Raw genomic sequence first — 271,761 nt, forward strand, 5'->3', positions numbered from 1 at the left:
TTCACGTTCAACTTTGGCATTGGTGGCACAGGGACTGCTCCAGGTATTGTGATCCCGCCATGGGTCAATGATGTCTCAGACAAAGACATGTCCTCAAACTTCATCACGGTTCCCATCTGTGCAGCCGCCAAATGAGCATAACAAACAGGTGCAACTGCGAGAAACAAAACGGTATTTGAGATAATGCAACCACCATGCATTGAGATTATTGCACATAGTGAAAAGCAGCAAACTCAGTAGTAGTCAAACATATTTTCAGAAAAAAAAAAAATAATGATAGTCGCAACAAACAAGTATAGCGATGCATCTGAACTAACACCAGTAGCTATGTTGAAAAGTTATGAGAATTTTACCGACTGAGATGGCAGTGGTGCTCCTCTGGTAGCTACAGTTATCAAATCAGACAAGTTTAGTAGACATTACTAGCACCATAAACAGATGAAGAGCTAAAAGGTGATGTAATGCTTACACATAGGATAGAGAATGAACAAGTTCTTGGAGGTCATCTGTCGAAAATCCAATCTCATCATAGAGCACATGGTAATGTGTTGGCCTTGTAGTTCCCTAAAACATCAACATCAATAAATAAAATTTTCATTCCATACATAAACAAGATTCATAATGGATTCCAGCAGAAGATTTTTAACAGAAATGAGGCATGTGGTTGTCTCATATAAGCAGCGGTTTTGAAGGAGGCTATTTACTTACAATCATTCCATTATGGGCACAGAGATAGAAGTCATTGTTGCGTGGGTGACAAATCTTGCTATCAATTATCGTTCCTGCAAGTCAAATGGTAAACATTTTTCAAGTCATTATAACTACAATGACCAAAAGAAAATCATTTCTCAGGTCAAATAAGATTTTTACCTGGAGGAACATTGCCAGGGCCTTCAGCCTGGAAGAACTTGGTGTGGTGGTTCTTTTGGGCAATGATCACTGTGAACTTGGGTTCCCAATTTTCTTCAACAAACTTGCATGCCTAACCCAAGAAAATAACCAAGTTCATAAATGTCCAACAACATACACTTAATAAATTTTATCCTAAGAATCCATACCTGCATCATCTGATCCAATTCAATGTTAAGAACTTGATTGAACTGAGACTCACTCACACCATCCCTACATGTAAACATTAATAAACCAAGAGTTAACAAAAATTCATTATACTACTTTCACATGATAACTTAATAAATGTAAATATACCTGAAAATGATAATGTGCTCAGGTTTTCTCTTCTTCGAGCTTAAGTAAAAGTCCCACAAGAGCTCACTGAAAAGGGCATAAAGTTACATGAAAATGACAAAGCTCTGCCACTGCGAATGCAACTTTAAAGTCGAGGAAGTTAACCTGAAAATTCCATCATCAACGGGTTCTCCCTTTTCGTTAGTGGCGGGTTTGAAGAGATTATCAATCATTTCCACTTTCCGAGATTGTGTGCGCACACACGCCCTATATTTTGAGATAAGTGGCCATTCTATGGATCCCACAACCTATGGTTTCAAAACAAAAACATCAAGTTACCAGAAATAGATAAGAGTTAGACTTAAACTCTCTATATATGGATGACATCATAAGAAAAGATAATCAATATTACAGCAGCAAATGATGGTATGTCAGACTGTCCAGGGGAACCATGGGATACATCCATGCCAACAATGAAGGTAGGAACTTGCGTTACTAAAGGCATCATTGCTCGTGAGCGCTCCATAGCTAACAGGGAGTTCAGTCCACCAAGCTGCGTATAAGACATAAAGAAATCAGTTCTTGTAATGTCTTTGTAATCAATCTTGAAATTCTAAGTGATTGAAATTTAAGTGATCACCTTGGCATTTATCTTGAGGAGAACATTGGTGAGATACTGATCATTTATTTTGGGGGTAGGAGCAATACACTGAGTCACAATTCCTTCTTCAACAAGATTTCTCCTCTTCCAAGGCCCTGGAAAATTCCGAGAAAAAAATTTCACATTTACATTCATTAGTTTATTAAAAAAAAGAAGAGAGAGACCATATTCAAGAATAGTAGAATACAGTTATACCATAAACAAGAGAGTTTTTCTTTTCGGCAAGAATGCAAAGAATGAATTTTGGCCTTCCTTCTTTTCCTTTTCTGAGTTCAGATTGCATCTGCTCGAACATCTTTTCTACTCTGATGTTGGCTGGTGCACCCCTATAATTAGGATCTTCTTGAAATACGACTTTGTATGGAGCTTCTACGTTCTGAAAGAAAAACAAAAAAACAAGGGTATAATTAATTAAAAAGAGTGATGCATATATGATTAAGTTTACATAGGCAAGTAATGATCCATAAGAGCGCTTACGATTCCTTTCATCCTTCCACATCTAATCAAGTCAGAAATAAGCCTATTTGTATCACACCGAGCAGAGAAGTTCACAACAGCCCATTTAGTAACGGTGACTGGCTCAACAAGTTTCTGCAAAAAGAAAGATTCAACTAGTATCAAAGGTTTAAATATTCATCAACTGAGGAAAAGATAAACAACCTATGTACCTTATAATTGAAGTTCCAACGCCCATCGCGAGGTTGAAACTCCTCTCCATTGCCTACTTTCAGCTGTTTAGAGACAAGGACAGATAACTAACGTTTAACCTTCAAGATTCAAAAGGAGTTACTTGATCAATGTTTACTTGCAAGAGAAGCAAGGTAAGCCATACCCTTGGTGCTGGTAAAACACGTCCCTCCACTTGAGTGAAGCTAGAGCCAATGCTGACACCACTTTCTTGCAACACCAGGTCAGCATTATAGTTGCTCTTCTTCAGACCCTTCAAGATGAATAACATAAAACCAAAATTAAACAGAAAATATTCAGTCTCAAGGATAATAGAAAGAAGACCTACATTGGTTAGTGAAGCCATCCTTTCAGGTGGCCTCTGCCTAGACTTTTCTACCAGTGAAGCCCTCTGAAGACTATTAAGCGATTTTGTGTAACGCTGTAGACTCACAAGTTCACAGTGCTGAAAATATAAAAAAAAAAACAACTAGTATTAGCATAACCTGTGCATAAATATTTCAAGAATACAAAAGAAGATAACAATAATGCACTAAAATTTACCTCAATAGGAATGAATGTTGGGCGTTTTGGCTTACCAACATTGATGCAAGGAAAGTCACCTGAATATCGCAGTGGAATACCGCGAAACTCGGTGAAGTACTTGTATACTGTAGTCTGAACTTCCTCAACTTCCCCCTTCTCGTTTTTAGAATTCCGAGTAAACCTATGTCATCAAAGAAATATATGTTAGAAAAAAAAACTCAAAGAGATGTAAACATATAATTAAAAAATAAACATCAAATCATTACATACATTTGATCTTGGCAGCGCTCTTCACTTAGTCCAGTTATCTTGTATTCTCTATTTGAGGGGGCAACCTGTACTCTAAGATTCTTGAGAGCACGTCTAGCCTGATGTGAGAAAAAAATCAGATTAGTACTACTCAAATATCAGTACAAAATAAGAAGATCATGATGTACCTTATTCCAGTCAAGATACTTTGGGTCTTTCACATTCTGATTTACAAGAAGGAAATCAACGACATGGCCTGGTTGTACTACCATCGTAGTTGAAGTGTCTAAAAGAAAAATCGAATCCGAATAAAAAATCAAGTGTTAACAGCCAAAATGTTACAAAGAAGAGTCTAATAATACACATTAAATTTTCAGAAAACGAGAATTTACCGATATTCAAGGACAAGCCTCCCTGAGTAGTTCTGAAACTTGAGTGGAAGCCTCTGACACCAGTGACACCTCCACCGATGTGTACAAAGTTCTGGACGTCATTGTGAAAAAATGACTGGCGAACAAGTAGGCATCCCTGCCTAGCTGCACTCTGGCGCAGAATAACATCGAGCACTCTTATAGCATCTTGAAGATAATCTGTTTCCTTTCCTTGAAGAGCGCTTGCAATAGCTTGCATGGGGATCCTTGCAGCATAGCTTATCTCAACCATGAACTTCTTGGATCGATTTGGTCGCCTCGATCTTTTCCTGTCTGCGTCATTTGATTCATTCGGGCTAGCATTTCCAGTGTTATTCCTGTAAATAAAGAGTATCAATTTCATCATAAATTTTTGAACAAATAGGGTAAAAGATAATTTAAAAAACAAGTCGAAAGAAACTGAAAAATGTGGCACCTACCTACTAGAAGATGTGTCTTCAAGAACGACAGAGAAATCCAGTTTGTTGCTGGGAAGAGCACCAACGGTGAACAAAGTCTTCTCGCCATCATAGGCAAAGTATTTGGATCCTAGATCAGTTCGATACGTCTCCTGAACCTTTTCAAGAATCTTCCTGCCAATTCCTTTGGCCTCCACTGGACGACCATCTTCATATGTAATCGCAACCTGCATCCAATAATCAGAGAGACAAAAAAAAAACATTCACACCAAACAAGTATTTAAAAATTATATAATAAAGGAAACGCAGGATACAAATAGGACACAAGATGAGGAAGCAAGTACATACACTGTAATGAAAAAAATGGCCGTTTGAGTTGTTGAAATTGACTCTGAAGTGATTGGTAAGAAGATGTGTCTTCACTCCTTTGGTCCCGCTGCCTCTCCGGGCCATTGGAAGAAGAGTGTTCTTTTTTATAGGCTCCAGTTCAGGTACAAGGTTGGATGGAACGACAGGTGGGGGAGGTGGTAGTCCTTTTCCTTTATCACAACCCATATCTGCAGGGAAACAGAAGATCAGAAAAAAACAGCACGCAATGTACAATTGTTTATGGCAATGATATTAGAATGAACGCAAGAATGCTCAAGCAAAAACATTTTGTTCAGATTAGTTCATTAGAAAGTAAAACCCATTAGCGTTAAAAGATTGGAGAATAATGATATAAACCATCAGAGTGTATCAAAACACCTCATACAGGCAGAATCAAGACATTAAACATTAAAAGATGGAGAATAATGAAGAGATCTACGTGCACATGAAGATTTATGACATAAGAAAGGCCACTAGTAAAAAGCGAGTGTGCGTGAAGCGAAAGAGAGAGACCTCTTGAAACCAAAAAGACAAAAATCACAGAGCAGCCAAGGAACAAAAAAAAAAAACAGAAAGTCTTTCTCGGAAAATACAAATCAAAATTTTCATAGAACAAGAACACACGACAACGTTTACTTTTTTTTTTTAATTTAACAGATAAATCAAATAGTGGTAGAAACAAACCAGAGCTGCTCCGAGAAAGACGATGATGGAATCTGCTAAAAACGTTGAGATATAATAGAAAATCACTAGCTCCCAGCGATAAACGGAGAGCAAAGACGATAGACAAAACAATATAGTTGCAAGCAAATAAATCGAAGGATTCAACAGTTAATATGCATGGCAGAAAGATAATACGATCATACATTGAGCGATTTTGAGGAAGAACCTGCTTCTTCACAGAGATGGAAAGAGTAAATCGAGAGCACGACGAAGCCGTAGAGCAACGCAGAGAGAGCTAGAGAGGAGAGGTGTTTAAGGAAGAGGAGAAGGGTTGTTCACTAAAACCTTGCGCTTCCAGCTTCCTACTCTAAATAGTAAGCCCTCCCTTTTTTTGTATTTCCTTTTTTTCTTTGTTAAAGGGTAATATTTTCTTTTTTTATCGCTCCTATATATTATGATCGTTCTTTTCGTTTCAGTGTCCTATCATTATTCGTTACATACTTTAGGCCTATATTTAATTATATTGTTAAAGGACAGCTCGATTAATGTAATAGATGTATTAATGTATATAATATCTATACTATTATTTTCAAAGTGAATTTTTGCAACGGAGCGCTCACGTTAAAAGTTAGAGTGTTTAATATCAATTATACCTTTAATAAATTAAATATATAAATTAATAAAAAATAAAAACGAATTTAATTTTTTTAATAATATAAGTGATTAAAGCTAAGAATTATCCAAAATTTAAAAATATAATTAAAAATAAAAAGATAATTTCTGTATATATTATAATAAGATAATTCTTATTATATTGTGTTGTGTTGTTATCTTATATATTGTATTGTTATCTTGAAATAATATTTTTCTATCATAAAAATTGAAAATTAAGATATGAAATTATTTACAATTAAATATTAATAAAAAAAATTGTATAAATAAAAATATTTGTCATATATAAATAATTTGATGTTTTATTTAATTTTTAAAAAAATGTAAATAAGAAATTATCATATAAAAAGATAATTTCTGTATATATTATAATAAGATAATTCTTATTATATTGTGTTGTTATCTTATATACTCCCTCCGTTTTTTTAATATAAGTCGTTTTAAAGCTATGCACATAGATTAAGAAAATCATTAATTTCTTATATTTTTGAAACAAAAACATCATTAATTATTTACCTAACCACAATTCAACCAATAGAAAAATAGAAGATATATTATCATTGGTCAGACAACATTAATTATTAATAAATGTTACATAGAAAATCAAAAGCGACATATAATTTGGAACAAAACAATTTCTCTATAACGACTTATATTAAAAAACGGAGGGAGTATTGTATTGTTATCTTGAAATAATATTTTTCTATTATAAAAATTGAAAATTAAGATATGAAATTATTTATAATTAAAAATTAATAAAAAAGCATTTTTATAAATAAAAATATTTGTCATATATAAATAATTTAATTTTTTATTTAATTTTTTAAAAAATATAAATAAAAGGTTATCATATAAAAAGTAATTTTTTGCAACGGAGCTCTCACATTAAAAGTTAGAGCGGTTAATATCAATTATACCCTTAATAAATTAAATATATAAATTAATAAAAAATAAAAACGAATTTGATTTTTTAATAATATAAGTGACTAAAACTAAGAATTATCCAAAATCTAAAAATATATTTAAAAAAAGAAAGATAATTAATGTATATATTATAATAAGATAATTCTTATTATATTGTGTTGTTATCTTATATATTGTATTGTTATATTGAAATAATATTTTTCTATTATAAAAATTGAAAATTAAGATATGAAATTATTTATAATTAAATATTAATAAAAAGCATTTGTATAAATAAAAATATTTTTCATATATAAATAATTTGATGTTTTATTTAACTTTTTAAAAAATATAAATAAGAAATTATCATATAAAAAGATAATTTCTGTATATATTATAATAAGATAATTCTTATTATATTGTGTTGTTATCTTATATATTGTATTGTTATCTTGAAATAATATTTTTCTATTAGAAAAATTGAAAATTAAGATATGAAATTATTTATAACTAAATATTAATAAAAAGCATTTGTATAAATAAAAATATTTGTCATATATAAATAATTTGATTTTTTATTTAATTTTAAAAAAATATAAATAAAAATTATCATATAAAAAGATAATTTCTGTATATATTATAATAAGATAATTCTTATTATATTGTGTTGTTATCTTATATATTGTATTGTTATCTTTAAATAATATTTTTCTATTATAAATAAAAATATTTTTCATATATAAATAATTTGATGTTTTATTTAATATATGATTCAAATATATGCACATTTGCAACGTTACACATACCACCCTTATGTAGTTATTTTCTCTCCGTGTGACGAATTGGTTTAGCTCCGGTTATTGGATATGAATGGTTCAATTGCAAAGCATGCATATGGTATTAAATGACCGGTATTTAGTGACAGTATGAATATTCTTTTTGGAAGCGGTGGTATGAATATTCTTCTCATCTTCCACAGTGCATCTGTTGAGAGTCTTCAATGCTCTCATTTATGAAACTACAATTTAAGCCATGATGCACTTTTAGCTAAATTGATCAACAAAAAAAAGTTGAGAGTCTTCAATGCATCTGTTGAGAGTCTTCATTGCTCTCGTTGATCAAAAAAAAAAAATTGATCAAAAAAAAAGCCATGATGCATTAGTAATGACAAAGTCTATAAGAGTACTTCTAAACGGAGATTTTAAGCTAAATTTCTCTGACACAAAAAATAAAAAAATTAAGAAAAATAGGAAAGAGAAATTGAAAAAATTCCAAAACGCACATCTGCAAGGACCGAATGAGAAGAAGTACACTCCACCTGTCTATAAGTTATTGGTCAATTGTTCTTTTTTTTGAAATTTTAAATACATAACGAATTTAAATTAAAAATATTTATACTTTATTAATAAAAACCTTTCATTAGTAACGTCACCGTTAGAAAAGACATTCTATAACTTCAAATATGAAGTTTTTTGTTTTCTAAAAAAAAATTCAAAATTTCAAATTTGAAGTTTTGAGTAGTGAAACTTCAAATATAGAGTTTCACTCCTCAAAACTTCAAATTTGAAAAAAACTTCAAATTTAAAGTTTCATATTTTTATTTGCATTTTGGTCTCTACAATCAAACATCACTTTTATGATTCATAAATATTTACTCGTTTATTATTTTAATCCTTAAAAAAATTATATCTTATAAATATTTTAAATTTTGTTTACAGATTTTAAATTTTACACATAAAATTAAATAAAACTTTAAAATAAGATTTAAAATATTTTAAACTAGATTTAGACAACAATAATATACAATAGAAATTCAACAAAAAGATTTTAAAAAATTACATGAAGACATAACTATTACACAAATTTAAATATTACAACAACACTAATAATCATGTAAGTTTGATCCGGAACCTTCAAAATTTTCAAATATTGTCCAATTTTTTGTGTGTAACTGAAGATGGTTGTTGTTGTTGTTTTTGATGTCTTTTTCTTACAATTCTTTCTTGTTCATATCGAATATATTCACGAGTGTTAATATCATCGAAAAGAAATTAGTCTTTTAGCAATATTTTATGTTTCTCTTTTACTTTCTTGTTTCGATTTAATGTATTTACAAGTATCTATATCATCTGATTTCAACAAATTTTAGCTCGTAATTTACAAAGTAAAAATGAGGAGAGACATTTTTACTTTGAAAAGCACTAATAGATCATATATGCATTACGAAAATCATTTTATGGAATAATATGGTAGTTTTGTTTGATGTTTAATATTAATTAATTTATTTTTTATTTAATTTTTTATATTTTAATAGAATATTTATTAATTAATATTGTTGTAATATGTTTATATATGTGCTAGTTATTTATAAAACAATTATGAATTCAGATTAGTTATGACAAATATAAAGACCGTATTATAAATATAAATATTTTTGAAGTTGAGTTTCAAGTTTTACTTTTGGAGAATAATACTTTTAAACTTTAAATATAGAGTTTTAGAAACTTCAAAATAGAGTTCCTTTTTGGAGATGCTCTAAGTAGATAATATGGGGTAATCTTGGTTGGGGTGTAGCTTTAAATTTTTAATGTAGAATTTTGTTTGAATATTTCTTTTATGTAGCATAGATAATATAGCTGTGAGAATTAAATGAGAAAAATTTATAAAATTGAAAAATATTCCTAGATCAATATTTTTTCTCTACAGCTTACAAATTAAATCTTTGAAGGTTCGAATGTGACTGTAAAAATTTAATTGTCGGTAAGTTGGTTGTAGATGTAAAGTTGCTACTATAAATTTTTTTGCATAGACTTTTGTTGTAACTAGAGATTTTTTCCGCGCTTCGCGCGGATTATGTCTTATAAATTTATTTTATTTATAATATTATTTGTTAATTTTTTTCTTTTATATTAACTTCTTGTTTTTCCAATGTTAGTTTTTCTTAATTTAAATTTATATGTTAATAATTTTTCATTTTTTTTGTTGTAGATGGAGAATTATATTTTTTATTGATGGTTTTTTGTATGTGATAGTGACATAAACTTTTTGAAATTTTAAAATAATATTATATATAGTACGATTAACACATTAAAGAAGAGAAACATATTCAGACACATTTTACACAGGTTTTATATGCATAATTTTAAACATTATATATGTATATATTATAAGTTTGAAACATGTAAATGCTTTCTAAAGCTAAATACTTGTTCTGAGTTTACATAACTTATCGAAAGTTTTATCTCTTTTTAAATTCAAATCACAGAAAAAATATAAAAAAAGTCAGTATAGATAGGTTTTTTGGGCTTTTAAATCAACACTGAAAAATTACATGAATCAGATAACAACAGTTTTGTAAACAACTGGATAAAATTTGACCGAGCCAAAGATTTTCACACAATATGTTCTTTCTTCTTCAAATTGCGAAGAGCCTATAGGCACAAGAAAAAAATCATAAATTTTGTTTTCACTTATATAACATTTTTTCTCCTTTACACACGGAGTTTATTACACTGCTATAAGCAATGTAGAACTCTATTCATATAAGATTCACATCTATGCATTTTGACAAAGAAGAATTTCAGCCATCTTTAGTTTCGGAATGTACCAACTTCAGTCATATACACTATATTTTCTCTATGATTCAAAACTTATAATTTTAATATATGTGCAGATTTCCATGTGAAAAGGCACGCACGCCATCTATCATTCAACCTATTACTTTTTCCAAAGTAAACACTATAATCCTCGTTTGGTTAGCTCCACAAACTAATCTCTTTGGATCAGTTTATCAAAAAATATGGATACTAATGTCAGAAAAAAATATAAACACTATCAACAATACATATTGGCACAAGAATATTTGGTTCAAGGAACATATTCCACGTAATGCGTTTATATCATGGCTGGCTTTGCGGAGAAGACTGCCAATCAAGGATCGCTTGAGGCGTTGGGGATTAAATGTCTCAGGAACGTGCGCCCTTTGTAATCTGGAAATAGAGACTCACCATCATCTCTTCTTTGAGTGCTCTTTCTCTCGCTTGATATGGGAGCCTTTTGCTGCTGAAGTTTGGATTTCTCCTCCGGCTGATCTACACTCTGTTGCAGCCTAGATCAATCAACCTCGCGTCAACGTAGATGCACATGCTACTCCAGTCATCAAGCTCTACTTTCAGTCATGTCTCCTCACCTTCATCAGTCATCCTTGCCTCTTTCGACCGTATGATGCGTGACCGTCTCCTCTCTTACCCGGTAAGTTCTTCTTTCTCATCTTCTCTACTTCTTTTTATATTTCTTGTATAAGACTTCCTTAAGGCTTTTTTTACCTTGAGTTGTTGTTGGTTGTTTTTGTTTCCTTGCTGTAATAAGTTGTTTAAAAACAACAGTGTAACCTTTTAGAAAATAATAATCTTAACATCTTACCAAAAAAAAACAACAAATATTGACTTATTTATGTGAATATATATTTTATTTTAAATCATTATAGTGGACGAATAAAACACCATAATTTGTACAACAAATTTTCTTAGATTCACCTCATCATACTCACCATTTTACCATTTTAATTACATAATTTTACATGAGCTTCTTCATCCTTCCCGGTTATTTTCTCTTTATTTATAACTACAATATAATGTTATAAATTATATATATTATAAATTAATAATTTATTTACCCTTAAAGTCTAACTATTAAAATATAACATAATTCAATATAGATATATGATTCTATTAATAAATTAGCAGTTACAAATTTGAAATTTCTAGAAATATCAAAAGTTGTATGTTAGTTAATTATTTTCTAAATGATATTTATTTTTAATTCTTTTTAGATGAGAATATTTTGGCTGAGGTGGATAGTCTCAAAAGCCTTGAATTTAGTCCCTTTTATATAGTAGGATTAAATTTGTTATAAATGTAAGTTATAAGCGATAGATATTTTAAAATAAAATATGTGACATATATATATATATAATAATTATTTTAGATGAACTAAAATAATTTATATTAATATTTTTTATAAATTATCAAAGTTTATTATTATTTTAAATGTGATATGTAAATAATATTTATGTTATTTAATATATTTCAATATTTATGTTATTTAATATATTTCAATAATTTAAAACACCCAAAACTAATTAAAATATTTATAGATGTTCTTATTATGATTATCTAATTTATTTGATATTATAGATAGTATTTTTATTTTACAGATTCTACATCCTATAAAAAGATGTAGGTTTTTTTGCCTAAGATCTATAAGAAAAAAGTTTGCTTTATTTTCAATGTTGTAGATTTAAAGATGAAGTTAAAGCATGATTGATAAAAATTAATAAAAATTTGATGTAGAATTTAACTTTTAAAATATAGCTACATCATGATTGGTGAAGTTTGATGATTTAAAACTAAAAATGGAGATAAAATTCAACTAATCATCCGAAAAATTGTTACAGTCATATTTTTTCTGACTTTAGCTTTTAAAACTAGATAAAACATGTTTGGTATTTTTTATGGTTGTAAATAGAAATTAAAGTTAAACTCACTTTCTAGAATAAAACCAATCACCCATAATCTATACTATTATTTGCGAAGTAAAATTTTGGAATCGAGCTCTCACGTTAAAAGTTAGAGCGGTTAATATCTATAATACCCTTAATGAATTTTCTAAATAATTAATTATATAATCAAAAAAGAATTTTAATTAATAATATTAACTTTTTGGAAATAAGATAATTCTTATATATTGTGTTGTTATCTTAAAACATATTTTTCAATTATAAAATTTAAAAATAAACTATAAAAAATTATAATAAATTCAGTGGTTAAAGTCAATGTTATCTTTAATAAATTTTAATTAATTATTATTATTTGCGAAGTAAATTTTTGGAATCGAGCTCTCACGTTAAAAGTTAGAGCGGTTAATATCTATAATACCCTTAATGAATTTTATATATAATTAATTATATAACCAAAAACAAATTTTTATTAATAATATTAACTTTTTTAAAAATAAGATAAGTCTTATATATTGTGTTGTTATCTTAAAACATATTTTTCAATTATAAAATTTAAAAAGAAACTATAAAACAATTATAATAAATTCAGTAGTGGTTAAAGTCAATGTTATCTTTAATAAATTTTAATTAAACATATATATTTAATTAGATTTGTCATATATATATATATGTTTGATTTAATTTTTTTGAAAACATAAATAATAAGTTATTATGATGGTTTTTGAATTAATAAAAAATAAACTAATAAATATTTTTTAAACGATTAAGCCCGCATATGCGGGCAAGACACCTAGTGTTAAGTTACAAGAAAACGAATGGCACTATATCATCATATTGGGTATTGATTAATTACATAGATTATATTATTATTTTATTTTAAAATTTGAAATTAGTCAAATCAAACACCGAACAAAATAACTAATCCAACTACAAATGTGATTGGTAAGCAGTAGAGTAATTTAGAGCAAATAAAATAAAATAAATGAGAGAGAATATGATAGACTCGTGAACGTGAAGCGGTTATTAACTTGAATACAAATGAGTTTTCTGCATTAATGGTGTCCGTTCGACGTAATCATATAATCTATATTGTTCTTAGCTTATGTTCCCTAAGTTTAATTAACTTTTGAGAAGATTATGGATATTTTCAAATTTGATTAATAATTTTCAAATTATGAATTTAATTAACTTTTGGGAAGATCATAGGTATTTAATTAACTGATAAATGTTTTGGTAAATAGTTTGTTGACTTATACATTGTTTTAAACATGGTTTGTTACTTAATAAATTGGTAGATATATATGGTCTGCGAGTTGATACATTTTTTGATAAATTGGTTGTTATCTGATAAATTAGTTTGTTACATGGTACATGTTATTTTAACTAATACATAGTTTGATATCAAATTATTAATTTTGGTATGCTACATAGACTTGTTATATGTTACATGGTACATGTTCTGTTACCAGATATATAATTTGATTAAAAAAATAGATGATTTTGTTACCTAATACCTGTTATGTTAGCTAATATAAAATTTATTATCTGATACATGTTATGTTAGATCATATATAAAACTATGTCTTAGTGGTTACAAATTACATTAGCTGAAACTTTTACGTGTTGTCATTGTTGTTAAACGGATTGGAAGATCCCCAAATATATTCCTTTTCATATTTTCGTAGTTTCTCTAAATTAAGACTAACTAGATTCTGACCCGTGCTCCCGCACGGGTGTTTGTTTTCAATAATTATATAAATATTTCAAAACACAACTATTTGAAGGTTGCAGAAGATTGAGTTTTTGTGTGAATACATTATACATGTATTTGGATTTATGATTTAGCTTCAAAAGATTTGACCTTTTTAAGTTAAAATGACTATAATATATAGTTTTTATTTAATCTAATTAAATATACTATCGCAGCTAATCTGTCAATTCACAGCAAAAATTAGAGTTCGACCCACATATTTGTGCAAGTGTTTTTTTTTTAATTTATATACATTATTCTATGTAATCGGTCGTGTATATAATTTAAAATTTAATTATTTGAAATGAACATCTCCAAACTCATAGTTTTAAAGCTTGCATGTAAAAATTTAATTTATTCCTTTGAAGCACATATTACATTATGTAGTTCCTATTATATATTTATATTGTTAAAAATACATAGGATTAGTTAGTTTAAAAAGATACTCATAATATAACATTTTTAAAGATTATTGAAGATTTAATTTATATATCATATACAAATTGAATATTTACTTATAATTTTTATATTGTTAGTTATTATCAAACTATTATTTATTATTTCTACAAGTTTTAATTAGCTTTTAAAATTTTTGATCAAATACTCTTGTACACAGATTTATTTTCAAAATTTGATATTAGCTTCTTTATATATCATCAAAATGTTAATCAATTATGTAGTGATCTATATATTAATTAATATGCAAGATTTAAATTTAGATTATTAAAACATAAATTTAAAGATCATTTAATTAAATTATATATAGTTTTATATCTTTCTTTATATATGTCAACAAAAGTTACAAAAGTTATAATATGTATTAAAAAAACAGGCTAACAAAACGTAATAACTCGAATGGACTTTAGAATTTAGAATAGAACTGGACCACACCCACCACTAACCAACAAACAGATTAATAATAAGGGAAAATAAAAAAACTTATGTAAAAGAACTTTTTTTTGAACAAAATAAGTTGACTAATTTTTGGTTTTTGAGTTTATTTCTCTGTCAGAATGAAAAACTTTGATTCAATTGGCACATAACTTCCTCACCACTCTGAACTTCCAAGAAATGGAAGCGTATGAATGAAACCAGTTGAAGTAATCTCGAAGCAGTGTTAGTTAAGTATGTTCCAAACTGGATGACGACATAATGAAAGTAAGCATCAGTAAATCAGTCGTCCTCTATTCGCAGTCTCCTGCAACAAATATCATAACTAAACCATTTTATTTAGACCATAACTCGTTCAGATCCGTATGCATGTATGGATAATAAAAATCCTTACCTTCTCGCTTAAACCCAGGGCTCCAATTATAATCATTGTTTCCTCGTGTGCCAGTTCACCTACCTTACCAGCCTATGTTGGACAGAAACACCATCTCAGTGGAAGATAGAAAGAATAATACTTTCCATAGTCAAGTAACTTACTAAATTACTTTTTTTTTTTTTTTTGGTGTAAAACTTACTAAATTACTTAACAAATAAGACAGGGGTTGCACCATCATATGTGTTTTTTTTCCTATCCTAGATTTGTCTAGGTTGATCATAAAAGAGAAACCACCTCATGGATGTGAATTGAGACAGAGCTTTCAACTGAGCTTGCCTAAACAGCTAGTCATTATGCCTATAATAGCATCTGAATCTGAGGCATATAAAAAGCATTGATAAAAGTAAACACTCACATTTATATATGCATCCACCGATGCGCTTCTTTCTTCCTCTAATTCTTTATATAAACCAGTCAGCAATTTCCTGTCATGATGAACATGTATTTTCAAACGATTATTATCACTTCGTCCTTCGATTTCACTCATAGAATCTACTTCCAATGATAAGTTGCATGTTTCCATAAGAAAATAGAGAATGTTCTTGTTACTTGAATCAAGAAATTAAAAAACGTATCACCACTTAAAACAAAAAGATGAAACTAAGAGAGAGAACCAAGAAAAGAGACAAAACCTGTATTGAAACAAAGAGATGAAACTGACCATATCCCAACGTCGATGGGGAATTGAACATTTTTACATGGCAAATCAAACCAACAAAAGCAACCATCCTATAATCATAACTTTTAAAATGTTACAATTTTTTTTGTAAATAAATCGATGTTATACATAAAACCTCGATTCAATTATAGGTTTCTGAGACCTCGTCAGAAGTGGTAAAAGAAGGCGGCTTAGAACTGGGTAATTATCGGATGGAGGTACCCAGAATCTGAAAGTTTTCAAGAAAACGACTGTGTTTTGGATTCAGTGGTAGAGGATCGTAAATATTTAGGAAAAGTAATTATTGTGATAGCAAAAATGTAAAATCTTTGTGTTTTGATGAGTGGCATAGATTGGTAATTATTGTGAAAAAATCAGGGTTAAGTATAAATTGTACTTCTCTTTTAATAGATAAGATGAAGAGCAATTTGCTTGACATATATCTTTTTAACGAAACTATAAATATCATATAAAAATGAGTTAGCCATATTTTTGTATCGTGATAGAGAGATAGTTTGTTTGGTTGTTGTGTAGAGATAGTTTGTCTTACTTATCTTTTTTATATTGTTATAACCATATTGTTAATTAGTTTCCTCCATTAGTTTTTTTCCATAAATTACATTTATCTAAATAATATACTTGTAAATATGGATAGAAATCATGTGGTTAGAAATGTTCCAGTTGTAAATTTATGGCTTCAAACACCATACTATTCAGCTGACATATTTTTGCTTTCTGCAGAGTCAAAATTAGTAACCAAAGCTTTCATCATTACAGAAGGACAAAATCGTCTACTCATGACTTAAATGTTATATACCATATCATTAACATCAATCAGTGTGTAATTAGAAAATATAGGCTCATGTTAGATATATCTATACTATACTAAAAGGAGGATGGTGTCCACATAGGATAGAAAAATCAACCAATCAGAGAATCCAAAATTGCCATGTCATCTCATTTATTTTTCGTAAAAAATAAAAAAACAATGCAAAGGTGAGAATCGAACCCAGGTTAGTATGATATATATATAGGACATTTACCACTAAGCCATTGAAACTTTCTTGGACACATATACAAGAACCACTAAGTATATAATCACAAACTCTTATGTACATTTACAATAATATGAATTCAACTTTCAAAACTCCGATACTTTGTTTTGTAAAAAAAAATAAGTAAGTGACTAAGCTAATATATTCTTAGAAAGTGTGAGAACGTTGACAAATATGAAAAAACATAGATTTTTGTTTTCGTGACAAAGTTAAGAATTTTGTAAAAGTAAGTTTAACATATAAATTTTCGTGACAAATATGAAAAAGCATAGATTTTTGTAAAATTTTGACAAAACAACTCATAACATACTTCTTTAATGTCTTAATAAAATATTATTTAAGGGTGCAATAATTAAATATATTAATTCAATAAATTTTGTAATTTATAGACAAAACAATAACACAACAAATTTTGAAACATTTGTTTAACCTATCGATTTTTTTTCATGAGAATCCAACTAAACAAGATAAAAAAATAATTAGATTTACAAATATTTAATTACCATTTTATTCAATTTTGATTAATTTCAAATTGTCATAATGTATATTTTTGAAGTTACAAATATGAAAAAGCATAGATTTTTGTACAATTTGACAAAACAACTCAAAACATATTTTTCTAATGTCTTAATAAAATATTATTTAAGGATGCAATAATTAAATATATTAATTCAATAAATTTTATAATTTATAGACAAAACATTACCACAACAAATTTTCAAACATTTGTTTAACCAATCGATTTTTTTTTCATGAGAATCCAACTAAACAATTAGATTTACAAATATTTAATTACCACTTTATTCAATTTTGATTCATTTTAAATTGTAATAATGTATCTTTTTGAAGTTACAAAAAAATAATGTTCTTTCTTTATTACACTAGCATTATATATAGATTCTATATACACAAAATAAATATAATATAACAACATAAGCTTGCTTTCCCCGATTCATATGAAAACTTTTTAAGTTATCCACCAAAGCAAATTAATTAAATCAATGAAATTGTTAAAATACATCAAATTAATATATAATTTTATTTTAAATTAAATTATTTAAAAAATGTATTTTCGTTAAAACAAAATAATAAATAAGTAAAACTGATTTGATGGTAATTTTTATATATATATATATATATATATATATCAATTCTGTGAAAGAAATAGAAGCTTAATATGAAAAAAAATCTTAAATACAAAAACCTCTAAAAATTAACAAAAAAACTAATAAATTAAACTATGATATCACTTAAAAGCTTATTAGACCATATTAATAAAATATTTAAGCGATAATTAGACAAATTTGATTTTTTTTCCAGCAAAAAGTTTATTATTAATTAGCATCAGTTATTTCAAGATGTTTAAGAAATGGTGGACAAAAAAAATAGGATAGACATTAATGATAACTATGAATAGTACTTTGTGATGCAGACTTAGATAACATATCTGCACATTCATTTTCAGTCATTTTTGATGCCTAAATTCAATTTCTTCAGAGTAGTTATTCCACAAGTAGATCGTATGAGATATTGTTTTGATATGTAGATTTGTTTTTTCAATGTTAAGAAGATTGATAACTGTAAAAATGTCTCCTTCGTTTATGATATGTCTATAACCGAGTCTCCAATATGAGACAAGTTTGTTTAAAAAGTAAATAATTTTATTTTTCTTATATTATATAATCAATATATATTATTTACTGATAATAAAAATATAGTTATTCATCTATCACAAATATCTATGCAAATATGTGAACCAAGTACAACAATCAAACAACATAATGATTTTCACAAAGAAAATTTAAAAAATATATTTATGTTATGTAGTCATATTTTATATTTTTTAAATAATGTAATACAATATTATACATTATTTTTTTAGAATTGAGAAATATATATATCAGTTAGACAAATTAAGCGATAATTAGACAAATTTGATTTTTATTTTGTGAGCAAAAAGTTTATTATTAATTAGCATTACTTATTTCAAGATGTTTAAGAAATGATGGACAAAAAAATAGGATGGACATAAATGATATATGAACTATAAATAGTTTTTTGTAAAGCTGACTTAGATAACACATATGCACATCCATTTCCAGTCCTTTTTGATACATAAATTCAATTTCTTCAGAGCAGTTATTCCACAAAGAGATCGTATGAATTTTGATATTCAGATTTGTTTCTTGATTGTTAAGAAGATTGATAAGTGTAAAAATGTTTCATTCGAATATGATATGTCTATAACCGAGTCCCCAACATGAGACAAGTTTGTTAAAAAGTAAATAATTCTATTTTTCTTATATTATATAATAAATATATATTATTTACTGATAATAAAAATATAGTTATTCATCTATCATAAATATCTATGCAAATATGTGAATTAAGTACAACAATCAAACAACATAATAATTTCCACAAAGAAAATATAAAAAATATATTTATGTTATGTAGTCTTATTTTTTATTCTTTAAATAATACAATACAATATTATACATTATTTTTTAGAATTAAGAAATACATATAATATCTTATCCACGCGTAGCGCGGTTAAAAAATCTAGTTTAGCTAATTGTCTCTAAGTTTATAGCCGTAGACAGAAAATAATTTTAAGACATTTCGTACATCCGAATCAATCACTATCATTATCTCTGATTTTTTGATGAAAAGTGAAGCCATCATTTTCATGCATAACGTCTTCTGCTCTAAATGTTCGTTTTCAATTTAAAATTTACACTGGCCTTATTATTCAAAACCCCACCATACCAAAACTGATTTTACGTTTGTAATTTGACTAGATTGGTATGGTAGAAATTCTTTTTTTTTTTTTTTTTTTTTTGAAACATGGTAGAAATTCTTTTATCGACGAAAACAAATATTGAAAGTAGTGAAATTTTGATGACAACTCATATTTTGTTTGTGAGTAAAATATTTTAAGCTCTGCACAAAAACAGTAAAGCATTTTTTATTGATTTACTGGGTCACAACGGATCAGCCCAGTTGGCCCACTAGCCTCATTGAAGGAGGAGGTGGGGATCGAACCCCATATGCCAGGAGGAGTGGTATGTAGGGAACTGCACTACAAGGTTCTCGGAAACCTGAGTATACTAGCATACGTAAAAGGAAATAAAAAAAGATAATCCTAAAAGTTATTTAATTTATTTTTTAATGTGAAAATGCTCTAGCACTGCTTTCTAAGAGTAGGGTCTCTACCAATTTCACCATAGCAACTTGAGACCATCTCCAATGATAGAGTCCTCTATTTTAGAGTTACTCTATTTTAGTGTAAATTATAGAGGAAAAAATAGAGTGCTCTTGGAGATGGTCTGAGAAGAGTACCAAAAACAAAGTTAAACAGTAGAATAGATGAAACGACACTAATAATGTCTCAAAATACCGCTTTGATCAAAGCATTCACTCCAACAAAGCCCAGCAAAACTCTCAAAGAAGCGTCAAGAGTATCATCATATAATAAAAGAAGAGTCTAAGGGGAATTTAAAGTTTTGTTGTTCATAAGCAAAGAAAATTTAAAAGCGGCGGGCTGCATGTTTCCTTTAGCAGAAGAACATGGAGCTTGCAACATCCGAGTTCAACATTGGCATGGGTGGCACAGGTGGTTCTCCAGATCTCGTGATCCCATCATGGATTGATGATCTCTCAGACAGAGACATATCCTCAAATTTCATCACAGTTCCCATCTGTGCAGCCGCCAAATGAGCATAACAAATAGGTGCAACTGCAACAACAATAAAAAAAACAATAACGAAACTTGAGATATTTGCACATATTGCAACTATCATGCATTAAGATTATTGCACATAGTGAAAGCAGCGAAGTCACTAGTAATCCACCATATGTTAAGAAGAAAACGATATTAGTCAAAACAACAAGTAACGTTAAAAAGATATGAGAATTTACCGACAGAGATGGCAGTGGTGCTCCTCTGGTAGCTACAATTACCAAAGCAGACAAGTTTAGTAGACATTACATAAACAAATGTTTCACATAAAGAACACAAAAAGTGATGTAATTCTTACACATATGATAGAGAATGCACAAGTTCTTGCAGGTCATCTGTCGAAAATCTAATCTCATCATAAAGCACATGGTAATGCGTTGGCCTTGTAGTTCCCTAAAACATCAAAATCAATAGAATTTTTTCCATTCCATTCATAATGGATTTGAGCAGAAGACTTCCACTACAAGGAACTATTTACTTACAATCAATCCAGCATGGGCACAGAGATAGAAGTCATTGTTGTGTGGGTGACAGATCCTGCTGTCAACTATTGTTCCTGCAACATGTTTCAACTCATTTTAAACCACAATGGCCAAAAGAAAATCATGCTCAGGTCAAATGTATTCTTACCTGGAAGAACATTTTCAGTGCCTCTATCCTGGAAGAACTTGGTGTGATGGTTCTTCTGGGCAATGATCACCGTGAACTTGGGTTCCCAATTTTCTTCAACAAACTTGCATGCCTAATAATGTAACCCCAAGAAAATAAATCAAGTCCATAAAATGTCGACCATACACTAAATAAACAAACCATAATCCATACCTGCATAATCTGATCCAATTCAATGTTGAGAACTTGATTGAACTGTGAATCACTCACACCATCCCTACATATAACATTAATAACCAAAAGTTAACAAAAATGTATTATACTACTTTCACATGATACCTTAATAAATGTCACTATACCTGAAAATGATAATGTGTTCAGGTCTCCTCTTCCCCGAGCTTGTGTAAAAGTCGAACAAGAGCTCCCTGAAAAGCGCATAAAGTTTCTCATTAATATGACAAAAGCCACTGCCACAAGCTATGAACACAACACGAGAGTAGTCAAACCAGAAAATTCCTTCATCTACTAGTTTTCCCTTTTCGTTGGGGACAAGTTTGAAGAGATTATCAATCATTTCCATTTTCCGAGACTGTGTGCGCACACAAGCCCTATATTTTGAGATGAGAGGCCATTCTCTGGAGCCCACAACCTATGGTTTCAAAACACACAAACATATACAAGACTTTAGACTTAAACTCTCCATATATGGATGACATCACAAGAAACGAGAAACAATGTTACCGCAGCAATTGATGGTATGTCAGCCTGGTTAGGGGAACCATGGGATACATCCATCCCAACAATGAAGGTAGGAACTTGCGTTACTAAAGGCATCATTGCTCGTGAGCGTTCCATAGCTAACAGGGAGTTCAGTCCACCAAGCTGCGCATATACGAAATAGAGTTTGTAAAGTCTTTATAATCAATCTTGAAATTTTAAATGACTGAAAGTTCAATGTTCAGTAACCACCTTGGCATTTATCTTGAGAAGAACATTGGTGATATATTGATCTTTTACGTTTTTTGGAGGAGCAATACACTGAGTAACAATTCCATGTTCAATAAGATTCTTCTTCTTCCAAGGCCCTGGAACATTGAGAGACAAGTTTCACATTTACATTCATTAGTTCATCAAAAGAAAAAAAAGAGAGACCATATTCAAGAATAGTAGAATACAGTTATACCATAAACAAGAGAGTTTTTCTTTTCGGCAAGAATGCAAAGAATGAATTTTGGCTTTCCTTCTTTTCTGAGTTCAGATTGGATCTGCTCAAACATCTTTTCTACTCTGATATTGGCTGGTGCACCCCTATAATTAGGATCTTCTTGAAATACGACTTTGTATGGAGGTTCTACGTTCTGAAAGAAAAAAAACAAATAATAAGGGAAGGATGATAAAGAGTAGTAGTGCATATGATTGAGTTTCTGAATAGTCAAGTAATGATTCAAAAGAAAGCCTACCATTCCTTTCATCTGTCCACATCTAATCAAGTCAGAAATTATCCTATCTGTATCACATTCAGCAGAGAAGTTCACAACAACCCATCTAGTAACCGTGACTGGCTCAACAAGTTTCTGAAAAAAAGAAATACAATTAGTATCATAGCTTGAAATAGTAATCAGAAAAGATGAATTATCTATGCACCTTTTTATTGAAGTTCCAACGCCCATTGCGAGGTTGAAACTCCTCTCCATTGCCTATTCTCAGCTGTTTGAAAACAAGAACTAATAATTAACATTTAACCTTCAAGACTCAAAAAGGAAATGATACTTGCAAGAGAAGCAAGGTAAGCCATACCCTTGGCGCTGGTAAAACGCGACCCTCCACTTGGATGAAGCTAGAGCCAATGCTGACACCACTTTCTTGCAACACAAGGTCAGCGTTATAGTTGCTCTTCTTCATACTCTTCAAGATGAATAACATAAACCAAATTAAACTAGACAGAAAAATTCGAAGTCTCATGGATAATGGAAAAAAAGAAGACCTACATTGGTTAGTGAAGCCATTCTTTCAGGTGGACTCTGCCTAGAATTTTCTACCAGAGAAGCCTTCTGAAAACTACTAAGCGATTTTGTGTAACGCTGTAGACTCACAAGTTCACAGTGCTAAAAATATATATTTTTTAAACAAAAAGCATAAGAGTGTGCATGAAAATTTCATGAGTACAAAAAGAAGAAAACAACAATGTAGTAAAGTTACCTCAATGGGGATGTAATTTGGGCGATTTGCCTTACCAACATTGATGCAAGGAAAGTCACCTGAATATCGCAGTTTGAGACCGCGAATCTCGGTGAAGTAATTGTACACCGTAATCTGAACATCCCCCTTCTCGTTTTTAGAATTCATAGTAAACCTATATCAATTAAAGAAAGATATGTTGGAAAGAACTCAAAGAGATGTAAACATGTAATAAAAAAAAACATCAAATCACTACATACATTTGATATTTGCAGCGCTCTTCACTTAGTCCAGTTATCTTGCACTCTCTATTTGAGGGGACAACCTTAACTCTCAGATTCTTAAGAGCACGCCTAGCCTGATGAGGGAAAAATCAGATAATTCCACTTCCCAAAGATAGTAAAACATCGGTTAAATGTTACAGCAATAAGATGGTGTACATTATTCCAGTCGAGATACTTTGGGTCATTCACATTCTGATTTGCAAGAAGAAAATCAATAACAGGGCCTGGTTGTACTACCATTGTAGTTGAAGTGTCTAAAGAAAAGAAAAATCTAAAAAAACAAGTGTTAATAGCCAAAAATGTTACAAAGAAGAGTCTAATTACACATTAAGTTTAAAAACGAATTACCGATGTTCAAGGATAAGCCTCTTTGAGTAGTTCTGAAGCTTGTGTGGAACCCTCTAGCACCAAATACACCTCCACCAATGTTTATATAGTTCCGAGCATCGTTATGAAAAAATGATTGGCGAACAAGTAGGCAACCTCTGCAGAGAGAAGTTAGAACATGTATAAAAGACCAGGCAGAGAATGAATGTTTCTGAAAGACATTCCACAAATCAACTTACTGCCTAGCTGCATTCTGATGCAAAATGACATCCAACACTCTTGTAGCATCTTGAATATTATCTGTTTCCTTTCCTCGAATAGCGCTTGCAATAGCTTGCATGGGGATCCTTGCAGCATAGCTTATCTCAACCATGAACTTCTTGGATCGGTGTGGCAGCCTTGATCTTTTCCTGTCCGCGTCATTTGGGCTAGCATTTCCAGTGTTGTTTCTGTAGATAAAGAGAATATTATCAACTCATCTTAAACTTGATAACAACATGGTAAATATGTTTTAAAACCAAACTGGACCTGCTAGAAGGTGTGTTTTCTAGAACGACTAAGAAATCCATTTTGTTGCTAGGAAGAGCACCAATGGTGAACAGATTCTTATGGCCATCATAAGCAAAGTATTTAGATCCTAAATCTGTTCGATACGTTTCCTGGACCTTTTCAAGAATCTTCCTAAAAACACCTATAGCCTCCATTGGACTCCCATCTTCATATGTAATAGTAACCTGTATCCAAGGATCATACCAAGCAAGTACTTTAAAGCAATGAACATTTATAAGCAGAAAGAAAACAGTGATACAAATAGAATACTAGAGGAAAACGTGCACATACACTGTAATGATAGAAGTGGCCATTTGCGTTGTTGAAGTTGACTCTGAAGTGATTGGTAAGAAGAGGTGTCCTCACTCCTTCGGACCCGATGCCACGCCGAGCCATTGGAAGAAGGGTGGTCTTTTTGATAGGCTCTCGTTCAGGCACAAGGTTTGGTGGAACTACCGGTGGGGGAGGTGGTAGCCGTTTTGCTTCATGAGAATCCATATCTGCATGAAAATAATCAGAAGGTCAGAAGAAATGACGACAGAATCAACGTACATTTTTTATGGTAATGGTAAAAGCATGAACACAACATGTACTTTTAGGAGTTCGGTATCAGTTCAGCTGTTCAGGTTCGGTTCAGATTTATATTCATGTTTTAGATTTTCAATGATTATAAATTTAAGCCTTTTTGGGTATCTACATACGTTGATTCGGGTTCGGTTTGTATTCGTTCTAACTTTTGCGTGTTTTGTTCAGGTTAAGGTATCCATTAAAATTATGTAACAAAAAACAAATCAAATGTACTTCGAATCTTTAAAATCCAAAATTAAAGTAATATGCAACAAGTAAGTTTGAATATGTATTACTAAATACCTCAATTGACATGAAAATTGGTTTGATTTGGATATTTTACCGGAGAGCTCTCCGGTATGTATTTCGAGTGTTTTAAGTATTTTTTGATTATTTTCGAATATTTATTTTTGGCTATTTTGAATAATTTTGGATATTTTTCAGATTTTTTGGATAACTCCAATTATTTTAGATATTTTGAATATTTATGCATATTAGATTTAAATAATTAATATATTTAAGCATGTATATTTTTGGATGTCAAATATTTTGGTTCGGATCGGATTTTATTATGTTTCTTTAGATATTAAAATTTTGAATTCATTCTGAACATTATACCATTTTGGTTTGGTATAACTTTTTTAGATTGAATTCCGTTAAATTCTTCGGATATAGATATTTTACCACTCTAATAACATACTCTTTCCGTTTCACAAAGACAAATGTTTTAGTGATTTCACACCTATTAAAAAATACATTAAATCACTATAATAAATATATTGTTTTCTGTTATTTTTAATTTTTAATAATTTTTAACTAATAATAATTTAATTAATACAATTATTTTTTTGAAGATCACAATTTTTTTCATAGAAAATACAAAAAAATTATCCTTGTGAAACAATTTTTTTTTTTAAAAACCTCTAACTTAATAAAACAGAGGGAGTATATCATTCCCAGAAGCCAGACAATTTGTTCAGACAAATTTTACTTTCCTAGAACTAAACCCTTTTTTCTTGGAAAATTTAAATACCTTTTGTCATCATTTAAATTTTTTTTTTATAACTGAAAAAAAAATACGCCAACATTAATTTATTTATGCATGGAATCATACTAAATAGTTAGCATGCATTGAACGATTTAAAGGGAGAAAAGTATACCTGCTTCACTGAGATTAAGAGAGGAAATGACGACGAAGAAGCCCCTAGAGCAACGGATAAAGAGAAGGGTGTTTGGAAACGAAAGGTTTATGGGCGGTGCAGTCTCACGCTTCCTACGGTCCTACCCTATATATACGCAGACTCAAATAGAAGAAAATCATGTGTTCTTAATCAAAAAATAAAAGAAAAAATAAAAATTAGGTGTTTCCTCCTTTGGATTTCCTTTTTTATCTTTGCCACATATATTACTATTACTTTACTTTGAAAATGGTCAAATCAAAACGTTGAAAAAAGTTCACAAATCCGCAATTTCTATATTCTGCTGCAAATGACATATCTGTATATAAAGAAAACAAAATAATGATTGTGATTGGATAACAACTTTAGAGTTTAGAGTAAATTTTTTATAAGCCATCATTTTATCGTTTGCCTTTCCTACGATCTTCTCTATATGAACAGCAATCCATCATTTTCATGTATAATTTCTGCTCTTAAGGTTTGTTTTTACATATAAAACTGACAATCACTATTATTATTCAAACCCACTATACCCAAGCAGTTTGTAAATGCAAAAAAAAAAAGAAATCCATAAATATTTAAATTATTATAAATATGCAATTTCTATTTATTTATTTTTATGATATTTCTGCAAAGTCACGTTCCAAAAATGCATAATGCTATTTTTCCAATGTAAATCTAGCAAGTTATTTTAAAACTTGTAGTTTGCATTTAGTTTCAATTTATGGTGTTTGTACACACTCTTTTATTAGAAAAATTCACCCCAAAAATTCATAAATTTTAACTATTATTAAATTTATAACTTGTATTTAGTTTTTTTTTTTAATAATGTTTGTGAAAAATCGCTTTCCAAAAATGTATAATGAAACTTTCCATGTAAATCTTAAAAGACCAGGTAAGTAAGTTATTTTCGAATTTGTCGTTTATATTTAATTTCTATCTTTAGCGTTTATGCGGACGCTTTTTCAGAAATATGCAACATTTTTTCCCCATAAATTTGAAAGCTACTAGAAAATTCATAAATTGTATTTATTTTTGTTATATAATATTTTTCCTAAGTCACTTTCCAAAAATGTAAAACAAAATTAAGCCATGTAAATCTTAAAAGCTCAGGTAAGTAAGTCATTTGCATTTAGTTTTTATCTTCAATGTACGGACTCTATTATTATAGATATGCAACACAAAATCGTCCATCAATTTTAAAACTATTATAAAATACTAGGTCCTTGTCCGCGCTACGCGCGGATAGTATTTTAATTTTTTTTTTTTATATTTTTATACTATTATGTCAATTGTTTAGTTTTATAAAATGTTATGTTTTTACTGTAAATTTGGAATTAAAAATCTAATTTTTCCTTACTGTAAAGTAAGTTAATTTTTTTGAATCTTACCACAACACATTATACATGAAGAGAATATAGTTGGTCTTTATATTCTTATTTGCTGTAATATTGAAAATTTTGATGATTTGTTTAAATGGTTTTTTTTAATTATATATTTTAAGATTGATTTTTCGTGACTACATTCTATAATTGTCTAAAAAAAATTGTTTGTCCCATATAGACATCCACATAAATATGAATTTCTTATAAATTTGTTCATTGGAATATTTAGTTTCACTTTCAACTTTATTCTCTTTTTTGGCACCCTCATGCTAACTTGTGGGGCTAGCCAACTTGGTGCAAAAGGGTTTACAAAAGCTGATCGAGATGCGCGTGATCGGACACCTTTTGCTAGGCTATTCGTACAGAATTTTAAAGATCTAAGAATATAAGCAATAGAAAGTTCAGAAAATTATTTAGATACAGCATGTATTTCGTCTAGCTCCGAGTCCAAAGCAGGCTAGTCTTCCTCCTTTTGAATGAGTATAACCAGTTGTTCACAGTTGATTGAAAGACCATCTCTTTGTGTCCAAACTTCAGTATCACTTGCATTGCCCATAGCAAACCTTCAGCTTCCGCTTGCAGTGGTGATTTGGTGCGTGTATATTGGCCCTTGCTCCAAACAGCATTGGAAAGTCACCATCCATTAACACAAAGCCAAGTTCATATATATCTCTTTCATTTTATCCAGGATGTCTAGCAAGAGCGTTTCTTTGCGGAGGAACAGTTGTGTCCGTTACTTCAACTCCCATATCAATCTCCATAATCTCGTCTATACGTTGAGATATCCTCCAACAATCTGCTTCAATTTTATTCGCTAATGGAAAATACATAATTCCTACGACACTATTAATTATTGTTTTTTTTTTGTAACACCGATACGACAAACTTATGTTTGATTTAACAAAACTCTTATTTTAATTTTGTATTAAAGAATCAATCATATTTCATATTATCCATAATTTTAGTAAATTTGCTTATTTGTCATGTTTTTATTAGGTTTTAGCTAAGTCATTGATTTATTATTTATTTTTAGCTAAGTCACTAATTTATTAATTAAAAAAATACCCTTAATTAATATTATATATATATTAAAAAATAAATTTTATTTTAGTAATATTAAATTTCTATTTTATATTAAAATTTAGTTAGTTTTTCTTATTTTTCATATTTTATTAGGTTTTAGACTTTTAGATAGGTTATTGATTTATTATTAATTTCTAAGTGATTCGCTAATGTGTTAATTAAAACAATACCCTTAATGAATTTTATATATAATTAAAAAAGAATTTTATTTTAATCATATAAAATTTATATGTTATATTAATATTAAATAATTGATTCTAAAATAATATAATAAAATTATCAAAAATTGAAAAATAAGATAATTTTTATATATATTTTGTTGCTATCTGAAAACAATATTTTTATTATAAAAGTTAAGAAGATACAAAAAATTATAGTTAAATATTATTCAAGAAAAAAACATTTATATAAAGATATTTTCTAAACTATTTCTAAGATATGAGTGTTTTAAAAAATTTAACACAGGATGTTTAGAACACGGGATTATGCTTATGAGAGAGTGGCTTGGGAATAGGCTTCGAAATGGGTCGAATGGGCTCCGAAAATAGCTTATTTTTTTTAACTCAAACTCAAGTCCGGATGACATGGCATCTTGATTGGTTCACAATATTTTGCCCATGTGGCAAGGCTTAGAAAATAGGGATTTAGTCCCTTTTATATAGTAGGATGTAACATGTATTTATTTTTGTTTGATAAAATTTTGCAAAATTGCATTCCAAAATGCAATAATGGTTTTTTCATGTAAATCTTAAAGACCCGTATAATTAAGTTATTTAAAACATGTCGTTGGCATTTAATTTCTATCTTTGGTGTTTATACAGACTTTTTAAAATAGACACAAGAAATAATATTTTCCATAAATTTCAAACTATTAAAAATGTCTAACTTGTGATTTAATTATTTTTTGTTTTATAATAGTCATGTAAATTCATTTTTCAAAAAAATCGTAGTGAAATATTTTTCTTGTAAATCTTAGAAGCTCAGTAAATAAATCGCTTGAATTTACTTTCTATCTTGAATGTTTGTACGGATAATTTTATTTTATTTTTTTTTTTGGTCTAAAAAAAGGTGTTTTCACCTCTTTGCCGGGAACCCAAGCAATGTAAATAGTCCCTCCCAGCGCGAATCAAACCCGGGTGGCGGAAGTTACAGCCGCAACCCCTTTACCACCAGAGCTGACTCGTTCTGGTTTTTTTAAAAATAAAACGGATAATTTTATTAGAAACATGAAACAACGATTTTTTTCATAAATTTTAAAACTATTAGAAAATTTCTAACTTGTATTTATATTTTGTTTTATAATATTTGTGTGATATTACATTCCAAAAATGTATAATGGGAATTTTTCTATGCAGGTCTTAAAAGATTAGGTAAGTAAGTAATCTTAGAACATGTAGGTGCATTTAATTTCTAACTTTAGTGTTTGTGCGTACTCTTTTATTAGAAACATGCAACAATTTTTTCATAAATTTAAAACTAATACGAAGTTTGTAATTTGTATTATATTTTTGTTTGTAATATTCACGTGAAGTTGATTTCCATAAAAATGCATAAATGATTTTTTCCCAGTCGAGTTTAAAAGCTCATGTAAGTAAATCGTTTTCATTCAATTCAACTTGTATGTTTTTGTTTGTACTGACTCTTCTATTAGAAACATGCAGTGATAATTTTTCCAAAAAAACTATTATAAAATTTTAATATGTATTTGTTTTTGTTTTAAATATTCGTACGAAACCTCTTTCCAAAATTGTATAATCCAAACTTTTCCAATAAATCTTAAAATCTCATGTAAGTATATATGTTGTTTACATTTAATTTCCATCTTTAATGTTTGTACAGACTCTTTTATTAAAAGCATGCGACGATAATTTTTTCATAAATTTTTTTAATTAGTCTAAATCTATAGCTTCTATTTTTTTTAATAATATTCATGTGAAATCACTTTCTAAAAATGCACAATTAAAAATTTTCAACGTAATGTTAAATGCTCAGATAAGTAAGTTATTTTAAAACTTATTGCTTGCATTAAATTGTATTTTTAGTATATTAAAATTACTATAAATATGAAAATTTTATAAATTTAAAACTTTTTGCAGTAAATCTGGCTTTATCAATAAGATGAAAAAGGATACATCATGAGATATTTAACTGATGAACAGTATACTATTTCCGGTAAACTAAAACGAGAAATTATTGGAAACTAAATCTATATAAGGGACACAGACATAAACAAAACATTAACAAATATAAAACAGACTGAATTAGAACACCAGGAAAAATCCAAGGATAATGTTGTTTTTTCATGTTTTAAAATGTATAAGCAAACTTCCTTTTTCATATAAACCATACCAAATCAATAAAAGTTATTTATCTGAATAATTTTTTTATTCGATTAAAATATAAAATCTTGAATCTTAAGCAATTTCTTTTTACTCTTTTGTTCTCATTCTCGGGCAACCGTGCCATGAAGTTATATATTTATGTAATTTTAATAGTATGTTTGTTTATGTGTGTGCTTCCCTTAAACAGTGACCGAAAACTACCGGTAGTTCTGACCTAGGTTGCATGGAAATTTAATTCAATTTCCGTTTCTTGTTTTGGAAACGTTTCAGAATAGAAATCTTTTGGAAATTTATGGGAATGTATTGGGAATGCTATTTTTGATATTTTCATTTTAAAAACATAATAAAAACTCGCGATTCCATTTTAGAACTGTCGATCTTGGTTTAGAAACACAAAAAAAAAAGACTATTTGTCATGTGATGTTCATGATTTCTTGTTTAGTTTCATTTGTGTATATTATCTTTCGATATTTGTTGTCATTTTATATAATGATTTGATCCAAAATGAGATTACATCAACAAACGAGTGTAAATATTTTTGGAACAAATTAATAAAAAAGAAAAAGAAAAAGAGCTGTCTAATTACGTCATCGAGTCGAATCCCACTTCCCGCCATCTCTCCCCCACCCGCCGTCGTCTATTTTCCCCCAAATAAGAACCCTAGCTCTCGAAAACCCCAGAAACTTTATGCAAAGGTGAAATTGAGGATGGTATCGCTAAGCTGGAAGCACCACACGCTAATTCAAGCTCTGATTTCGCGAGGCCCTCTCAAGGAGAAAGAGTTTCAATCCATCTTCACCGCCGTCACCGGCAGAAACCCTGGTCCGCTCTCTCCGCCTATGACTTTTGTTGGGTTTTTCTCCGCGGATGTATATTCATCCAATCAAAATCTCTACTTTACGGCAATGTTTAAATGTTAAAGAACTGTTTTTTTTTTCTGAATTGAACATTATAGTGATGACAAAGTTTCTTCCTTTTGTTGTGTTGTTGTTGTTGCAGGAGCTGCTAAGAAGATATTTGATAAGTACCTTCTTGAGATCAACAAAGAGCTCTCGTATGTTCACTTTGAGCTGAGGGCTTGTAGAGATCAGTATGATGGTCAAGTTTGTTACGGAGTTGTTAACACTGTCTCTGATGATCAATCCAAACTCGGGACTAAGTATTCTGTTCCGCAGATTGCCTTCTTTAAAGGCATTGTAAGTTTCACTTGGACATTTTCTTGTCTGTCTTGTCTTTTGTTCCTAGTTCAACAAGTTTCCTTGTCTTCTGTATAATGAATGTAGCCCTCAACTCATTACAAAGATTGGAGTCTCCTATTTCATTCTCTTTTCTTACTAAATTTGCAGTGAGGTGATTATGTGTTGTGTGTAGAGTGAATAGTTGTGCTACTATGAAACTGATGACTTTTTTTAACTTTGTGGCAGATAGAAGCAATTGCACAGGATGAAGCTGCTCAAGGTTGCATATCTGGCTTTGATGCCCTCAATATCCGATTGGAGAATCAGGTTAATCCATCATAGTCCCTGACTTCTGTATCCCTTCATCTAGTGACAAAATGAACCACTCAATCAAATTTCTATCACTGCTGTTCGTATGGCTTTGCTATATAGTTTTAGTCTATTAGTTACGGTTGACAGATCTTGTGTTGATATCTCAGTTACCAAGTGAAGCCAGCAGCAGTCAACAGCAGCAAGCCCCAGCTGCATTCAAGAACTTCTCAATGTCGCAGAAGGACAAAACTCTCGATGAGCTTGTAAGGGACAAATGGCTGTGCCGCACAAGTGAGGGTAACATCGGACTTGGTATACGATCTCTTCTTGACCTGCGCAGTTGGTTCAGGAACAATGATGTTCCCTCCTGCGAGGTTTGCAATGAAGCTGGTGTTAAGGTCTGCCTTCTGAAGAAAATTTATAGAATTCACATTGTGATATGACATTTTTGCTGCTGATCTCATGATTCTTTGTTTTCAGGCGGATTTGTGTCCAAATGAAGGTTGTACAGTCCGGATACACAAGTACTGCCTCAAAAACTTGTTATCTCAAAGGGTACACACACACAGCTTCTTTACATTTTCACACGCCTTTGAGTTTGACATCATTAGTATTTAACTTTCTGATCACATAAAATTTGCAGGATGATAAAGTTTGCTCAGGCTGCGGGAAGCCATGGCCTTTGGGTAAAGTTACAAAAGAAGAAGCTGTTGAAGCAGCAGTGGATGATGAGGAGGAAAACGAGACTCAAGCCACAACAGCTTTAAGGTCCAAGAAAAGAAAAGGAAGGAGCCAAAGAGACTCAGCTGAAAACTTTTCTTCCCAGGCTTCTTTAGCCTCTAGTAGTGGTGCCACTAGGAGAAGAGTAACTCGTAGCGCTGCACACTTAAATTAGAAAAGAAAATGTATACTTTGATGCATGTTTCTGTGTCCAAACATCACTTGAGAGATGAAAACTCTTGTTTTAATATGGTTAGTTTTATATATTTATGGTTCAATGGAGAGAGATCAAAAATGAGGTTCAATGACAAAAAAAAAAAAAAAAAAGAAGCAAGAAACAAAGCTACAAAGGAAAGCAAGATAAACTAATGAAGCTTTATCTTCACTGAATCCAAGGCATGGACAAGTCTTGATCTTGATTCTGATGATAGTTCTCCATCCCTACTGTTTGCGCATAGCCATTGTTGGTATTATGATTCATCACCGAAGTATTACCTCCTCTTTCTGCTGCTTTTGGTCTGTAGAGATTGTTGGATTGAGTAAAATAGTCTGGAATGCTCTGAACTTGCTGCTGCTGCTGCTGCATTCCCACTTGGCTCTCCGGTCTGTTTCCATAAAAACTCCGGTTATAATCCGGATAAGGCATACCAAAAGGTTCAGCGGGTTGGTAAAAGGGTGTGGGTTGTTTATAAGGACAAGTCATTTGGTGATTCTCTCTTAAGACCCTGTCATTGAATCCCATCTCTGGTCTGCTATAAGGACAGGGACTGTTCTCACAAGTTAGGTTCGTTCCTGGATGAAGTGACTCTCCTTCAAACCTCCTCTTGTTGTTATAACCACTATTGAAATTGTTGTTGTCAAATCCATGAAACTGCTGGTTGAGACGATGACGAGGCCCAACACTTCCTTCAACCTCATAATCTGCAGGTTCAGGGAATAGAGCATCCATCTCCCCACCAGTTCCATCCTCTTCCGAGAAGGTTAAAGGCTGCTTCTGACTCTGAGCAGCAATGGCCTTCTCTCTGTTCAAAGCAGCTAGCCATAAAGAGCCTTCTCTTGAAGTCATCTTCTCCTGCAGAGTCCTAGACCGTCCCACCAGCTTCACTATGTCGGTAATGTCTGAAGCCATCATATGTCTGATCACACCAATCAAAATACCAACCTTCCACATCTTCTTGAGGCCATGAGGCTTCCTGTAAGCAGGAGGATGTCCTCTACAACCATCGGGTAAAGGCAGATCACCCCACCAGTCTTCTTTCCCCGTCGGCCACCAAGGCGGCGGCACGCCTTTCTCCAAAGGGTATCGCCTCTGAGGAGGCTTGCAGTTAGGCATCAGAGCAGATAAAAGAGCTCCTAGAGTTGTATCTTGCAGCTCAAGCAACTTATGCGCAGTACAATCTCCTCCATCCTCAGAGGATCCTAACTCATTTCCATCAGTGGAGGAGAGATTGATCTCTCTCTGGTGCTTCAGTATAGCAGCTGGTCCGTTCCTATCAAACCTCACTTGGTCTCTCCACCATCCACGGAGATTGTCAGAAGACCCCGTTACGGTTCTCCCGTTCTCGAAAACGACGCCGTACACGAAGCCTTTAGCTTTGCAACGCTCCATTGTCTTGGACATGTACTTTAAGATCCCGTCCTGTGCCTGGTACATCATTCTCTTTCTCGAATGTTCATCGTCAGGAGGCTGCTTCAACGATGCTCTACCTAACCCGTTCTTGGACATCTCCTTGAGTTTCTTTAAACGCTGCTTGTCTTTCCAGATCTTCTTCTCAAGCTCCTCTATCTCCATTTCTTCTTCAGTAGGGTCGTTGCACGTAGCGTTAGGTGATGCGAAACACGTCTCTCCTTCGGGGAAACGAGGCACTGGGCTTGTTACTAAAGTGGGGAACATCCCTATATTGGTGTTATACATTTTTCAGAGGAGAGAAGATGATCTCACCCTACAAAACGAAATGACGTCAGCATTGTTTCATTTCAAGAATAAAAATTACATAATCCATCAAATAAAGCCATACAAAAACTCATTGAAATATGAAGATATCGATCATGTGAAATAAGATTTATATGAATTCAAAGGTCAAAGGATCAGTTTCAATTAGTTATTAGGATTTATGAAGCAATATAAAACCTTTTTTGGATAGATTTTTAAAGTGAGTAACGCAAGCTAGAACAAAAGAGGCAGACACACTTTTTTTGTTTTGATAAAAAGCAGACAAACTATACGTAAAGGCATCAAGGAAAATTAAAAATGAAAAAACAGAATCGAATGGAAGAACATGAGTTACCTAGAAATCTCTTGAGACCTTTTGGTTGTTGTTGTTGCTTCAGCCTCTTAATTCAAAACAAAGAAGCCACTTGACCCCGGAGACAGAGAGAGAGAGAGAGAGAGAGAGAGAGAAACAGACGAGAGATATATATAAAGATGTGTATCTCTATAAATAATGAGCATTAATTTAGACTATGAATGGGTACTAATAGAACCTTAAGAGTCATGATAAGAGTTTAAGAGGCACAAACCTTGTGTGAAGGATATTTATAAAGTTTTCAATATCTTCTTTGAGTTTCATTCCATTTATAATTTAGATTTTGTTTTTAACTAAAATTAATTTTGTTTTTAATTAAAAAAACACAAGTCCATAAAATGATAATTTCACCAGAACTTATTGTCCTAAAATTTAGATAATTTTATGTCAGGCTATAAGAAAATCATTTAGCTAATCAAAGATATATATCATTTTCAAAGCGAAAATAACTGACAGTTTTTCATAATTAATCTATCTATGTTTAACGAACACTTTATGAAAATAAATATACCAGTGTTTTGAAAATAGAATTGCAACAATTTTACGCGGGAAAAGATTTTAAACGGTATTCTTATAAATATGCACATGTATTTTAGAATTTTTGTGTTAAATGTTGACATTGTCTTAAAACTGCAAAAACTAAAAACAATCATCACTGTAAAATTGTAGTGTCTTCAATATGTTTTTAGAATATAAGTTATATATAATATGTAAAAATAATTTTGGACTAAATAAATATAGCAGCTAACACAATTATTTAATATATTGTTATGTCCAAAAGTTTGTTTATGAGGCTTTTCTCTTTCAGATTAACATTTCTTAAGCAATAACGAATATGGAATATTATTGTATAATTCATAATATTACATATTCGTTTGCATGTCGCCGCGGGTTACGATCAGTCATTATTATACACTCATTTTTCATGGTTTGTAAATAATAACTAAAAAGTCACTAATATATACTATAAGATTTATTTATTTTTTTAAAAAATGATTGCAATGTTGTCTTTAATCTCTGGTAAATTGGTATGCTTAACCAAATACATAATTATGTCCAGCATAAAATTTTGATAATAATAATGATATGTTTTTTTTGTAAAATGCCGCTATTCATTTGCATGTTTCTGCGAATTTGTATGTTTATGCGGCTTGCGATCAGTTGCTAATATTTACTCATTTCTCATGGGTTGCAAATAATAACTAACAAATTTCTTATGTACAGTATAAAATTTCGATAATAAGACTGATATTTTTTTAGTACATTTTTATACATTTTCTTGGTAGATTAAAAACCAGAAAAGGCTGGCAGAGTAAAAGGGAAAATAAAATTTGGCAGCATTGACTAAATTTATATACTCATTATTAATATTTGAGAATTCCTTAAAAGAACCCAAGTTTATGGTCAGATTTCAGTTCTATTACAAAATCTAAATTGACAACCTGATTCCTTTCTAAACATGTAAAAGCATATAATCTAAAAAGGGTAAAAGATTAACTATTAGATTTATATACTTTTACTAGATTCTGACTCAACATTTTCCAAAAAAGGTGGGTATATTTTTTGTTTTACATTTTTTTAGATATTTAGTTTTTATATTTATAATTTTTAGTTATATTTGTGTTTTTCTTTGTATATTATTTTTCTTAAATGATTAATAAGAGATTTTAATAATTGTGTTAAATAGTTGGACCACACTTATATCAATAGGTCACGTTACTGTTTTAATAGAATAGATTTTATGTTTAATTTTTTGAAAAAAGTAATTGTCTATTTTTGAAAAATTGATGACAAGTGATGATGATATCTATAAAGTGTCGGTTTCTCATTGCAAAATACAATTTCTGTATAAAGTAGTTAATAAATTATGAAAGGTTGACCACCCTCAGTAATTGATGATATATGATATACATATCACATACTATTGTTTGTATAACGGTCAAAGTGCTAGATTAGAGAGAGTCGGTAATGAAACAGGAAATAATTTCATTTATTTTATGGTTATCCATTCGAGAGGTCAACTAAATATCGTAATATCATTTTTTTTTTAAGTTCAAAGGAAATACTGTATATGGTACAATAATAAACTATAAGGTATGACCTTATTTCCAAATCAAAGAAAACAATACCAGCATGATGTTATTAATTTATTTTATTTGTAACATAAATAGAATAATGTTTGATTGAAGAAAAGGTGAGAGGTGCAATGTATAGAACCAGTAGGCAAGTACACCAGTGCCACGGAAGCACGTTTAATCGCCAGCGGTGATTCTATAAACTGTCTGAAACGTGTTTCCCGGGATTTTCCTGTCGGCTACTCTCACAACTATTGGAACCCTCGTCGTCGTTTTCTTCTTCTGATATGTACATTAACTAAGCAGAGTTTATTATAGAGTAATGTGCCTTTTGCAACTATCTGTCGTACAACTTAACCAACTAACGACCACTCGAAAATTGTTTTTTAACCTACTTGCTTTGGCCTTACATGCCTTGACGCAAAATGTTTCAAACGGTCACCAAAATTATCCAAATGATATAAAGGTTTTCTTACTGTCTCTTTTTACTGTCCACTCAACACTTTCACCTTTATAAAAGTACATGTTTGTTGTGTCCTTGTATCGGAAACAATAAAAACTCTAAAAGGACTCAGCCGATGGTTGTCAATGTATAGAAACTAGAAGCAAGTCAGTGAACTGTACGCCACCATAGCCTCAAGAACCGAATCAGACCGAGTAATTGGATCATTGAAAGGTCGAACTACGTATCCAACCGAATCAACAAAAAAACTAACCCGAACAGAAGTGAACAATCATTTACGTATATGGATGTTAATGTAAAAAAACGGCTGACACCGATGGGCCAAGCCGAGTAGTGTTTCCTTACTTAGGCCCAGTATACTTCAAAAGTTCCAAAATTTGTGAAGTTCAATAATGAAACAAATTACATCTTACTCACTGAAAGTTTCAGAATGATAATGACAATCAATAACTCTTTTTTTTTTTGTGACAGCTGACAATCAATAACATTCCCCATAACAAACTAGCCAACTAATACCAATAGCATCAACCAATCTTCGGTTTACAACACAGTACACACAAGCAAAACCAAAGCAGCTCAAAGGCCACCACAATACATTGATTACAACCTATAGAAGACTGTTCCGGTTTATAAAAAATTGTTTGGTTCAACCGCCTCATCGATCCGGTTAGTCTCAACAACAACTATACCAATAACAAGAACCAATAGCAGGTTTACACCACGGTACACAAAGCAAAACAAAAAGCAGACTCAAATGCCGCCACAATACAAATTACTGATTGCAATGTACTAAGGGTTATTCCGGTTCATCAGAAATTGCTTGGTTAAACCGCAACCTAACGCCTCATCAGGTACCTTACCAATCCGGTTTAATCCCTCAGCGAAAACCACACCCATACCCATATGCAAATGCGGCTCAATGTGACAATGAAAAAACCAAACCCCAGGATTGTCCGTTACAAATCTTAACGCCGTCCATCCATACGGATACAACGCCACCGTATTCCGTAACGGCGGATTCTTCAGATTATACGTCTTCTCATCAATCCCTGGACGGAACTTCCCTTCGCCGTAACCCAAAACCCAAAAATCATGACCGTGGAGATGCCACGGATGGATCTCGCTAGCGTTTGCGTCTAAGCCGTTAGCGTTTTGGAGAATCACGTCGACGGTTACGTTAAACGGAAAAACGTAGATCCCGTTTCCTTTCGTTGTGTTACGGTTTCGCGGCGGATTCATGATATCGTAATCCATCGGGAAAGTCGTCGGCGGCGACTTACGATCGAATCCGCGTCTCAGTTTGTACTTGACGGATCCGAGATACGGCGTCGCCGGAACCACGAGGGAGACGTTGTTGAGAGCCCATTTTGTTGCACCGTCGATCATGTTCTGAGTGTTGAGGAGGATCAGCCGTTTTTTGAATTTCCTCGGCGGGGGTGGCGATCCCATCGCGGAGAAGATCCTCTTTGAGAAGTTCCTGCTCCGATCGAAATCGTTCCATCGCGGAGTCTCCGGCGGCGGAGAAGATGGGGGTTGAGAAGAAGGGGCGGTTACGTAGTGTAAGACAGTGAGTGCTGGAGGTGTCTTTGGTTTCCGGCCGCGAACGCCGACGGAGATCCAGTAGTTTTGGGAAGGGTCTTGATCGGTGGTGAGAAGGACGGAGTAGCTCTCGCCGGAATATATATCGACATCGCTGGTGGCGAACGGTGTGATGTAGTTGCCGTCAGCCTCCACCACCACTAGCTTGTGTCCCTGCACGTGTGAAAAATCAACACTCGTGTGATCGGAAACGCATTCATCTAAATTAAAAGAATACAGTAAACTCTTGAAGCGATACTTAGGCCAATTCCGTAAAAATACTTGTAATTAGGCTCATTGTTTAAAATTATTTAATTTTAAAAGTCCAAAGGAACGTAAGACACTTACGATTAATTATAATTAGATTCATTCTGACCCGCCATTAAATAAAAAAAAGAGAATATGTTTTTTGTTTTACATTTTTTTTAGAAATTTAATTTTTATATTTGTATTTTTAGTTATATTTTTGTTTTTTTTATAATGTTTTCTTAAATGATTAATAAAAAGTTTTAATAATTATATTAAAATAACTACACATATATGGTCCTATTTTAATATAATAGATTTAAAAATAACTTTGAAAAAAGAATAAAATATCTATATACGGAAAAGGCAGAATGACAGCTTTTGTCAGTTTAGCAAAAGCTGAATGGAACACGAGTCGGGTCTGAATCTAAAAGTCAATCAATCTACCTACTCATTGATTGAGACCACTCTTACCAAGAATCTCTAGCTCTACGGAACTATCAACACGGGCACAACTAAATATAATTGTAAATTATGTTATACTATATTAATATTATACTTGTGGTCTAAAATGTTACACCATACAGGCATGCACCACCGTGGGCTCAGGAAACCAAAAAATGAATTTAAAAAATATCACTTTTTTTTTTTGGTACGAATGTTAAAAGTAGTCAGATACTTCATAAGAATTTAAAGATGTTCTACCATTCACTTTAATATTACGTCAAATATTTAGAAAAAAATATGTAGTATGTTTGGTTGTTTTTAAAAGAACTTTTCAATGTAAAACAGAAAAAAATAATCAAAACCTGAACAGCAAAGTTGAGGGAGGCAAGACCGGTGGTGCTGGCGAGTCTGATTCGGTAAGTCTTGTTAGGCTCCACGTGTAGTCTCTGTGGTGCGCATTGATCTCCTTTTTTAAACTTGCACATAGGTAGCGACGTATTGCTGAACTGTGCCGTCGCGTTGCTGAATTGCGCCGCCAATGAACATTTAAATTGTCCTCTCCCATTGATCAATATGCTCTTCAATTTTCCCAAAAAATAAGAAAACAAAAATTATTCTATTAAGAAAAAGAACCGATAAAAAGTATACTTTCACTTTTGACTACGAAACATATAATTCCTTCTCTCTTTTTTTTTAGTGGCCACATTCAATATACGTAAAATGATTGTGATATTATAAAAGTAGCTAAAATTCGCTTTAGAAAAAATGAAATCAAGAAAAGCAATTATTATTGCTCGTCCCCTATTGGTTTAATAAGTCTGAATCAAATCTCCACTACTAAAAAGAAACAGTTAAAAAAAGAATATGGACCTCTCTTTTTTCTTTTAGTTCAGAAAATTAAATTAAAAGTTAAAAACGTTTTTAGTCAATGAAAAACAAGACTAGTAGTAGTGAAGAAATAAAGTAACCTGAGCTTCACCGATCCAGCGCATAGGTTTGGCAGAAAGACCGAGTTCCTGGGAGAGAACACTCTCATGCCACCAATCGCTTAGCAAGAGATTAAACTCTCCGTCATATCTCAGTGGCTCTATCTTCCCTTTCGCTGCGTCTATAATCAATGATCCGTATAGCCCAGCTGATCTCTGCATGCCGTAGTGCCCATGGTAGAAATGTGTTCCCGGCTGCAGCATGCCATTTTACCCAAAATAAAACTACATTCTTTATTCTTATTTATATTTTATTGAAATTAAAAAAGTTACCTTATCAACAGTGAATTTGTAGGTGAAAGTCTCGCCAGGGGTAATGGCACACTGAGTAACTCCAGCTGCTCCATCTGCCCATGGACTTCCCAACTGTTTACAAAAAAAAATGTTATTCAACTTTTTAGCATATACTGTGTTATCTTAGTCTAGTTCAAGTCTTTTTAATATTATGAATTTAAGATTTTGCATGGAAAAAATCACAAGAAATTGACTAGTGTCATAAAAGCCAGAATAAAAATAATTTTAAACCGAATCTCTTAGGAAAATGTACAAAACTTAATTAGTAACTGCTGTGATAATTTTAAGGCAATAAATAGAGTCCAAAGAAGAAACCAACATCCGAAGGAAGAGTCGGAAAAGTAGTGATACTATAAAGAAGAGACGGAGTCATGCATGGCATGTGCTTCTTAACAATTATTTCGGCAACTTTACCTATTCATTTGTTCTTTACTCATCTAACGAGAAACCAATGGAAACAATTATTTGATGCTTAGAGTATGAAAAAAACAGAAGGAATTTAAGATTAGAACTAGTTTAAATGGTGACTGATGGTCACTCAGTGCCATCTCCATTCATATACTGTTTAATATCCGTTTCTTTCAGAATTTCGAAAATGAAATATAGAAAACAAACCCTTCAACAAAAAAAAAAAGAAATATAGAAAACCATTCGGGACGCTTCTTTTTTCAACTAAAATTATATTTGTTAATAACGTTTAAACCTCAAAGTTCAATATGGTTTCGGATCTCCTAGTTATTATTTTAAAAAATAAAGTAGAGAACCTGACGAATTCCATGCCAATGAATGACAAGGCCTTCGGTGGCGAGTTTGTTGGTGAGATGGACGACGATGGTGTCTCCAGCGAGGGCGTGTATGGTGGGACCGGGAAACTGGCCGTTGACGGCCATAACCATACCTTCTTTGCAGTCGGGAAATCCGAACTTGTACTCAACCTCCCAATGATACTCTCTCACGGCGGCAGACGCCGTGTGAGCCAAGAGAGCCACCACCACTATCCACCACACACCCATTAATGGCTTATGTATGTGAATTAGGATGTATGCTGATCATAGATGTATATATAGTGGGAAATGAGTATGAAAGAGGGGAGAGATAGTGGGTAGCAAAACCATTGATTAATTTGGGTTTTTTGTCAAAAAAGTATATTAAAATTTTCTTTACTTTTGGGTATTTTAGTTTGGGCACAAGATTTATGGATGTAATTATGATCGTGTAAACAATCAAAATATCTCAAGAAGATTCGGAATGGTAGGTGATCTCATGATACATGTTTTTAGGGGTGACCGGTTGAATTTGTCTTTGAAGATTAGATCATGTTCACAATCTTTATAACGCAACTTTACCTAGCAGTCTCACCGTTTGGTAGGTTTTGACATGTAATGCAAAGCAAAGTTAATCCAAACCACAAAAAAACAAAAGGAGTTAACTATCATAAAAGCTTTTTAATTTAGGTAAACGTCAAAATTAATTCTCCGTCTGTCTTGTGTACAATGCCAATTAAAACTTTTAGATTTTGTACAGTACTTTACATCCACGCATCGTGTGTATAACTTGTTCTACAATGCCAATTGTCTTTCCCATTTCCCCAATCTCAGCCCGTTGAAAATGCCGGCATAAAAGTATATTTTCTGAAAAGATTTATACGTTTGAATAAAAGTCTGCAAAACATTAACCACAAAATGTTGTAGTAATGGTTTATATTAATATCATTATCATGTCTAGATTGAAACTCGATCCTTATAAGTGTATATGAAAGGATGATAACCAAAAAGGATAGGTGAAAAACTTATGAAACCTACTAACAAATAAAATAAAACTATAATACATTTTCCCTTTGGAGTAGCTTTTTCTTTGGTGACTAGGAAGTAATGGTTACCACTACGAATATGGAATTTGGATGCTCCATTGCACATTGGGACACCACAACGATTAATACTAAACACTTAAGACCATCTTTAAGACACTGTATTATTGTATCTATATAATAATGTTCATTTATTTCGTGTATTAGTGCACTTTTGGCGACCTACAATAATCTTAATTGGCTGGAAAGTTTGCATGCGCATAAAGAGCTAGTAATAGTATTCGTGAAGAAATAATTTCGGATGAATAACGTTTGATTTTTGTTTCTCTCCAATGCTGATTATATTAAGCAGAGAAAGAACCCCATCAAGAACACAAACATCTCATTTAAACGCATATTTCAATTTACAAACCCTGAAAACTTGTGTGTTTAAGAGCTATTCAAGTGGTCTTTGGTCGATGATAAGTATATACCACCGACAAGAGATAAAGAGAACAACATATTTTGTTTGATCCTATCAGTTGGTCTCTTTACGTCTGGTTTCTTCTTTAAATACATTCCATCGTTTAACTCGAAAGAAAAATAATATTACTAATAAGTAACTAATTCCTTTTGAGTTGACAAAAAAAAGTAACTAATTCCTTTTGAGTTGATAAATCATGAATCAAAACATTTGTAGTTTTGTCTCCAAATAATTTAACAACAATACAAAGGTAAAACACACACTCACACAACACATAAAAGCATACTACTAGTACGAGTATTAGAAAAACACCGTTATAGCTCCTGTTTTTAATGGCGTCCCTGGTTCATAAACATTTCTCTGGTTGACCCACAACCTAACGCCTCGCGCGGTATATTCATCTTAGCGATCTGGTCTACTCCCTCGGCGAAAACCACACCCATGCCCATATGCAAATGCGGTTCAATGTGACAATGAAAAAACCAAACCCCAGGATTGTCCGTTACAAATCTCAACGCTGTCCATCCGTACGGATACAACGCCACCGTATTCCGTAACGGCGCGTTCGTCAGATTATACCTCTTGTCGTCGACTCCTGGCTGAAACTTCCCTTCACCGTAACCCAAAACCCAAAAGTCGTGGCCGTGGAGATGCCACGGATGAACCTCGCTGATTTCACCCTTTAAAACGTTCGAGTTCTGGAGGATCACGTCCACGACCATCCCCATCGTGAGATTGTAGATACCGCTACTCACGGTTGTGTTGGGATTCACCGGAGGATGATTGATATCGTAGTTCTCTATGATCTCTGGGCCCGGAAATTTTAAATACTCCAACGGTAGCCCGTATCTGATGGATCCGATGTACGGCGTCGCCGGGACGGATAAGGAAAGGTTGTTGATAGCCCACTTTGTGTAGCCTTCCATGAGATTCTGAGTGTTGAGGAGGAAGAGCTGCGCGTTTGATTTCTCTGGTGGCGGTGGATATCCTTTCGCGGCGAAGATTTTCTTGGAGAAGTTTTTGCTCCGGTTGAAGTCGTCCCACCTGGGAGTCTCCCGCGGTGGAAAAGGTAAGCGTTCGGATTCGGAAGCACCGGCGTAGTGCAACATGGTGAGTGCTTGAGGAGTGTTGGGTTTCCGGCCACGAACGCCGACTGAGATCCAGTACTTTCTTGGAGGAGATGGATTATGTGTTCGGAGAAGAACGGAATAGGTTTCGCCGGAATAGATATCAATGTCGTCGACGGTGAACGGAGCGACGTAGTTGCCGTCGGCTTCGACGACCTCTAGTTGGTGTCCCTGCATGGGAACATTTGATGTCACACGTGTGATCTCTAATACATGTATAAATCGATAAATATTGCACACAAATTTAAATAACTATTCAACTACAAAAGGCAAATCTTCATACTAAATGATACAAATGTCATGAAAAATAGTTTATAAAAGTGAAATGCTTTATTCTACATAATTTTATATCATTGATAGAAACTCTTACTTAGTTTTAACATGTATTTTAATATTTAAAATGATTTGCGAGTAAAAATACTAGGGCTTGTCATTTGGAGAACAAATCATGTTTCGGTTCGGGTACAATCAGGTTTACGAGTTTATGAATTTAATCAAAATTCGGATATTATAAAAGTTTGGTTCAGGTTTGACAACATTTCTAAAAACCAGTTGAACCCAATATAATTTTGGGTTTCAGATCTTAATCGAGTTTTTGGTTCCAAAATATTGTTCTATACTTAATTAAACTCGAAAACCAAACAAGGATCATGAGAAACAAAGACCCGAAATCAAAAATTTGTAATGAAAAATGCTCTTGTCACGATTATTTTTGGTTCTAATGTAATTTTCGACAAGTAAAATTAGAGATAAAAGACAATGAAATTAGACAAAACTTTAAAACTATGCGCAAACACATCATATCCAATAAACCGAAGTGAAAAATACATCGAACCTGATAAACTCGACTTTATAGAAGAAGGAAAATCATCAAATACCAAAATATATTAAACTAAGTTTTTGAATTAATTATTCATGTAATAAATACTTCTTTTAGGTACTCAATGAAATCTTGGAATATTTGGGATACTTATTTGGAATTGAGTTCAGATTTAGTATAAATATTTTTTGGAACTTTGAATTTTTCTTATTCGGATATCCATTCAGGATCGAGTTCAGTTCGTATAAAAATTTGAAATATCACAAAACAAGTTCTATTTAGTATTTTGGTCGGATTCGGTTCGATTCAGACTCTTTATTATCGGGCCAAGTTCAATTCGAGTTTCCAAATTCAGTTTATTTGTCCACTCCTAAAAAGTACTTAAAATCATTTTTGTTTAGCGTTTCTCAAAAAAATAGCTAATCAGTATAAACAAAAATATTTAAACTACTGCAAAGACTATACATATCTCATTTTAAAAATTAAAAATATAACCAGTTTTTAATTTATTTAACTTTTTATTGATAAAAAATAACATTATATTTGTTTGGATATTCGAACTGCCTTTAATCCAAATGAAAAAAAAACATGTTAATTAGTTCCTTTTATAAACATGTATGCTACAAAATTTGTTAGAAGTATTTATATTTTAAAAATGTCTAAATTTATATTAGTTAGAAAATAACTTACTTCAACGGCTAAGTTGAGGGAAGCAAGAGAAGTGGTGCTAGCGATCCGAAGGCGATATACTTTGTTTGGCTCGACCCTTAGAGTTGTAGGTGCGCAAGGATCATCTTTTGTAAAGTTACACTCTTTCAAGCCTCCCTCGTTAAAATACCCCGCTTGTGAGCAATCGAACTGTCCTCTTCCGTTGATCAACAGACTCTGAGGCTCCCCAATCCAACGCATAGGCTTCGAAGAAAGAGAGAGTTCTTGCAAGGTACTACTTAGATGCCACCAATCACTGAGCAGCAGATTAAACTCTCCATCGTACTGTAGTGTCTCTTTGGGCGATCTCACTACCATCATCCCGTACAGTCCAGCCGATCTCTGCATCCCATAGTGTCCGTGGTAGAAATGTGTTCCTGCCTGCACCATTACAAAACGTTATCGATATCTCTTTTTGTAAAAGTTATTTAAGAGAAATAAATGTCTTTTGTTTACCTTATCAACTGTGAATTTATAAGTGAAAGTCTCTCCAGGATTAATGGGACATTGCGTCACACCCGCTGCTCCATCTGACCATGGAGTGCCATTCTATTCCATAATCATAATTCATTGTTGTTATGTCCCTTTTTTGACAATTTGATTATACTAAAATTTATGTATATAATATAACTAATCTCCATTCTAGTATAACTTTTTATAAAAATATATTCTCTCCCTTCCGTAATAATATATAACTAGATTTTCACCCGCACAACCGTGCGGGTATATATTTTCACATTAATATATATATAGATATTTGTTTTACATAATTATTATATATTTTTAATGTTACTCACATATTTAAATGCTTGTATAATTATGCCAAATATAATAATTTTATAGTTTTCATGGTGTAAATTAAAATCATCACATATATATGTTGCTCATTATATATTTGTCCTATTGAATTTGCATTTGAATACTAAACTAAATTTTTTAATGCATGAAACAACATATATGAAAACAATTTTGTATTTAATTTATTATAATGCATGATCCGTAATTCAAATCGCTAGATTTTTTTAGTAATTTTTTAATGTTTATTAATTCTATATAATAAATTACTGTATATTAAAAAGTTTAAGATAAGTTAAAATTTTATACATGTATTATATATTTTACTAATATTAACCCGTTCTACCAACATATTATATTTTTAGCATAAATATTTTATATTTATGAAAATAAAATATGTTAACTTATCAATTTAAAATAATTTTATCATATTTTGTTTAATATAACATTTTTATTTTAAAATGATAGATATTATTATAAAATTGATAAAATAGGATATAATTTTATTCTTTTAGTAACATTTCATTACTAATTACAAAATTAGTTGAAAATATTTATATTCAATTTATTAAAATTAAGATCTTATTATAATTTATTTTAAGAGATTTGTTAGCATTTTAAATTTTTTTAAAGAAAATTAAAAGATATAAAAGATATTATGATTAAAGTAGTTAAAAATATTATATATATTAGCATTAGTGATATACATTTAATATAAAATTTAAATGACGGTCCAAATAAAAATATCAGTCATCAAAAAATCATGATTTTTATTTTATTAGAAAACAAATTTGAAAAAATTAAAATATAAATAAATATTTATTTCTAACAAAATCTTTAAAAATTATTCGTAAATGTATTTTTGAAATTAATTAATTTCATTTTATTTAAATTTTCGTTTATAAACCAAAACTATATTTAATTTTAATTTCTAATTATACTTTATGATAATTTAAATTAAAACTAACTAATTTTTGAAAGTAAATTTAAAAAGATTCTAAGAAGATTTTAAAAAGATTTTGTTAGAACATTTTAAATATATTCATTTGTATTTCAAATAAAAAGATAAGATATTAAAAGATATAATAATGAACTTATGTAAAATATGATATTTTCTAGGAATGATCCAAACTAAAAAAATCACACATGAAAAGAAGTCATGACTTCTGTTTTAATATATTAGATATATTAATGTATAATAACATTAATTTTATTACTAATTACAAAATTAGAGAAAATATTTATATACAATTTTTGATAATTAAGATATTGTTATAACGTTTTTCAACACATTTGTTAAGAAAATTAAATATTTATATTTATATTTTAAATTAAAAGATATCAAATTATATTATGATTTCAGTAGTTAAAAGATTATATATTAGCATTAAGGAAATACATTTACTACAAATTTTAAATGATGATTCAAATAAAAATATCACATGAATCAAGGTGAGTTTGTTAACCAATCCGGGTTTTTAGGAGTCGATGTTATATTAGGAATGATATTATTAATCCATATTATTAGTAATAAATGAATGATAACTGATTTTTAGGGAGGGTCAATTTTTTTAAAAATCATACATGAATCAAAGTTGTGACTTATGTTTTAATATATAAGATTAGTATATATTATAATATATATGTGTTTATCAATTTTTAAAACATAATAAGCTTACTGTATATTTTTTTTCATTGAATAGATTGTTTCATACTTTCACATGTATTTGTATCTTCTTCTATATATATATATTTTCGGATTATTATTTCATTATTAAAATCATAACTATATATATAAAGATTAGTAAAATATTGTTTTATTGTTATATTCAAAGATATTGTAATATTTCACAAATTTAGAAAGTTTTTAAGAAATTAAAATTTTCGTTTCAAAGATTTATATTATCGAGTAAATAATTAAACATTTATTTTTTTGTTTAGTTTTTAAAATAAACTATATAGTTTAAAATTTGTTTTTATTGGTTTAATATATTAAAGATTAATCATTGTTAGATAATATGATTTTTGTTATTTAACAAAAAAATCTTTATAATTTTAAAAGTTAACTTCAAAAAATATTTAAATATTCAGCATATAGAGGTATATATTACAACATTAAATTATATTTATTTTATTTATACTATATATAAATCCAATGGATCATCTATTGTTTAAATTTAATTATTGATAGCCCAATAAAAATTTCTTGTAGACCCAAAATTTAAATGATAGAATTAGATATTAAATGTAACATAACTTTCTAGGAATAGGTCCATTAAGTCCATTTTTTTAAAAATCACACATGAATCAAGGTTGTGACTTCTCTTTTAATATATAAGATGTTTTAGAAAAATATTGGTGTTTCAAAAGTACACATATGTTTTGACATTTATATATTAACTTTAGATTTATTGAGTTTTTTAACCAAATATATTTGTATCGTTATTTAATACGAATAGTTCAATAATTTTTAATTTATATTATATCTATATTTTTTTTAAATTATTACTTTTTGTGATTTTAGACAACATATCTTATATTATATGACACATGGAATATTAATTATATAGGCAACCTGACGTATGCCGTGCCAATGGATGACAACATTTTCGGTGGAGAGTTTATTTTTGACGTGAATGATGACTGTGTCTCCGGCGTTAGCATAAATCGTTGGCCCTGGAAACGCACCGTTGATGGCAATAACGACGCCTTCTGTACAATCCGGAGACCGGAATTGATTCTCGACCTCCCAGTACGATTCTACAACTCCGGCGGATCCGGCAGAGGCCGAGTGAGCCGCCACCATAACCGCCGTTACTAGCCACCACACAATTACCGACATTGAAATTAGAAACAATTACACTCAAAGACAGTTTTAAGTTTTTTATCACACTATTAGACAGTTCTTACTACTAGAGCAGTTTTTTCTAACCAAACCTAATTTATATCTATACACTAACTAAAAGTCCTAACTAAATATTATTATTTTATTTTATTAGCCAAAAGAAAACTATTAGGAAACTATGGTCACAATCACTTTTTTATCTCTCTCTCTCTCTCATAGTTTTATTCTTGTTTTCTTTTGTCGTGAACCATTTGGTTTTAATTTCCACTAAAGAAATGCAAAGTGCTATTTCAAAGATAGATCTGGAGATTTTCACTCACTTTTAGTTTCTGGTGCTAACCGTTCTGAATCTACCGTCGAAGCTCTGTCGCCATCTTCTTCATCATCTTCACCTCTGCATCTCTTCCGCTTCAATCAAGCTCTTCTATAAATATCAGCCATCGTCTAAACTATCATAGGAGAGAGAAAGCTTAAGCAACAATGGTAAATCCCTTAAAAAAACAATGGTAAATCTCTCTGGCGTGAAGTGATTGTGTCACGATCTCGAACGCGAGTAACCTTAAGCACAGTAGCTTCTTTGCCTGAGCCGCTACACTCGTCTGTCGAGCTCCAATCACAGAGAGAAAGCTCAAGCAACAATGGTCAAATCTCACATATTTGCACATTTAGTCCTTGGGTATTTAGGTTTAATTTGATTTTGTCCCAAACTCTTTGATTTCAAATATATCCTATCTAATTGACCCCTATACTTCAAAATATGCATTCTAGCCCCTATTTTGATGGAGAACTTTGGGTTTTTCATTTCTAGTCCCTCATATTTTGCATCCTTTCATTTTTGACCCCAAAATTTCCAAATTTACATTTTTAATCCTCTAATGAACAAACAAATGATATATACACACCTATATTAAACCTAAAATTATCTAAATAGACTCCAAAAATATACTCACTAAAATCATCAGGTATCATAACTTGTGAAATGTATAAATGAGTTTGTGTACTTGTGTTTTTTTTTGTGATACATATGTACACGTGCACAATATAATATATGTGTACACATGAACTTCCAAATTTTAATTTTCATGTGATATGCATACTGAACATACAAATTCAACAGATGCATCCAATAATGAACTAAAACAAATTACTCAAATAATTTTTCTAGCAACTATACTAAAAAATATTTGAATTACCAAATATCATAAATTGAGCAATGTACAAAATGTACCAGTGTACATGTGATTTTTCATAAAACTTTGTACATGGGGACAGTGAAATATATGTGTACACGTGACAATATTTGACTTGGCTTATACTCTATATATTCTTTAACCAAAACCTAGAAAGAGAAAAAAATTCTATAAGTCAAAGAATAGAAACACAATCTTTGATGGAAAAATTACTTTTTAAAAAGAAAATATAATTTTTAGATTTTTCTTGTTCTATAAAGATAAAATTTCTAAATATTCATGGAATTCTTAATATGGATGAATATTCTAGAAAATTCTTCGTTCAGGAACAAATATAGCATTTTTTAGTTTTGCTTAAGATAATTTTTTTTACACACAAATTTTGATTTTAATGGTTAAGATGCAAAATTAGATTTATGGTTTTGGCCAAAAATACAATATATGGTTTTACAAGTTTATTTTTACAGTGTGTACATGTGAATTATTGCACAAGTTGAATTGTGTACATATGAATTGAAGTACACGTGGATAGTAAATTTGGTGTACATATCTATATACAAACACCATTACAATAATGTACACAAAAATAATTCATACTTCAATAATGTACATATGAATTGAAGTAACGTGGATAGTAAATTTTGTGTACAAAGTGTTGTGTACATATATCTACATACAAACATCATTACAATAATGTACACAAAAATGATTCATACTTCAATAATGTACATTTGAATTGAAGTACACGTAGATAGCAAATTTTGTGTACATAGTATTGTATACATATATCTACATACAAACATCATTACAATAATGTACGCAAAAATAATTCATACTTCAATAATGTACATATGAATTGAAGTACACGTGATAGTAAATTTTGTGTACATAGTGTCGTGTACATATGTCTACATACTTTAAGGGCGAAACGAGTAAAAAACAAAAACTTAACAATTGTTGCTCTCTAGTTTTCACTCTGCTACGAGATAAAAATGAACACTAGAAATTTGGAAATAAAATTAAAAGTCGTTTGGCAACTTCGAAAGTCTAAAAAATAAAGATTAAAACACGAAGGACCAAACATGAAAATATCAGAATCTTGGCCATTGTTGCTCTCGAGCTCAAACTCTACGACGGAGAGGATGAGCCACAAGGACTCCAGACGGAAATTAAGGTGGATCTAGGGGCTGTAGCGTTTTGCGGTGATTCTTCGACGATGAATGAGGCAAGAGTGATGCGTAAGTGATTTGCCGTTACGGTAGGAGCTAGCCGTTAAGGTAGAGCTGAGCATGGTGGAGTGATGCGGAGGCGATGCTTCAACGACGAGTCGGCGGTGAGCAGCAAGTTACATACCAAACAACACGTTGAGGGGTTAGAATTCACAATTTAAAAGTCTGGATCGCAACTAGAATTATGTGGCCACAAAAAAAAAGTAAGGACTTGAAAATACCAAAGAAAAAGAAATTATGAGGCACGTGGTCTTTTGCTCAGATAATTATCTAATTCAATTTACTTTCTGCCTCGGGTCCACCACACAATCCTTTTAAAACAAAATTCAAAATCCAACCACACATAAATATCTGTAACCGAAAAAGAAGCGCTTAGTTAAGTTTTTTAAGGGCAAGTTAAGTCTTTTACACCAAAAACTACCTCAGTATAACAAAGTGACTTATCTTGTAATAAAAAGACAGAAACTGCCTCTGGATGTAAATCACTCTTGAAATTATTATTATTTGGTTATGTAAGCTGGATATATTGTGTGGGTTATATTAAATAGACTGTCTTGCTTTTTATGACATCTTTCGTAGTTGTAGTATATATAGAAAGGGAATGGCTGCTTTTAATTTCTTGTTTTTAAAAAAAAGTTAACCGAAAAATCCAAATAATTTTCTATATTTATTTTGTCTTTTTCCTTTGTGTTTTAAAGGGCAATCTTTTTCTTGTGTGGCTGTTTCTGACTGAGTTTGAAAATTTTGACATATTAACAAATGAAAAAGAAAGACGACAAGATCAATGTGACCATATTAGTAATTTTAGCAGTTTGGTATTGGAAGACTATGCAATTGGTTACAACTTATATCATTTTGACATTGTTTCCTTGGAAGAAACGTGTAGTCAAACAATCAAGGTCTAAAGGATTTATAACTATTCAGAAAAATAATTATTCACGTATAAATACTGGCACACATTTATGCAACTAAAGATTTTCAGCATGAAGTAATGAATACCGCCATCAATGAATTTCATAGAGCAGTTTAAGATGATGCAGTTAGACGTAAATCATCATAAAGTAGATATAATTATTAGTTATAATATCGTTTATGTAATGTTTTTTATGATTTTTAATAACATACGTACACATGTACATTAGATATGTAAAATATATTAATAAATATAATAAATCATATGATGAAGAGAGAAAGAAAGAGATTTTTTATACTTTCAAGTTGATGGCCAGAGGCTGGTATAGCTCTTGTTTGATTCGTTTTGTTTTGTTTTTTTCTTTGATTTGCTTTACTTCCCGTCACTTGGTTTGTTTGATTGCCAATTTATTTTAAATATTGCAAAGTTATTTATTGTTGTTTTATATGTTTCTTCTAATGGATTTGGTAAGAAAAAAAAATATTCGGTTCAATTGAACCGTTTAGAAAAGGTAATTGACAAATCTACTCTAATGGTGGTGACAGGTCTTACCAGCTTCAATCGTTGATGGTTCTTTATTTGATGGTGATGGAGTTCTTGCTACAAACTATGGTTATTTCGAAAAGACATTAACATGAAATTTTATGGAACAGTAATCTCTTTAACTTTGTTATTATCACGGACGAACACACATACGGAGAGGGTGTGGCACGTGCCACATATTGATATAAAACCAGTAAGCTAATGCTTACTGAGATGAAGTTGTTTAGCTCATTCGGCTAAAACGTGCCCTTGTGCTCCACCCTAATCACGTTCGAGCCCACTATAATTTTTTTTTGATGAAATGTGAAATCTATTAATCATCACTAAAAAAATAGGCATTTACATAAAGAATAGAGAAACTAATCTGTGCATGAACCGAGTGTGGAAATAAAAAACATCATGTTGAAACCTCAAACCATCTTTGCATTAGTCATGCAAACTTATGATCGGCCTTGTAATGGAGAGATGTAGTACACAATTGTTTTTTTGTTTTCTTTTGTCTACTATCATTTTCTTCCAAAATATATAATTTATTTTGTTCAAACATAAATATATAATAAACAAAATTACATGAATTTTTCTCTAACAATTAGTTTCATTAAGTTTTTTTTTTAAATTTACGAAGATATCATTTAGGAAGAATAAAGTGTGATTCTGATTGTATTTAGCAGATAAACAACCTCATCAAGAAACACAAACATCTCATTCAAATCAAACACATATTACAAAGATTTTTTTTCAATCTTATGAATCGGTCTCTTCCCGACTGATTTCTTTGTTAAATAAATTCCATCGATTAACACGAAACCAGTGCCGGCACAGGGAAGAAGCGAATGAAGCATGTGCTCCGGCCATTAAAAGTTTATAGATGATTTCGGCCAATTTTTGTAACGCAAGTTGCACTTAGTCCAACGGTAATGAGCAAACTTTCTTATCATAAGAGGTCATGAGTCGATGTCCATGTTGGACATTTTCTATTTTCATATATAGTGGCCCAAAAATTTTTTTGTGCAACCGGCACAACAAAACTCTGGACCGCTACTGCTCGAAACAAAAATAATAATAAGTTTTATCATGAAAAAAAATATTTTTAATTTCTTTTTGTCATCAAAAAAAAATATTAACACATGTGAAATGCATTCATACATCCATAAGCCGACAAGAAACACATTCTTTCCAGAGCAAGAAGCCGGCAAAGATCAAAATCATTCCAGAGCCATGATATATAACTAAACTAAAGTTAAGACAGAAGGATGAAAAGGAATGCTAAAACATAAGCTCACAGCCGAGACATAAGATATAAAGTGGCCCTATGATTGCATCGAGAGAATAGAGCACTCCGATCTCTAAAACAAGGATAGAATCATGACGAAGAGCCTTCAAAGAACATTGTAGAGGTCCTGAAAGAGACTTCTATCCAAAGAGCCAAAACACAAAGGTGTCGGATTCTCAAAGTTCATGCAGCTAAAAGCTGGTACACTTACATCAGTCCAACCATATCATAGCACAAGAAAGCTCAAATAGATCTTCAACAGAGACTGGATGAAAACCTGATAACACCAATACATCAACCACTCCACGGAACCTTAAACCCAAGAAAAGCCTACGATATTCCTAAAAATCATCCAGATACCGAAGATAATGGAGTGTGACTAGAGGGTAGAGCCATAAGACCTCTGACACCACACTTGAAAGGCTGTCTGGCCAAACCCGAATAAATAAAGACCCCACATCTGAACCGGCTAAGTACTTCTACCGCAAACCAGAAACCAGATAAGATCTGACACCAGCAGCCACCAAAGCATATGATCCACATAAGTACCAAAGCTAGCACACTGAAGCAACTCAATAGAGCATTAAACCGTATAGAGACCCATCAATCAAACACGTCAAACACAGTTTGCAGTTACTAGCAATACCAACACAAAGCACCACCATCTTGACTAACACATACCAAAGCAAGGGAAGGCTTTAACACAAACCTAGCTGAAACGAAAGCCTGAAGCTGAAGAGCATAGTAGACACAAACAATTTGCAACCGTAGAGCTTCTCCACCACCAGAACTTCAACTAGCCGTCACCTCAAAACCCAAAACTAGGACCGGTCATACGAGCTATTGAACCACCAAAACTAGAATTGGATCCACTTCTGAGCATCCATCGTTGTACACTGCCACAACCGAGTAACAATCTAATAGACGCGAGCGGCTTCAGAATACTCAGGAAACAAACCAGTCGAGATATGGCTAAAACCTAACACACTCTCATGAACCAGCTAGAGTGTAAAAGCCCCTCATCCCATGGAAACTTAAAAAAAAAATCACACAGCACAAGCTACAGAGAATCAAAAAGAGAAAGGCCGGGGTGGCACTTACAGAGGCGCCACTCTAAAAGGCGATGAAGAAGGCGAGGGAAAAATTGGTGTTTGTTGTTTAACATTTTTAGTTTTGAGCTAACAAATAACAACAAAGCAAGGTAAAAAAACTAAAAGCACAAACAAATAATAACCACTAATACTAGTAAGTACAGTAATAGGAAAACACCGGTTGTTGTTCAAAAAAAAAAAAGAAAAAAAAAAGGAAAACACGGGTTATAGCTCCGGTTCTCAATGGCGTCCCCGGTTCATGAGAAATTCTCTGGTTAAACCACAACCGAGCACCTCATTCGGTATATTCATCTTAGCGATCTGGTCTACTCCCTCGGCAAAAACCACACCCATGCCCATATGCAAATGCGGTTCAATGTGACAATGAAAAAACCAAACCCCAGGATTGTCCGTTACAAATCTCAACGCCGTCCATCCGTACGGATACAACGCCACCGTATTCCTTAACGGCGCGTTGGTCAGATTATACCTCTTGTCGTCGACTCCTGGCTGAAACTTCCCTTCGCCGTACCCCAAAACCCAAAAATCATGACCGTGGAGATGCCACGGATGTATCTCGCTGCCTCTACCGTTCAAAACGTTCGAGTTCTGGAGAATCACGTCGACGACGCGGCCGAGCTGGAAGTTATAGATTCCGCTACCTTTCGTCGTGTTTGGATTCACCGGAGGTTTGGTTATGTCGTAGTCCTCCACGATCTTCTTCCCCGGAGGTTTTTGGTAGTTCAAAGTCTTGAGCCCGTATCTGATCGTTCCGATGTACGGCGTCGCCGGAACTGATAACGAGACGTTGTTGATCGCCCATTTTGTGTACTTATCCATGAGGTTCTGTGTGTTGAGGAGGAAGAGCTGTTCGTCTGACTTCTCCGGCGGCGGCGGGTATCCTTTCGCGGCGAAGATTTTCTTCGAGAAGGTTTTGCTCCGGTCGTAGTCGTCCCACCTGGGAGTCACCGGGGGAGGATAAGGTAGGTGTTCGTATTCGGGAGCGTCGGCGTAGTGTAGCAGGGTGAGGGCTTGTGTAGTGTTGGGTTTACGGCCACGAACGCCGACGGAGATCCAGTATTTTCTGGAAGGGGTTGGATTGTGGGTTCGGAGGAGAACGGAATAGGTCTCGCCGGAGTAGATGTCAATGTCGTTGACGGTGAACGGAGCGATGTAGTTGCCGTCGGCTTCAACGACTTCTAGGTTGTGTCCCTGCACATGTGCACAATCAGCCTCACAACTATGAATAAATAACGTATTCAAGTACAAAAGTAAATTTTGCAAAAATATATTGAACTTAAACTTCTCAACATATATCAAAAATAATGATAACATTCATATGGTTTATGAAAGTTAAATTCAAACCAAAATTAAGTTTATGATTTAATATTTCAGTTTGGTTATTATACTTCTTGATACAAACATGAATACATCTACAAAAAAATTTGGTGACTAGCCCACCAGAACCGGTCCAAAGAAAATATTGAACTGAATCCAAAATTTTGAGTTAATACGATGAGTAGACTATATGATTTTAGTTTTATTAAAAATTATTAATTATTTTAATAAATTGTTTATTTCATAGAAGTCCCTGAATGGTTCCAGTTTATAAAGAAATTATGTTACAAAGTTCTACGTATTTCTAATTTAAAAAGGTTTAGTCAGAGTGTAACTTACTTCAACGGCTAAGTTGAGGGAAGCAAGAGCGGTGGTGCTAGCGATCCGAAGACGATAAACTTTCAAAGGCTCGACCCTCAGAATTGTAGGTGCACAGTCATCATTATCTTTAAACTTACACTCTTTCAATCCTCCCTCGTTAAAATACGCAGCTAGTGAACAATTGAACTGTCCTCTCCCGTTGATCAACAGACTCTGAGGCTCCCCAATCCAACGCATAGGCCTTGATGAAAGATAGAGTTCTTGCGCGTGACTACCTTGGTGCCACCAATCACTGAGCAACAGGTTAAACTCTCCATCGTACTGTAGTGTCTCTTTGGGCGATCTCACTATCATCATCCCGTACAGTCCCGCCGATCTCTGCATCCCGTAGTGCCCGTGGTAGAAATGTGTTCCCGCCTGTACCATATCAAAAACGTTATCGATATCTCTTCTTGTAAAAGTTATCAAAAAGAAGAAAAAAGTATTTTATTTTACCTTATCAACAATGAAATTGTAAGTGAAAGTCTCGCCAGGATTAATGGGACATTGAGTTACCCCCGCTGCTCCATCTGCCCATGGAGTCCCATTCTATTCCAGAATCACATTTCATTAGTCCCGTTCTAGTTATTTTTATTATACTAACTTTATATATAAACTTTTGATAAATTATAGAAACTAAGCAACCTGACGTATGCCGTGCCAATGGATGACAACACCTTCCGTAGAGAGTTTGTTGGTAACGTGGATGATGAATGTGTCTCCGGCGGTAGCATCAATCGTTGGCCCCGGGAACTCGCCGTTGATGGCAATAACGATGCCTTCTTTACAGTCCGGCCACCGGAGCTTATACTCAACCTCCCAGTTTAATTCTACAACTCCGGCGGAGGCCGAGTGAACCGCCACCATAACCACCGTTACTAGCCACCACACAACTACCGACATTGAATTGGTGGTGTGGCTGGATATAATTATATAAAATATATTGTGTTGCTTTGTTATGAAAGAGGGTTCCTGGTTGTATATATAGAAAGGGAATGGTTGTTTTCATTTAAATTTCAATAATCAAACGAAAAAAATCCAAATAATTATATATTCATTATTTTTTGTGTGGATGTTACTGATTGAATTTGAAAATTTGATATAATTACAAACGAAAAAAGAAAGACGACAAGATCAATGGACCATTAGCATCTTGGCAGTTTGGCAATGGAAGACACTGGAGTTATACAATTAGTTTCGGCATGTTCACATTGTTTACTTGGAAGAAACGTGTAGTCTCCAACAATGAAGATCTAAAGGTTGGAATTATTTCGAAATATAGAACTAAGAATTATTCACGTTGAATTATGAGAGCACGTAAATTAGCTATGTGGCCTTCTGTCATGCACAAAAGAATGTATATTCTGTAATTATGTAGTCTATTATGTGATTTTTTTTTGAGAAAAATTATGTGATTATTTGTTTAGTTCAGTTTAGCTATTATTGGATATGAAGTTCTAAATATATACTGACAACAAAGTTTTTGTTTATTTACAAATACTATCTTTCAACAAATAATCACATAATTTGCTTAGTCACAGAGATAAGCTGCTGCAGTCGAGGTCAGTAAAAGGCAACGGCATAATGGAGTTACATGCCCTCATCTAACAAGGCAACAATGTGTAATTCACATCATTATTTGATATAAGCTATTTTCCCTCCCTATATAACATTTATTCAATTTTGTTCGTCGGTTTGCTTCCAAAACAAAATATAACAATTGATCATGTAATGTGATTTCGTTTCCAATTACACAACATTTTAAACATGCTTATAGGAAATCATTGGCCACCAAAAGGTTGAACATGACCCGTGAGTAACCAAATTATTGAAGATATGGAGCACGTATTTCTTTATAGAAGCCAAGACTCTTCAAGTTTTCGATAGAATAGATTGTCTTTAACCACATATGAAATGTGTTTTAAGCTTAGTAAATATCGCAAGTTGAAGAATGATGAGAAGACGTATACAGTAGTTTATAATAAGTCGCCAAAAATAATACTAGTAGTAGTTTAATAATGCAAGTCACTAATAAACCTTACAATTACCTCAAGAAAACACGCTCAATCAAGACGTGAATGTAGTGTGGTGCAAAATGTTGTTTACAATGTATACATCTGAATTTGTTTCTAACAACAATCCTAGTTCAATTCATTTTTCAAATGACAAAAGTTTTACATTCTATGTTTTCTCACTCGTAGATTGTAATAATTCATAGATAAATAATGTGCATCAATTGCCTACTTTGAGATACGAAAATGCAGCCTAATTACGTATCAGTACGCAACAAACTAGACTCTTAGAGCATGATTATCCCTAGAAACCCATTAAGTTTCTTAATGACTATTTAAATATTAAATTTTAGTTAAGGAATTTAGCTAAGAGTCACCTAATTTTCTTGCTCCAATGGGAGTTTCTTAATAAAGGGTTTCTTAAAAAAATTAAAAATAGAATTAGAGAAAGAAAAACACATTAAAGGGGAATGATTCAAGAATGAAGAGAAGTGTTTTGGTCAACTGATTATACTATTTGATTATATCGATCTATTTGTGATTAACTTCACCTTGCTACAATACAATAAACATCAATAACCCGAAGAAAGTTGATATCTCAACAAAAAAGCTTTTACCAAAACTATTAAGACTGACTAATCAGCTGTTTCCAACAAGGTTAAGTGGTGATCAGAAGGAGCAACTTACAAGCAAGTCAACGCAGATGGTAGATGGAAAGATGGACAACTCACAGCTAGTGAAGTGTTTATTTGCTCAACAAGCCAGTTGAAGAGGCTAGCATAGATGATTTTGCTAGGGAATCCCTCATATCAGTCGCCTGTGGCAGTGTCAGTCTTTTAACAATGCAATCTCTACCAGCTTGGAGCTTGCATGTAGACAAAACCACCATAAGCTCTTTTCAGTCGCATCCCATTAACATAGCTACGTTAGTGACAGCTGCAATAAGCAAGAGGAAAATAATAAGCATCATTAGTCCAGTAATTCAAAATGATAGAGGACAAGACAATGTATTCTACCTTCATCTGCTACCACGTCCACATGGTTTTCATTGTCAATGACTTCAAAAGATACATTCCCTACCATAATACAGCTGCAAGCAGTGCTAATGCACGTTCTTGATATTCTTGAGGAATCTGAACAGTGTTGAAAGCTTCCTACAATAACAAAGCCATCTCTACCATCAATTTGTGAAATTTCTGAGAATCATCAATGCGATCAATTGTTAAGCAGTTGCTCTGGTTCAAATAATTGTATTCACTTGCTGCTTTAAGCTTCAATTTCTCTGCATATAAAATCATATACGGAATGTTCTAGCAACTTCAAGGTTCTCAGCCATGAGTACGTAAAGTTATATATATATATATATATATATATATATATATGTCTACATTTTACTTTAACAGGGACACTTCCAAACATATCATATGCACCTAAACCAATCAAATACCTGAATCAGTTCTTAGATATTTCGGTTTAAAATGTTACCTTTAAGAATTGGTGAAGCCGACGACGCGTTTTTTCATCTGCTCCATCGCAAGCGCCAAAAGCCGATCGGTGGCCGCAGCGGCTGATTACTCAGCGACACCGATCCAGCTCCAAGCCATCGTCCACTACGCGACCTTCACCATAACCCCACAACAAAACATCCACGAGATCTCGATCTCCTTCAACGTCTTGAAAGAGCTAGCTCCAGCCAACTTCCTCGTCTTCTGTATGGGAAGAGTTGAGAAGTTTCGACGGAGAAGACGAGGAAACAAAAGAGAAAAGAAAAGAAAAAAGAAAAAAAAGTCTTGTGTCTTTTTTTGCTGACACGTGGTGGAAAAACCCACTTCAAAACCGGTTCCAGAAAACCTTAGTTAAGGATCGGTAAGCCCATTTTTATCTTGTTTTGATTTAAATAAATAGACTATTTTGTTTAAAAACTCACTTAGGACCTAGCGATAAAGATGGTCTTAGCCGGTACACTTCACTACCCTACAAAAAAATATGCTTACAAGTCACTGGCCTCTAAAACTAAGCATGGCTGGTGAGTAAACCCAATTATTGGAGATATTGGGCACGTGCTTCTTTATATAAGCCACATGACTCATCGAGTGGTGTAAACAGAATCCCCAAATATAGGTTGTATTTACTATTAATGCAATTTGGTTAGGCTCAGTCAACATCGCAACTTTAAGTATGATGTATACAATTATAATGGTTTAATAAGTCGATAAAATTTATACTTCAATAAATGCAAATCAATAATCGATCTTCAGGATCACCTCAAGAGACTCGGCCAATTCCTGAATGCAGTGTGGTTCCAAGTGTTTGTTTCCAAGTTAAATTTAAATTTGTTTTATCATAGTTCAATTCATTTTTCTGATAACAAAACTTTTACTTCCTTGTCTTTTTGTTACTTATAGATTTTATAATAATCCATTGATAATTAGTAAGCATCAAGAGCCTACATTGACGTACGAAAATGCAGCCACGAAGATTAACCAGTATGCAATACGGATCAAATAATAATCATCTCAACTTACTACAGTTACAAATAATAATTTTGAATATGAACACAAAACCAAGCATAGTAGTCTAGTGGCATGGGAGCTTTGGGTTGTTAACTAACCTAGGTTCAAAGACATTCCACTATACTCCATTGTGTGGCTACATAGATATAACCAAAGGACTACAACCCATTTGAATATTCAGGGAGAGGGTCAATCCGTAAGTTACATTTTAGATTAGTTTGTATCAATTCATGGTCTTTGGAATACCCCAAATTATTATTTTTTAAACATGAACACAACCCTACTTGCGAAAAGTAATGACACAATAAAGTATACAACGCACATTTTCCATTCTGTTACTTCTTATTTTTGAAATTGTGTCCACCTCCACGTGACTAATAAAGGACTCTGTATTTTTGCAATTTATATGATTTGTCCGCAAACTAGCATGGGCCTAGATGACGAATCGCGTAGTCGACTGGACATGAGTGGTTACAAACCAAACATCAATTGTGGTGGAATCGAACTGAATGTATAATGCTAAATAAAATAAAACACCCAAACCCATAGTTTTTGTTTTAACACGACAGATCCATACAAGCAAGTGTTAATGCAGACAAGATAAAGAACTTGCTACCAATACAAATGTTACATCTCAGTGTCGCACAACGAACATTACACTACGCCAAAGGCGCATGTATATAGATTTTACAATACACACAGACAGACCTCAGTCTCAATTGAGACAGATGATTACTGATTCCAACTCTTTTTTTTTTTTCTCAACTAGGACATATATATACTTATTACATAATAGAAGTGATATTTGATAAAGTGGTGAAGTGTTCTTCCAAGGTCACCCCCTCATTTCTTGTTTTTCAGGTGTTGCCAGTTGGTTCAGTTGCAGTTGGTGTCGTAGCTTGCAAGACCGATTAGTTCCGGTCCCTCCAACCTCGAGTTGTTCTCAAAGCTGCAACAATTGTTTTTGAGTTATTAGGATCAAAATGCTCATATGCAACTTTTATCAGTTTATATAGAATATCAAAGAAGCTTTGTAATATGGGTGAGAAGATGGAAAATGGAAGAGGAAACAGTATCAAGAAACTTCTTGGGCAAGTGCAAGACAAAAGTAACTTACTTCTGCAAAGGAATGTGTGCAAAGGGTCCTTCCGTTGGGATAGTTCCACACAAATCATTGTTTGATACATCACTGATGAAATGATGACAAATCAAGAGGAATGAGTCAGTAGGTTGGAGAGACAGCAGCAGAGAGTTTAGCAAAACAAGCACAAAATGAGAAAGCTGAACTTACACAACTTTAAGGCTTGCGATTTTGGTGAGCTCTTTAGGGATTGGACCAGTCAATTTGTTGTCGTTGAGCCGTCTGCAACATTAAACAGTTCCTTAAGAGAGGCGAGGTAAGAAGAGAAAGCGTAAGAAGAGAATCAAGTAGTTTTGTGAATTATAGAGTGTAAAACAAGTTACTTTAATCAGCCCTATAATTTGCAATTTCCAAAGTGTATCTGTTTCAGGATCTTAGAACAACTTACAAAAAGACCAGAGACTTCAATTTTCCCAAAGAAGAAGGGATTTTTCCAGTAAGATTGTTGTTGTAGAGATCCAAGCTGATGAGGTTCTTCAGATTGTCAAGTTCAGAAGGTATAGTCCCTTCGATGTTGTTTTTGTACAGCTCCCTGAGTCGATCAATTATAACACAAGTAATAAAGTTAGTTTACATTGTTACAAAATCAATCTCACAGTTTCAAAAAAAAAAAAAATCAATCTCATAGTGGGTGCTTTAGCTTGCGCTTTATGGTACGTAACTTTATTTTCACTATCTAATTTTATCCTAGCTGGTAGTGGAAAAAAAAGTTAAATTTTTTATGGAAAAGTGCAAAGCCAAAAGAGTGATGACATACAAATACTGTAAATGTTCGAGCTTCCCAAGCTCAGGTGCAAGATGTCCTGAAAGGTTTGAATTGCCTAAATCCCTGCCAAAAATTAAAAAAAAAACGTTGAATCAGAGATACACTTTTAAGAGCTAAGAGATAAGGAGATGTAATCAGTTACAACGAATCCAAGATTATTCTAAAAGCGTAAGAAACTCACAGAGTAGGTACTAAAGAGTAATATAAATAAGTAACAAAGCACAGAAAAAAATCATGAAGTACAAGCAAAATTAATAGATGGAACAACTATTGGGGATTCTTTCGAGCCTTTTAAGGAATCCAATGACTAGAGAGAGAGATATACACTGTGCAGAACCTGAGAGAGCTTTAGATTTCCCCCTTTTCATAATGGAATACTGAGCTAGAAAAATTTCCTTTTTTCTTTAAAAAAAAATCGTACTCTCTGCATATGAAGCTTCGGAAAGGACAAAATCATGAACCTTAAAGTCACCCCATTTTGAAGAAGAAGTGTTTCCAAAGACAAAAGGAAGGCTGAATCATCATCAAATCAACTAAATCCACAATTCCCCACCCCCCCATTTGATTTGACAATAGTTAAAAAGAGAAAACAAACAAAAAGCCAAGCCTGGTGAACTAATCAAACCCAACTTTCTATCATACATGTTCATGAAATCTTCTTATTAGTTTTACAGAATTGCCCATAAGAAATATTGTTTGCTCTTTCTCAATTTAACAATCTCTAACAAAGTAACAACAAATCAATTATGGTCAAGCTTTATCTTTACATCTTCCCCAGTGACAAAATACAACAAAACATAACAGATTCGACTAAAGGAAAGCTTTATAGAAGCAATCCAAAATTAGAAACTAAAACCTAAAAATAGAGACTTTGTATCAACAGGAATCTACCATAGATTCTCAGACGAATCAACTTCTCAGAACAGGAACTAAAGAGAGAGAGAGAGAGAGGAGAGAGAGGATCTTACACACGAGTGACGCGGTTGTCTTGGTTACAGGTGACATGGAACCAGGTACAAGGGTTAACAAGAGTCGGATCCCAGCTCTGTAGCACATGGTCTGGATCCGATAAGCTCCGGCGAAGCGCGTAAAGAGCATCTCCTTCCGAGTTCGCCTCCACCAGGTGAATCAGAGCTAAGGTTAGGGTTAGAGAAGCCGCGAGGAGCTCCCACCGACAGTTTCGGAACGCCATGTGAGCTTATCGGAAAGGGGAATTGAGTAAAGCTAGTTTCTTTTTTATGATCGGAGAAATTAGGGTTTCGTCGCACCTCTCCCTTTTGCTCTCTCTCTCTATTTGTTGAAGTTGAAGAAAATTGATTGATTATGCGATTTGGTGTTGGGAACGACGGAGAGAAGAAAGACTTCTCTACTTCCTGTCTTTTTTGTTTCCTTTACTTTTAATATTCTTGTCTTTCTTTATTTTCTTTAATCTTTTTTTTTTATTAATCAAGCTGTTTATTTGAACACTGTCTTGTAGTGATTTGTGATAATAACACAATGCTGTCTTACCATCGATATTTAAATCTATATTTTAATGAATACTGTTGGAAAAATAATAATCAAATAAACGCACTGAAACAATTCTTCATTTGAAAAAATGTGAAACAAATAAAGAAGAGTATATTTAAATACAATTGTACTTTAAGTGGAGCTGTATTCTCCACGATATATGAGAATATGTCGAGAATATGAATTACTTTGGCTTGAACTTTAATCCATTTTTAATATTATACAATTTTTAGATAATAAACTCAGTCAATTGTATATAATAAACTTAGTTACAATTTTTAAAAAGTGATTTTTTTTTCTTCGGATTTATTTGAGTTTTAACAGTTGAGCGTTAATTTTAAGAAGAAGAAGAAAAAGGAAAAGTCTTGTGACTTTATTTTTGGGTTTAAAAGTCTTCTAGTAAATTCGTTGAGTAAAGCAGTAAAAGAGGTGTTGACAAAAAAAAAAAAAAAAAAAAAGCAGTAAAAGAGGTGTTGCGTTGGTCAAAATTGGAAACTAGAGTTCACACGGAAACAAACAGTGCTTCTCCTTTGTGCACACACACTATTCTTTGTGTATGATATTCGCTTTTTGCGTATAGTTTGGTACAAACGCTCTATCATTCATTCGATGGAATGTGAGTTCTGTGCACTAACGAACAAAAAGAGAGGAACTGAGTGCAAACTTAAGAATTAGGATTTAATCAAAGTCAATGGTATTCGATTCTTAATATGGAATCTGATCCGACCAACACATACTTAACACTTAAATGTCGGAATAATCACCAACTCCACTTCTTCCTACACTATTAAATAAAGAAAAGGAGGCTAGATGACTAAATAAATGGTAGAAATTGTCAATTCACAGAGTATCAAAACCTTCCTCCTTTTCTTCAATCGTATTTGTAGACAAAGCCGACCACTACAAGATTTTCAGAATGCAATATATTCTTAGTCTGCAACTTCGATTGGTCACACACCACTAGCATTATTATTATAGTGTAGCATACATATGGATTTGATATACTGCTTACGAAAATCACATTCACAACTAATGTTATTATGTTATAGGAATTCAACACTGGCATAAGAATTCTTCACGTGCAACAGAGTGCGTTACAACTAGTTATAGACATACAAGGTGAGAAAACATTAAGCCGCTCTACAACAAACAGACGAAACAGGAAAAACAGAAGTGGTCTCTAGAGAGTAATGATTTTCCTGTGGAGTTGATGTGCTTCATGACCATGGTGGTGGTCATGATCATGGAAGAGAAGGGTTAAAACACCTACCAGACACAGGACCGAACCAACCAGTAGTTTGTCGTATCGCTCCACCCAGTGAAACTTCAGCTGGCTTGCACCATAGAACGATAGAGCTACCAGCGATGTCATCACCAAAATGGTGCTGCCCAAAGAAAATATCAAATCATTTCAGACATACTATGTTCTTTCCCTTGTAAAACCATTTTAGAACATTGTGTTTTACTGAAGCACAAAACATGTGACAGAGCAGTAGTTTTAGTCTCACCTGATGAGCAGAACTATGATGGCGAGAATCATCATGGGCTTTGAGTTTCCAACAGCGAGGAAAACAGGGAGAGTGGTTGCACAAGGAGATAACGCGGGAACAAGGACAAGGCCAGCAACAGCCATCTTCTCCATGGGCTGGTTATGAGAATGATTGTGACCTCCTTTACCAGCCAAAAAGAGCAAGATGTAGCTTCCACCGAGAAACACAAGCAAAAGGGAAGCCAGCTTGTGAACAGTCTCTTCACCGGCAATGGTGTCAGCCATTGTGATGGCTGTAATACCAAGAAGGGCAGTGGATATGACATGCAAGACTGCTCCAAATGCAGCTGACAAAAATCAGAAAACAAAACGTATGGGTGAACATACACAGCAAAACAGAAAGCTAACGGAGTTGAACCATGCATGCCCTGTATCCCTAACGATCTCTATATCTAACTCAAATCAAACAATGCCTTAGGATTAGATATGACTCATCAAAATGCAGAAAGGGAAACGTACTGACGAAGAGGGTTCTGGAAAGCGTCCATTTCTGAGCGCGTCCGACGATGGAGAAAGGTAACCAATGCGTCGGAATGAACGAATGAAGGAGCGACACTGTCGCGATTCCGCCGATCGTCGACAGATCCTCCGCGCTGAACGTATCCATTCTGAGTCTTCTTCTTCTTCCGTCAAATTGAGGAACAGCAGCAAGATCTGACTGAGGAAGACGAAGCTCAGATAACCGTAATAACCGAAGCAGTCCGGGTAATCGGATCATTGAGGATTCGAATTATGTATCCAATCGAACCAACAGAAAAGAAAAACTCAACCGAACCGAAGTGAACCATTTCTTATGTAAAAGGCTACGCTAAGGGCCCAATACAATTATTTTTGTTTTCAGCTTATCGAGCCCAATTATAAATATCTGGCCACGTGTAAGACCACTCGCAATATTCGCCACCGTCTTCTGAAACACTGCAACAATAAATTAGTGTTCTCTGGGAAAAAAAAAAAAAAAAACAGAATCAAACCAAATTGATCTAGCCGAATTAAAACCAACCCAAACCAAACTAAAATACATGCCTAAATCATTTTATCAAAAAATTTATCAATCCAAACGGTTCAGTTTGAATCAGTTTTAAATTAAACTGAACTGAAAAATCCAAAGTGTTTTAATTATATTTACCAAATATATTAATTAAGATTTAAGATATTTACCAAATAACTATAAAAATAACTAAATGTATTTTTATACATTTTAGTTCTAAATTAATAGAAAAAAACACAACTAAAATTAAAATAAAGGAATATGAATCTCTTGTTTCTCTCGATTTTGAATGAATCCAAAGCTGATTTTCATATTAATCCTATGGTTTATGAATCTTGGCTTTTAGATCGTCTTCTCACTTCAATTTCCTTGTTTGTTTTGTACATGGACAAATACTGAAGTAATGTTGTAATAACTTCCTCTTTTATTTTGTTTTCATTATGATTATGGACTGTACTGCACAAAGAGTAATAGATTATTGTTATTGTTAAGACAAAAAAAGCTAGTTAACATAGAACAAAGAACATCTTACTTCCTTAACTCAGATTCATATAGTAGTTATATCATCGATTGTTTTACAATGAAAATCGTGTCATTCTAGTGACGGAACTAAAAAAAGAGTTCACTAGGGTCAAAAATTTATATATATATAAAATTGCCTACTTATTAGAAGGGTCAAAAATGATCGTTGTCCCGCGCAAATGTCTTTATTCGCATTTCTTTAATTAAAAACAAATGAAAAAAACAAATATTCAATCGAACCAACAAATAACTCACTCATCCGAACCGGAATAAACCACATTTAACGCTAGATTGGTGTAAGAAGCAGACGCTAAGGGCCCAATCTGATTATTAATGTTTTCGGCTTTCCAAGCCCATTATAAATATTTAACCACTTGTACACCTCTAACCTTACTCGCAATCACCATTCACCACCGTCCGTCCATATAAGCAAGAGACATAAAACGCGCGTTTCCGAAACGCTGCGACATACAATTAGCGTTCTTAGTCAGTCAAAGCGGAGGCAAAACTGTTACAGAAGACGGGAGGGAGGATGAAGAAGATCTCGGTGATTCTCATGGGATGTGGAGGCGTTGGCCGACAACTTCTTCAACACATTGTCTCTTTCCGATCGCTTCACGCCAAAATGGTATTTCTCTCTATTTCGAATGAATCCGAAGCTGACTGATGTCAATGTATGGACAAATACTGTAAGTAGTTCTGTAGTAAAAATCCCCCTTTTGTTTTGTTTTTTTTCATTTTGGACAGGGAGTTCATTTACGGGTGGTTGGAGTCAGTGACAGTAAATCCTTAGTTGTTCCAGTGGATGTGCTCAAAGAGGAGCTTGATGATGAACTCTTGTCAGTAGTTTGCCGTATCAAATCTGCTGGTTCTCCGTTAACGACGCTTGATGCTTTAGGTGAGAGTGACTCTTTCACCAATAATGGTCGGAGTGATATAATAAAAATATGTTTTCAATCACAGGAAAAGGTGAATATCGTGTGTTCAATGGTTCTGAGTCAAGAAGAGAAACGGAAGAAATTGCACAACTTCTGGGTAAATCTACAGGTCAGCGTTAGTGTTAGGCCTTTTAATATAATGCATGTAGGTTCAATACATTATTTTCGGAGTTCTTTTAAGATTAAAGTCTTTTTTTTGTTTGTTATAGGCTTAGTTGTTGTGGATTGCTCAGCGAGCAGTGAAACGGTTGAAATATTGACAAAGGCAGTTGACTTGGGTTGCTGTGCTGTCCTAGCAAATAAGAAGCCTCTTACTTCAACACTGGTAGCTTCTTTATTACTAATTTACTAGTTACCATTTCTGCATTGTTATGAATGTGGAGGCATGTGCATCAACATGTTCACCTGAGTTGTTTCTCTCCCTTTTGGTTTTGCTGTGGTGACGAATAAGTTCATCTGGAGACAGCATAGAGTCTTGAACATTTGTTGGTTGCTTCAAGCAGAAAATGATGCTTTGTTCAATCGAATTCTCCTAACTTTACAACCTAATAGTCACGTGTTACATATTTTTCTCATCTTGTCTTCTCCGTAGGAACATTATGACAAGTTGGTTTTGGATCCTCGACGTATCCGCCATGAATCCACTGTAGGTGAAACACGGCCTTTATATAGAGTTGACACTTAAAATTCATATTTTGCAGTCTTTAATAATGAAACTAGCTGTGGAAATGTACTCTTTTGTCGAATATCCAGTTTACGTCTCCACCTTATCATATGGTTGGCTGTGTAGTGTAAACCATAAAGTTCTTGCTCTCTGTTTTTAATACAGGTTGGTGCTGGGCTTCCTGTCATTGCATCCATGAACCGGATAATTTCATCAGGAGATCCTGTTCATAGTATTGTCGGTAGTTTGAGCGGTAATCACACTTCCAGATGCAATTCATTTTACTGTGATTGTGTTTTATATGTTTGTCATTGTTCTTATTCGAATTTTTTAATGAATATTTGTATCCTGCCTCATTTGTAATAGGTACCTTGGGATATGTAATGAGTGAGCTTGAAGATGGAAGGCCTCTAAGCCAAGTTGTTCGAGCTGCTAAAACGCTGGGCTACACTGAGCCAGGTTTGTTCCAGTTTCATTTAGTCATCATGGCACATACAGTATCTTGTTTTCTCTGATTGATAGTTAATGGCATTCTTTTAGCAGCACTATATTTATTAAGTAGACATCGATTTTTTTTTGCCTTTCTTTTGTGCTCCATAATCTGTTCTGTAGATTGACAATATGCTCAAACTTGCTTTGTTCTTATAATTGATTTGGTCTTGGGAGAACCTACTCCTAATAGATGAAAAGAAAAGTCACGGTTGAATACTCTAAATATGATGTTTGATTGACATGTTCTATCTATTGTTTTCTTCTTCACAGATCCACGTGACGACCTCAGTGGCATGGATGTTGCTAGAAAGGTGCGGACATATAGATATTGTGTCTCTTGTGCATTTCTACCCTTCATTGGACGAGATTGTTTTTTTCAACTAATTTTCTTGTATAGAAAAAGGCAGCCATGATTTGTGTATTGTGGTCACTAACTCACTGTGATTAAAGATACTATACAGTATACACTGTATTCACCCCCATACTTTTAATTTCCAAGCAAACTTCTTTTGTTGACGAAAGTTTTTTTAATACGAACTTATATTCATCTCAACTTATAGGCTTTGATTCTTGCTCGACTTCTTGGGAAGAGAATAATTATGGATAGCATAAAGGTAATGAACCATATTCAAATCTTTTCATTGTCAATCTTTTGAATTCCATGCTGTAATTTATGTTTGGTGAACCAACTCTTTTCAAGGCAAATTTCAGTTGAAATTGTGGCTGGAGTATTCTTCTTGTTCTCTTTTGTCTTTAACAGTGAAGTTTGAATGGAGCTTTAGAGATGCTGGTTTCAGCATTCTCCAAACATTGGTTGCGCTTTCTTGATTCCGATGGCTCCTAACAAGATTTCTTTGATCCTTTCTCTCCTGTAGATAGAGAGCTTGTACCCTGAAGAGATGGGACCTGGAGTCATGACTGTGGATGATTTCCTCCAAAATGGAATAGCAAAACTTGATCAGAACATTGAGGAGAGAGTTCAAAGAGCTTCATCAAACGGATGTGTGCTTCGTTATGTCTGTATGATTGAGGGCTCAAGGTAAATAACTTAGTAGTATCTTCCTAATTATATTGGTAAACACATGCAACTGAACTGAAGTCACCCATAGAATGCTAGCGTACAATGTCACAATCTGTCTGACTTTGAATTTCACGGTCTCGCTACAGCGTTCAAGTTGGCATTCGAGAAGTTCCAAAAGATTCACCACTGGGACGACTAAGAGGCAGTGACAATATAGTAAGTCTTTTATTAAATCTTTTCTGAAACTGCCTCACATATACACTTAGGTTTAAACGGCTTATCAGTGCCCTTCCTTGCAAATAATGACACCTCTTAAGCTCACATTATTACAATACTTCCTTCTGTCTATTGTCTCGTGATTGAATTGTTGGAAAACCTGCAGGTGGAGATACGTAGCCGTTGCTACAAGGAGCAGCCTTTGGTGATTCAAGGAGCCGGAGCCGGGAACGACACGACTGCAGCCGGTGTTCTTGCAGACATCATCGACATGCAGGATCTTTTCCCTTGAGAGAGCATGTGGTTTGGTCTTATCACAGTAATAATAAACCTTAATTTTCAAGGATTGTTTTTATTCATCATTAAAGACCATGGCCGCTCCTTACATTGCAATAAAAAGCTTCTCTTTTGTGAGTGTTTACGTTGACAAATCGAAGATGGTTTTATCTTAACATAAAAAGCTTTGACTGAAAAACAGAACAGCATTACTGAAGTGCTCAGACGGACAAAACGTTGTCGCTCGATATCTCAGTGTGATCAACCTGGTTCTTGGGATCAAGAGCCATCTCCCTAAGACGGAGAAGACTCCCAGTAGCCAAGATCGCCTTAGGGTTAATATCATGCAGTGACCTAAGATACAAACTCTGACAAGCCTTACTCGCCGCCTCGCACACTTCCCTATCTTCCCCTTTCATCCCCATCAAGCAGTGCCCCAAGATCCTCAGTATCGGCTGCACAAGCTCCCACGGCAGAGGAATCCGCCCGCTGTCTTTCTCAGACCTTCCTCCCACGGCAACACTCTCTTCCTCAGGGATCAAACCTCGTGGCTGCTCCTCCTCCTCTCTCTCTCCGTTCTGCCCCGCCCATTTCTCGCACGACTCGCAGAAGTTAAGCTTGGACTCACGCGGCATCATCGAGATCTTACCATAGTAAAGCTCCAACGCCACGCCAACGATCCGCGCGCGTCGCGTGGATCTCACGGTACCGTGCGGATCAAGCGTCGAGGAGATAACGGCTATATTAAGACACGTGGAGTTATTCTTCGCTGGACCTTTCGACTCGTGGTAAATACTAGCGTGCGAGAGATCGGGGATGTTGACGGTTACGGCCTGGCCCGCGCGCGAGGTGGTCTCGTGCGCGTAGAGAGCGAGCAGCACGGCTTCGAATCCGGCCTGAGGCTGCCGGAGAGGGACGCGGGAGAGGTAGAGTCCAGCGATCAGAGGGACAAAGCGGAGGACGAGGAGCTGGAGGGGAGGCTCCGAGGATTGGAACGTGTCGTAAAGCCAGCGGCAGAGGTTGTTGTCCCCCGCGCCTGAGTCCGGGAGCTGGAGGAGAGAGGAGATCGCGGCGGAGACGGCGTTGTCTTCGAGGAGGAGAGAGATGGTTGGAGGGATGGTGGCGGTTGTTACGATTGAGGATAAGGACTGTAACGCTGTTTGACATTTCGCATTGGTGTCTGAGTCGTTTGCCACGGGGGGTTCTGAGACGCCGGTGATCGCCGGAGGAGGTGGAGAGTCGTGGGTTGGGGATGAATCAGACATTTTTTGAGCTTTGAGGTTGAGCGAGAGGACGAGGTCGTAATATGAAAAGTTTGAAAAAATAAACGCAGCGAAAATAGGATGAGATCTTGACCGTTGAATATTTTTTTAATCCGACGGTTATAATACCACCGTCCTGAGACCATTAAACATTTTGAAAAAAAAAAGCAATATTTTCTGAGTCTTTTGCTTAGCGGTTGGTTCTCCTTCTCCAATCTTCATCTCATCAAATTCGATCTGAGAAATTAGGGCGACGTTGATTTGGGCGAAAAATCTCTTCTCTGTTACGACTATTTGAGGTGCGTAGATTATGGCTTTCTCATTGTTCGTTGCTATAAGATTTTACAAATCTCTTTCTAGGGTTTGATTGTTAATCGAATTAGGGATATTCATTTGACGTGAAATTGAGTTTCGTTTCGTTATGAATCTGTTGAATTGAATCGTTTTCTCGTTTTTTTCTCGTTAAGCTTAGCTGGATTCGTCTCTGGAGCTGTAGATTTTCAGATCCGGTTTGGGTCGTTTCTGAGACGCTGGGTTGGATTTTTCATGGAATTAGAGTGCCAAGAGAGAGCTGAAGTTGCGATTGTTGGCGAAGGTTTATCCAATCAAGGAGCTGAGTTGAGAATTGGAGATGGGTCTGTCGAGGTTCCATGTGTGAAGCTTTGTTATCAGCAAAAGAAGTCAACTTTGGTGGTGCCCAGGGACAAGGATTTGTCTACAAATACTCATCGATACACCATTATCGATTTGCCTCAGGCTTTGATATCCGAGATTCTTAACTGCCTTGACCCAAAAGAGTTGGGCCTTGTGTCCTGTGTTTCGACTTGTCTGCATAGGTTAGCTTCGGAGCATCACGCGTGGAAAGGCTTCTACTGCGAGAGATGGGGGCTCCCCGTCGTCTTAGGGGGTAAAACTTCTGAAGAGAGGTCATGGAAAGAGCTGTTTATTGAGAGGGAGTTTAGGAGCAAGACTTTTTTAGGACGTCATAGTATTGATACCCTTTATGGTCACACTGAAGCAGTTCGCACTGTGTTTCTTTTAGCTTCTGCTAAGCTCATTTTCACTTCTGGATATGACTGCGTTGTTCGGATGTGGGGAATGGAAGAAGGCTTGTCTATTGCAGCGTCTAAACCGCTTGGTTGTACTATTAGAGCAGTTGCGGCTGATACGAAGCTCTTGGTAGCTGGCGGTACTGATGGTTTTATACATTGCTGGAAAGCAGTGGATGGTCTGAGAGACTTGTTTGACCTCACGGGTTTTCAGAAAGAGAAGACGGAGTTTCGCCTTTGGGAGCATGAGGGTCCTATTACATCTCTTGCCCTGGATATGACGAGTATCTTTAGCGGTTCGTGGGACATGTCTGTTCGTATATGGGATAGATCTTCATTCAAGTGTATCAAAACGTTGAGGCATAGCGATTGGGTTTGGGGACTAGCGCCTCATGAGACAAGCATCGCGTGTGCTGCTGGTTCGGATGTGTACATTTGGGACATTAGCAGTGAGACTCCAGAGGCGATTATCCATGATGCTCATGAGGGTAACACTTACTCTCTTGCAAGAAGCCACAGTGGGGATTTCTTGTTTACTGGTGGGGAAGATGGAGGGATCAAAATGTTTGAGATCAGAAAACACGGTAATGAAACAAGCGTCCTGCTCATATCTCAATGGATGCCTCACACTGGTCCCGTCTACTCTCTTTCTTTCGAGTTCCCCTGGCTTGTATCAGCATCTGGTGACGGTAAACTCGCTCTTATCGACGTTAGGAAGTTGTTGAAGACTAACCGTCGTGGCTTACCCAAGAGGGTTTCTTCGAGAATTGTGGAACCCCCACAGAGAATGCTGCACGGGTTCGGTTCAAACCTGTTCTCTGTGGACGTGGGCTGTGACCGTATAGTTTGTGGAGGTGAAGAAGGCGTAGTTCGGATATGGAACTTCACACAAGCGTTGGAGATTGAGAGGAGAGCTCGAGCTCTGAAAGGAATGAGGCTTGAGAACAGGATGAGGCGAAGGAGGATGCAGATGGAGATGAATGCGAAGAGTGGAAGGCCTGACCAATGCTCGATTGCTGCTCATAAGAACCCTGTTAATGGAGATAGGAATCGAGCGTGGCATACAAAACGAAGAGCAAGTGGCAAGGCGAAGGCCTAAGCATATGTGATTCGTTTTCCTTCCAACACCACTCGGTGAAGCAAGTTTAAAAAAGTTGGCACATTTAGGCTTTTGAGCTAAGCAGACTTGTGTCTTATGATTGAATGCAAACTGAAAATATGCGGTTTTAGCTCTTTTTTTTTCTCAATTCCTATGTTTCGGAGAACGTTAATTTAAGAAGTTTGTTCAGGAAAATATTTTAAAAAATAAAGTTGCAAGTAAAATATCACCAAAATTCACTGATTTTCCTAATCTTAAACAAACAAGTTAATTTATACAAAAATTGATCTCAGATTTATTTTTTCTAGTAAATGGTTGTTGAAAAACGAGGAATCCATGAGTTAATTTATACAAATTCTTGTTCTCAGAATTTTGTTTTGTAGTTGGAAATTTGCCTCTGTTTACTACATATTTTTTCGCAGAATAATATAGCCTTTATTTACACTCTTAAGTCTTAAAGCATAAGAAACAGCCACACTCTTACATAAATTCATGTGTGTGGTGAAATTTGACGTTTAGGTTGGGATTAACTTTTCTTCTGCGAACAATTAATTGTTAGCACATGCGTCTATTTTCTATTTGGTGTGTTTCTTTAAAACTTGAACGCGTGGTGAAGTTTGATGTTTAGGTTGGAATTTACTTAATACTCCTGTTTACACGGTGTAGCTGACGATGAATTCATTGTTTTTCTTTTCATAATGCTTTTTCTTTTAGTTGGTCCACTATACAAAACTATCCTCGTCGTTAATGATCAAATTCACTTAAAGTTAATCGTCATTTAGTAACAAATTACTAGAAACTGAAGGAGAGTGAGGGAGAGACGGATGTACCAAAAAAGAAAGAAAATACAGGAAGGGAAATTCTCAAAAAATAAAGAAAAAGAAAGAAGAGAGGTTGTTTTTATCATTTCCTATGAATGTTTACTCTCTTTTTTTTTTAAAGGTATAGAATGGTTTACAGAATAATGAACAAATTTACCTAAAAACATTCTTTAATGTTTAATGTAAATAGTTCAGTCATTCAGAAAATAGGCTTGTATAATACCAGTAATTAGGAAAACATCAAATACGCTAAAACTTGCATTTAAAGATTAAAATATCTTATAACATAAAAGCAAAATGAAATCTCTAATATTTATTCAGTTTTACTCTCGTTTAGTATTTTATTTTAACAAAATATGCTTTTAATACTAGCGGAGCACATATGCCATCTCTCAAGGTAAAATTTCTGAGATGGAAAACTTGTTTGCTGTGAGAATTATAGTTTTTTTTAGTATTGAGTAATGCATAATAATAACACATCTCAAATTCCTTTCTTTTTTTGCAGTTGCGCCTGTAATGTATGCTCATTTGGCAGCTGCACAGATGTGCGGTGAAGTTTGAGGACAGCTCCGAGACTTCATCGAGCCATGGTGGGATCACAACATCTGAAGCAGTACCTGTCTATCCCATGCCAAAGCTGAATGTGGATGTTGCCACGTCAATGTTCTTCTGTTGAAGCATATAACTATTGACTCTAGATCCTAAGCAACAGAATAAAAATCGGTGTTATGATTTTCGTTTTATTAACATATTTAGCATCTTGACTCTGCCTTTGCTAGCGCTGGTTAATCTATGTTTCAATAAGTTTGATTTTTAAAACTTGAGTTTGCATTTTATCCTAGGAAAATAATTATTCTACTGTCCTTTCTTGAACGACTTTACAAAAATGACATAAGAACTGATTAATGAAACCTAAAAAAGTTGTTTATGAAAGGTCATTTCATAGTAAAACAACGAAATACTTTGATATAATTTTCCAAAATTTAAGTATTTTGAAAACAAATCTTACTTTTAAGAGTTTGTAAACTAACTTTTTATGATCCAAAATCATCAAAATACCTTGAATAAATCAAACAAAATAAGCTGCGCCGATATACTACAATCTTTGGCATGATGAGAACTGCAATGAAGTTTCAGGACATGTCCGAGACTTCAACGAGCCATGGCTAGAGGTAGCATAACATCTGGAGCAGTTCACATGCCTCCCATGCTGAAGCTGTACAAGAAAGTTACTATTTCCATGTTTTTATGCTGTACGAACGAAATTTGACACTAATTTGACTCTGATAAACATTGTTCTCCCTGTTTTAATAAGATAAATGTTTTAGAATTCTCACAGATGTTAAGAAAATATTTGAAATTTAAATTATAAATGCTTTACTTTATGTTTAACTATTTCCTATAATGTAGTCAATCAAAATACAGTTTAAAAAAAATTACTATGTATACAGCATTGGAAATATAAAAATATTGATTTTTAACAAATTTTTTTGAATATAGATCATTTTGAAATGTTGACAAAAAAGATCATTTTGAAATAAAGGGAGAATTATTTATCCAAATATTAATTTTGGTTAATTCAAAAGTAATATCGAGTAGTAACACGTTTCCTCAGGCAGAGTCTATAAAAAGAGGAAAATGAAGAGGTTTGTCCAACACGTTTCCTCCAGAAAAAAAAAAAGAAGAAGTTACAAATCTCTGTCTTGTTCACTAAAAATAAGCATAGGTAGCGCAACGACTAGTTTGGCTTCGTCATCGCACTCTTCGTCTCCTCTTACATACTCCGTATCTTTTTTTCCTCAGGCAAGATTTTCTCTTCATCTTTGACTATTGTTTTATTATGTAATAAATCTTCATGTTTAACTCCACTTCTTGCTTGTTCTATTTCATTTTTTCATGTTTAGATTATATCAGAATACGTTTGATTTATTAAAATACTATTAAAAAAGTTTGCATCCACTTACATAACTCTTTTCTTTTTCTCTGGCAAGTTTTTTCTCTTCATCTTGACAATTCTTTTTCTGTCATATATCTTCAAGTTTATCTCCATTTTCTTGCTTTATTCTTGATTAGGTTTCATAAAAATGTGTTTTAAACTTTTAAGTTAATGAAATATGATTAAAATGTGACCATGTGGGTTTAACGACTCCAGAAATGGATCCGAACAAGAGTACTCATCTTCAAATGGCTCGGAGTGGTAACGGTTCTAGAGGACAGAAGATCGATCTGCTTACTAACCACTTTGGAGTCAACTTCACCACATCAAAAAGTCAACATTTCTTCCAATACAGTGTAAGCTTATTAATGTCTTTACTTTCATCTCTCTCTTTTTTTGAAAGTACTTATTACAGTGGGATGTGTTGGATACAGGTCGCTATCACATATGAAGATGGGAATCCAGTTGAAGCCAAGGGTATTGGCAGAAAGATTCTTGCAAAAGTTCAAGAAACTTATCAAACTGATTTGGGTTCCAAACACTTTGCTTATGATGGCGACAAGATTCTTTTCACTGTTGGTCCTCTTCCCAACAACAAACTAGACTTCTCTGTCGTTCTTGAAGACATGTCTTGTACCAGAAGCAACACCAGTACCAGTGACGCCAACACGAAAAGATTAAGGCCTCATAATCAATCCAAAAGATTCAATGTTGCAATCAGCTTTGCTGCAAAAATCTCAATGCAAGCTATTCAAGGTGCTCTTCAAGGAAAGGAAACAAATGATCTTCAAGATGCTGTAAGAGTGTTGGATGTTATCCTGCGCCAGAATGCAGCTACCAAGTTAGTATACATTTTCTTGATTTTTTTCTTTCTTTACATCTTAATGTTTTTTTATGGTAAAATTTATATTTTCATGTTGTTACTTACATAACTGTTTTTTTTTTTTTTTTGCAGAGGTTGTCTTCTTGTCCGTCAATCTTTCTTCCACAATGACGCAAAATACTTTTCAAACAACCATGGAGGTTTTCATCTATGCAGAGGATTCCATTCAAGCTTCAGAGCTACTCAGGGAGGCTTATCCCTCAACATTGGTAACTCTTTTTTTCATTGTACAGTTTCTAACGTCGAATCCAAACTCATCTTTCTAACATTTTGTTATTTTTCATCAGATGTTTCTTCTACATTGATAGTATCACCTGGTCCTGTTATTGATTTCCTTGTTTTAAATCAAGAAGTGAGAGATCCATCCTCTATCGACTGGAAAAAGGTACTTACAAGAACTTCAGTGGTATGTTTAAGGTTAAGTACTTATTTGATTATGTTCTCTTGTTAAGGCTGAACGTACTCTCAAGAATCTTAGAGTTAAAGTCGACCCCTCGAATCGAGAATACAAGATAACCGGACTAACTAGACTTCCTTGCAGAGACCAAACGTATGTTCTGAACTAATATCTTTGGATCATATGCTTTAAACTGCTTTGATTTGGTTATAAGTTACCTTTTTTTTATTTTGCTTAAGGTTTCTTTGGAAGAAAAAGCAAGGAAACGGGGAAACTAAGGAGGTTGAGGTTACAGTGTATGATTACTTCACTAAACATCTTGAAATTGAACTGCGTCATTCAGGTGGCTTACCTTGCATCAGTGTTGGTAAGCCAAAACGTCCTACTTACTTTCCCATTGAGGTAATATTCTGCTTTCTTTCTTTTTTTTTGTTCTCATCACATTTTCATTCTTTGGTGATAAAACTTGTGTGTTGTTTTTAAAACATTTTCAGCAATGTCATCTTGTTTCTCTTCAACGCTATACGAAAGCTCCTACAATTTTTCAGAGGAGTAAACTTGTCAAAGAATCAGTACAGAAACCACAAGAAAAGATGAATGTGTTAAACAACGTAAGGGTCTTTAAAAATTTCATTCTTCCTCTTTTTTTTTTCCGTTCTTATTCTAATATTCAAGTTTCATTGGCAGGCTATTAAGGACAGTGGTTATAATAATGACCCTATGTTACAAGACTGTGGTGTCAGAATTGACTCTGACTTCACTCAAGTGGAAGGCCGCGTCTTACCAACACCAAGGGTATGGCTTACCTTGCTTCTCTTGCAAGTAAACATTGATCAAGTAACTCCTTTTAAATCCTGATGAATAACGTTAATTATCTGTCCTTGTTTCCAAACAGCTGAAAGTAGGCAATGGAGAGGAGTTTCAACCTCGCGATGGGCGTTGGAACTTCAATAATAAGGTACATAGGTTGATTATCTTTTCCTCAGTTGATGAATATGGTAACCTTTGATACTAGTTGAATCTTTCTTTTTGCAGAAACTTGTTGAGCCAGCTACTGTTACTAGATGGGCTGTTGTGAACTTCTCTGCACGGTGTGATACAAAAAGGCTTATTTCTGACTTGATTAGATGTGGAAGGATGAAAGGAATCGTAAGCTCTCTTATATGTGGATCATTGCTTGCCTATATAAACTTAAATCATATATGCAATGCAGCATTCTTTTTAATTAATTCTTCCCTTATTATTTGTTTTTTTTTTCTTTCAGAACGTAGATCCTCCATACAAAGTCGTATTTCAAGAAGATCCTTATTATAGGGGTGCACCAGCCAACATCAGAGTAGAAAAGATGTTCGAGCAGATGCAATCTGAACTCAGAAAAGAAGGAATAGAAGGAAAGCCAAAATTCATTCTTTGCATTCTTGCCGAAAAGAAAAACTCTCTTGTTTATGGTATAACTGTATTCTACTATTCTTGAATATGGTCTCTCTTTTTTTTTTTATAAACTAATGAATGTAAATGTAAAAAAAAATTCTTGGAATTTTCCAGGGCCTTGGAAGAGGAGAAATCTTGTTGAAGAAGGAATTGTGACGCAGTGTATTGCTCCTACCCCCAAAATAAATGATCAGTATCTCACAAATGTTCTCCTCAAGATAAATGCCAAGGTGATCACTGAAATTTCAATCACTTAGAATTTCAAGATTGATTATAAAGACATTACAAGAACTGATTTCTTTATGTTTGTATGCGCAGCTTGGTGGACTGAACTCCCTGTTAGCTATGGAGCGCTCACCACGAGCAATGATGCCTTTAGTAACGCAAGTTCCTACCTTCATTGTTGGCATGGATGTATCTCATGGTTCCCCTGGCCAGTCTGACATACCATCAATTGCTGCGGTAACATTGTTCCTCGTTTCGTATGATGTCATCCATATATATAGAGAGTTTAAGTCTAAAGTCTTGTCTATGCTTGTGTGTTTTGAAACCATAGGTTGTGGGATCCAGAGAATGGCCACTCATCTCAAAATATAGGGCATGTGTGCGCACACAATCTCGGAAAGTGGAAATGATTGATAATCTCTTCAAACCTGTCACCAACGAAAAGGGAAAACAAGTAGATGAAGGAATTTTCTGGTTTGACTTCTTGGACTACTCTTGTGTTGTGTTCATAACTTGTGGCAGAAGCTTTGTCATATTAATGAGAGACTTTATGCGCTTTTCAGGGAGCTCTTGTTCGACTTCTACATAAGCTCGGGGAAGAAGAGACCTGAACACATTATCATTTTCAGGTATAGTGACATTTATTAAGGTATCATGTGAAAGTATTATGATACATTTTGGTTAACTCTTGATTATTAATGTTTACATGTAGGGATGGTGTGAGTGAGTCTCAGTTCAATCAAGTTCTCAGCATTGAATTGGATCAGATGATGCAGGTATGGATTATGGTTTGTTTATTTATTTAGTGTATGTTGTTGGACATTTATGGACTTGGTTTATTTTCTTGGGTTAGGCATGCAAGTTTGTTGAAGAAAATTGGGAACCCAAGTTCACAGTGATCATTGCCCAGAAGAACCATCACACCAAGTTCTTCCAGGCTGAAGGCCCTGGCAATGTTCCTCCAGGAACAATAATTGACAGCAGGATCTGTCACCCACGCAACAATGACTTCTATCTTTGTGCTCATGCTGGATTGATTGTAAGTAAATAGCCTCCTTGTGTTAAAAATCTTCTGCTGGAATCCATTATGAATCTTGTTTATTGATGTTGATGTTGTAGGGAACTACAAGGCCAACACATTACCATGTGCTCTATGATGAGATTGGATTTTCGACAGATGACCTCCAAGAACTTGTTCATTCTCTATCCTATGTGTAAGCATCACAATCTTTGTCTATTTACATTTCTATGTACTGAATTAGTCAAACTAATTCTATAAAATGTTTGGTTGTGTAGCTACCAGCGGAGCACAACCGCCATCTCTGTAGGTAAATTTTCTGGTCAATATCAGTAGACTTTAGATGATATGGACAATAAACTTGTTTGATGTGAGATTAGAGTTTGCTTTTTAGTATTGAGTGTTATGAGTAATATAACACATCTCAAATTCCTTTCTTTTTTTGCAGTTGCGCCTGTAATGTATGCTCATTTGGCAGCTGCACAGATGTCAACTGCGGTGAAGTTTGAGGACAGCTCCGAGACTTCATCGAGACATGGTGGGATCACAACATCTGAAGCAGAACTTGTCCCTCCCATGCCAAAGCTGAACGCGAATGTTGCAAGCTCTATGTTCTTCTGTTGAAGCATATGACTATTTGACTCTAGATCCCTTTCTGCCTAAGCAACAGAATAATAATCGGTGTTGTGATTTTCGTTTTAAAAAATATTTAGCATCTTCACTCTGCCTTTGTTGGCGTTGGTTATCATATTATTCTACCAAAATTTAAAGTATGTCCTTTCTTAATGAAACCTACAAAAGTTGTTTATGAAAATTTATAGTAAAATAACGAAATATTTTGATATTTTGATTTAATATTCCAAAATTCTAAGTATTCTGAATACAAATTTTACTTTTAAGAATTTGTAATATTTCATTTCACTGTAGAATAAGATTGTATGAGTTGCTACATGAACCTGAGAGATGTTATAACTCACGTCCCACGACACAAAATAACTCTGATAAACATTACTTTCTAATTTCTAGTAACAAATTTATAAAAAGAGATCTCTTATAAAAATTACTGTAAACTCAAAGCTTAGTGGTTAAATACTTATCTTTTACATAAAAAACGCTCTGGAATTTATGGATTTGAAACAATTATAGCATGTTACACTCTGAGATAAAGCAATACAAGGACACATATGAAACTATTACTGAAGTGAAATGTTACAAAGATTTTTTCCTACATACTATATTAAAGAGTTAGGATTCATATTCAACGTAGCCTTTACTTGTCCGCAGCTGCTAAAAGCTTTACAATCAACGTCTCGTATATATCAGGAAGCTTTAAGAGGTCAAATGTATGAGATGTAACAGGCTCTACTTCTTCCGGAAGAGAATCTTTGTACATGAATGGTAGAAAAGCCTGAAAGGAAGAGAGCATAAATACAGACATGATCTGAACAAACAAACAAAAACAAGTAAATCATGTACCTTATAAAACCTTAGGTTCCAGATCGTTGATCGTGACCTCTGTGCTGTTTGCTTCAAGCTCATTGAAAAATTTAGACTTGAAAAATGGAGGCAGAACTAATTTATGAGTCTTGAAACTTGTCGCCAGCAATGTTAAAAGTGACATCTTTCTTTTCTTCGTTATTCAATCTCACAAACAGTCAATAATAAGCTAAACTCTAGATTCAATCACAAGGGTGCAGCAGCTAGATGAGCTAATCAAGCTAAAGTAGAAAACTTAAACCAATCCCATCGACTGTAATCAAAGAACTGCGAGCAGTGAGTGATAATCATTACTAGCTATGTGCTTCCCCAACGTCTCCTTTCCTTACTAATTTTACCAGCAAGAACTAACTATCCGGTTTATCTTATTTTTTCCCGGTTTATCTTATTTGCTTTGGTTTATAGCTATTTTGAGGTACGGTTCAAATTGATTTACATAAAGAAAGGTTTCACAAATGAGAAATCAAGTGAACCGTACCTCAAAAATAGCTAAACCAAAGCAAATAAGATAAACCGGATTGTATTTTCTGTTACAAGCGTTTGGTTGTTGGTTTAAATCTAATCTGTCATTGGTTTAATATCTTAATGAAATGACCTGTCGTCTCTCTCTTTCAAACAGCGAAGGTTGTTGTGGCGGCGGCGACGGAAAGACAGAGATGATACTTACGGAGGAAGCTCTGAGAAAAGTACTCGGCATCTCCAAAGCGGCTTCCTCCGGTACTCGTATCGCTGCAGGAAGCGCTTGGGAGGATATTCGTGGTCCTGATCCTCTACCACTATTCTTTCGTGACGTCATTGAAAGCTGGCGACTTTGGGTATTAATTGTTTGGTTGTCTCTATGATCTAAAATATTCTCTTAGTACCTGGGGCCTGAGTATAAAGTGGCTATTCTTACTGTCAGTGATACTGTCTCAGCTGGGGGCTGGACCTGATCGAAGGTATGCTTAATGTTTTATACTTTCTTGATTGTTCTGTTTACATGTTGGAAGATATAGTTTTTTTTTATTATATATATGCGCCTCTAAATAAAAGAAAGTGCATCTAGATACATCTCTCCAGTTCGTTATTCTGGTGAGGTCACTTATTCGATGCCATAGTAACAACGCAACGTAAAATATTGCTCCTTGTCATAGTCAGACAAGGAAGCACCACAGTTCTTTGCTACATCTTATAGCTTAAATCTTATCATGATGCTACTTCTCATTAAATACTCGAACCCTTTCCTGATAGTTTTTTTTTTTTTTCTCTCCCTGGTTCCTCTACTTCAGAGGACAGGGAAGCAATATTTATACATTTGTTGAATGACCCTTTCTGCTTTTTTTTTCTCGTGCTAGTGCAGTGGGCCCAGGGCTGTATCAGTGATTGATTCCTCGTCAGAAAAACTGGGAGGAGTGAAGGTAGTTACAACAGATGTAGTCCCTTGATGAAGCTGAAAGAATCAATGATATTCTTCAGAAGTGGAGCGATATTGACGAAATAGACCTCATTCTTACACTTGGTATGTTAACAACATCTAGTTACGTATCAGATTTAGTGTAGTGTTTGGGATCATATTGTGATACAATTACTTCTTGCAACTAGGTGGTACTGGCTTCACTCCAAGAGATGTAACACACACCTGAAGCAAAAAAAAAAGTGATTGAGAGAGAAACACCCGGTCTTCTCTTTGTTATGATGCAACCGAGCTTTAAGGTAAAAGGCTTTTTCTTGTCATGTATTGCAACTTGGTTTTGGTTACTATTTCTTTCCAAACCGAAGCAGTTGCCCTTCTCCACTCCTGGAAAAGAATGGCGGTGGGTAGTTATCTGATCCCGTTTTCCTTTTTTCTCTGTGAGCAGATCACGCCATTTGCGATGCTCTCAACCTCTGCAGTAGGAATTAGAGAGGCTCAACATTGGTACAAATCTCCAAAATTCACACTGCTCTTATCATCTCTAAGTAATCATCATCACTCACGTTTCCAGGTCTTTTTTACTTTTTTCAGATAATCAACATACCTGGGAACCCAAACGTAGTAGCCAAATGTATGAAGGCGCTGTTACCAGCTTTGAAGCACGCTCTGAAGCAGATCAAAGGAGACAAGAGAGAGAGAGAGAGAAACATCCAAAGCATTTGGAAGAAGCCATTGCACCACCGGCTGACACATGGGAGAAGACGAGACAAAGGATAGTGGCTGTTCTTATACACACTGAAACTTCTCAGCTTCTCTGGTCAATGAATCAGTCCCCAAGTGAGTGTAAAAACTTTTCAGAATGTTAAAGAGTTACATGAGACTTAACTACATATGGTGCAAAAGGCATTGTTATAACTTTTGTATTGTAAAAATATTTGTCCCCTAATGAGAAAAATAAAATTATGTTGGTATTTTTGTTTTATGTCCAGTTTAATTATCTTTTGGTTATAACAATAAATGAATTAAAAATAGGTAAAACCTGGGAAAATAAATTAAATTAAATTAAATAGTTGTGTTTGTGTATGAGTCTCCTCCTTCCCCGGCGGAGACTGAACAGAAATAATAGGAGCAGTTTGAAGAAAGGGAAGACTATAAGAATGGGTCAGCGCGCTCTTCAGAGAGTCCCGCCGTCGCTTCCAAGCCGCACTCCTTCTCTTCCACCACCGTCTTCCTCTTCCCCCTCCCTCCGTTGCGCACCCTCCTCTCGCCGCCCCCTCCGTCCCAGGTTTTCCTCTCTTGATATCTCCTTGTATTATTTATTACAATCATGACCCCCTGATCATGTTGCTTGTGAGGAAACAGACCAATGTCGTCCCACATTGTCGGTTATCCCCGCATCGGTCCCAAGAGAGAGCTTAAGTTTGCATTGGAGTCCTTCTGGGATGGGAAAACCGGCGCTGAGGATCTGCAAAACGTTGCTGCTGACTTGAGACGCTCCATATGGAAACATATGGCTGGTGTAGGGATCAAGTACATTCCCAGCAACACTTTTTCTTACTATGATCAGATGTTGGATACCACAGCGATGCTTGGAGCTGTTCCCTCTAGGTACGGTTGGGAAAGTGGTGAGGTCGGGTTCGATGTTTACTTCTCCATGGCTAGGGGTAATGATTCTGTTCCTGCTATGGAAATGACCAAGTGGTTTGATACAAACTAGTAAGTGATCGAATCCTCCTTTTTTAATGTTTGTAAAGAAAGATTCTAATGCTAATTAAATGCCTTAACAGCCATTACATTGTTCCTGAGTTGGGTCCTCATGTTAAATTCTCATATGCATCTCACAAGGCTGTGGAGGAGTTTAAGGAAGCCAAAGCGGTAAGTTGACTGCAACCTTTCTTAGTTAAAAGCTTGTAGTTGACCTGTTAAAAGGTTCTTATTCAAAATTGTGCTTTTTGGCTGCTCATGGCACAGCTTGGCATAGACACAGTTCCTGTGCTCATTGGTCCCATGACCTACTTGCTCCTCTCAAAACCAGCAAAGGATGTCGATAAATCTTTCTGCCTTCTCTCTCTGATTGACAAGATTCTTCCCGTCTACAAGTAAGAACTGTTATTAAGGTTTTCTAGAAATTACCTAGAAGAAAACAAATACAAACTTACACTTTCATTTGGATAGTACTAGAGAGAGAGGTTAAATGGTTCCTGTGGCATTTGTTTTGTCAGAGAAGTTTTGACTGATCTAAAGTCTGCTGGTGCACGTTGGATTCAGTTCGACGAGCCTATACTTGTGATGGATCTTGATACCAACCAATTGCAGGCGTTTTCGGATGCCTACTCTCACATGGAGTCATCTTTGGCGGGGTTGAATGTTCTTATAGCCACATACTTCGCAGATGTTCCTGCTGAAGCGTACAAGGCATTAACGTCCTTAAAGTGTGTAACTGGGTTTGGATTTGACCTCGTTCGTGGATTAGAGACTCTTGATTTGATCAAAGTGGATTTTCCTCGTGGGAAGCTGCTATTCGCTGGAGTTGTTGATGGAAGGAACATTTGGGCCAATGATCTTTCTGCTTCACTCAAGACACTACAGACTCTTGAAGACATTGTTGGAAAAGGTAATCAGTAAACAACCTTTTATTCGATCGTTAGCCTCAGAATGATGTAAATCTTTGTCTTCTCTTTTGCAGAAAAAGTCGTTGTCTCTACTTCTTGTTCTCTACTCCATACGGCTGTAGACTTGGTGAATGAAATTAAACTTGATAAAGAACTAAAATCATGGCTTGCATTTGCTGCACAAAAGGTTGTTGAAGTTAATGCACTTGCCAGATCATTCTCTGGTGTTAAGGATGAGGTAAGGTACATATTTGCTTATTACATTACGCACATCGTTTGAGGACTAGGACTATTATCTCTTTGTAGGCACTGTTTGCTTCTAATTCCATGAGACAAGCTTCTAGAAGATCATCTCCAAGGGTGACAAATGCCACTATACAACATAATGTAAGGGGTTTTCTTACAAATACATTTTGTACCCTGGACTTGGATCTTTAATTACTTTCTTACTCAGGTTGCTGCAGTAATTAAATCTGATCACCGGCGTTCTACAAAAGTAAGTGCTAGGCTACAAGCCCAGCAGAAGAAGCTAAACCTTCCTCCTCTTCCAACAACTACAATTGGATCTTTTCCTCAAACCCCAGATCTCAGACGGATACGCAAGGAATTCAAGGCCAGAAAGTAGGCGTATCTAATCCGATGATGTATCTAAAAACTGTAACATGACATTCTTCTATTACTCATTCACTCACTGCATTTTGTAGGATATCAGAAATTGACTATGTCCAAGCTATCAAAGTCGAATTTGAAAAGGTTGTTAAGCTTCAGGAAGAGCTTGGCATTGATGTATTGGTGCATGGGGAGGCAGAGGTGAAAACATACTAAAACACTAAGCTTATTATTCGAACTATTGCATTGTTTATTCCCCTGATATGCCGTAGTCCTGCAGAGAAACGATATGGTGGAGTTTTTTGGCGAGCAGCTGTCTGGCTTTGCATTCACATCGAATGGGTGGGTCCAGTCATATGGATCACGTTGTGTCAAGCCACCTATCATCTACGGTGATGTCAGCCGACCAAAGGCAATGACTGTCTTCTGGTCTTCTATGGCACAGAAGATGACCAAACGTCCTATGAAAGGGATGCTCACTGGTCCTGTTACAATTCTCAATTGGTCCTTTGTTAGAAATGACCAGCCCAGGTGTGTGACAACCCAAGCCTATCAAATTCTCTTTTCACTCTATATGGTGGTCCATCTCACGGTTGCTGTTGTTTATAGGTATGAGACGTGTTTCCAAATTGCACTTGCCATTAAAGATGAGGTTAAGGACCTTGAGAAGGCTGGTATCACTGTTATCCAGATTGATGAAGCTGCATTAAGAGAGGGACTGCCTCTCAGGAGATCCGAGCAAGAACTTTACCTTGACTGGGCCGTCCACGCATTCAGAATCACAAACTGTGATGTGCGAGACACTACTCAGGTCGATCATCTTTATCTCACTTTATTGCTCCATTATGAAACATATGTAATTTATTCATGCTCTCCTTGTACTTTCATGCAGATTCACACCCACATGTGCTACTCAAATTTCAACGACATTATAAACTCAATTATAAACATGGATGCTGATGTGATCACTATTGAAAACTCACGGTCAGATGAGAAGCTCTTATCAGTGTTCCATGAAGGAGTGAAATACGGTGCTGGAATCGGTCCGGGGGTTTATGACATTCACTCTCCTCGTATCCCATCCGCTGAAGAAATAGCTGAGCGTATCAACAAGATGCTTGCAGTTCTGGATAGTAAAGTCCTTTGGGTGAACCCTGACTGTGGCCTAAAGACGCGGAAGTACTCTGAAGTTAAGTCTGCACTTAGCAACATGGTTGCTGCTGCCAAGCTAATCCGCTCTCAGCTAAATAAGTCATAAAGCCTTTCTCATCAAGTAAGTTTGTTCATACATAACCACTTTCCTCTCTCTATAAATCCCTTATTTATTATCAATGAACCTGTAATGATTGTTCTGGCACTGGAATTATGCTAAAACTGATTTGAAATCTATAAAATGGAGTTTTTTTTTCTCATTTTCTAGTTACACATTTGTAAACAGACATGTAGAGGGGAATTATCAAATATTATTTATTTTCTGCATGAGCAAACATATACATTGTGTGAAGGGTCACTCATTCCTCTGAGTTCCACACAAGGGATGAACGTACTGCATTTCTAGCATAGAGTAAGATTAGCAGAACCAATGTAATCGAAGCAGCCATATTGCAGAGTAGCTGCCTTTGGCTTTTAGCTTTCTGTACCACATTTCCAGTTGCCTCTTTGTACTTCTCGAACAACTTCGCTCCAACTTTGTCCTTCTCTTCATCTTTGGAACTCAAAGGTCCTTTTGGCTCACCAATTAGTTCCTTGTTGTCATTCTGTACTTCCCCTGCTTTTTTATGTGCATCATGCTTCAGCTCTTCGGGTTTAAATCCCAGGCCTTGTTTGGCCTCATGTTGATCACGTGGTTGCGTCATCACCGGTGGTTTGACAGGTGATTGAGGGATTCCTGTCTTGGCACCATCCGGCTTCTCGACCGTTGCTGCTTTAGCACCCTGTTCTTGTTTTGTCTCATGTTGATCATGTGGTTTCTTGACCACCTGTGATGCTGGCTTAGTATGAGGGCTCTCTGTCTTGACTTTGGAATGTCGGATGTAGAGTTTGTTATCCTTGAACATAGCTGAAACCGAGTCAATATCAACGGTCATGGGAATGTTAATTTCGTGGCGGAAACGAATCCATTTGTTTCCACCAGTTGGACGTTCTCCTGTTAGTCTTAGCTTCCTTGTTGTGGTTACCGCCACCTTAACTTGTTCTTTCTTGAAACCTAATCACACAAGACAATGCATTATGAGCTTTGCTTGGTTCTTACCAAACTACTTATCTCTCTTCTTTCTGGTCAATGTAGAGAAATGAAACATGAATAAACAAGATTGAGAAGAAGAAGAAGAAGACAAAGAACCTGGAAGATCAACGACAAGGATCTCAGCGTCTGGTTCAAAGGTCCATCTAGTTGCAGGCTCAAATTCTTGGTAGATTCTAGTTGCAGCCATTCTCTCTCTCACTCTCTTTTATAATCTTTGGTTTAAATAGAAGTTAATGTTTATGTGATGTGAGAAAGCAGAGAAACATCAAATGAATTTATAGGCAAAGAAGATTATTAGACAGCAAAGAGTTTTGTTTGATTTGGTTTTAGTTTGAAGAAACGAAGGCTTAGTTCTTTTGGTTTTCTTTGTCTTGAAGCTTTTAATGATTCTTTGGATTGAGTTCAATATTAAGTATACCTTTATTATTTGTTATATTCATATTTTTTTTATTTTCATGTACGTATGAGAATAATATTTTCTTATACACATGCAACGTTGCATGAAGATGAATCCAAACACCCCCATTGTCATGCTCACCATCCTTGCATTATACACTTGATTTAAATATCTTTTAACTGATAATATTTTCTTATATAACATAGATATGCCTAAAACAAAAGTGGAATAGATTTTCTAAGTTGCAGCTTATTACAAAAACTGGTTTATCACATAATCTTAAACATTATTATGCAAACATAGCAATGTTGCAAGCACTTAAAATAAACAGATCAATTACATTCACAACACAAACACAAGCTATCAAATGTTCTTCCTCTGCTTGATTTTCCAGTCCAAGTATTTCTCAACAACATTGAGTCCACAAAGCTCCTTCACAACAGGCATTGTTGCTGGAACAGGCAAATCAAAGCTCAGATCAACCCCTTGTTGGTTATTACTCCATGTATGAACCTGTTTATTTGCTTCTTTAACAGCTGCTCGGACCGCACAGTGAACAGAAGCCGCTAAAAGCAATGGTGGTTCACCAGAAGCTGTATCAAACCCCAAAACAAAAGTTTTTAACACAAAGACTCTCAACCAATAAGGTATAAATGGATATAAAATAAGTTAAGTCACCTTTGGATGAAAGAACACGGTTCTTGTGGTGTCCAGTGTTGAGAATCTCCACATTAAACTGTCTTGGAATTGTATCGACCGTTGGGATCTTGTAAGTCCATGTGCTGTCTGTTACTATGAGACCGTCTGAGTTCATTAGGTACTCTTCAAGCATGAAGAACCCAAGTCCTTGAACAAACGCTCCTTCAATCTGCAAAATTTACAATGAAACATTACAAATCCACACCAAGAGAACCATAGCAGAAACATACAACACATAGAGTCTGTTTAAACCTGTCCTAAATCCACAGCGGGGTTGAGACTTTTCCCACAATCATAGATGATATCAGTGCGCAGAACCGTTGTTTCACCAGTCAAAATGTTTACTTCAACCTGTTTGATTACAGCCAAACAAATCTAAACATTGTTTCACAAACTGTTAAGTAAGCTAAGAGGAGCTATACCTCGCTCGCTGCAACTCCATAGTTAAGGTACTGCTTATTGTAGAAGTCCGGCGAGTAAGTGTTACTAACAGACATGTTCACCGATTGCATATAAGCCTACACCAGACCATCCAAGAAAAAAGAATGTTTCATAAGTCCACTCATAATAATAACCAGAGAACACCAAAAGTTACAATGAGTAAACCTGACTGATGAGGCTATCCCAAGTCACAGGTCCTCCTGTTTTCTCCTCCAAAGCAGTCTTGACAGGTAACAGCCTTTCAACTAAGCCATCACAACAAATCCTAACGGCTTCACTACTAGCCTCAGAGGTTGTGCTACCACCAGTTACTGAGCCTTGCACCATACTCAAAGTATCGGTCTGGATGACACGGATCTTCTGGAGAAGCTCATCGCTCGTAGTACTGCACTGAATCAGCCCAAGTGAGAATGCAGCCATCTGTTTCACCTTCGTCCACAGCCCTTGTCCTATCTCAATCCCTGGAACCTCAACCACTATAGACCCATCGCTCAACACGCTTACTCTTCCCGGTGTCAACCGCATAGACACTCCATAAACCGCAGGCACACGAGAGATCCCTCTCTTTCTCCACTTGCTTGAGGCATTAAACTCATCAACCACCTTCCTCCTCTGGCTAAACCCTGAGAACTCCTCTAGCTTCTCCCAAAGCTGTGGTAACGTGTACTCAGTGGCCTCACCAGCTTTCTTATTGTAAAACAACTTCAAGCTCTCATATGCATGGAGATTAACCTTCCTGATCTCATCCACATCAATAGAAAGATACGAAGCTACTTTCTCAATGATGGCTTCAGCTATATAAGATCCTTGTACATCACCAGGAGCTCTAACAGCAGTTCTGCTCACAGTGTTTGTTTTGCATACTTTAACATCTAAAGAGAGAGCACCCCAGTCATACTTCATCAATGCTCCTTGGATCCCTGACGGCATAAGGGGGCTTATGTCTTCGCTTAGCCCTGCATCAAGTAGCAGCTCTAAGTCTAGAGCAGTGACCTTCCCATTGGATTTGAATCCAACGCTATATGTGATTTTCATAGGATGTCTTCCTCCGGTTGTTATCATATCTGTTTTCCGGTTCACATATGTCCTCACTGGACGCTGCATTTTGGTTGCTGCAAGTGCACACGCTGCAGCAACCTAATAGCAAAAAACTTGTTCAAATCGGGTTTGTAATCGGTTCCGAATTCCCGTTTAAACAGGGTTATTTTAATATAATTTTAATTAAAACAAACATGATATACTCAAAGTACACCTGAGAGAGTATGAACTTACAGGCATTGATTTCATGACTTTGCCACCGAACCCGCCACCAACTCGTCTAGTAATGACACGGACATTATGCTCAGGAACACCAAGACATCCAGCGATGGTCCGGTGTACATACTCAGGGGCTTGAGCTGAGCTATAAACCAACATACAGTTGTCTTCATCAGGCACTGCAAGAGCTGTTTGTGTCTCCATATAGAAGAAGTACTGTGACCCCAGACTTATCTATATATCAACAGCAATCACAAAGATTAAGACAAGAGTAGGGCTTGAGAGAGAGAGAGAGAGAGAGAGAGAGAGAGAGAGAAAAAAAAAGGAACCAGAACCAACCTTTGATCCAAGAATCTTATGTTCAGCTTCAGCCATTCCCTTGGTGATATCACCGACCGGTTTACTCTTCAGAAATGGAGGGATCTCGAAAAGACTAGACTTCTCAACAGCTTCTTCTACGGACAGTATGGGCGGTTCTAAACCCTCAGTGTCATAATCAATCACAACAAGGTTGACTGCAATATCTGCAAGCTTTTGACTATCAGCAACCTGCACATAACACAAGTTGAATATAATCTAAGTAGTTTCTTCTTCATAAATGCATTCTTCAGAGGCACAATGTATTCCTTCACCAGACTTACCAAGAAGGCGATGATCTCACCAGCACCATGGGTGATCTCTTCTGCAAACAAAAGATCTGACGCAAAGAAACCTTTGTTACCAACATTTTGTCCACCTTTTGGAATATCTTTGTACGTTACTATGCCAAGAACTCCCTCTGGAACTTTGTTCTCCTTGAACCTTATACTCTTGATCCTTGCCAACGGCATTGTACTGTAGATAAATGCACCGTATAGACAGTTCTCCGGTGAAGGAATGTCGTCTACATACACAGCCTCGCCTGTAGAATCATTTAAACAGTAACATAGAATCAACGTTAGCCATTTTCATCTAGAAAATCATTAAAAAGTATCAGGGTCGGTCCTGAGCATAGGCATGTGAAGCATTGGCTTATGTCTCCCAAAGTTTATAAAAGATGTTATTAAATCGCCTATAGCCCCCAAAATCTTAGGAACGGTCCTGAAGAGTATTATATAGAACTCACCAGATGCTTGAAGCTTAGCTCCAGACTTTACAATGCCTTTACCGACCGGACTATGTTCTTGAGTTTCAACTATCTGTTGTGCAGATGACAACAAAGCTTCACGTTTCAAAGATTCAAAACCGTTCTCTTTACTACATCCGTTGAGCAAAGCGTTTGTAGCTAAAGATCCAAAGAACTCAAAGAGGAAAGTAACAGCCAAGCTTGATCTATAACCAGGATTCAAAGTACCCTTATCAGGCACTATCTCATCTTTAAGCAAGCCAATAGCTTCCATCAAAACCTCATCAGAGATAACTTTCCCCACAAGGAAGTCTTCAACCTTCCTCGCCCTGTGCGCATGTTTTGTCCCATAAGCACCAAAAGCTAACAAGCAATCATTTACAACAACACCATCATGTGTTGCATTCAAAGAAACTTCAGATGAGAAAGCTGCGTTGAGAAACGCCAATGCGTTTCCTAGAGGACGTGGAGCTGCTCTGTAAGTTTCAAAGAGGAGATGAGTATCTGAAGAAGAGGAACCGTTCTTTAATGGCCTCCAAGATGGAATCATCAGGCTGACAAGAAGAGACTTGGCTTCAAGAGGAGGCTGTTGTAGAAACTCTTCTAAAGTGAATTGTTCTTGAACATTGGAGCCTATACTCATGATCTTCACAGTAGCTCTAGCAGCGACAAGTATGGTAGTGAGATCTGAAGGAAACTGTTTCCTCTGCGCCATCATGATGTTTCCACCTAACGTTCCAGTGTTTCTAACGAATCTGCTCGCTATCTTCTCCATGTGATTAGCGAGTTTCGCCAACATAGAGACATTTTCTTTCTCTCTTAGAACCTCAATAGCTTTTGATATGGTAACAGCAGCTCCTAGCTCAACTCCTTTCTCATCTCTTCTTACCACAGTGAGCTCAGGAAGCCGCCGAATATCGATAAATCTCTCATACTTCCTCTCCTTCTCTTCTTTGTAGTAACCAGTGCTTGTGTTACCAGCTACTAACTTAACAGACATACTGTTATCAAGCTGTAATAAACCTTGAAGCTCAGAGATACTTCCAGGGCTTGACCATCTGTACTTTCTTGGATCAGATTCAAGACTTACACCCATCTTGAGTTCCTTTTTCAAGAACTCTGGAAACGTAGACAACAATGCATGGTCATAACAAGGCAGCTTCTTCAAAGCATCATCTCTGTCCCCTCCCTTCTTGCAAAAGGAGTTGAACCCAAGATCTTCTATATCCACATCCTTTGCAAAGCTCTTGCAAGCGTCCACGAGCGGTCTGTATCCAGTACACCTGCATAGGTTACCCGACACAGCCTTCTCTGCTTCAGCGGCAGTGAGGTTTGAGGAACCGTTTCTAGGAAGGTCATGAGAAGAAGACTTGTCGGCGTCCAAGAGAGCGGAGTACATGGAAACGCTCATGCCGGGTGTGCAGAAACCGCATTGTGTAGCGTGGAAACCGGCGATACGCTCGTGAACCGCGTGGAACCCGGTTCTGCTGTTGCCTAGGCCTTCTGAGGTGGTTATGGAGCAGCCGTCGATGCTGCAGAGGAGTGTGAGACACGAGCTGACTGTGTAGTCATCGACTTTGTCGAGGAGGGGATCGTACTTTGAGAGAAGAACAACACAAGCGCCACAACCCCCTGTGTCCAGAGAAGATACGTTAAGTTAAGAACACATAAGCCAAACGGAAAGAGACATGAACAGATTATACTTCTCAGATGGATTGCTTGCGTTACAAACTATTAAGTATGTATAGAGTCTCTTTGCCAAATATAGATACAACATTTTAAGGTTAACTTCAATTTTTCAGTTATATTAAATTTGTTGTGGGATTTAATATATGTAAATCATGGCCATGAAAATTTAATTTTTGATGTTTATTCAATTAAAAGATTAATAATTCATTATATTATGTGTTGTTTGAGATTAAAAAGGGATAGTGTTTTTTTAACGAAAAAGAATAGTCGATTCAAATGATTTTTATCCACACATAAATTCACACGACCTTATTCGATCAGGGTAATTAAATCCAATATGCAAATCAAAATTTCCTTGTTAATTGAAAAAGCAACGCTAAATCAAGTAGATAATTTGGCATTGCAGTTTACATTTGCATAATTACTTTTACGAGCAAAACTTTTAAAGGAAATTATCTAAAAATATTTATTATTTGTGGACTTGCAACAGCCTGTATTCGTTTGAAATCGGGTTGAACTTTTTATGTATAAGACTATGATTTTTCAAAAAAAAAAGAATAGTATATTCAAAAGATTTTTATCCACACATATAAATTCACACGACCTTAGTTGAAAACGGATTATTAAATCCTAAATGTTCAAACCTCCTTGTCGATTAAGGGTCTGACTAGTTCAAAGGCAACGGTTGTGGTTGCGAAAGTTTGTAGATGCGGGCGGTTGCGATTTCTAACGGTTTTAAGAGATTTGTACGACTGATACTGCGGTTAAAAATTGGTGTGTTTGCGGATGACTTATCAGTGATTAACTACCAAATGCAGTAACAGTCAAATAATAAATTAACAATATTTACATTTAATATAATTATAAAAATATCAAAAATCATAAAATTATAATAAATATAAAATTTATCTTTAGAAAGTTATAATTTTAATTTCTGAAAATTTATTGAAATTGTTTTTATTATAAAATTTTATAATATTAATTAAAATATAATATATATATTTTAATATTTTCATAATTTCAATTTTAAATTTTTTATTAAATATTTTTATTTTTGTATATATATTGTTTTTAAAAAAGAAAAAATTTATCCTTCCGCAACTGTCCGCAACCGCAAACGCTAGCTGGAGTCAGCTTTTGAATTTATGAGATTCAGAACAGTTTGAAACGATTTAGAGCGATTTGAGTGATTGTTGCAAACCACTGACAATCGCTACCAACCGCAAAAGCTGCGTTTACGGGTGGTAACGGGAAAACCAGTCGCTCCTAAGTGACGCCAAAATAAAACTGTACACTTTGCATAAATACTTTTACGAGCAATTTAAAAAAAAAAAATTCTAAAAATGTCTATTATTTGTGGACTTGGAATAGCCGTTTATCTGCTTTGATTTTGTCGTTTCTTAAATCAAAGTCCTAATCAGGGTCCTTATATAAGAGTCCTCTAGAATCTGAATAGCTTTTTAAGACAAAGAAAAAACAAAACAGATTAGAGTCCGAATCGGACTCGAACATCTCCAATTTAACTTCTATCTTTTTTTTTTCTAAAATAAAATGTAAAATAAAAATATTTTAATTGTATGAAAAATTGCATTCAATAGCTAAAAAAAAATAAAAATTCAATACATAACTAAAATTCCACTTTCTCTCCTCTTTTCTCTTCCTATCTCTCTCTTCTCTCTCTCTAAAAATCTAATTTTTCTTTTTTTTTTTCTGGTTATTCCCTAAATAAGCCCTAATTGTATTCTATTTTCACTCTAAAAAAATAGTTTGATTTTATAAATAGAATAATTCATTTGTTTTTTTAAAAATAAATTATCATTAGAATATAATTTAACTTTATTATAAAATTATTCTCTTTTAGAGCAAAAAAATAAAATAAACCATTAGAAATTGTTTTAGAGAAATCATCAGTCAAAATCTCACGGTTTCCACTATTTAGTTTCATCTCTTAAGCAATCAGACGTAAGAACACAAAAACATCCATAAAGACTAAAGCTGTTAGCTGTCCTACATAGACTGTAGAACTAATAATAGTCTTCTTCTTCTTTTAATAATAGTCTTTTTATAGTTATTGAATCTAAAAACTCTTGTTAACTCATCCTGAACAAGAAGATATACAGTTAACTCATGAACTGTATCATCGTACCCAGAGGCGGACCTACTCAAACCAATAGTGTGTCACATGACACACCTTAAATATGATAAATATTAAATTGTAGGTAGAAACATTGAAATTTCTCTAGCATTTTTGGTTTAAATTGCACTTTGACACCCCTAAAACTTGGGTTCAACCCCTCTGACACCAAACATTTTTCATAATTTTTTTTTGGTTACATGTTTGACCCAGGTTAAAGTGAATCCTGGGTCCGCCACTGATCGTACCTTCACCACAACCGAGCTTGACGCTCTTGAAAAGTGTCTTGTTACGCAAGAAATCGATGAGTGTGGTTGAAGGATCAACAGAAGTGAGATCGAGCTCAAATCTTTCTCCATTAACAGCGAAAACAAGAGAGGTCTTCTTGATCTTCATCGCTTCTTCTTTCTCTTCAATCACTTTCTTCTCACCCATTGTTTCTTTTTTCTCTGTGTAGCCAAGATTTAGTTCCACAACATATATTCTCGTAATCTTGACTTTATTTCCTGCAATGAGTAAGTGACAGAGAGTTTTTTTAGTATTTTTCTGCAGCCTATCTGCAAGAATAATACACGATAAGATTCTCTCCAGCAATATATATATTTATATAATTAACTTATTTGACAAAGAAAAAAATATTTTTTATTTTTATATATATTTATGTCTCTTTATGTTTTGATAGAAAAATATTTTTTACGGTTGGCGTATTGCTATATTGCGATTAGGTAGGTTAATGAAAGATAATGCTAACCACTACATTAAATTATATGGAAAATAGTTCACCATCATTTGTGGAGTGATTTTGATTTAAGAACCTTTAGACTAACCAAACTTTTTTTTTTTTGATAGAAATAGACTAACCAAACTTTACTTGTGTTTTCTTATCGTTTATTTTACATGATTTGAATCTGAATGATACATAGAGTAAGTTAGTAACAAATTAACGTGAGTGGTAAACTGTTTAAATGTCTAGTTTGAAATTGAACTTTGAACCCATAAATAACAAAAGAATGACTGACTTGTGTTTCCATAAACTTGAATATAAGTTTTTTTCTGGACCAAAATTTTTCATTAATAAAAAGAGAAAGGATTATAGCATAGTGAAGTAAGGAAAAACATAAAACAACTCTTAAACATGAAGCGAACAAACCATACATCTAAGAAAAATGAAAGAATACATAAGATATGGATATCAAGACCAGATTGACAGTACAATAAAGTATTTAAACCATCTTCGATAGTACACAATAATATTCTATATATTTTATTCTAAAATAAAATAATTCTATTATAGAATTAGATTTGTTCAAATAGTTCTCTTTATAATAGAATTACTCTATAATATAGTAAAATATAAAATAATGTTTTTAACTTTATATTTGGAGTAGAAAAAACAATATTACTCTATATTGAAGCAAATTTAATTCTATAATAAAATTATTCTATTTTAAAATGAAATATAGAGAATATTATTGTATACTGCTGAAGATGCCTTTAGGTATAAAAGAATTTGCCATAACCAGCAGGCAGCAGAATAAGGTTCTTGGTATAAACTACAAAAGAGACGTGTGAATAACTTTAAGGGCATCTCTAACTCAACTCCATATTTTACTCCAAAATTGAGAAAATGAAGTGGAAAATGGAGTAATGAACAAAAAATAAAAGGATTACTCCATTTATAGAGTAATGCTTTTATTTTTTGTTCATCACTCCATTTCCCACTCCATTTTTTCCATTTTGGAGTAAAATATGGAGTGGGGTTGGAGATGCTCTAAGAACCTTGAACGACGTCATCTGAGATACTCTATAGGACAGACACACACAATCATTTTGAATACTCCAATTTTCAACTTCACCGGAAAATGTATAGTGCAGTTTAATATGTGGAAAAGATCAAGCGCACGATTCTTGATTCACGATAAATCATGTCTGGTTTTTTTACTTTTACTTTTGTTTTTTTCTTTTTAAAATAAAATTATGTCGTATATATGAACGTTCGTCATTAAATAATAAAATTTTCAGCTTTATTGAAAATGTATGGTGTATTTAATATTACCAGTGGACCGCTATTTTTTTTGATAAGGATGTGAATTTCATTTATCAAAATGAGAGTGCTTGTACTTGTACAAAAACTGAAGCGGGAAGCAAACCTAAGCCAAAAAAAATAAAAACAGAGGAGAGCTTAATTTTTACTACAACTGAAGTTGAGATAATTCTTTATTCATGGGTTAGCCAGATACTCGTCAGGGTGTTGAAATTACGCCGGTTCTTCTTAGCCAAGATGGCGTTTCTGATCTGTCTATCTATCAATCTCTTTGAAGCTTACAGTGGACGGCTATTGATTTGCGAATATCTTGTATTTTTCCAAAAGGTCAATTACCTTACAAGATAATAAAATACTCGTGTTTATATGTGAGTTAACTATCTAATAAGATTACTATCCTGAAAATAATCATTGGTCGTTTACTTAAGTTATTTCTTTGAATTTTTTCAGATTCATTAAGATATATAGAAATATGATATATTTGATTAAACTTTACAATGTACATGTGTTATCACTGGTATTGGAAACAAAGTAACTTCCACTATTTATTTGAACAAATGGTTAAAATTAATGATATCTTATGCAAACTATAAGGATGTGATGAGTATACATTAGCGTAACTGACCGTAATCTAAAAAAAGAAACTGAGAGAAAAAGAAAACAAATGATTAGAGTAAATAATACTCCTTCAATTTTAAATTAAATGATGTTTTGGAAAGTTTTTAATGTTTCAAAATACATAATGTTTTGATATTTTATATTAATTTTAATTTTACTGAAAACTGTGTCACCAATAATGTTTTATAATTTTTGTAATAATTGGTTGAATTAATTTTATTTTATATTTTTAATGCTACTTTGTAGATAAAATGAATGTCTTAGTTATTGTGTATTTAACTAAAACATCAACTATTTTAAAACAAAGAGAGTAAAATTTAAATAAAAGAAAGAGAAAATGAACAGGCAAAAAGATAAAGAAAGAGAACTTGAACTTTTACTTTCATTTTGTCAAGTGGAAAATTTTCTGTCATTTTTAACTGTATTCAGCCAAAAATAGCTTTAAAATATTTCAGTTGTGCTCAACTTGATTGGTAAAAATTGAGCGTAAGATAATGATATACTATTAATTATAATAGCTTCTTACGAATAGTCATACAAGTATATATTGTGGTTGAAAACGGAGTTTTTGACCCAAAAAACGGAGTTATAACTGTTATACGTCAATTACTTTGACAAATCGACAAATTAATCCGAACTGTGATAAAATACACATCACAAAAGAGATATGACATATGACCTTGTCTGTTTGATTTCGTATTATTAGAGCTGGGTTGCGGGTCAAACCCGCCCCGCTGACCCGCCAACCCGCGGGTAAACTGATTTTTTTTATTTAAAAAATTTGACCCGTTTGACCCGCAAGAAAAAAATATGAAATCCGCACCCGCCCCGCTAAAACCCGCGGGTGATCCGCTAGACCCGCGGATAATATTAATAATATTAAAAATTATTAATTTAAATATTTTTTATTAAAATAACAATAAAATTTAATATTTTAAATATTTTTTATTAAAAATAACAATAAAATTTAATATTTTAAATATTTTTTATTAAAAATAACAATAAAATTTAATATTTTAAATATTTTTTATTAAAAATAATAAATATTAATCTATTTATAATTAAAATTAAATTATTTTTTAAAAAATTTCTATTTAAAAATAATATTTTCAAAAAAAATCTGTTTTTTTAGTTTTTGCGGGTTGGCGGGTACCCGCACTGAATTTTGGCTGATCTGCACCCGTCTCGCATAAAAATCACTCAACCCGCACCCGCACCCGCGAACCAAATTTTTCAAATTACTCTATCCGCATCCGCCCTGCAGTGGGTCAAATAGGACGGGGTCCGCGGATAATGATTCATATTCCCAGCACTACGTATTATGATGTGGCCCTTGAAGAAATAGTCAGGAGCAGCCAAAATAGAATTTATGGTTAGCACTTGACACTATCGGGGCAAGTGTGGTCCAGAAGGGATTGATATTATACTCTTGATATTATACACAATTTATTTATTTGGGCTTTCAAAGAAGAGAATTTAGGAGCCATATACACGCTTTTGATGATAATTAGAGATCTACCCGTGGCACTATACACTTTTTCAAAATTCCACTAATATCCCTATACTTCTAATCTTCTAGGCTCTCTCCAAATATTCTCCTGAGATATGATGTCAGAAAATTCAGACGGTGGGACCACTTGTTTAATCTATTAACTTAGTCAATTATCTTATTTCACATTATAGGTGAAACAAAAATATCTCTGTCAAAGGAGAGCTCTCTCTCTCTTATCTCTTTAAAATCTTTAGAGAGAGAGAGGCGATCCGTTTATCGCCGGCTCCGTCCGGCTGTTTATCTCCGGTTTCGGTGTTCTCCGACCGGATCTGACTCTGGCGACGCTTGTTTCCTTTTGAGGTCGTCCGACTTTTATCTTCGGTGTCCTCGCTTGATCTCTCGGTGTTGGACATCCGACTTTTGTCTCCGCATCGCGATCTTCTCGATTGGTGATGGCGGCTCCTCACCGGGATTATCCCGGTTCGTTGATTTACGCTTCCTGTCTCTTCACCGCTCAATCATCTCTCTTCTCTCTGCTTCGATTTCTTCTCTCTCCTTTTGGTTAAGGTCGTTTCATCTTCAGGCTTATTCTCATCTTTAAAGATGACCGATGTTCATGCTGGATGAGCGAAGTTGTTGAGTTGATTGTAGATGATTGTTTTTTGAAGCGTCAATCCGGTGTGCGGCTTGGATCTTGAGAAGATCGCTCCGTCTGAGCTTTCTTCACTAATCTGTCTCCGCCGACGGTGGAGATCCGTCGTAGCTCCTCTCTGCCTCCGGGAGAAGCAAGCTGGCTTTTGGTCTGACGCGTGTTCACTGAGCGCAGGGCGTTCGAACACGTGGTACTGCTTGTCGGGTTTCTTCTTCGACGGTTTTCTTTTTGGGCTGACGGCCCAAGAAGTTTGATGTATAGTTGGCCGTTGTTTAGGCCTTTCGTTTCTTTTGTTGTTGGGCTTTGGTTCGATTTGGGCTTTAGTCCTTTAATAAAATTCCCAGTTGACAAAAAAAAAAAGAATATCTCTGTCAATTGTGACGACGATTGCATACATGGAGATCAACGTTCATCAACGTCTCCGACACCATCTTTCCACCGCCAATCTGAGAGTTTTTACACTGCAAAGCCACCGTAATTTTTGACGAATCCACCGCATCTGCTTTGGATAAACTCTTATTCAAAGGTCAACTCTTCCCTCTCTATCTCTTTTGAGTGACTAGTTGCCTTATTACACGAGTTGGTCAAACATAACTCAGATATATCTACCTCATTGACATTTTGTAGTGGTTATTGTCGCATATCATTGTTTGAAATTTATGAAGGATATCATATGAGTTAACCCTTTCAGACATATTTACTCCTCATATTTTATTTTTTCTGAGTAGAAGCTACTCCGATGTTAACTGATACATATTTTTTTAGCTTCTACCAAATAAATTACACCAAAAAAATAGATTACTGTTAACCGATAAATGTTTGATTCGAATCTACAAATAGGTACCATTTGCTGATACATGTTTGGTTAGTTTCTACGAAATAAACTTGTGGTTAATCGATAAAATGGCTAGAAAGGTGTTACATGATAGCTATTATTAGTTGTCACATGGTGTGCTAGCTGTTACAAAATATATTGCCATTAGCTGGTACATGTTAGATTAGATGTTACAAAACATGTTGCCGCTGATGGTTAGTGGTTGTAAAATATCGTAAATAATTGTTGTAAATGATACAAAAGTTGTTAACAACTACAAAATAGGTTAGCGACAATGATGAATGTTTTGTTAGAATGCACGTATAAAGAACAGTAACCTACGCTTGTCCTTGGAGAGATCAAACCAAATCCAACAATAGTCCTCTTTATGTCTTACGTGTGTTTCCTCTAGGGGTAAAATAGTCAAGTGGTACACAATTGTCTACAGTAAAAGAGAGTTTTTTTTATGGATTTGGGTAGTTTTCAAATTTCTGCTCCAATATGGTATATTTTGCCAATAATCTCTTCAAAGAAAGCGATATGGTTTTTTTTTTTTTTTTTGGTGGTGGATATGGTTTTAATCTCTTCTGGTGTGGTGGTGGTATTTGTGTATTTCTGTGATAATTTGAACGGGGAAGAATAAAAATATGATAATTTTAACTAATCATATTTTGATCTCCTCGAACGAATCACATTTACATGTGCAGTTGAGGTGTTCAAATGCTACAAGTCTACAACCCTATTGACATTTTCAACAGTTGTCTGAGATGGTCTGACTGATTATCTTTTTAGAACCGTGAGATGGCACACATGTCTTCACTCAAAATTGTAAAAAAATGTTTATTAAAAGTTGTAGAATTTGGTAATGGTAACTCACTCGGTGTACTGCTTAGACTTCTAAAGAGGACCATGTTTAAAGCTACGAGCTGGATCATCGATGACCGGACGAGAATTAGTTTGACGTGCTCTATCTATTCTTCGGTCCAATGAGATGGATCTATATCCGATGTTTTTTGGTTAAAAAAAACATTGTAGACATTGTCATAAGTACATACTATGCCTTTTCTTAAAAGAAAATCATCAGTGATATTTTAAGTTTTATGACAAACGACTTGTAATGTCTTGTATAGGTTAAGGTTTCGTAAAATAAAACAAAGATTAAGGTAAGGGTTAATGTTTGTCTATGTATTATGATAGCTTGCATATATCGTAATGTCAGTAACTTGGTCTACGATTGATGATATCTTCTTTCAATCAATCTGTTTAGTTTAAGGATATCACATCTTAGTTTATTGGACTCTTTTTGGTCATCTTTATTATTCCTTTTTTTTTTAATAGCGACCGTTTCTAAAAGCAAAAGAAACATAACCAAATATTTTTTTAAAGAAAATTATATATCAAAAAACAGAGTGACAGTGAGGCTCTACACTATGAAAGAAGCTTTTTAGACTTTGTCATACCCAAAGGCCAACTCTGTCCAAAAAAAAGAACAACATTGCTTTTGAAAGTGAAAGATGATCCATAGTTTCATACACAAATTAAGATCCCAAGTAGTTGTTAGTCAAATCAGGTACAACATAAACCATATCAGCCCACTAAAGAATGTGTGTACAGATTAGGCCCATCAGGAGTTGTTATTATGTCCTCTGAAGGATCCATGTAACAGTGTCAGTAGTAGAAGACACCTCCCTTTTAAAGACCTTGTATATACTTCTGCAGTTTCTGCCGAACCGAGTGTACCGAACTGAGCCAAACCAAGATTTTTGGTTTGGACACTGAAAGCATCTTCACACGTGTCGGTGTTGCCATATGTTTTGTGCTATTAGTCGTTAGTGAGTAGCAATTTCCCTTTTGTTTTCTTCCAAGTCAACCTTACTATTAGTCGTTAGTGGGTAGCATATTCTCTCGTCTTATCCATTTAGCAATAACCAAATACTACTAGTTTTGTTTCTTCCAAATAATATACAAATTCGTTTACCACCCAAGTCCAATACCACTGGCTTTGCAATAATAGACTACGCTCTTTGTTCATAACATGAGTTATAACTTATAAGCTGAAAAAATAGAGCGAAGTAACGGTTTTCTCCTAGTCAAAACACGACAAACCAATATTTTTCGAATTAAACAAGAGAATAAACAGATAACTATAGTTTTACTTCAGTCAAAAAAAACTTATAGTTTTACGCAATCGTTAAATAAATAATGCTGTTTATGTAATATTTAGTTTAAGCTATAGTTCAAATACTACATATTAAGTCATTGGCGCATATTTGGGCATTATAGCAAAGTTGTCAAAAACGAAAATGATGATATTTAAGTAAATTTCATATGTGGCCATTAGATTGATTGTCAAATACGAATTCATGATGTGTACTTTTCACTTGAGTTTCCCCACTATTTGTGCCGAACTTTGAGACTCACGAGAGTGGATAATTATTATTATCTCTAAATACTTCATGTTTTCTTCTCTTATTTAAATAAACATCCTAATAATCTGCATAATGCTGATTTTCATGTGTGATTTTACTCTAAATTTAGAATTTTAATATGTGGAATGTCACAGATAAGTTTATCCACCATTAACATAATGTTATAGTGGCAAATAATAACAATGACTGGTTTTCATTTTGGTAGAGCCAGACAGTAATAGTAAGCAACTAACAATGTAATCTTCATATTATCTTGCCCTTGTAATTGGTTCAGCAATTCGTTTTGCATGTGAAAGCCACATTTGATAACTAATAAAACTTGTTTAAAAACTTGTTTAAAAACTTAGTTAAAATGACAAACCACAAAGATAATTAAATGAGTCTTCTTCTGAGTATTAAACTATTAATGTACGATTTTTTTTGTGGGTAAAATGTTTGAAAAAGTGTGAAGGGACGTGGAGAAAAAGGAGAACAAACTTTCGAGTGCTTTATAAAAAAAAAACAAGAGAGTAAGCAGCACACTTTCCAAGATCTCACTCTCTCTCTCTCACTCCACTGTTTCGCAGAGAAGAGAGATTACTATACAGTCGCCAGCCAAGAAGATTCTCTCCCTAAACCTCATTTCCAAGACTGTAAGTTTCTTTGTTTCCTCTTCCTCCAATCGTTAAGTTTGTTCCTTTCTTCCTTCTGTATTGATTTCAAATACCTTAGTCTGTTTTTATATCAACACCATTAAAGATTCCTGACTGAGTTTCTCATCTGGGTTTTGTTCTTATTTTAAGTTTTTTTTTTGTTTGATAGACAATGGAACAGTTCCTCTGACTAATAGCTTAGATCTCATTATGTGCACTTGTGTTAGTTGTAGAAAAAATGGAGACTTTGAGTAAGGCTTTATGTCTTCTCCTGCTGTTCTGTACCCTGGCCGCTGCTGATACTGGGGGTGCTCCAAAGTACAAAGACCCAAAGCAGCCTTTGGGTGCAAGAATCAGGGACCTGATGAACCGTATGACTCTCCAAGAGAAGATTGGTCAGATGGTTCAGATCGAACGCACCGTCGCCACTCCTGATGTCATGAAGAACTACTTCATTGGTATGTATAAATCTTAGGAACTGTCTCTGTTTAAGTCTAAGTTAGTTGACATTGTGGGGGTTTATCTTTGATGTATGTGTAGGGAGTGTGTTGAGCGGTGGAGGAAGTGTGCCTGCACCAAAGGCCACACCTGAAGCTTGGGTGAACATGGTCAATGAGATTCAAAAGGCTGCTCTTTCCACCCGCCTTGGGATCCCCATGATCTATGGGATTGATGCTGTCCACGGTCACAACAACGTGTACGGCGCCACCATTTTCCCTCACAATGTAGGCCTTGGAGTCACCAGGCAAGTTGTTCCCATCAAGGCCTTTAACTCTTTATAACTAAACTTTTGTAAGGCAGTGAAGCAGAGAACAACTTTGCTTATCTTATAGGGATCCTATGCTTCTTAAGAGGATTGGGGAAGCAACAGCACTTGAAGTTAGAGCGACTGGAATCCCATATGCCTTTGCTCCCTGCATTGCAGTAAGTATATACTAGTTTGAAGTAGTCTGATCAAGAAACCTGTGTGATTAATAGTGTTATACTTTGACAGGTTTGTAGGGATCCGAGATGGGGAAGATGCTACGAGAGCTATAGTGAGGATTATAGAATAGTCCAGGAGATGACTGAGATTATAACCGGTTTGCAAGGTGACCTCCCTACCGAGCGAAGAGGTGTTCCCTTTGTCGGTGGAAAGTAAGTATCTTTATGTTTGAGTCTTGATGATCAAAGTGGGGGACAAGCCTCGGGTCATCATGATCACGGGGGCTTTTATTTTGAACTTATTGGTCCTTGAGTGTTAATAGATTCTGGATAAGAGATGAATCAATGTAGTGATTGTCAATTTCACACGTGACATGTTTCAACTCTATCTATAGTAGTAGGTTCAGACAAGTTCTTAAAGAGTCTTTGCCTCTGTAGGACCAGTCTGAAGCATCTAAACAGTCCCTGTCCCACTCATTTAGAGGAGATAGTATAAGTTTGGTTAGATTCGTTTCAGTCTTTTATCTTGAGTTTATCTAAATGAGTTTGTGACGGTTACAGATCAAAAGTTGCGGCTTGTGCTAAGCATTTTGTGGGAGATGGAGGTACAGTGAGAGGGATAGATGAGAACAACACTGTGATTGACTCAAATGGCCTATACGGAATTCACATGCCTGGTTATTACAAGGCTATAAACAAGGGTGTTGCAACGGTTATGGTGTCATACTCTGCCTTGAACGATTTGAGAATGCATGCTAACAAGGAACTCGTCACTGGTTTCCTCAAGGACAAGTTGAAGTTCAGAGTAAGAAATTGATACATGTGGATGCACTTGGCTGTTCTTTGGTCCTAAAAGCTCTTCTTTCTGTGTCCTTGCAGGGTTTTGTTATTTCGGATTGGCAGGGGATTGATAGGATCACGAATCCTCCTCATCTTAACTATTCATACTCCGTTTACGCTGGAATCAGCGCTGGAATCGACATGGTTAGTCTAAGAAGTGATTCTGCCTCACATTTATTTGTTATACACTCCATTTGGTTACTTGATTGTTGTGTGTGTCTCTCTGTGATGCAGATCATGGTGCCATACAACTACACAGAGTTTATAGATGAAATCAACAGCCAGATAAAGAGTAATCTGATCCCTATGAGCAGGATTGATGACGCTGTGAAGAGAATCTTAAGGGTCAAATTCACAATGGGACTCTTTGAGGAGCCACTTGCTGATCTCACCTTTGCCAACCAACTTGGTAGCAAGGTCCGTAGTTTGTTTTATCCTCCTCTTTTACTCATCATCAGTTATGGAACTGAACAAAAGCACTTTTGAAATTTTGTACAGGAACACAGGGAGCTAGCTCGTGAAGCCGTGAGGAAATCTCTAGTGCTGCTCAAGAATGGTAAGAAAGGAGATAAACCGTTGCTTCCTCTCCCTAAGAAGACGGGAAAGATCCTTGTGGCGGGAACACACGCTGATAACTTGGGGTATCAATGTGGTGGCTGGACCATCACTTGGCAAGGCCTTGACGGCAACGACCTCACCATTGGTATGTTTACTAATACAGAACTTAATGTTACATATGTTAGTTATCCTGAGTTTGGTTTTGATGATTCACAGGTACAACGATCCTTGCGGCTGTGAAGAATACAGTGGCTCCAACCACACAAGTCGTCTACAACCAAAACCCCGATGCAAACTTCGTCAAGTCTGGTGAATTTGACTACGCCGTTGTGGTCGTGGGTGAGCCGCCTTATGCTGAGATGTATGGGGACAGCACAAACCTGACCATAAGTGAACCTGGTCCGAGCACGATAGGGAACGTGTGCGGAGGAGTGAAGTGTGTGGTGGTTGTTGTCTCTGGGCGTCCCGTGGTGATGGAGCCTTATGTCTCGACCATTGATGCCCTTGTGGCAGCTTGGCTTCCGGGGACGGAAGGTCAAGGGGTTGCTGATGCTCTGTTTGGTGATTATGGGTTCACTGGAAAGTTGGCTCGGACATGGTTTAAGTCGGTGGAGCAGTTGCCGATGAATGTTGGCGACCAGCACTACGACCCGTTGTACCCGTTCGGTTTTGGGTTGACCACACAACCATCCAAGTTGTAGGCTTGTCTTGTTCCGAAGCAATAAGTTTAGTTATTCAACTGATCACATTTGAGTTTGTATAACTTGAGAAGCAGACCACGGCAGAAAGATTTGGAGCCTGTCTCAACTTTTGAGTTTATATTCTATTCAAAGCTTTAAGAATATAGTACATGTTACGTAATTATAGTAAAACAGCCTAACTAAATTCACCAGAAGTTAATATGGTTTGAAGGGACCGGGAGATAAAAAGATTTAAATAAACAAACAAAAACTTTTACTATCTATACAAAAAGAAAACAATCTAGGTAGGACCTGGTCCTTAAATATCTCTGGTTTGTCATTACTTAGGGTAGGAAAGATACGGATCCTATTAGAACTTCTGAGAATAGGAGGAATTCCGAGAAAGTGTCAATGTAGAGAAACAAGATAATTAGAACTTCATACACAAAATAAAAACCGGGTAGATTGTTCTATTGTTGTCCTTATGAATCAAAAGAGTTTAGTTGTTTCTTAAGACCTTTTCTTTGTTAATTGATATTGAAAAACAAAGTGATTTGAGAAATTGGTGTTGTAGAATAAGTATCATTTGTTCGAATGGATCGACATTGTTGTGGTTTAGTATATGAATGACGTTGAAACAAATGTTGAAAAGGTTTAAGTGGATGATGGAGCAGTGAAAGCAATGGTCGAAAGATGTGAGAGGATGTAAATGAGCTCAGATAAGTGGTGTACTCGAGATTTCTTTGTCGAAGATGAGGAGAGTCAATATTCCTTTTCTTTGGTTCGTTCGGATTCTCTCTAAATTTGTTTGATCGAAGGAATCGGGTCACCAAACATCACAAATGTTATGTAACTTGTGAATTCTTTTTTTTTTCCTATCAATGTCGGTTCATGTACTGTTAGGATTTGTTTGCATTCATGGTCTTGTTTTTGAATTCTTGAGAAATGTAATGGTTGTATAGATTTCGCATCATGTCATGGTTTGTTGTGATTTTCTGCTGTTTAATGGCTCTATTTGTTTATTTTCTGGTATTTGTGATTCTAGATTATCAATTATAGAGAAGAAGCATGAGGTTATCTAGACTGTTTCGAAAAAAAAAACATTGATTTGGTAAGACATTCTTATTTTCCTTTGAATATCTATGAGAAAATGGTTTGGTATTGTGTTATTTCAGCGGTTTTGAAGTCAAAGAGCTTCATTTTGCTTGTTTAAGTTTGTTTTTTTTATAGACAGTTGATGAATTTGACATTGTGGACATTTTCCGTAAGCTTGATATGGTTCCAGAAATCATTGCAAGCAAGTTTAGAGATATGATTCATTGCTTTCTACAATCTGGAAAGAAGTCTCTTAAACCAGAAAGAGATTTGAGCGTCAAAAGTTTTTGATGACAAGGCAAAATTGTTATTTCAAGAATCGCTAAGAATATACAAGAACAAATTATCTATACTATTAATACATAAGTTATAAGTTATTTCATGTGTGTTTTCTTCATTTGGACCATTCTTTAGAAAGTTTATCAAATTTTACATGATTTAATTATAATATCTTCTAATATTTCATCTTTTTATTTGAAATGAAAATGAAGATTTTGTAAAAGAAAATTTAACAAAATCTTTGTGGCATCCTTTAAAATTTTATTTCTGAAAATTAATTATCATAAAATATCATTAGAAATTAAAGTTAGTTTATTTTTAATTTATAAAGAAATCTAAAAATTCTAGAACTTTTAAATTATATTTTAACGATAATATCAATTTACTTTTTCAAATATTTTAAATAGATTTTGTTAGAAACAAATATTCATTTCTATTTCAGATATAAAATAAAATACTTTACTCTATTAATTTAGAGTCATGTTTTTTATCTACTGCTAAAAAGTTGTTAGACCAATTCATTAAAATCTTAACATGTATTATTTTTACATTGATAAATTAAATTATAATTTGTAAAGTAAATCAACAAATCTTTAAATGATATCACATTATTTTTTCATGTATGATAATTAGGTTAAAACATCTCTTACACTTTTAAAAAGTGTACTAAATCTATTTTTATATTTATCATCCCAATAATAAATTTTGACCAATCTTAACAATAAATGTTGAAACATCATTATACAGATTAATATTATTAAGAATATATAAAATACACAGATCTTTTTACACATGTGATTGTTGATGAATATATTTGTTGATTTACTTTGTTTTAGTTTTAATTTCTGTATTCGTGCACATACCATTAAACTTGCGAGTTAAACCACAACAAAAATTTGTTTTCTCATCTCACGCATATGTAATGATGATAAAAAAAAAATCTTCCAGTTCATAATGATAATAATTATGCAAACAATCCGATTTGTATATTTAATTTCAAAAGCTCATCCTTTCAGTTCTGCATGTATGTGTTAATGGTTCGTAAATTTTAATGGTGATAAAGAGTCTTGCAATTCAAGCAGCGAATCGATCCCATTTTTACTGTCAAATTACCATTTGTAATCGTAGAAACTTAAAAAATATATGAAATAAAATTGTATATTTGAAAATTTCATTTTAAGTATAATAACTACAAATCATTAATTTAATATTCTGAAAAATACTCAACAAACATTTGAGAAGATTTGCCAAGGCAAATAAGTGAATCTGTGAATTTTGAACTATTTTAGATATTCAACAATAATTTTTCACAACTAACTTACAGAATATCTTACTCCAAAAGAAACTGAAAATATTCTATATGAAGATATTCACTTTATTGTATATTTTTTTAATTCAAAATTTAGTTGAATATATCTTCATATACAACTATTCTTATCGTAATGAACTTAATTGTTTCCCACAAAAAATTTAGAAATCGCAAAAGGATATTTTTCATTTACATAAATTATAAGATTTTTTAAATTAATAACTAATTAGTACTATTATGTATTTTTAAATTTTAATATTTTGGATTGACAACTAATAACAAAGTGAATAATGTATAAAATCATAAGCAATTTATATTAATAACTTTGAAGAATAATAATGTTGTAGAAAATATGTTATAAGATCAAAGTTTAAAAAATATACTATAAATAACTTATACATTTTAAAAATTAGATAGTTATAAATCTAGTTATCTATTATAATAGAAGTCATGATTTATCTCATGTGTTTTTTATTTAGGGAATCATCTTAAAGAAAATCCTAAAAGAAAATTTAATAAAGGGCAATTGTCAATAATAGCACCTTTTGAAGTTTATGTCTCAAAAATAGCACTAGAAGGAGAAAGTCACAAAAATGACATTCATTAAAGGGTAAAATATCCCTAATACCCTTGGTTTAAAATTAAATAAACAAACAAAAATAAATAAAAATTAAAAAAATGAAAAAAAGAGTTTTTTTTTATAGTTTCAGATTATATGTTTTCAGATTCGAAATTTTTATAATTTTTTTTTTCGAAATTTTTTTTTTTTTTCAAATTTTCTTTTTATAATTTAAAAATACTTTTTAAAACTGTTTTTAAAATTTTTATTTTTTATTTTAATATTTTTTTTTATAAAATTTTAAACCCTAATTCCAAAACCCCACCCTTTAACTCTAAACCCTAAGGTTTGGATTAATTAACCCAAGCGGTATAAATGTATATTTACCTCTTTAATGAAACCTATTTTTGTGACTTTGAACCTTGAGTGCTACTTTGGGAACATAAACTTGGTTTGGTGCTATCCTAGTCTTTTTCTCTTTAATAAATTATACTTTATTTGGATAGCACCATATATTATTAAAACCTAAAATGAAACTATATATATGCCTTCAACTAAAACTACATAATATTATATTATATCACACATGCACCTCCCAGTACAGTTATCTTAATATTTTGATTTTAAAAAAAATTGTCAAATGATGTGTAGTAACATCTATTATAGAATTAGAGAATAATACCAAAACATTTACAGCTTAATCATAAATTTTTATATAACCATCAATATTTTTTTCTATATGAAAAATAACTCATTCTGATGTACGGAGCATAGGAAAACAGCCTAATCAAATTTACCGGAAATTAATATGCAAGGTACCTGGGAGATAAAAAGATTTAAATAAACAAACAAAAACTTTATTAAAAAAAAACACAAAATCTTTATAATCTATACAAAAAGAAAACAATCTAGGACATGGAGTATCTCCGGTTTGTTTGTGACGACTACACATTCTCATTTCTTAGTGTAGGAAAGATACGGATCCTGTGCCAGTGTTAGAACATCGGGCCTATCTGCTTGGTTATATGTTAGACATCGTCGAATCAAATCCTGCAGAAAATGCAACAGTGAGTGACCATGGAGAAATATTATGACCATTTGGTTGTTCTACGGCACAGCTTAACTACCTTTGCTTCATTTGAGATGGCAGGTTTTGCTGGGAACTCAACTTTTTTGGCTTTAATGATTGTGTCTTCTCGTAGTATCCGTTCTTGGCTTTGGTCATGTCCAAAGGGTCGTTTTTTAAATAGCATTTGGTAAAACAGAACACCAACCGACCATACATCAACCTGAACATAGAGCATAATTTAGGACCACAATACTCCTAACACGTTCTGATAAAGATACCATTGAACCATTCGCTAACCTTTGATGAGATCATAGGAGTTTTGCTAAGCTCAAAACATTCTGGGGGCAAGTACCTGAAATTCATGATTTTTCAACCTCGTTAGCTATATATGGCGTCAGGAAGTAGAAGAGAGTAAGAAAAATCATATCGAGAATATACTAAAACTAGATTGCTAACCAGTAGGTTCCAGCTCCCTGTGATGTAAGCTCCATTCCTTGGGAACCAGCATCGTCTTCCACAATCTTGCTAAGACCAAAATCAGTCACTTTTGCGACTCCAAACTCATCAAATAGAACATTCCCTGGCTTCAAATCATAGTGAATTATCTTCTGTGATCTTTTGTTCAGATACACAAGGCCTCGAACTATTTGTACAATGACAATCTTTGCTTCTTTCTCAGGAAGATTAGGTGTTGCCTTCAAAACCGCATCAAGGTCTTTTCCTGCATTAAAAATTGAAAACAGACCAATGAGAACTGAAGCCACACACCAATCTTTCATTAATCTACCAAGAGAGAATGTTTGGTTTACCACTACAATATTCCAGAACAGTGCAGAATGTATCCAGGTCAATTCTAAATATATCCCAAAGCCGGACAATGTGGTGATGCACAAGATCTTTATGGATATCATATTCTCTCATGGCATGTCGGATGTAACTTTGCTTTTTTTCTTCACTCCACTGAGCGTTTAAACCATGAAGCTTGCACGCAACATATCTATGATTCACCAAATCATATGCCTGCTCAAAATCCCTAATATCATCAAACTACTGCAAATATCTCTCACACGTAAAAACAATGGTGTCAATCAATGTTCTGACCTTATAGACTTCACTAAATCCTCCTTTACCAAGAAGATTTAGAAGCGCATATCGGCAATTCAAAACTGGGAAATGGTTGAACCGAGAACCATCTTCATCTCGTATGCGCTTCATCTCCTTTATAAGCTGACCCTTCTCCAGTTCATACCTCTCTCTCTCACGCAAAACCACTTCCTCCTCCTGAACGGTTGAATCAATAGATGTATCATAAGAAACAAGAAAATAATCAACATAGAAAAAGTAAGAAATTGAGATGATGCATAAGGAGGGGCATACCCGCTTGATACTAGCAAGGCGAGACTTGTAAATCTCATCGGGGATGATATCTTCCTCTTGTGCTCCTGATTCTGAATCAGTCCCGTCACTCTTATCTACAGCCAAATGGAAAAGCCAAGGGTGCTTAACATAATTACAATTTGCACTAGGAAAAGAAAAGACAACATACATTACATGAGATCACAGATCGACTGAAAAAGTGAGAAGGATAGGGAGACAAACATACCACCATTCTGTCGTTTCTTTAGGAGTTTTCTTTGTCTCTCAATAACCTCCTTGGTTTCCAGCAATTGTTTCTGCTCGTAGCAAATTTATATAGAAAAAAAAAAAAAAAAAACACTGCAGGATTACTTATATTGTTTGATAAATTTGTCTCTCTAGTCTCTACACAGCTTAACTTACAAGTTGAGCATTCAGATCTTTCAACATTTGTCCGTCCTCCCATGTCTCAGCTATGATGGTTCCCGTCCTGAAATGACCAAAGCAGTCACAGCTGAAAGATTGAACTTTAAATCACAAATACAAGATAATAATCTCGCAACCTAGCAAAAAAAACTTGAAGCTACAGGTTATGGAGAAACGTGAGACTAACTCACTCCATTCGAAATGTATAAATGATTCTCATACTGATGTAAAGATCACAAATTTGAAGAAATATATACTAAGACCAAATATGAAATACATTATGCAGACCTGAGTACACCAACGCTGCCTAATCGCAAAGAATCATGTTTGACTTTTGTCCTTGCTTCTTGTCTCTCACTTTTGGAAACAGATATTAGAAGGTCAGATATTACTTTAGTTGTCTGCATCAAGAAAAAGAAAGGTTGTCCGCATGTTTTGATTTAGAATGTACAAGCTAATATGAAAATTACGGAGAAATTGACAGTTTCTTCACCAAGAATATTCCTAGAGGATGTGCAAAATTTCTACCAGTTTAGACACCAAGCTGACATGACTCTATACCCAATTGGTTTTAAAAACCACCAACTATGAGTCACTAGAAGGCCAAAATGTTAGCCACTACACATCGGTTCCGCAATAGATTTTCTCTTAAATTACTTAGAGAAATACTAATACATGCTCTATGAAAAGAGCCCTGCACATGGAGTACAGATGTGACATATACAATGGCAAGATCCAACCATTCATAGATATTTCAATTCTCTAGCAGAAATAAATTTAGCGAGTATTCTAAGCAAATCAGGAGACTATCATTGTTTTTCCTTTTCTCAGGATAGAACTGCCATACTTCTTACGGATAATAATATTTATTTAATCTAAGATTCTCCCAGAATCCTTGACAACACTAAGGAACTATGCCATACTAGGTAGGACATTTAAAAAAAAAAAAGATAATAGGACCTCTTATAACCTATTTGGTCACGGAAACAGAAAAGTTTGCCCACCTTTTGCTTCACTTGTTGTTCCTGATCTTTTAGATCTTTTAACTCCTGCATATATCATGATTAAGATTAACAGGGACTATAGGCAAAAATGGTAACAGCATAACCAGAATCAGCTAAATCTAAAAGGCGTTCGCACAATACATTCTCAAGCTTCCGTATAAGATTCTGGTGCTCAGAAGAATCTTGTCGAGATTCAGATAATTCCTCCTCCAGCACAGTGATTTTTGCACGTAAAGATGACACATCGTCCTGATTTATAAACAAGGAAAAGAACTCAGTAAAGAAAGATATAATGTTATGTTTACATTGTTGAGGATAATCATATATAACAATCATGTTCAATTATACTAACAAACATATAAGATGCAGATAAGTCGTAGATATAACATATTCTCTTAGGCAAAAGATACTAGAGAGTAAAGGAAACAATAGGAGAAAGTTACATCATGGCGAGAGCCTTCACCATTCCTGAGCTGTCCATCAGGCCCCAAATCCTGAAGAATAAAAATGCAGAATTATATCAATAGACTGTCTCTGGTTGACAAGATCATCGCAAATCAAGATAAAGATTCTCTTCGACAAAGTGAGAAATTATCTTAATTTTTTCTTGCCCTGCTTGATATTTTCCTTTATAGGCCACAGAAGGTTATACTTCAGATTAGAACACAAAACCCATGACTCATATAAAAATCCTCGATGATAAGAAGAAGTGTTGCATGTAAGATCATAACATTAACCTTGTGATCAGAGACATTAAGTTGAGCTGATACCAAAGACTGAGATTTGGTGACATCGTTATTAGCTTTAGAACCACGCCCTCTGCCTGTTGACGAAGCCCGAGCTCGACCTTGTTTCTTCTTACTTACAGTTACATCAAGGCCAGTCTTGGTCTCAGCCTCGTTTTTCCTTCCATCGGATGCCGCCTCTTGGGGCTTCAGTTCAACAGAATCCTTCATTAGAAGCAAACACACACACCACAAAAATCTACTAACCGATCATCAATAGTACCTCAGCAAGTTCAACAACAGTGGAGGTGGTGGTGGTGTTGTTAAAGTGTTGAACTTTGTGGCGCTTTTTGGTATTGGCTCGGATGAGGAAGTCTCCTGTATTCTGAATCACTGAATCTGAATTATTATTATTATTATTATTATTAATATTGACAAAGAAAAACATTGAAAGCAACCTCGTCGTCGGAATCACTGATAGAGGCCTCCGACGATCCCGCCGCGGCGGTGGAAGGAGATGACCAGACGGAGAGCTGCAGTGGCTTGGCGGAGGAGGCGGTTTTGCCGGTCAAGCGGGCCTCGAGCTTAGCGAGTTTGTCGGGGAGAGAGTGATCGGACTGATTGGAAGAATTGGAGGAGAATTGGATCACCATCTCATCCGACATTGCCAACGCTTGAGCAGGCTTCTCAAACATAGAGAGGAGCGAAGAAGGAAGTAAGGAGATTTGAGGAACCCTAAAGGAATTAGGAGGGAAAGAGAGCACAGGCCATCACCATAGATCACAACAACACTATAAGATGGATCCGGTTTTTTCTTTGGGTCAATGGATCGGGTAATTAATTAATTTGAAATCAAAAAATTAACTCTGAATAATAATTATGTTATTACTAATTATGAGAGCACTAATAGAGTTTTAATCAAAGTCAAACCACTGGACTCATGAAGCTTCTTCGCTAATTTGAAAAATCTATAACTAAGTTAAAATATCTAAACAATAGTATGTATTACCACACTTTGTAATAATGTCAAAATATTTATTATGATTTAATTATTTTAAAACTTTATTTATGTAATTTGCTCAAAACCAACTTAATGAGTTGACAAAAAAAAAAACAATTTACAACAGAGTTTTCTTAACCTAAAATTTATTCAAATTAGATCTTTGAATAAAATTGTTTTTAAAATTAACATATTTTATTATGAAGTAACAAAATCTATACTTTTATTTTTAAAATGTTCTTCATTAAAAAGTTTATTTAAATTAACTCTTATCGACAAAATTGTATCTTTAAATTTATATATATATATTTAAATCACATTATATAAACGTATATGTATGTAGTCTAAGTCCATCTATATTTTTCAGAAAAAGACAAAAAGTCTGACTGGTGACCATTCGGGAAACACGAGGAACAAATTAAAAAGGAATGTTCAAGAATAAAATAGCAGGAATGAAAAGGAATGGTCGTTCTTTATCACTTTTAACAACATTCGGGAAACACGAGGAACAAATTAAAAAGGAATGTTCAAGAATAAAATAGCAGGAATGAAAAGGAATGGTCGTTCTTTATCACTTTTAACAAGGAATACTTTTGTTCTTTAATTCTCTGCAAAAAAAAAATAAAATAAAAGAGAATGAGAGAGAATTATTATTCCTTATGAATGGTGATTTTTTTCACGAACGTTAGGGAATGCATTATTCCTCGCCGTTCTCTGGTCACCATTCATACCCAAAATATTGAACTGTATATACAAATTTGCTGCTTAATTCTATTTTAAAAATAAAAAGAAATCAATAGTAATTTTAGTACGGGAAGAACAAACGCCCTTCTCCGGCTACACCATTTGATGCTTAAGGGGGACAACGTCCATAAAAGAATTCACAGTTGCTTTGATTCAAGCGCAAAGCAAAACTAGTCATTCTCTTTGAATAAATGGTGTGTTTCTCTGAAATTGACGTAAAATGAGTTTTGAAGCTTGGTATTAAAAGAAACAAAAGTGAAAATAAATAACATCAGAGCTCTCCACCACTCACTACGTTTTAATGTAAACAAAATGTTAATACTTTTAATAGAAGAAATTTAAAATGTCCAGTAAGATATGTGTTGATGATTCAACAGAGGGAAGGTAGGTTGAATTGAAATATGAAAAATGCTCTGTGCTCTAAAACTTACTTGGTTATGCTGCTATGGTTTTATATGGATTGCTTGAACAAGTAGAGAAAAACCATCCAAAAACCTTATCATAAACTAATTTCTCTGCATCCAAAATCATAAATGGTTTTAAAGGCCCCGCTAATCCAAAGTGTGCATGGTTGTTTCCTCTTTCAAACCAAGATATTTAGAGCCTCTCTTGATCATTAATATGCTCATCGCTTTTCATTTCTATGGAACTCAATAATCACCAACCATTTGTTTGATCCCAAAGATGGAACCATCCCATCAAACTCCATAACTTTTAACACTTGTATCTCCCTTACCTTCATAACCTATGCAACTTTTGCCATCATCCTCGACAAAACAAAACCAATGGCTCGCTCATAGGGAACTCATTAACTTAATCGAGAGTCTTGCCTTCACGCAACAACTCTTTCTCTTCCATTTTCACTCGTCCCACCAAAGGGGCGTTGAGGGCCACTACCTTGTTGCTGATACAACTTGCGGTTTTTGTGTCTTTGGTCACAACACTCTTGGGGATCCGCCTTACCAAGTAGCTTCTTGGTGAGCTTCCGGTCACTCGATATTTTTTTTCCAATGAATATGACTTATGTTAATGGATTGCATGCTTTGGACGCCAAGTTTGGTTCCTAAGAATTGTTTCTTCTTATTGAAGAGGGTAAACATACGATTAGATGCTCAGGCGTCAAAGCATTTCATAGAGCAATGTCATTGGTTAAAATCCAATTCAGCTGTTTCTGGTGGGTGTAACATATTTTTGTTTTTATTTTAACACTGGTATTACTTTATTACCGAAACCAGAGACCGCTCTGAAAACAAAGCATAGTTCGAAACATTATAAAACAGTAACAAAAGACAACAAATAAAACCATACTGATAGCTCCAAAAATTTCAGATCCGGCCATCCTCGACCTCATTCCAAAAGTACTCCGCTTCTTCAATATCCTTCATCATTCTCCCATGTGTTGCTGCAGCGTAAGAAAGTAGTGAAGTCGTATCAATCATCTCAGCTTGGGGAGGACGAGGCACTGATTCCACCCACCGTGGGATCACGAACTGGAACAACCAGATACAAACTTGAAAGTTCAAGCCTTCGTCTAAATATGATGATGATCGCCATAACTCATCCACACTCAGCTTACAAACAGACTTGTCAATAAAACAATCTTGATGACCGTCATTAGATGCATCCCCCAGGACTGTGTAGTCTCGTTTCAGCAAGTTACATGATACCAAATGATGATCATGTCGACTCCATAGATAAACAGCAGCGACATCAAATGGATGCATTGCCACTGGTGCATAGTTACCGGTAATCGGGAAGCCTACTTCCCACAAAAGTTGCCAAGAGTCGTCATCGTTGCTCAGCCTCCAAATCTTCAAAACAGTTTCTTCTTTTTTTGCTAACGTTCTGACATACATGACAAAGCCTCCTGATGTAGTCAAGGTTCGTTTGTAGTCCTTGTTGTAATCCGGATAGTCCGGTAACTGAACGACCCGGAATTGATCGGATTCAGAATAGAAATCATGAGCTAAGAGTATTCCAAGCACGCCGAGACAACCAAAGTAGAGTCTACCGTTGAGGTTGATATTAGACATGTTGCCGATTTGATGAGGAATGTGAATTACTTTGGAAGTCCAGATCCCTGTCTCGGAGGAATACAGTAACACACTCAAGTCACTTGAGAGATAATCATTCGTTGCATGGTAAGAAGCTATCCTAATCACTTTAAAGCTCAAACACACGAGAATCACCTGTCGGATCAGAAGGAGGTGGAGGGATTTTAACCCACTGCTGTGTAACTGGACTCCCCACGTAGCAGGAAGCTTTATCAGATACGTCTGTGATCAAAACCAATCCACCGGAAGAATCCCTATACTCGCAGTCGCCGATATAACAGCTTCTGAAAGAGTGTGGGATGAGTGAAACCGGAGATTTTGGAAGATCCCATGTTTTGTGACCATGGAAAACTACGAGTTCGTCTCGTGCGTACATGAGCGACCATGATGAAGAGGAGGAGTTTCGGTTCAGAGATAAAAAGAGACGGCGGAAATACGCAGACTCGATTGTCGATTTCCATGTCTTGCAGACTGATTTGAATCTGGAGATGGTTTTCAGTGGTAATCTCGCTAGAATCTCTGTTTGCAACACCTCCAAGAGATGTGTTTTTGTTTCCATCGCCATTGGAGATGGACTCTAGCGAAAGTGACGATTAAGGTCTCTAGGTTTTTTACTTACTGAGGTGTTACGCTAACTTTTTGCGTTAAACTAAAAGGAGGTGATATACAGATCCACATACGCACAATAAACCCAAGTAAAAGGAACCAAAATTGTAAATATTATATTTACGTTACTGAATATAAAAGGGTTTTGGTTTATAGTATAAAGTATAGCCGTAGGATCTGCCATATAGTCCATTTATTTTTTCAAAAAATAGAATATTAAACTGTATACTGATTTTCTGCTAAAATATAGTATTTTAAAAACAGAAAAGATTAATGATGAATTTAACGAGCGCATTGGACTTTGTGAGACTTTGATTCAAGCGCAAAGCAAACTAGTTATCTACTCATTCTCTTTGAATAAACGTTGTGTTTCTCTGAAACTGAAGTAAAATGACTTTCGAAGCTTGGTACTAAAAGAAACAAAAGTGAAAATAAATAACATCAGAGCTCTCCACCACTCACTACGTTTCAATGTTAATACTTCTAATAGAAGAAATTTTAAATGTCCAGTAAGATATACGTTGATGATTCAACAGAGGGAAGCCAGTCAACATCATATTTTTTTTTGTTCAGAAGCATAAATAAAAGGAAAATAAGACAAAGAAGACCAAAAAAAAAGCAAGAGTTAATCTTCAGAGAGAAACCATCGAGCATCCATGAGATTCATGACATCAAGATCAGAAAAGCGTTTGAAGGATTTGGTGGCAAGATTGTACACACAGATGTCAAGGTCACGGCCTTTCCATTGGCTGGGACGGTAGTGGCGGGTGAAATAGATGGAGTCTGGTTCGATGCCAAGGGCATCGTCAGCAGGCACGGTGAAACCCAAGTCAAGAAGCAGGGCCTCACCACCAAGAGAATCCACCTCAAGAACCGTGTGGCAGGAGGAATCCGGGTCTTCTATATCAGGATCCTTCTTGTAGACGCGGAACCAGGTCCTATTCCATGGATCACTCTCAACCAACAAAACTTCTCCTGATGTTGTAACCGCAATGCTAGAATCGCATGATTCATAACAAGAAAGCATTGGGAATGGCCTGGTAGTCTCCTTGAAGGAGGAGTAACCTTGCTCATGTCCTCCAGACAGATCTAGGACTCGAACAAAACGACGACTTGTTGTGATGTAAAGAGTGTAACCCCGTAGCACCATCTCGGATAAACCCCTATACCAGTGAGCGTCTCGGTCAAACAGAGGGATGTCGGTGTAGTGAGTATCCCCTTTCTTGCAAAAGCTTAGGCAATCGTGGTTATATTCGCGGTCGAAGAACCACACCACAACGTAATCTTTTCCCCCTTTGTCTACCCACAAAAGGCCCCTCACAACATCACCCACGCGCTTGATAGGACAAGTAGTTGACCTAATCGACTCTAGAGACGGGAGATGGATCGTTTCCTTGCTAAACACGTCTACGATAAATAAATTGGATCCAGAATCTAACACCAAGCACCAGTTACCCGAGTTTGCCAGGACTCGACACCCTGGAAAGTCTTCCAGCAGGTCCCTTTCGATATTGCCTTCTTTTGGATTGTACAGCATACAACCACCTTCTTCGGGAGAAAGCATCAGCCATGGAGATCCGCTTAACGCCGACGAGAGGGAAGAAGATAACTTCATTATCAAGAGGCTGTTTTGTGTGTAAAAATAACTTCCCATAATAATTTGGTGTGTATAAGAGCATCTCCAATGTATATCTCTATATTTTTCTCTAAAATAGAAATCTCTATTATAGAAATAGATTTACTCCAATATATGTCTCTAGAGTTCTTCTATTTTAGAGAAAAATATAGAAGAATCCTACTTTTTACCTCTATATTTAGAGATAAAAATAGCAAATTTCTATATTTTCCCTTATAAATAGAAGAATTCTATTATAGAGGTATACATTGGAGCAAATCCACCTCTATAATAGAGTTTCTCTATTTTAGAAAAAAATATAGAGATAAAAATAGAGGTGGATTGGAGATGGTCTACGAAAGTACTTTTATTATAGGGTTTTTTTTTCTTGGGCTAAATCATAAAACAAACAAACAAAAAAGGACAATTTTGGTTTTATAAAGTGCATTCATTACCTTTTTTTTTTGTCATAAAGTACTTTCATTATCAACAGGTTCTCGGGTAGTTAATTGATTTGAGAAATCTTTAATTTGGTTAAAATATGTTAAAATATCTAAACAAATGTATTACCCGACTTTGTAATAATATGTCAAAAAAAATTGTTGCTATAATTATTTCTAAACTTACTATATTTTATAAAAAAAATAATAATCATAACCAAATTACTACGTTGACAAAAATAAACAACTTACTACAGAGTTTTCTTAACCTAAAATTTATTCAAATTATATCTTTGAATTTTTTTTAATAAATTAATGTATTTATTATGAAACTAAAAAAACACTTGTACTTTTGAAAAGTTCTTCATTTTAAATTTTATCAACAAATTTTATCAACAAATTTTATCTTTAAATTAATTGTTTTTATATAACATTATATACGTTATATTTATTTGATGAAAATCCCACTATATAATAGGGACTAAATTTAGAGCTTATTAGGGGTGCCACCTAGGCAAAATATTCCAGACCAATCGTTTTGCCACGTCACACAGGCAACCCAGTTCAATAAATCGAAAATTCATCCCCCGTCGGTTTACCGGTTTCGTTCGCGCGCCTTATGTCTACGGTTGGATTGCAATTGGGCCAGTTTTTAAAAAAAATTCCCAGCCCATCCCATAACCCGTTCGCGCCGTGTGATTAATTCGACGGCTTAACGTTAGCGCAGCCCAGCCCGTTAACGGTTTAATTTACGCAACTGATGTATCCGTCCCTTTGCAGTTGGGCCAGAGTTATTTTAAAATATGCCAGCCCATCCCATAACCCGTTCTCTCTGTTTGATTAAAACGACGGCTTAAGCTTTGTGATACTCAGTAACCCTAAACGCTGTCTCTCCCATTTCTCTTTCACGCATGGCGATTCTCTTCCTCTCCCACTAATCTCCCCGCAAAACGCCTCCGATGAAAGGGGTTGAACTTCAATGCTTTCCCTTAAAGCCTCCATTCAAGATCCCCACAGACCTTCTACATCCCCCCTCCGTCTTATATCTACCTTCCTATTTATACTCTTATCTCTCTTACCTCAGCTCATCCTTTACAATCTCCTACCTCAGATCGAAAGCTGTATACCGTAATCATGTCGAAAGAGATCGCAATCCGCACCGGCGAATCTTCCCCTCCTCTCCTCTTCCGCCAAGTTTCTCCCGGACCCAGCGATTCCACCCTGCAGTTCCGGCTTCTCCATTTCTGGAATGCTCGGAAGAACGTCAAAGGAGGACCAGAGATCCTTCTTGGGGTCGAGATGCTGATGATCGATGCGGAGGTAAAATTTTTTTTTTTTAATTAGATCCGCGTCAAATAGTTTGAGATGTCACCGTATGTTCCCAGAAATTATATAAACTTAATAGAACTTTGATTGATTTTTTAAATTAAAAACTTGATTGATTCGTTTAACACATGCTTGGTAAAAATAAAAAACTTGATCTTTTTTCTGGGAATTTTTTTATTGATTCTTTTGATGTTAAAATTTTTTTTTTTAATTAGATCCGCGTCAAATAGTTTGAGATGTTACCGTAGATGTTACCGTATGTTCCCAGAAATTATATAAACTTAATAGAACTTTGATTGATTTTTTAAATTAAAAACTTGATTGATTCGTTTAACACATGCTTGGTAAAAATTAAAAACTTGATCTTTTTTCTGGGAATTTTTTTATTGATTCGTTTGATGTTACCGTATGTGGGAAAACAAAAACTTGGTTGTTAAAATAAAAAAGTGGATTGATTCAGAAGAAAGTTGATTGACTAAAATTTAAAACTTGATCTCTTTTCGGGAAAACCTTGATTGGTTCGTTTTATGTTTGCGTATGTTTGTAAATAAAAAGTAGAATGATTAAAATAACAACTTGATTGCAAAGTAAAAATCTTTATTGCACAAATAAAATCTTGATCTTTTTTTTTCCGGAAAAATGTTTGATTCGTTTGAATTTTATTACCGTATCAAGTTTATTAGTGGGATTTAATACTGTTGCTATATCACTCTGAAAAACACTTGATTTAGCTTATCTTTGATTGCCTTTCCTCTTTCATTATTCACTTGAGATCTGTTTATAGAAAACTTGATTGGTTGGTGCTGGTGTTTAGCGTTTAAAAAAAAAAAAGATCAGTGGTGTTGGGATGAAATGATATAGGCGTATTCTACTGTATAAAGACTTAATAGATTGGTTTGATGTTAAATTATATAAATGATCAGTGGCTGACACGATATTGTATCTCTGTCTGTAGGGAACTTTAGCTCAGGGGTTCATCGGTCAGAACCGTCGGAGCCAGTATGAGAAAGAGCTTGAGCGTGGGAGGGTCTACACATTGACAACCTTCTATGCATCAAACAGCAAGGTGATGTACCATGTTGCTGATCAGAGGCTGGTAATCTGCATCTCACACGACTCTGCCCTGTCAAAAGATGAAGAAGACGTTGAAAGCATTTTGACAGAGCGCTTCAGAGTCCATTCCTTTTCAGACTTTGAAGCAAACTGCGATCTCAGAGGGGATCTTCACGGTAAGTTTTAGAATTTTTCTTAGCATATATTTCTTCAGGTTTAGAATTTTTCTTAGCATATATTTTCTTCACCGTATGTGTTATTAAACCCATATATGCGTTTGACTGTTTGTTTTAGATGTTGTTGGCCACCTTAAGCTGGTTGATGGCCAGGCTCTCCATCAGCGTCCGGTTTTGTGCACCAAGGATGGCTCAGTTTCTCGGAAAGTGACGGTCCATTTGCAGCTTAAAGAGTAAGCTGTTGTTGTTCGACCAATTCATATATATTATTTTCTAATTTATGAGTCTTAGTTAAATTAAACATCTACACTTTATTAACTGCAGTGGTCCAGTGGTGAACGTGTATTTATGGGACGAGGCCGCAGAAAGTTTCCGCTTGAAGTTTGACGCAAGTGCAACCACTCCAACGGTTCTTCTGGTCACAACTGTCAATCCGAAAAGGCTCGGGGGTAATCTCTTACACTTAGTATAAGAACTCCTGATCACTCACACTCACTTACATAAACCTACCACTAACTGCTTTGTATTGACAGGGAAGTTGTGCCTAAGTTCCATGTCCTCTTCAAGGGTGTTTTTGGACGAAGATGTTGACCCCACCAGTGAATACTTGACCTGGTTAGTATTAGCTAATGTCCTCTTCAATCTATATATTAGTCTATTATGTGTTTAACTTTGATAATCGCCTGATTTAAAATTCTTACCAAGGTTGAGTGCGAACCCTTCTGCCACTTCTTTGGTCAACCCAGTTGAGGTTGTCAAAGCTGAGACTCTCACAATAAGTGAGATTGCTGCGTTCCTCAAACGTGAGCCTGCTAAGGTAAATCCCATTTCGTTATTAGAATCAAGCACTTTTCTCAATTTAGTTGCTCACAACTTTTGTGATGTTATTTTAGGTTGCCTACTTTGACTGCATTGCAACAATTGATGATGTCAAGCTTGGGGCTGAGTGGTATTACATTGCTTGCAAAGATTGCCAGACCAAGCTAAACCGTGGTCCGACAACCTTGCTTTGTCCAAAATGCCGCAATGAAGATGCTACTGCATTAGCCAAGTAAGATTGTCCTGTCACATATGTTTCCATCCGACAATGTATATATACTAATCACTTGCTATTTGAACTAGCTATCGGGTGGAGCTTTCTGTTTATGATAATGAGGCGCAGTGCACGTTCATCATCCTCGGCGATGCTGGAAAAGAGCTCACTGGCAGAAAAGCATCAGAGTTGATTGACGCCTATGTTCAGGTAATTGTTGTTCTGTTGATAGATGAGCCGATTTTCATAATCTTGACACATATTATAATCATAAAGTCTACCAAGTTGATTAATAAATTTTATTACATTAGGAAAATGGTGGAGATGAGGCTGAGCTTGAAGTTCCACTGCCACAGTGTTTTATTGACACAATTGGCCAGACAAAGAAATTCAGGATCAAGGTCTCCCCCTACAATTTCACTTCAACCCGAATTTCCTTGACCGCTACCAAGATAATCTCACCAGCAGTTTTACCACCAAAAAATACGCCACTCAGCACGCCACTTTCTCTTCTTGGCGCACAAAACCGTCGTCCAGGAGCTGAAGTGGGAATCTTAGAGGTAGCTGAGAGCAGCGGTAGTGGTACTTCCGCCACTGACGACCAGAAGGGAGCTAAGCGTATCAAGCGTAGTGGCTAGATCTCATGCACCAAACTCACTCCACCATGGCTGGTACAGACTGCCCAGTCAGCTGCTTCCCTAATAACAGTCTTCTTATTTCTCTTCAGTCATTTTGTTTTCCATTTTGCTAAGACAATTTCATTTTGCTAAAACGTTATGGATTTCTTATCTTATTAAGTTGTTTGGTTTTCATTCCTACCTTGGTTATGCAGTCTTATAAATTTTATGTATTCGTATTCATTATCGTATTATGAAGAGGTCAACATAATACAATGCATGAATCGAATAAGGAAACGTACGATCCATGCATTGATACGTTTACGTCCAGCTGTTAATTATTACAGTTCGATCTACTACAAATAGAATATTAATTTGTTCAACCATAGCTGACTCAATAGAATATTCTTCAAGTAAATTAATAACGAAACTGCCATATTTCATCCCAATAAAGAAGACTGCATTCATTAAGAATTTAATAGAATATATTCTACCATTAATACAAATAACTAAAAATATGTAAAAACCACATAACGTTTTGAAAAGAAGTATTCAAGCTCTTGCATTAGGTCTAAACACATATCCAGCGCCTCTCAGCCAGATTTCGAGACAATTTAAAATTGGGAAAATTGGAAAAAAGAGACACTTTCAACTTGGATTTGTCACTCTAAAACTTTATCTACATTTTTTGTCTCATTAGGACTTTAATTTTTGTAAATACCCTTATACCCCCAAATTAATCTAAATTAAATTTTATTTATTAAATTTAGATATTTTAATTAGATTTTTATAAAGTTAAAAAAGGTAAAATAGATAAAAGGTAAATACACATCACTAAACCTAATTACCATCTATCATCTTCTCCGCCGATCTCCTTTCCTTTCTTCAATGACGATTTCACCTCCTTCATCGGCTAAAACCCATAGTCTATGTTCTATGTTTCTTCTTCTCTATTTCTTATTCTCTGTTTCTTCTTCTGTACTCTCTGTTTCGTCGTCCTCGTTTGCTCGTCGTCGTCGGCTCAGTTCTTTGTTTCCTCATTAGTTTCATCAAATCCTACGATTTCTCACAAACGGTATGTGTTAATTTGATTTTTGCTCTAATCTCGTTTTCATGTTCCTCCTTTTCCTTGTCAGACACGAATTAGGGAACTGAAGATTTGTTCTTCGTCTACGGTTTCGTGGGACAGTCTTCTTCTTCCTCTACGTGTTTCTTTGGACGGTCACCATTTGACATTGACTGGCTATATATGTAATTCAACAGTTTGGCATGGCTCTTCTTGGATGTATCCACAAACAGCTCACTACTCTACACGGAGGTAATCCTAGTCACGGTAAACTAATCTCCTCTTGTACGAAGAGGTGGGTTGACCTATGTGGATAATAATGACAGGAGTTTGATCCTAGTCACAGTAAGCTTGTGGTGGACTTTGCGGTGAGCAGAGAACAAACGAACGAGAAGGGAGAGAAAATGTACATTCAGACAAGAATGGCAGAGTATGCAGAAGAGTTGTGGGAGTTGCTGGAAAAAAAAAGACAACACCTTTGTTTACATGTGTGGTCTCAAGGGTATGGAGAAGGGTATCGATGAGATCATGATATCACTTGCTGCCAAAGATGGTTGGGGGATTTTAAACAGGGATCGATTGGTTGGAGTACAAGAAGCAATTAAAGAGGAGTGAGCAGAGGAATGTGGAAGTCTACTAGGCAAGCTTGTGATGGATTTTGTTACTATTTTATTCTGTAGATAAAGGAGCTGATGCCATTGTCAATTATTCATTCTTTGCATCTTTCATTTTTTCTTGCAACAATATTGTAATATGTTTTTATTGGAATACATACCAGCATCTCGCTACAAACAATATCATAGTACATAAGAATTTGACATTTGAAAAGTGGCAAGTTCTAGTGGACACAAATCGGCTGCAGTTCATGAATTGGGATTTGGCAAATTATAAAACTTAATTGTTCTAAGCAAACTACTTTCTATTCTTCAGTCAAGAACTTTGAATTGAGATCAAAAAATTTTAAAGTGAGATTGTAATAGATTAATAGAAAACAGTGGCATCACAACACCTTTTCCTTTGGTGCCATTTTCTTGATTCTCGCAACAAAGAGGATGCTGGTTGCTGATGTGGAAGGGTAGAAGCGCACTGTTTTTGGAGTGCATCCACTTCTACATGGCCATTTCAGTCTCATGTAGCTCTGCATTGTCACCATCACTCACTTTCATGTTACTTTGTAAGGTCTACGGGAAGTCCACTGCTTGAATGTTTCTTCATCACATGCCCACCTGGATAATGAACTCTTTAGTAAAAAGTGTTTCTTGCTGTACAAGGTAGGTTTGTGGTAGGTGGAAGTGAGATAGTAGTTATATCAGCAAGGAAAAATCGACTTCACCGAGATCATATTTTTGAACCATGCTCTGCAGACAGAGAGGCCATGCCCTTAACACCCAATAGGTCTAGCATCATACAAAGTTTAGCACCTTATAAATAGACGCATTTCTATCTGAGACAAAAGCTAGGTCTTGACAATCAGCAATAACCCCTTTCAACTGTCTGAAGAACCACCCACATGAATCATTCATTCTCTGAATCAACAACCCAAATGCAATCGAATACAAATTAGAGTTACCATCTACAGCAGTAGCAACAAGTAGAACTCCTTTGTATTTATTTTTCAGAAAAGTTCCATCAACAACAATCACCTTTCGCATTGCATTGTAGAATGTGGAGAAAATATTTTCAAATATATTTTGAGAGATTTATGGTAGATTTAGTTTAGATTTATGAAACTTTTTTAACCAAATATGGAAGTTTCCATATTTTCACGATTTGCCTATAATATATACACTACCTAAGCAGAATACCGTATAGTAGGTGAGAAATGTATTCTTCCTGTAGGCGTCATATAAGGTAAAAGGTAGGACAAGTTATGTCACGTAATATAACCAACTTATATCATTGAGTTGTGGCTATATATCGTTATCAAACTGTAGGTAGACCGAAGATATCTTTCTTGATTATAACGTAACTGATTCTATCTAAGTTAGAATATACAAGAAATGTTAGTTTACGGTATATACCCTTGATATATCTATGTTTAAAACATAAAATCGGATATATAAACTAGGTAGATTACCAGAATGAGTTTTCTAATTGTAGCTAGAAGATAAAATAAAATATGATTCCATTTTTTTTTTAAAAAAGTTTAAACATATATATTGTCATACTTATGTTTCCAACGGTTTTCATATTTTTTTACATTTTTAAAATTTAATTTACTATTTTTCTCATTAAAGAAGGGTAAAACATGTCCAAAATTATCAAAAGTATGAGAAGTCTTATTGTGACAAACAAAAGTTCAAAGTGTCTCATTTTTCCAATTCTCCCTTTAAAATTCCCTGTAAGATTTTTTGTTAAACGATTATGTATTTGCTATCTTTTATTTGTTTCTGTTATGCTTTCCTGTTGATAATCCTGTTGAGCCTTGATTTTTCAATAAGTTGTGTACAAGTCAATATCCCCGAAGGAAATGTTAATTCCTTTCTGATGGGTGAGGGATTGTGAATGGTTTGTATAGTTTATAGAAAACATTAGAAATAAAAACCTTAGAAAACATTCACACTTTCTCACCGTTTACAAGTGACAATTTCTCGAGTGTATAAATAAAAACCTTAGAAAACATTAGAAAACATTCACACTTTCTCACCGTTTACAATTCCAAAAAGCTATAGAACACGTTCACAAATAACCCTTGATTGCTCAAACATTCAACAATAACCCCTTATTAATTTTAACATTCACAAATAACCCTTTATTCTAAAAAGATATATTTTAACTTATTCTGAAAATAATGGTTATCTATATTTCAGTCTGTAAAATAAATTCGACATTTCACTCCTAATTGATACTGTGTTATCTAAAAGGGTTATTAAAGTCTGTTTAATTTTTTAAAAAAGTTAAATATGGGATTAACCTCTTAATAGGTATTGCTTCCCGAAGGCACGCAGTGATTGTTGATCTGAGCTTCTGTGTTCTCTGTAAGTTATTAGTGTATTATTTATACTACATGATTTCACTTACTCTAACATTATACTGTTCTTTGTTTTGTTTAATCCACAGCTGTCCCTCAACACCATGGTCAAACAAAGCTCCAAAGATCCTCCGCTTCTAGGAGGTAATTGAATTTACAAATTCATTTTTGGATCAAAACCATTATTAGTATTGATATATTAGTTTTAAAAAAACCTTTATAATGTCATCATTGTAATTGTTCACAAATGAATATTTTCATTTTATATAGTAATGTTGTTTTTATTTTATATAGTAATGTTGTTTTAAATTTTTTTAATTGTTTAAAATTGCCATTTGTTTTATTTCTTTAAAATTGCCATTTGTTTTATTTTTTTTATAAATATATATAACAATAATGTGAATTATCATTTATTTTTTTTTTATTTATATATCATTTACTTATTATAATAATTCATTTTTATGTCGTATATACATTTTAGTTTTAAATGGATTAAATAAATAGGCCTTATTAGATGATTTTTTTAAATAAAATTATACACATTTATTACATATATTCTTTCAAATAAGTACTTTGTGCAATATGATATATTTTAAATTATATTACATAAAATAGGTCAATTACTTTATATTTTAAATTATATATACATTTAAATTTGGGGTTTACATTTATACATTGTACTAAAGCCACCAAATCATGAAAGTAATTTAAATAGATAATTATGATATGATAATAACAAACATTGACTAACATAATTAATATAAATCGTGTAAGTCAAATTTGATAAGCAAACAGATTGTTTCTAGAAAATTGATTAGTTCCGTATAAATAGGCATGAAAAAATTGGCTTTAAATGTAATTGCCATTTATGATTAAATCGACACATTACCCATTTATTTGATAGTATATATAGAAATAATATTTCATAACTTAGGCAATTCCAGATTCTTTTAATTTTAAATATTGATATTGTATTAATTAATGTGTTTGCTTAAATATAGGAACTGTTATTGATTAAAAGGTTAATGGATTTGTAGTCAAACGAAAATTAAATGTCATTTTATGGTTATAGAGATATTGTAGAGCAATTATTGGGTCAAACCAATGCTAATGGGCTTGCAGCTTGCCTTCATACGTTAAAACTTTTACTGAATATTAGTTAATGGGTAGATTAACACCAGTATCATTCTGTTGTAATTTTTAAGGGAAATTCAGGATCAATTATTATTTGTACTTCACTTTTAATAGATTAGATGGTACAATAACCCTTATATCATAGATATATAAATTATTTACAAATCTTAAAAATAATTTTCTAATAATTTTAGATTATATGTTTTTAAATTAGAATTTTTTTAAAACTCCATTCATTTATCAAGTTCTATGTCGATTATACTTATTTAGTATATCTGTCTTATCTTTATAATCATAACTTTGCTTTTTAATAAAAAACTTATTTCCAATATCAGAGTCATCAAGTTCAAACACGACAAAGCGTAAACGTGGACGGCCGCTAGGAGTTCGAAATAAAGTGAAAGGTATACCCTAAATTCAATCACTCAATCCATCAATGTTCTGTATTTTTTACTTATTAAAAAACCAAACATAATAGAGACATGTCTCGACTATTTGGTCCAACTTTTATTTGTTTATTCTTATCCTTTCCAAACAGCTCCAGCTGCGGGAAGTATGCCACAACATTTTGCCCCACAATACTTTGACTGTGAGTTATCCAGCTATATCACACGAAAAACAAATTCTACATTAATATTTTTATGATGATTTTGTGATTTTGCTACAGTGACACAAATATTTTACTAACAATGCTTTTATGGGTAAACATTTTACTCTCTATAGGTGGCTGCGACATTTGCGCGTTATACGGTACAAACATTCAAAATAATAACATTTTTCTCTATGTTAAATATACCATCTGCTAATTTACACATAATTTAAATATTAATACATGCAGTGGCAAGAACAAATGCCCGTGCCATGCGAAGGGCAATATTACTATCGAAACGTACATCAAGAAGGATAGAAGGTAACCATAAAATAATACAACTACAACTTCACAATAAAATAAATAAATTATCTGGAGTAACCAACAACAAGTTTTTTCTAATAGGACCCAGCGCAGCTACGCCCGCACGAAATCATCGAATCGGCAGAGCTAAAGGAAAAGGTACATATTTTCCTACTTTAGATACATTATATGTTTACCTATTAAACCTCCAGCACAACTAAAGTAAATTAAAGTGGACAATTCTCATATATAAACTATTTTCGACTTTTGGTCACAAAAATTAACCCCACAACGAAAATCACCAAAATGTCATCAAGAGTCATGGAGTCTCCTATGTCTCTCATGTCTCTTACATACTTTGTCTAATACCCTGAATATTTATTTTCAAAAATCAAAAAAATTATCTAAAACCATTATTTTAAACTAACATGTTCTCATATTTGCAGTTACAAAAAAAATATATATATATATATATATATATTGTAAATTGTGACGCTTTGACAATAGTTTAACAAATTATTTTAAATATTGATTTCCCACCTATTGATATTTATCAATCAATTTACATAATTTTAAACTTCGGCCCCCAATACTGACCTCTTGATTCTTACCAATAAGTTTCAAATTAGGTAACCACATGAATATATTTACATGCCTATTTTCTAATGAAATTTTTGTCCAGTGCTTTAAAAAATTTCTTGGGTCAACTAACCACTTACCTGATAAGGGAGTTGCCACTTATTCCCAATAACTATTAAATCATCTAATAGTCGTGTCTCGACTATTTAAATTTTACAGCCCCTTCAGATGCGTCATCCTCCTCTGAAGCAACAAACAACCCAATTTTAGAATGTCCATCATGTGGTGCTTTGGTCTGGCAATCCGAGAGCACTGGAAGAGACCCTAAAACGAAGGAGTTACGCTTCACCATTTGTTGCAACCAAGGACAGATTAAGCTTCCGCCTATGAGACAACCTCCACCCGTGTTAGAAAAGCTACTGCAATGTAAACAATTTCGCGAAACCATCCGAGTCTACAATGCCCTCCTAGCTTTCACATCTATTGGGGCGAATATAGATTACAGTGTTGTTTTCGGGAGGGGGCCATTTACATTCCGTATTCAAGGGCAAACTTACCACCGTATCGGTTCCCTCATTCCTAAGCCAGGTTTACCACCCAGGTACCTGCAGCTCTATATTTTTGATACGGCAAACGAAGTTAAGAATCGGCTGGAAGCTTTGGGCCAGACAACCTCTGAAGGAAAAGCAACCGAAGCCACATTAAAAGTCCTAATCGAAATGGTGGATACCAACAATTGCCTTGCAAAAGTTTTTAGGAGGGTTCGAGATCGGTACGAGGCAAACTCTGAGGAAGATTTTACAATCAGTCTCATATCTGATAAAGGGAAAGGCAAACAATATGACTTACCCCAATCATCTGAGGTTGTTGGACTAATTGTCGGCGAAATGGCAGACACTATATGTGAGAGAGATATAGTCGTCAAGTTTCAGTCAACTAATTTGACGGAGATACGAGATGATCATCCCCTATACATGAGCCTCCAGTACCCACTTCTGTTTCCTTATGGTGAGTATGGTTTCAATACCGAAATCCCGTTGCATTTAGAGGAAGGAAGCTCGAGGACAAGAAAATTTGTCAGTATACGGCAATTTTATGCCTCTCAAATACAAACTCGGTTAAAAGAAGGAATGACACTCATTAAGTCTGGGCGCCTCCTCCACCAATATGTGGTCGATGTATATTCTTCAATCGAGGAAGATCGTCTTCGATGGCATAGGCTCAATCAAGACGTTCTGAGGGCTGAATTATACAGTAATGTTTGTGATGCAGTCGGAAAAGGTGACACCGATGCAAGGACGGTTGGTAAGAGGTTTATTCTACCACCGAGTTTTACTGGTGGGCCCCGTTATCTGATTGAGAAATATCATGACGCAATGGCCATATGCAGACAGTTTGGGAATCCAGATTTGTTCATCACCATGACGGCAAACCCAAATTGGAAAGAGATAAAAGACCATCTAGCAGCATACGGCGGTGATAGCCCGAATGACAGACCAGACATTGAGTGCCGAGTTTTCAAAATGAAACTAGACCAGCTGCTAGATGATTTTAAGAAGGGTACATTCTTCGCCCCATACACCGCAGGTATTCTCTTTAATTGGAAAATTAAATTCACATTAATCTTCATATAATTAATTAAACTCTTTTTTATACCAGCTCTTCATAGGATTGAGTTCCAAAAAAGAGGTCTTCCCCACGCACATATTTTGTTGTGGTTTGGAGACCACTCTAGGACACCCAGCCCAGAAGAAATCGACAAGATTATTTCGGCCGAGCTTCCGGACAAACAGAAAGACCCCGAAGCCTATGAATTGGTTGCAAAGCACATGATCCATGGGCCATGTGGACTCGATAGACCTCGATCACCATGTATGGAGAATCATGTATGTGCGAAGAAATTTCCCCGCCCATTTACTGAGTCTACATCAATTGATAAGTCTGGGTACATAATATATCGTCGCCGGAAAAACGAAAATGCAAAAGTTTTAAAGGATGGAATTCTTCTAGACAATGCTTCGGTCATCCCTTATAACATAGAAATCCTGAAGAAGTATGCAGCTCATATAAACGTGGAATGGTGCAATCGGACATCCGCTATCAAATACCTTTTCAAATACATCACAAAAGGAGTCGACAGGGCGACAGTTCTGGTTGAGAAAGGCCCCGACCCACCGACATCCGAGAATGGAAGCGACCCCCAGACATCCGAGAAAGGCAAGGAAAAGGTCAAGAAAGCAAGGAATGAGATAAAAGAGTATCAGGACTGTCGATACTTATCCGCTTGCGAATCCATGTGGAGGACTTTCGCTTATTCTATACATAAACGCCAACCATCCGTCATGAAGTTGGTTATCCATCTGGAAGGTGAACATAATATCACTATCAAAGATACAGATAACCTAGGAAGAGTTATACAGAAGCCAGGCATCGAAAAGACTATGTTCACCGAGTGGATGGTTCTGTGCAGAACATCCGCGTTCGCACGCACCTTAACGTATGTCCAGATTCCTGAGTTCTTCACATGGAACAATAGCTCAAAAGTCTGGTCAGAGCGAAAGAGAGGCACTTCAATTGGTCGGGTTGTTACTGTACATCCCGCTTCAGGGGATCGATACTATTTGAGGATACTGATAAACAAAGTGAAGGGCCCGAGAAGTTACACAGAGCTTAGAACTTTCAACGGTGTCACATATCCCGATTTCAAAAGCACCTGCTGCGCACGAGGTCTTCTCGCTAACGATGCTGAATGGCACGAAAGTATGGCCGAACTCAACACATGGGGTACACCTTCTCAGCTAAGAGAAATGTTTGTCACGTTACTTATCTACTGTCATGTTGCTAACCCTAAGGAATTGTGGGATAAGTGCTGGAAAACCCTGAGTGAGGACATCCTCTACAAGAAACGTAAGGAATTCAAACACCCGCAGCTAGAAATAGATGATGCTAAGCTCGAGCAGTATACATTACTTGAACTCGAGAAGGCTTTGCGGAACCAAGAACACACCCTTACTGATTTTCCAGGAATGCCTACTCCTGATCCTCTCCTACTTAAAGAGCTAGGTAATACTTTGTGGCAGCAAGAGCTACAGTATAATGTCGCCGAGGAGAAAAGTAGACATGACACCCAGTACACGTTGCTCAACCGTGAACAATTGGACGTCTATCAGGCTATTATCGAGTCGACTCAAGAAGACTACGGGAAGCTATTTTTTGTCTACGGGGCTGGAGGCACAGGCAAAACATTTTTATACCAGACAATCATTTCGAGACTACGGTCAGAGAAAAAGATAGTCCTTCCCGTTGCTTCATCTGGAATAGCAGCCCTACTCCTACCAGGCGGCAGGACTGCCCACTCCCGTTTCAATATCCCAATCGATCTAAAGGCCACATCCACCTGCCACATTACACCTGGAACTATGCTCGCAGAGTTAATAGAAAAGGCAGCTCTAATCATATGGGATGAGGCACCTATGACACACCGGCATGCTTTCGAAGCCCTCGATAAGTCCTTAAGAGACATTCTTTCTTTACATGATCCCAAAGCCAAAACTCTCCCATTCGGCGGAAAAACTGTTCTCCTAGGAGGTGATTTCAGACAGATCTTACCAGTCATCCCACAAGGCACCAGAGCTGAAATTGTCTCTGCCTCCATAAGTCATTCATATTTATGGGGATCATGCCACAAATTCACCCTCCAGAAGAATATGCGCCTAAGCGAAGATGAGAAAGAATTCTCCAACTACGTCCTCAGAGTTGGCGATGGGAACCCCCTACCTACTGAGGTCAATGAATTTGATGAAGATGAAGAAGATCAGCTCATTTCTATTGACCGAACGTTGGTCGAGGAGGTCAGCTCAGATCCTCACAAACAAATTCTAGAAGCTACTTACGGGCGAACTGACCAGTGGAAAGGAACCAAACAAGACTATACAGAAAGAGCTATCCTCACACCAAGGAACGAAACGGTGGATGAGATCAATGAATACATGATATCTGAAGCTGACGGTGTTTCAAAGGAATATCTCAGTTCCGATAGCTTCGGTATAATCGACACCGACTCTGCGAACAACGAGACATTGTACCCAGTAGAGTATTTAAACTCCCTGAGCTTTCCAGGCCTGCCTGCACATAAGCTTACATTGAAAGTGGGTGCCCCTTTCATGCTCCTAAGGAATTTAAATCAGAAGAAGGGGTTATGCAACGGAACACGTCTGATTGTCACTTACCTAGGTGATCGTGTTATTAGAGGTGAAATAGTTACAGGCTCCCATATTGGACATAAAGTGGACCTTCCAAGAATCATACTATCAGAATCAGTAACTAAACATCCGTTCACTCTAGAAAGGCGGCAATTTCCGATCAGGCTATGTTACGCAATGACAATTAACAAAAGTCAGGGTCAGAGTTTGAAAGGTGTCGTGCTGTATTTGTCCAAGCCTGTTTTCACCCATGGGCAGCTCTATGTTGGTCTTTCCCGAGTTACTACCAAGTCAGGCCTCAAAATTATACAAGGAAAGGATCAAAAGATAGGAAGGGTCAAAAACATTGTCTACAAAGAAATATACAACGGTTTACCAGGTAATCAAATATTATTTGCAACCCAGTTCACAACATCATCCATAAATACTCAGCTCATTTCTCTCTCTACTCCAGAATCAATATCCGATGATCACCCAGAGCAGGCTTCCCGGAATCTTCAACAACTTTCTATACCATAAGATGCAAGCTACCAGTAAGTCTTCCGGTCCGAAACTCTTCAAACCCATTAATGAACCTGTGCTAACAAAATTGTTTATATCTATAGGTCCGCCCACAAAAGAAAGTGGCCGCTCTACAAGACCATTCACAATAACCCTACAAGCCATTGTCTACGGCTTATCTTATTTTATTTTATTTTCGCTACCTACCAACTTACTATTTCCTTGAACTTTTATCTTTTGCATTTTCTATTATTTCAGACAATTTTAAATTTCAAATGTTTTCTATAATAATGTGCGAACCGCCAAAGTTCCCTTATATCTTAAAATAGTACGTCCAAGATAATAAAATCTCCTCATTTCACACACAGCCCCTGTAAATTACTAAAAATAACTAAATTCTCATATCAAACCCACCCAGCTAATTTACTACTACCACCTATAATTATGGCCCAGCCTACTTAAATTTTTAAAAAACCTTGACAATACTTAAAAAAAAAAACACCCTAACTATGTTCACTTCAAAAAAAATTAAAAAAAATTGCGCAGTAATAAAAAAATAATCATTCTCATCGATGTAGCACATGCAGCAGAAGAGCAAATCAACTGGGGCAACACCCTCGGACCTCATCCAATAATCGTTAGGATCCTTAGGGTCTGGCCCATCACAAATCATAAAAATAAAGATGCTTTCCTAGGAACAACTTTCATCTGTCTTGACATCCAGGTATGCCTAAAATTTCTATTTTTAATTATTCCAACTATATTTCAAATGATTGCTTCTAACCTTTAAACAGGAACAAAAAATGGAGGGGAGGGTGCCTATATCTACGTCTGACACAATGTACCAACGCTTCGAGGAAGGAAAAATTTATCACATTAGATATTTTAATCTCCTCCCCAATAACCAACGTTACAGGCTTACGGACCAACCATACATAATCAATATCAAAGAAACAACAACTATAACACTGATTCAAGAAAACATTCCACCGATCCCTTCATACATATTCCAGCCCCAACGCTACACCCAGTTGTTCAGCTCAGCAAGTGAAACCAACTTCCTACCAGGTAAAAAAAAACAAAAAACTCTCTCACATAAAAATAAATCCTACTTTTTTTAAAAACAACCAAATTATTCCTACAGATGTTGTCGGCCGCATTTGCCTCATCCAAGGTAGTGATTTATATAACCACTACACAAATTCAAAAATCATCATTGGATTGCGTTTAGACAGGTACAAACTTTTAATTAAGTAATAATTGGTTTACAACTAAACAAAATCTAATACAAAAATTATTTGTAGATCAAAATTGGTACGTCTAACTTTATGGGACAAGGAGGCGTCTAATTTCAGGGAGTTAAATGGCATATCAACAAGGAAAAACCATGTCGCAATCATCACAAGTATCATTCCACGGATACATGAAGGTAATAAACTAAACATAAACTTTACAAGAAACTAAATGCTAACAAATATTTCACCTTTTCCAGGAAAACTATCACTCACAGCAACACCTGGAACCCGCTTCTACTTTAACAACGAAATTGAAATCATTCAGCGCTTCCAAAAGAGGAATAAACTGCTATCCTAAGCCTCATAGCAAACGACACCAGTCAACTTTTAAACCATTTACATTACCACTTCCTACATCAATTAAATTGTCAGACACATAGATTATTTTCTCATTCAAATATCGAATTCCTCAAAACTATTTATTATTCAGCCTTACAGTTGTTTTTTTAAAATGATCACCACTTCAAACTTCTCCCCCGTATAAAAAAACAAAACTTAACTTATCCTTTAAAAAACTTTAAAACACACAATTTAAATTCACATCATTTATATTAAACATGTAATCCGCGCGAAGCGCGGACACCGACCCTAGTAAAATGTAATAAGAACAAACAATCTAATATTGAAATACAATAAGATCTAGTATTAACTTAAGTTGTGTCTAAGTAAAAAAAAAAAAAAAAAGCAAGTATTTTAGAATAAAGGAGGATACTCTAGGTGAAGCAGAGGTTCCACTACACATAGTAACCTTGAAAGCCTCTGAATAAGACCGAGTCACCTTTCTCTTGAAGGAAACCTAGCGACCGTATCAGAAAAGAAGCCTTACCTTACTCACATTGTCTGCTGATTTCATTCGTCTGCGCCGCGTGTGCTTGATTCCTCTCGCAAGCAACCTTCTTCCATCACACCAAATCTCTCTGCGCTCACATCGTTGGTGAGTGTTCGTTTCGTTGATTCCTTTTCGAATTAAATTTTCTAATCTCAAACGTAATCGTATTTGGAACACAAATGATTAAAACGTGATTAACAAATCTTAGATTTTTCTTATCGTGAAGCATTTGCCTAGATTTAATCCGAGTGGAATCAACCGTATTGGCTCTTATTTTGAAGTCGAAATTTGTTTTTTTTCATCTCTTAGATGATGGAATCTTAGCGCTGTTGCAGATTGTTTTTGGTTAATGAGTGTTTGATCATCTTTTTGTCAGTAGCAATCATGGCTGATGAAAATAATGAGATGAAGGAAGTGAAGGACGAGCAAGAAGTAAGTTGGTTCCTTTCATATCTTAAAGTTTCCAATAGGCTCTCAAGTTAGTTTTTTTTCTTCTGATTGTGTGGTTTTAATTTTATTTGATCATCCATAGCTCGCACCCTTTGATCCAACTAAGAAGAAGAAGAAGAAGAAAGTTGTCATTCAAGATCCTATCGAGGACTCTACAGAGTCACAGCCAGAGAAATCTGATTCACTGCCTGGTATTGCTGCTTGGAAACTTTTTTTGTTTCTCTTAACTGGAATCTAATTGATTTTTCCTGCAGCTAATGATGGTCTTGAGAGTTCATTTGCTGGACTGAAGAAAAAGAAGAAGAAGCCTGTGAGTTTTTTTTTGACGATTTGTGTGTTCTAAGTTACTGGTGTTTTAATGACTCTCTGTCTCATATTGTTTGTCTTTTGATGATTATTAGGTTGAAATTTCAAGCTCATTGAATGAAGAAAGTCTCGATGCTGCAGAAGATTTGGATGGTGACTTTTTTTTTTTTTATCTTTGCTTGTTATTAACTGTTTCTAGTGGCGAAAGTGTTTTTTTTTTCCTGTTTGACGCTTACAGATATTTTATTGCAGAGCATACTAATGACGAGGAAGATGCTGAGGGAATAGATCTGCAGCAGCAGCAACGTTACCCCTGGGAGGGAAGTGATAGAGATTACATTTATGACGAGGTCAGTATCTCTTTAGGTGTTTTTTTTTTGCATCAAACCACTGATGTATCCTGTTCAAAAGTCGTTATCTGCTTGTTTTTGATGACGGGAGTTATATGTGCAGCTTCTTGGTAGAGTCTTCAACATTCTCCGTGAAAACAATCCGGAGCTTGCTGGAGATAGGCGTCGTACAGTTATGAGGCCTCCTCAAGTTCTTCGTGAGGGAACAAAGAAGACTGTGTTTGTCAACTTCATGGACCTTTGCAAGACGTATGAACGAACCTCTCTTATCTTCTTCTTCAAGTTTCTTCGATAAACCATAAGTACTAATACCTAGTTATATGACTGTATGGCTTCAGGATGCATCGTCAACCGGATCATGTGATGAATTTCCTGCTTGCTGAGTTGGGTACCAGTGGTTCCCTTGATGGGCAGCAAAGGTTGGTTGTCAAGGGGAGATTTGCACCCAAGAATTTTGAAGGGATATTGCGGCGCTATGTCAGTAAGTAACTTTCTCTTTATAGTCATGTAATTTAAATAATACCCAATATGGAGGTCGTGATGGTGATTCCTTACTTGTGTGTTATTGGCAGCTGAGTACGTCATTTGCCTTGGTTGCAAGAGCCCGGACACAATTCTCTCAAAGGAGAATCGTCTCTTCTTTCTCAGATGCGAAAAGGTATACAGTTTTTATTTATTTATTTATTTAGTCCTTATGCATGTCTTTTGTTTGCTTTCTGCGCAACTAAGTAATCAAATCTCTTCTTGGGGAAATGAAAAAGCTTATATGTGTCATTGTCTTCTCCTTATTCTTATCACAAGCCAAAAAAACTGTCGCTTATTAGTTCTCTTTAATAGTACTGTAAGACATGACCACATTGTTGAAGTCTGGAGTCTTGTAAATTATATACCGAAAGAACTTCTCTTGGATAAACTCACCAGGAGGCATACTTATGCAGTAGTGAACCGTATTTCTCTCATGTAATTGAAGAGTCAATGAGTCATTAATGTGTGATTGGTAATGATGTTGATATAGTTGCCTTCTATGCCTGATCAACTTATCATGTTTAGATATGCTCAACTTTCTGTATTTTCTATTTGCAAATGTGAAGAAGTATACTTGGTTTTTGCAGTGTGGATCTGGACGATCTGTGGCGCAGATTAAAGCTGGTTTTGTGGCTCGTGTTGGTCGCAGGAAGACCTGAGAAATTGGTGGGTGAAGTGAAAACTAAAAGAGCTTGTTTGTTATGGAGTTGAGAAACTTGTCTTGTTTTTTCGTTTTGTTTTAGAATATGAGGCATAATCTACTTTGATCTCCATATTATGACTTGAAAAAATCAAATATGGGTTAGGTTTTGAACATTCAACTTTGTTAGATCCATGTGGCTCACTTAAAGGTCGAATCAGTAAATCCGTGGAGTTTTTCAGTCAAGTTTCTTGTTCATGTGAAAGCAAGGTCGTGTCTGTTTCATCTTGTGTTCTGATTGAGTATTGGTCGGCGGAGATTGTTCGACAACATCCCAACATCAAAGAAAGAGAAATAATGCAAGTGAAGGCATAAAAAAACTTGGGCATCTCCTAATTTTCATATAAATTTGTAGAAATTGATAAAAATGCAAAAACAGAGCGACTTCTAGAAGAAACACTTAAAATCCTGCATTGCTCAAGCCAAAGCGCAGTTCACAGAAGTAGATAATCAACCAACCGAGAGCTCACAGGGTTATCTTTTAGAGGGACATCTTACTGTTGATCGCGAGCCGCCACAGCCTCAGTGGCTAGTGCAGCAGAATCTCATGTCGGCTTTCTCTTCCATTGTTGCTGGTGAATCCTCTAAGGCTGCTTCTGCTGGGAACGTTTTTTTGGGGAAACTGACATTCTCAAAATAATTACAAACATAGTCCACTATAACCACATCAACCGGTGAATTTGAAATATAACTAATTGCAACTGAGAATGAGATCAAATATTTTTACATCAAACAATTTCAATTGAAAGGGAAAATAAAAAGTAAAAAATAGTAACCAATAAATAATGATTATCATATAATTTATAATCAAATTTTCAAATTAAAAGAGTATTAGACAAAATACATAAACTCAATATCAAAGTTTGACTATTGACAAGGTAAACTTGGGATTTGGGATGCCGTAGACAAGAGAAAGAGACAAAAAATTCATCATGAATTTGAGATTATGAATTTGAGATTCATCTCTTTTCATATCAGAAAATCCAAAAATCTGATATTAATCCGAAAAACTCTTCTTTTTTAACCTTTTAACCCAAATTAATCAAAAAACCAAAACCGACCTGGAATAGACTGGGATCCAAAATTATTTTGATATAAGCCGGTCTCCAACTTTGTTATCCGAACCTAACCGAAACCGAACTGTACTTTCTAAATATCTAAACAGATTTCAAACCTCTAGAACCAAAGAATCAAACCGGAATAGAATTAAATACAGTGTATGCAAACCTAGACAGACACAAAAAATCATACAAAAAAAATAGTAATCAAGATTACAAGTAAAATATATCCCGCCCGAAGGGCGGGCCGACTCTAGTATATATATATATATATATATATATATATATCATTTTAACTATCATTTATTGTCATCTAACTTATCATAGTTTAAGACAGTCATATTTTATATTTTAAACACATATAGTAATTCATTTTTCTTCTATTTTTATGATTTTCTTGATTATTTATATAATTGTAAAATAACTTAACAAAAATCCAGGTTAAATTTACAGCAATCACAACTAAACTGTTATATTTGTTTGATTTAAAAGATAACAGAAATTTGGTTTTAATACAATACATTTTCCTATATAAAATAAAAATATAGTAATGAAACAAAATTCAAAATTTCTGAAAATGAATTAAAGGCCATATTTTTTTATTTTGGCTTAGGCCACCGGATATTCCGGGCCGGCACTGCTGCTTATCTTCCTCTATCCGACTAGCTAATTAACTTATTTTTTGCATGGATTCCTAATAATCTTTTCTTTCATGATTTTCTAGCCAAATTGGCCATGAAATATTAGGTTTACCTTGTTGTTTTCCATTTTTCTAATTACCTGTTTTTTTACTTACAAAATTATATTAAAAAGGCAAAAACAATTATTATATATTTTAGTTAAGTTTATTTTTTAAAAAATAAGGGTATAATCGTATTAACAGTAATTATAATGTTAATGAGACAAAATTCTTAGACAAATTATTAATGTGACAAATTTAAGTTTAAAGTGTTTTTTTTTGTTGACAACAAATATTTATAGAGTCATATAGAGTTTTTTTTTCTAATTTTTTCTTTAACTTTTGACCGACGGAGATAGTTTTTTTTTTTTTTGTTAATTTAGGGGTTCTTTACTTACGTGGATCATTCTCCTGGGTCCGGTTAGGCAGCGGTCCACTTCACCCGGAAGAATTTTACTTGGACTGGAGACAAGGCTCAACATCCAGTACCGCATTTGGTGACAGAATGGGTAGTTCACCTCCGCCTGGCGTCGAATCCGTGAGCATGAAGATTGGTCCCCAAAATATATCCTTACCAAGCGAGCTGCTTTCCCGTCAACCGACTGAGAGATAGTTGGCTTCGGTTTCTTTTTAAATTCATTTATTTTGTTTAAGATAAAAACATAAAAAAAAGCAGGAGTGTGACACATTCGTTATCTATCTTAACCGGTCAAACACAAGACGATATATATTTTGTGACACATTCCAGTCGAGAGTCATAACACAAGACGATATATAGGTATAAATGTAAAATTGTACAAAATATATATATGAAAATGGATGTTAGAATGTAGATGATAAAAAATTACAATATACTAGGGGGTTTTCCGGGCTACGCCCGGATTTTTCCCTATAGTATTAGTTTAATTTTTATATTTATATTTTTAAAACGAACAAATATGATATACACTGAAACTTGTTATAGAATTATAAACATAAATGTAAATTTAAAACTATTTGAAATCATTTGTTGTGTTTTATTGGAGTTTTATGTAGGATATTAGTAAGATTAATAAAAAGTTAACTAAATTATAACTTAAGATCTATATATATTCTTTATCTTGGTTATTTATTTTTATGTAAAAAATTGTAAAGCTTATAATTAGTACTGTATAAATTTTGATTGGTTTTAAAATTACAAAGTTTTATTTTTGTTACTTGTCTTTAAAAGAAAGCACCACCGACTTGTATACCGGTTCTTTATTTGTTGTTTTCAATTTATCGTTTTAACCAAAATAATTTTGTCAACCTTTTTAACCAAAATTTAAATTTAATATTTATTGTTGCTATTTAATTTCTGTGTTTTTCTTAAGTTTGTTTGTGATAGAAAGAAAATTTTACTTCATGATTTGAAATATTATTAGTTGTAAATTTATAGAAGATTTACTTTCTTACCGTTGTTGATGTAATATTAATTTTACAGTTTCTTATTTTAATTATTTAATTAATCAGATTTTTGGAAATAATTTTGAATATTAATACTATTATTTGATGTTCTAGCTTTTTTTCTGTTTGCTGGATAGTGTTTGTGTGCTCAGTTATTATGCAAGGCTGAGATACTTGCTCAAACATGGTCTTGAATGACCTCTCGAAAACAGGTATGAGTGAGAACTTCAAACCCAACTTAAAAGCTTTCTGAAATTTTATAAATGGTAGATATATATAAAAATTATCATTGTCTAAGGTCTGGAATTAGGTTTAGGTTATCAAAAATGGTAAACCTAAGAGATAAATATGTATATCACATGTAAAAACACTTGAGGTTAAGAAGCACTTTGCAGTTGCACATGTGAGAAATATAGAGCAAACAATATCCATAAATAAATATGAATAATAACTTTTCATATTTTCAATTTATTTATATATATTAAAATTATTAAAGATTATATAAACTATGTTCTAAGGAAAAATATATGTCATAAGATATTTATTAGTTAACCATCTCATGATTAAGCACTGATTTAACGAAGAAATAATTATTAAAACGATACTTCATTTCGAAGTTCACCAAAAGACCAGCTCGCAAAAAATGGAATGCTAGCCCAATTATAAAATGACTGTATCAAGTTTGTAATGGACCAATTTTGATGTTATACCCAAACATTTAAATGATAACACGTTTGTTGAAACTTTGGCTGGGAGAATAGCCAACATGTAATAATAAATTAATCAGCCCATTCATGGCAACCTTTCGCACAATACTTGTTTTCAGACTCTCAGTCAACCTCTCACATAATTTCTTTGTCTCACATAATGACCTGTCTTTTGAGAAAGTAAATCATGAATGTACAATCAGGAGTCAAAATAGAAGTGGAGAGCTTTCGGCTGGAAAGTAAACCGATACAATAAATCCATATAAACGGCTACATAAGAGATGTGTGAAATGAATGGAAGTTAATCTTGAATTCACAGTATCAACTAACCAGTGATCTATCATTCATTTCACAACTCGATGAATTTTTCTAGGTAGGTAACATACACTGTTGGGATTCTTGAGTATTTGAGCTTCATCAGTTACCACGGAACCTGAGAAAGGAAGTCTTGATCCACCAATGCTATATCATACGTTGTCAACAACACATCAAACGGTAACAAAGATTTCTGAAACAAAACAAACAAAACAATATAATTATACACAGCTGATAAACCCAAAGTTTCTTGAGAAAGACAAAAAAATTTACTCTCGTCTTAGAGCCCTTGTTGACATAATCATGCATTACCTTACGCAAATCCCTACAAATCCCTACGGCAATCCTTATCACCAACATACCTAAAAACTTCAAGTTCTGGAGTGAACCTTTTATCTCTTACCCCCAACCATCGGTTATGTTAAAAGAACAAAGCAAAACTGCCAAATCAAGACACAACATTAAACAACACAACATCAGAACTTGTCTTTAAGAAGCAGATCTCATTGACTCAAGAAATGGCCCTCGCAATCCTTGATGAAACTTCAGATAGCTCAAGAAAAAATTGCTTGTAGAGTCTTCCCCAACCGCATTTGCTCCATCTGTAGATTAGACTCAACATAGATACAATCACAAAGAGAGCATTTCAAAAAAGAAACGATGGTGGTACCTCATATCCTGCAAGCAGAATAAAAAAAAATGGATGAACCGGTTTAAGTTTTTGAGTTTGGTTTGTATCAAACAAAAAAGGACGAAGAGTTACCGAGAACGACATTGACGCCAATAAGATATTTGTGTATAAGCCAACAGACTACTTCGATTTGGTGAGTCTGTATATGCAATCGAAGTGATGTAGACATCAACCTTTAGATTACATGGAAGAGAGCTTAAAAAATTTCCAGATGCATTTGCTGTGCCAAAGAGAAAGAGAAGCAGTTAGAGATCAACAAAAAAAAAAGATTTACAATTTTGCATATAAGAAAGAGCTTAGAAACTGAGATAATACTGCTGCTGCGTCCTAAAGCTGCATAGGATCCAACAGTGCGAATAAGTCTTGCTGAGATTGAAGCAGCCATATACTTTGAACCAATTAAAGAAACCCCTACTGCTCATCTACTCTTGTCATCTCTTCTTAGGATCACCGGAAACATATTTAGCAATAGAGATGAAGGTTTGGGTTTGCCCGTCTCGTTCGACCGGCTCGCGGAGGAGACAACATCCTTTCCGTTCGGTTTCTTCGTGGTAAAATCGCCGGAAACGGTTGATTTGCTGTTAGAATTCATGGCTTGAGAGAATTTTGTGTGTCACAAATGTGAGGAAAAATATGAATGATATAAAGAATCTGAGAGGGAGACGAAAGGAACCCATTAATGAGATTTCCAGATGATTCATTGCACACTCATGAATATGGTGTTGATTGAACGATCCGCTGAAGAAGGGGAAAGGGCGAAGAGATGTGATGTCAAAGAGATTAATGGCCTGTCTGTTTTAGGGTTACTGAAGATCGAAGAGTTGAGATGTCGACACTATCCGATTTTCCAGACCTGGGTTCATGACCCACATGTTTTTTTTCCTTTTTACGGTTGAAAAAAATTAACAGCCCAAGATCAGCCCAATCTCGTGTTGACGTGGAGGAATGAATCAACCCTATTGGTTGATTTTAATTGCCGACGTGGACACCCCAGCTATTGAGGATATCTTCCTTTTAATATAGTATAGATTGTGTCCAGTTTATTTATTTATATATTCTCGGTTTGAGCCCAATTCACTCAAACCAATTCACCCTATTATTTTGTGGTTAATATAAAATTGAAGTTGGAACCAAAAATGAAACAGCGTGGCCTAAAATCATGTATTATTTTTTTGGTTAATATAAAATTGAAGTTGGAACCAAAAATGAAAAAGACAGCGTGGTGATTGTGTGAACTCGAATCTCATCTATATTTTTTTTTGTACAAAAAATCTCATCTATATAAACACAAAAAACACTCATCTTCCACACACACCCAAAATCCTCTTCTCTTCACTTTCTCTCTTCATCTTCATCTCTCCAAGATAAACCGGGAAAAAACAACTTCTAAATCAAACGCTGTTACGATGCTCTTCCTAAACGAAGCAATCTCAATGGCAAGAATCTCTCTCCCATTGTTCTTCCTGTTGGATAATTCCAAGCTTGTGGAAACTTAACATATTATTAGATGTTTAATATGTTAAGATAAACACAATAAGGAAACCTAGAAATAGGAAAAGGAAGTTTCTATTTAGGTTAAGTTTGTGTTTTCCATATCCCACATGTTAAAGGGAATTGTCTTTCATATAAATATAGGTCTAATGGAGAGGTGTTCCATATGATCTAAGAGAAACATATTGAGAGCTTTAGTTTTGAGTAGTTTCTAAAGCTAATAAGAAAAGTTGTTCTTATAATTCTTTGTGTTTCTAAGAGATCTGAATTGGTATCAGAGCCTCAGGTTGGAGACTCGATCTAAGCTTAAGTTGTAGCTTAAGATCCTGGTGCTTGTGAACAAGAGATCGCGACGGCAAGATGGCTGACGTGACTAGGGCTCCACGCACGAAGGACTTTGGATCTACATCCATCCAATGTCCGATGTTGTCATCGACAAACTACACAGTTTGGTCGATGAGGATGAAGGTTCTACTACGTGTTCATGAAGTGTGGGACACAATCGAACCTGGTTCAGATGATCAAAAGAAGAACGATGTTGCGATAGCTCTTTTGTTTCAATCTGTTCCCGAAACATTGATTCTCCAGGTGGGAGAACAAACCGCATCAAAAGAGATCTGGAACGCCATCAAGTCGCGACACCTAGGAGCTGATCGTGTAAGGGAGGCGAGACTTCAGACGTTGATGGCGGAGTTTGACAGGTTGAAGATGGATGATTCAGATACGGTCGATGACTTCGCGGGGAAGATATCGGGCCTATCATCCAAAGCAACCTCGTTGGGAGAAAACATAGAAGAATCCAAGATGGTCAAGAAGTTCTTGAAGGGTCTTCCAAGACACAAGTATATCCAGATCGTAGCATCACTTGAGCAAGTCCTAGATCTCAACTCGACGGGGTTTGAAGACATAGTAGGAAGGCTTAAGGCGTACGAGGAGCGTGTAGGAGAAGAAACTCAGAAAGAAGACCAAGGGAAGCTAATGTTTTCGAACAATGAAGAGCATAGTCAGAGGGGCTATGAGAATTCTCGTGGTAGAGGAAGAGGAAGGAACGGTAGAGGCAGAGGTCGAGGTAGGTCACACAACCAAAACCGTGCGTCACACACCGAAGATAACAACTCGAAGAAGAATCGTTCAAAGCTGATATGTTGGAGATGTGACAAGCCTGGTCACTACGCAACTGTCTGTCCCGAAAAGACAGAGAAGGATCAAGAAACCAACCTAAACGAGACAGAAGAGGCCGATGCACTCTATGTACACGAGGTGGTGTTTTTGAACGAAGATAAGGTGATTCCGAAGAATCTTGATATCAACAAAGGCGATGCAAGTGTCTGGTATTTGGATAATGGACCGAGCAATCACATGACAGGGAACAAGGAGTTCTTTTCGAGTTTGAATCTCAACACCAAAGGGAAGGTGAAGTTTGGTGATGGATCGTGTGTTGACATTGTAGGAAAGGGTGTGGTTACCTTTGTGTGCAAGACTGGAGAGAAGAAGGCACTCAAGGACATATACTACATACCCGATCTGAAGCACAATATATTGAGTCTTGGGCAAGCAACAGAGAACGGATGTGAGGTTAACATGAAAGATGTCTACTTAACGCTCACAGATTCGCATGGAAGGTTGCTAGTTCGTGTGACAAGATCTCCAAACCGTCTCTACAAGACCCCTATGGAGATAAGCTACCCGGAATATTTACATGTCAAGGACGTAGATGCTACATGGAGGTGGCATGCTCAACATGGACATATATGCCATGGAGTGATGAACAACATGGTAAGGAAGGAGATGGTCGTAGGAATGCAGAGTGTAACACACGAAGAAGGCGTGTGTGACGCATGTCTCGCAGAGAAGCAAACGAGACACTCATTCCCAAGTGTAACACACGAAGAAGGCGTGTGTGACACATGTTTTGCAGGGAAGCAAATCAGAGATTCATTCCCGACTAAGGCCATGGTTTGTACATCAGAGCCATTGGGATTATTGCTTGGAGATTTGAGTGGACGAATCGCACCACCAATGCCAGCAGATAATTGTGAGGCATTCTATCGGTTCAAAAGATCTCACACCGATAGAGGAGGAGAGTTTGCCTCAGCTATGTTCAATCTAGGTTGCACCGATAGAGGAGGAGAGGTTGCCTCAGATGTGTTCAATCTAGAATGCACCGATAGAGGAGGAGAGATTGCCTCAGATGAGTTTAACCTATCTTGTGAAGAAGATTGGGTTGAAGCTATGGAAGACGAGTTGGAGTCTATCACAAGAAACAAGATATGGGAGCTTGTAGATAGACCGACTGGTTCTGAGAAGAAAGGAGAAGATGATCGAGTTTGTGTGTTACACAAGACGTTGCATGTGTTACGCCAGGCACCCAGAGCATGGAGTGTAAAACTCGATCAGGTTCTCAAGGAGATGAGATTTGAGAAGTGCACGAAGGAACCATCAGTGTACTGCAAGACTCAAGGAGGAGACGTCTTGATCATAGCCATCTACGTTGATGATCTATTTGTGACAGGAACTTCGCTTAAGATGATTAGGCAATTCAAGGAGGAGATGTCTAAGAAGTTCGAGATGTCAGATCTAGGTAAGCTAACGTACTATCTTGGCATAGAGGTGATTCAAGGAGCAGACGGAATCAGAATAAAGCAAGAGAGGTATGCTCAAGGAATCCTGTGTGACACAAAGATGGAAGTGTGTAACACCACTCACGTAGGAGTGTGCAACACGACTCACGGAGGAGTGTGTGACACAAAAGTGGAAGCGTGTGACACAACGCACGTACCAATGGAGTCAAGGTTCTCAAAGGCTGAAGATGAACCAGAGATAAATCAGTTGGGTGTTGAGCAGAAGGCCGACATCCTTCCTAGAGCTCACGTACGCAAGATGGCGGATGTGACCAGAGTTATCATCGCAGTGAGCTTCAGCCACAAGACTCATCGCAACTTAAGTGAAGAGGTCATGAGAAGGTTCTACAAGAACTGGGCCGATTCTAAGAAGAAGCGATACGGAAGCAAGGAGAGCATCCGGTCTAACCTTGAGAAAGATGTGAATTCAATGGGTGGATTCGCACACCATGGTGTGGTGGAGGATGATTACTTGATGATTGAGTTCAAGCAAATGAGGAGCTTAATCGGAGTTCAAGAAATTGATCTCCCTAATTCAAGTTGGAATTAAGGGGGTGAATGTTGGATAATTCCAAGCTTGTGGAAACTTAACATATTATTAGATGTTTAATATGTTAAGATAAACACAATAAGGAAACCTAGAAATAGGAAAAGGAAGTTTCTATTTAGGTTAAGTTTGTGTTTTCCATATCCCACATGTTAAAGGGAATTGTCTTTCATATAAATATAGGTCTAATGGAGAGGTGTTCCATATGATCTAAGAGAAACATATTGAGAGCTTTAGTTTTGAGTAGTTTCTAAAGCTAATAAGAAAAGTTGTTCTTATAATTCTTTGTGTTTCTAAGAGATCTGACTTCCCAGGTCTCATCCTCTACTTCCGCTACTACGTCTCTCTGTATTTCCTCGGCGGTCTCGGTCGCTCCACTCTCGCACTCGATTTCGCCAACATAACCTGTTACTCTCTCTTCTCCGGTTTAACCATGGGCGTCGAATCAATCTGCTTTCCAGCGTTCCGTGCAAAACGCTATAACCTCGTCCGAGCTACAATCCAGCGAGGAATCATCCTCCTCCTCTTCACATCTCTCCCTGTTTCACTTCTTTGGATTAACACCAAGAAAATCCTTGAAATGTTGAAACAGGACGAGGATCTCGCGGCTGAAGCTCACATCTTTCTGCTTTACTCTGTTCCTGATCTCCTCGTTGAATCTTTCTTACACCCACTGAGAGCTTATCTCAAGATCCAGTCAAAGACTCTGCCTTTATCAATCTGCACAGCGATCGCGAATATTCTCCACTTACCCATCACGTTTCTCCTCGTGCAGTATCTCGGGTTTGGTATGAAAGGTATCGCCTTGAGTGGTGTCTTGTCAAATTTCAACCTTGTCGTCTTTCTCGTCATCTACATCGCTTTCTTGGAAGAGAAGCAAAGTAGCGAGGAGGAGGTTTTAGAGGAGTCTTATGAAGATAGTTTGAGAGAATGGAAGAAGTTGCTCGTTCTTACGATACCCATACCGATTGAGATGATTATGGCATTTTGGTTTTGGTTCGGGTTCCAGGGACTTTGGCTCGGGATGCTCGCGGCGCACATGGCGTGTTTGATTGGTAGGATGGTGGCAACGTGTATGACTAATTGGGAATTGGAGGCGGCAAGGGCTAGGGAGCTCACGGCGGTGGATGGAGGAAGCACCGGTGATGGCGTTGACGTGGAGGCTGGGAAGGTTATTATACTCCTAAGTTTCAAAATAATTAAGGTTTTAAAGTTTTTGCATACCAATTAGAGAATTACTAACTTTCATTTAGTCTATATATATAGTTTGCATAAACAAAGGGAAAAATGTCATTATTAAATCATCAATTTTCAAATTTGGTTGAAATAAAACACCAGTTTCTTATGAATCAAAAAAAATATTCAATTTCTTTTGATAAGCCATTTTAAGCATAAACTTTTGTTGACCATACCATTTTAGATCTATCATTAGTTAACTTTTAAACATGTCTAAAATGACATTTAAAGTTGATGATTTTTTGGCACAAATAAAAAGCAACACTTTTTAAATATCTGATTTTAAATATCTTTAACTATATTTTTAACAACTATAACATTAATATTTAAATTATATCCTTAGATGTATTCATCATGATTCTTTATGTTTACTAGATTTTTTAACCGCGCTACGCGCGGATAAGATATTATATGTATTTCACAATTCTAAAAAATAATGTATAATATTATATTATATTATTTAAAGAATATAAAATAAGACTACATAACATAAATATATTTTTTATTTTTTCTTTGTGAAAATCATTATGTTGTTTGATTGTTGTACTTAATTCACATATTTGCATAGATATTTGTGATAGATGAATAACTATATTTTTATTATCAGTAAATAATATATATTTATTATATAATATAAGAAAAATGAAATTATTTACTTTTTAACAAACTTGTCTCATGTTGGGGACTCGGTTATAGACATATCATATTCGAATGAAACATTTTTACACTTATCAATCTTCTTAACAATTAAGAAACAAATCTGAATATCAAAACAATATCTCATACGATCTCTTTGTGGAATAACTGCTCTGAAGAAATTGAATTTATGCATCAAAAAAGACTGGAAATGGATGTGCATATGTGTTATCTAAGTCAGCTTTAAAAAAAAACTATTTATAGTTCATATATCATTTATGTCCATCCTATTTTTTTGTCCATCATTTCTTAAACATCTTGAAATAAGTAATGCTAATTAATAATAAACTTTTTGCTCACAAAATAAAAATCAAATTTGTTTAATTATCGCTTAATTTGTCTAACTGATATATGTATTTCTCAATTCTAAAAAAATAATGTATAATATTGTATTACATTATTTAAAAAAGATAAAATATGACTACATAACATAAATATACTTTTTAAATTTTCTTTATGAAAATCATTATGTTGTTTGATTGTTGTACTTGATTCACATATTTGCATAGATATTTGTGATAGAAGAATAACTATATTTTTATTATCAGTAAATAATATATATTGATTATATAATATAAGAAAAATAAAATTATTTACTTTTTAAACAAACTTGTTTCATGTTGGGGACTCGGTTATAGACATATCATATTCGAAGGAGACATTTTTACAGTTATCAATCTTCTTAACATTGAAAAAACAAATCTACATATCAAAACAATATCTCATATGATCTACTTGTGGAATAACTACTCTGAAAAAATTGAATTTAGGCATCAAAAAGGACTGGAAATGGATATGCAGATATGTTATCTAAGTCTGCTTCACAAAGTACTATTCATAGTTCATATATCATTAATGTCCATCCTATTTTTTTGTCCACCATTTCTTAAACATCTTGAAATAACTGATGCTAATTAATAATAAACTTTTGCTGGAAAAAAAATCAAATTTGTCTTATTATCACTTAAATATTTTATTAATATGGTCTAAGAAGCTTTTAAGTGATATCATAGTTTAATTTATTAGTTTTTTTGTTATTTTTTAGAGGTTTTTGTATTTAAGATTTTTTTTTCATATTAAACTTCTATTTCTTTCACAGAATTGATATATATATATATATATATATATATATATCATAAAAATTACCATCAAATCAGTTTTACTTATTTATTATTTTGTTTGAACGAAAATACACTTTTTAAATAATTTAATTTAAAATAAAATTATATATTAATTTGCTGTATTTTAACAATTTCATTGATTTAATTAATTTGCTTTGGTGGATAACTTAAAAAGTTTTCATATGAATCTGGGAAAGCAAGCTTATGTTGTTATATTATATATATATCATAAAAATTACCATCAAATCAGTTTTACTTATTTATTATTTTGTTTGAACGAAAATACACTTTTTAAATAATTTAATTTAAAATAAAATTATATATTAATTTGCTGTAAATTAACAATTTCATTGATTTAATTAATTTGCTTTGGTGGATAACTTAAAAAGTTTTCATATGAATCTGGGAAAGCAAGCTTATGTTGTTATATTATATTTATTTTGTGTATATAGAATCTATATATAATGTTAGTTTAATAAAGAAAGAACATTATTTTTTTTGTAACTTCAAAAAGATACATTATTACAATTTGAAATGAATCAAAATTGAATAAAATGGTAATTAAATATTTGTAAATCTAATTGTTTAGTTGGATTCTCATGGAAAAAAAATCGATTGGTTAAACAAATGTTTTAAAAAAATTTGTGGTATTTTTTTGTCTATAAATTATAAATTTTATTGAATTAATATATTTAATTATTGCATCCTTAAATAATATTTTATTAAGACATTAGAAAAATATGTTTTGAGTTGTTTTGTCAAATTGTACAAAAATCTATGCTTTTTCATATTTGTAACTTCAAAAAGATACATTATGACAATTTGAAATTAATCAACATTGAATAAAATGGTAATTAAATATTTGTAAATCTAATTATTTTTTTTATCTTGTTTAGTTGGATTCTCATGAAAAAAATCGATAGGTTAAACAAATGTTTCAAAATTTGTTGTGTTATTGTTTTGTCTATAAATTACAAAATTTATTGAATTAATATATTTAATTATTACACCCTTAAATAATATTTTATTAAGACATTAGAGAAGTATATTTTAATTGTTTCCTATGCTTTTTCATATTTGTCACGAAAATTTATATGTTAAACTTAATTTTACAAAATTCTTAACTTTGTCACGAAAACAAAAATCTATGTTTTTTCATATTTGTCAACGTTCTCACACTTTCTAAGAATATATTAGCTTAGTCACTTACTTATTTTTTTTTTACAAAACAAAGTATCGGAGTCTTGAAAGTTGAATTTATATTATTGTAAATGTACATAAGAGTTTGTGATTATATACTTAGTGGTTCTTGTATATGTGTCCAAGAATGTTTCAATGGCTTAGTGGTAACTGTCCTATATATATATCATACTAACCCGGGTTCGATTCTCACTTTCGCATTGTTTTTTTATTTTTTACGAAAAGTAAATGAGATGACATGGCAATTTCGGGTTCTCTGATTGGTTGATTTTTCTATCCTATGTGGACACCCTCTCCATGGCTTATATCCCCCTTTTAGTATAGTATAGATTATACAGATATTCAAAATATATTTTATATAGTTTCTATAAATGTGTTATAAGATTCCTTCTGCATTTCAGCACGAAAATAAGTTTTACCAAAAAGGCAAAAACGGTTAAGATCCAAAATGTTCCTACATCAATGGAATTATGTAAAATCCCTCTACTATTAATTTTCTGAGAATAAACAAATATTAAAATCTTACAAAAAATCAAAATTTTGACAATAAAATTTTGAAAAATAATCCAATTAAGAGAATATAAATAGTTACAAAAGTTACGTAATTGTCGTAAATATTATATTTTTTTTTGATGATTACATAACTAATCAATACTATTAAAACAGAAGGCCCTTTTTTGAGGTGCCCTCCTATTTCAATAATATTTACAAGATTTTGCCACTGAAATATTTTTAAGCTATGATTTTAGTTATTTCATAAAATCCTTTTATTTCAACAAACTTTTATTATTTAATTCCCTTTAAATCTTAACAACATTAAATCTATCGAATCATTTCAAAATTTTCAGAATTATAATTATACATAGTGAAGTAAACCCAACTGATTTTCATTGCAAATAAACTATAAGATGTTGTTTTTTAATATATTTTCTCAAACACCATCAGACGCCCTCAAGATTCGATAAACAATATATGCATCTGAATTTCTTAAACAAAACTGTTTTCCTCTTTAATTTTTGGCAACGACATTGAACAAAACAAAGTTCATGAAAGAAAAAGATCACATGATGATTCACATTGCACATACTATTACATCAGTATAAGTCTTGATATGCTTTACAAATGTGGCACTAATCTAAATTACAAAATTCTAACATATATGAACATACTAATAGTTATGTATTTTGAAGCTTTACATATTTAGATGTATAGTATGAAAGAGATCATATTCTTATGTATGACAAACCACTATAGTTCTTCATGGTCGTTCATCTATACTATTATAGCACAAAAGCATACCCTAAGTTATGAATCCCCATAAACCCCAATTTTTTTTTCTCTCATCTATTAAAAATAAACCATCAATCTACAAATATGGATGACTATATATCAAAAATATTTTTTAGATATTCTATCTAAATGTTTGTAACTATAATAAATGCCAATATAAACAACTTTAATTAGCTTGATACTCAGATTTGTGATTATACGGAGATATTTTCTAACTATATTAAATGAAGAGCTTATAATTACTCGGCCTATCACGTTAGTTGCAAATCTTTCACATATCAATAAAAAACTCTAATTAATCTAGCTTTCTATTTAAATGCAATATAAAAAATAAAAACAAAAGAATCAGAATTTTTTTGGCATAAATATCTGAATATACTAAATCATAATATCTATTTTCCATAGGTTTAATTAGCTTGATGCTCAAGATATATGATTATTGCGATATCTTCTCTAACTACATGAGCGCAAAGTATTCTAAACCCACAGCCTTAAGCTTTCTTATATATACAGGTGCTCGATACCTCTGAGCAAACACGTTCCTTTCTTAAAATTTATGAGAAAATGTCCTGATGAGGTTAAGCCATGGAAAATGACATGGTTCATGCAAGTCATAGTGATACATACCTGGAAAAAAATTCAATGCCGGGTCGTGAGACGTTTGAAATCATGTTTGACAAAAAGGTTAAATATAATTCATCAACTAAATCAGATTTATTTTGTTTTATGTAGCGATATCACCTAGATCAAAAAGCTTTAATGTTTTCGTGAAAAGTATAGATAAAACGTATCAATATTTTCGTGTATATCTTTGTTTTCGTGAGATCATAAAACTTTTCAATGTTTTCGTGTATATCTTTTGCAGGGGTTCAAAATTCATATATCTTTAAGAAGTTTCTCTGTCCCGTCTTTAGTCAGCAACATGTTTTTAACATTTAGTCTGTAATTCTGTATGGAACATATATATCATAAGCAATCGTACATAGAGCTAAATTTCTTAAGCTTTATCTATTCGTCCATCCCATAAATATTAAGAGAGTTAACCGATTGCATTTGTAGAAAATAAAAACTAAGTACTCGGAGTTTACGGAATTCAGTGTATATTGATTAGCTTTGACCGATTTTTCAAGTTCTCGTGGATTGTTAACAACAAACTAACACATGCTTTCAAAGTGAACTGAGATGAACTTTATAAGAATTTGCAACGAATTTTATATACTAACAGTATTGATATATAAAATCTATTAATAAAAAATTAGTTTAATATTTATCAAATACTAAACAAATTGTACAAACAGATTTAAGTCTTGGCATATAAATTGAAAACTGAAACAACATAAAAGAAATCAAATCAATGTTCACAAATATCTTAACGATTCCTATATCGCTGGAACAAAAAAACTGAAACCAAATCAAATTAACCAAACTGAGAACCGAATGGGTACCCGAATTTCTTAAATACAATTTAGGGAAAAATCTAAAAAAATATCTCAACTAAATTTTGTTAAACTTTTTTAATACAAAAACATTTTTGCTACCCAATTTAATATCCCAACTAATTATTTAATTCATTTTAATACACAAACTTTTAAAACTGTGCCCCTTTTAATACCCAAACTTTTTTATTTTAAATTTGATTTGAAATTTATTATTTTTTTCACTTAAAATAAACAAATTTTGAGTATTAAAATGAACAAAATAATTAGTTGGGTACTAAACTGGGTAGAAAAAAGTTTGGGTATTAAAAAGCTTAATGAAATTTAGTTCAAGTATTTTTATGGAATTTTCCTTGCAATTTATATACCTTAAAATATTAATTATCTTTAGTTTAAAATTATTTTATATATACTAAAAATTATAACAGAACAACCCCAAAAAATAGATTACCCTATTACTTTTTATCCAAGATATTTAGAGCTGAATCGCCCAAAAAATTATTCAAAATATTTAAATTTATCAGAATTATACGATAAAGTATCTAACAAAATCCAAAATATGATTTTACCCGAATTATTAAAAATTATCCAAAATTGGGAACCAAAAACTGGACTGAACTCAAATTTAATCAGGTTCATGACCTTGCTATCCAAACCAAAAACCAAAATAACTAAACCGAAACTAAACCTGAATTCATAATTAACCAAACGGTTTTTATATTTTTTGAACCGAATAAACGAAATCACAACCGAATTGAAAAAAAATCGAAAATCAAAAAAAAAAAATTGGAACTGAAACGAAAACCGAACTTCCATAGCTAAACATATTACTGAACTAGCGGGTTAGTAAAATTTTAATTAAAAAATAATCCCGCGCTTTCAAAGCGCGGGTCAAAATCTAGTGATATATTAAACTAACTATATTACAATATCAATGAAAATTATATAAATTTATTTTGAAGAAAGTAATGAAAATTATACTTTTATTTATTCAGTATTCATATTTATAAAATGTTTTAGTTACTAAATTATTTATTACAAAAGTTAACATTCATTTTTTTAGAAAAATATTGATTTATATTTTTTTACCAAAAAAACATAAACTCTAAAAGCCATTTTAGGTCTACTGTTACTCAACTATAATTGTTGACTAACCACGTACATGACTAAAAAAGTATGGTATGAAAGTTTATGATCAAAATAGCTTGTTAACAAAAGTTGAGTGTTTTTGAGGTTCACGGAAAAGTTGTTGTTTTATTTCAACCAAATTTTAAAAGTTGATGATTTAAATGACATTTTCTCCATAAAAAATGCAATAAATATATATAATTCAATCATTAAAAAATAATACTACAGAATACAAGCAGAATAAATTTGTAAAATACATTTTTAAGTGGTATAAACATCAGAATACATTTGTAAAATACATTTTATACAAAAATAAAATAGTAACCTAATGATAAAATAGTAAAAGTAACAAAAAATCATCTAAACAATTTACAATGTATAAAAGGAATTTTCTAATATTCCTTTAAGAAAGAATGTGATTTTGAAAGAAAAATCACATATAATTTTAAAGTCCATATAAAATAAATTAAACTAACAAAAAAACATTAAAAATTAGTCAACTAGATATATACTACTTTTAGAAAATTAGCATAACACTAACAAACATTTTTTTTAGATAGAAAATGTAAGTATTGATAAACATTTTTTAACTAACATATGTACAACTGCATTTCAGAGTAGCAGCAGCAACCAAACTCCAGTCATTGGCAAAGAAGGTGGACAAGCAACAGCAGCAGTCAGCTACACGGTTGTTGCTGCGAAGATAGCTATGGGAGTTGATGAAGAAAATCCTCCTGACTTTGTAGACAAAGAAAAAAGCTGCAAACATTACCGTCAGTGAATAGTTTCAAGTCGATCAAACCGTCAACCCCACTTAGTTTTCGTCACTTTCAGAATTGCTACATTCTTATGTTTTCCCTATTTTAAACTTTGTTTATCTCTTGCATTTTCGGCTACTATGATTCAATATAATAAAGGCAGCGTTGACGGGTCTTTTGCATATTGAAATATTTTTACGTTATTGCATATTTGCATGAGTGCCTGTTCACATAGTAGCATGTCACTTACGTAAACAGAGCGTCAACCTCGGCTCTGTTAGGATGCATATTTTGTTACTGATTATTATAGATGTAAATTTAGGCAGACGTTTTATCAAGTTACTGATTAATGGGCTTCCATATAGCCCACTGAAAGTACTGAGATAAGCATAATCCACAACTGAACCATTTTTTTCGTAGACCACCGTCATGTTTTAAAATTTCAAAGGTGCGCAACAACAACCATTAACTTATACATTTATAAACCAGGATGATGACTAAATAAACACATTTTTACCGTCACCACTTTCATATAATTCTTAATAAATCTAACTCCCATCCCATTCAAGATCACGTGGGAGCATACAATGAAATGTCAACAACAATAACCTCCTTTCAATCTTTTGTAAATGAAATTTCAGAATTTCAAAACAAAACCCCAAAAAACGAAACCTATTGTTTTCAAGATATAACATCCTTTTGAGTATAAATAATAGATACTTGAAGTTGAATATATAAGAAAGTTTAATTCATTTTTTTCTACAATTTAACATTTCACTGATGTAAGCATTTTAATAAGTTCATTATTCGAAAAAGGTCGTCCATATTTTAAAAAACCTTTCGGCTGGGCTTATATTAGCCATTAACATAGTCAGACAAATCAAACAATATGTTCGTACGTCTGGAGTATGCAAATGTTCCGTGTCCACTCGCGACCCACTACGGAATGAAGGGTGTCACATGACCCCCTAAAATATGATAACAAACTTTTTATAAGAAAAACATGTAGAAAATCAGCAGCAACGTTGGTATATTCCTTCATTGTTAAATTATAGAAAAAAATGTTAAATTATAAGCCCAGCCGCCATGAATTATCAACATACACGTATGTGTAGATAGTAGTATAGTACTACTACTATCCCCCATTGTATTTGCCTTCACATCTCTTATTCATTGTTCATCATTCACAATGCTAATGGTATTTTACAGACTCAGATTTACTTTGAATGAAAAGCTTATTATAACAATAATACAGACTTCATTAATATTACACACAAATTGTATCTGACAGAGATAACAAGTACAATAAAAACAGCATCAAGAGTTATTGGTTAAGAAAGTGTAAAATGATAAAGCATGTCGGCCCACTCCAGACCTGCAAACAAATATTCGGTTTGTCTAACAAACCTGTACACATACTATCATACAACACACAGAAGCACAGGAGATACATTATCATAACGTTTCACTTAATAGGAATGATATGTTCGTTAAACTTATTATTACAGCCTTGAAGGTTGATCTTCTGCTAAGCAGTCGGATACTCCTCCTTAATAGAGGCATCGTCCCTTGGGACATCTGTCTTCTTGTCTGAAGCAGGGTACGGGTTCTTGCTGACCAATCTACAAAAAAAAAGTGTGTGAACGTTGCTGTTAAATACAATACCTCAAGGTAATGAGTATTGATCAATCTGTCTTTACAAGTTCCTCTTAGTTATACATACCTGTCACGTCTCTTCTCAAGGAATCGTTGAAGCGAATGCCTCCTTGCAATTGGTAGATCTGAGAATTGCGGAAACTTAATGAGAATATCCATTTTTCAATGTTTGAAGATTACTGTTAACCGTTTGAAAATCGAATACTACTTACCAGCAGCAGATCTGCAGAATGAAATAGGGTGAACGGGAAATGACTGAGCAGCTGGCGAAGCTGCTGCATTGGATGTGCTTGAGAGAGAAGGAGCTCTGTTCAGTGCTGGAGAAGCGACAGGACTGGTGTTCGCAGAGTTCTTTGTCTCTATGGATTTAGCAGCAGCAGCGGCAATACGGATGATTTCTTGAATCTGTAAGAAAATGATTCAAAATGATGAGGAAAGAAAGTCTGAGGTTTTCAGACAAAACATGAAGCAGCAGTGGACCAACCTTGTCTGCTGGAATCCCATCAAAGACGCGAACTTTCCCACCAAAGAAGATAGTAAGCTGATTAGGACGGGTCGTTGGAGCATCTGGCTCAGAGGAAGGCACTTCGATGCACCTATAAAGAAGCACCACACTAGAGAGATGAACAATTGATGTTTTGAGAAGAAACCAATAAGCTAGAAAGATGACTTTCCCAAAATAGCAACTAAAATCCTCATATCCCCTCTGTTCTTTCTATATATGGACATCCTAGTCGATCTCAACGATACCAAACAAAAAAACATACCCAGCTCCGTGAATTGGTTTCTCAGCACCTTCTCCGGCGACAGATCCGGCGATGGAACCATGCACGGTGCCGTTACCGCCGATCTCCTCTCCGCCAACACCGCATCCACCTTCGACGGAAGCTCGTGCCTCCTCTTCAACCTTAACCATGGTCATTCTCGCTGAACTCGTCGATCTGTCTTCTCCAGTTTCGCTTTGCTTTTCTTTGTCTCGAAGTCGTGTTCTGTCCGGAAGAACATCCAAGATTATATCCTCTTTAGAAGCTTCAATTATTTCGACACGTGGCGATATTTTTGTTTGACTTCGACGTTTATTCGGAAAAAAATAAATAAAGATATTTTAAATTCACAACGTGCGCGAATACAACATGTGGTTGGTATATGCATTCCCAGTTTCGGTTAAAAGCAACCCGAACCGTGCCTAATCTAACATTGATGATTAAATAATTGGGCTTGAAAGCTAATGGGCTTATTCTTATCGATACTCGAGCTGGTAGATTTGTCTTTGGGCTTTTCTTTTAGGGTTCCGAAGATCTCTATTTCTGCTCCATTTCTACTCTCACTAGAGACTTCGTCTTCTTCGTTCGAACGAGACTCATCCTTCATTGATCCCGGATTGGACTTGGGGAAGATCTCCGTCGTTTCCCGATCTTATCAATGCCGGTATGAATCTCCGTCACCTCTTTCATTTATTTTTGGTTTCTCACATAACCAACTTTAGCTACTGTTATACAGATCGATAAGATCTTCAAAGATGACGCTAGTGAGGAGAAAGGAGAACGTGCTAGGATGGTGAGCTTCCTTTATCGAGGTTTTCAGATTCACTCTGGTGTACTTAATCTAATTTGCTTTGCTTTTTTTTTTTAGGCATCGTTTATTGGTGCGATGGCTATAGCTGATCTTGTCAAGTCTACCTTAGGACCCAAGGGAATGGTAACTTCACATCCCCAAAGTTTAAGAACTCTCTGTAAACTTCGACTTTAGTTTTATTGAATTGTTTCTCAATCTTGTTTTGTTCATTAGGATAAAATCTTGCAATCTACTGGTAGAGGTCACTCGGTTACAGTCACTAACGATGGTGCGACTATTCTCAAGTCACTTCACATTGACAATCCCGCTGCTAAAGTTCTTGTTGGTATGTAATAGCCTGCAACATCTCCTCGCTTAAAGCTTTTCAAATTCGTTTTTTTTTTGCTCATTTCTTGTGTTTTGTTTAATAATCTTCAGACATTTCGAAAGTTCAAGATGATGAGGTTGGTGATGGGACTACTTCTGTTGTTGTTTTGGCTGGGGAGCTTCTTAGGGAAGCTGAAAAGCTTGTTACGGCTAAGATCCACCCCATGACGATCATAGCAGGTAAGATTTTGAAGATGATAAAACTTGTATTATTAGCTTCTTTTCCTTATGAAAATGATGTCTAATTTTTTTTTTCTTTTTCTTGTTTCTTAGGTTACCGAATGGCTGCCGAATGTGCTCGTGATGCTTTACTGAAAAGAGTTATTGATAATAAAGAGAATGCAGGTAATTCATTATAGAGATGGCGTTCTTTTGTTTGTGTGGATTCTTTGACGTTGAGTTAAAGCAGTGTTTTCCTTTACGTTTAACTTTGGAATCACACTGTCATTTACCGTATTTTGTTTTTGTGTTAATGCAGAGAAGTTTAGGTCAGATTTGATGAAGATTGCAATGACTACGTTATGCTCTAAAATTCTCTCGCAAGACAAGGAACACTTTGCAGAAATGGCCGTGGATGCTGTTTTCAGGCTAAAGGTTCCTTCCTACTCTTTCTATGGAATTTCATATGTTAATTCATCCTCTCTTTGAAAAATGTCGTAAAAATAGAATTGTGTCATTTAGCTATTGATTTCTTTCCCGTAAATGCATGGTTTTTGCTGTGCATGGTTTCGTTTTGGAGTGTTATATGATTTGTTTCTGACATTCTGGTCCTGTCTTTCAAATAGGGAAGCACAAACTTGGAAGCTATTCAAATCATCAAAAAACCAGGAGGTTCCTTGAGGGATTCCTTTTTGGATGAAGGGTAAGAAACCACTTGTGCCACTTTTTTGACACCTGTTCAAAATTTGTTTCTGTTGGCTATTGATTTCTGTTTAGTATTCATGTGTTTATGGCAATCATGTCGTGTCTCTGTTTCTGTTCTTTTACTGAGCTTGTCCACCTTAATTTTAAGTATAGCCTTGCTTTAGAATGATGATAGGCATTATGTTATCTTATTATGCTGCGTTCCTTCTTTTGTGCCTCGAGTAACTTTAGCTTCTGACACTTTAACTAAAATCTATGCCTACAGATTTATTCTTGACAAGAAGATCGGAATCGGGCAGCCAAAGCGCATAGAGAATGCAAAGATCTTGGTAGCGAACACTGCAATGGACACTGATAAAGTGAAAATATACGGTGCACGTGTCCGTGTTGATTCCATGACCAAGGTTGCTGAGATTGAAGGGGCTGAGAAGGAAAAGATGAAAGACAAGGTGAACAAGATCCTAGCCCACGGTATCAACTGCTTTGTCAACCGGCAGTTGATCTACAATTTCCCAGAGGAGCTCTTCGCAGATGCTGGTGTACTTGCTATTGAGCATGCTGACTTTGAGGGAATAGAGCGTCTTGGTTTGGTTACAGGCGGTGAAATCGCTTCCACTTTTGACAACCCAGAGTCTGTTAAGCTTGGGCATTGCAAGCTCATCGAAGAGATTATGATTGGTGAAGACAAGTTGATCCATTTCTCTGGTGTTGAGATGGGCCAGGCGTGTTCAATTGTCCTAAGGGGTGCTAGGTATCCATTTCTCACACGCATTTACTATATACACTTCAGGTAGACTTATCCTGTTTCTAATTTTGTGTGGTTACTTTGTTGTTGCAGTCACCATGTTTTAGACGAGGCTGAAAGATCACTCCATGATGCCTTGTGTGTACTCTCGCAAACAGTGAATGACAGCAGAGTGTTGCTCGGAGGTGGATGGCCAGAGATGGTGATGGCAAAGGAAGTAGACGAGCTTGCAAGGAAAACAGCTGGCAAAAAATCGCATGCCATTGAAGCTTTCTCACGGGCTCTAGTGGCTATACCGACAACAATCGCAGACAATGCTGGTTTAGACAGTGCAGAATTGGTGGCTCAGCTTCGTGCAGAGCACCACAACGAAGGGTGTAACGCTGGAATCGATGTCATATCTGGAGCTGTAAGTAAACTCTATATGCGAAAAAAGGATTTTGTATACGGATTAGAATTGAATTAGTGCTGGTGAAAACATTGATTCTTGTACAGGTAGGGGATATGGAGGAGAGAGGAATCTATGAAGCATTTAAAGTGAAGCAGGCCGTTCTGCTTTCTGCGACAGAAGCAGCTGAGATGATACTTCGAGTGGATGAGATAATTACATGTGCTCCTAGGAGGAGAGAAGACAGGATGTGAAATCCAATACCTGCACCACCTGGTGGGTGAGAGGTTTCGTGATGATTTACACGATCACACCCTCTCCAGTGACATTGTTCAGTTATTTAGATTGTGTTTTGTATTTGGATCAGAAAACAGCTTTCAAATGTTTTAGTGTTTTGCTCCCTAAACTTTTCTCTCTTTTTTTGTGTCTTCTCGAATATTGTTTTGATTATGATTTTTCAGATGTTTTGACAAAACATAAGCTCCAAGGAGTTTGAACTTGTCTCGTCCGTTACTTCTTCTCTGCCACTTTGGCCACCTGCTTCTAAAATAATCTGAATACTTATTATTGTTTATGTTATAGTTAGAGTATTATTCAAATTTGAAGATCACATTACATGTGCTCGTAGTAGTGAATACAGGATGTGAAACCATGTTGGATAATTGACCTTCATATTCCATACTTTTTTTGAAAGAAGGTAAAGTACAATTTGTAGAAAAGAAGAATGAAACCAGTTTTAAAAGCTGTATGAATACAACAACAAAACTCGAATGACCATGTCTGATTATTTTGTAAAACTGTTAAGGTCATCCTATGTAGATTTCTATATTTTAAAAAGATATCAGTCTACAACGTTGTGGTGGTTTGGTCAACCGACCAAACACGTTATAAAAGAGAGCAGATCATAACATGGGACCTCATCATCTGATTCTCTATCTTTATTCATACCGACATATTTTGATCAATAGTCTTACCAGAAAATTATGTAGCTTTATAGATGATTTGAATCACGAAGATTCATGGTTTTATAGCTTTAGATATTTATTTACCAACACAGTTAAAAGACACCAAAAGTGCACCAAACTAACAGAAAATGCGTAATAATAATAATGATCCCGCATGAAGTCATAGGTTTAAATTATGAGGTTGATGAATCAAAACCATACTTTTGCGTACATGATCCTTTCACGTACCCGTTTGGAATGTACTACATTGTTCCAAAGATAACTACTACTATATATTACGGTGGTTATATGTGTGGGATGTAATTTATTCGTTTTAAGGGAAGAAAAGCAATACCCATGAATTGATATACCTAACTATGGAGGCTAGTAGAAAAAAAAGTGTTACATAAGCGTAAGTATTAAATATAATTAAGATCTTGTCCGGTCAATAATCACGTAGGTTTTGTCCCTGCCTATAGGTTAGAAGCCATCAGTGACGCCATATTCGATCAATTTACCAATTATCATAATATATTTCAGCTTTTAAAGGCAAATATCAGATAAAAATTACAGTACTTATCTCTCTTTATTGATCATCGAATGGTCATCTTCCATTAAAATCAAGATAACAAAATGTAAAATAGTGTTTCTCTTTTTGGTGCTTTGGTAAAGTAGAATTAAAAAAAAGGACCTGATTTAGTTGAGACCAGATGAGTATGACACGAACGGCACATATGGTTCGCTCACGTCATTTACTTAATTCCTTATCAGTCTTTAACTTTTATGAAATTGCAATTTTTCCCCACGTCATTTATTGTTTCTTTTCGTCATAGTCTTTTCCTTTTTAAAAAGTTTGCAGTTTTGTCCCTCTACTCCGTCACTCGTTACGCACACGGCTTAACTTTCAGGGAGTCACCCCAATATTTCCAAAATACCCATAATTTTTTTTTTAACTGAAAAAATACCCATAATTTGACACGAATCTTTTTCTAATCATTTATTTGAAAATATTTAATTGTTTCTCGTGAAACCAATCAATTAAAGAAAGCATCAATGATAATCTTACATTATTTCCGCGTTACATAACTAAACATATCTTACACTAAAGTGAATACTCCTACTCTAAATATACTAAAGAAATACTCCTTTCATTCTTTTGTCTACACCGAAAGTTTCAAGTGTACATCATCACAATTGAAAACTTGACACCTATTTTGTAATTTAAAAAACAATGTCAAGTTGCATCAAATCAAGAAATTAAATAAACCCAAAATTAAAAGACATAAAATAAATAATAGAAAAAGACAGGCACCACTAAGACAAAAAGCAAAGCAAACTACTTTAGTTCTTGTCTATTAAAAACGCATCTGATTCTTCATTCTTCCTTCCCCTTCTCTCTCACTACCTACTCCTAACAAACAACAATGAGCTTCTTCATCGAAGATTCTGGTCTCATCGTCACACAACTTCTCTACCAAATGGCTGTCTTAATCACCCTCTTGAGATGGATCTTTACTTGGATCTTACGCTACCGATCCAGATCTACCTCCTCCTCTTCTTCATCTACTCCTCCGATCTCGTCACAAACCATCAAAGAGAGCCTCGCCGTGACGACGTTCCGCGACGCCGCGGATCGGTCTCCGGAACTGATCAGCGACACTTGCGCGGTGTGTCTTGGAGATCTGGAAGACGGAGATGAGGTCAGAGAGCTCAGAAACTGCAGCCACGTGTTCCACCGAGAGTGTATCGACAGGTGGCTGGACTACGAGTGCTGCGGCGGAGATGATAACGACGGCGAGGAAGATAACCACCGCACGTGCCCTCTTTGTAGAACTCCGCTTCTTGCTGCTAATACGTCGCCGTGTGCGGATTGGCCGGTTAAGAACGAACCTAGCTGGGCCGTTGAGCGGCTTCTCTACCTCTTCGGAGATGATCTTCTTGTCTGACTTTTTATTTTATTTTTCTTTCGATATTTATTTGATTTTAGTGGAGATTGAAATTAGTTGGTCGAGTTTTGTAAATTGGGAATTTAAAGGGTAGAATAGCATTTATATATAATATATCAATTTTAAACATATTTTCTTTGTGAATCATCAAAATCTCTGACTTTGGTAACGTTTAAATTTAATGTTACGAAAATTGAAGATCTAATTTTAATTGATTTGGTTCATAAATGTTCATACAAAACTATATATTAATATTTTTGGTGGAAAGATGTTTGATTTAAATGAACTGAACATATTCAGCAGAGCTGTTGCAACTAACAAATACCCATGGACAAATACACTAACTAAAAGTTATAACGATTAACGAGTGATATAAACTTTCTGGCCAAACTTAACTGATTCGAATTCAAAAAGAAACATGAATGATCCAACCCAAAACCTAACTCTCTCTCTCTTTATGTGAATCACATTAAACTCACAAACGGCCTACATTAAATTCACAAAGGGTGTGATGTATGCTGAGGTTTAAAGCAATCAATAAATTGAAATTTAAATATGAATAAGCAAATTGGGTCCATAGCTCAGTGGTAGAGCAATTGACTGCAGATCAATAGGTCACCTGTTCGAACCCGGTTGGGTTCTTGATTTTTTTACTAGTAAAAAATATTCAAACAAGGATGCATTGCTTTTGGTAGAGCAACTGACTTGAAATCAAGTAGCTCACTGGCTGAACCCGCTGAGACTCTTTTAAAAATGCTCCAGTCTTAAAGTTTGATACAAAATTTTGCTGTGGAGAGAAAAAAAACTTTTATGTTAGCCTCTTCAGTTGGGGAAATTATCATTTTTATTTAGAGAATACTAACACGCCAAAACAAAAATTCGCATTATTTTTATTAATCTTCAGTAGCAATAGTCATCATAACTTGATTTACTGATATGTTCTTGATTGGTATTGTTGAAGGTACGCACGGCAAGTTGGTGACTTCTTTGAGCTTGTGAAGAAGAAGCAAGAAACGTCGCAAGATCAGCCGCCGTTGCTGTTACCTCCTCATAATGGAGGTCTCTGGATGGGACCAGGGGCGTCCCTTGGCACAGCCAACTGAAGCATTGGCCTAGGGCCCCCATTTTTTAAGACCTCCATTTTTAAAAGTTTTATTATAATTTTTATAAATAATTTTGGATTTTACTGTTTTGTAAAGTAAAAAAAATATACCAATGTCAAAATGAATTAAATTCAGTCCATTACTAATATGTCAGTGAAAAAACAAAATAATATTAATATGGAAACATTAAAAATAAAATGAATCCACAATTAGATAGGCCCCCAATTTACTTTTTGTTTATGGCCTCCATAACTCTAGGGACGCCCCTGGATGGGACCAGAAGGGAAGCATGTCCCGAGATTAGAACTCCTGTCTCTGGATTTCAGGAAGGCCATGTCGCTCTTAACCAGACTGCGAGAGGCTCTCCCCCACTGTTTTGTTCGCTCTGAAGGAGCATTGTCAGGGTTATCATCGAATGTCAATAGGTATGGTCAGCTTTATGTTTCGTTTGTTTTAGGAAACTTCTCTCAACGGCTTTTACACCCTCTCTTAGTTTAGTTATTAACCCTTTTGTGTAGAGAAAGATTTGATGATGTTTGGATAATTTTTACTTTTAATGTGTTTTGTTTCCTGAATTCTCTTATGGTCTGGAGTTTCAGTTGTCTCTATATTAGTCCCTATCACGGCCAAGCAAATATACATTAAAGGAATATTTAAAGAAAAAACAAAATGTGTTTGGTCGTACGAACATTGCATTTTCTTCCTATCCAAGTAAGAGCTCCGAGGTGGATCATGGTGTTACCAGCTGCTTCGTCTTTGTAATCTCTTAGCGCAAGAAGCTTGAAACCCCTTAAGTGACCTCACATGCCCTTTATCAATGTACTTGCCACCTTTTTTCTGTTGATGTATGAAACACAGTTCCATTTAGGCACATTCGTTACTAATTTTTATAACAAAACACAAGGAGATAGACAAAGAGGCCTTTGAGCTATGAAAAAAAATTTCATCAAAAGTTTTCTATAGTTTGGGTTCATGCTAATTGCTTTTAATATGGATAGTGAGTTTCTTTCTTATTAAAACTTCCTCCAAGTGCTTCAAATATTAACTGCTCGACATGAATAATCATATGACAATCTCAAAGAACAAAGTCGTGCCTTCTCCTACACCATATAGCTGGAAAATCCAAAAATATTTGCAACTGGCATTCTCTTTGGAAGTTATGATGTTGTCCATAATTTGAGTGTTATTCATTAAGTACCGATTTCTAAAAGTATTTTACATTGCTATGGTTAATGTTTTTGCTTCCTTGGTTAACATTTTAAACATTATATGATTATTTTGATCCTAACACTATTTTACATTAAACATAGATTAGACAAAAATATTACACATAATCCGCGAGTACACGGATCTGATATGATATAATAGAAAAAAAAATCATTTGTATAGAAATATAGAGACATTTTCAACATCATAGAAAGAAGATAAATTCGATAAAAATAGAATGTATATAGATATCATACTATCTTATCATTTTAATAATTTAAATATATATTAAAATTAATCAGTATCATTTATTTTGAAACCCTAATTATTAATTAGGATAACATGATTTATTTGATTTTAAAAATAATAACATATAAAATTCAAACAAATAAGATACTGATTTATATATATATATATATATATATATATATATATATATATATAAGTTAAAAAAATTATAGTTTTTCCTTTACCCTACCTATTTAAAGTAATTATTATTATAATAAATAACCTATTTTCACATTGTATCACTTAATAATTCAAAGAAAAATGTATAAAAGCAAAAAGTGTCACCATACATATTTCTTACAAATGCAAACCACAAAATCATACAAAAATAACAATATCAGAAGTAAAATATATCCCGCCCGACCCTTGTATTATATATGTTGGAGCTTTACGTGTTTTTTTTATGAAAAATTTCTTTAGATAGCCTTTTTTAGTTTATTTTCACAAAAATAAACTTCAAGTAGGAAAATGACCAAAATAAATTTTACTAAAGAGTAAATATGCACTTATATCCAATGATTAACTAATCTAGATTTAGGGTTTAAAGTTAAGGGGTTGAGTTTTGGGGATAAGGTTTCAAATTTAAAAAAATATAAAATATATATGTAAAATTTCAAAATAAAAAAAAATTATTTTGGTCATTTTATTTTTTGAATGTTATTTTTGTGACAAAAACTTAAAAATAGCTATTTTAAAGAACTGCCCTAATATGTATCTACTGAATATTTTTAAATCAAACGTTATACATATGTTATCAATATATACAAAACCATATTTTAATAACCACTGTAGTACACATACTTATTACTTGTTGATATTTTATCAAATTAAATTATCCTCAAAATTTTTTAGATGATAATTCAGCATATATAAATAAATTCTAGGTTCATTTTGGATGGCGTGTAGCGAACAGAACGAATGGGATCTCCCCTAATAAGCCTGCCCATAGGGTGTGTGGAATATGGGCTTATGAGAAAAATGATGTATGACTAAATCCTTACTTGCGCCCTTTCGTTTCCATAATAATGACACCCCAAACCTATATATAAGTAAGACTGATCAAAATCACATTCAAACCGCACTGACTTTCTCTTTCCCGTTGCTGTGAGTGGTAACTTGGTGGTTATATCCACCCCATCCATGAATGCAGCACCAATGCTTCCTTGGCTTTCTTCACGAGCATGGCTATATCCAGTGGAGATCTTTGCACTGTTTTGGGAATCCGTTATGCAACTGATATTGAAAAAAAAGAAGAAGAAGAGTAAATCCACGATCCATGAAACCTTCAGAAGTTATTAAGTTATGTAAGAATCTAGCTAAGAAAAGTAACAGCCGGCACGTCTTCACCTGCTAGGAGTTTGCTCTGAAACCTCCTCTCCATAGGCTTCAGGTGTTTTCTCATCCAAGTGAAACACTGCATCAGACATCAGAGTAACTGGAGATCCAAGAATCAAACTGGGAAGATGTAAATTGTTTTCTACGTTAGGAGTTTCCAGGTTTTCAGATGCGTTCCTAAGTTTAACCGGTGTGGCTGGTGTTGTGCCGCAAGCTTTAAGAAGCTGAGCCTGTAACACCACAAGTAAATAGAAGAATGTTAGGTTATCATTTTGAAGGAAACAGCGATTCAAAAAGGATTCTCTCCAAGGTGTATAAAGATATTCTAACATGAAACTGCAGATAGTTGCTCAAGTAAAGATGAAAACACTCTAATCATAAGGAAGGAAGGGATGCATACGCTATATACATCTAAAATAACTGAGCAGAACAACGTATATATACAGTAGAACATCTATAAATTAATACTCTGATAAATTAATAATCTCTATAAATTAATAAATTTCTTTGGTCCCAACTTGGACCGGTTCAAAATTTGACACAAATCGATAAAATAATAAGATAATAATTTTGATCTTGGGATTTTAAATCTAATCTTGGAACCTCTGGTCGAATGTTTAAGAGTGTATAGTAATATCTTCGATCTGGTTAGAGTTTTTTAGTTCGTCGTGCATGTTCTTGTTTGATTGGTGCATGGCAAACTAATTAACTTTGACTTAATCTTGATCGAAGGTGTTACATGCTGGTCTCGGGTTTTGCTCTCTGTCCATGTGGATGCATATTATGAGGTCTTTTGCAAGCTGTTCTTGGTGAGCTCAATCTTTTAGATATGTTCATCGGGTAAGCCAATTTCTACCAGGTACATGATCTCATTTTAACTTCTAGCTCTCTTTTTTTGTGGCAAGCATTTTGTACCGAGTTTGATGTTCCCTTAGTTTGTTGCTCTTCTCGTTGTATTAGTCCATGCTTAGCTTAGCTAGAGTGTTTGTTTAGTTGTTTTTCATTTCTCTCTTTTTAGTTTTCTGTGTTTTTCTGTAAAAAATTGAAAACCGATAATCAAATCTCTACGGTTTTACCAAAAAAGAAAATATCTACGGTCAAATTATAAAGATAAACCCAAAATGAATATCTACTCATGAAAATCCTATGTGGTCAACTCTAAGTCACCTTGGCTTTTTGAATTCAACTTGTTTTCCTTTTTGGTCTAAGAAGAAACTTTATAAGAGATTTAGTTAGATATTGTACCAAAAATAACTTGATTTCTAACTTCTAATTCTCAACTGATATTTTATTTCACAGTTTCAATTGCCAATTTGGAATAATATATTTTATATATATCTTAGAAAATGTTGGATATATTTTAAATAATACAAGTCTATACCTGCTTTTCTTATCCGGAACTTCAGAAACTCTAGCTATTTATATATATACACCACCAACCTTTGACAAGTATGTAGTTCATAAGACTTCTTAATATTCGTCTCTTTTAAATTAAAACCACAACACTCTCTCCTCTACATAATCCTCAGCTCCCAACTTATCATTGAGTTAGAATGAATCAACCTTCAGGTAATCTTCCTAATTCTTCATTTAATTATTTTTAATCTGAGATCGATCGATATCCATATCCGTATATCCAACCGTTATTCCATTAACGCCAATCATTATATAACCTAATAATCATTATTAGCCGTAGTGGAAAAACCTTCACAGGGGCCGTACACGAGTCCACCGCCGATTGGTTATCCGACCAGAGATGCTGTGGTTGGTGATCCTCGGGTATCGTCAGTGGAGACGAAGTCCAAGGGTGATGATGGGATTTTTGCAAGATGGTACATATTTATCTTTGTTCGTTTAACTAATTAAAGAAGACCTTCTTCATATATTTATAAACTTAACAAAATCCTTTGAATTTTATTTTGTATTTACTCTTTCATAAAAAAGACTTTTATTTTGTAGACTAATAAGTGCTTCTAGTCATACGTTAATATTTTGCCAAATATTTATACATTACTCGAACAATATTTTTTTGAAAAAAATATTCAGCTTATTTTTTATGTAAAAAAGAGTGTTCATATTTTAGTATTTCAATCTCTCATATTCTCAACATAATAATAATCACAAAAGAAACAAAAAAACTCACAAGCTAATCTAAGCTGGTCTTGTCTATTGGCAGTTGGGTTCTCATATGCTGTTGTGTTGTCCTGGACGATTGGTGTTGTTGTAGCTGAGACTTGGGAGTTAAAGATTTCATGCAGATTATTGCTATAATAAAATATATATTTGATGATTGTTATGTTACTTTTTAATTACTCTTTTTATGTGGAATATGTTCTACCGATGGTTGTTTTATTTATGTTTTGCAATATAAAATTAAAGGTCATGATATATATTAAAGTGATCGAATTAATATATATAATTATATAAATCTATTTTGGATACATTCACATACTTAAAATATTTTGTTTTGGATCAGATTAGGTTTCAGTTATCTAAATACTAAAATTTTGAATAATTCAGATAATTAATTAATTTCGATTCAAGTTTAGTACTATTTTTTTGATCGGAATCAGTTCGGTTCTTCGGATTCGCGCTTTTTGCTCAATCATAAATAATGATATAAAAGTAAATAAAAACATATTTTGGAAAAATACATCCGCGCGGGTGCGCGGGTCAAAATCTAAAGTATCCATATATCAAAAGATAAAAAAAAAATCATATATGAGTTAATGTATGGTTTTTCCAACCGCAATATATATTATAAACCTATCATTTTTTTTGTAGATTATATGTATATATTAGCAAGAGAATATGAATATTGTATATTGGAATCACTAAGAAACTTTTTTGCATGCAGCATATATATTTTCATATAGGTGTTAGTTTTGTTACTCATATATCAATGTTCAATACCTACTTAGTTTCTTTTAACCCCTCCCCCCGCCCCACCCCCCGTTTCTTCTGCTTTTACCTGAGTATTTTGCATTCTTGTAGTAGTTGTAGAATTTATTACATTTTTTTAATGCAAATTTAGACAAAAATAAGATGAACATCAATCAAAAAGAAAACTAAGAAGTTATGAAATCAGGATAATCTAATGCATGCTAGAGTATTGTAGTGATGATGTTTCAAACTTTCTGTAAGAATGAAAATGACAAAAATTGTTAAAATGCATATAAGTTAATACACGTGCAAATGCGAACTTTTATACCCCGAATGAAAAACTAAAAACTGTTTGAAAAAATATTGAAATAAGTCATAGACTCATAGTATACCACAGTAGAGTAAGCTTAGACCATGAATATCGGGGTCCTTAATAGGGGTTTTAAACAAAAGTAATGATTTAATTAAATTAAAATTAATTAAAAGGAGAATAATCGATCCTTAGCTTAGGTTTTTTTTGATCGATTTTTAGGGAGGTTTCCAACCATGTGTCAGCAAAGCACTGGACCTATTTTTTCCCCTTTTCTTTCTTTCTTTTGTTTCATCACCGATTCATCGCAAATCGACGATGTCTCCTCCGACTTCGCTGTCGAAACCGAGGATCGAAACCGAGGACGACTCTCTTGGTCCTCACGGAGTCTCGTCCCACTTGCCTCATCTTCTCCGTCAGAAGAAGTACCCAAAGCCACGACGGACGACGACTCTGTCGGTGTTGACGACGTCTCCTCCGTCTCACTCACGATCTCTTCAATTTGAAGATAAGTTCCCAACTATTTAACTTCACCTCATCCTTTTCATTTCAATTTCAAGCTTGTCATTTCAATATCTTGAGTTACGATTACGGTTTGTTAGTTTTGTGGATAATTTTAAAGGTTTGGTCTTTGATCGACAATTGTAGCTCAAAAATTAGGTGATTCTTAATTTTGATTCGAGTTTAGTACTATTTTTTGGATCAGAATCAGTTCGTTTCTTCAGATTCGAGTTTTTTGCTCAATCCTAAATAGTGATATAAAAACAAATAGCAACATATTTTTTAAAAATATACCTGCACGGATACGCGGGTCAAAATCTAGTGTATCCTTATATCAAACAATAAAATAAAAATAATATATGAGTTAATGTGTGATTTTTCTAACTGCATTATATATTATAAACCTATCATTTTCTTTGTAGATTATATGTATATATTAGCAAGAGAATATGAAGATTATATATTGGAGTATCAAATCACTAAGAATTGTTTTTGCATGCAGCATATAAATTTTCATATAGTTGTTAGTTTTGTTACTCATATATCAATATTCAATACTACTTAGTTTCTTTTTACCAAAAAAGAAAATATCTTTGGTCAAATTATAAAGATAAACCCAAAATGAATATCTACTCTTGAAAATCATATATGGTCAACTCTAAGACACCTTGGCATTTTGAATTCAACTTGTTTTCCTTTTTGGGTCTAGTAAGAAACTTTATAAGAGATTTAGTTAGATATTTTACCAAAAATAACTTGATTTCTAACTTCTAATTCTCAACTGATATTTTATTTCACAGTTTCAATTGCCAATTTGGAATAATATATTTTATATATATATTAGAAAATGTTTGATATATTTTAATATAATACAAGTCTATACCTGCTTTTCTTATCCGAAACTTCATAAACTGGAGCTATTTATATATATATACACCACCAACCATTGACAAGTATGTAGTTCATAAGACTTCTTAATATTCGTCTCGTTTAAATTAAAACCACAACACTCTCTCTCTCTCTACATAATCCTCAGCTCCCCACTTATCATTGAGTTAGAATGAATCAATCTTCAGGTAATCATCTTCCTAATTCTTCATTTAATTCTTTTTAATCCGAGATCGATTGATATCCATATCCGTATATCCAACCGTTATTCTATCAACACCAATTCGTTATATAACCTAATAATCATTATTAGCAGTAGTGGAAAAACCTTCACAGGGACCGTACACAAGTCCACCGCCGATTGGTTATCCGACCAGAGATGCTGTGGTTGGTGATCCTCGGGTATCGTCAGTGGAGACGAAGTCCAAGGGTGATGATGGGCTTTTTGCAAGATGGTACATATTTATATTTGTTCATTTTACTAATTAAAGAAAATGTTCTTCATATATTTATAAACTTAACAAAACCCTTTGAATTTTATTTTATATTTATATTCATTCAAAAAAAAAGAATTTTATTTTGTAGACTATTAAGTGGTTCTAGTCATACATTAATATTTTGCAAAATATTTATACAGTACTCAGACAATATTTTTTTGAAAAATTATTCAGATTATTTTTTAAGTTAAAAAGAGTGTTCATATTTTAGTTATTTCAATCTCTCATATTTTCAACATAATAATAATCGCAAAGAAACAAAAAGGCTCACAAGTTAATCTAAGCTGGTCTTGTCTATTGGCAGTTGGTTTCTCATATGCTGTTGTTGTGTCCTGGACAATTGCTGTCGTTGACTTCGGAGTTAAAGATTTCATGCAGATTATTGCTATAATAAAATATATATTTGATGATTGTTGTGTTACTTTTTAATTACTCTTTATATTTGGAATATGTTCTGCCGATGGTTGTTTTAGTTATGTTTTGCAATATAAAATTAAAGATCATGATATATATTAAAGTGATCGAATTAATATATATAATTATATAAATCTATTTTGGATACATTCAGATACTTGAAATACGTTGGTTCAGATCAGATTAGGTTTCAGTTCTCTAAATACCAAAACTTTGAATAATTCAGATATTTAATTAATTTTGATTCGAGTTTAGTACTTTTTTTTTTATCGGAATCAGTTTGGTTCTTCGGATTCAAGTTTTTTGCCCAATCCTAAATAATGATATAAAAACAAATAGCAACATATTTTTGAAAAATATACCGGCGCGGATACGCGGATCAAAATCTAGCGTATCCTTATATCAAAAGATCAAAAAGAATCATATATGAGTTAATGTATGATTTTTCCAATAGTTTCATACTATAGTTTCTAAACAGATAATAGTTTAACAAAAAGAAAAGAAAATTATAAAACAAAGAATCAAACATGCTAGAGTATTGTAGTGATGATGTTCCAAACTTTGTGTAAGAATGAGAATGACGAAAATTGTTAAAATGCATACAAGTTAATACATGTGGAAAATGTGAATTTTTATACTCCTAATGAAAAACTAAAAACTGTTCGAAAAAATATTGACATAAGTCATAGACTCATAGTATACCACAGTAAAGTAAGCTTAATTAATACTAGGTAATAATTTGTGTCTTACACGGGATGTGATTATTAGATTCATTATTTTTAATTAAAAAACATTAATTTTTTTAATTTGGATATTGGTTCGGTTTTGAGTTTTTTTTTGGTTTTTAATCTTCTAAAATATGACCATTATTTTAAATTAATATTCATTTTAGTTTATTCGGTTAAAATATTTAGTTTTTTGGGTTTTTTTCCGGTAAAAACCAAAAATTAATAATATTGGTTTATTTTCATGTCGAACCAATAGTTTATACTATAGTTTCTAAACAGATAATAGTTTAAGAAGAAAAAAAATAAAATTATAAAACAAATCATTTCACTACAATTTGGTTGGTAGTGAAAGAAGCATTAAGAAAAAAAATTTCAACTTTCAAAAAAATTAGATACTTCAGTTGTGGTGAATACTTATTTACAAGGTGCTCACATTAAGGTGTACATGTATGTGTATGTAAAAAATATATAAAAATAGTTGACAAATATAAAAAAATATTGTTAATTAATATTAAATGACATTTTTGTTCCAAATAATAGATGAAAGATAAAATTAAAATTAATTTAAAATAAAAAAAGTCCTTGACATTAGTCATTTTTTACATATAAATAAAATAAAATTGTATCCGTAAATAGGGGCTGACACAGATCGAATATCTGGGTATTTGTAAGCATTCGTGTCGATTCGATCTTTAGCCCCCTAGATATTCGGTGACTCGGATATCCAAAATGTTTTAGAATTTTATAGAATATCCGATTTGATCCGTAAATAAAATAAAATTTTAAAAATAATTGAAAATTTTATAATAAAATTTTATTACTAAAATAAAACATTATTTAACTTTTTAAATTCTAGTACCTAATATAATAAATTTAATTTCATAAAATATTGTAAAATTGATATAGAGTATAATATATATAACGTATATATATAATTATTTATATATATGTATATATATGCATATAACAGATCGAATTAGATATATGTTCCTGAAAATATTGGTATTTGTGATTTGCTTATTTTTTCGGATATTGTATTTTAGTATTTGATTTGTTTCGTAGAGTTACGGATATCCAGATTTTTTGGTTCAAATCAAAACGGATAACGAATCAAATCAAAATTTATGAATATTTTTTGCTCAACTTTATCCATAAATAATAAAAAATAATATCCAAAAAAATAAGTGTATCTATCCAAGTTTTATATTGATTCGTTATCTATATTTATTCGAACTAAAAAATCTAAAGTTTTATTGGAACTATGTATCTATCCAAGTTTTATATTATAAAAAATGTAAAGTATATAGTATGAACACATTTATAAATATAGTATGAACGTATTAACATATTTATTATCAAATCATTGTGAAACTATCACGTGTTTATTATAGTGTGAATGCATTTATTACCATTTTTTGTTTTAATAATATTTGATTACGGACCGAGACGGAGTATATTTTTGGCAATTTAATTGTTTGTTTTTAAGTAACAGTTGGGTCACGCGAGTTCGGTTTTAAAGAGATATGGGCTTGTAGAGAGTAAGGCCCAATAAGGACAACTGGACCACAACGTAATCGAGACTTGCTAGAGAAGCCTTTACCTCTTCTTCGTCTTGTTAAATGTTAGCAGTGACTGTCGCCCTCTTTCAATTCGTTTCAGAGAAGTCTCGCCATTTCCCTCCACTCGCAAAGTCTCAATTTTTGCTTTCACTGGAATCTTATTCCGATTGAGAGAAATGACGACAATGGAGCAGCGTAGAACCCAGAATGCTGTTCAGCAACAAGACGACGAAGAGATCCAGCACGGCCCTTTCCCCGTCGAACAGCTTCAGGTACAGTTTCTCCAGAGCTTTTACCTTCTCGATGCATCGGATCTTGCGTTAATTGAACTGGGTTCGCGTTAGTTTAACTAAAGATCTCTCCTTTTTTGTTCGTTCTGAGGAGACTTGGGATTTGCTACAGCCTTGTAGAGTGAAACACATTTAGGGTTTTTGTTGGATTCAGATAAAGTTGACAACTTTATTTGTTCATAAGATGGATGGAGACGAAACAGTGTTTTTGGTTCTTCTGGTTATAGTCAGTTGGTTATATACTGTTTCATCCCTTTGATTCTTCAATCTTCAGGCGGCAGGTATAGCTTCTGTTGATGTAAAGAAGCTTAGGGATGCTGGTCTTTGCACTGTCGAAGGCGTTGCGTATACTCCAAGGAAGGATCTCTTGCAGATTAAAGGAATCAGTGATGCTAAGGTTGACAAAATCGTAGAAGCAGGCATGTCATATTGAAAGATCCTTCTTTGTTATATACAGAGATTATGCATTTTCTTATATTTGTTTCTCTGTGTGACAGCTTCAAAGCTGGTTCCTTTGGGTTTCACTAGTGCTAGCCAGCTCCATGCTCAGAGACAGGAGATCATTCAGATTACCTCTGGGTCAAGGGAGCTTGACAAAGTTCTTGAAGGTTCGTTATGAAATTTTTGGTGCATCTTAGAAGTTTATTTTGTATTGTGATCTTACTTTGTCTAGATTTTCAACAGGTGGAATTGAAACCGGATCTATCACCGAGTTATATGGCGAGTTCCGCTCAGGAAAGACTCAGCTGTGCCATACACTGTGTGTAACTTGTCAAGTAAGAACTATTTTCCTCAGTTCACCACTCTGCTATTGTTGCTTGTCTTGTTGGAATCAGTTATCTTGAATCCCTTAGTACATTTTTGTAAAACTGAGAAAGATATTCACATTGAGGTTCTGGTTTTAAAATGACTAGCTTCCCATGGATCAAGGAGGTGGAGAGGGGAAGGCAATGTACATTGATGCCGAGGGAACATTCAGGCCACAGAGACTTTTGCAGATAGCTGACAGGTATGCTGTCCTTGTAACACATATGAGGGCACGATAGGGTTCTTGAGATCGTAATTTTTCTAAGAAGTCAATTAAAATGATGCAGGTTTGGATTAAATGGAGCTGATGTACTGGAAAACGTTGCCTATGCGAGGGCGTACAACACTGATCATCAGTCAAGGCTTTTGCTTGAAGCAGCGTCAATGATGGTTGAAACAAGGTGCGTTGAGTTTCTTTTTTGGTGTTCAATTCCAGTTTGTTCATGATGAGATGAGAGTGCTAACTGTGAAAGTTGTGATGTAACAGATTTGCTCTCATGATTGTGGATAGTGCCACCGCTCTCTACAGAACAGATTTCTCAGGAAGGGCAGAGCTTTCGGCCAGACAAATGCATCTTGCAAAGTTCTTGAGAAGTCTGCAGAAATTAGCAGATGAGGTGAGACCATTCAGTAGTTTTAACTGTGTCCTTTCGCAAGTTCCTATCCTGAAACATGCTCTCTTGTTAAATGGCGCTCTAGTTTGGTGTGGCTGTGGTTATAACAAACCAAGTAGTTGCGCAAGTAGATGGTTCTGCTCTTTTTGCTGGGCCACAGTTTAAGCCGATTGGTGGGAATATCATGGCTCATGCAACCACAACAAGGTCTGTAACGTTTGCAAAATTCAAACAATGTTTCTTTTTTAATTCATAGAGAGAGTTCATTGGCAAAATATTTGGTTATGATGATGAGGAAAACATATACAGGCTGGCAATGAGGAAAGGAAGAGGGGAGGAGAGGATATGCAAAGTGATAAGCTCGCCATGCTTGCCAGAAGCAGAAGCTAGATTTCAAATATCTACAGAAGGTGTAACAGATTGCAAGGATTGATGTGTGTTTGACTTGCTTCTTCTCTCTGCCTTTGTATGTCCTTTGTAATCATCTTCACTTGTGAGGTGAAGAACCCTTTTTCCCTTTTGGTTCTCGTCACTGTGGATCATGAATTAGATTGCGTAAGCATACAAGTAGTGACGAGGGAGCAAATTTTAGATTTGTAAGTAGAGGTTTTCCAGGTACTGAAAGTTGGTACCTTGTGTGTAAAGCAATACTTTGACATAGGGTTTAGCCTATTCTTGTTTTTCTTCCTTTTTGGCTCAGCTTATTTGACCAAAAAAAAAAATTGTACTATTGAACACACTAACCCCAAAAAAACTAGTGTACAAAAAAAAAAAAGGGATCTGTAATCCTTGTAGTGAGATGTTTAAATGGGTGAGAACAAGTGTTTGCATGCCGTTTTTACCATCACACCCAATGTTTTTAAACCCGATCCAGACACTGAACCGGACGACTTACTGGATCGCTGGGTCATTGGGTCGACCGCGGGTGAACTGCAGGTTAATAAATGAATTAATTTTATTATATAATAATATATTAGCTATGAAAATAAATATATAGAAACTAAAGCTAATAGTTTCTAAATGTTTTTTAAAACATAAAATAATAGTTTGGACATATATATACTTTTTGTTTAAAAAGTATCTAAGAAATACTTAACTTTAGTTTTTCTATTTTTATTTTCATTTGACATGCAAAATATAAAAAAAATATTTTAGACTATTTAAAATTTTGTGTAACAAAGTAAGAGTTATGACATCTTAAAAAATCAAGATATAAAACTCACAAATATTTAAATATCTAATTTGAATAATAAATTAACTTTAAATTCAAATTAAACTAAAAGTAAAAGATCATTGTAATAAATTGTCAATAACAGAAATAAACTAACATCAAATCACATCAACTAATTTTGGTTTTTTTATCATCGTCCACTTCATTTTTTTAGGTGGCATAGTGAAAAATCTTCATCAAAATCTAAAAATTACAAATATAAAACTGAAAAGGGAAAACCTAACCTTTTTTTTGTCAGCATCTAAATTTTTAATTGAAAACTTAGAATATAAAACATAATCTAAAAACTAAAAAACTTAAAAAAGAGTAAAAGTTATTTATTGGTTCAACCGGCGGTTCAACCGGTATCGGGTTCTGGGGTTTAATGGGTTTTTGCGGGTTTTTACGGTTTTTTGCGGGTTTTTAAATATTGAGTTTTTTATAAAACCCAAACTGGATTTTTTCTGAGTAACCGGGTTTACCGGTTCAACCGCAGGTTCGGGTCGGGTTTCAAAACACTGATCCCACCTGATATATCTTTATATAATCAAATTAGTGTTGGCGTCAGCATCATCACCAGATAATGTAAACATGTTTTTGTGACACCTTTGCTAAAATGAGTCGCTCACTCGTGAATCATATGATAATTGACTTTTAGTTATAAAAAAAAGAAGGATGTGAATGAAAGAAAGAAAGAAAGAGTAATAACTCCTCGAAGGTGCAGCTAATTCCATTAGAGTCCAGACAGCTGTAGCTATATAGAGAGCACACTGTCACGGGACTATTTATTTATTTTTATTTTATTTATTTTGCAAATCCCAAAAATAAAATGAAATAGAAATTGTGGTGTGTTTCGTCGTCTTCCTTTCTCCTCATTGTTGTGTTCTCGATCCAATCTTCTCCTTCCTTCCTTCCTTCCTTGTCTCCACCGAAACAAAGAAAACATCCGTCTCATCTCATCTTCTCCTTCCTCCTCCTCATTTTCTCTCTCTCTCTTCATCATTAAACCCCTTTCTCTCTCTCTCTCTCTCTCTCTCTCCATCTTCTTCAAATTATTATTCTTCTCCAAATTCTTCATTCCATCTTCTAATTCTACGAATCTGAGCTTTCTAGAGCTGTGATCTCCGTGATCGTTTCCTTACGTTTAACAAAATCTCGCATTTGTTCAATTCGAGAGCACCATAAGAAGAATCTCACCAGAGAATCTTCCTTTGTGTTTCTCTTATAATACCACAGTGCAAAGAGATTCGTGTATTAAGTGAAAAAGTAACGACCTTTGATCTCTTACGACAATCTTTTGATTTGGTTTGCGTGTAAATTCAAAATCTTTCTTCTATTTCCCCCCACAGAGACAAGTTAATGCTCGGATCTGTAAGTCAAAAAGGCTCGGGAATAACCTCATCGCCACCAATGGAGAACGGAGGCTCCACCTCCTCCTCCCTTCAAGCCTCTATGCAAGAATTCAAACTCTTCGAGACTCAATCGGTACACATACAACTTCCACCTCGAACATTTGAATCGCTAGGATCATTTTATTAGCTAACATGATGATGATTATATCTTTCTTTTATTTCAGAACTTCTATATGATTGGTTGGAACGGTAACGGAGTGTATAGAGTACTAAAGATAGACCGTCTTGATGCGTCTGAGCTTAATGTTAGTGAGGATTCAACTGCTTATACGAAGAAGGAATGCTACGAGTTGCTTAAACGGATACACGAAGGAAACAAAGCCACAGGGGGGCTGAAACTTGTCACTCTATGTTATGGCATCATTGGTATGTGTTGGTTATGTTTACAGGAACCTTAGATGCTTTTACTTTTACAGCGTGTTCTCACTATTTTTTGTTCTCCCCCATTTATGTGGGTGGTCTCAGGGTTCATTAAGTTTTTGGGACCATACTACATGCTGGTTATTACTGAGAGAAGAGAGATTGGCGAAATTTGTGGTCACAGGGTCTATGAAGTGTCCAAGAGTGACATCATTTCTTTGCGAAATTCTAGCGTGCTTTCCAACTTTGCAAATTCAAGAGACGAGAACAGGTGTCTTGATAATATCTTTATGCCCATGTTTTGTTTGTTCCAAGCTTGTTGTTTAAGAGAGAGTACATGTGTTTATTTATTACACCCTTCCACCTTTTTATGAACTGAAGTTATTTAACACTTGCGTTTCTTTATCTGGTGTTTCCCACTTGTTGATAAACAGGTACAAGAGGCTCCTGTGTATGGTGGACCTTACAAAGGACTTCTTTTTCAGCTATTCTTTCAATATAATGCGTAGTTTCCAGAAGAATATATGCGACCGTGAGAGTGGTGGTACTCTCTATAAGAAAATGTTTGTGTGGAACGAGTTCTTGACTCGGGGAATTCGACATCATCTTCGGAATACCGTATGGACTGTAGCATTGGTGTATGGTTTCTTTAAGCAGGTAAGAATCATATATTTTTTCTGCCCCTCACTGTCAAAGAGAAGAAAGTTTTCCCGAATCAAATGTTCCTCTTCTTTTCTTTTCTCACAGCAGTAGTTTTGGTATTTGTGTACCATTTACTTTGGGATCATTATGTTGTATCATGTTTGGTCTTGCACCAAAAGGTCTGCAAAAGAAGTATTATGTCTAACTTGCAAATTCGTATAGCTATTCATCTATTTTGATGTTCTTGGCTGTGCTAACTAGCATCTTTATTCTCAAATACCTTGGTAGTTTCATAGTACTGTTTAGATTCATAGGTGCTGAATCTTGATTTGTTGTGCATGTAGACAAGTCTTTCTGAAGCTGGACGGAATTTTAAACTCACTCTTATCGCTAGGCGCTCCCGCCATAATGCTGGAACCAGGTATCAGATTTCATAACTCCCTTGTTTCATGCTCTGTAGTATACATGTCTGTTATAAGTCACTCTGTAACCTGTAGCAGTAACATGAAGTCATTGCAAATAAAACCCACATTGTTAATCACATAAGAGTACAATGCGCAATCATTGTTCAATATTTGCCTATCTCCAACATGGAGATTTAAAATATGCATCTTTACTTGAGGTAGTTATTCTTCTTCTTTTCTCCTAACCCCCTTCTGATTTTAGGTACTTGAAACGAGGAATAAACGAAAGTGGCAATGTTGCTAATGATGTCGAAACAGAACAGATTGTGTCTGAGGACGTTCCTGAAGACCATCCCATGCAAATAAGTTCTGTTGTGCAGAATCGTGGCTCAATCCCTCTATTCTGGTCACAGGAGACCTCGCGGATGAATATTAAGCCGGATATAGTATGTAAGTGTTATACTGCCTGCTCTCTCTCCATGTATCTCTCTCCTCTGTGCGTCTGAATATCTCAATGTCAAATACAGTGTCAAAAAGGGACCTGAACTTTGAGGCAACTAGACTTCACTTTGAAAACCTTGTAGATCGATATGGAATCCCCATCATTATTCTGAACTTGATCAAGGTGAGCTGCCTAATCTTTCATAATCATTTCAGCCTAGGTACTTTTTGTATTGGAAAGGGCATGTGCATTGTCATTTTGATATTCTCACACCTCAAAGCTTTCACTGATTTATCCTGTTGCTTTTGACAATCAATAGACAAAAGAGAGGAGACCCAGGGAATCAGTTCTCCGGGCAGAGTTTGCTAATGCAATTGACTTTATAAACAAAGATCTGCCTGAAGAAAACCGTCTAAGATTCCTCCACTGGGACTTGCACAAACATTTCCAGAGGTATCCTTTTGAATTTGCGCTCCAGCTCCTTCAAGAATAAAAATTTATAAATACAGTTCATATTTTAGATGAAAACCAGTTTTATCTTTTATCTGTCTTTATTTCAGCAAAACGGCAAATGTCTTGGCACTTCTTGGCAAAGTAGCTACCTGTGCTTTGATGCTAACAGGTTTCTTTTATTATCAAGTTACCCCAGCAATGAAGCTCGATGGTTATCTGAGTTTGTCTTCATCTGAGTAAGCCTTTTGCTTGAGCTTCTGTTACTTGTTCATTATATAAATTCCTCCCCGGTTATTATTTCGCTGTCTGTTATTAAGATGAACCTGTCAAAGTAGTCCAGGGAATTGATCTAGAAGGATAGTATTCGTTTCCTAGCTATCTTCTGCAATGTGGATCACTTATTAATTATCATTAACTATCCGTAATTGGTGTTACTCTTTGGAAACTGGTGATAGCATTCAACTAGATCTTGGTGGAAAGATGTACTCTATTAGAAAAGTTATTTTCCGTGCACCTATGTATTAAATTCTTACAGTACTAATGATGTCTTAAAAATGCAGTGCGGACATGTCTCCACGTAATAGTTCTGATGATGATAGTGGGGAATATGATTCCCCAGAGAAGAATTTTCGCCCAAGTAAGAATGTTGATAATGGCGATTTTGATGTCAAGCCTAGTAGGCTCCAGAGTGGCGTGCTGAGAACCAATTGCATAGATTGTCTTGATCGTACAAATGTTGCACAGTATGCATATGGTTGGGCTGCTCTAGGACAACAGCTTCATGCTTTGGGAATTAGAGATGCTCCTACGATTGAACTTGATGATCCTCTGTCAAGTTCATTAATGGGGCTATATGAGAGAATGGGAGACACGCTAGCTTATCAATATGGTGGATCTGCGGCCCACAATAAGGTATGTCTAATTTTTCCCCTAAGTCCTGAGAGCAGTGGATTAATTTTGTTAATTGTCTTGGAACTGCCTTTTATGTAGTCTTCTGTTAGAAACAGTTAGTTGATAGTTGATTCTAATTGCACAAAATAGATTCCATTTAGTCTCAGTTGGGAATGATTCATGGTTTGCTCGATGAGATAAAAGTATCCCATTTCACGTCACAGTTTTAACTGTTCACAATTAAATAGTAGTCCTTGCCTTTCCTTAAAACAAATCTAAAATGTCATTTGTACATCCTGGTTTCTTAGTCCATGCATCAATCAGCCTTTAAATTTGCCTTCAGCAGCTGACACTTGTAAGCCGACATTATTATATATATGTAGCCGACTCAAATTACCATTTGTCCACTATTGTTTGGAGACACTTTGTTGATTCCTATAATTTGTGGTATACAATAGGTCTTCAGTGAGAGGAGAGGCCAGTGGAAGGCAGCAACCCAGTCACAAGAGTTCTTGAGGACTCTGCAACGATATTATAATAACGCATACATGGATGCGGATAAACAAGATGCCATTAATATGTGAGCTGCTCTCTGTCACTCTCTCTCTCTCATATATACATGTTACGCCATGATCTCCCAGAGTCTTACAGAAAGTCTCTGGGCCTTTGTGGCTTTCTACATGCAGATTTCTTGGTACTTTCCAGCCTGAACAAGGGAAGCAGGCGGTTTGGGAGTTGCGTTCAGATTCCCAATCTAATGGGCGAAATGGAGAGTTAAGCATGGAGGAAGATGAAAGGTAGGTTTCTATGACTGCAATCATGTAGGTATATGTATACAGAACTTGATGTTCATCTTTCATTAAGGTTTTGAGGATTCCATTCTTCTGACATGCTTTGATGATTGAAGGAGCTATACGAATTCTAATTTCTTAGACCTACTTGCAATGCGTTTTGTATACGAACTTTGAAACAAATAGGCTCTGCATCATTCGAAATTATCCCTCTCATAAATGTAGGAATGGTTGTATGATTTGTACGCATGGAGGTGCGAGCTTGTTTATATTACGGGAAACTAGGATTGATTTGTCAATTGCATTGACCTTTACCTTGCTGTGTACTCTCTATTTGTTTATGAATTTGCTTTGTTTTTAGTAGATGGCTTTTCCATCTTCATTATAGACTTAAAAGTTAACAAAATTATTTTAACTTTATAACTGATCATAGCTCTTAACACTATGTTTCCAGGTTCTTTGTGAAGAGGTGCTTATCAGATGGAAATATTCTCCATGAAAGTCGCACACCGATGTCTGCAATGAGTAGCAAGCATGAAAGCATATCACGTAAAGGCTTGTCATCACGCCAAGTGACTCATATAGTTTCAGAGTCATCACCAGATATGCCAGCTGCTGATGTAGCATTATCAAGGTTTCTTTATTTATTTCTTACATATTCTTCCGGATTATAGCTTAATAAAACATCTACTGCTGGTTCCTTTAGCTTGAGTATATGTATGAATTTGCTGTGTGGAGCTCTATTGTGCATATCAATTCAACCCTTGTTATAGCTCATAAATTGATGAGTGCTGTCTTTCTACTTCATGTAGTCAAAGAATTTGTGTGCGCTAGTACGTTGGAACACTTGTTGGTCTGAATCATCAGCTGTAACGTCTTTGTAGGTGTGCTCCGTCAATGCCTAGCTCACATTTTTTTGGAGATGCGCAGAAGGTTCAACGTAATGGTAGTAACTCCAATTACTTGTCCGAGCAGGAAGACATGTCTAGTGTCTCAAATTTTGTTGATGTTGAGTGGCTTTCGTCATCGGAAAATCTATGCGAGAACGATCAATTGTACAGGTAAAAGTAATGTGCATTAAAGAGATCAATGTACGATTTTAAGCAGTTGATGAAGCAACCAGATCTCGTTAAATAGAGGCTTATAATTTCAATATATCATATTGGTCATCTTTCTCAAAATTCAGCTAATTATGTTGCGTCCAAAATTTTTATCATAAGATTCAATATCCATTCGTGTAGCGTTTTTCTCTATTGATTACTAAATTAACAGTAATAGCCTATTTCTTATGAGTGATCAACATTTTTTTGAACCCACGTTGCTCTTTTGGTAGGTCATCAGCGCTTGCTAGCTGTTCAACCGCAGAAATGTCATCATCGGAGAATATCATCAGTGAAATAAAACAGTCAGCGCCAGCTATGAGCGAGAGTGGATCAAGCAGCAGGAAGGTCAGTATCTTCCCAATTCTACTTTGCATGCCTATCAGATGATTTGATTGTTTTGAGAGGCATATATTGTCACTTGGTTACTTGCACATGAAACTTAACCGGAGTTTATATCCTCTGGCAGGGAAAGGAACCTATGGGAACCGAACCATCTGTCCACACAAATATTCGCGATGATTTTACGGATAGCTTCAAACAATGGGTAGCATATGGAGAGGCACTCTGCCATTGAAGCTCTTTCAACGTTCCATTTCCAACAAGAACAGACGTTGCGGTATTACGGTGCAATCATGGAGAGGGGACTGGTATAGAGATTCACGGTACCACATATTTGTAACTTGACGTTGGTGACCAAACGGTCAAAAGAGGTATACACTAAGGAGGAGCAAAGAATAATTAAAAACAGGTGAGATCTTGAGTTTGCAGAGTAGTGAAATTATCATCTTTGTGGTCAGAAACTTGTGATAGTCTGAGACTTTTGTGAAGACCTTTTTTATTGTTTATGTTTGAAGTCTCAATTCTGTTGTAAATATCTGTTGATTATTAAATCTTATCTTGTAACTATTTTTTCCATTGGTAAAAGTTCCATTCTTCATCGCCTGCTGAGCCATGCAGTTTTTATCAGGTTAATCTTCAGACCGTTAATGAAAGATCCTCTTTCATATTGATAGAAAATCTTCCAGAGGTGTGAGCTGAGTTACAAACTGTAAAAATATATCAGGGATTCGCACAGTCTTCACACTTCCCAACTCGACCTACTGCAGAGTGGATCAGACCAGATGATTCTTTTTTTGAATAACATATGGTATTGTTTGATGTGAGTGATGTCTCATAACATTTATTATTATTATTATTATCTATATTATTAAAATATATATATATATATAATAGAATTGCCTTTTAGTTTTATTAATTTATTTACACTAGAATACCACTATAATTATTGAACATATATTCAAATATGATTTAGAGAAATTCTTTAAGATAACTATTTTTGGCACATAACAATTACTAATGAGAAAAATGACCAAAATAAATTTTATTAAAGAGTAAAAATATATTTATATCTTATGTTAAATTAATATAGACTTAGAATTTAGGATTATGAGGTGAAATTTTTAAAAACAGGGTTTAAAATTTTAGAAATAAAAAAATTAAATTTAAATTTTCAAAACAAAAAGAGCTATGTTGGTCATTTTTCTTATTGAGTGTTATTTTTCTAAAAAAACTTAAAAGAGGGCTATTTGAGAAAATTACCCTATAATTTATATTTTCCTAATTTAAAATCATTTCCTAAAGTGATCATAAATTAAACCTACTATTAAATTACATTTTAATACCATTACAAAACTACATAATTCTAACATTTAGCATTTATTATATTTTTACCAAATTAAATAACAATAAAACATACCTAAATTTTATAAGAATCACTTATATGATATATATAAATAAAATATAAATTAGTATATAATATATTATTTATAAATAAAATATAAATTAATATATAATATATTATTTTACGTATATTTTCATATGAATAATAGCTCAATGGAAATTGATAAATGTTGAAGAGTATAAAATATATAGCACAACATTTAAATAGTATATAAAACAATTTATTATATATTATCATACAATTTTGATTCATAAAAAATAAGAATACATTTGTGTGAATACACATACTATATTTTAAAAGTGTGAATTATACATTTGACAGTGTACAAAACACAATAAAATTACTTAATATAAACTATAAATTATTGTGTTTAAAAATATTATATTAAACAATTATTTAATATAAGTAAAATTATAATATATTATTACTTATATAAATAATTATTTATAAAAAATTAAAAATAAATATCTGTGCGGCAAGGATGCCGGTCAAAGTCTGGTTCTTATTCTTCCTGGAGACACAAACACCATTTATTTCATGTACATTCTAGACGTGTCTATTGCTATTTATAATTACAAGTCAACAACACCAACAAAAACACATTGTTTTTCCAAATTTGTATATGCCCCACATCTCCTACCACTTAAGCCTCAGCTTTATATTTTTCCTGATCTCATAGTACAGATTAAACAGAATACATAATCTGTGCTTAAGAATTTATTTAGCATAGGAATATATCAAAATAAATGTTAAAAGTCTCCATAATCATTTCATCCAAGGAAAATAATCCATTTATCATGCATGGAATATTAAGAAAAAATGTGCTACGAAGATTCTCATAGGTTCTACAGAAAGCTAGAAAAGTTAATCATATCGTAAACACATTAAATCTAGGCATGTGGATTTGTCTCTGAAAAAATAAAAACTTCCTTGATGTTATCATTCATATGCATATTTACGTCTTTTGATGAATAAAAAATTACAAATCCTTTTTAAGAAGAGTGCGACGTGTGATAGATATCCATACTATACCATATGATTTGTTCAAGAAAATGATGGATGATACAATATAGCAAAACTTTTACTGTATGGTGTTGCTTGCTTTAAGCTGTATCAATTATCGAAGAAGATGGAATTTCAATTCCAAAAAAATTAGGCAAACCGAATGGAAATCATGTAATGCTTGACATCTACCTAAATAACCAAAAAGGAATTTCATATATTAGAAAGAAAACACTATTCTACCGTGCATATTTTACGTTAATAAATAAATGGAAATCATGTAATGTTTGACAACTACCTAAAGGAATATTCATATTTTACGTTAACTTGTTACTATCTTAGAATTACGTTCATTTTATCAAAAACACTGAAAAGCTAAATGGTAGTTTAGATCAATATTTCTTTTTAAGTATCAATACTCAATCTGTTCTCAAAAGTATTAATCCTCGATAGCAGTATATTTACCAAAAAAAGTAACTGATTCTTTTTTCAAATAACGCACTACGTACCAATAATAGTTTACCTTGCGGATACACTGCTTGCGTTCTGGACCTTCTGGTCTTTCCATTGTTTAGACTCTGGCTCCCGTTTAATCAGAAGGCATATGCTGTAAATTAAATAACTTATGCATTTGCACAGGCCCCACACACACAACAAGACATAATGATTGTACTTTATTTTTTGGGTTAGGTGGAAACTCTATTGCTAATTGGTAATCAGGCAAAATGCAACAGTGTTACTGCTAGTGGAAATGTAATTATGATTCATTAGCAAGCATTATTTTAAGGGTCTCATTGTTATACCTAACATTTCTAAAAAATTTAGAAGTGGAATGAAGATAGTCTTAGTAACTAACATTTCTGAAAATTTTATGACCTTTTCATATAGCCTCCTCTCTCTTGTTGTATCTTTTTAAGACCAATGAATGTTTTGCTATTTGCCTTGGAGTTTCACCAAAATTATTGCTATTGCTCTATTTAATTTTGAGCCAACCAATTTTTAGAAACAAAATATATCACAAGAGTTTGAACTTAAAACTAGATTAGCACTTCATTCTCTATGTTTAACGACATTTGAGGTCTACAAATTAGTTCTGCTTAATTTGAAGTCTGTTTTAGACAAATTAAGGCCAAAACTTAAAATTTTGAACCATGGATTTTTTTTCTTTCTTAAAAGTCCTACATAAGTATCGATTTCCACATCTTGATGGTTATTAACTGTATTTTGTATTTCTCCTTCTAGATCGCCGTGGCGTCATTTTCAAACATTTGAAAGACTTTCAAAAATTAACTAATTGTTGTCTAAACTATGAACCGTAAATGAATTTTGGAAATGCTGGTATTTTATGGAAATGTTAATTACTCAACTTTGCCGGAGATAACGCAAAGAGTTCCGAAATCCACAGGCATCGTTGTTTTCTTGGGATAAAAACACATGCATCGTTCTTTTGCCGCGTTACGTACGAGCTCACCTCACCTTCCACATTTTAGAAAAACAAGAAAGTGAAAGAATGCACAAGGCAAAGAATGAGAACTGAAGGAGAAAATGTTTAAAAAGATTATAGACAAAATTAAAATTAAAAAATTCCACCCCATCCCATCCCAGTTCCTCTAAACTCTTTCTTTGCGCAACCACTAATATTTTCAATGAACCATTTGGTTCTAAAAGTTAAAAAAGACCATTTGATTACAGTAACAAAACATCAATAAACGACTCAATACCGCTTTACCTTAAAGTCAAAACCATCCCACAGAAGCAAATAACAATGGACTGGTATGCGTTAGTGGATCAACTATTACTTTTTAACGTACGATTTAATCAGTTTCCATAATATTCAAATCCTGATATCAACAAATAATTACACAAATTGTCAGTATTTTACTATTTTTATCATTGAAAGTCGGTGGAAAGGCAACATCACAATCAACGTTGGCCTTATCCAAAGTCCCTCTTATGTTTGGCTGGTGTAGCTCCTAGAGTCACTAATACCTCCACACGTGGTGGTCGTAGATACATGGAGACAAGTAGACAACACACATTTCTTTATACTATAAATGCTTCCGTCAAATACTTGTTCAAACACCAGTAATAATAGCTTAGCCAATGGTTTCGACCCAACAGTCTTTAAGAAAAAACTCTTACGCAACGGATGACACAAACCGCAATGGATGACACAAACCATCAACGGTTTTACTTTAAAAACCATTTGAACGTTTTGTTTCACAATTCACAAATCATACTAATTAAACCGTTAGCTACAAGTGGATATATAGTAGTAATATATGGTGATAATGAATATTATTAAGGAAATGGATTGTTATTGTGAAATGAACTGTAAACTAGTAAGTATAATAGTCAAAATGTCAAATGATGGAACATCAGTAACAGTTTAACTGAGTACATTATAACCTAGGCCTAGGACTTCTTATCCCAGATTCGGATTCGATCCGAGATCCGCTCCGGATCCATTCCGAAAATAGGATATTCGGAATATCCATATCCGAATCCAGATAGTAAAATCTTGGAACCGTCCAAACCGAATCCGGTTCTGGATATCTTAATTTTCAAGTCTAGATATCCGGATCCGTATTTTAAAACACATTAAATTTTTAAATTTCGTTAATATTTATATTTGATATATTAATATTTATACATAAATTAGTCTTATAATATTATATTTTAGTTTTACAATATTATAGACATATATAAATATATTTATAAATATTTAACTTATGTATTATATTAAAAAATTAATATTTTTTTTTAAAAAATATTATGTTTAATTATTTTTACGGATCCAGATCCAGATATCCGCGGGTAATAGAATATTGAGATAGATGTCCGAATTCCGGATATCCGGAAACCACGAATCCGTATCCGGATACTCTGAATTTCCCGGATATCCGGATCCGTCCCATGCCTAAATAACCAAATAATAATAACAGTAGATGTTAGTTATATCCTTAACAAATGTCCAATATACACATGAGTCATTTTAGAAACATATGTTTTTGGGGGATAAACTTAGAAAATAGAAATACATGTTAACGTAAATTTCTGAAAATAATTTATACAGTAAAAAAGTTGTGAAGTCACGGATCCCCGACCTAATGTCATTCATTATTATGTAGGTTACAAACTTCGATCAACAGTTCTTTCTTTTGTGTTCGATAATATTTTCTTATCAATATCTTTCCATCTGTAAAGTAAACATATATGTTATTTTTACAATTATTTTTAAAATATAAGTAATTTAATGATTTTTGTTCTTTTGTTCTTTCACAATTTGAAATATGTTAGTGATCTATTTTCACCAGTTCCCCTTCTCATCATTTTAGTGAAAATTGTATATTAAATTCTAAAAGTGTGATAGAGAAAAATGTATGATCAATTAATTGAATTAAAGAAAGAAATAGAAGTGTTAACACATCTAAGTTAAACGTTTTCCTAAACAAAGCTTGGTAGAAAAGTTTGAGAAAATGAAATGAGAGAGTTAGAGAGATGTTTCAGCTTATTTGTCAAACCATAAAAGTTATAAATCCTTTTTAGCAACAGGAAAACAATAAACAGCACATAAAACTTGCTTAATTTTTTTTGCAGAAAAAGACAACAAAAGATCATTTACCAAAATAATAATTAAAATTTATGTATTTTAGGATATTATAAGTTTAATTTAATAAATTAGATTAAACTGTATTTGATTGCATAATTATTCAAAATAAGGCGTCATAAAAAAATCAAAATAAGTTTTTTCTAAAATTGTGTTGCATTTGATTTCAGTTTTTTTTAATATATTTTAGACATAAAATATCGACAAGGTTTTTAATAAATTTTCTTGTTGGCCAAGTGTAGGATAGAAAGAATCATTTAAACCAAATTTAATTACACTGACTTATTAATCCAAACTCCAAAGATAGGATTCGGATGTCTCTGTTCGAGGATAAAATACTGGTGATTAATTGTTAATATATCCGAACCATGATTTTTCCTTAAATGCCCTTTTACATTGACTTTCAAATCCATTTCTCTGAGTTTGGAGCCCAAGTAAAAAAAATACGTAAAGGAAACAAAGTAACAAAGGAAGAAAATTAACCCCTTTAGCTATTTATTTCTATCTAACTTACCGAAAATTGCATAAAGCTGTGATAATGCGTCTCTATAAATATGAAAATGTATCGAACAAATCCTCCACCATTCACTGAAACCCATTCTCTCTACCCATTCTCTCTACTCCAGGTTCTCTTCTTCTCATTCTTCTTTTTTACCTTTTTGTTCTTTTTTGTATATAAAGCTTTCTAGTTTTTATTCCACGTTATTGTTTTATAGTTTTTAAATCCTAGTGCTAGCGAGATAAGAATTTTAATTTTTTTCTGTGTTTATTTTTTCTTAAGAAAACAGAAAAATAAGATGAATCACAACAATATCTTGTCCTTTTCCTTAGAAAATTCTTGCCTGAAAAATCTCTGGCTAGAAAATTAACACCAAATGTCTATATATTCTGGAGAATCAGTCCTGTTCGTATTCTATTTTCTCGCCTTTTTATTATTTTTATAAGTTGGAATTTTTCCAGCTGTGTTCCAAAGGAAAAAAAAAAGAGTATCACGCCTTTCTTTAATTTGATTTAACATTTTCGGAAAATTCTTTTGAATGCTGAATTCTGAATATATTTTTTCTAGAAAAAATTATATCCAAATAAGGAATCCACTATAGAGTATTATTGTACTTGTCTCGGGAATCTAGTGTTTATTTTCATTTATTTTTGCTTTAGTTAAAATCTTATTCTCTTAAAATATATCATAGATATTTGTATCCAATTTTAAATATCTTTTCTTATAAAGCCATGGTGTATTTTTTTTGTCTTTTTCATTTATTTTTGCTTAGGTTAAAATCTTATTTTCTTAAAATATAACATAGATATTTGTATCCAATTTAAAATATCTTTTTTTTTTCTCATGGTATATTTTGTCTTTATATTATATCTTTGCATCCGCTTTTGTAAGGTCACGCTTGGATTTAAAATGCGACAAAGATGTCTATGAGGAGGTTGGTTTTAAACACCATTGCTTTTAAAACGGATGGTGGATAGAAGTGTATAACGAAACTAATAAAATGATCTTAAGATAACTCATAAGATATCATTTTCAATTTGTACACGTCCAAGTTCGAACAATGATTTTAGTGGTCAATATTTTGAGTTTAATAACCTCCATGGCTTTCTCGTAATACATTAGAAGCTCAAGGCTCAAAAAGAAAGAAAAAAAAGTCAAGTTTTTGATCAAATTTCTTGACTTTCTCGTTATAATACATAGTTTTCTATGTATATAAATATGAATGCTGGGCAAACACAAAACTTACATCTTATTCTCATCATCTCATATTCTATTTCCTTGTGTTATTCTCTCTCTCTCTGCAGTTACCAAAAGACAAACTTTGTTATCACTGTTTCCTGCGTCTCTGTTAAGGATCAATGGTGAACGGTGTGTTAACGCGCGTCCACAGCCAACGTGAGCGTTTGAGCGAAACGCTCGTTGCTCAAAGAAACGAAGTCCTTGCCTTACTTTCCAGGTATCTCTCTCACATCAAATCACTTTTTTTTTAAATAAAATGGCTAAGAAGAAGAAGAACAAAAAGAGTTTGATCACACTTCCTTCACGTGATGATGATCTTTGTAGGGTTGAAGCCAAAGGTAAAGGCATCCTGCAACAAAACCAGATCGTTGCTGAATTCGAGGCTTTGCCTGAAGAAACCCAGAAGAAGATTGAAGGTGGTGCTTTCTTCGACCTTCTCAAAACCACTCAGGTACATTCACTCAAATGGGTTACTACTGAAAGTTTTGATCTTTATTCTAGTGAGAGTTTTTGGTCTCTTTGGTAGTTAAAGTTTTGATCTTTTGGTAAAAAAGTTTTGATCTTTTTGTCTTTGGTATGGGTAAAAAAAAAACAGGAAGCAATAGTGTTGCCACCATGGGTTGCTCTTGCTGTGAGGCCAAGGCCTGGTGTTTGGGAGTACATAAGAGTTAATCTCCATGCTCTTGTTGTTGAGGAGCTTACACCTGCTGAGTTTCTTCATTTCAAGGAAGAGCTTGTTGATGGAGTGTATGTGTTAACCATTTTTTCCTAAGTTCTGTTCTGTTTTTTTGTTTGTTCTCTAAATGATGTCACTTTTGAATCGCAGTAAGAATGGTGATTTCACGCTTGAGCTTGACTTTGAGCCGTTTAATGCCTCTGTCCCTCGCCCAACGCTCCCCAAGTACATTGGAGATGGTGTTGAGTTCCTTAACCGTCACCTCTCGGCTAAGCTCTTCCATGACAAGGAGAGTTTGCTTCCTTTGCTTAAGTTCCTTCGACTACACAGCCACCAGGGGAAGGTAACTTATCACATCCCTAAGAGTCTCTTCTTTTTTAAGTCCCAAGAATCTTGTTTTTGAATGTTTTTTTTGTGTAGACCTTGATGTTGAACGAGAGAGTTCAAAACCTCAACAGTCTGCAACACATCTTGAGGAAGGCAGAGGAGTATCTGGCAGGTCTTGCACCTGAAACGCCTTATGAAGATTTTGAGGCCAAGTTTGAGGAGATTGGTCTTGAGAGGGGATGGGGAAACAATGCCGAGCGTGTCCTTGACATGATCCGTCTTCTCTTGGACCTCCTCGAGGCCCCTGACCCTTGCACTCTAGAGAACTTTCTTGGGAGAGTCCCTATGGTGTTCAACGTTGTCATCCTCTCTCCACATGGTTACTTCGCTCAGGATAATGTTCTTGGTTACCCTGACACTGGTGGTCAGGTCAGGACACATTCAACTCTCTCCTCTTCTACACTTGTTGTTCTGTCTTGAGCTCAAATAGTTCTGATCTTTGCAGGTTGTTTACATTCTGGATCAAGTCCGTGCCATGGAGACAGAGATGCTCCAACGTATTCAGCAGCAAGGACTCAACATTACTCCAAGGATTCTCATTGTAAGCTCTCTCAGTTGATTTTGGATTCTTGACGATGTCTGAATCTGACTGTGTTTGTGTTTTGCTTCTGTTGCAGCTCACTAGACTGCTCCCTGATGCGGTAGGAACCACATGTGGCGAGCGTCTCGAGAGAGTTGATGGATCTGAGTACTGTGATATTCTCCGTGTGCCCTTCAGAACAGAGAAGGGTATAGTTCGCAAATGGATATCAAGATTCGAAGTCTGGCCATATCTAGAGACTTACACCGAGGATGCTGCCGTCGAGCTTGCCAAGGAGTTGAAGGGCAAGCCTGACCTTATCATTGGTAACTACAGTGATGGAAACCTCGTTGCCTCTTTGTTGGCTCACAAACTTGGTGTCACTCAGGTTAATTAAACACCTCTCTCAGTTTAAATGTTTCAGTTGTGTAAAGCTTCAAGCTAATGCTGTGTGAGTTCTTTCTTCCTCTCAGTGTACTATTGCTCACGCTCTGGAGAAGACAAAGTACCCTGACTCTGATATCTACTGGAAGAAGCTTGACGATAAGTACCATTTCTCATGCCAGTTCACTGCGGATCTATTTGCAATGAACCATACTGATTTCATCATCACCAGTACTCTCCAAGAAATTGCTGGAAGGTATTGAATTGCAAGAAATAGTTTCTGAGAAATGTTTTTTTCAGTTATATGAATGCTCTTTTGGCTCGCTTGTGTTTGCAGCAAGGATACCGTTGGGCAGTATGAGAGCCACACGGCCTTTACTCTTCCTGGACTGTACCGTGTTGTTCATGGGATTGATGTTTTTGATCCCAAGTTCAACATTGTCTCTCCTGGTGCTGACATGAGCATCTACTTCCCTTACACTGAGGAGAAGCGTAGATTGACTAAGTTCCACCCTGAGATTGAGGAGCTTCTCTACAGCAATGTTGAAAACGAAGAGCACTTGTAAGCTTTTGATGACTCATCTTTGGTAAACATTTGTGATTCTGGATCTAATCTTTATATTCTCCTTTTGAAACAGATGTGTGCTCAAGGACAAGAAGAAGCCAATCCTCTTCACGATGGCTAGGCTCGACCGTGTCAAGAACTTGTCAGGTCTTGTTGAGTGGTACGGGAAGAACAAACGCCTACGTGATCTTGTTAACTTGGTGGTTGTTGGAGGAGACAGGAGGAAAGAGTCAAAGGACAACGAAGAGAAGGCTGAGATGAAGAAAATGTATGACCTCATTGAGGAATACAAGCTCAACGGCCAGTTCAGGTGGATCTCATCCCAGATGAACAGGGTTAGGAACGGTGAGCTCTACAGGTACATCTGTGACACCAAGGGTGCTTTTGTGCAACCAGCATTGTATGAAGCCTTCGGTCTGACTGTTGTGGAGGCTATGACCTGTGGGTTACCAACATTCGCCACTTGCAAAGGTGGTCCAGCTGAGATCATTGTCCACGGCAAATCAGGTTTCCACATTGACCCTTACCATGGTGATCAGGCGGCTGATACTCTTGCTGATTTCTTCACCAAGTGTAAGGAAGATCCATCTCACTGGGACCAGATCTCAAAGGGAGGGCTTCAGAGGATTGAGGAGAAGTAAAAAGAAACAAAACTCATATGTCTTGTTGTTCTTTTACTAGTTCATGAGACTTATCTTTTGTGTGTGTTTTTGGCAGATACACGTGGCAGATTTACTCACAGAGGCTCTTGACATTGACTGGTGTGTATGGATTCTGGAAGCATGTGTCGAACCTTGACCGTCTTGAGAGCCGTCGTTACCTTGAGATGTTCTATGCCTTGAAGTATCGCCCACTGGTATGCATTCTCTCATCTTTAAAGCCTTCTTAAACACTTTGTGTGTGTCTCTAATGTGGTTTCTATGTTGTTCCTTTCTGTCTTATAGGCTCAGGCTGTTCCTCTTGCTCAAGAGTAATGAAGAAAAGAGAGAAAAAATGTGGAACCATTGAAGAGCTTGAGATAAAGGTTCCAGTGTTTGAAGAATAACAAAATTCTCTTTTGATTCTTATTATCATTTGGATTTAGGAGCGCTTTTGTGTTCCTCTTGCTTACTTTGTTGTTTCAATCCTTTTGTCTTTGTGTATTTTCTTTTCCTTGTCTTTCCGGCAATGGTTTGTACTCTGATTGTTGAGGGATCTCCCTTATGATTGGCAATGAGATATATATTATTTGATCTTGAAATCATTGCATTTCTTCCAAATATTTAACATTTTCCAACACTATAGAAACAGCAACAGAGTGTAATTCATAACTTGGTTTCTCCTCCTTCATAACATGACACAATCACGTTCACTGCCACCTAGAGGTGCATACATTCAGCTTCATTTCATCTACGAATGTTAAAAGCTCTTGTGCCAATTGCAACAGAATCAGTGACAATACTTCAACTATTGTATTTTAAGAGTGTCATTAATCTTTGCAAGTGGAGAGAGACGCATAAGTCAATAAACACCAACTTGTCTCACATGTCTTTCCTGTTTGGTATGGTATATGTCTCACATGTGTAGTGTAGTAATCTTTGCAATCTCAAAACGGATTTACATGTCGAAGTTATGTAGTATATATGTGTGAAAACAACATTATCAAATAATCTAATTAGGTAGAGATTGTAGGATATTATTTCTTGCGATGATTACAAATCGGAAACATCTCTCATTTTTATAACCCATGTGTCAGAGTTATTTTAAAAATTATGATTAGTCCATATCATTTACATGTATCTCCGCCGTGTGATTGATTTCATATTATATTGGATTTACAAAAAAAATGGTGCTTCTTGTTAGGGAATAATAATATGGAAAGAAAGGGGTAATAATTTAGGGAGAAATTTTGGGTTTCCGACAATATGTCTGAAATGATATAATATTTTGAATAAAGACATCGAAGGATCCAAAAGGGTCCTCGCTCACCAACATACACTGAGTGGGGGAATAAAAACGGTTTATTTAGCATTATACTTTAGGTTTTGTTTTCAAAATGTATCCTCAAAACAAATGCATGGTTTTATTATCCAGAGTCCATGCACCACTTAAAAGTGGGGAACACACATGTGTGTGCATTTTCCTTCACTGGCTGAGGCACTTCTCAAAGTAATTAAGAACCAAAGTTATCATTAAAGGAAAGCAAAGAGATATTTAGCGAATTATGTACTTTTCTAGTTTAATTTGTCACATGTACATTTAAAAGTTTAATTTGTAATTGGCTAGTTTTGAAAGTGTGTTTAGACAGATGGATAATATTGGTTTTATCTAAGACATAATGTTCTTAGATCCTTAATAAAGTTGGAGGTTTAAAAGAAAACATTTTTGGTTTATTAATATCATACATGAATTGCTGTTGTTTTAAAATAGTTAAAAGTTTAGCATTATATCGATTATTGATCGTGGATAGTGTATCATGAATTGTCTATCATTGATCAGTGAATCCTATGCTAACAATTATTAGAGGCATATAGAGATTGAAGACAATTAATAATCATATGTTAACAATTGTATTGCTTGTAAAATCGCTCTCGTCTGCCTACTATCTCACCAGCAAATCGTATCATGATAACCACGTAGTGGTAGCATATAGTGATAATTTTTTGGGCTTGGTACGTACTTATATCATTTTTGGGTTTGATTTCTTATAAGAACTAAATTATCATTATTTGATTAGTCTTGGTTTGGATTTCGGTCCAAGTTTAATATGATGGATCGTAAAATGATCGGTCCATCCTCTAGCATTAGTCGGAAGGTATTTCAAACTCAGTTGAGACAGTGTGGTAGCTAATCTACTCTGTAGTACTAAATGTATTCTTTTCGGGACCGACTTATCATTATTTGGCCAGCCTGGGCTTAGACTTCGATTCAAGTGGTTAACATGGTGGAGCATAACAGATGATCGGTGCATCTCTGCCATTTGTCGGAAGGTATTTAAATTTAGGTCTGATAGTGTGATAACAAGTCCACTCTATAGCACTAAAAGTGTTTTTCTTGGGAACAACCGGATCAGCCGATAGAATATATATATAAAAAGAATATCATATTACGATACTAGAGGTGCGGAAAGTTTGCTTTCATAAAATATTTTTAACACTTGTTTAATTTTGAAAATGTTTGATTATATATTGGTTATGAATGTCACTAATAGAGTAAAAAAATTGGCGAGAAAATATTTACCCTATACCCAGCTCATATGTTACCAATTAAGTAAAACAAAAGTTCATAACCTGTGCTGGTTACTAATTAAAATGAGAAATAGGTTAATGTTTTTCCTTCATTGTTTTTGTAGAGGGAAAGAAGTTATAAAACTACTTTCAATTTTTCACTCTAGTTTTTCCTTCCACTTACCCTACTTTATTTATTCCAAGTTACTCTATGACTTACCGATCACACTAATTATGTAGGAATCATTATTTAGGTGGTTCCTCTTCTTTCTTTTTAATCTTATATGACCAGTCTAATATGACCAGTTTTATCAAACTGCTGCAGAATCGCATAGCCTTTAGTGACCATGGTTACCACTTACCAAGATGGTTATAACAAGAAATAATTATCGCCATCAATATATTAAGTTATTGTATCAAAAAATATTTTGTAAGTGCTAAATAAAACGGTGTTTTAAAGAAAATTGTCCTTTGGCTTTTAAGAAATTATTTTGTTCATACGCTACCTTGCTTCTCCGGCGACCTTTCTGTTGGAAGTTGCTCCGCATTCCGGCTTGTCTTGCCTCGGAGCTCCGGTTTTAAACTGCAGTCGACATGGCACCTTTTCGGAGGAAGGTTCCAGCGCGTTTCATTCGGTGACGGCCATTTCCTCTTTTGCCTCTTTAATCATCGTTTAGAGTTTCGTGTCTTTTCCGGTTTAGAAACTGGTTATTGCTTAAGTAGTTTTATTTTTTTTTTTAATTGTTTTCTTTTATTTTATTTCCAGCTGTACCCATAAAAAAAATTAATACGAAAGCCGTTAAAAGAAAAAAAATTGAAGAAGAACCAAAGCCTTCAATTTTTTGGGAAAGAAAACTTAGTCGCCTAAACGGTATGTATACGCCGGAACTGGTCCCATGAGTTAAATGGTTCATTTACAGCTTGACGCTTTGACGTGTGAAGAGTCCGCCGAAAAATATGAAGTTGAAGTTCTTCTCTATATCCTTTTCTCCTTTTTCATCTTTATTTGGACTCTTCCGGCGACTTCCGCCAATCTTTTCTTGCGCAGTTCTAATTAATATTATCTTTAGGTTTAATAAGAAGACTGATAAATATTTTTTTCATTTCTTTTATAAGTAGACAAACTAGGAGGTGGTGTATTTAAGTATTAGTATTTTGGTTATATGATTAAAAAGACAGTTGATGCTCTTATGTCGGCCTATTATAATTAAGATAACATTATTTTTTTTTTTTTGGTCAAAATTAAGATAACATTAATAGCTATAAAAATAAGACAAATCTACGGGAACTCACATGCTGTAACAGTAGTCGCCAAATACAATGTAAATAAATCTGCACAAAAGAATAATGCCGGAGTCTAGTCTAACCACAATAACATGACAATTTTTTTTTTACAATTTAATACATATGATTTTGTAACATGTTATGTGGAAAGGGATTTGATAATTCGAAAGAAATAGTATACTAGCTTAGCCAAATTACATACCTACCAAATAAGAACTCGTGAAGCCGTTTTTAAAGTTCATGAACCATCTCCTTTAGTTGTTGAACTAATTTATTAGTATAAATAAGTGATTAAGTAAAGTTTAAAGTTTTCATTAATTTATATTGTTCTTGGACACTAGTTCGGTGAGGATTCACAGTCTTCACGTTAATTTTCCCAGATGGAAATGCAATATGAAAAATGTTTCATATTAGAATTTCATGTATTCAAACTCGAACTTACCCGAACATGAATATCCACCGTGAATATTGTTGTCGCAGATATGTTGTGATCATCAAATAACATAACTAAATAATGATAGTCTAGTGGTGAGAGGTAATTTGAGACAAATCATAAACAGTGGCTGAGACTTGAAGTTAAGACATGTGGGTCAAAGGGAGAGACTTTGAACAATTCACCACAATAATAACTGTGTAAATAAGCCTAAAGCTAAACTTTTATCAATTTCATATGGGTACTTGACAAAATGAAGATGAAACCACGCTTTAGATTTCATTTCAAACTCGGACTAAACTAGTTGTCTGTATTCTTTTTGCGAAATTAATTAGTTAGGTATCGGCCCAGATATTTTCATGCAAAATAATAGTGTATTCACTCGGGAACGTCCTTATTACTCCTTACCAGAATGTAGTTAAGCCGTTACCAAAATTTTCTTAAAATAGAATCATCATGGAGCAATGATGTATATGGCTGACTGTGATAACGAAAACTTTTGGAGTGATATGAGTATACAATTATATGTATTTAAATTATGAAAATCACTCAACTTTATGTGACACTCGCTTTATCTTTCTCATTCATAATCATTATTTTTTTCGAAGGGGGGGGGGGGGGGGGGGGGGGGGTGGGGGGATTATTGGTAAATGAATTTTATGAATTTTGAAAATTTTGAGATTCCATTATTGGTTAAAGAATTTTCAAAATCCATTTAAATCTTTTGTTATTCAAAAATTTTAGTTATTATTGATTCTCTAATTCTAACAAAATCTTATGTTATTGGGAGATGAATTCTATTCATTTTTACTCATAAGACTTAACTTTCAAAATATCTTACGCAATTTTGTAATTTTTAAAATCCATGTGATAAAAAACTAGAAAACAAAATAATTATTCTTACCAAATATCTATTGCACCTTAAATCTAAATTATATGTCCAAAACTATAATTCATTATACTTTTACATTTTAGAACATATAATTATTTTTATAAATAATTATCATTTTGAATATAAATATTAATAATTTTAAAATATTTTTTAAATAGTTTCAAAAAAGTTGAATTTCAAAAAATAATTTTGAGAGCCAAATCCTCTGTTATGCGAACAAACCGGAGTTTAGAAAATATTTTGAAAAAAAAATCCAAAATTATAAAAATTATTAAAAAGTTCAAATTTGAAAACATATAATTCCAAATTATAAAAGAAACTTATTTATTTTTAATTTTTATTGTTATATTACTTATATATATAAAACAAGGAGTAAAATCGTCTTTTGCCTTTTTCATGAATTTTTTTTAATTATTTTTTTTCTCTTTGAATGCTCTTTTTGTGATAAAATTTTTAAAATGGTCATTTAAGAAAAATTGTCCAATTTTGTATGTATCACTATTATTTAATTTTTAATTTGAAAGAAAAAATAAATAATAATGCTATATGATCTAGAAAATAAATAAATTATATATCTACTTTACAAAAAATGATAAAAATAGGTAATACAAATTCATGAAAATCTATACTAATCCAAAAAGTTATGATCAAATTTTATAAGCCCATTTATATAAATTTCACAATCCATATAACTTTTAAAATCTATCAACTCTTAAAATTTACAAACTCTTCACAAATTCATTTCCTGTTGACCCCCAATTATAGGAAACATATTTAGAGTAATACTCGATTGCGATTCGAATCAGCTGATAAGATACCTGAGGTTTATCAATTTTCGTTTAAAAAATATATATATTACCAAAACCAATAAATAATTACTAATGTACCCCTGTCAACTTAGTATAAAGAACCCTACTCCCCCTCTTTCTTCGACATCAACATCTTTCTCCTTCTCTCTCCCACTCACCGGAAAACTCATTCCGACGTACATCTCAGGCTTCAGATTCTCCAAACCTATTGGAAAATGGCGAAAGGAGGTAACAAACTGATGAAGCTAAAGTCAGTCTTGAAGAAGTTCAACTCGTTCAACACCAAGCCAAACCAGCAACCGGCTCCGACCAATCACGGTCGATCCTCCGCCGTTAGTGCATTTCCCTCAGGAGACCTTCACACCGTATACGTCGGCAGAACACGTCGTCCTTACCATGTGAGCTCCGACGTCGTGAGCCACCCTCTCTTTCAGGAGCTAGCTGCGGTGGATGGTGGATGTGGCGGCGAGGACGGTGCGATCGCTGTGTCGTGCGAGGTTGTCTTGTTTGAGCATTTGCTTTGGATGCTCGAGAACGCCGACGCCGACGAGTCACGCCCCGAGTCGGTCCACGAACTTGTCGAATTCTACGCTTATTAACTTACGATTAGTTTTAGGTGCAAACATATATATATAATTAATGATTTGTGTTTTGTATATTCTATACTCTGTATACTTTACACAGTCTTTTGTTAAAATCTTTCTTTTCATTTAAGTGATACAACAACCAATAAATAAATATTTCAATATGTAAACATTGGCTTGCAGTTTGTAATATAAAAATGCTTTTCTATTAAAAAAAAAAGATTGCAACGTCAATGTAGTCATGTATATCAATCAATTGATAGACTGGATATATATATACTGGGAGCTAGGTCGGTCAAATTAATGAGTTATTGACTTGACTCTGCTGGTGGCTGGCGCGAACACGATCAATAACGGTTTACAAAATTTAAGCCCTCATCAAATAATTTCATTTAATTTATCTTAGATAGATTGGCCCATATAAATTTTAAATATTTTATAAATTTATTTGCTTATAATTAATATTTATGACAAATATATGCGCGTATACGTAATATATATAGTGGATATTATGTGTATGTATATATCAGTATAGACAGACACCTAAACGGAGTATATACGGATATAGCGCCTAGTCGTATATCAATGTAGTCATGTATAACGCGTTAGAGTATAACGCTTAGTTGTATAGGCGGACGCCTAAACGGGGTATATACAGATATATGTTCTTACACAAAATATAGGTATAAGAATAATATATATACATTATTTTTGAAAAAACTGAACATAAATATATTTTAAATCCAATTGTATGTATAAGTATATAGTATAACATATACAAATAGTTTTAAATTATAAAAATTAAAGCCATTTTAAATATATAAAAGATGATAAATTTAAAATGATTTTGCAACAATTATACTAATATCTACAATCATATAAATACATAAAATAAAAAAAAGTAATATAAATAATAACATTAATAAAATATAATAATAATATTAATAGTTTTTTTGAATATTAATGCTTAAAATCCGTCTAGGCGTCTGCGTAGATCGCATGATGTCTGCCTAAACGCTATTATTCACTCGAATTATATAAATCTGAATAAAACACTGTATAACATAAAAATAATACAATTGGTTACCGTATAGCGCCTTGGCGCTCGCCTAAACTGCATTTTAGAACACTAGTATATATATATATATATATATATATATATATATATATATAAATAAGTAGTTTGAACTTTGAAAGAGTCTAGAGTCAGTTTTGAAGTTTGAAATAGTCTAAAGTCTCTACTGATGTGTACTGAGATTTACCTCCTTTATTCCCGAAAACAAAGATTTAATGAATGAGAAAATATATACGTAACAGACAATATCTAGATGAAAATGTCTCTTACAAAATTCATGTAAGAAAATCATTTTGTTTGGTAAAATGAAAAGCAAAGAGAAATAAAAGCATATATTCTTCTCCTTTTTTGAACAAAATTTTAAGAGATAAAGCCGACGAAAAAGTTGCCAAAAAACTATATTTCCCTCAAAACAGAGCCATATGAACACAAAACTAAAATTACAATTCAAAGACACGATAAACCACTGGAAATCAAAACCTAAAGCTGAAACAAAGCAAAGATCGACTTCAACGGAAAATCAAACAAATATATCTTCTAGAAACTGGATCACAAAACCACCATACATGGTTAACAATGCTATGGTTGAATGCCTGCTTGGTATATGAACCAAAAATAGTCTTCCACGCAGAACCAAAAAGCCGTCTATAATCTCTGTTAGACCCTGATGCTTACATGTTGTAAAACCAATTCAAATATTTCATCAATTCCCACTAATCTATTCTTTTATATAAGGGGCTCCACAATTCCAAAATGATGTAAAACCTCAAACTAACATACGCATGATTTGTCCTTACATGCCCAGGCACATAAAAGCATCATCGCGTAGCAATACATTTTGCGGTAACCATCACAATAAACTGAACATATAGACTACATATATTTACATTTGATCGTGATCCAACTACACCTCAGATTAAAAAAAACATACCAAATCCGACAAATTCTTGTCAAATCAACCACAATCCATATATTGCATTGTTCATTAGTCTACCTGGTTGAGAAACATTTTCGATAATAACAATAGAAAACAGGTGTGTGCACATTTTTTCGTACAAGAGTTTTTTTTTCTTTTTTTGTAATTTGCTTTCGACGTACAAGAGGTTGTGTTCATGTTTAATCTCGTATCACATTTCGTCCACCAAATCAGTTCAAATCTAACATATATATCTAAGAAAAAAACTTAAATCCCTCCTTGAAAAATAATGGAGAAGAAAATAAGAACCAGGAAAATACAAAGATAGTCTGATTTTACAATTACACCCCAGAGTAATGAGCCCTAACAATTCCCATATGATTAAAAATAATAATAAAGGATAACAATAACCATAATAACAAAAGAAAAGTTTTTAAGAGTTATTCAGCATTTGATTTGTATTTAGTCTTCATTTGCTGCTACTGCATCATCCTCAGCTGCAAAAGACGAGACAAAACCATTAGTGTTGGCAACTCAATCATCAAATCATTGTCCAAAATAACCACTATTCTGCTTGATTCCTCATAAAACAATTTGTAAAGTTTCTTGTAAGTGTGTGTAATGGGAGGGGTAGATAGGATAACAGTCCTAACAGGCTCGGCCCAGTCCATTCTAAACCCAGTAGGTGGCCCCTTGACCAATGAGCTTGAACTGGTTAGCTACGGTAGGGTTGAAAGGTTGTGACTAGTTCATTGAAGGTAAGAGTAGTCTTTGGGGCTTACCGGGACTGTCGTCAGGGTGATAATCTTTAGGATTGTTCTCCATGCATTTAATTAAGAACTTGAAAGTCTCAACCTCGCAAGGGATGGTGAGCGCACCGCTCTGATCAAACCCAAACTCTTCCTCTGCCTTCTCGAGCAACACCTTGAACAAAGAGTGGCTAAGATAGGTTGTCGGTATGATAAACCTCCTTAACTCCGGTCCAACATAAACCGCAAGATACCCTTTGGGAACATCAGCGGGAGGCTCAGGGCTTTGACAGTTTTCCTCATCCGAGTCACAATTCTTGACGGCAAATAGCCTCTTGTTGATAACCGGTGAGATCATTGCCGCCGCTTGCTTTCCAGCTTCCAATGGAGCGATATCTGACTCGGGACCTATAGTTGCAGTTTGCCATTTTTGCAGAATCTCCTTTAGCCTCACGATCTGCCTGATTCCGCTTAACTTTGCCGCACTGTTTTCATCCATCTGCTCTGCCTAATGATATAAAAGACCAGCAACGTTTTCTTCAATGAGAGATTAGACGTCTCATAAGATCTTCTTCTTCCCTCGTAACTGCATTAACGATATAACTAAACTTATCACAATAAAGGAATAAACACATTACTCAGACAAAAACTCCTTCTATTGTATAATCAAGATCATAAAACTAGAAAAAGAAACTTCTAAAGAGAAATAAAAATCAATTTGAATCATTAGTAATGCGCTCCTTGTTAGTATATATTTGTGACAAAAGCAAAGTGAATAGTATGTATTATCATCAACCAAAGCAGGGACCCACATTCACACAGAAACACAGGCCAAAGCAGTCTTTTTCAAGAAGGAATGTTTTATCTCAGATTCAGTGCAAATCTAAACCATTAGTGCAAGTACATGGAATCTGCAGCACGAAGTCGTAGAGGGAACTCCCAAACCCATATAGTATTAGATCAATCTCAAGAACATCATTAAATCCATAATAAGTTTTTATACAATTTTGCTCACTTTACCTAAAAAATTTCAGCAAACTCAAAGGATCCACCTATATTAATAACGCACGATCGATGTTCACTGGCAAAAAAATGAATCCAGATTAGATCAGGATCTATTAAATCAAATATTTCTCAGAGAAAATAAAAACAAATCTCAAAATGTTTTACATATGTATATGTGCATTATATAAAATTGTTAACCTGAAGAGGAAAACGAATTGAATCACTCTTAGCTATATGTGGAAACGATGAGGAACAACCATGCAAAGAGAAAAAGAGGGGTCTCCCAAAGATTTCTTTCTTTCTTTTTCTGTGGCTTCTTCTTTTTTAGGTTTTTTTTCTGTTCCAATACTGGGAAGCTCAAACGATGATGAGGAAGGATGTATATATTCAAGTTCTGAAACCAAAACTAAAAAAACAAATAAAAATCAGAATTAAAAATTAATAGAATCTAAAATTTATTTGGTGGGGGCAAAACGAATAGAGAAGCGAATTTTGGGAGATCAGGAACTGGAGATTGGCTTTTTTGGGATTTATAGTTTTTTCAGTTCATTGATTCTCTCTTGCACATAAGATTTTTTTGTGGCTTTCCCGTTACTTTCGGCTTTTCAGGTTCTTCTGTTTTCTCACGTTCTCTACGCCGAAAGTTAGTTTATTTACATATTAATTGCTTATTTGATTTGCCAACTTATCCCTCCACTTCGTGCGCAATTAAAATAATTGCGAGTTATTATGAGATGCACTTGACATATTTCATTAATGAAGTTGCATGATATCCATTTGATTATAGAGCTCTGTGGTGTCTGGTCATTGCATCTAGCTTTTTTAGCTAATTCAGCACTACTAGTATCCTTAGTAATTGGTTTGAAAGAAAGATTACAAGTAGCAGAGACTTTGAAAATGTCTTGCAAATAATTTCTTGTTAAAATATGCCTACAACTCTGTATTTCTTCTTTGACTCGGTTATACTCTTTAACAGTTTATACATTGATTTCAGTTCTTCACAGAATATAACGTCTGTATAGCCGAGCATGCAGACATTAATTGTTGCTTGTTTAAAAGTTTATCCTCAACCTCTAAAGAGGTTTGTTTAGATAGATGGTCAAGTGATCAGCATGTTCAAATATATACACAACAACAAATCAACAATATTGATCATCATGATCAAGTGCTTGTTGAGAGGTACAAGGAACATTGATTATTTTTGCGTTGACAATTAATCGGAAAAGGATGATCTCTAGCTAGTACCGAAGATTCTTTGTTAGTATTTGATGCCTCCAGGCTCCATCCATTGCTTGAGATCAACAATGGTTTTGCTAATAATTACATCCGGGATGGACCACCTCTTGATGTGACGAATTTAACTTTTGTTTAGGCAACCATGTGATACACTTAAGGTGATCACATTATTCTAATATTATATATCTTGTAGTAATAAGATGATTAACTAAAAATAATATAAAGTTAAATATTGTGTAATACAATTACTAGACAAGAACATGGTTTCTACTTAAGTGTATATTATACGATTGCGAACAATATTTTGCGGAGTATTATGGATGGATTTTGCAATATCTTCTCACATGTGCCGTGTATAAATTCGTAAGTGTCTCATAATTTAGTTTATTAACCCTAAATATATATAAAATGAAACTTCTGTATTAGCTTGTTGGTTTGTGCTAGCTTTAGATCGAATAGTACTCTGATGGCCGAGCTAAAATGATGATCTCTTTTCGTACGAGTTTATGCATTATATATAGTATATGTAACTAGTTTCCTTCAGGACTAACATATAGTACGCCATTATAAATTTTTAATTTAGAAATTTTTATTCTGATCCATCTTTATATAGCTGTACAACAATGTATGAATTGTTTTATGTATAAATTGTTATTGTTTTCTTGTTGCATGAATTAATTAGTTTGAGGGCATGGACTTCTTAACGTTTTAAAATAGTAACTTGTTTTCTAAACGAGTTCATTCGAACCTGAAAAAAATAAGGGTGCAACCGTGCAAATGGAGATGAGGACTGGTGGCGATTACAATTTACACATTACACAAGAAGAAAATATAGCATGATTATGCATTTCTTTAAGGTTTCATACATTATTTGCGTGTTTTGTTATTCTTTTAAACTCTAATTACAAACTACAAAAAATATGATCGAGAAATCGCAAGGATATGGAATAATTCCAAATTGATAAAGTTTCATTTGATGCTTATCCTACATTTTACCGTAAACAAGCAGCTAGCAATCAACCAAAACAACCAAGATCATAGGTTCATCCATCAACACAAATATTGATACTATTTAAGATATATAATATATGAATATCTAAAGATTTTAAGATAAAAACTAGAAAACTGTTAAGATATAGAATAATATGAATACAGTGATGGTCGATATATCCTCCACCTAGTATTGTTGCATGCGTAGGACATACACAATCGCAAGCAGAAAAAGAGAGCCGTGCAATACTCTAAATAGTTTCTAAAAACAACATCACAGATCTTATATTATTCATTTTTGAGGTCCAAGTTAACTCAACCATTTGTTGTTATATGTTGCTTATATTGTTTTATATTTTGAGGGCCAGCGAACCCGATGAGGAATAAGTATTTGGCTGTGCGCATCTTTCTTGAAAACAAAGCATCTTCCTTCTCGATTCTCAGCATCTACGAAATATTCACACTTCCACTTGACAAGATCCAACGGCTTAGCGTTCCTCTCTCTTCATCCGACGGTCCAGGTTTCAAATTCCTTCCTCTGTCTCTCTTACCACCTTTTATATAAACCACCTAACCAATCACCTCTCTGCTTATCATCAAGGTAAAAAAACATGGCCACTTTGGATTCTCCATTAGAAGCGTTGGCTTTCGAATACGCTAGCTTCGGTGTTCTTGCCATCATCAACAATGTCTGGACATGGATCGCTGTCGTGACGGCAGCCGTCAGCTTCTGGAGGATGAGAGTTACCACCATTGGAGAGGACGGCCGTCATCGATGTGGATTGTTAGAGGAACAAACCGCCTCCAAATCTGATCAAGAACCACAAGTAGTAGCTGGTCCGGTTAAAGAAACGGCGGCGGCTCGAGTGGAGGAAACGGTGGTTATGAAAACGGAGGTTTGGGAGACGTTAATGTGCGATGACGGAGTGACAAAAGGGAAGATGACTGTGTACTACGAGGTAGACGTTGACGGAGGGAGGGGTGGAGACGGAGATGGAGAGTTAACGTCCGCTGTCAACTATGGAGGTGGTTTGGGTGATTGTGGAGAGTGGTGGGAGAGATGGGAAAGAGTGGTGAAGATGAGAAATGGTGATGAAGATTGGTACCGTTACGTGGACTTAATGGTGATAAACGGAAGTGTCGTAAGATTATGGGATGAAAAAAGGAGCCTGTAACGGCGGAGGGTGTTTAATTACTACATGATTACTTCAAACCTTGTTGGTTTAAAGTATATTATTTTTGGTCGATTAAGTTTGAAATTTGTAGATAATGTCTCCCAAACAAGACCAGGAGCTCTTAAATTAGAATAAATCAGTATCAACTGTTTGTTGCTTCCGAAACTTTGTTCGTAGAACATTTGGACACAAGTATGGTTAATTACGCTGGCTAAGCCCAACCTAAACTTGACTACACTTTCACTCGTTAAAAACTTGACTACATGCATATATTGTTAGTGTTGGTATAAGTGTTGCAGCTTTTCTCTGAAACAAGAAAATATGGAAAGCTAATAAAAAAAATAAAGGTATTATTGTATGCGTAGTTTTCATTTTTAGTTGAAGTATTGATAAATCCAACTTACGTACCATTAATTAGAAGATAAACGACATCATAAACTTACAACTAACTCATAAAGTAAACTTTGTACATACTCGTAACACAAATTGACTACTCAGAGCATACCTAGTAATTAAAACTTTAGTTAGTTGAAAGACGAACACGTAACAAAACTAATTCTCCAGCATCATAACATACAAATTACATCTACTAAACTATTAACATATAGTCCGGTTTACTTCCCGGTTTATATTTGGTTAGGTTTCCTTTTGCTTAACCAAAGATATATATATATATGAGTCGATGATGTACAGAACGTTTTAACGAGAATAACAAACTATTTTTCCTTCTTCTCTAAAACTTCGAGCTCAGATCTTCATCTTCATCACCTTCGATTCACATCTTGATATGGTATCAGAGCAATGATATCAAGCTTCCGCATCATCATCTGAGCTTCGATGTCCTCTTCATCATGAGTATTCCTCTAATTCCTCTCTCGCGATTCTTTCATCGTCTCGTTCTTGCGATTGGAGAAATTAGTTTTGGGATACTTCTTACTTGCTTGATTGTGATTTGTCTCTTTCATTGATCTTCTCTGCGATTGATCGATTGTGTGTTTCTTCTCATGGCGCTACACGATCAACCACCGAGTCAAGATTCTTCTGATTCTTCTCGTTCTCGTACGGATAACTATGAGAATCCGTATTATCTCCATAACAACGACCATGCTGGATTGAATCTGGTTACCGATCGTTTGACAAATGCATCGGACTTTCATTCTTGGCGAAGATCCGTTCGGATGGCGTTGAATGTGCGAAACAAACTCGGCTTCATCGATGGTACTATCCCTCAACCTTCTTTGACTCATCGTGACTATGGTGCTTGGTCTCGCTGCAACGATATTGTAGCTACTTGGTTGATTAACTCAGTATCCAAAAAGATAGGCCAGAGTTTGTTATATATCTCTATGGCGGAAGGAATCTGGAAGAACTTGCTTTCTCGTTTCAAGCAAGATGATGCTCCCCGTGTGTTTGATATTGAGCAGCGGTTGAGCAAACTTGAACAAGGATCGCTGGATGTTTCTGCTTACTATACAGAGCTGGTGACTCTTTGGGAAGAGCATCGTAATTTTGTGGAGATTCCAGTGTGTACTTGTGGCAAGTGTGAGTGTGAAGCAGCTGCATTGTGGGAGAAGCTTCAACACCGAAGTCGAGTAACTAAATTTTTGATGGGATTGAATGACTCATATGAACATACTCGTCGTCATATCTTGATGCTTAAACCCATTCCTACCATTGAGGAAGCTTTCAACATTGTTGCTCAGGATGAGAGACAGAGGTCAATGCGTCCTGTGCCTGCTGTTGATAATGTGGCGTTTCAAGCTGCACCTTCCTTGATGAATGCTGATACTGCATATGTTGCAGCCTACAATGCAGGACGAGCTAGTCATGAGAGACAGAGACCTATTTGTTCTCACTGCGGCAAAGCAGGACATACGGTTCAGAAGTGTTTTAAGATCCACGGGTTTCCTCCTGGATACAAGACATATGGTTCCACTTCTTATGCTAACAAGAATCAGTCTCAACCTCGTCAAATGACAGCTCCGTCTTCAGCACCTGTGATGCCTGTTGTGAATAACGCAGTTGCAACGGTTTGTGCTGATACGAAATCTCAAGTTCTATCTACTATTCCACCGGCTACTCCTCAGTTGACTAGCGGAGGCATGGACTTGAATCTACAGAGCTTCACGCCACAACAAATTCAAAGTTTAATCACTCAGTTCAATGCTCATGTCCGGGTTTCAGAGCCACGAGTTCCTCCATCATATGCATCAACTTCCCATGCTACGATTACTGAACATGGAGTCATGGACCCTTCTTCCTCGTCTGGTACATTTCATTTTCCTTCCATAAACCTTACTTTTCAAAACCAATCTCTTCATTATAGAGATCACTGTCTTTCTACACTTCAATCTTTTTTGCCTAATGATGCTTGGATCATTGATAGTGGAGCCTCTAGTCATGTCTGTTCTGACTTAACAATGTTTGATAGCTTTGTACCGGTTAACTCTGTTACAGTTACTCTCCCTAATGGTAGTCGAGTTCCTATTACACATATTGGTATTATCAAGCTTACTGATTCTTTGATCTTATATGATGTTTTGCTTGTACCTGATTTTCGCTTTAACTTGATCAGTGTGAGTAGCTTGATAAAGTCTTTGTTTTGTGCTGCTCATTTCTTTCCTAATGGATGCTTGATTCAGGAACTTTCTCGGGGCTTGATGATTGGGAAGGGTAGTATGTACAACAATCTTTACATTCTTGATACACCGCGTACTTGTTCTTCAAGCAACACTTTTTTCTGTGGTTCGGTTTCTACTCATAGTTCAATTTGGCATCAACGATTGGGACATCCATCTTCAAGCGTTTTTAAAAAGATTTCTTCGTCTTTACCAGCTTTTAAGGATGTATCTTCTGCATCTACTCCTTGTATGGTGTGTCCTTTGGCAAAACAACGGCGTTTGGCGTATGTCTCACACAATAACCTTGCGTCTAGTCCTTTTGATTTAGTTCATTTGGATGTTTGGGGTCCTTTTCATGTTGAGTCTGTAGAAGGATATAAGTACTTTCTTACTTTGGTTGATGATTGTACAAGAGTCACTTGGATATATTTGTTAAGAAATAAAAGTGAAGTTTCCATTGTATTTCCTTTGTTTCTTACACATGTTTCAACTCAATACAATGCAAAGATTAAAGCCATTAGGTCTGATAATGCACCAGAACTAGCTTTCACAGAATTGATCAAGAAGCATGGCATGGTTCATTATTTCTCTTGTGCGTATACTCCTCAACAAAATTCTGTGGTAGAAAGAAAACATCAGCATTTACTCAATGTAGCTAGAGCATTATTGTTTCAGTCTAATGTCCCTCTCATCTACTGGACTGATTGTATAATGACGGCGGTTTACTTAATCAATAGGATGCCTTCACCATTGCTTGACAATAAATCTCCTCTTGAAAAATTGTTGCAGAAGATTCCAGATTACACATTGCTAAAATCTTTTGGGTGCTTATGTTTTGCTTCTACTCAAAATAAGGATCGTAACAAATTTAGTTCACGTGCAACTCCTTGTGTTTTTCTTGGCTATCCACCTGGTTTTAAAGGATATAAAGTCTTGGATTTAGAATCTCATTCGATCATGATATCTCGCAATGTTGTTTTTAAAGAGACTGTGTTTCCTTTTAAGACCAGTGAATTACTTTCGAAATCTGTTGACATGTTTCCAAATACTATATTGCCTATGCCTGCTCCTTTACATTTTGTGGAAACAATGCCACTTTCCTTTCCTAGTGAGTCGTCTTCACAGTCTGATTCTTTGGATAGTGTCTCACGAGCACACACTCACAACACTGTTGAACCTGAGCATACTGTTAATGAGGATACTGGTACAAATATATCAGATGTTGCTAGGCCGAAACGGTCTACTAGAGCTCCCACTTATTTGTCTCAGTATCATTGTTCTCTCATTCCCCTTATATCACCTACTTCTACTCGTTTACCTCGTGACACAACACTAAACACAAACCATCATTGTTTTCTTATTCCTCCGGCTTCATTTACATCTTCTTCTTTTCCAGCCTCCTCTAAAACACCTTACCCAATTTCTTCTGTCATCTCTTATGATCGATTAAATCCCATTTTTCAATCCTCTGTTCTAGCCTATTCCCTTGAAACAGAACCAAAGACTTTTAAACAGGCCATGACTTCTGATAAATGGAAGAATGCTGTGACTGTGGAACTTGTGGCTATGGAGCAGAATGGTACATGTGAGATTGTTGCATTACCTGAAGGGAAGAATGTTGTGGGGTGTAAATGGATATTCACCATTAAATACAATGCTGATGGTACAATAGAACGCTACAAAGGGCGTTTGGTGGCGCAGGGATTTACACAGCAGGAAGGCATTGATTATCTTGATACATTCTCACCAGTGGCTAAGCTGACGAGTGTGAAATTGATGCTAAGTCTCGCTGCTATAAAAGGATGGAGTCTCAATCAGATGGATGTCTCTAATGCATTCCTTCATGGGAGTCTGGATGAAGAGATTTATATGAGACTTCTTCAAGGATATACTCCTCCTGATGGTGTTCTCTTGCCTCCTAATGCTGTGTGCCCTCTCAAGAAATCGATTTATGGACTAAAACAGGCTTCACGCCAGTGGTATAAACGATTTTCTTCTGTTCTGCTAGGGGCTAACTATATCCAGTCACCTGCAGATAATACACTTTTCATCAAGAAGACTGCCACTGCCTTTGTTGCGGTGCTAGTATATGTTGATGACATCTTGATTGCGAGTGATAATGATGTTGCTGTTGCAGAGTTGCAGTCTCTACTTCGTTCAGAGTTCAAAATAAAAGACCTTGGACAGGCTCGTTTCTTTCTTGGCTTAGAGATTGCAAGATCGTCTAAAGGGATTTCTGTTTGTCAAAGAAAATACACTTTGAACTTGTTGGAAGACTCTGGGTTACTGGGTTGCAAGCCAAGTTCGATACCGATGGATCCTTCTCTGCATTTGACGAAAGGTCTAGGTTCTCCTTTGAGTAATCCGACTCAATACAGAGAGCTTATTGGTCGTCTACTCTATCTCACAATCACTAGACCTGATATAACATTTGCAGTACATCAACTCAGTCAGTTTCTCTCTGCACCAACTGACGTACATCTGCAAGCTGCTCACAAAGTCCTACGTTACTTGAAGACAAACCCTGGACAGGGCTTGATGTATTCTGCGCGGGCTGAACTGTGTTTGAATGCTTTTGCTGACGCAGATTGGGCAACGTGTAAGGAGACTCGTCGTTCTATAACGGGGTTTTGCGTTTATCTTGGATCCTCTTTGGTAAGCTGGAAATCCAAGAAGCAAGGAGTAGTGAGCAGGAGTAGTACTGAAGCTGAATATAGAAGTCTTGCAATGGTCACATGTGAGTTGATATGGTTGCAACAGCTACTCCGTGATTTTTGTGTGCCATTGACTGGTCCTGCGAAGCTGTATTGTGACAACAAGTCTGCCATTCACATTGCTAACAACCCCGTCTTTCATGAACGCACCAAACATATCGAGATTGACTGCCACACGGTTCGTGATCAGATCAAGTCTGGTAAGCTAAAGACCTTTCATGTTTCTACGGGTAATCAGCTAGCAGATATTCTGACGAAACCTCTACAGCCAGGACCGTTCCATTCATTCCTTCATCGGCTTTCATTATCAAGTCTTTTTCAACCGAAGACTTAGGTGATAAAGACTTGAGGAGGGGTATTAACATATAGTCCGGTTTACTTCCCGGTTTATATTTGGTTAGGTTTCCTTTTGCTTAACCAAAGATATATATATATGAGTCGATGATGTACAGAACATTTTAACGAGAATAACAAACTATTTTTCCTTCTTCTCTAAAACTTCGAGCTCAGATCTTCATCTTCATCACCTTCGATTCACATCTTGATATAAACACACAACTAGTACTAGTTTTTTCATCATAAAAATCATAGCTACGAAAATAATGAAACCCACCCGCAGGATGATGTTGAATTGTCACAAGAAGTTCTCCTCTTTGGTTTCATGGTCCCGGTTTTAAGCTTGGTCATTTCCTTCGTATTTACTTTGTTGTTGCACAATGTACACATCTGAATTCACCATTGTTGAATCAATTTGACTTCTGTTGATGGTTCGCTGTGTTTTGAGATTTTTGATTTCTTTTTTTTTGTCCGATGAAATCACGAGAGCTTCTAATTAGCAAACTTACTTTATGCCGTCCATATGGCTTTTTATTCATCAACCCATGCAAACTAATCAAACAAATTGTACGTTCATTAAGTTATCTTACCCACGCATTTACAAAATCGGTATGACCCTTTGTTGAAGGTTTCAAAATCATATGTCTAGACTCTAGAGTAACACGTAGATACCACGAATCCACGATTGTGGAGCGGTAAATCAATCGATCGAAGGTTAATTTTTGTGTCCTCTGCCCATCTAAACATGCCTTTTATTTCATTTGCTTTCTTGTGAGGATTGAATCAAGGGAAATGCAGCAGCACAAGAAAAATCAGTAGAATTTGACTACTACACATTGTCTTGAGAGATATCGAGGTGGAAGAAACCATGAACTAACCCGGAGGACAAGATCAAACATACTCCTAAGACAATGATCAAGTGGATCACCTTGCGCCAAACATTGGTCTTGAAGTATAAATGGATCTGTAAGAAAATACATATACGAAGATGGGACGTTTCCTGTTAAGTGGATCATTCTGGTTCAATTGGTTATCGTTACCTTTTTCTTTCATTGGCTGCTAGGAAAGCATCGTCTGAATTATTAAGGCAACTTTCACAAAAAAATATGACCGGAAGATTTTTTCAGATAGTTTGGATTTACGATTTGATCACCAACTGAATGGAAATCTACGTTATAAAATAATATCAATACCAACATTTATATCACTAAACTAAAAAGATACTTTATACATTGATGACATATACTGATATATATATATAAAGGCTGTAAACTTTTTTCTTCGGCTTCCTCTGAGGGCCAGGTTTACAAATATTTTATGGGTTTCATTTTTAAAGAGATTCATCACGTTACATGAAAAAAAAACTTAAGTTTGTAACAATTATAATTTTTCCATATTATAAATTATCGTCGTTTAACATGAGTTATGATTATTTTCATCATTGTCTTAGACAAGTCTGAGTTACAGAGTTGCGATGTGTGTCTGTTTGTAATATATTTTTTCAACGGTGAACTCTTCATCTCTCCATCTTAAATCACTTAATCATAAATGTTTCTGATTTGAAGCCCCTATGTAAACCATATATATATGATTATCGTCTTTAATGAACCCAATCTGTATTTCCACAAAATTCATTGATTCTTTTTAGCTTTAACCATCTTATAGATAATGTCTCTCTCTGCCTCTCCAGTTCCTCAAACCGGCGTCCCAGGCGTCCGTCACTCAACCTTCGAGTCTCTCCTTCTTGGTCGTAGTAGTCAGAGCATCCTCTGGCCTCCTTCGCTTATGGGATTCTCTGAACTTCAAGAAAGACATTGAGTTTATGGGAATCACGGTTCTCTTCCTTGATGAGAAAGTAAGTTAATCTTTGATCTATCACACTTATTTAACGTAATTGTTTTAAATTGATTTCCTGATTCTTTGTTGAGTAATATTATTTGCAAATTACGTGATTCATGGATTTATTCCCGCCGGACGTGTTAAACATTACATGTCATCTTTGAAAGTCGGTTCCATTGTAAAAGTCGATCGTTTTGAGGTTGCTAGGTGCTCAATCATGTACAAGATAACTGATCATCCATTCCTCATTTGTTTCATCTCACCAACCATTATTGATGAAGTCATCACAGGTGCTCCTGAGATCAATCTCCATTCATGATTAGACTGTTCGAAAATCTCCAAGTGATTGCGAACACAAACCTAGAACTCTCAGGTATATTATCATATTGCATCTAGGTTTATATTATGTTTTGATCTCATAACTGATATTTAAACTCACAGATGTGGTTGGGAAAATCCGTTCTCTCCAAGGATCTGACCTTACCAAAGAAATAACTCGAGTCGTTATCCGTCTCCTCATTGATTCGTAAGAAACGATCAACACACAATTCCATTTATATTATCGTATATATTGTGCTAACATCAATAATCAAAAATATTGTCTATCCAATATCTGTGGTCGTCTATTTATCTCTTACTTATCAAACTAATTTTACACAAAACTTTATTTTACAGCTTAAAAGAAATCACAACAACCCAAACAATCAAAACACCAAAAACTAGAATCCCAGAAAAGACGAATCATTAATGATAACCTCTTTTTTTTTGTTTAACCTTACAAATAAACTTCAAAACAAATATACCAAACCAATTACCTCAACTAAAACTCAACGACACATACATCGAGTCAGCTAAACAAATACAAACTACACGGCCAACTATTTAACAAGTTACAAACTTACTTTCGCAGATGTTTACAAAGAAAACGAAGACGACAACCAAGATCAGTGAAATCACCTAAACAAAAAAGCATAGTAAGTTACAAACTCTGATAAATACAAATAACAATGATTTTTGTTTACATATTACCCTTCAAATAAAAGAGAAACAAATACAACCATACCAAGAGATACAAGAGACATTAATCCCGACAGACACAAATGTGGCAACAACATCTCCACCTGCTCACTCCTCTTGTCTTATGAAAATAGCTTACATGCCCAATGTCAACATGCCAATGCTATTGTCTTCTTATGAGAAATACATAAATTCGTTTAAAACCTTTAAGGCTCAAATACTTAAAACTGTCACTCATTTTATAGTTATTTCTACAAGTTTTCATGTATTTGTTTTAAAGGTCTGATAAAAAAACAAGTTTAAAAAGAAAATAAAAACATATAACAAACATAATAAGGATAATAAAAATTAGTATTTAATACACACAACTTACACAACTAAACTAGAGAAAACAAATATCCAGAAACAAAATGTACTATCTACAACCTTAATATAATTTATGTACTCTCAACAGTACAAAAAAACAAATAAAAAAGACAAACAAACTATAAGTTTCAGTGACACAACAAACAACACCACAAACTATATCAATTATATTAGTAACACAATTTAGTTTTTCATAAGTAGAGAACAATGCATATACAGTTCATCATCACAATTTTAATCCTATAACAATAAATATTTTAAAAAACAATGATCAATCCAAAACGAAAAATTAATAACTACCATAATCCTAGCAAATATTGAGATGAAACAAAAACTACGTCCGGGGAGACAATGCCTTTAGTATATAATTAAAGTAACAAACTCAATTTCAGAATGTATGAAATTTGAATTAATCTGAACTAAGTTTAATTCGTTTTTAAACTATACGTATCATAGAGTTTATTCTGAAATGATGCAAGAGCTGAGCAAAATAAATGGCAGATAAAAATTTCGACTCTGAAACCTCTTTTGTCAATTCATAGCAAATGTGGGCCCAATCTTCTGAACCTCTTTTAAATATAATTGGCCACTAGTGACCAGTCCGCCAATAATTCCACATTGTTTATCTGTTTCTGTCGTTACACTTTACATATGTTAGATCATTATTATCATTCACATGTTATTAATTTATGAGAGCTTTACGTATATAGGTACTTTCGGCTTCCACTTTTACAGTTTAACATACTTGTAGCTGGTGGTGTACTTTGTGTCTTACTTTTGAATTATTGTGACAAAAATGCCCTTTACGAAAAGTCTCGTGACTAGTTGGTAGGTTTCTGGAGTCTTGTGCTTTTATAGTGACAATTGAATTAGTGCAAATTAAATTTGATCCGATGGATGTGTGTTTCGTGGTACATAAGAAGTTTTTTTTATTTTGTGTTTAACTGTATAGTAAATTTTTTTTAGTTATGCATATTAACGTAATGTATGGTTGATTTGGGAATGAGTTGTTATGTTATAATAGAAGGTGCAGTTAGTAAGAACATACATTTGTGGTCAAGATCATAGTATAGGTATGATCATTAAAAAATTGTGGTCATTTCATTGAGATTCATAATTTGTTTTTTAATAACTTTTTGCTGACCATTACAATTCAATAATTGTGGTTATGGAGAAATTATTTTATAAGCAAGTATGGTTATAAAATTTGGTTCATTGGCTTATTGATGTGGTTAGGCAAGTGTGGTTATAAGCTTTGGATCTTTTTCTTTTCTTCCAGCTTTCTCACCTCTCGTTTTGAATCTCACCGTCCATTAAACAAAAAAAATCAAAATATAGAGGAAGAAAATCATAAATCCACCATATTTATGATTAAAAGGTATATGGCATCACTATTCTTCGCTTAACCTTTGGTTTCATTATCTTTCATCTCGATATCTACGAGCAAGAAAAAAGTGAAGAATAGAAGGTGACTCAGATCTGACTCAACGACGCGGTGAGAGCGAGCGAACTTCACCTATGAACGTTAAGCTTCCTTGAAATCTAACGCTTCCACCGTCGAAGAAAACTTTGTCATCATCACTTCCAACTGAATCGCCTCTTTAAATATTTTTTTATTTTTTGGATTCTTTTCTCGTGAAATAAAAATTTGTATTGAAGAATAAAAGGAAAAAAAGAGAAAGGTAAAGCTTCACAAAGAGTTGGATCACGATAAAAGTAAGGGAAATAGAAAGATAATTAATTTCAGGGGTAATTTAGACAATAGCACGTACAAAAGTACTTGACATGGGAAAAGTATGCTAAAGTGATATAGAGTAGAGATAAAGTATGTCTAAGTGTAAATTTTTCTTAATTTATCTACATGCATTGGACTGGACAGTCTTTATTTGTCACTATACTCGCTACTGTAATTTGTGGTGCATTAAATTTTACAGATGTTCCCCATACTGCATTCACCATCCTACTCCTTATCTTATGCACGTACCCACGCAAATAAAAAGAAATATCTGAGGGTATTTATGTAATAAAACCATAAATAAGCTATAACGTCGAACGACCTACCACTTTAAATTCTTACCAACCAGTCACCGCTCTCCATTTTTCATTTACAGAGATAACCCTAACTTGGTCACTCTCTCTCTCACACACTCCAGTTCAAACAATGGCTCCTCCACAGAAGCTCTTTCTCGCCGCCATTGTCTCCGCCGTCATTGTAGCTGCCACCACCGGACACGGACCTAATAGTACTGCTGAAGATATTGTACATTCCTCCTGCGTGCACGCGAGCTATCCATCTCTATGCGTCCGTACGCTCTCTACCTACTCCGGTCCAACCATCACGAACCAACGCGAGCTAGCTCAAGCCGCCGTCAAGATAAGCCTCTCCCACGCTCAAGCAGCTGCGAAGAAACTCGCGGCTGTGAGAGAAACCGTGGGGAAGAAACGGGTGAAAGCGGCGGTTGTGGACTGCGTGGAGATGATTGGAGACTCCGTGGCTGATCTGAGCCGTACGTTAGGCGTTTTAAAGCATCTCCACGTCTCGGGCGGTTCGGCGAACGAGTTCAGGTGGCAGATGAGCAATGCGCAGACGTGGGCTAGTGCGGCATTGACGGATGATGACACGTGTCTAGATGGGTTTAAAGGGGTCGAGGGCAAGGTTAAGACGGACGTGAAGCAGTGGATGACGAAAGTGGCGAGGGTTACGAGCAACGCGCTTTACATGATCAACCAGCTAGATGAATCACGTGGCAAGCCCCACGTAGTACGTTCTTGATGTTATATATGATGTGCTTGTCCTAATGGACAGTTATGATTTGGTGTTAGTTTTTTCGTGTTTGCTTAATTGCGAGTTATCTACTATTTAAAGATGAGAGGCATTGTCCTTTTAAGTAGTTCTGATAATGGTATACTAAATAAATGGTTTCTCTTTTTTTTTCTGACGGTATGTCACTGTATCGTATTGTGTGGTTCCCTTCGGATTCGATAGCATGTGATTTTGTCTTGACATGAAACTAAAAATAAGATATTCTAAAAGAGTTGAACTAAATGAGAATTATATATATGAAGTAGCGGCTTGGTCTGAGCTAATGCTCGTAAAATAAAGGTTTTAGTGGCAAAATTTATTTGTGTTACAAACAAAAAGTGTTACAAAAAATAGTGGCAAAATTTATAAATATTTTAATTTTTAAGGATATAAAAATTTTAGTTAACAACTTTTAAATGTAGTTACAGGTAAAAGGCAATACTTTCTTGATATGTTTTTAAGCCTCCTGCTCATATATATGACTTTGGGCGGCATTGTAGAGTAGTAACTGACGTAGGAGAAATGGAGTTCTGATGCAATAATGGGCCTCGTGAACGATTGACAAATTGTATAGTTAAAATCGAACAACCTGGAATTCATTTACTTGCATGTTTGATATAATTTGCATAATATGTTCGTTTGGTCACGAAGATTGAGATGTGTGTGTTTTTTTTTTAAGTTTTTGGTTTGGGGGATAATTTTTGAGCTGAAAATCTGGTAAACACTGGAGGAGAAAATCATGAATTGTGTATTTGCTATATCATATACGGTTTGAATGATGATGCTTCCATATTCATCGTCGTTGGGCTTGTGCGTTGGGACCAAATCAAACACATCAAAGACGTCTACGTACTGCCGCAAAATAACAAGACTAATACCACATAATGCAACACCATCATGTCCCCAAATATATATTACAACAATAATTGTAACCACTGGTGCTTGTAATCGATCGGTCCACCACCTTATTATAATCAGGGGTCGATTCAACGTTATCGGAGGTCCTACTCATTAAAACTTGTGGCCCTTTTATTTTGTTATTGAAAAAGCATAAATTGTACTAACCGTCTAACAACATCGTTATGGAAATAGCTTCCTTGAAGTTGAATCGGTCAACCACCTTGATAATCATATATAGACAGGTGCGCCGATTGGATAAGTTGAATTAGTCGGTCCATGCACAATTTTACTTTTTATTTGCCAGATTAGATCGGACTGTCTGCTAACTAATATAGCTGATGAATACTCAAGAATTTTTGCGGAGTATCGGAGGCAGAAATGCAAAGCAAAAAAAAGAGACAAAAGCAAAGAAGACGGACTGAAGATAATAAAAAATCCACTGCAATTTCGAAGAAACATTTAAGCTAATGTCCAGCCTATAAACGGTTAGTCGAGTTTTGTCCATGGCCATGATCCCAAGTCGTGGCAAGATATATACATCCTTTAGCAATGGAGTCGTTATCACGCCGACACAACCAATCCATTTATCACCACTTATTTTAAATTATAAGTCCATCTGACCTAATGACCTAATGTGATATCAAAATCTACCTTTTTGATCTAAATAGGATGACCCCAAAAGAGTTTATTATCGGTCAAAAATTGGAATTTGATTCAGAATGTGTTAATAAAAATCATGATTGTAAAGGAGCGTGTTGAAATTGTACAAAAAATTGAAAAAGATCAACACTAATATACAATAAACTTAAAGTTCATCCATTTATCACGATTTAATTTTACATTAAAAGTTTATTGAACTTAATAAAGTTTATTGAATCACTTTGTCGAAGTGTAAAACATAATATATTTAGGAAAAAACAGAGACAATACAGCTTTTGCTTTGCATATTTTTCTGTTATAATTAGGATAAAGTTTCACTAACTTTCTCCTCCCACGTTAGTCCAATGGTTGTTTGTCAATCAAAAACCCCACTTCAAAAGTTGGGGTTGTGGGACGTTACGATCTGTTATAAGCTATTATAAAGTTATCATAAAATAGTATTAGTTATTTTTAGAAACAAATGTACATATGTTTTTCTTTTCTTTGGGGGGTGTGGAATACACACACACCATATTTGATATAGTTAAGTACACAGATTTATCCTCACGACACATACGTTAATAACAACATAAAAAATCTAAATGGCCTTGCATTTAAATTGAATGAAATTCTTTCTTTGTATTGTTTTTGTAGAAAAAATAAATTCGGTTATAAATCTTAGTTTATAGTTGGTGATTTTAAGATGTTTTTCTAAAGTACAAATTGTTTGCAGTTGCGCGCATTTATTTTCTCTTAACGAGGTTGTGGAATGTACTTTATGTTAATAGAGTTGAGTCAGTTGACTAATCCAAGTCCACTGTGAAAGAGATTTCGTAAACCAGCTCATGTCACTAAACAGCAATTATTGAGCCAAAGTAAAATGGGGTGTGAGTGCGACCACGCCAGGTGAGATTTGCTGTGAGAGGCCCTTCTATATTTTTGTTCCTAATCCTTTTTTTTTAATCATGATATTCAATCATTTTTACGATCCATCTATTACATGAATACATTTATTTATTTCTTTAGATTAAATTAAAATGATGAAAGGTAACGTTTATACAACCTTCAAGACATATCAATTATGAACTCTTTCTAATACTATTACTTGCTAGTATAGTGCTTTATAGTGGCAAATGTATAACCAGAACATTCGGTGACTTTATAAAGTAGATCCAACTAGGGAAACTGATTCAATTGCAAGTTTTTTGTATAACTAGTGTCAATCGTAGACTAACAATACTTGAGAGTTCTTTCGGCCTCATAACCCCTAACTCCGTAAGGTCCCACCTGCATCCAATCGCTAAACGTCTGTGTTCACGCATTCATTGCTTAGGGACACCATGTCGCTGCCACTTATTTGAATCTATATCCATGCATACATTTATATAATATACTATATACTTTTTTTTGAAACTTATATAATATACTATGGCTTTTAAACGGTGCGGGACAAGCGGTTCAACTGCGGTGCGGTTTTAACAGTTATAAAAACGTATAAATATATGGTATATGTAGAGATTTTTGTTACTGTTAACTGAAGTGCGGGACGAGACGGTTATAAACATTCGAAGCCTATATACCACGCTTGCTTATATGCTGCTGTATGGTGAAGAATTATATTGTTCATCCAATTTTAATCAAATCTTGAAAGAAAAAATGGTACAAAATGAAGAAAATTTGCAGTATCTTTTTTTTTTAACGTTAAGTCTCAGCGTTTACTTTTAGGATCTTGGATATGTCATATGTGTATACATAATGTGATATTTTGTGTGTACCAAAACATTGTGCATAGTGCTTTCATCCTTTGAATGTGAAGGCGGCTTCATTGATAACCAGGACGTCATCTTCAAAAACATCATAAATGGTGTGGCTCTATATCTTTCCATATCTTCAGAACATTATAGATATATAGTCAAACTCTTATTCATTCTTACATCTTCTCAAATGTTATGCCATTATTAACTACATGTTTATTAACTACATGTTACAATAAATTATACACCAATAATAAAATTATAATGAAAAGTTTTAACTTTTCCAGAAAACCAACAATAATAAAATTTAATTTTCTTGTTTTTTTCCAAATAAAGATTTTATTTATTGTACAAATAGTGTTAAGAAGTTGAATAGTGGCCAGTTTGCTAGTAAATATGTCGGCTCGTTAGCATTATTAAAATAAATAAATATCCCGAAAATTAAGAGAAAAAAGGCAAAGAAGTAGAAAAAAGCTAGACCTGGTGCTTTTTTGCAGACCTTTTGGGGTAGTAGTTGTCCTGGTCGCTGATCACCATCATCTCTTTCCGACAACAACTCTGATGTTCTTTCTCTCCCGTGTGAGCTAGCTCTCTGTCCTAAAAAAAATCTCTCCTGCTCCACTCGATCTTCTTCCTTCCTTCTGAAAAAAAACGGAATCTTTCTTTCGTTTTTTTTTTGTCTCGGTCTTGTGACTTTATTATTATTGGTGGCCTCTCCGAAGATTCCGCTTGTGAAAAAAGAGTCGTGCTTTTGATCTCTCCCTGAGATTCCGATAAACTGGTGGCTGTGTCTGAAGTACAAAGCAGAGATCTTGGAGTCAACATTTCAGATTACTCATTAAAAGAAACGATTTTTATTGTTTCTTTCTGCGCTGACTTGGATTGTGAAGAGTGGAAGTAGAAACCAGTTGATTTCGTTTGGCTTGTGGTATAGAGAAAGTTTAAGGTCAATGATGAAGATGCAGCTTTAAACACAAAGGTCTCAGCTTTGTGTAACCTCAGATTCAGGTTGTTATTGGGTTCAGGAGTAAAAGTTTTCAGTAATCATGAAAGCTCCTTCATCAAATGGAGTTTCTCCAAATCCCATGGAAGGTTTGTTGAATCCCACTGCTTGGTTTTATATTAGATTCAGTTGTAAGCCATAGAGGTCAAACTTTTTCAGAGTTGCTGGATATGGTCACCTGAATTGAATTTGATTTGATTTGATTCATTCTCTGCTTTAGATATAAGCTAATAGTATTGTGTATGTGGGAAAATGGGGTCCAAGACCGTGCTTTTTAGTTTGAGGGGTTTATAGAGCAGCTCTCTCATCTTGTTGTTTTGATAGTAGTAACTGAAGGAAGATCCAATAGATTTTGAAGTAGTTACATCTTTGATGTTGTGTGTGTAGGAGAAAGGAGAAATATAAACTCAGAGTTATGGCACGCTTGTGCTGGGCCACTGATATCGTTGCCTCCAGCGGGAAGTCTTGTTGTTTACTTTCCTCAAGGTCACAGTGAGCAAGTACGTTGTTCGAAATATAACATTCAAGAATGATTCTCTGAGTCTAAATTTAATGCGGTATTACTTTTTTCTATCAGGTCGCGGCTTCAATGCAGAAGCAGACTGATTTCATACCAAGCTACCCAAATCTTCCTTCTAAGCTCATTTGCATGCTCCAGAATGTTACATTGAATGTATGTTACCAACAATGGCCAGAATCTCTTAACATAAGTTTTCTTTTGAGTTGCTAATGTTATCGATTTTAAAACTAGGCTGATCCTGAGACGGAGGAGGTCTACGCGCAGATGACTCTTCAGCCAGTAAATAAAGTACGTTACCTTTCACTATATAACTCGTTTCTAGGTGTGTTTGAGGAGTAGGAACTAATTGCTGTGAGGATTCTGTTGAACAGTATGACAGAGATGCATTGCTTGCCTCTGACATGGGTCTTAAGATAAACAGACAGCCTAATGAGTTTTTCTGCAAAACCCTCACGGCGAGTGACACAAGCACTCACGGTGGATTCTCTGTACCACGCCGAGCAGCTGAGAAAATCTTCCCTGCTCTGGTGTATATACAATACCTTAGCTTCTTTTATATCTTTCCTTCCTGAGTATTATGATCTCTTTATTGACTTTACATTGTTTGGCAATATTCTGTTAGGATTTTTCGATGCAACCACCTTGTCAAGAGCTTGTTGCTAAGGACATTCACGACAACACATGGACTTTCAGACATATTTTTCGAGGTTTTACCTTGTTTTTGATAGATTACCTTCATCAATTTGGTGAAACTGTTCTAAGGTTTTGGATTTGTTGATGATGTTTATCAGGTCAACCAAAAAGGCACCTGCTAACCACAGGCTGGAGTGTGTTCGTCAGCACGAAAAGGCTCTTTGCTGGGGACTCTGTTCTTTTTGTAAGGTAATATCAATCTCTATGTGCCAATGCTCTTTCCGGTATTTATCTTGTGAAGAAGCTAACTCTTTTTCATTTTCAATTAAGAGATGGAAAGGGGCAACTTCTGTTGGGTATAAGACGTGCAAATAGACAACAACCTGCGCTTTCTTCATCTGTAATATCTAGCGATAGCATGCACATTGGAGTTCTTGCTGCTGCAGCTCATGCTAATGCTAATAACAGTCCTTTCACCATTTTCTACAACCCGAGGTGGGTGATTTGTGTTTTCTTTTGTCTCCATTAACCTTTACTAAATGCTTGTTTCTGAGAGAATACAACTGAGTTCTTTGCAGGGCTGCTCCTGCTGAGTTTGTGGTTCCTTTAGCCAAGTATACCAAAGCTATGTACGCTCAGGTTTCACTAGGTATGCGGTTTAGGATGATATTTGAGACAGAAGAGTGCGGAGTTCGGAGGTATATGGGTACAGTTACTGGTATCAGTGATCTTGATCCTGTGAGATGGAAAAACTCTCAGTGGAGGAATCTTCAGGTACTTTGAAGCTAAACTCATGATAAATGCCAAATTTGTTTTTCTTGATACACTGCACCATTCATCTTAGCTATTTTTTTTAAAAAAATTTTTGTTATAGATTGGATGGGATGAGTCAGCTGCTGGTGATAGGCCAAGTCGAGTTTCAGTTTGGGACATTGAACCGGTTTTAACTCCTTTCTACATATGTCCTCCTCCATTTTTCCGACCTCGGTTTGCTGGGCAACCCGGAATGCCAGGTAAAGTCTTTTGTACAGTTTCATTTTAAACATCATCTTTGAATCTCCTTAAAGACGGATGTTCTGTTGGTCTTGCAGATGATGGGACTGACATGGAGTCTGCGTTGAAGAGAGCAATGCCGTGGCTTGACAATGGCTTGGAGATGAAGGACCCTTCCAGTACGATATTTCCTGGTCTGAGTTTAGTTCAGTGGATGAGTATGCAACAGCAGAACGGCGGCCAGGTACCTTCTTCTGCTGGTTTCTTCCCGTCGATGGTCTCTCCAACGGCGGCTATGCACAACAGTCTTGGCGGAGCGGATGATCAATCAAAGTTAGTGAGCTTTCAGACGCCTCCAGGGGGGATTTCCTCATCAAACCTTCAGTTTAACAAACCGAATCTGCAAGGGGCAATGTCCCAGTTACCTCAGCCGCCAACTACGTTGTCTCAACAACAGCAGCTGCAGCAGTTGTTGCACTCCTCTTTGAACCATCAGCAATCACAGCCTCAGCAACAACCACAATCGCATCAGCAGCAGCAACAGCAACCACAATCACTGCATCAGCAGCAACAACAACAATCACTGCTGCTGCAGCAGCAGCAACAACAACAACAATCTCTGCAGCAACACCATCAACAACAGCTTCAGCAACACCATCAACAACCGCTACAGCAACAGACTCAGCAGCAGCAGCTACAACAACAGCAGCAGCAGTTAAGAGCGCAGCAACTGCAATCTCATACGCACCCACAGCCACAACAATCTCCTCCGCACCCACAGCCACAGTCACATCCACAACAGCTACAGCCACATAAGCTGCAGCAATTTCAGCTTCCGCAGAATCAGCTTTATAATGGTCAACCAGCAGTGCAGCAACATCAGTCACAACAAGCATCTATGCATCATTTGCAATCCCAAGTAGTTTCGGGATCAATAGCAAGCAGTGTCATCGCGCCTCCGTCTAGCTCCCTTAATCAAAGCTTTCAACAGCAACAACAACAGTCTACGCAGCTTCAACACACACATCGCCATATAGGTGCTAGCACTAGCCAGAGTAGTGTAATTGAAACCAGCAAGTCTTCATCTAATCTGATGTCCATACCACCGCAAGACACACAGTTTTCACGACAAATGGAACAACAGCAGCCTCCTGGTCCTGTCCAGGGACACAATCAGCAAACACTCGTGCAGCAGAAAGCTCAACAGTCACAGGTTCAACAAATATTCCAGCAGAGTCTCTTGGAACAACCTCATTTACAGTTTCAGCTGTTGCAGAGGTTACAACAGCAGCAGCAACAGCAGCAGCAATTTCTTTCTCCAGGAAGCTCGAGTTTACCTTCTCAGTTACTCCACCAACAGCTGCAAAGCCAGCAGTTTCCGCAGCTACCTTCTCCCTCTCAAGTTCAGCAGTTTCCATCGTCCTGCACCAACACTGGCTTACCCTCGTTGCAACCACCTCAAACGCTGGTGAGCCGGCCTCAGGACAAACAAAACCCACCGGTTGGAGGAGGGGCCAAAGCTTATTCAGGCATCACAGATGGAGGAGATGCACCTTCCTCTTCAACCTCGCCTTCCACCAACAACTGTCAGATCTCTTCTTCAACCTTCCTCAACAGAAGCCAAAGCGGGCCAGCGATCTTGATACCTGATCCAGCGGTTGATGTGTCTGGTAGTCTTGTCCAGGATCTTTACAGCAAATCCGACATGCGGCTGAAACATGAACTCGTGAGTCAGCAAAAGCCCAAAGCTAGTTTAACAGATCATCAACTAGAAGCGTCTGCCTCTGGAACTTCTTACGGTTTAGATGGCGGGGAAAACAACAGACAACAGAATTTCTTGTCTCCAAACTTTGGCCTGGACGGTGATTCCAGAAACAGCTTGTTTGGAGGAGCCGCCAATGTGGAGAATGGCTTTGTACCTGACACGTTGCTCTCGAGGGGATACGACTCCCAGAAAGATCTCCAGAACATGCTTTCAAACTATGGAGGAGTGACCAATGACATTGGTACAGAGATGTCTACTTCAGCTGTGAGAACCCAATCTTTCGGTATCCCTAATGTTCCTGCCATTTCAAACGATATAGCTGTCAACGATGCTGGTGTTCTTGGTGGCGGACTGTGGCCAACTCAGACTCAACGGATGCGAACATACACAAAGGTTCGGTCGTGTTCTGATCACTCTTTGTAGAAACTTGGTTATAAAGTTATTTGGTTTGACAGTGTTGTACATTTTTGACAGGTGCAAAAGCGAGGTTCAGTGGGGAGATCAATAGACGTCAACCGCTACAGAGGTTATGATGAGCTGAGGCATGACCTTGCACGGATGTTTGGGATCGAAGGACAGCTTGAAGATCCACTAACATCAGACTGGAAACTTGTCTATGTAGATCATGAAAACGACATCCTGCTTGTCGGTGATGATCCGTGGGAGTAAGTAGAGAGCTGTCACATCCGCATTACACCGTTAGAAAGTTCCATACCTTTTTTTCATGAGTCATAACCTTTGAAATCTTGATTTTGTTTGCAGGGAATTTGTAAATTGTGTTCAGAGCATAAAGATCCTCTCATCAGCTGAGGTTCAACAGATGAGCTTAGACGGGAACTTTGCAGGTTTACCAGCTACTAATCAAGCTTGTAGTGGCGGTGACAATGGTAATGGTTGGAGAGGTCAGTATGATGATAACTCAGCCACCTCGTTTAACCGGTGAAGGCAGATGAACATCTCTCACAGACGGATTCTTTTCTCTTTTGTAATATATTTCTTCCTCTGTTTGATAACATGTTTCAAGTTTCCACTGGGCCCTGTAGAGCATTTACCCTGTACAATATATCTTCTTCAACTAAGTTTACACGAAGATTTTATTTTGATGGGTGCCACTGATTCTACTAATTGGTTAACGGTAAGAGAAAGGAAGCGACCAGATCAACCAAATAAGAAAACTCAAGTCTTTATTTCAGATAATGCTGAAGCCGTTTATGAAAAATTTCCACAATTGGGATACAAATTGCAGGTTACAAAGATATAAACTAAGAAAGGATAGCCATCACATCTGAAGCTCTCAGGGCGATGTAGTTGGAACCATCTTTGCCCTTGAAGTCATTACCAGCATACTTGGAGTAAAGAACTGTGCTTCCAGATGATATCGATAGTGGCTGACGCTTACCTTCCTCATCTAGAGTACCTGGTCCAACTGCTATCACCTGCCAACAAAACACAGAGGAGATTATGTATAATTGACACTTCTGTATGAGCAATAAAGATGGACATGATGTTATCATGTGTGTGCTTACCGTGCCAATAGAAGGCTTCTCTTTGGTAGTCTCGGTTAGCAACAACCCTCCAGCTGTTTTCTCCTCAGCCTCAGCTACCTAAACTCATAAATATCAAAAACAAAACTTCCTCTTGTTACCACTGTCGTTGCGTGTACAAACTAATATGATGATTAAAATAAGCACAACCTTAATGAAGACGCGGTCATTCAAGGGCTTGAGATCTTTTATGTCCTCGGTCTCAAGAAGGCCAACAATATCATCTTCCTTGAGAATGAGATGCTGAACATCGTTGAACTCCACCTCAGTTCCTGCGTATTTGGAGTAAATAATTTGCGCGCCAGTCTACACCAATAGAAAAAAAGAAAGGCATTTCAGATAAATTTATTAGCAGACAACCAAGCAAAGAAAGAGAGGTTTGAGAGGCGGTTACAGGGACATCGATATCGATTTTGTTCTTCCCAATAGTTCTTCCTTCACCCACGGCAACGACTTCACCTCCTTGAGGCTTTGATTGAGCTGTGGATGGAAGTAAGATACCTCCCATAGTCTTCTCCTCTGCCTCCTTGATCTTCACCAAAACTCGATCTCCCAATGGCTTAATGGAAGTATACTGTAAACAAGAAAAGCAAAAGAAAAACAAAACATAAGTCATAACTAAAAGAGAAGGAAGTACAAGGCGTCATTAAGTTACAAACCAAGCTTGAAGCATCTAAAACTACAATTAAAAAAAGAATGAACCAGAGCTATACAAACAGCAATCTAACATTCAGATAAGTTCCACATGTTCAATCAGACCAACTAAGGAACAATGATGAATCAAAAAACAAATAAATGAACAAGTAGTACCTTAGGAGCAACAACAGAAGCAGCTCTGACAACGAAAGAGCGGAACTGGCTCTGCTTAAGGGTGCCTGGTTTCAAAGTTCCAAACTTGGCACTCGAAGCTCTGAGTGAGGCTAAGCTCCTAGCTGACACAGTCACTGGTGATGCTGTAAGTTGAGTCGCCGCCATTTCTGCTGTCCTTCAAACACACATAAAACTATTACTATTGAAATGGAGATTTCACTACATTTCAGCAAAACCCAATTACTATTGAGCGAACCCGATTAGTTTCTCCGCCCAAAGTTCCAAACTTTATGTTCAATTCTCGTTGTGAATTACAGAGAGTGTGGGAGTAAAGAGAATCGATTCATACCTTGAGGATAAGAGAAGAAGGGGCACTGTGACTTTGGAGGATAAAAACCCTAAGAGTTGCACAAGAGATAGACTAGAAACGGACACACAAAAGACTTGCCCTTTTTATTGCAGGATGATGAACTCTATCTACAACTCTCTACCGGGTGGGTTTTACGGGTCGTGTCGGGTCGGGTCGTCACCTAATCCCTTTTTGTCTTGAACTTAACTAATCATTTTGGGACGGTTTTTAAACATCATTTTGAGGTTGTTTTTGTTTAAGTTTATTTCTTAAAATTATTCAAAATAATTTAAAAACGATATTATACACCAAAACCACATTGTTTTTTACATTAAAAAAACATTTTATTACTCAATATATAACATTGTTTCTCAATAAATAACATTGTTTATTGATGTAAAAAACATTGTTCATTGATCTAATTAATCTCAAAATATTTTACACTAGGCAAAACAAGATTTTCATTGACCAAGTGATAGTTTTTTTGTGGTAATCGGTAGTTTATTGTGTATAAAAATTCTCATAAATAAACAACTCAAGGAAAAATATTTAAGAGAGAGTTTTTATTTGATCTTTATATTTATTTCCACAACCCCTACATCCCAGCCATCTAAAAAATTATGATGGATCAAAAAAAAAACAAGAAACATTATTTAACCAGAAAAGCTAGCTAAATTATTTAAGAGAATTATTGCAATCACTAGCTAGATAGCCTAGAGATAAAGATCTAATCTAGCACTCCAGTTCCACAAACAATCGCTTAGGTGAATCTCCACAGTCCAAATTAGTAGATCCAAACTTGTGGGAAGACACATTCATAGTGCAGTTGAGTTTTCCAACACACTCTTTAGCCACGATCTTCGCAGCATCCTTGGCTCCTTCGCACGTACCAGCCGCGAATGACCCACAAAGGCCAGACGGATTTCCGAAGCTCGCAAACTTGACGGCTGAGATTGGCCGGTTGTTGCAAGACAACTCCACTTTGTTGTGCTCATGAGCTTTGGCACAAACTCTTCCGGTAACAACCGTCTTGAACTTCACCATTGAGGGGTCACCACCCATCTCTTCGAATAGTGTGATAGTGTTGTGTCCCTTGTCATTCAAGAATGATCGTGGAACATGGTACCTACAAGAATTAGGCCGTTAAAGATCCATCAATTCAGATAAATTTTCAGTGAAACGAACCATTTTTTTTAATTATGAGTCAAAAGTTTGGTAAAAGTTGAAACAAAGGCATATCAACATAAAAATAATAAAAGAATCATATGAGTTATTTTCATTTAAGTTTACCATCTCTGAGTTGGTTTGCCGCACATAAAAGCACATTTGTCGCTTCCATACTCCCCACGGTAGTCACATTCCTCGGTGCAACCGTCTTCACTAGAGTTAAAGCTTGGCCAGTAACGTCCGATGCTCTGACCGTTGATCCAAACCTCTCCTTTTCCAAGGCCATTCAAGTCTACAATCACGGGATCTTTACCAAGAGGAGCCTTGAAATTTGCCTGGAGAGTTAACATTTCTTGTAAGAAGCTTGCTTATTTGCAATATCAAATGGTTTTTTAGAGAAATATTTTTAGGTGATACTGACCTTGTACCATGACAACATCCGATCAGCTGGTAGCTTTTCGGTTGACCATTTAAGTTGGTGGTGATTAGCAGATTTCAAGCTGAAAAGTTTGTTGTTGAATCCGTTCAAACCAATCTTGTAGTCCCATTGATGCTTCGATAGATCTTTCTCGACCGTTTCATCTCCTTTGTATCCGACTAATTTCACAGGACCGTTGATTCCAGTTGGACCACTCTCAAAGAAAGGTCCATAATTCTAAAGCACATTAAGACCACAATTTCAAAATTTTCACAATAAATTTTACATTTAATAAGCTATATATGGTTTTGTTTTTTTACCTGTAGTCCAACTGAAACGCTGAGAAGTGCGAGGTGGTTAGTCCCGTGAACAAGGTTGACCTTCTTCTCAAATCTGTAATCGAATTTGTTGTCCCTCACGATTTGGTTACCTACGTATTTTCCATTGACGTAAGCATGAAGAACATGAGCGTTGCTATGAACCCTTAGCGACATGTTTCTGCTCCAAATTGGATCTTTCTTGTCGAGATGAACCCTAGTTCAAAATTAGTATCAAAACCATACAAAAAAATCAGTTAAAATTGTACAATCTTGGTACAGTGGAATACTCATCATGTGACTTTCTATAGAGCTAATGTTTGAATCACGATTTAAACGGTCATAAGAATTAACAAAAATATAAAAGAGAAATATTTAATTGGTTCATATATATATATATATATTACCTAGTCATGTACCAAAGATAGTCACTAGCATCATTTGTAACGTCTTTTTGGTCTACAAGACCCTTGGCAATGAGGTCTCCACTGCCTTTGAGAATGGTCTTCTGAGTAGTAAACTCGGGTCTCCATGTCCATTTCAGCTTCTCAGGCTCATCACAAGAGTCTTCGGTAATGATTGATGTCTGAGTATTCACTCTTGCAGTGTTATAAGCCTCTTTATCGCAGTCAGGAAGAACACTCACGGACCAAGCCGGTACATTGTAGTCTTTCCCTTTGAAGTTGACCAAAGCATCCGCAGTTGCGTTCACATTACCGATGAAGCAGCTTGATTTTTCGTTTGTTGAGTAAACCGTAGCCTTTTCAAAGATACAACAAGTGGTTTAATGATACCATATAGTTTTATTGTCAAGAAGGGAAAAATATGGAAACATGATCGGGTCTAACCGTGACGGAATTGCCAAGATCGATTGTTGAGATATTGCCGTAAGTTAAAGGCTTCTCCATGGATTTCAACAACGTGTGTAGCTGTTTCAAGTGACCCCATTTCGGTTGGTTCAAGTTACCTGTTAAATATAGATATACGTTAAGACTGTATTAACCAACATTTTAAGCGATTTATATATATATATATATATATATATAAAGTGTGAAGTTATTACCATATTCATCGAGAGGAGCATCGTAATCATATGAAGTGGTGATGTATGGACCTCCTGCAACTCTTCCAAAGTTAGTACCACCATGGTACTGTACATTGTCGCACATGCATATAACAAATGAACAAAAAAGTTAGTAACCAAATCTCTTAACAAAAAGGAGTTTAGTAAATATAATTAACTAATTTTACAAATATTTTTGCATGTAGCTGAATCTTACCATGTAATAGTTTTGGAAAGTTCCTCCCGTTTGAAAAAACCTAGCAACGGAAAAAGCAAGATCTTCAGCGGTTCTATAAGGATGTTTGCCTCCCCAGTTTTTGAACCAGCCAGTCCAATTCTCTGTCCACATCTTTGGGCTGCTCGGGTTGCTTGGTTTGTATTGGTCACAATAAAATCCATTGCATGTCTCGATCATAGGCTGAGGAGCATGGGGTTGTTGGCACATAATCCATGGAACACCTATGTCTAGAGAGTTAGCCATGTTGGCACACCAATCAATGTAGGCTTTACCCTCCGCTCCATAGGATGAGATCACGTTCCCATACTCATTCTCGATCTAAATATAAGCGAACAAGTTTTTTCAATAAAATCCATTTTTATTAATATAGAGGAAAGACATTATGATATAAATGTAATGTTTCCATAACATTTGTAATAATGTACCTGAGCTAGGATGATTGGACCTCCTTGTGAAGCAAAGAGGCTCTCTTCCTTCATCATGTTTACGATTTTCGTAGTGAAATTTTGCATTTCATTCTGTATAAAGAGAATGAAGAAAACATTAGAAAAATTAAAAAATAATGAATATAAAAAGATTTGTAAAACTGAAGAAGTTTGGTTATACCATGAAACCGGGATTAATTGTTCGGAATTTCATGTCAGGCATATTGTGCAGCCACACCGGGAAGCCTCCATAGTTCCATTCCGCGCAAACGTACGGTCCAATGCGAAGGACAGAGTAGAGACCCGCGCTTTGGATGGTTTTAATGAAACGAACAAGATCAAGATTTCCTGAGAAATCATATTGCCTACGTGACGGTTCATGTGCGTTCCAAAAAACATAGGTCTCAATGGTATCTAACCCACCATCTTTGGCTTTGCTGATGAGATCTGGCCACATCTGCAAAAGTACAATAAAAAAAAAAAGGATAAATATTACTTGCAGAAGACGAAACAAATTTACAAATGATGTGACGTGTAAGTAAATACATCAGAAGTGCTTCGTGGATAGTGAATGGAGCCTGAAAGAAGGATTCGGCGTTGTCCATCGATGGTGATAGCACGTTCATCATGAGAGACAATGGTTGAATTAGCCGAACCAAAGAAAGTAATGAGGATGAGGAACAAGGATAAGAGATTGAACTGCTTCATTTTCATAGCTTTAGTGTTGTGTTTCTACTGCAGAAAACGATTGCATTGGAATTGTGTTTAGATGAGATGTTTTTATAGTCACTTTGAGAGAATAACAACAACCTACGATTTTTTATATTTGTTTGTTTAATATCTTAATTAAACTTATTTCTAGGATTGACTAAGTTTAATACGAGAAACAAATGTGATTTGAATATATGAAATAGACCAAAAAAACTATTTGTAGTTCTTTTCATTTCATAAATATTTACTTTGTTTTATAAACTAAAATTAGCACTTAAATTCAAATATTTATGCATAAAACAATGTCCGATGGATTTGATGTGTTTTTGTGGAGCTGTTATACACATGCATATATTCGCTTTAGTTTATTTTTGTAGATTATTTATCCAATAACTTAATTAAAATTTTAGGATTGGAATGCACGGAAAAAATTAAGTTAGTTTTTATAAAAACCAACAATTAAGCTTCAAATCTAATTTTAGATTTTTCGATTTTAAGGATTGACTAGGTTATCTTCTTGTTTTGCCACTGGTTAAGTTTATCTTGTTATTTTCACTGATTGACTAGGATATTTTATTTCAGACTGAATTATCATTTCACAAAATTGTTATAAGTCATGACTTCATTATTGATTTTTCTTATAAAAGAAACTTTATTATGTTTTAAATTTGATAAGAGCAAATAGAATTACGAGATATTTTTTATAGTTTCCCTTAAATATAACTTGTTATCATTTCAAAAACTCAAGTGAACTCTCAAATTATATGAACTGATTGAGAAATAAATACTTTAAATAATGTGCATCAGGCGAACACTTAGGAAAGATAATCAAAAGAGGAATTTTCGTTTTAGTTTTCTAAATTAAAAGAGAGTATGTTGCTTAACTTTTATCGCAAAAGGAGGATTTGTGGATAACATTTAGACAAAAACTTAGGAAACTAATCCTGTGTATAGATCATGTTCGTTAGATTTTTTTGTTGATAAAAGAGAATAAAAAGGAGGTACGGAAACAGTCATCGTACACTCCTCTACGGGAATGAAACTAAAATTAGAGAAGCTTATTAGCGAAATAGAAGAGGAAAAATTAAGATTTTAGAAGTATAAATTATATACTCTATTTATTGGTGAAAATGTTAAAAAGAAAATTTTTCATGATGAAAATCTGATTCTAACATAAGAGAAAATCTAAGTGGTCATGGACTCGTGGTCATGTCATCTCAGAATAGTACTGAACTTGTTCGCTTATGCCATTTCGATATATTTCATGTCATTTTAGCACTGAATAGATCTACATATAGCATGACTTTCATTAATTACATTGATCCATTTATTCGGCGGCTGACATTTATAAGACTCGTTTTTGCTTGGCTGTAACAATTGGCCGTTGCTATTAATCTGATTAGTCATGTATCATGCATCTCCTGGATTAATCTTATGCATGTTACTAGACACACCGCATCTCATCTTTATATCCTCTAACAATGTTATTACTAGTTGTTTGCGTCGAATATTTTTTTCTTTAACACGACATTGTGATTCTCACTCATGTTGTTTACATTTTACAACCATCTACTACTTCTTCCAAGTTACCTTACTAAATAAAATGCCTTTCAATAATTTTGTTAAGTAACTGCTAGAGAGCTTTGTCCCTCACTAGGCACCACGCTTGACACTGTTGTCTTCTAGAGAGCTTTGTTCATCTTCTGCATCATTAAGCAATTCTTTATGTGTTTCTCCTAGCACTTGATAAGGTTACATTGTACTCTGTCATTTCCCATGGTAAGATCAAAGTTTGATAATTGGTAAGAGCTTAATTCCAATTACACTAGTCAGAGTTGGAATTAAACAGAAACAGCAAGTTCTATCAAGAAAATTTCGGTAAAATAAAAAGTTTAAGTCATTCATTTGACTCTTGAGGAGGAGGATTCTCAAAGCTGAGAGTGTTCCTCATTGTTCTCCTGCTGATTCCAACATTGCCATTGCCTTTCCTCATCATTGCCACAAACTCTCCATAGTCTATCTGTCCGTCCTACAAGAATTGAAACACCATTGACATTCATCCTAGCTCCTTCATAAGGAAACAATCAAAAGATCTTTGTGTAACTAATACTTACATTGTCTTGATCAATGTCATTGATCATTTCATCAAGATGTGGATCCTTTATACCAAACTGATTCCAAGCCTGTTGGAGTTCATCAATAGTGATGCAACCACTTGCATCTTTGTCAAAGAAAGAGAATGCAGCCACTAGATTCTCCTCTCTCTCCAGCTTGTTCAAGTGGATTGTTGCAGCCAAAAACTCTCCATAGTCAATTGTTCCACTTTCATCAACATCAGCCTGATACACACACACACAATCATAAGATGATACTGGATTTTACTTAGTGAAAGTTAATATATGAGAAGAGAGTTGCTAGGTACTGCTTGCAGGAGTTCTTGGATCTCTGATTCCACAAGCTCTGACCCAACACGTCTGATACTATCTTTCAACTCTTCAAACGTGATGGTCCCACTGTTGTCTGTGTCTATCATCTTGAACAGTTCTTTGAGCCCACCGATTTCTTCCTCAGATAGTCTCTCTGCAACTATACGTAAAGCCATCTTCTTAAGTTTGTTCATTGCAGAGAACCTTTTCAGGCGAGACACTACTGCGAAGTCCAGTGGTTTATCTGGAGCAACAGTATCATCCACAATCCAAGGGTGACCTGAAAAAATAACAACACATGAATCAACACACATAGCAAGAATATATACATCACAGTCTAAGCTCTCAAAAGGTGAGAGCTGCTTACACAAGACTTGATGAGCAGTTAGCCTTTTCTTTGGATTGCTCTCAAGCATTTTCTTTATAAGGTCCTTGGCACTCTCGGAAATGCTAGGCCAAGGACTGGTCTCAAAGTCCAGCTTACCCTGTAAAATCTTTCTGAAGATCCCATATTGAGTTCCTGGATACAAAATAGGACACATGAGATTGAGAAATTGAAACGCAAAGAGAAAGAAAGAGAGGCACTGGAGAATCTAACCAGCATCAAAAGGAGCAAAACCACATAACATAATGTAGAGGATAACTCCAGCACTCCATACGTCACATTCACGGCCGTAATGCCTATGTAAAACCTCAGGTGCCACATAGTATGCACTTCCAACAAGTTGTGTAAACGTTGCACCTGACAGAAACAAAGGGATGCGTGCCCAAAACACACACAAACAAGGGTTCAATGAAACAGTATCTCATGGACCAAACCAGCAGAACTAGTCCTTAGATTTTAGGGACGCTATAAATTATTATTATTTGATTTTTTTTAATTATTGTAATATTTATTTTAAAAATAAATAATCCAAATTGTATACTATATTAAGAGAAAATTTCTTTCTATATACCATGTTGTTTATGTGCCACTGATTTATATTTCTGAACTGGTGACTAATTTAAAATAATAAAATTATTATTGTAAAAAAAAAGTTCAAAAAAAATTAAACTATAAACTTAATTGCAATAAAGAGATAGTCTATTTATTTTAATAATAATTTTATAAAACTAAACTAATATTCGTTTCTATTTTTATAATAATTTTATTTATTTATTAGTTAACATTTACCATATATTAACATTTATGCATGTTATATATAACAAAACAAAAAAAGATTTGGGACCCCACAAAGTGGAGACCCTATTCAAAAGAAGAAGAATATACAAAAGTCAAAGGTGGAAAGAATCAAAATGAGACCTGGTTTGCAGAAAACAGAGAGGCCAAAGTCGGTAGATTTAAGCGAAGCATCTTCATCATCAGAAGAGAACAAGAAGTTCTCAGGCTTAAGATCTCTATGCATAACACCAAGAGAGTGACAAGCCTCCACGACCGCCACAATGGCCTTGATGAGCTTAGCTGCTTCTCTCTCACTATAATGACCTTTCTTCTCGATTCTATCAAACAACTCACCACCTTCGCAAAGCTCCATCACAAGGTGCACGTCGTTGGCATCCTCGTACGTGCTTTGTATCCGGACAACGTTGGGGTATTCAGACAAGTGATGCATTATCTGGATCTCCCTCAAAACGTCATCGCAATCTTCTTGACAAAGAAGCTTCCTTTTGGGTATAGATTTGCAGGCAAGCTTTTGACCCGTCTCGCTATGAGTACAGAGGAAAGTGGTTCCAAACTGTCCTTGTCCGAGCACACGATCAAGAACGTAATCGTCTTTCAAGTTCTTGGTCTTGTAAGGGAGAACCCAACTGGTTCTTGATTCGCTGGCCATAGTTTGAGAGTCTGACATTTTGTTAAAGAAGATGAAGAAGAAGAAAATAATGAGGAAAGAAACTATCTTGTTAAGGCGTTGAAGAATTAATCTAGTTTACTAGATTAGTCCTATCATGTTCTACAAGCTTTTTTAATTTTTTTTGCGGCTTGTAAAACTAAACTAGCTTCTCGAAGCTCTTTGGTTCAGGTTTCACAACTTGTAATCTCTTTCATTACTAGTTAATGATATTAACATTCTTAGCAAAAAAAAAAAAAAAAAAAAAAAGGCGTTGAAGAAAGGGAAGTCAAGACAACTTTTATTGAGCAAATGTACAGTTAATTACCTTCCTTTTTGAGTTTTCTTTCTTTCTTTTCACATTATTAAATGGTAATAACATTTTCAATTCAAAAAAAAAAAATAACATCTCCAATGGTAAATTTCATTTTTTTTCTTCAAAATATGAAGTTCTTAAAAAAAATGAAAAAGTATGTTTTCCAATGAATTTTTTTTTCAAAAAAGAATATTCCAAAAATTTTTTCCAGTTTTATCATTATTTATCAATAACACCTTTTACTTTTGCTAATTTATTAATTTTACCCAATTATTTTATTTTAACAATAGCTCACCACAATTTCTAATTAATATAAAATAAACATTATCATATAATATAATTAGTACACATAACAAATAAATAACACAAGAACACTATAAGGATTATGCTTTGAAGAAATTTAAAGAAAGGAATAAAATTTTATTTCGTGATTTGAACTCCAACATGTTCAACAGCCTTCTAAAGCAGCAACTTCATTTGGACAATGTTTTAATAATCTTAGTGGATCTGGAAGTGGTTTACCAGATTATTAAGTGTTAGTTTATGATGTACTAAGTTTTTTTATATATTTAGTTTGGTGTTTATCATGTATTTCAGTTTTTATATTATTTATGTAATTGTGTTTCATCTAAAATATTAGTAAAAAAGGAAAAATATGTTTTTAGTATATTTAATATTTTAAGTGAATTGAATAAAAAAAATAATATAAAAACTTTAAAATTAAGTTGGAAATATTAGTTCTTATAGTTTATTTAAGTAAAAACTAAGAACAAGTTAAAGGATCAATCTGTAATTAAAAATATAACTTCAAAAAATGAAGAAGTGAATAGTATTTCTTCAAATTTGAAAAAAATACTGTTCAATTCTTCAAAAAATGAAGAAATGAAAAAAAAATGAAGTATCAATGGAGTAAAAAATGAAGCAAAAAGTAGCAAATGAAGCACCATTGGAGATACTTTAAGTAAATACTAGATTTTGACCCGCACGTCCGTGCGGGTATATTTAAAAAAAAAAAATATGATGCTATTTGATTTTTATGTCACTATTTAGGATTGGGCAAAAAAATCAAATTCGAAGAATTGAACCGATCCCAATCCGAATAAGTAGTACTAAATCCGAACCGGAATTGATTAAATATCCGAATTATTCAAAACTTTGGTATTTGAAGAACTGAAATCTAATCCGATCTGAACCGAAGTATTTTCGGTATCCAAAATAGATTTATATACGTATATATTAATTATATTTAGATTTAATATATATATATATATATATATATAAACATCCAGAATATATATGATACTTTTAAGTTCACTTAAATGCTTGAAAATATATACAAATAATCAAACATAAATATCTTAAATAGTTAAAATATACTCAAAACTCCAAAAATACTTAAATAATTATTAATTCTCTATCCAAATATTTAAACCAAACCTATTTAAATTGGTTATCCAAATCCGAACCAAATACTCAAAGATCTGAACTGAACACGAAATCTCAAAAAGCCCGAAAACAAACCCGAACGCCCACCCCTAATCACTATTATATATAATCCTATATGTGTCATCATAGGTTACAAAATATGTGTTATCATATAATTAATTGTATTTTATACGTACCATCAAATAAGTTTTCTTATAATTAATAATATTTTTTATATACAATCATATAAATAATCACATATATATATTTTAAAATTTAATGTGAAATATAAAAACCATAATTTAAGTTGGTGTTTGAAATTGGGCTTTGTATTGTATTTTTCTTATATATATTGAAAATAGTTTTATAATAGTTATAGGAAAATATGTTAGTAAAAATCAAATTTTGAATATATATATATATTTTTTTGAATGAATTTTTGATAAAAATCAATTTTAAATTATTATTTTGATTTGAATATATATATCAAGTAACATAGACCATTACTTTTTAATATAATGTAATGGACTTTTAATTCTTTTAGTAGCACAAGCCCATTTTTTTTTTCCTAACTTACTGCTATTCATGTTTCCAAACAGTACTATTTTTTTAACTACTGTCTATATTGCCAAACAATTTCAATGTGTACTTCAACTTTAATAATATAGATAAATTACATGATTTGGTTGTTTTAGTTGAATATGTTGTCAACTAGTAATTAAAAGCTGTTACAGATATACATGTATTAATTTAACATATTCATTGACCAAAATAATTAAGACTAAATTTATTATGTATAATGTATAATTCTTAGATTTTTTTAAAAAAAATAATTAGCGTGTATTGAAGTTAAAACATCTTAAACTATGAAGCAAAGGGAAGAAGAATTATAAATCAAAGAAATGGAAAAGAAGCAAGACTGCTTTGCATATTTCAAACAAAATTGTGAGGGCTCTTAAAACATGTGTCAAATTACAACCGGTTCTATTTGTTTTAAAATCTTATTTCATAATCTAACTAGAATAATATTATATAGCTGATAGATTGATATACAAAAATTGACTGATAATGATGATCTAAGTTCACAAACAAAAATTATATTAAGAGAAACATAACTTCATTGGATGCTTATATATTCATGTGAAATCAAATATTCCTAATACATTCAGGGTCGGTCCTGAGATTTTGGGGGCTATAGACGATCTAAGAAAGATTTTTATAATTTGGAAACCAGAATTTTTTTTTTACAAATTTGAGAATCTATTTATATATAATTTTTTTAAAAAAGTTTAGGGCTTTAAACAAATGTTTCATCCGGCTTTGCTAGAACCGTCATTCATTATTATTATTTATTTTATTAACCGTCCTTCATTATGCACCACTGCAGAGGATTGTTTTGTTATCTATACATAACTAAATTTATAAATTTAAACGTGGTTAAGAATAGTAAAATTAGAAGAGTGTGTGCATAGCCATGTGGGAGTGTTGTGGAGGTGAGAAGACATTTTTGACATTTAGGATTTTAGGGTGATGGGAAGGTGAATTTACCACTTCTTGCTTACTGTGCCCACTCAGACCCTAAACTTCTTCGCGTCTCTCTCTTTCAAATCTAATCACCCCTTTTAAAATATTTTGGTTATAGGCATTGGGCAACATAGCATCTTATAAAGTGGGCTCAACTAATTGGGCTCTTTGTTTATCTCAACTACTAGAAAGGCTTAAGTTGAAATATCGATATTGTGCTCTCTGCCGCGTTTAAGTTAAAATATTTATATACTTTTAGAAACATTTTATCATGGAGTATTTATCTTTGTGTTACTAAAATACTTCGAAAATACATTTGAATAGAAATCTCAGTATGGAAATGTGACCATATGAAAACAGAAATACGAGTCAGCAAATAATAGTGGAGGGTACAATGGAGCTGTTGATGAGTGGCACGTAATCACATCTCATGAAAGTGCGTAACGAATCCTCTTTAATTAGCTTGTGGGACCTATTTACGACATTGTTGATCTCGACCTTTTGTGCTTTGTGTTCGTTTGTCTTTTTGTTAAAGTAAAAATGTGTTGTGTCTCAGTGTGGAGTGTGGACCACTCTTTCATTGGCACCTCATCTTCATATTCGTTTTAATATCTCTGTTTTTTTTTTTTTTTTTTGGCTCAACATCAACTTTCATTAACCAATAACAGTGAATACAGGATTGTAACCACACGGGTTTAAACCCAACATACAAACGACGAAATCTAGTACCACCTAGAATCACTAAGTTGGATTCTACGCTACCTAATTTGGACGTCGCTGTATTTTTCACCACTTGGAGACGACACCAACTCACGACACGAGATGGCCGTCTCTTAGACCCTACTAATTTGACCACAAAGTACGGAGACAGTAATTTACACGGAAAAGAATGAAAAACGTAGCCGGTACCAATTTTTAACCGCCTATTAGTCTCCTAATGGTAAGCCTTCAGCACGTGTACTAACAGGACCATCACCGCTGGCGCATACCGACCAAATTCCACCCCTCCGGCAGTCACCATCCCGACCCTAAGCCACAAAACCGAACAAGAATGTCCGGACTGAAAAGCGGATTTTGACGTCGGAAAACGAGCAAGGATCACCAAATAACAGCTTCAAGAGGTGCAAAGCACGTACCGCCGGGACAATCGTAGATATCACCGGCGCTGGGAAATACGGCTCCGCCGTGCCTCAGAAGGCAGAGACCTCTACTCCGGTTGACAAGTCCGTCGTTGAAGGTTCATGCCGCACGTTGTCTCCGGGAACCAAAGAACAAGCCCCTTTTCACCGTCTGTCGCAGCACTCCTCCAGCAGTCTCACCGTCACACGGTAAGGTAGATCCGCGGTGGAGGAGACGTCACACCTCGTCACGCGCCGACGCCATGAATCCTTCACCGTAGATCTCGAAATTTGGAAAACCGGATCTGGTGAAGTCTTCAATCCTAAAAGCCGACTTTCATCTCCGTCGTTCCACCTTGTATCTCGCCGCTACTCCATAGAAGCCGAGAGCCATCACCGCCGAACACAAGAGGTCACCGGAAGAAGTCATCGACAGCACAGAATCGCGAGCATATCGACGAAGGGAGACCGGGGAAAATGAAAGCAAAGAGAAAAACAAGGAAGGGAGAGGGAGGTGGTGCCTCCGGCACGCCTATCAGCAGCGGCGGCCGGAGTTAGGGTTTTTACAGATCTGGTTTTTTACGCGTTTGAGAGAGAGAATTCTAATATTGCTCTTGCCATCAGACGTGTTTTAATATCTCTGTTATTACTACTCCTGTCAGTATTTTAACGTGTTATAGACTCATAGTCGATTCCTAAATTAATTTTCTATATATTGTTGTTGATTTTCTTACAAAAACGGATCCTTCCAATCTAAACACCATTATTATAAACATTGTTTAGGGTTTATGTCAATTCAGCTTACACATATATTACACTCATTAACTATTGAATAACAAATAAACCATGCATGTGTCGCTGTTATGTATAAGTCTGGCCAAATACAGATCGGTTGCGTTTGGTTTTTGACATAATTGCTTACAAACGTTGTCTTTGTGGCTGGATGATTGCGATTGTATGCATTTGAAACTAATTTTTATAACGCTGCTTAAACATTTCCAAACCGATAGTTTTGAATATTTTAAGTAACGTATTAACAGTTAAAGACCGTGTCACCCACACAATTATTTGTATGAAGAAGTGACAAATTGTATTTGCGTCAACTATTTAGAAGCCTTAGTATATTGACTATCCTCAGAACGATAATTAACGATTTAATCATGTACTTATAATATACTGCATTTGATACACTTAATTACTAAACCAATTTATCAATTTATCAATTCATTTATTCTGTTATTTATTCCTTCTTGTATTCCTTTGATAACGTATAATTCTCAAAACCTTGGGCGCTATCCATTTCTCTCTTACAAAAAGAAATGAAAAAGATTTTGATTCGAATTAGCTGCATACGTTTCATGGCCTGTTACGTCATTAGTTTTGTTTTCGAAGATAACAGCAAGGGTTTTATTCGCAAAATAAGAATAGTTTACGTGATCTATTGTAAATATTGCAATAAGTAAAAGTAGTGTAAAGTTTCTCAACCCTCCCCACCAACTCCACCATAAATAACACATCTCTCTCCCATCTTTTCTTTGTGGAAACACCACCAATCTTCCTCTTCTTCTCTCATATTCTTAGGTTTCTTCAGCTTTTTAAGTTTTAAGGTTGATCTGATCAAAACCCTTAATTCTCTCGACCAAGATCATGCTTAGCAAAAGAACCCACCCCATGATCGGAAAAATATCTGAGCTCCTCGTCGGCGTGAACCGATCTGCGGCCGCGGCGACTCCGTTCTTTGACGTCTTGATGACAAGCCCTAAAAGCCCACTTGACTTCAAGATTCTCCCACAAATATCTCAAAGAAACAGCTCAAAGAGATTCTACGATGACAACCTTGGTGGGTCTGTTGGGCTAGGGATTGTAGCCGCACTCGAGAACTCAACCACTCGTCTAATCACTAGATCGGAACCGAACCAACCCAACCGGTCTGATCCTGTCCAGTTCATGAGCCATGAACGAAGCACGGACGAAGAAGAAGACGAGGAGATGTTCATAATGGACGAGGAGGATTATACGTTGGTAACGTGTCACCATGCTCCTAGTGGATCTTGTAGTACAAGGGTTTATGACAGAGATGGGTTTGAGTGTTTCGCAAGTAAGATCAACGAGGATCGTCGTGAGAGACTTTTCGTGGTCGATGTGGGTACGGAATCTCCTGAGAACTCGCCGGAGTTGAAGGGTTTGGGTTTCCTCAGTTCTTGTTACTTATGTAGGAAGAAACTTCACGGTCAGGACATATTTATTTATAGGTATAAATAATTTGGGAGTAAAATATAGGTGTTGTATAGTATGGTTTTATAACTCGATTTTGTATTTTGATTAAAAATTTCTGTTAATGCAGAGGAGAAAAGGCCTTTTGCAGCTCAGAATGTCGATCGAGTCATATAGCAAATGTTGAAAGGAAAGAGAGATGTAGATCGAAGTTCTCAACCTCTCCATACACCGCTGGCCAAATTTTCTCCTCCGGAGTTCTAGTGACTTAGCCGGAGTTCTACTGAGTATACATATATATGGGGGATCAGGGGTAAATAAAATAAGTACGCATACAACATATGCGGATGAAATAAATTAGCATATATAAGATAATATGACATGTATGTCTATATAAATGATATATGGTGGGAATGTAACAACATGAAAAATTTTGTGAGGAGGGAGGGGGGAGAGAGGGGGTTAATGATAGTAGAGAGAGCTAGTTCTTGATCGTTGAACATGGCGAGAAATGGAATAATGCTCTTGTTTGTTTTGGTTATTGTTTTTGTATTCTATGGTATTTAACTTATTTAAATAATTTTGAAGTTCAAACTGGTTTCTTCCTTATTCTTGTGTCCCTTTCTTTTAGTGGACGTTTTGAAAGGTGAATATAATGTTCTAGGGAGAAAGGTGAATATATAATAAGTGCTCCAAGCATCATATCAAATCATTAAAGCGAATATTAGCAAACAAAAAAGAAAGAGAAGGAGTGGTGAAAATTATATAAAATCGAATGATATACGATAATACGAATACTTTCAGCTTAATCCCCTAGTATAATTGTATAACAGTAATAGAAAAGGTTGCTGCGGTGTTGGTTTGTGTGTGGTTTATTCATCAATCAATTTGTGAAAATGGGTAAACTATCAAATATAAAAAAAAAAAAAAAAAATTAAATATAAATATTGTAATAAAATAATATTGACCCATACGGAAGAAGCCAGGGATGAGAATAAGCCCAAAAGAGGGACAATATTGCTAAGTCGCTGGGCCCATAATATTCCAATTATTAACTAATTGAATTATTTTGAAAGAACAAGACAAAACCTAATTTCTTTGTGGTCCTTCCATTAAAATTGACTTGCATGCAAAAATTAATGTCTTTGTTCTTATTAGAACTGAGTACTACCCAATATTCAAGCCTTTTGGGTCCATCAATATGTTCCTCTTTAAGAATATGTACACACATAGTATGATTGCTTGTTTTAATATAAAAACGTATAATCTTTTTGACAATTTATGTGCAAAGTAACCATATCATACATTGTAGCTGTACAGTAACTTGTAAGTGGTAAATTTTCCGTCATAAATTAAGAAAACTACCACAACACAGATTTTAAGATTTTTCTTGCCCACGTTTTGGTGTTAGTTCAGATATGTTCTTGAACAATTTATAGTGAAAATGCTCTTAGTGCTGAAATGTTTTACATAACATTTTTCGATAAGAGAAAACTAGAAGAAGAAAAGAGTAAATCTAATAAACATATGTCATGCTAATGAACAATTGTTGTTTACTTATGGAACAAGGAACATAAAAGTATATATGTATATATGTTTTTGCCGAGATTTGAAGAAAATTCAATCTGCAAAGAAAAATCGTATTTCCTATTTACACACCCAAATTATTTGTTTTTTCTGGTTGCTTGCACGTTAGTATTATATCTAACTGTCCCGACCACGTTTGCATTCTAAGCATCTCACCATCATTTTTTCACTTGTTCTATTCTTCTAACAGTTTCCCTCATGTCAGGTCTTTCATCTGGATTACTTGCGATACAAGCAGCCCCAGTCCGCAGCAACTCCAGCATCTGCTGCACGGAATCAGCATTGTTTCCTATCTCCGGATCGATAAGTTCTTCTTCTTTGTGCTCCGCAATAGAAGATTGAACCCATTCAACGATATCAATCCCGCCTTTACCGGTGTTTAAGTATTGAGAAGGAAACTTCCCTGTCAAGATCTCTAGAACTATAATTCCGAGGCAGTAGACGTCTGATTTATGAGAAACCTGTTGGTTCTGCGCAAACTCTGGAGTTTTGTAAGCGAACATTGCTTGTGCGTTGCTTGGCTGGAGAAACGGTAAGAATGCGTAGTCACTGATCAATGGTTCGTAGGTCTCGCTGAGGAGAATATTGCTGGATTTTAGGTTACCGTGTGGGAGCTCGTAGGAAGCAAACTCCTCGTGCAAGAACTGCATACCATGTGCCACTCCTTGGATTATCTTCAGTCTTGTCGCCCAAGTTAGCTCGGAATGTTGTATCCCACGGTCACCTATTGAGATAATAACACAAAATATTCATTTAGGTTCAGTGGTTAAATCAAGATTTATCCTACTCCTTCGAGTTTCACCCACAAAGATTTTATATTGACCACTAAAATGGTTCAATAAGTTTTAGAAATTCTATGGAGTATATATCAAGATTTAATTCTACTATCAGTGTTCTAAAACGCGGTAAGAGCTGGCTAGGCGGTAGACTCATGCTTAAATGAGTCTAGACAGATCAAGATTTAACTCTTTTATTAGTGTTCTAAAACGCGGTAAGGGCTGGCTAGGCGGTATATGAGTCTCTAGCATATACGGCTGTACGCGGATGCTTAAACGAGCCTAGCTAGATCAAGACTTAACCTATTATATATAAAAAGGCATTGCGGTTTACCGTGTAAAACGTAAAGTAAGCTGCTCTTAGGCATATACTCAGAGACGACAAGCTTCTCTTCTTGACGGTAATGATAGGCTAAAGGGGTAAGAACATTAGGGTGTCGGATTGTCCCCAACCGTCTCATCTCTACATCAAAAGCCTCACTTGCGAGTTTATTCATATCCCTAATCCTCTTCACCACAACTGCTAATCCATTGGCCATCACCGCCTTGTAAGCTGATCCAAGACTACCGTTTCCTAGCACCTCGGCAGCAGCCTTCATCAGATCAGGCAAACCAAACGAGCCCTTGTCCGTGTTCACCATTATGATATCACCCATACCTCCGCCTCCTCCTCTTCCTCCGCCACCTTTCCCATGAGACGAGCCTTTTTTGGTAGAACCGCCTTCGGAGTTTCCACCGCGCTTCTTGCTTGATTCAGTAGACCTTTTAACCGTCGTGGATTCGGGTACCTTGACCTCCACGACATCGCTTGGACGCTCTTTGTCGAGCTTGCGAAAACCGGCATTTTGCTTCTTGTTTCGCTTCTTTATAAATCCAACAACAATACAACACATCATGAGAAACGAGATGACCAACAGGACCACGTTTATCGTGGTCCTGTTGGAATTATCTGTTCCATCGGTGGGCGGGGGAAGACCATCGCCGGTTTCTTTTGGGTCAATAGCCTCACATCCAACGTTCACCGCCTTGCCGCACAAGGCTTCGTTCCCTTCCAGTTTCATGACAAGATTTTTCCTATCCGAGAGACCCGCAGGGACCTCTCCTTCCAGCTGGTTGTTCGAGAGGTCGAGGCTTTTCAGGTTCTTGTTGGTCTCGATCAACAGAGGTATCTCTCCTGAAAACTTATTGTCTTGAAGGTGAAGCTCCTCTAAATGAGGGAGCTGCATAATGGAGGAAGGGATCTTCCCAACGAATTGGTTATGATCAAGAAACAGCCTCTTGAGCTTTGACATGTCTTTAAAGAAATCGTCAGGGATCTCTCCGGAGAAGGTGTTGTTGGAGAGCATGATGGATTTGAGGCCTCGGAGTTTGAAGAAATGAGGGAGAGGACCTGAGAGGAGGTTGTTGTCGAGCCTGACGGTTTTTAGATTTGCGAGAGCCTTTAGATCATCGACGCTGATGGTTCCCGAGAGACCGAGACGCGTGACGTGAATGCCTGAGACTGTGAGACCCTTTTGGCAATAGATCCCGAACCATTTCCCACCGCAAGGATCTGTTCCTAATCTCCATGAATTTAGATCCCCTTTGGTTATCTTCACCGAGTTCTTGAACCGTATGAGCGGTTCGGCCTCGCTTACGTGTTGCAATGAAGGGGGGATCGAGAAACACATGAGGAGGAGGAGGAGGAAGAAGCCGTGAATCAGAACAGCAGCCATGGATTGAGGACAAGAAAGAGAGAGAGAGGCTGTTGTTCTTTACGTTCTTGGTATGTTATGTCTAGAAACAAGGACGATGAATGGTTCGTTGAGAGATGTAGTTTTGTTTAGATTGTGTTTGTTGTTTCAAAGGCAAGGGTGACATTTTGTTTTCTTCTTTTGACTGACTTATCTTTGCTAAAAATAGCAATCATGTATTTTGATAAGGATCAAAATAGGTATCTTTAACACATGCATTTAAGGAAACAAGTTTAGGCAGAATCCAAACTTAAACGCTCAAAGAACACAACAAACGATTTAAGAATCAAATCTTAAGGCCAGTAGCAAAGGAGTGTCTAGCTGGCACTCCGCCACTCAGATTCAATTCTCGCTGGGAAAAAATGATTGGATTTTCGACGGGAAGTGACCGTTCGAATATCCACTCGGATTCGAGTCGTGTATTTTGGTATAGGAGTGTAGAAACCGTTCGGGAATTTAACACTTCGAGTTTAGATTTTGAGAAAACAAAGTTTTTCATTGTTTAAAATTTTTATACTTAAAAATTTACTACTAGTTTAACTAATTTCTAATTCGTAATAGGTTACAGTTTTGAAAATAGAAAGACACTAATTTGATGGTTATTTTGTGATTTTTAGATATAATTTTTGTTAATGTAAAATAAGAAGTTTGACATACAATTTTAAATGAGTAGCAAATTATTTTACCCGGCGTTATATGTATATTTCATGATATTGAACCATGTGCAACATCAATATATATAAATATTTAATCTAAAATGAGAGAAGCAGTCTAGGATAAGAGGTGACATCACTTTTTTCTTTTTTTACCCAAAAAAAAAGAATAAAATCTTAGGAACATAAAATTTCAATTAATCGACTCAAAAGACAAAGTTGAGTTAGATTCTGTTCTTTAAATATATGGTCGGAACCAAGCCACGGACGGTATCGTTATAGCGATAACGCTTACTACAATGAGCTTTGCTTCTGTACCAGAATAAATACTATAACTTACACACACTAGTAACACAATGTGTGTCTGTAGAAAAGCTATCAAAAAGGCTGGCTATGGCTCAATGGAGGAAGAGGAGGCAATCTTTATATCATAGCAAAAAGGATTTCATTCCACGTATCAGGAACACCAGGCAAGCACCAATGGAGACAATCCTGAACTCCCTTTGAAGCTGAGATACTAAACCTTGATATATGACCTTCGTCTCTAATATGAGACAAAGCCGTTATGTCCAAAAGCTTAACCCCTGTGCCTTTCACCGCATGACCCGCGCTGTAATCGCTAGACTCCTCTTGCAAAACCTCTTTCCCTATAGACATTGGCGTCGTGTTATTGCAGCTCCCTCCAGTGTTCCACTCTCCTCCAACAAAATGCCTCGGGGAAAGGCTTCTGTAGAACGCCTTGAGACCAGGATGGTGAGGAAGCTGAGAGCTAACCCAACTAACCGTGCTGTGGATCGTGAAGTTCTTGGCGTTCCCAAGAGCGGCTAGCTTCTTGTTAGCGTTGGGGACGCCGTTTAGATGCATCACCCATCTGTTGCCGTTGAGCTTCCCGCGGTTCCAGTGGTGGCCTGTGTTCATTACCAGCACGTTGATCTTGTGAAGGTATTGGCGTAAGAAAGCTGGTGGGCGGTCGAGATGCATGGCGTGTTCGGTTAAGGGGTCTGAGATGTTGAGAGGTTCTATGTCGCAGAGGGTTGATGACCAGTGGTATAGGACGGTTGTGTTGGTTTCTGGGAATCTGTAAGCCCAGCCATTAGGACGACCTCCACCTTGGGGAGTTATGAACCCAAACTCTGGTCCCACGTCGAGGACGTCGAGCCTCTCTTTGCCTCCAGTGATCATACACATCATGGATTGGAACTGCTGTCTTCCTAATGAGTCTCCAACAAAGGCTAGGGTCTTGTTCTGCATCCTGAGGGCATTTGAGAAAAAAGGAGCAATGCACTGTTACTAAGGACTTGATGGGAACACTTGGGATAAGATGTACCTTTTTAAGAACTTGGAGCCCTCAAATTCTTCCATAGAGCAATCTTTAGGTTGCCATCTTAACCTTTCAAAGGCAAAGTCTGTGCGTTGCATCAACCTGCACGCCCACATAGAAGCAAGCCACTGTTTGCAACGAGATCCTGAGTACAAAGGACGGTGATTGTCCACAACCCATTTCCCTTTTGCGTAATTGCAAGCTGAGATGAAAAAAATATACAAAACTTGTTATTTCACATAGGACAGAATCATAATGAGACAGTATCAATACAGTTTAAAAACTTAAAGCTAATCGTTTCATAGAGATGCAGATATATATATTAGTGGTGGCAAGTTTCAGAATAAGACTGAGGATGTATAAAAGACGATTCTCTACCTTGATTGGAGATACGAGCTGTTGACCTACTATCATCATCTTTCTTGGCTACGGACTGTTCAGTCCTCTCTTTGTCCGTTGCAAGAGTTTTCTTCTCTGGATCCGGATTAGTCTTTTTAATATGTGTTGTCTTTGCTGCGGCCTCACCAGCAGCAACCTCTTGTTTCACCTGCTCTAGTTTACTTTCTTTACTAGTTGGTGTCTTCTGATATTTTGGCTCACTTACAGTAACTTCACGTTGCACATGTTCTTCTTCAATAGTTGATGTCTTCCCTTGATTCGTCTCACTGACAGAAACTTCTTCCGCTTGTTTCTCTTCTTTTTCTTCATCTTCTTCTTCGGTATCCTTATTATCAGTTGGATCCTCTTTACTTTGCTCTGTTATAGACAATCCGGGAAAATGAATAAAGCTAAGGTTCCAGAATTTCAGAACACAACAGACAGCGCAAACCTCCTTCAAATACTTCAAGACAAAAACTTTCGAGCAGATTACAAGGATGCACTAAAGAGCTGCTGTCAATGATTTAACATTACCTTTGTTTACAAACGGAGTAGCCGATGAGGAGCTATGTTTACTTTCAGTATTCATTGCAGTAGGTATTCTCTCAACCCTTTCTTCTGCAAATGACAAACAACTAGGTCAGATACACACCAGTATCTAACTGTGCTGCCTTTAGTTTCAAGAACATAATACAGTTAATTATGAAACATAATCAGGAGAAACTACAAGCGAAAATAATATACATATTGATACATTTAGCCACATAAAAATTTACATGGACAAAACATTAACAGTGGAAGCTAGAAACAAAACATTTCAAAAAAAAAAAATAATAATAAAACATTTCACTGGCATGAAGCTTTACAGAATCAATAAAGCATGGTTCCAACATTCAAACGACCTAACAGTACATGCCAGGAAGAGAGTAAAGTGTCATAGTCAAACCTGGTTCCAGCTTAAGAAAGTGACTATCGGGTGGAAGAAAGGCAGAGGATGGAGTTGTATCCCATGACCATAAGACAAGTGTTGCACAAACAAGCACAATAAACACAAGAGAGATATCTTTAGCCCTCCTTCTAAGTGCTCCTCTTTTCATCCTATACAAATTCCAATTACTAAGCTGTAAGATTTTCATTCCGTTACATAACAGCATTCGGTTCTCCTAGACAGATAAGAAGATCACATCACCGACCATCCACATGTAAACAAAAAAATAAATAAACTAGAATCAACTAGGAGATATCTCTACCTAATTCTATGGAGCTTCATGCTTCTCGTTCACACTATATGTCCAAGTATCTCGATGTTCAGTGTGATCCTTTCAGACTCGTTACTCATTAAGGAGTAAATGCCTTGCCAAAAATCATATAAGATCATTGTGTGTTTAGCAAATAGAAATTAAAAAAAAAAAACATCAATTTACACAATGATCCCATTACAAGAGACACCAAAAGTATATGTTTGATGTTTTTTTTTTCTTCATTTAAGAGTGTGAAACTAATGGATTAACATCTCCTCACCTAACAAAACACTGTCCCATTGGAACTAAAATTGGCAAAAACAAAACCAAAACAAAACAACGCATTAGTTAAATTAATCCCGATTAAAGCATAATCCAGTCACTAAACCCATCTCTCCTCAGAGGTACTAATTAAGGGACCACGCAACAATTTGGCTAACGAAACGAAAGTTTTATATCGCTCTGCTACTATAAAAAAAAAGGAGACATTTTTATGATGAAACTAATGAAAGTAAATCAGATCGAAACGATGAAGCATAATAATAATAATACCTGGGAATCTCTGAGATCACAGATCGAAAAGAAATTATCTTTGTGTGTGTGTGTCTGTGTGTGTGTGTGTGTGGAGGAAAGTGAATCAAGAGGGTTCTGGTAAATGTACACTCTCTCTCTCTGTTTGGTTCGCTTGATGTCGGTGATTACTGAATCATGTTTTACCGGAGACGCCGTTAAGAGAGAAGCGTGGTCAGAGGAAACTAACGTTGCAGAAAAAAATAAAAATAAAAGCTTCGAGTTGATTATTATGACTAAATAAAGTGTATTTTCTTGTAAATTGCACCACCATCAAAAGTGTAGAGTGTGTCATTCTTCGTCAGATTCAGAATCATCACTAATGTAAATGCATTTTGTTAGATACCTAAACCATCATTCAAAATGGCCCAAGAAGGCCCAAGTCACTGTTCTGGAACTCCCACAGAATTTTGATGATTTGTTCCGAGGCTTGTTATACCATTTGAAGGCTCGCGCCTAATAAAACATGGAAGTAATACTAGCAAGTAACTCGAACTTAATTGTTGATCCATCGGGGTTTATTCATAAAACTTGCTTAAAAATTACTGGAAATATCTTCTCACTCCAGAATTTGTTATACACTTGGATGATCTGGAAATCACATGGTCCTTTGTAAAACATACGCGTAGACTAGTAGTTATATTAAAAGACCAAAAACTACCACAAATTAGGATAGGATAAATTATTTAAGATTCGCGATTCAGTCTATGTATCTCAAACTTCAGATTTTGGGATCAAGATCCAAACATGAATAAATTTCTTTTGAAAATGAATATTCAAATCCAAAATGATGTATTATATAGTCTTTTTATTTCAATCCTAAGAAATTTTAATAAAAAATATAATGATGAATTTAAAGGATAAAATAATGGGTAATTCTTTCAAATAATTTTTTTTGGTTTTTATCACAAAAATAGTTTTCAATAGGAAAATGACCAAATAGCCTCTTTTATTTTGAAATTTTTAATTTTTAAAAATTTGAAATCTTATCTTCAAAACTCTATCCCTTAACTCTAAACCCTAAATCTAAATTAGTCTTATGGTTTATATGTATTTTCACACTTTAATAAAATTATTTTTGGTCATTTTTTATTGAAAACTATTTTTGTGATAAAAATTTTAAAAAGACTATCCTAAAACATTTTTCTAAAAAAATCTAAGAATTATTATTAAAATATACTAAATTAGGTTTAACATATTTCAATTTAGAGTTAGATATTCTCAAAATTAAGGATATCCTTGTGTACGTGTTCACTTTTGTCTCGTAAATAGATAAACATTAAAAGGATATGTGATTTAACGGTCGAGGTTAGATGGAAAGTAAGATAGTAATAAGTGGGTGGTCTTATCATCCATGATAAAGACAAAACCAAGCCAGCTGTAACTCGGTTTGCTTTCACTGGTACCACATAAACACATAATCGATTATTACTTAGTAATTAATATAACTAAAAATAGACAAAACCAGTCGTACTGCTCCAATATGTTTGTATTTGTTGTACCAACATACAAGGAGAACACAATAGCCAGCGATAGAGTCATAGAGACAAATAACATGTTGCTTCTCTATAAAAACGATTCTAAAAACGCAACTATTTATGATTGGTTACCAACTTGCTTTAAGATAACTATTCCAAAACGTAATTAACTATGCAATCTATTGACTGATTATCAAATCAACTATTTATTGTTTTCTTTGGAGTTATGATGCTAAACTGGAATCTGCATTCCTGTCTTTCTAATATCATTATGACATTTCTAAAATGTAAAACAGCTATAGTTGCCTGGTAATGCTATTGCAATTAACATAACGTATCACACGATTATTTGCAGAACATATTTAAAATACACATGGTATATAGTATGTCATCAGATCTCACCGAAAAAATGATTTGATCTCACACCCAAAATATATAGAGTTAAATCGACTTGTAACCGACATATCACACATGTAAAAAACCACAATAGTGCTATTAAGTCTTCATTTCAATCCAGAAGTCAGAGCGTCTGATTTAGTTAGAATCTCCATTGGAGTCGGGAAATCTTAGCAAAACTCCAAGCCAACTTTGCTTAAACCCTTGATTAACATTATCAGGATCCAGTACTAATGTTGTTTATTTGGACGTATGATTATAATTTTTTTTTTTTGAATTATGCATGGATATCCTGGACCACTTTCACGTGTTACCACGTGCCGGTTTTCTATTTTTCGCGATGCCAAAATATTAAATTTTCAGTGACCAAAACTTTAACTCTGGTAGCTTCACCATATTAAGCTTTTTTCTTTAAATTAACCACCACCAAACCACAAATCCTGGTCTGTGATTATAATCTTCGTTGTATACATATAAGACATTGTTGATGTTTTTTTATCCAGATGTCTAAACTTTTTTGTTTATTTATTTCTATATTATTTGTAAGACAAAATATCGCGTGCTGGTGTCAAGTATTTAACCTAAAGCTCGATAAAACTGTATCAGTATTGGTCTTATATTAACAACGTACGCTTACAGATATCAGATATTTATTAAAACTATTTTAAAAAGCGTCTCAACTTCATATATAGAGATTTGTTGCTGGGTGACTTGAAGTTTTAATTTGTTGGTATAAATGGTTGGTATTGCTACCTTATCATCTAGGTTAAAATTCGCATAATCTATGATGATAACAAATTTTGTTTGCTATTGTACAATACCTATGATGCTGATCCTTTAATAGGTTTGATTTGCTTGATTGCTTGAAAAGTATGACTGTGGATAAGTAACTAGATATGAAAACCAAACTTTCACAACAAGTTCAAATATATAAAAAAAATAAAAGCAAAAACACACATACAACTAAAGTGAAAAGAACAAAAGAGTTTTGACAACGATGAGAAAAGAGAGCAAATGGAATACGAAACTGAGAGATTTAAAAGTAGGCCAAAGGCATATCGTTATCCGATCCAAACACAAAGGTGCAGTACTTTTTAAGCCTCTCCATATAGCATGTTCCTCAATTTTTAGGTAAATCAATCTTCTGAGATGTTGGTACGATTATTTATCATATAGTTGTCACATATCACTCGTTGAATATCGGTCCCAGCATCAGCATGTGATATGGCTGTATATATTGTACAATGCAAATATAGCTTACTATTCGTTTAAAAACGCCTAGGGTATTCTAGATTCTTCCTACACTAGCCAACATCGGTTTGCCGTGCGATTGCATCTCGGTAAACCGTGGGCAGAGAATTAGGCTTTCATTGTTCGCACGTAGTTTTTGCGGTTACATAAAAAAAATTGTTACCAAATTAAATTTTGTTTTTGTTTATTATTTTTCAAACATCAGGTCATTTAGAAGAAAAACATAAAGCTAATTAAAACATACAACGTTTTTTTCTGGAAATAACAACATACAAAATAGGATGTTAATCAAAAATATACTTCACCTCTCTTACTTTTCATGTAAGCACAGCGACTTTTTTGTGATCCGTTAACATTCACATCGATCCATCAACGGATAGCCTCAATTGCAGGTCCACATTTCTCTATACCTATGGTTTCAACTTCAAGCAACCATCTATTGAAGTGTCAACTGATAAAGTAAGTCAAGTCATTAGTTATATAAAAGAAAATCCATTAGTTATGACAAATGCTTCTCCTTAAATCGCCTCACATTATCACCTGTCGGCATAGCAAGTTGTACCATTTGCTCATAGATTGATTCCATCTCGATAGCATTATATTGTTCCTAACTAGTGATCTAGTGTCTCTCTTGTCTCATAGAACACTAAAAGATCAATTCCCTCCGTTTCTTATTTTCCCTTGGTTCTTTTCATAGCCACACACACACACAAGAAGAAGAACCAATTTAGACGAGATATAGGTTTAACATTTGCACCAAAAAAAGTTTAGGCAATATTTAGGAAGATTGTTTTTATAATTTGAGTAATCATGGCCGATGTCTAAACTAGTTGCGAAACCTGTGGAAGACTCTCTTTTTTTTCTCTAAGGATAATTATATGTTTATGGCAAACTCTCGTTTCCATTTGGCATCCATATTGTGTTATTTTGTTCGATATGGAAGATCAGATTTAATATTCATAGGAAAAATGAATATCTTAAACCGCAGGATTGCATAATTATTTTATAAATTTGGTACTCGCTATAGACGAAATTCAGTAATTATCCATCCACACCCACATGCAAAATTTGAGAAACAAACAAAAAGTTTCTCACCACATTATTATCTCACTCACATGAATCCAAATCCTCCTCCAACCTCACATTATTTAACATTATACACAATAATTTTCTCAATAAAAGAAAAAATAATAACATAGACATATGTCACCTATGTCTATCTATATATACATCCTAGAAAGACCACCTGTGTATGAATTATATAACCTTAAATCCAGAAAAGCCAGAGACTATTACAAGAAAGAGCATATTAGTCTGATCATTTTCCACAGACAATGATGTCCTCATCATCATCTGCCACCGATACTATAGCTAAGCCGCCGCCGTCGTCGGCTGTTGAGTCTGTCACGTGCGACACGTGCGGTTTCGCTGAGGAGTGCACGCCGGCTTACATCTACCGTGTCAAGGAACGCCACAGGGGACACTGGCTTTGTGGGCTCTGCGCGGAGGCTGTGAAGGACGAGGTGGTTCGATCTCCGACAAGAATCTCCGTAGAGGAAGCTCTTCGCCGCCACACAACGTTCTGCCACCGGTTTCGTTCATGGAGCGCCGAGGAGGAGGAGGAAGATCCTATTGCAGTCATTGGAAGAATTCTACGGAGGAGTCTCGATGACTCTCCTCGGAGAACCACCACGAGGACGAGCTCAAGCGGAGCTTTGCCTGGGATCGACGATGTAGCGGCACGACGGTCGCTTCTCCGATCTGGGAGCTGTTTCTCGTCTCTCTCTACTTGATTAAATATGTTAGGTGTAAAGTTGCATTGCTTTTCCTTAATTTTTGTTAAAGATTTGTTATTTTGTATGACGTTAGTCTTTCTTAATCAGTGATTCAGAGGAGTTAATAAAATGGTCAATGACCAAAGCATTCTGTGATCTCTAGATTTGCAGTACTTACGTTTTTTAACAATCAAATTACGGTTTTCGGGATTACAGTAACAATGCAATATGTAGTACAGTACACGTAGTTAATGAGTTTGTACCAACGTACGTAGCAATAAAAAGAATAGGTTGAACCCCAAATACTGTACGTATAGCATTGGTCTTACATTTAACGTTTTTTAGTTTTTTTGAAACTTGCTAGAATGTATGTTAGTTGACAAAAAGAACACGTTAGACTAGGCTGATAAAGAATACACTTCAATAATATAGGTCGTTTTTATATCAATTTCAAAAAAAAAAAAATCCTAGATAACAACTCTGGACTATAAAACAATACTATCTAGTAGCTAGGCATCTACTAATACATATACTTCTCAACAGGCAACTTTAATTCATCAATTTTGACGGATTATATACGCTACAGTTATCATTGAATCATATATATATATATATATATGCAATCGCCACAAGATCACTAGAGACAGTTGAAAAAATAAGAGAAATAATCATATAGGCCACATCTTATTTCTCAAATCACTAACACAAACTCATAAATATATTATGCTAGCTGATGCATATGTCTCAGTTCTAACATCTTCAGGGTTCCATTTTCTGTGCCTTTATACTTTTATAGCCATAGCAATGTCTGTATGACATCCACTTAGCCCTAATTAGAACAAACTAAAATCTAATATTTTAGATTCAGTCAAAGTAGTATGTATATGCATCTGTATAAACAAAAATATGAAATGTGTATGTCAAATGTGAATGCATGGCACCTGCGGATATGTCCAGCTTTGGTGTGATGAAGAGACCCAAGTCTTAACATCACTTTCCAATTGGTGTGGCGCATTGGGTCCTTCCTCTTCACTTTGTTGCCCACTTGCCTAAGACACTCTAACTCGACATTTTGTCATCTATTTGTTTTTTAATTGTTTCAAATTGAAAGACAACTCCATGTTCTTTTTGTTTATATTCTTAATTTTTCGGCCACTTTATGTTGTTTTGAGTTAAAAGTATCTCGAGCCCCTTTCACCAATATCTTTGAGTGTACCCACCAAGATTTGTATCTTTATCATTCCATTATGATAACTGTACACCTCTTAACTGATAACTTTAAAAGTATGTGAAGCCCAAGCTAGGGTTAAATTAAGTTTTGCTTTAATAAGAAACAGTCCTAGGCATAAACATATGAAATGGTAGAAGAAAAATAGATACAATACTAGTGAGAAGAAAAAGATTCTGAGTCGACCAACCCTGGTATAACTAGGATAGATTTAAAAAAACGTGCAATTAGAATTTGCCTGATTTGGAAGAAAACGAAGATCACAGCGATCTTCCTACTACGGAGGATTCTCCAGTGCTTTCTTAGATATCCCAAATCTCTACATGTCAAATTGATGCGTCATGGATCAGTAATGGTAATGTCAGTGATCTAGGGTAGAGTCTTAAGGATCAAATGGGCTCTGAGTATTTTGGACTGCGGGCATGCAGTAAGAGCCTCTCAGCTTTGCATGCTAAGATGGAATGTTTACTTTGGACAACCTCATGTATGAGAGACAAGAGGATAACCTCGATAAGGTTCGAGACAGACTGCTTGGACCTAGTGGACATGACTAATAATCTGATGGAATGGCCTACATTCGCGACGGAGATTGAGATGTACCAGAGATTACGTGAGGACTTCGAGGATGTGAGCTTGACTCATATTCCTCGGAGTAGGAATGGTCGGACGGATACACTAGCAAAGGAAGCAAGAAACAAATGCTATATTTTCTCCCATATAGATCAGACTCGGGTAGAAAGAAATGCTCATTGGAGAATCGGCTCGTCTGCCACCACTTAATCTAAGTTTAAAAGGGCAGCTGATAAAACAAAAAAAAATTTGCGTGATTTGAAGTCTAATTATCTTGATTATGATTTTCACACCTAAAGTTTTCCAATATCCATAAAAAAGGTTTAGAATATCTATAAATGGACATAAAGAATGTCATGCAAGTTCATATTCTAACCTTCTGAATAATATCCAAAATTTTCAGAAAGGATTAAACCTTCATCGGATGAGATACAATATATGTTGATAATATTTGCAGCTTTTCTTTTCCAGTTTCTAAAAGAGTGAAATGTTACACGAATAGAAAGCCTTGCTTATTAGAAAGCCCACTGGACTATAGTGTAAGCCCATATGGATACTTCACTTTTAAACAAAGCAATAACCAAAACAGTTTCATTATCTCAGAGAGCTCAAAGGAAGAAGAAAGGTCGCGAAGAAGATGATGCACATGACCTTCTACTGGGGCATCAAAGCCACAATCCTCTTCGATTTCTGGAAAACCGATTCATGGCTAAGTTACATCCTCACCTTACTCGCCTGCTTCGCCTTCGCCGCGTTCTACCAGTACCTCGAGAAACGCCGCATCCAATTCAAATCCCTTTCATCCACTCGCCATCCTAATCCCCCGCCTCGCGCCGGCG

The 271,761-nt window shown here is 34.8% G+C and overlaps 44 protein-coding genes, 5 long non-coding RNA genes and 1 other non-coding gene across 82 annotated transcripts in view; 26 read left to right on the forward strand and 24 right to left on the reverse strand.

The window, feature by feature from the left end:
- The window catches only part of LOC103845605 (protein argonaute 9), a 6,129-nt gene extending 573 nt beyond the window's left edge, over positions 1 to 5,556 (reverse strand). The window contains exons 1-21 of one of the 3 annotated variants that reach the window (XM_033282629.1): positions 5,395 to 5,556; positions 4,485 to 4,693; positions 4,158 to 4,363; positions 3,700 to 4,055; positions 3,496 to 3,593; positions 3,329 to 3,426; positions 3,077 to 3,239; positions 2,679 to 2,978; positions 2,515 to 2,577; positions 2,324 to 2,437; positions 2,042 to 2,222; positions 1,826 to 1,941; positions 1,598 to 1,738; positions 1,351 to 1,493; positions 1,207 to 1,272; positions 1,059 to 1,122; positions 871 to 982; positions 709 to 782; positions 470 to 564; positions 354 to 385; positions 1 to 154 (exon numbers count right to left, since the gene is read on the reverse strand). The exon at positions 1 to 154 is cut by the window's left edge and continues 573 nt beyond it. In XM_033282629.1, coding sequence (XP_033138520.1) covers positions 1 to 154; positions 354 to 385; positions 470 to 564; positions 709 to 782; positions 871 to 982; positions 1,059 to 1,122; positions 1,207 to 1,272; positions 1,351 to 1,493; positions 1,598 to 1,738; positions 1,826 to 1,941; positions 2,042 to 2,222; positions 2,324 to 2,437; positions 2,515 to 2,577; positions 2,679 to 2,978; positions 3,077 to 3,239; positions 3,329 to 3,426; positions 3,496 to 3,593; positions 3,700 to 4,055; positions 4,158 to 4,363; positions 4,485 to 4,691 — 2,783 coding nt within the window. In that variant the 5' untranslated portion in view covers positions 4,692 to 4,693; positions 5,395 to 5,556. Of the gene's footprint in view, positions 155 to 353; positions 386 to 469; positions 565 to 708; positions 783 to 870; positions 983 to 1,058; positions 1,123 to 1,206; positions 1,273 to 1,350; positions 1,494 to 1,597; positions 1,739 to 1,825; positions 1,942 to 2,041; positions 2,223 to 2,323; positions 2,438 to 2,514; positions 2,578 to 2,678; positions 2,979 to 3,076; positions 3,240 to 3,328; positions 3,427 to 3,495; positions 3,594 to 3,699; positions 4,056 to 4,157; positions 4,364 to 4,484 lie in introns of all 3 variants that reach the window. The other 2 variants (XM_033282630.1, XM_033282628.1) reach the window with 2 other exon arrangements.
- Positions 5,557 to 20,397: 14,841 nt separating this feature from the next.
- Positions 20,398 to 27,848, reverse strand: LOC103845607 (protein argonaute 9). Of its 5 annotated transcripts, XM_009122475.3 has the most exons (23): positions 26,468 to 27,845; positions 25,032 to 25,240; positions 24,720 to 24,925; positions 24,431 to 24,640; positions 24,213 to 24,349; positions 24,021 to 24,118; positions 23,841 to 23,938; positions 23,602 to 23,755; positions 23,391 to 23,507; positions 23,200 to 23,307; positions 23,047 to 23,109; positions 22,863 to 22,976; positions 22,586 to 22,760; positions 22,372 to 22,487; positions 22,144 to 22,284; positions 21,909 to 22,051; positions 21,762 to 21,827; positions 21,616 to 21,679; positions 21,424 to 21,535; positions 21,276 to 21,349; positions 21,092 to 21,186; positions 20,973 to 21,004; positions 20,398 to 20,790 (listed from the first exon to the last, which is right to left on the reverse strand). In XM_009122475.3, exons 2-23 carry the CDS (start codon positions 25,236 to 25,238, stop codon positions 20,609 to 20,611), a joined length of 2,712 nt encoding a protein of 903 aa, XP_009120723.2. In that variant the 5' UTR covers positions 25,239 to 25,240; positions 26,468 to 27,845; the 3' UTR covers positions 20,398 to 20,608. The 5 variants fall into 5 exon arrangements, with proteins under 5 accessions (XP_009120723.2, XP_033138517.1, XP_033138518.1 ...); XM_033282626.1 differs by having other exon boundaries at positions 22,586 to 22,976; positions 26,468 to 27,847; XM_033282627.1 differs by having other exon boundaries at positions 21,762 to 22,051; positions 26,468 to 27,846.
- A 3,987-nt stretch (positions 27,849 to 31,835) lies between these two features.
- Positions 31,836 to 33,787, forward strand: LOC103845608 (non-structural maintenance of chromosomes element 1 homolog). The gene is made up of 6 exons (XM_009122476.3): positions 31,836 to 32,117; positions 32,295 to 32,491; positions 32,720 to 32,800; positions 32,953 to 33,183; positions 33,266 to 33,340; positions 33,429 to 33,787. Exons 1-6 carry the CDS (start codon positions 32,003 to 32,005, stop codon positions 33,678 to 33,680), a joined length of 951 nt encoding a protein of 316 aa, XP_009120724.1. The 5' UTR covers positions 31,836 to 32,002; the 3' UTR covers positions 33,681 to 33,787.
- Positions 33,788 to 33,824: 37 nt separating this feature from the next.
- On the reverse strand, positions 33,825 to 38,600 carry LOC103845609 (ETHYLENE INSENSITIVE 3-like 2 protein). Its single transcript, XM_009122477.3, has 2 exons — positions 35,794 to 38,600; positions 33,825 to 35,448 (listed from the first exon to the last, which is right to left on the reverse strand). Exon 2 carries the CDS (start codon positions 35,418 to 35,420, stop codon positions 33,888 to 33,890), a length of 1,533 nt encoding a protein of 510 aa, XP_009120725.1. The 5' UTR covers positions 35,421 to 35,448; positions 35,794 to 38,600; the 3' UTR covers positions 33,825 to 33,887.
- Positions 38,601 to 38,859: 259 nt separating this feature from the next.
- Positions 38,860 to 42,928, reverse strand: LOC103845610 (L-ascorbate oxidase). Its single transcript, XM_009122478.3, has 5 exons — positions 42,665 to 42,928; positions 41,880 to 41,972; positions 41,589 to 41,801; positions 40,983 to 41,198; positions 38,860 to 40,101 (listed from the first exon to the last, which is right to left on the reverse strand). The coding sequence occupies exons 1-5, from the start codon at positions 42,911 to 42,913 to the stop codon at positions 39,139 to 39,141; spliced, it is 1,734 nt and encodes a 577-aa protein (XP_009120726.1). The 5' UTR covers positions 42,914 to 42,928; the 3' UTR covers positions 38,860 to 39,138.
- Positions 42,929 to 44,295: 1,367 nt separating this feature from the next.
- LOC103845611 (L-ascorbate oxidase-like) lies at positions 44,296 to 53,606 on the reverse strand. Of its 2 annotated transcripts, XM_009122479.2 has the most exons (5): positions 53,378 to 53,606; positions 50,196 to 50,466; positions 47,282 to 47,374; positions 46,808 to 47,206; positions 44,296 to 45,468 (listed from the first exon to the last, which is right to left on the reverse strand). In XM_009122479.2, the coding sequence occupies exons 2-5, from the start codon at positions 50,460 to 50,462 to the stop codon at positions 44,500 to 44,502; spliced, it is 1,728 nt and encodes a 575-aa protein (XP_009120727.1). In that variant the 5' UTR covers positions 50,463 to 50,466; positions 53,378 to 53,606; the 3' UTR covers positions 44,296 to 44,499. The 2 variants fall into 2 exon arrangements, with proteins under 2 accessions (XP_009120727.1, XP_033138600.1); XM_033282709.1 differs by lacking the exon at positions 53,378 to 53,606 and having other exon boundaries at positions 50,196 to 52,565.
- Positions 53,607 to 56,742: 3,136 nt separating this feature from the next.
- Positions 56,743 to 59,509, reverse strand: LOC103845612 (L-ascorbate oxidase). 2 transcript variants are annotated; one of them, XM_033282710.1, is made up of 5 exons: positions 59,048 to 59,504; positions 58,859 to 58,951; positions 58,382 to 58,780; positions 56,916 to 57,916; positions 56,743 to 56,862 (listed from the first exon to the last, which is right to left on the reverse strand). In XM_033282710.1, the coding sequence occupies exons 1-4, from the start codon at positions 59,303 to 59,305 to the stop codon at positions 56,945 to 56,947; spliced, it is 1,722 nt and encodes a 573-aa protein (XP_033138601.1). In that variant the 5' UTR covers positions 59,306 to 59,504; the 3' UTR covers positions 56,743 to 56,862; positions 56,916 to 56,944. The 2 variants fall into 2 exon arrangements, with proteins under 2 accessions (XP_033138601.1, XP_009120728.2); XM_009122480.3 differs by having other exon boundaries at positions 56,743 to 57,916; positions 59,048 to 59,509.
- A 3,942-nt stretch (positions 59,510 to 63,451) lies between these two features.
- Positions 63,452 to 66,223, reverse strand: LOC103845614 (leucine-rich repeat protein 1). The gene is made up of 6 exons (XM_009122484.3): positions 65,803 to 66,223; positions 64,826 to 64,897; positions 64,457 to 64,600; positions 64,219 to 64,290; positions 64,045 to 64,116; positions 63,452 to 63,876 (listed from the first exon to the last, which is right to left on the reverse strand). Exons 1-6 carry the CDS (start codon positions 66,024 to 66,026, stop codon positions 63,804 to 63,806), a joined length of 657 nt encoding a protein of 218 aa, XP_009120732.1. The 5' UTR covers positions 66,027 to 66,223; the 3' UTR covers positions 63,452 to 63,803.
- Positions 66,224 to 66,464: 241 nt separating this feature from the next.
- LOC117129261 lies at positions 66,465 to 67,184 on the forward strand. Its single transcript, XR_004452917.1, has 2 exons — positions 66,465 to 66,772; positions 66,814 to 67,184. It is a non-coding gene; the product is annotated as an uncharacterized LOC117129261 (long non-coding RNA).
- Positions 67,185 to 67,321: 137 nt separating this feature from the next.
- LOC103845615 lies at positions 67,322 to 69,529 on the reverse strand. The gene is made up of 3 exons (XM_009122485.3): positions 68,352 to 69,529; positions 67,852 to 68,179; positions 67,322 to 67,728 (listed from the first exon to the last, which is right to left on the reverse strand). The coding sequence occupies exons 1-3, from the start codon at positions 68,608 to 68,610 to the stop codon at positions 67,524 to 67,526; spliced, it is 792 nt and encodes a 263-aa protein (XP_009120733.1). The 5' UTR covers positions 68,611 to 69,529; the 3' UTR covers positions 67,322 to 67,523.
- Positions 69,530 to 69,782: 253 nt separating this feature from the next.
- Positions 69,783 to 73,164, forward strand: LOC103845616 (bifunctional aspartokinase/homoserine dehydrogenase 1). Its single transcript, XM_009122486.3, has 12 exons — positions 69,783 to 70,030; positions 70,150 to 70,300; positions 70,366 to 70,449; positions 70,550 to 70,665; positions 70,933 to 70,986; positions 71,170 to 71,257; positions 71,371 to 71,463; positions 71,767 to 71,807; positions 72,057 to 72,110; positions 72,372 to 72,535; positions 72,664 to 72,733; positions 72,900 to 73,164. The coding sequence occupies exons 1-12, from the start codon at positions 69,935 to 69,937 to the stop codon at positions 73,023 to 73,025; spliced, it is 1,137 nt and encodes a 378-aa protein (XP_009120734.1). The 5' UTR covers positions 69,783 to 69,934; the 3' UTR covers positions 73,026 to 73,164.
- On the reverse strand, positions 73,020 to 74,406 carry LOC103845617. The gene has a single exon (XM_009122487.3). It carries the CDS (start codon positions 74,272 to 74,274, stop codon positions 73,231 to 73,233), a length of 1,044 nt encoding a protein of 347 aa, XP_009120735.1. The 5' UTR covers positions 74,275 to 74,406; the 3' UTR covers positions 73,020 to 73,230.
- Positions 74,385 to 76,648, forward strand: LOC103845618 (F-box/WD-40 repeat-containing protein At5g21040). 2 transcript variants are annotated; one of them, XM_009122488.3, is made up of 2 exons: positions 74,385 to 74,570; positions 74,739 to 76,648. In XM_009122488.3, exon 2 carries the CDS (start codon positions 74,818 to 74,820, stop codon positions 76,417 to 76,419), a length of 1,602 nt encoding a protein of 533 aa, XP_009120736.1. In that variant the 5' UTR covers positions 74,385 to 74,570; positions 74,739 to 74,817; the 3' UTR covers positions 76,420 to 76,648. The 2 variants fall into 2 exon arrangements, with proteins under 2 accessions (XP_009120736.1, XP_009120737.1); XM_009122489.3 differs by having other exon boundaries at positions 74,408 to 74,570; positions 74,744 to 76,648.
- A 2,239-nt stretch (positions 76,649 to 78,887) lies between these two features.
- On the forward strand, positions 78,888 to 86,993 carry LOC103845620 (protein argonaute 9-like). 4 transcript variants are annotated; one of them, XM_033282699.1, is made up of 26 exons: positions 78,888 to 79,043; positions 79,393 to 79,532; positions 79,611 to 80,017; positions 80,132 to 80,268; positions 80,347 to 80,444; positions 80,512 to 80,609; positions 80,696 to 80,858; positions 80,951 to 81,067; positions 81,144 to 81,251; positions 81,352 to 81,414; positions 81,492 to 81,605; positions 81,721 to 81,904; positions 82,002 to 82,117; positions 82,206 to 82,349; positions 82,444 to 82,586; positions 82,676 to 82,741; positions 82,825 to 82,888; positions 82,966 to 83,151; positions 83,232 to 83,326; positions 83,409 to 83,440; positions 83,579 to 85,442; positions 85,529 to 85,565; positions 85,962 to 86,125; positions 86,209 to 86,319; positions 86,466 to 86,524; positions 86,612 to 86,993. In XM_033282699.1, the coding sequence occupies exons 2-21, from the start codon at positions 79,395 to 79,397 to the stop codon at positions 83,752 to 83,754; spliced, it is 2,649 nt and encodes an 882-aa protein (XP_033138590.1). In that variant the 5' UTR covers positions 78,888 to 79,043; positions 79,393 to 79,394; the 3' UTR covers positions 83,755 to 85,442; positions 85,529 to 85,565; positions 85,962 to 86,125; positions 86,209 to 86,319; positions 86,466 to 86,524; positions 86,612 to 86,993. The 4 variants fall into 4 exon arrangements, with proteins under 4 accessions (XP_033138590.1, XP_033138589.1, XP_033138588.1 ...); XM_033282698.1 differs by having other exon boundaries at positions 85,967 to 86,125; XM_033282697.1 differs by having other exon boundaries at positions 83,579 to 85,565.
- Positions 86,616 to 91,919, forward strand: LOC103845623 (5-methyltetrahydropteroyltriglutamate--homocysteine methyltransferase 3, chloroplastic). Of its 2 annotated transcripts, none has more exons than XM_033282702.1 (14): positions 86,616 to 86,857; positions 87,108 to 87,305; positions 87,383 to 87,736; positions 87,808 to 87,895; positions 87,992 to 88,119; positions 88,243 to 88,634; positions 88,707 to 88,870; positions 88,939 to 89,019; positions 89,087 to 89,253; positions 89,337 to 89,442; positions 89,522 to 89,772; positions 89,851 to 90,052; positions 90,134 to 90,514; positions 91,529 to 91,919. In XM_033282702.1, exons 2-13 carry the CDS (start codon positions 87,178 to 87,180, stop codon positions 90,497 to 90,499), a joined length of 2,427 nt encoding a protein of 808 aa, XP_033138593.1. In that variant the 5' UTR covers positions 86,616 to 86,857; positions 87,108 to 87,177; the 3' UTR covers positions 90,500 to 90,514; positions 91,529 to 91,919. The 2 variants fall into 2 exon arrangements, with proteins under 2 accessions (XP_033138593.1, XP_033138592.1); XM_033282701.1 differs by having other exon boundaries at positions 86,632 to 86,857; positions 87,091 to 87,305.
- On the reverse strand, positions 90,629 to 91,816 carry LOC103845622 (inactive protein RESTRICTED TEV MOVEMENT 2). Its single transcript, XM_009122492.3, has 2 exons — positions 91,583 to 91,816; positions 90,629 to 91,447 (listed from the first exon to the last, which is right to left on the reverse strand). Exons 1-2 carry the CDS (start codon positions 91,671 to 91,673, stop codon positions 90,753 to 90,755), a joined length of 786 nt encoding a protein of 261 aa, XP_009120740.1. The 5' UTR covers positions 91,674 to 91,816; the 3' UTR covers positions 90,629 to 90,752.
- Positions 91,920 to 92,052: 133 nt separating the features above from the next.
- Positions 92,053 to 99,809, reverse strand: LOC103845621 (indole-3-acetaldehyde oxidase). Of its 2 annotated transcripts, none has more exons than XM_033282693.1 (10): positions 99,457 to 99,809; positions 95,386 to 97,017; positions 94,922 to 95,181; positions 94,620 to 94,829; positions 94,296 to 94,514; positions 93,189 to 94,160; positions 93,005 to 93,100; positions 92,835 to 92,957; positions 92,562 to 92,751; positions 92,053 to 92,476 (listed from the first exon to the last, which is right to left on the reverse strand). In XM_033282693.1, the coding sequence occupies exons 1-10, from the start codon at positions 99,641 to 99,643 to the stop codon at positions 92,247 to 92,249; spliced, it is 4,119 nt and encodes a 1,372-aa protein (XP_033138584.1). In that variant the 5' UTR covers positions 99,644 to 99,809; the 3' UTR covers positions 92,053 to 92,246. The 2 variants fall into 2 exon arrangements, with proteins under 2 accessions (XP_033138584.1, XP_009120739.2); XM_009122491.3 differs by having other exon boundaries at positions 92,133 to 92,476; positions 92,835 to 92,933; positions 99,457 to 99,807.
- Positions 99,810 to 107,688: 7,879 nt separating this feature from the next.
- On the forward strand, positions 107,689 to 111,055 carry LOC103845624 (beta-glucosidase BoGH3B). Of its 3 annotated transcripts, none has more exons than XM_009122499.3 (10): positions 107,689 to 107,889; positions 108,117 to 108,347; positions 108,430 to 108,634; positions 108,723 to 108,813; positions 108,884 to 109,026; positions 109,375 to 109,618; positions 109,693 to 109,797; positions 109,888 to 110,070; positions 110,152 to 110,356; positions 110,428 to 111,055. In XM_009122499.3, the coding sequence occupies exons 2-10, from the start codon at positions 108,128 to 108,130 to the stop codon at positions 110,910 to 110,912; spliced, it is 1,881 nt and encodes a 626-aa protein (XP_009120747.1). In that variant the 5' UTR covers positions 107,689 to 107,889; positions 108,117 to 108,127; the 3' UTR covers positions 110,913 to 111,055. The 3 variants fall into 3 exon arrangements, with proteins under 3 accessions (XP_009120747.1, XP_033138598.1, XP_009120748.1); XM_033282707.1 differs by having other exon boundaries at positions 107,697 to 107,893; positions 108,123 to 108,347; XM_009122500.3 differs by having other exon boundaries at positions 107,717 to 107,889; positions 108,123 to 108,347.
- A 3,838-nt stretch (positions 111,056 to 114,893) lies between these two features.
- Positions 114,894 to 119,686, reverse strand: LOC103845625 (serine/threonine-protein kinase TOUSLED). Its single transcript, XM_009122501.3, has 16 exons — positions 119,172 to 119,686; positions 118,997 to 119,098; positions 118,726 to 118,920; positions 118,432 to 118,482; positions 118,130 to 118,237; positions 117,989 to 118,033; positions 117,273 to 117,385; positions 116,982 to 117,048; positions 116,806 to 116,875; positions 116,580 to 116,674; positions 116,304 to 116,483; positions 116,012 to 116,222; positions 115,659 to 115,923; positions 115,500 to 115,554; positions 115,261 to 115,422; positions 114,894 to 115,183 (listed from the first exon to the last, which is right to left on the reverse strand). The coding sequence occupies exons 1-16, from the start codon at positions 119,406 to 119,408 to the stop codon at positions 115,088 to 115,090; spliced, it is 2,052 nt and encodes a 683-aa protein (XP_009120749.1). The 5' UTR covers positions 119,409 to 119,686; the 3' UTR covers positions 114,894 to 115,087.
- Positions 119,687 to 121,656: 1,970 nt separating this feature from the next.
- LOC103845626 (F-box protein At3g26010) lies at positions 121,657 to 124,840 on the reverse strand. Its single transcript, XM_009122504.3, has 2 exons — positions 122,647 to 124,840; positions 121,657 to 122,537 (listed from the first exon to the last, which is right to left on the reverse strand). Exons 1-2 carry the CDS (start codon positions 123,074 to 123,076, stop codon positions 121,783 to 121,785), a joined length of 1,185 nt encoding a protein of 394 aa, XP_009120752.1. The 5' UTR covers positions 123,077 to 124,840; the 3' UTR covers positions 121,657 to 121,782.
- LOC103845627 (F-box protein At5g25290-like) lies at positions 123,743 to 124,732 on the reverse strand. Its single transcript, XM_009122505.3, has one exon. It carries the CDS (start codon positions 124,730 to 124,732, stop codon positions 123,743 to 123,745), a length of 990 nt encoding a protein of 329 aa, XP_009120753.1.
- Positions 124,841 to 125,131: 291 nt separating the features above from the next.
- Positions 125,132 to 129,578, forward strand: LOC103845628. Of its 2 annotated transcripts, none has more exons than XM_033282713.1 (9): positions 125,132 to 126,492; positions 127,454 to 127,727; positions 127,846 to 127,960; positions 128,052 to 128,176; positions 128,261 to 128,342; positions 128,433 to 128,544; positions 128,621 to 128,778; positions 128,850 to 128,970; positions 129,072 to 129,578. In XM_033282713.1, the coding sequence occupies exons 1-9, from the start codon at positions 126,307 to 126,309 to the stop codon at positions 129,396 to 129,398; spliced, it is 1,500 nt and encodes a 499-aa protein (XP_033138604.1). In that variant the 5' UTR covers positions 125,132 to 126,306; the 3' UTR covers positions 129,399 to 129,578. The 2 variants fall into 2 exon arrangements, with proteins under 2 accessions (XP_033138604.1, XP_033138605.1); XM_033282714.1 differs by having other exon boundaries at positions 128,663 to 128,778.
- Positions 129,579 to 136,738: 7,160 nt separating this feature from the next.
- LOC103846194 lies at positions 136,739 to 140,740 on the forward strand. Its single transcript, XM_009123100.3, has 3 exons — positions 136,739 to 137,606; positions 137,679 to 140,600; positions 140,676 to 140,740. The coding sequence occupies exons 1-3, from the start codon at positions 136,739 to 136,741 to the stop codon at positions 140,738 to 140,740; spliced, it is 3,855 nt and encodes a 1,284-aa protein (XP_009121348.3).
- A 2,002-nt stretch (positions 140,741 to 142,742) lies between these two features.
- Positions 142,743 to 145,363, forward strand: LOC103845631 (eukaryotic translation initiation factor 2 subunit beta). 3 transcript variants are annotated; one of them, XM_033282728.1, is made up of 10 exons: positions 142,743 to 142,951; positions 143,223 to 143,278; positions 143,379 to 143,487; positions 143,551 to 143,606; positions 143,698 to 143,755; positions 143,855 to 143,952; positions 144,056 to 144,201; positions 144,291 to 144,433; positions 144,525 to 144,717; positions 144,938 to 145,363. In XM_033282728.1, coding segments are annotated over exons 2-10 (852 nt in total). In that variant the 5' UTR covers positions 142,743 to 142,951; positions 143,223 to 143,230; the 3' UTR covers positions 144,939 to 145,363. The 3 variants fall into 3 exon arrangements, with proteins under 3 accessions (XP_033138619.1, XP_033138618.1, XP_009120755.1); XM_033282727.1 differs by having other exon boundaries at positions 142,760 to 142,951; positions 143,226 to 143,278; XM_009122507.3 differs by having other exon boundaries at positions 142,764 to 142,951; positions 143,226 to 143,278; positions 144,525 to 144,610; positions 145,065 to 145,363.
- Positions 145,364 to 148,070: 2,707 nt separating this feature from the next.
- On the reverse strand, positions 148,071 to 151,331 carry LOC117129253. Of its 6 annotated transcripts, none has more exons than XR_004452904.1 (3): positions 150,327 to 151,331; positions 150,125 to 150,225; positions 148,071 to 150,039 (listed from the first exon to the last, which is right to left on the reverse strand). It is a non-coding gene; the product is annotated as an uncharacterized LOC117129253 (long non-coding RNA). The 6 variants fall into 6 exon arrangements; XR_004452902.1 differs by having other exon boundaries at positions 150,125 to 150,247; positions 150,368 to 151,330; XR_004452901.1 differs by having other exon boundaries at positions 150,125 to 150,272; positions 150,368 to 151,324.
- Positions 151,332 to 155,144: 3,813 nt separating this feature from the next.
- On the forward strand, positions 155,145 to 156,496 carry LOC103846196 (protein DETOXIFICATION 50). Its single transcript, XM_033282730.1, has one exon. It carries the CDS (start codon positions 155,145 to 155,147, stop codon positions 155,940 to 155,942), a length of 798 nt encoding a protein of 265 aa, XP_033138621.1. The 3' UTR covers positions 155,943 to 156,496.
- A 2,650-nt stretch (positions 156,497 to 159,146) lies between these two features.
- On the forward strand, positions 159,147 to 164,864 carry LOC117129260. The gene is made up of 2 exons (XR_004452916.1): positions 159,147 to 160,938; positions 161,120 to 164,864. It is a non-coding gene; the product is annotated as an uncharacterized LOC117129260 (long non-coding RNA).
- Positions 164,798 to 166,259, reverse strand: LOC103845633 (protein TIFY 3B). Its single transcript, XM_009122509.3, has 5 exons — positions 166,000 to 166,259; positions 165,717 to 165,828; positions 165,445 to 165,637; positions 165,300 to 165,357; positions 164,798 to 165,198 (listed from the first exon to the last, which is right to left on the reverse strand). Exons 1-5 carry the CDS (start codon positions 166,152 to 166,154, stop codon positions 165,105 to 165,107), a joined length of 612 nt encoding a protein of 203 aa, XP_009120757.1. The 5' UTR covers positions 166,155 to 166,259; the 3' UTR covers positions 164,798 to 165,104.
- A 216-nt stretch (positions 166,260 to 166,475) lies between these two features.
- LOC103845634 (T-complex protein 1 subunit beta) lies at positions 166,476 to 169,744 on the forward strand. The gene is made up of 11 exons (XM_009122510.3): positions 166,476 to 166,660; positions 166,733 to 166,789; positions 166,865 to 166,930; positions 167,021 to 167,132; positions 167,225 to 167,353; positions 167,447 to 167,518; positions 167,652 to 167,767; positions 167,959 to 168,035; positions 168,303 to 168,788; positions 168,876 to 169,191; positions 169,278 to 169,744. Exons 1-11 carry the CDS (start codon positions 166,655 to 166,657, stop codon positions 169,422 to 169,424), a joined length of 1,584 nt encoding a protein of 527 aa, XP_009120758.1. The 5' UTR covers positions 166,476 to 166,654; the 3' UTR covers positions 169,425 to 169,744.
- A 1,489-nt stretch (positions 169,745 to 171,233) lies between these two features.
- Positions 171,234 to 172,213, forward strand: LOC103845635 (E3 ubiquitin-protein ligase RHA1B). The gene has a single exon (XM_009122512.3). It carries the CDS (start codon positions 171,539 to 171,541, stop codon positions 172,058 to 172,060), a length of 522 nt encoding a protein of 173 aa, XP_009120760.1. The 5' UTR covers positions 171,234 to 171,538; the 3' UTR covers positions 172,061 to 172,213.
- A 417-nt stretch (positions 172,214 to 172,630) lies between these two features.
- TRNAC-GCA lies at positions 172,631 to 172,702 on the forward strand. The gene has a single exon. It is a non-coding gene; the product is annotated as a tRNA-Cys (tRNA).
- Positions 172,703 to 175,353: 2,651 nt separating this feature from the next.
- Positions 175,354 to 177,462, reverse strand: LOC103845636 (protein JASON). Its single transcript, XM_033282737.1, has 2 exons — positions 176,005 to 177,462; positions 175,354 to 175,890 (listed from the first exon to the last, which is right to left on the reverse strand). The coding sequence occupies exons 1-2, from the start codon at positions 176,322 to 176,324 to the stop codon at positions 175,647 to 175,649; spliced, it is 564 nt and encodes a 187-aa protein (XP_033138628.1). The 5' UTR covers positions 176,325 to 177,462; the 3' UTR covers positions 175,354 to 175,646.
- Positions 177,463 to 180,734: 3,272 nt separating this feature from the next.
- LOC103845638 lies at positions 180,735 to 182,823 on the forward strand. Its single transcript, XR_628561.3, has 3 exons — positions 180,735 to 180,762; positions 180,891 to 181,029; positions 181,376 to 182,823. It is a non-coding gene; the product is annotated as an uncharacterized LOC103845638 (long non-coding RNA).
- A 332-nt stretch (positions 182,824 to 183,155) lies between these two features.
- On the forward strand, positions 183,156 to 186,190 carry LOC103845639 (DNA repair protein RAD51 homolog 1). The gene is made up of 9 exons (XM_009122516.3): positions 183,156 to 184,044; positions 184,337 to 184,481; positions 184,560 to 184,670; positions 184,747 to 184,838; positions 184,977 to 185,071; positions 185,157 to 185,270; positions 185,357 to 185,486; positions 185,569 to 185,690; positions 185,793 to 186,190. The coding sequence occupies exons 1-9, from the start codon at positions 183,949 to 183,951 to the stop codon at positions 185,914 to 185,916; spliced, it is 1,029 nt and encodes a 342-aa protein (XP_009120764.1). The 5' UTR covers positions 183,156 to 183,948; the 3' UTR covers positions 185,917 to 186,190.
- Positions 186,191 to 187,423: 1,233 nt separating this feature from the next.
- LOC103845640 (phosphoinositide phosphatase SAC4) lies at positions 187,424 to 194,128 on the forward strand. Its single transcript, XM_033282700.1, has 17 exons — positions 187,424 to 187,959; positions 188,041 to 188,178; positions 188,270 to 188,471; positions 188,571 to 188,736; positions 188,900 to 189,122; positions 189,452 to 189,528; positions 189,774 to 189,961; positions 190,039 to 190,136; positions 190,273 to 190,406; positions 190,514 to 190,642; positions 190,967 to 191,318; positions 191,756 to 191,877; positions 191,984 to 192,094; positions 192,543 to 192,722; positions 192,973 to 193,149; positions 193,422 to 193,536; positions 193,658 to 194,128. Exons 2-17 carry the CDS (start codon positions 188,053 to 188,055, stop codon positions 193,763 to 193,765), a joined length of 2,508 nt encoding a protein of 835 aa, XP_033138591.1. The 5' UTR covers positions 187,424 to 187,959; positions 188,041 to 188,052; the 3' UTR covers positions 193,766 to 194,128.
- On the reverse strand, positions 194,029 to 199,824 carry LOC117129257. The gene is made up of 2 exons (XR_004452913.1): positions 198,864 to 199,824; positions 194,029 to 198,343 (listed from the first exon to the last, which is right to left on the reverse strand). It is a non-coding gene; the product is annotated as an uncharacterized LOC117129257 (long non-coding RNA).
- Positions 199,825 to 200,053: 229 nt separating this feature from the next.
- Positions 200,054 to 205,057, forward strand: LOC103845641 (sucrose synthase 1). The gene is made up of 13 exons (XM_009122518.2): positions 200,054 to 200,170; positions 201,348 to 201,499; positions 201,607 to 201,733; positions 201,878 to 202,029; positions 202,109 to 202,301; positions 202,379 to 202,714; positions 202,791 to 202,886; positions 202,963 to 203,253; positions 203,339 to 203,505; positions 203,587 to 203,811; positions 203,888 to 204,451; positions 204,532 to 204,670; positions 204,759 to 205,057. Exons 2-13 carry the CDS (start codon positions 201,402 to 201,404, stop codon positions 204,786 to 204,788), a joined length of 2,418 nt encoding a protein of 805 aa, XP_009120766.2. The 5' UTR covers positions 200,054 to 200,170; positions 201,348 to 201,401; the 3' UTR covers positions 204,789 to 205,057.
- A 249-nt stretch (positions 205,058 to 205,306) lies between these two features.
- LOC103845642 (auxin-responsive protein SAUR76) lies at positions 205,307 to 212,510 on the forward strand. The gene has a single exon (XM_033282741.1). It carries the CDS (start codon positions 210,654 to 210,656, stop codon positions 211,035 to 211,037), a length of 384 nt encoding a protein of 127 aa, XP_033138632.1. The 5' UTR covers positions 205,307 to 210,653; the 3' UTR covers positions 211,038 to 212,510.
- Positions 212,511 to 213,275: 765 nt separating this feature from the next.
- Positions 213,276 to 215,290, reverse strand: LOC103845643 (protein SMALL AUXIN UP-REGULATED RNA 10). Of its 2 annotated transcripts, XM_009122521.3 has the most exons (4): positions 214,966 to 215,289; positions 214,783 to 214,843; positions 213,796 to 214,348; positions 213,276 to 213,510 (listed from the first exon to the last, which is right to left on the reverse strand). In XM_009122521.3, exons 3-4 carry the CDS (start codon positions 214,259 to 214,261, stop codon positions 213,476 to 213,478), a joined length of 501 nt encoding a protein of 166 aa, XP_009120769.1. In that variant the 5' UTR covers positions 214,262 to 214,348; positions 214,783 to 214,843; positions 214,966 to 215,289; the 3' UTR covers positions 213,276 to 213,475. The 2 variants fall into 2 exon arrangements, with proteins under 2 accessions (XP_009120769.1, XP_009120770.1); XM_009122522.3 differs by lacking the exon at positions 214,783 to 214,843 and having other exon boundaries at positions 214,966 to 215,290.
- A 1,999-nt stretch (positions 215,291 to 217,289) lies between these two features.
- Positions 217,290 to 218,326, forward strand: LOC103845644. Its single transcript, XM_018655493.2, has 2 exons — positions 217,290 to 217,514; positions 217,595 to 218,326. Exon 2 carries the CDS (start codon positions 217,605 to 217,607, stop codon positions 218,166 to 218,168), a length of 564 nt encoding a protein of 187 aa, XP_018511009.1. The 5' UTR covers positions 217,290 to 217,514; positions 217,595 to 217,604; the 3' UTR covers positions 218,169 to 218,326.
- A 10,658-nt stretch (positions 218,327 to 228,984) lies between these two features.
- On the forward strand, positions 228,985 to 230,005 carry LOC103845645 (pectinesterase inhibitor 3). Its single transcript, XM_009122524.3, has one exon. It carries the CDS (start codon positions 229,223 to 229,225, stop codon positions 229,832 to 229,834), a length of 612 nt encoding a protein of 203 aa, XP_009120772.1. The 5' UTR covers positions 228,985 to 229,222; the 3' UTR covers positions 229,835 to 230,005.
- Positions 230,006 to 231,814: 1,809 nt separating this feature from the next.
- ARF7-1 (auxin response factor 7) lies at positions 231,815 to 239,183 on the forward strand. The gene is made up of 13 exons (XM_009122525.3): positions 231,815 to 234,249; positions 234,548 to 234,660; positions 234,738 to 234,833; positions 234,912 to 234,968; positions 235,052 to 235,207; positions 235,303 to 235,387; positions 235,472 to 235,562; positions 235,644 to 235,808; positions 235,892 to 236,087; positions 236,188 to 236,326; positions 236,405 to 238,464; positions 238,546 to 238,736; positions 238,834 to 239,183. The coding sequence occupies exons 1-13, from the start codon at positions 234,204 to 234,206 to the stop codon at positions 239,012 to 239,014; spliced, it is 3,576 nt and encodes a 1,191-aa protein (XP_009120773.2). The 5' UTR covers positions 231,815 to 234,203; the 3' UTR covers positions 239,015 to 239,183.
- A 55-nt stretch (positions 239,184 to 239,238) lies between these two features.
- On the reverse strand, positions 239,239 to 240,974 carry LOC103845647 (20 kDa chaperonin, chloroplastic). 4 transcript variants are annotated; one of them, XM_009122526.3, is made up of 6 exons: positions 240,775 to 240,974; positions 240,426 to 240,600; positions 240,010 to 240,189; positions 239,766 to 239,921; positions 239,598 to 239,675; positions 239,239 to 239,507 (listed from the first exon to the last, which is right to left on the reverse strand). In XM_009122526.3, exons 2-6 carry the CDS (start codon positions 240,588 to 240,590, stop codon positions 239,334 to 239,336), a joined length of 753 nt encoding a protein of 250 aa, XP_009120774.1. In that variant the 5' UTR covers positions 240,591 to 240,600; positions 240,775 to 240,974; the 3' UTR covers positions 239,239 to 239,333. The 4 variants fall into 4 exon arrangements, with proteins under 4 accessions (XP_009120774.1, XP_009120775.1, XP_009120776.1 ...); XM_009122527.3 differs by having other exon boundaries at positions 240,426 to 240,595; positions 240,775 to 240,973; XM_009122528.3 differs by having other exon boundaries at positions 240,426 to 240,592; positions 240,775 to 240,953.
- Positions 240,975 to 241,318: 344 nt separating this feature from the next.
- LOC103845649 (beta-galactosidase) lies at positions 241,319 to 245,182 on the reverse strand. The gene is made up of 11 exons (XM_009122529.3): positions 244,949 to 245,182; positions 244,584 to 244,859; positions 244,403 to 244,495; positions 243,957 to 244,295; positions 243,740 to 243,827; positions 243,525 to 243,643; positions 243,084 to 243,436; positions 242,680 to 242,893; positions 242,363 to 242,596; positions 242,065 to 242,276; positions 241,319 to 241,900 (listed from the first exon to the last, which is right to left on the reverse strand). The coding sequence occupies exons 1-11, from the start codon at positions 245,114 to 245,116 to the stop codon at positions 241,507 to 241,509; spliced, it is 2,490 nt and encodes an 829-aa protein (XP_009120777.1). The 5' UTR covers positions 245,117 to 245,182; the 3' UTR covers positions 241,319 to 241,506.
- Positions 245,183 to 245,553: 371 nt separating this feature from the next.
- Positions 245,554 to 250,748, reverse strand: LOC103845650 (calcium-dependent protein kinase 12). The gene is made up of 6 exons (XM_033282715.1): positions 248,843 to 250,748; positions 248,138 to 248,281; positions 247,907 to 248,059; positions 247,536 to 247,819; positions 247,228 to 247,452; positions 245,554 to 247,142 (listed from the first exon to the last, which is right to left on the reverse strand). The coding sequence occupies exons 1-6, from the start codon at positions 249,387 to 249,389 to the stop codon at positions 247,011 to 247,013; spliced, it is 1,485 nt and encodes a 494-aa protein (XP_033138606.1). The 5' UTR covers positions 249,390 to 250,748; the 3' UTR covers positions 245,554 to 247,010.
- Positions 250,749 to 255,261: 4,513 nt separating this feature from the next.
- LOC103845651 (FCS-Like Zinc finger 14) lies at positions 255,262 to 256,545 on the forward strand. 2 transcript variants are annotated; one of them, XM_009122533.3, is made up of 2 exons: positions 255,262 to 255,981; positions 256,096 to 256,545. In XM_009122533.3, exons 1-2 carry the CDS (start codon positions 255,399 to 255,401, stop codon positions 256,140 to 256,142), a joined length of 630 nt encoding a protein of 209 aa, XP_009120781.1. In that variant the 5' UTR covers positions 255,262 to 255,398; the 3' UTR covers positions 256,143 to 256,545. The 2 variants fall into 2 exon arrangements, with proteins under 2 accessions (XP_009120781.1, XP_009120780.1); XM_009122532.3 differs by having other exon boundaries at positions 255,270 to 256,003.
- Positions 256,494 to 260,637, reverse strand: LOC103845652 (pollen receptor-like kinase 6). Its single transcript, XM_009122534.3, has 2 exons — positions 258,663 to 260,637; positions 256,494 to 258,276 (listed from the first exon to the last, which is right to left on the reverse strand). The coding sequence occupies exons 1-2, from the start codon at positions 260,041 to 260,043 to the stop codon at positions 257,711 to 257,713; spliced, it is 1,947 nt and encodes a 648-aa protein (XP_009120782.1). The 5' UTR covers positions 260,044 to 260,637; the 3' UTR covers positions 256,494 to 257,710.
- A 252-nt stretch (positions 260,638 to 260,889) lies between these two features.
- LOC103845653 (protein trichome birefringence-like 16) lies at positions 260,890 to 265,021 on the reverse strand. 4 transcript variants are annotated; one of them, XM_009122537.3, is made up of 7 exons: positions 264,207 to 265,021; positions 263,664 to 263,766; positions 263,360 to 263,511; positions 262,948 to 263,031; positions 262,414 to 262,791; positions 262,042 to 262,237; positions 260,890 to 261,966 (listed from the first exon to the last, which is right to left on the reverse strand). In XM_009122537.3, the coding sequence occupies exons 2-7, from the start codon at positions 263,681 to 263,683 to the stop codon at positions 261,138 to 261,140; spliced, it is 1,659 nt and encodes a 552-aa protein (XP_009120785.2). In that variant the 5' UTR covers positions 263,684 to 263,766; positions 264,207 to 265,021; the 3' UTR covers positions 260,890 to 261,137. The 4 variants fall into 4 exon arrangements, with proteins under 4 accessions (XP_009120785.2, XP_009120786.2, XP_009120783.2 ...); XM_009122535.3 differs by having other exon boundaries at positions 260,892 to 261,966; positions 263,360 to 263,576; XM_009122538.3 differs by lacking the exon at positions 263,664 to 263,766.
- A 301-nt stretch (positions 265,022 to 265,322) lies between these two features.
- LOC103845654 lies at positions 265,323 to 269,282 on the forward strand. Its single transcript, XM_009122539.3, has one exon. The coding sequence runs from the start codon at positions 268,684 to 268,686 to the stop codon at positions 269,140 to 269,142; it is 459 nt and encodes a 152-aa protein (XP_009120787.1). The 5' UTR covers positions 265,323 to 268,683; the 3' UTR covers positions 269,143 to 269,282.
- Positions 269,283 to 271,400: 2,118 nt separating this feature from the next.
- LOC103845656 (copper transporter 5) overlaps positions 271,401 to 271,761 on the forward strand; it is a 781-nt gene continuing 420 nt past the window's right edge. The window contains exon 1 of the mRNA XM_009122540.3: positions 271,401 to 271,761. This exon is cut by the window's right edge and continues 420 nt beyond it. Within this exon, the coding sequence (XP_009120788.1) occupies positions 271,560 to 271,761 (202 nt within the window). The 5' untranslated portion in view covers positions 271,401 to 271,559.

This window comes from Brassica rapa, chromosome A10 (genome assembly GCF_000309985.2).
Source record: "Brassica rapa cultivar Chiifu-401-42 chromosome A10, CAAS_Brap_v3.01, whole genome shotgun sequence".
In the NCBI taxonomy this organism is placed as follows: Eukaryota; Viridiplantae; Streptophyta; class Magnoliopsida; order Brassicales; family Brassicaceae; genus Brassica; species Brassica rapa.

Excerpts from the sequence above, each read along its gene's own strand:
- LOC103845643 (XM_009122522.3), bottom strand. The coding sequence starts at position 214,261 with ATGGATGAAAACAGTGCGGCAAAGTTAAGCGGAATCAGGCAGATCGTG. Across the intron at positions 213,511-213,795 it reads TCACCCTGACGACAGTCCCG|CTGAGGATGATGCAGTAGCA; the intron begins GTAAGCCCCAAA and ends CGTCTTTTGCAG.
- LOC103845624 (XM_009122499.3), top strand. The coding sequence starts at position 108,128 with ATGGAGACTTTGAGTAAGGCTTTATGTCTTCTCCTGCTGTTCTGTACC. Across the intron at positions 109,619-109,692 it reads AGGACAAGTTGAAGTTCAGA|GGTTTTGTTATTTCGGATTG; the intron begins GTAAGAAATTGA and ends GTGTCCTTGCAG. Across the intron at positions 109,798-109,887 it reads TCAGCGCTGGAATCGACATG|ATCATGGTGCCATACAACTA; the intron begins GTTAGTCTAAGA and ends TCTGTGATGCAG.
- LOC103846196 (XM_033282730.1), top strand. The coding sequence starts at position 155,145 with ATGGGCGTCGAATCAATCTGCTTTCCAGCGTTCCGTGCAAAACGCTAT.
- LOC103845641 (XM_009122518.2), top strand. The coding sequence starts at position 201,402 with ATGGTGAACGGTGTGTTAACGCGCGTCCACAGCCAACGTGAGCGTTTG. Across the intron at positions 201,500-201,606 it reads GTCCTTGCCTTACTTTCCAG|GGTTGAAGCCAAAGGTAAAG; the intron begins GTATCTCTCTCA and ends TGATCTTTGTAG. Across the intron at positions 202,715-202,790 it reads ACCCTGACACTGGTGGTCAG|GTTGTTTACATTCTGGATCA; the intron begins GTCAGGACACAT and ends TGATCTTTGCAG.
- LOC103845626 (XM_009122504.3), bottom strand. The coding sequence starts at position 123,076 with ATGGCGATGGAAACAAAAACACATCTCTTGGAGGTGTTGCAAACAGAG. Across the intron at positions 122,538-122,646 it reads ACCTCCTTCTGATCCGACAG|GGATCTGGACTTCCAAAGTA; the intron begins GTGATTCTCGTG and ends CCTCCGAGACAG.
- LOC103845653 (XM_009122536.3), bottom strand. The coding sequence starts at position 263,567 with ATGCTGTTATGTAACGGAATGAAAATCTTACAGCTTAGTAATTGGAAT. Across the intron at positions 262,238-262,413 it reads AGCTCGTATCTCCAATCAAG|CTTGCAATTACGCAAAAGGG; the intron begins GTAGAGAATCGT and ends TTTTCATCTCAG. Across the intron at positions 261,967-262,041 it reads GGCTCCAAGTTCTTAAAAAG|GATGCAGAACAAGACCCTAG; the intron begins GTACATCTTATC and ends AAATGCCCTCAG.
- LOC103845650 (XM_033282715.1), bottom strand. The coding sequence starts at position 249,389 with ATGTCAGACTCTCAAACTATGGCCAGCGAATCAAGAACCAGTTGGGTT. Across the intron at positions 248,282-248,842 it reads CTCTGTTTTCTGCAAACCAG|GTGCAACGTTTACACAACTT; the intron begins GTCTCATTTTGA and ends TGTTTCTGTCAG. Across the intron at positions 247,143-247,227 it reads ATGACATTGATCAAGACAAT|GACGGACAGATAGACTATGG; the intron begins GTAAGTATTAGT and ends CAATTCTTGTAG.
- LOC103845628 (XM_033282713.1), top strand. The coding sequence starts at position 126,307 with ATGTCGAAAGAGATCGCAATCCGCACCGGCGAATCTTCCCCTCCTCTC. Across the intron at positions 128,177-128,260 it reads CAATCCGAAAAGGCTCGGGG|GGAAGTTGTGCCTAAGTTCC; the intron begins GTAATCTCTTAC and ends TTGTATTGACAG. Across the intron at positions 128,545-128,620 it reads TCAAACGTGAGCCTGCTAAG|GTTGCCTACTTTGACTGCAT; the intron begins GTAAATCCCATT and ends ATGTTATTTTAG.
- LOC103845615 (XM_009122485.3), bottom strand. The coding sequence starts at position 68,610 with ATGATCCGATTACCCGGACTGCTTCGGTTATTACGGTTATCTGAGCTT. Across the intron at positions 68,180-68,351 it reads TTCCAGAACCCTCTTCGTCA|CTGCATTTGGAGCAGTCTTG; the intron begins GTACGTTTCCCT and ends GATTTTTGTCAG. Across the intron at positions 67,729-67,851 it reads ATCATAGTTCTGCTCATCAG|CACCATTTTGGTGATGACAT; the intron begins GTGAGACTAAAA and ends TTCTTTGGGCAG.
- LOC103845618 (XM_009122488.3), top strand. The coding sequence starts at position 74,818 with ATGGAATTAGAGTGCCAAGAGAGAGCTGAAGTTGCGATTGTTGGCGAA.
- LOC103845639 (XM_009122516.3), top strand. The coding sequence starts at position 183,949 with ATGACGACAATGGAGCAGCGTAGAACCCAGAATGCTGTTCAGCAACAA. Across the intron at positions 184,482-184,559 it reads TGACAAAATCGTAGAAGCAG|CTTCAAAGCTGGTTCCTTTG; the intron begins GCATGTCATATT and ends TCTGTGTGACAG. Across the intron at positions 184,671-184,746 it reads GCTTGACAAAGTTCTTGAAG|GTGGAATTGAAACCGGATCT; the intron begins GTTCGTTATGAA and ends GATTTTCAACAG.
- LOC103845620 (XM_033282697.1), top strand. The coding sequence starts at position 79,395 with ATGGATCCGAACAAGAGTACTCATCTTCAAATGGCTCGGAGTGGTAAC. Across the intron at positions 80,018-80,131 it reads CGCCAGAATGCAGCTACCAA|AGGTTGTCTTCTTGTCCGTC; the intron begins GTTAGTATACAT and ends TTTTTTTTGCAG. Across the intron at positions 82,742-82,824 it reads GAACACATTATCATTTTCAG|GGATGGTGTGAGTGAGTCTC; the intron begins GTATAGTGACAT and ends GTTTACATGTAG.
- LOC103845647 (XM_009122526.3), bottom strand. The coding sequence starts at position 240,590 with ATGGCGGCGACTCAACTTACAGCATCACCAGTGACTGTGTCAGCTAGG. Across the intron at positions 240,190-240,425 it reads CTTCTGTTGTTGCTCCTAAG|TATACTTCCATTAAGCCATT; the intron begins GTACTACTTGTT and ends TCTTGTTTACAG. Across the intron at positions 239,676-239,765 it reads ATGACCGCGTCTTCATTAAG|GTAGCTGAGGCTGAGGAGAA; the intron begins GTTGTGCTTATT and ends TTATGAGTTTAG.
- LOC103845633 (XM_009122509.3), bottom strand. The coding sequence starts at position 166,154 with ATGACCATGGTTAAGGTTGAAGAGGAGGCACGAGCTTCCGTCGAAGGT. Across the intron at positions 165,829-165,999 it reads AAACCAATTCACGGAGCTGG|GTGCATCGAAGTGCCTTCCT; the intron begins GTATGTTTTTTT and ends GCTTCTTTATAG. Across the intron at positions 165,638-165,716 it reads ATGGGATTCCAGCAGACAAG|ATTCAAGAAATCATCCGTAT; the intron begins GTTGGTCCACTG and ends ATTTTCTTACAG.
- LOC103845645 (XM_009122524.3), top strand. The coding sequence starts at position 229,223 with ATGGCTCCTCCACAGAAGCTCTTTCTCGCCGCCATTGTCTCCGCCGTC.
- LOC103845616 (XM_009122486.3), top strand. The coding sequence starts at position 69,935 with ATGAAGAAGATCTCGGTGATTCTCATGGGATGTGGAGGCGTTGGCCGA. Across the intron at positions 71,258-71,370 it reads TATTGTCGGTAGTTTGAGCG|GTACCTTGGGATATGTAATG; the intron begins GTAATCACACTT and ends CATTTGTAATAG. Across the intron at positions 71,464-71,766 it reads GCTGGGCTACACTGAGCCAG|ATCCACGTGACGACCTCAGT; the intron begins GTTTGTTCCAGT and ends TCTTCTTCACAG.
- LOC103845635 (XM_009122512.3), top strand. The coding sequence starts at position 171,539 with ATGAGCTTCTTCATCGAAGATTCTGGTCTCATCGTCACACAACTTCTC.
- LOC103845627 (XM_009122505.3), bottom strand. The coding sequence starts at position 124,732 with ATGAAGTTATCTTCTTCCCTCTCGTCGGCGTTAAGCGGATCTCCATGG.
- LOC103845622 (XM_009122492.3), bottom strand. The coding sequence starts at position 91,673 with ATGGCTGCAACTAGAATCTACCAAGAATTTGAGCCTGCAACTAGATGG. Across the intron at positions 91,448-91,582 it reads CCTTGTCGTTGATCTTCCAG|GTTTCAAGAAAGAACAAGTT; the intron begins GTTCTTTGTCTT and ends TTGTGTGATTAG.
- LOC103845621 (XM_033282693.1), bottom strand. The coding sequence starts at position 99,643 with ATGGGTGAGAAGAAAGTGATTGAAGAGAAAGAAGAAGCGATGAAGATC. Across the intron at positions 94,830-94,921 it reads GTGAGATCATCGCCTTCTTG|GTTGCTGATAGTCAAAAGCT; the intron begins GTAAGTCTGGTG and ends TGTTATGTGCAG. Across the intron at positions 92,752-92,834 it reads CCGCTGTGGATTTAGGACAG|ATTGAAGGAGCGTTTGTTCA; the intron begins GTTTAAACAGAC and ends TAAATTTTGCAG.
- LOC103845623 (XM_033282701.1), top strand. The coding sequence starts at position 87,103 with ATGAGTCTCCTCCTTCCCCGGCGGAGACTGAACAGAAATAATAGGAGC. Across the intron at positions 88,635-88,706 it reads TGAAGACATTGTTGGAAAAG|AAAAAGTCGTTGTCTCTACT; the intron begins GTAATCAGTAAA and ends TCTCTTTTGCAG. Across the intron at positions 89,773-89,850 it reads GTTAGAAATGACCAGCCCAG|GTATGAGACGTGTTTCCAAA; the intron begins GTGTGTGACAAC and ends TGTTGTTTATAG.
- LOC103845617 (XM_009122487.3), bottom strand. The coding sequence starts at position 74,274 with ATGTCTGATTCATCCCCAACCCACGACTCTCCACCTCCTCCGGCGATC.
- ARF7-1 (XM_009122525.3), top strand. The coding sequence starts at position 234,204 with ATGAAAGCTCCTTCATCAAATGGAGTTTCTCCAAATCCCATGGAAG. Across the intron at positions 234,250-234,547 it reads TTCTCCAAATCCCATGGAAG|GAGAAAGGAGAAATATAAAC; the intron begins GTTTGTTGAATC and ends TTGTGTGTGTAG. Across the intron at positions 236,327-236,404 it reads TGGGCAACCCGGAATGCCAG|ATGATGGGACTGACATGGAG; the intron begins GTAAAGTCTTTT and ends TTGGTCTTGCAG.
- LOC103845642 (XM_033282741.1), top strand. The coding sequence starts at position 210,654 with ATGGCGAAAGGAGGTAACAAACTGATGAAGCTAAAGTCAGTCTTGAAG.
- LOC103845612 (XM_009122480.3), bottom strand. The coding sequence starts at position 59,305 with ATGTCGGTAGTTGTGTGGTGGCTAGTAACGGTGGTTATGGTGGCGGTT. Across the intron at positions 58,952-59,047 it reads ATTGGCACGGCATACGTCAG|AATGGGACTCCATGGGCAGA; the intron begins GTTGCTTAGTTT and ends ATTCTGGAATAG. Across the intron at positions 58,781-58,858 it reads ACAATTTCATTGTTGATAAG|GCGGGAACACATTTCTACCA; the intron begins GTAAAATAAAAT and ends GATATGGTACAG.
- LOC103845608 (XM_009122476.3), top strand. The coding sequence starts at position 32,003 with ATGGTATCGCTAAGCTGGAAGCACCACACGCTAATTCAAGCTCTGATT. Across the intron at positions 32,118-32,294 it reads CGTCACCGGCAGAAACCCTG|GAGCTGCTAAGAAGATATTT; the intron begins GTCCGCTCTCTC and ends TTGTTGTTGCAG. Across the intron at positions 33,184-33,265 it reads GCAATGAAGCTGGTGTTAAG|GCGGATTTGTGTCCAAATGA; the intron begins GTCTGCCTTCTG and ends CTTTGTTTTCAG.
- LOC103845611 (XM_009122479.2), bottom strand. The coding sequence starts at position 50,462 with ATGTCGGTAATTGTGTGGTGGCTAGTAACGGCGGTTATGGTGGCGGCT. Across the intron at positions 47,375-50,195 it reads ATTGGCACGGCATACGTCAG|AATGGCACTCCATGGTCAGA; the intron begins GTTGCCTATATA and ends ATTATGGAATAG. Across the intron at positions 45,469-46,807 it reads CCCTCAACTTAGCCGTTGAA|GGACACCAACTAGAGGTCGT; the intron begins GTAAGTTATTTT and ends GTTCCCATGCAG.
- LOC103845607 (XM_033282624.1), bottom strand. The coding sequence starts at position 25,238 with ATGGATTCTCATGAAGCAAAACGGCTACCACCTCCCCCACCGGTAGTT. Across the intron at positions 23,508-23,601 it reads CAAATTACATCCCCATTGAG|CACTGTGAACTTGTGAGTCT; the intron begins GTAACTTTACTA and ends ATATATTTTTAG. Across the intron at positions 22,285-22,371 it reads TTCTCAAGATAAATGCCAAG|CTTGGTGGACTGAACTCCCT; the intron begins GTGGTTACTGAA and ends GTATATGCGCAG.
- LOC103845644 (XM_018655493.2), top strand. The coding sequence starts at position 217,605 with ATGGCCACTTTGGATTCTCCATTAGAAGCGTTGGCTTTCGAATACGCT.
- LOC103845640 (XM_033282700.1), top strand. The coding sequence starts at position 188,053 with ATGCTCGGATCTGTAAGTCAAAAAGGCTCGGGAATAACCTCATCGCCA. Across the intron at positions 188,472-188,570 it reads TCTATGTTATGGCATCATTG|GGTTCATTAAGTTTTTGGGA; the intron begins GTATGTGTTGGT and ends GGGTGGTCTCAG. Across the intron at positions 189,123-189,451 it reads TGTATGGTTTCTTTAAGCAG|ACAAGTCTTTCTGAAGCTGG; the intron begins GTAAGAATCATA and ends TTGTGCATGTAG.
- LOC103845614 (XM_009122484.3), bottom strand. The coding sequence starts at position 66,026 with ATGGCGTTCCGAAACTGTCGGTGGGAGCTCCTCGCGGCTTCTCTAACC. Across the intron at positions 64,117-64,218 it reads ATCGCAAGCCTTAAAGTTGT|TGATGTATCAAACAATGATT; the intron begins GTAAGTTCAGCT and ends TCATTTCATCAG. Across the intron at positions 63,877-64,044 it reads GCACACATTCCTTTGCAGAA|CTTTGAGAACAACTCGAGGT; the intron begins GTAAGTTACTTT and ends CAATTGTTGCAG.
- LOC103845652 (XM_009122534.3), bottom strand. The coding sequence starts at position 260,043 with ATGGCTGCTGTTCTGATTCACGGCTTCTTCCTCCTCCTCCTCCTCATG. Across the intron at positions 258,277-258,662 it reads CTTACTTTACGTTTTACACG|GTGACCGTGGGATACAACAT; the intron begins GTAAACCGCAAT and ends TTATCTCAATAG.
- LOC103845609 (XM_009122477.3), bottom strand. The coding sequence starts at position 35,420 with ATGTATAACACCAATATAGGGATGTTCCCCACTTTAGTAACAAGCCCA.
- LOC103845625 (XM_009122501.3), bottom strand. The coding sequence starts at position 119,408 with ATGTTTGAGAAGCCTGCTCAAGCGTTGGCAATGTCGGATGAGATGGTG. Across the intron at positions 118,483-118,725 it reads TTAATGTCTCTGATCACAAG|GATTTGGGGCCTGATGGACA; the intron begins GTTAATGTTATG and ends TTTATTCTTCAG. Across the intron at positions 117,386-117,988 it reads AACAACAAGTGAAGCAAAAG|ACAACTAAAGTAATATCTGA; the intron begins GTGGGCAAACTT and ends TTCTTGATGCAG.
- LOC103845649 (XM_009122529.3), bottom strand. The coding sequence starts at position 245,116 with ATGAAAATGAAGCAGTTCAATCTCTTATCCTTGTTCCTCATCCTCATT. Across the intron at positions 243,828-243,956 it reads CTTTCCAAAACTATTACATG|TACCATGGTGGTACTAACTT; the intron begins GTAAGATTCAGC and ends GACAATGTACAG. Across the intron at positions 242,894-243,083 it reads TATCTTTGGTACATGACTAG|GGTTCATCTCGACAAGAAAG; the intron begins GTAATATATATA and ends ATTTTGAACTAG.
- LOC103845631 (XM_033282728.1), top strand. The coding sequence starts at position 143,231 with ATGGCTGATGAAAATAATGAGATGAAGGAAGTGAAGGACGAGCAAGAA. Across the intron at positions 144,202-144,290 it reads TTCATGGACCTTTGCAAGAC|GATGCATCGTCAACCGGATC; the intron begins GTATGAACGAAC and ends GTATGGCTTCAG. Across the intron at positions 144,434-144,524 it reads GATATTGCGGCGCTATGTCA|CTGAGTACGTCATTTGCCTT; the intron begins GTAAGTAACTTT and ends TGTTATTGGCAG.
- LOC103845651 (XM_009122532.3), top strand. The coding sequence starts at position 255,399 with ATGCTTAGCAAAAGAACCCACCCCATGATCGGAAAAATATCTGAGCTC. Across the intron at positions 256,004-256,095 it reads CAGGACATATTTATTTATAG|AGGAGAAAAGGCCTTTTGCA; the intron begins GTATAAATAATT and ends CTGTTAATGCAG.
- LOC103845634 (XM_009122510.3), top strand. Across the intron at positions 166,790-166,864 it reads AAGGAGAACGTGCTAGGATG|GCATCGTTTATTGGTGCGAT; the intron begins GTGAGCTTCCTT and ends TTTTTTTTTTAG. Across the intron at positions 167,519-167,651 it reads TGATAATAAAGAGAATGCAG|AGAAGTTTAGGTCAGATTTG; the intron begins GTAATTCATTAT and ends GTGTTAATGCAG.
- LOC103845636 (XM_033282737.1), bottom strand. The coding sequence starts at position 176,324 with ATGTTAGAATATCTTTATACACCTTGGAGAGAATCCTTTTTGAATCGC. Across the intron at positions 175,891-176,004 it reads TCAGAGCAAACTCCTAGCAG|TTGCATAACGGATTCCCAAA; the intron begins GTGAAGACGTGC and ends TTTCAATATCAG.
- LOC103846194 (XM_009123100.3), top strand. The coding sequence starts at position 136,739 with ATGGTGGATACCAACAATTGCCTTGCAAAAGTTTTTAGGAGGGTTCGA. Across the intron at positions 137,607-137,678 it reads CTTCGCCCCATACACCGCAG|CTCTTCATAGGATTGAGTTC; the intron begins GTATTCTCTTTA and ends TTTTTATACCAG. Across the intron at positions 140,601-140,675 it reads AATATACAACGGTTTACCAG|AATCAATATCCGATGATCAC; the intron begins GTAATCAAATAT and ends TCTCTACTCCAG.
- LOC103845610 (XM_009122478.3), bottom strand. The coding sequence starts at position 42,913 with ATGGGTGTGTGGTGGATAGTGGTGGTGGCTCTCTTGGCTCACACGGCG. Across the intron at positions 41,973-42,664 it reads ATTGGCATGGAATTCGTCAG|TTGGGAAGTCCATGGGCAGA; the intron begins GTTCTCTACTTT and ends TTTTGTAAACAG. Across the intron at positions 41,802-41,879 it reads ACAAATTCACTGTTGATAAG|CCGGGAACACATTTCTACCA; the intron begins GTAACTTTTTTA and ends GGCATGCTGCAG.
- LOC103845654 (XM_009122539.3), top strand. The coding sequence starts at position 268,684 with ATGATGTCCTCATCATCATCTGCCACCGATACTATAGCTAAGCCGCCG.